The 222,588-nt window shown below is 37.2% G+C and overlaps 5 protein-coding genes across 10 annotated transcripts; 3 read left to right on the top strand and 2 right to left on the bottom strand.

The window, feature by feature from the left end:
- Positions 1–53,416: 53,416 nt before the first annotated feature.
- GPRC6A (G protein-coupled receptor class C group 6 member A) lies at positions 53,417–77,459 on the top strand (the record flags this gene model as incomplete). 3 transcript variants are annotated; one of them, XM_080699948.1, is made up of 6 exons in its annotated part: positions 53,417–53,610; positions 56,067–56,370; positions 61,700–62,011; positions 69,589–69,801; positions 73,215–73,338; positions 76,345–77,459. In XM_080699948.1, 6 exons carry the CDS (start codon positions 53,417–53,419, stop codon positions 77,457–77,459), a joined length of 2,262 nt encoding a protein of 753 aa, XP_080556074.1. The 3 variants fall into 3 exon arrangements, with proteins under 3 accessions (XP_080556074.1, XP_080556072.1, XP_080556073.1); XM_080699946.1 differs by having other exon boundaries at positions 61,700–62,539; XM_080699947.1 differs by lacking the exon at positions 69,589–69,801 and having other exon boundaries at positions 61,700–62,539.
- An 18,528-nt stretch (positions 77,460–95,987) lies between these two features.
- FAM162B (family with sequence similarity 162 member B) lies at positions 95,988–102,181 on the top strand (the record flags this gene model as incomplete). The annotated part of the gene is made up of 4 exons (XM_080700113.1): positions 95,988–96,159; positions 96,296–96,404; positions 99,792–99,900; positions 102,083–102,181. 4 exons carry the CDS (start codon positions 95,988–95,990, stop codon positions 102,179–102,181), a joined length of 489 nt encoding a protein of 162 aa, XP_080556239.1.
- Positions 102,182–108,125: 5,944 nt separating this feature from the next.
- KPNA5 (karyopherin subunit alpha 5) lies at positions 108,126–148,288 on the bottom strand (the record flags this gene model as incomplete). Of its 3 annotated transcripts, none has more annotated exons than XM_080700025.1 (13): positions 108,126–108,313; positions 110,148–110,326; positions 113,400–113,527; positions 114,372–114,497; positions 116,506–116,584; positions 120,909–121,072; positions 127,599–127,698; positions 132,041–132,154; positions 134,604–134,758; positions 138,805–138,899; positions 142,752–142,851; positions 142,951–143,052; positions 148,160–148,288. In XM_080700025.1, 13 exons carry the CDS (start codon positions 148,286–148,288, stop codon positions 108,126–108,128), a joined length of 1,659 nt encoding a protein of 552 aa, XP_080556151.1. The 3 variants fall into 3 exon arrangements, with proteins under 3 accessions (XP_080556151.1, XP_080556152.1, XP_080556153.1); XM_080700026.1 differs by having other exon boundaries at positions 132,041–132,129; positions 134,627–134,758; XM_080700027.1 differs by having other exon boundaries at positions 132,041–132,129; positions 134,627–134,758; positions 142,966–143,052.
- Positions 148,289–160,435: 12,147 nt separating this feature from the next.
- On the top strand, positions 160,436–185,315 carry ZUP1 (zinc finger containing ubiquitin peptidase 1; the record flags this gene model as incomplete). Of its 2 annotated transcripts, none has more annotated exons than XM_080700684.1 (9): positions 160,436–160,991; positions 166,086–166,196; positions 167,135–167,256; positions 168,257–168,425; positions 179,775–179,963; positions 180,229–180,394; positions 182,914–183,065; positions 184,100–184,218; positions 185,268–185,315. In XM_080700684.1, the coding sequence occupies 9 exons, from the start codon at positions 160,436–160,438 to the stop codon at positions 185,313–185,315; spliced, it is 1,632 nt and encodes a 543-aa protein (XP_080556810.1). The 2 variants fall into 2 exon arrangements, with proteins under 2 accessions (XP_080556810.1, XP_080556809.1); XM_080700683.1 differs by having other exon boundaries at positions 184,100–184,320.
- A 2,492-nt stretch (positions 185,316–187,807) lies between these two features.
- On the bottom strand, positions 187,808–206,152 carry RSPH4A (radial spoke head component 4A; the record flags this gene model as incomplete). The annotated part of the gene is made up of 6 exons (XM_080700696.1): positions 187,808–188,036; positions 189,375–189,492; positions 190,739–190,883; positions 192,126–192,866; positions 200,413–200,647; positions 205,473–206,152. The coding sequence occupies 6 exons, from the start codon at positions 206,150–206,152 to the stop codon at positions 187,808–187,810; spliced, it is 2,148 nt and encodes a 715-aa protein (XP_080556822.1).
- Between the last annotated feature and the right edge of the window lie 16,436 nt (positions 206,153–222,588).

Here is a 222,588-nt window from a genome sequence, read left to right as displayed (position 1 = left end):
AACGCTCCAAGGCGGTTCCCTCCCTAGGACAACCATGCATACCAGTTTTCTCTACCAAGTCTCCTAAAAGCTTCGGGCTTGCTCAGTCCATAGGGCTGAGCTCTACAGTACTAAAGCTTAGGGTGTCCTGTAAAGGGAGTCCTAGTGGGTAAGCACGCGTACAAAAATTGCCCACTTATATCACATAACCAGGAGAAAACTATTTAGGAAAGTTACTGACAATTCTTTTTTTAATTTTTTCTAAAATATTGGCCACTTGACATTGTGTGTATGTGTGTGTAATACAGACACTAAGTGAATATCTAGCAATTATCCAATTGATCAATGGAAATACAAACTAAGAACATTTAAGACCCTAGGTGAACGCTGAGTCTCAGTGTTATACGCCTTGCCCAGCAGAATGCCACGTAACTTCTCTGTGTTTATTTTCAGGAATGGGAAATCTGAATAGACATTTAGCAAGAAAAGACTGAATTAGTCATCAATAAATTTTCAACATAAATATGCTCAAGACAAGATGGCTGCTATGATGAATTATACCAAAAGTTTAAAGAATTACTGCCAATCTTCTCAAATTTATAGGATGAAATGAAAGCAGTGTAAAGAGGAGCGGACAGAAGATGCCCTCATTCCGAATTGTCATTTGTGGTAAGAGCAGCCTGCCTTATCCACAGAGGGTGGGCTCTAAGAACCCCCCAAAGAATGCCTGAAACCATATACAGTATTGAGTTCTATTTATGCTGGTGGTTACAATTACTTTATTGGTGCATTGCAGTTATATATCATAGTGAGGTTCAATGTGATAAAATACGTACACAACTCTTTATGTATTTCCCTCCATATCCCACCCCACTTCACCCTCCTCCCTCTCCACACTAATTAGTGAAGCAGGTAATAATAACTTCAAATGTTGCCATAGTATTATTTGAACTGTTTCCTTGTTCAATCCTCCCTGATCCCCTCCCTAACTTCCTTCCCCCCTAATTCTCTTCAACTACTCTATAGGTCTTTCTCTGCATTATTTAAAGTCTCTTTTTCTTTTCTATTTTCTCTCTAGCTTCCACATATGAGAGAAAACATACTACATCTGTATTTCTGAGACTGACCAATCTCAGCATAATATTCTCCAGTTCCATCATTTTCCTGAGAACATCATAATTTTGTTCTTCTTTATGGCTGAGTAGGATTTCATTGTGTGTATATGCAACATTTTTTATCTATTCTTCTGTTGATGGGCACCTGGGTCAGTCCCATAATCTAGTTACTGTAAATTGAGCTGCTATAAACATGGGTATGCATGAATCACTATGGTATTCTGATTTAAAAGTTACTAAGGGTGGTATACCTGGGTCATATGTTGGTTTCTAGTTCTTTTTCCTACGTGTTCAGTAGCATTTCTAAATAGTACCAGAGTCAAGCTGTTCTCCTTTGCTTTATGTGCCTCCTTTTCGTTTTTATGTTTGCACTTCAGACTCTGATTAAGTAGAATAAGAGTTGCGTTAGCACAAACACTACAATGCCTCAACAGTGGATCGATAATGCAAGTGCTACTAAGTGATTAAAAGGCAGGTAGCGTAGACCAAGCAGATGTGCTTGACACAGGGATGACTCGTGTCCCAGGCAAGATACACACAATTTCATTCCACTACTCAGAATAGTGCGCAACTTAAAATTAACAGTGATATATACATATTGCAAGAAAATGGATGAATCTAGAGAATATTATGCTGAGTGAGATCAGCCAGTCTCAGAAAGTCAAGGACCATGTTTTCTCTCCTTTATGGAAGCTAGAACAAAAAAAAAAAAAAGAAGCAAAAGAAACTTCAATCAAATGAGGCAGGAACAGTAAAATAGTAAAAGGGGATGGAGGGGCACGGAGGTGGAGAGAAGAAAATAAGGATTGAGGAAGGGTTTCACTACCATTCCTACTAACATATTTAGGGAAGTAGTAAGAGAAAGAGGGGATGGGTACATGGAGAGAAATATACCAAGGGATATGTGCATGTATGTTTGTGGCACTATGAATTTCATTATGATGTATAATTATATTGCACCAACAAAAGCATAAAAACTTTTAAAACTTTATAAAATGTTTCCACTTAATATTTTTTAACTATGGTTTAGCACTGGTAACTTAAACTGAAGAAAGTAAAACTTTGGGTAAGCAGAGACTGCTGTATTATAATTAGTATGAGCTCATGAAAACAATGTTTTAGAGAATAGTGATAAGCATGTTATAAAGTCCTGGGCTGGAAAACGGGCAAATATGAAGAATGGTATTTTGAAAGAGCACTTTTTGAGATTTTTTAAATTCCCTTCAAGAAATGTATTTAGGCTATAAACTCTATGGGGGGGGAAATCCCCATAAATATTGTCATATACATATATATAGTTTGATAGATCCCATGCAAAGAATAAAAACACTTATTTTATTTTGGTTTTGTTGCTGTTGTTGTTGTTTTGGGTTTTTTGACATGATATCTAAAAAGAGGATTCTAGGAAGTTCATAAGTGGGGGAATCACATGAAAGAGAATAGAAAAACGAATTTGGAATCTGATATATTTGCACACATTCTCATCATGACTCAGAATTTAAACTATCTGTACCTCTCTAAATTGGAAAAAGATCTTTAAAATTTTCCCCTCTTTAAATTGGAAAAAAGTATCTATTAGAATCAATCCCATGAATGCTCTGCTCATATCCCCTTAGATCCTTTTCTTTTTTTTCCATTTACATTTTTAAAAAAATTTTATTGGTGCATTCTACTCATACATCTTAATGGCATAAAAGACTTGTGGAGACATACATGCACACATCACCCAATTAGCCCTTACCCAATCCCCATCTCTCCCCACCTCTCCTTCCCATGCTTAGCTTAGTGATTGAATTTGATATGTTTGTTTAAGTACATTATGTGCTTTAGAGAGTTTCCCTCTTCCCCCCTCCCATCCCCTCAGTTACGTTGCCTTATTTGCTCCTCTATAGGATCTCTTTCTTCATCTAGAGTTCCTCCTGTTACCTATTTATCCCTAGTTTTTGCATATTAGGGAAAGGATCTTATTTCTTAAATCCCATTTACATTTTAAGCTATTTTTTTCTATTTCTGCACACTCATATTGGAGTTTTGACAGAGATTACCTTGATCTGTAGATCACTTTGGATAATGGCATTTTTAAGTCTGGGCATTTTAAACCATCTTGAGGCTTCCAATTCATGCACATGGGATGTTTTCCATTTATTTGTGCTTCTTTTAACTTATATCAACAATAGTTTGTAGAGTTTACTTGTGAGTCTTTCCCCTTATGATTAAGTTTATTCCTAAGTCTCTTACTCTTTCTGATATTCCACCTTTGCTTTACTTTTTAAAATTTTTTTATTGGTACATTGTAGTCATACTTCTTAATGTGATAAAAAGACTTGTGGAGACATACATGCACACATCACCCAATTAGCCCCTACCCAATCTCCATCCCACTTCCTCCCCATCCCTCCTTCCAATGCTTGGCTTAGTGATTGACTTTGATATGTTTGTTTAAGTACATCATGTGCTGTAGAGAGTTTCCCTCTTCCCCCTCCCATCCCCTCAATTAAGTTGCCTTATTTGCTCCTCTATAGAATCTCCTTCTTCATCTAGAGTTCTTCCTGTTACCCATTTCTCCCTAGCTTTTGCATATTAGGGAAAGCATACGTTTTCTTTCTTCTTTTTTGTGACTGACTAATCTCACTTAACATAATGTCCTCCAGTTTCATACATTTCCCTATAAATGATGTAATAGGTTTTTCTTTATAGCTGAGTAAAATTCCATTGTGTACATATCCCACAGTTTTATAATCTACTCATCTGTTGATGGACATCTTGGCGGGTTCCATAGTTCGGCAATGGTGAATTGTGCAGCTATGAACATAAATATGCATGCATTAGTTTGGTAGTTTGGTTTTCTGAGAACCTCTTTCCCAGCTCTGCCTCCTTTCTTTTTTGGTAATCTGACCCAAGATCACAACCTGAAACTCTTCTCTGAAGGGACTGATCTTAGCTTCAGACTACCATTGACCACAGGCAGAGAGCCTGGGAACCTGGATGTTTACACACAACCTGGGTATCTCTTAGCCATTGGCAGATGATTAGTGAGACTAATAGCTTAATTCCTTGACCTCATGGTGGGTAGGTAAGTCAGGATGCAGTTACAATCCATGGCTTCTCTGAGGTCAGGTTGAAGCCATCCTCCACTAGAAGATACTGTGATCTCAACTTTATTTGATTTCTTATCCTTCTCTCCCCTATCACTTCTACTTCCTTACCTGTTTCTTCTGGAAGCACGTCCTTAAAGTCACTGTTGTAGATGAATATTTGACTCATATTCCACTGGCAAAAAAACACCCCATTAGATGGCTGATGTAAGAATTAAATAAAGCTGAGGGTGGTGGCACATGCTTGTAATACCAGCATTTGGGAGCCTGTGATAGGAGGGTCACAGTTTGCGGACAGTCTCGGCTAATTAGGCCCTCTGCAACTCAGTGAGACCCTGTTTCAAAATAATAAAGAATTAAAAAATAGGGCTGGGAGTGCAGCTCGGAGGTAGAATGCCCCTAGGTTCCATCCCCAGTACTAAAATAAAATAAAATAAAATAATTAAATGAACTGGGCATAGTGGCACATGCTTGTAATTCAAGTACTTGGGAAGCCGAGACAGGAGAATCACTGGTTTGAGGCCAGCCTCAGCAACTTAGGAAGCCTTTGTTTCAAAATAAACAATTTAAAAAGGGCTGAGGGTCTAGCTCAGAGGTAGAATACCTCTCAATTTAATCCCCAATTTCACACATATATACACACACAGAAAGAATTAATGAAACATTATAAATAAGAATATAGTAGAATGCCTAGAACAGAGTAAGCCCTCCACAGAAGTTATTTAATTTTTCTTAGAAAATTTTTAGATTCCTTTATTGTCACAGATAAGGAAAGAAATTCTCTCATTCACTGCAAAAAGATTCTGAGAAACACCATTCTCCACTTAGACTTTCTGGCTATAGTATTACCTGGAATAATCATATATTATGAAACATTTTTTCTGTGAAAATTCATGTAACCCCTGATTTTCTTTCTCTTTACCAAGCTTACTTTGTAAATACAGAAAATACTTTATATTCTTCCTATATTAGCAAATTTATGGCCTTGCCTCTTTCAAATAAAAGTAAGGTCAGATTATAAACCTAACAGCAGAGCCCCCAGATACCCAACATGGATATTAAAATTTTTTGTGGTACTGGAGATGGAACCCAGGGGCTTTCTACCTCCAGGGTATACTCTCAGACCTATTTTATATTTTATTTGGAAACAGGGTCTCACTAAGTTGCTGAGAGCCTCAGTAAGTAGCTGAGGCTGGCTTCGAACCTGTGAGATCCTCCTGTCTCAGCCTCCCAAGTGCTAGGATTACAAGCATGAGGCACTACGCCTGGCTATTAATTTTAATTTTGATGATAAAAACTCATTATCAGTTTGACTGGCTCTTTATAGAAAATGCAAAATCATACCCCTGTGTGTGTGTGTGTGTGTGTGTGTGTGTGTGTGTGTGTGTGTGTGTATAAGGTGTTTTCAGAAATAATTGGTGTGTGTATGTATATAAGCAAGTTGAGTGGAGAAGACAGGCACTGAATGTAGATAACACCATTCAATAAACAGATGCCTGGGTGGTCCAAAACAGGAAAAAGGGTGAATCTCTCCTGTGCATGTTGCTGAAGCAGTTGTATTCTTTTTTGTTGCTGTTGCCTGTGAACATCAGGATCCAGATTCTTTGGCCTTTGAATGCAGATGTGCATCAGTGACTCCCCAGGAAGAATCCAGGCTTTCAGCCTCCTCCCAGGGCTGTATCATTGGTCCCTCCTTTTCTGAGTCTTCCAGCTTCTTGGACTAAGCAGCCTTTGGTTTTCCCAGCTCTCTAGTTGCAGGCAGCCTTTGTGAGACTATTCAGCCTCTGGCCACATTAACCAATATAATAAATCCTCTTATAATTACATGTATTCTGTTGGTTCTGTTCCTCCAGAGATCCTAAAGCAATACACTAATTTTTGACTAAGGTGTGAAGACAATTAAAATTCTTTCAACAAATGTTGCTGAAAAAGCTGGATATCCACATGGAAAATAATGAATTTAGAAACCATGTAATACAATATACAAAATTAAAATACATCAAAGACATAAACATAATATCTCAAACTATACATGTCTTAGAAAGAAAACTTGATGAATGTTCATGACTTTGAATTGAGCATGCAAAAATTCAAGCAACAAAAGAAAAAAACAGATAAACTGACTTTATCAAAATGTGTGTATTATGCAAAGATTGCCATCAGAGTAAAATGGCAATGCACAGAATAGCAAATATTTGAGAATTATCTGATAAGCATCTAGTACCTATAATATATAAAGAACCCCTCTAACTCAACAATCAAAAGATAATAAAAGCCCAATTAAAATGATCAAAGAATTTCAATAGACATTTCTTTAAGTAAGACATACACATGGGTATTAAGACCATAAAGATACTCTGAACATCATTTGCATTAGGGAACTGCAACTCAAAACTACAATGAGGTACTACTTTATGCCCACTAGGACGGCTGTAATTTTTTTTTTTTTAAAGAAAAGAAGTGCTGGTGAGGTTGTATAGTAATTGGGGCCTTTCTACATTGCTGGTCTGAATGTAAAATGGGGCAGTTGCTGTGGAAAACAGTTTGGCAGTTCCTCAAAAAGTTAAATATATGACCCAATAGTTCTGTTTGAAGGTACATTCCCTAGAGAATTGAAACATATTCACACACACACATAAAGCTAGTCCTGATGTCTATGGGCAATAAACGTTCATTGCAGCATTACATATAACAGCAAAAATGCTAATACATACCAAATGCTTAACACTTGTTGAATAGAGAAATTCAATAAATATGAGGAAATATTATTTAGCCATAGCAAACAAGGAAGTACTGACATGCTATAATATGGATGAACTTTAATAACAACACCAAGTGAAATAAGTCAAATATGATAGCCATATAGTTTATGGTTTCATTTATAGAAAATATTCAGAGTAAGCAAATCCATAGAGACAGTAAGTTAATGTCAGAGCTAGAGCTAGGGAGAAATGAGGAATGACTCCTTAATGGGATTTCTTTTGGGGGAAATGATGAAGATGTTCTGAAATTAAGTAGTGCTGATAGTTGTACACTTTGTAAATATATTAAAAACCACTTAATTATAAACTTCAAAATGATTAAAATGGTGAATTCTTTCTCAATAAAGAAAACAAATTTAAAACAAGGAAAATTCATTTATAAAGAATTTTTAAGAATCTGCTACATTCTTACCAGGTCAGAATTACTGTGTAATACAAAACTTTACTGGAAAGAAAATTTACAAAATTTGGACAAATTTCAAGTCTTAAAAATGTTCTAAAACTATGACCTATCAGTTTTACTGTTGTCCTGTAAACATAAGCCAATTCTATGTCAACTTCTTCAAGTTTAATTTCTTCTTCTTTTAATCTTGGTTGTGCCATACATTGATTTTTTTTTTATTTTAAACAATTTTTTATTGAACATAAGTAGTATACATTTACACTATATTTGGTGCCCTCTCCCCCCCCCCGGACCCCTTCCCCCCCCCACCAATGGTTGTCCAGGTTAACCATGTCTTATTCATAATTTTACACATGTTCAGGTGTAGACCCTCATTAATCAAGATCGGCCTTTCTCCTCTCCTATCTTTCCATTAAAACTTAGCTAGTATTTCCCCTCTAATATCTGGGGTCCTACTGGTATCCTTTGTGTTTTCTAGTTTGGGCATATTAGAGGAAACATGTGTATCTTCTCCTTCTGTGCTTGGCTGATCTCACTTAACATGATGCTCTCCAGGGCTTTCCATCTTCTTGCAAATGATATAATTTTGTTCTTCTTTATGGCTGAATAGTATTCCATTGTGTGTATTTCCCACAGTTTTTTTTTTTAATTTTATTTTATTGGTGCACTGTATTCATACATCATAGTGGGATACAAACTTTTGTAGACATACATGCACACATCGCCCAGTCAGCCCCCACCCGATCCCCACCCCATTCTCTCCCCATCCCTCCTTCCCATGCTTGGCTTAGTGGTTGACATCTAGTATTATAGCAATTTATCCAGAATTAAAAATGATAATCTCACATAACAGTTTCATTTGTCTGATACCAAGCGTTTGATGATTTAAAGATAGCATTTCAATATTTCTTTTTGCTTTCTTTCTTACCAGAGAATATTTTTTCTGTTTTTTTAGGTGAAACTATCATATATTTATATATTTATTTTTCAGAAAAAAATCTATCCTACTATGGAATATGACTTCTAGATACCCAAAACGATCTTGAAAAAGAACAAAGCTAGCAGATATATATTTTCTGATTTCAAACCATATAAAGCTACAATAATTGAAACAGTGTAGTACTGTTCTAAAGGCAGATATATAGACCATTGGAGTTAAATACAAGCCTAGAGCTAAATTCTTCCCTATATTGTCAAGTTATTTTTGACAAGGTTTCCACGAACATTTGGTGGTGGAAATAATAATCTTTTAACTAAATATTGTTGGAAAATAATAATTACATGGAAAAGAATAAAATTGGACCTTTACCTAATCCCAGATACAAGTATTAACTCAAAATAGATAAAAGAACTAAATATAAATCTTAAGACTATAAACTTTTAGGAGAAAATCTGGGTCATAAAACCTCACAACATTGAAATTGGCAGTGATTTCTTGGATATGATTTCAATGGCACAGGCAACAGAAGAATATACAAACTCCCTAAAAAATAAAAGAAAATATTGTATATCCAAAGACAATGTAAACAGAGTTAAAAGTTACTAATAGAATTGGATAAAATATTTCCAAATGCTATATCTGAAGGTATATTAATATTCCAACTAGAAATCCTAAAAATTAACAACAATAAGGGCAAACAATACAACTTAGAGATAGGTAAAAGACTAGCATAAATAATGAATCTCCACAGATAACCAATCTTAGTTGTCTGTTGGATGGAAACTCTTGTTTCTCTGGTTCTGGTGAGTGTTACCTATTTCTTCTTTGTAGTTAATCTCTTTGAGTATTTTCTCTAGCGCTGGTTTTGAAGACATAAATTCCTTCAGTTTCTGTTTGTCATGGAAGCTTCTTATTTCTCCATCTAATTTGATAGAAAGTTTTGCTGGATAGGAAATTTTTGGCTGGAAGTTGTTTTCTTTCAGAGTTTGGAATATGTTACTCCAAGCCCTTCTGGCTCTCATGACTTGGTTTGGGAAGTCTGGAGTGATTCTAATTGGTTTGCCTCTGAATGTCACTTGGCCCTTTGTTTTTGTTGCCTTTAAGATTCTCTGCTTGGCTTCCACATTGGTCATTTTGACAATTATATGGCGTGGGGATCCTCTTCTTGGATCCTGTCTAAAGGGAGTTCTATAAGTTTCCTGGATCTGTGTATCAACCTCTTGCTCTATATTTGGAAAATTTTCTGCTATTACTTCCTTGAAGAGATTGTTGATCCCTTTGGTATCACTTTCTTTTCCCTCCTCTATTCCAATTATTCTTAGGTTAGCTCTCTTAAGATGGGCCCATATTTCTTCAATGTCAGATTCCTGCTGTTGGATATTTTTTTCTAGATTAGAAACTATGCATTCATTTTTGGATTGCTCATCTTCTAAGAGCGAGATTCTGTTCCCCATGTGGTCTAATCGGTTGTTTGTGCTTTGAATTGAGGCCTTTACTTCATTAATTGCATCCTTTATCTCTTTTTGACTCTCTCTGAGTTCTTTTCGAAGCACCTCTATTATTTCTACAGTTATTTTCCTGATTTGATCTTCTAGAAATCTCTGATTTTCTGTTTTATCAGGTTCTGATGTTGTGGGGTTGTGCACCTTCATTACTCCAGTGTTATTCCTCTTTCCCATGATTTCGGAGGTTTGTGCCTTCTCTGGGTTCTTCCCTTGGGTCACTATGGCTTCACTTAAGGTGCTCTGGATCTCGAGTCAGTAGTATCTCAGACCCCACTACTCCTTTACTGGGTTGTATCACAGAGTCTCCGACCCAGGGAGTCGATAGAGGCTGCTTTAAACTATGGGGGGTGCCAGGTTGCACGTTCTCCTATGGTGTGATATCTCTGCCACCACCACTCCCTCACTGGGTCGAGTCCCAGGAGGCCCAATACTGCGATTTCTCCTCTGTGGCCCGCAATTTGACTCACTGTTCTTGAGTACGCAGATGTAGCTGTACTGGACTCGGTGAATTCACTGCTGCTGCCGCCGCCGGTGGCAATATGGCGCCTCTGCCACGCCCTCGGCCATGAGGCTGGCGTATTTTTTCTTCTCTGGTTTTGATTTCCACTCTGAATTCCTGCAGCGTGTGCTGAGCTCAGCCACTGGGAGCTTTAAATGCTGTCTGCGCCGAAAGATTCTGCCTGGCTGTTCCGCAGCGGCTCACCTGGCTTGCTGTAGCCGTCCGTTGAGTTCGCCGCTGCTGCCGGCAGTATGGCACTGCTGCCGCGTCCTCGGGCTCGTGTGTCTCCTCTGTGGCCCTGAGCTCTGTTCTCAGTCCGCTTTCTCTCTGGAGCCTGGTGGTTTTTTTTTTTTTTTTTTTTCTGGTGATGGTGTTTTCTGGCTATGAAAGGCGCTCTTTTTGTGGTAATGGAGATTGGTTGTTAGCGGGACTCTTAAGCCCCGCTTTTCTCGGTCGCCATCTTCCCGGAAGTCCTCCCACAGTTTTGCTATCCATTCATCTGTTGATGGTGATTTGGGTTGGTTCCATATTTTGGCTATTACAAATTGTGCTGCTATGAACATAGGTATGCATATGTTGCTGTATTTCTCTGAATTCAACCCCTTTGGAAAGATACATAGGAGTGGTATAGCTGGATCATATGGTGGATCTATTCCCAACTTTCTCAGGAATCTCCACACAGATCTCCATAGTGGCTGAACTAGTTTGCACTCCCACCAACAGTGTAAAAGAGTTCCTCTTTCCCCACATCCTCGCCAGCATTTGTTGTTGTTTGATTTCTTTATGCTTGCTACTCTGACTGGGGTTATATGGAATCTCAGTGTAGTTTTGATTTGCATCTCCCTGATGGCCAGTGATGAAGAACATCTTTTCATGTATCTATTAGCCCTTTGTATCTCTTCTTTTGTGAAGTGTCTATTTAGTTCATTTGCCCATTTCTTGATTGGGTTGTTTGTTTTGCTAGTGTAGAGCCTTTTGAGCTCTTTGTATACTCTGGATATTAGCCCCCTATCAGAATGCTGGCTGGTAAAGATCCTTTCCCATTCTGTAGGCTTCCTCTTTAGGTTATTGATAGTTTCCTTTGATGAGAAGAAACTTTTTAGTTTGATGTTATCCCACTTGTTTATTCTTGCTTTAATTTCCTGAGCTTTGGAGGTTTTGTTGAGAAAGTTACTGCCTGTGCCAATATGTTGTAGTGTTGAACCTATGTTCTCCTCTACTAACTTCACCATCTCAGGTCTAATTTCTAAGTCTTTAATCCATCTTGAGTTGATTCCTGTGTTAGGTGAGATATAGGGGTTTAGATTCATCTTTTTACAAATGGTTAGCCAGTTCTCCCAGCACCACTTGTTGAAAAGGCTGTCTTTTCTCCAGCGTATGTGTTTGGCCCCTTTGTCAAAGATTAATTGTTTCTGTATCTTCTATTCTAATCCACTGGTCAGTATATCTGTTTTTGTGCCAGTACCATGCTGTTTTTACTACTATTGCTCTATAGTATAGTTTGAAGTCTGGGATTGTAATGCCTCCTGCGTGTTTCTTGTTATTGAGAATTGCTTTGGCTATTCTAGGTCTTTTCCTTCTCCATATGAAGTTCATGATTGATTTTTCTAGGTCTCTGAAGAATGTCACTGGTATTTTAATGGGAATTGCATTGAACCTATAGATCAGTTTTGGCAGAATGGCCATTTTGATTATATTTATTCTGCCTATCCATGAGCACGGGAGATCTTTCCATCTTCCAAGGTCTTCTTCTATTTCTTTCTTTAATGTTTTATAGTTTTTGTTGTAGAGGTCTTTTACATCTTGGGTTAGGTTTATTCCTAGGTATTTTATAGGTTTTGAGGTTATAGTGAATGGAATTGTTGTTTTTGTTTCTTTCATTGTGGATTCGTTGTTGGCATAAAGAAAGGCCACTGATTTCTTTAGGTTGATTTTGTAACCTGTGACTTTGCTGAATTTGTCGATCAGCTCCAGAAGTCTTTTGGTTGAGTTCTTTGGGTCTTCCAGATAAAGGATCATGTCATCTGCGAATAAGGATAGTTTTACTTCCTCTCTTCCTATGTGGCTTCCTTTGATTTCCTTCTCTTGTCTGATTGTTGCAGCAAGAGTCTCAAGGACTATATTGAAAAGGAGTGGTGATAGTGGGCATCCTTGTCTTGTTCCTGACTGTAGCGGAAATTCTTGCAGTTTTTCCCCATTCAATATAATGTTGGATTTGGGTTTGCAGTATATTGCCTTGATGATGTTGAAGTACTTTCCTTCTATCCCAATTTTTTGCAGTGTTTTTAACATAAATGGGTGTTGGATTTTGTCAAATGCTTTTTCAGCATCTATTGCTATGATGATGTGTTTTTTGTTCTTGGTTCTATTTATGTGGTGAATAACATGTATTGATTTGCGTATGTTGAACCAGCCTTGTTTTTCTGGGATGAAACCGACTTGCTCATGATGTATTATTCTCTTGATATAGTTTTGAATGCGTATAGCTAGTATTTTGTTTAGAATTTTTGCATCTATGTTCATTAAGGATATTGGTCTGTAGTTTTCCTTTCTTGAGGTATCTTTATTTGGTTTGGGGATTAATGTGATACTGGCCTCATAGAAGGAATTTGGAAGAGTTCCTTCTCTTTCAATTTCCCAGAACATGTTATGAAGTATTGGTATTAGTTGTTCATTGAAGGTTTTGTAGAATTCAGCTGGGAACCCATCTGGGCCTGGGCTTTTCTTTGGTGGAAGAATTTTTATTGCCATTTCTATTTCTTTGGTTATTATTGGTTGGTTTAAGCTTGCTATGTCCTCTTGGTTGAGTGTAGGAAGGTTAACTGTGCTTAGAAATATGTCAATTTCATTCAGGTTTTCAGATCTATTGGAGTATAAATTTTTAAAGTAGTTTCTGATAATATTTTGAATTTCTTCACTATCAGTGGTGATATCTCCTTTTTCATTTCTAATTTTGATAATTTGAGTTGATTCTCTTTTTCTTTTAGTTAGGTTGGCCAGGGGTTTATCAATTCTATTAATCTTTTCAAAGAACCAACTTTTTGTTTTATTGATTCTTTGAATTGTTTTTTTGTTCTCTATTTCATTTATTTCTACCCTAATTTTGATGATTTCTTGCCTTCTGCTGGCTTTGGGGATAGACTGTTGCAGTCTTTCTAGGTCCTTTAGTTGTGTCATTAGGTTCTTTACTTGGAGGTTCTCTGTCCTTCTTATGTGGGCACTCAATGCAATAAACTTTCCTCTTAGAACTGCCTTCATGGTGTCCCATAGGTTTTGGTAAGTTGTGTCTCTGTTTTCGTTTGTTTCCATAAATTTCTTTATTTCTTCCCTAATTTCTGCTCTTACCCATTCGTCATTCAATAGTGTATCATTCATTCTCCATGAATTTGAGTACTTTCTTTTGAGTTTCCTGTTGTTGATTTCTACTTTGATTCCATTGTGGTCTGAAAAGATGCATGGAATTATATTACATTTTTTGAATTTGTTGGTATTTTCTTTGTGTCCCAGGATGTGATCTCTTTTGGAGAAGGTTCCATGGGCTGCTGAGAAGAAAGTGTATTCTGTAGTTCCTGGTTGAAATACTCTGAAAACGTCTATTAGGTCCATTTGGTTTATGGTTTCCTTTAGTTCTAAAGCGTCTTTACTCATCTTTTGCCTTGAAGATCGATCCAGTGGTGTGAGAGGCATATTAAAATCTCCCAGAATTATTGTATTTGGGTCTACTTGGGATCTTATGTCCAGAAGGGTTTGTTTTACAAATGTGGTTGCACCCACATTTGGGGCATAAATATTTACTATCATTATATCTTCTTGATGTATTGTTCCTTTTAATAAAAGGAAGTGCCCTGATTTGTCTCTTTTGATGTGTTTTAGTTTAAAGTCTGTTTTGTTGGATATCAGGGTTGCTACCCCTGCTCTTTTTTGGTCACTGGTGGCATGGTATATCTTTTTCAATCCTTTCACCTTCAGCCTGTGAATGTCTTTGGCTGTGAGGTGAGTTTCTTGCAGACAGCATATATTTGGATTATGTTTCTTAATCCACATCGCCAGTCTATGTCTTTTGATTGGTGAGTTAAGTCCTTTGACATTAAGAGATATTATTGAAATATGATTTTTGTTTTCTGCCATTTTGTGTTCTGTCTACTCTTGGGTGGTGTGATCTTTCTTCTTTACTTAAATGGCCCACTTATTAACTTCCTCTCTTCTCTGATTCTGAAGTCTGCTTCTTTTTTCTTCCTTATGATTTATTTCTTTAAGAATTTTCTCTAGTGTTGGCTTTGAATTCATGAATTTTTTGAGATTCTGTTTATCCTGAAAGACTTTGACTTCCCCATTGATCTTGAATAGTAGTTTTGCTGGATAGATGAGCCTTGGCTGGAAGTTATTTTCTTCCAGGGTCTGAATCACGTCGTACCAGTCTCTCCTAGCATTCATGACCTGGGTTGTATAGTCTGGGGTGATTCTTATTGTTTTGCCTCTATATGTCACCAGTCCTTTTGTTCTCACTGCTTTTAAGATTCCTTCCTTGGCCTCTATGCTGGTCAATTTGGTTATTATGTGGCGTGGAGTGGTTTTTCTTTGGTCCTGTCTCAGTGGAGTTCTGTATGCCTCCTGGACTTGAAGATTCAAGTCTCTTTCCATATTTGGAAAATTCTCTGAGATTATTTCCTTGAAGATATTACAGATGCCCTTGGTCTGTACCTCTATCCCTTCTTCAATGCCTATTATCTGTAAATTAGGGTGCTTCATATTATCCCATAATTGCTGGATGTTTAGGTTTTGTTGCTGTAAAGATTTCTGTATATCGCTGACTGTGTTTTCGGTATGGGATGTACTGTCTTCTAATGTTGATATTCTGTTTTCCATTTCATCTAATCTTCCAGAATTTCTTTCTATTGCTGTCTTCATTTCACTTATTGCCTCTTTCATTTCATTCCAGACCTCTTTCTGATTCTTTTTTAGTGTTTCTAATTCACCTTTAACCTCCTCTATACTCATTTTAAATCCTTTCATCATATTGAACATCAAGATTCTGAACTCCACTTCTTGCATTTCTAGTAGGTCAGTATTCGTGATTTCTGCTGTCTCTTCATAATTCCTGGTTCTCATATTTATAGCATTCTCTGTCTTGTTTTTCTGATTTCTACCCATCGTTCGTGAGTACTGTGCTTAGTCAAATCTTAATATTAGGAGTTTGGGGGTATTGGTTAGTCAGCAGAGCCTTTCCAGTGTTGAGGGTGGGTGATGTGTAAGGAGCTGGGGTGATTGGTAAAGGAGTCGGATTAGGTAGAGGATATGTTAGGTTGAGAAAGACTTTAAGTATGATAAGGTAATAACTTGTTAGGAATGAGAGAGAGTTAACTACTAGGACTCTTGTCGTTGGTAGAGTAATTATGGATATAAGAGATACTTTGAGTATTAAACCAGGAGGTATATTATGGGGAAAAGTTTTGGGGGAGAAAAGTATGTAGGTTAGTGTGGGTAGGTTTGTAAATAGGGATGATGGAAGGAGCAGACAGACATAGAAAAAAAAAAAAAAAAAGAATCCACCCAAGATACCAAGACTATTATGTAATCCAAGAAAAATGAAGGAAAACCAATAAAAGGAGGAGAGTGAAAAAAAAGGAAGGGAAGAGGAAGAAAGAGGAAAAAAGAACAAGAAAAAAGTAAAAGGAACTAGCAGCTGTGTGAAATAAAAAAATAAGGCAAACTATCCAATATATATATATATATATATATATATATATATATATATATATATATATATATATAACAACAAGTTAAAGTAAAAGAAGTGTGGGTTAAAAGAAAAAATAAATAAAACAGCAATAACCCTACCAAAACAAAAGCACTGTAAAAGCAAAATAAAACAAAACATCCACATTAAAAGTAAAACAAACAGTCCTCCTTATTTACGCATATGGGGTCAGGTCCAAATAATATGTGTGTATCTGATTGCTTTGGTAGCTTTCAGAATACCATCCAATGTCTCTTAGTTTTCTTTGTACTCTATTTTTATCTTCTTAAGTCACTCTGGGTGTTTGGACACCTTTCTCTCCTTTAGCTGCTTTAGGTTTATGTGTCCGGATGTCTGATTTCACTGTTATTTGATTCTGTACAATTCACAGGTTCTGTGAAATTCTAACCTGTGGTCAGCACCTCTGCACTCACCACCCTAGCCTCCAGCCTGAGCGTCCCTACAGCAGGGGTGGAGAATGGCCAAAGTATAATTGGAACCTCCCCCTGAGGTCCTGAGCAGATTTTGTGGCCCGATGGATTTTCTTGTGTCTCTGGAAATTCCAGCTGGGCTAGCCGGTGTGGTCCCAAGATGTACCCTGGGCAAATGGATGCTGGTTCCTGGATGCCCACACTTACTGCCAGAGCTCTGCCTATTCCAAGAGTGCAGGCTGGATGCGCTGCTAATACTGGACCCAAGTGAGAGTGGATGCAGCTGTCTATTGCTGCTGGTATGCTCTTCCAAGGTGTATTGAGCTGTGTTCTTTGCTTAGCACTAAGCCTCTGGTTACCAGGAGGGTGGGAACACCCAGCGGTGGGCCAGGGGTGCAGGGTAGGTGCTCAAGGGTCCAGTGCGCGTTGTCCAGCAATGGTCTCTGCCTCCCGTGGGACGTAGAAGCTGGGGGTGCCCCAAGGAGATTTCCGGGTCACCCAGGGCTTTTGCAGCCTGGAAGGCAGGCTCTGGCAAGGTGGCAGGGGCTAGACAAACAAGCAGACTTCAATTTAGGGGTAGCAGTGTACAGGTACTGACTACCAGCAGGGGACCGTGGCGCAGGCAAGTTGCGCGAGGAGAGTGCTGGGATCTGAGGCTTGAGCCCGTGCTGGGGGGTTGAGGCTGCGCACACGCTAGGACCCCAACTTACCAGGGCACCCTCAGGTACCTGAATTGGTGCAGGAATCCGTGGGAGTCTCTATGCAGTTGTGATCCGGTCGCTGGTGGGCACCCAGAATTCCGGTGGCTGCTGCTCGCTGCTTAAGATGCGGTCCTAAGTCCGTTTTTAGTCCCGAATTATCTTTCCGTGGGAATATCGGGCAGGCAGCTCCTTGGGCAGCTGCAAAGGCAGCCCACCGATCAGCGTTCCGATCAGTGTTCCGATTGTATCTGCAGCAGGTCACGTGTCCGATCTTTGTTCTTCTTCTTCAAGTTCAGGGTTCCGCCGAGGTACCTGGATGTGTTTTGGTTCCTGGCATGTATTTATTTTGTTGATTTAGACACTGCTTTCTAAGTATTTAAACTTTATTTGCTTCAGCTACTGAGAAGTGCTGTGTCCCTCGGTCGCCATTTTGAAAAAAAAAAAAAAACCCATACATTGATTTTTAATTAAACTTTTTATCCTTATCCCATGCAGGATATGAGACAAATAATGAAAATCTGAGATAAAAAGAGAGAAAGTAAAGAAAAGGAAGTGTGAAGAAATGGTTGAAAAAAGTCAAGGGAATCATCCAAATAGAGAAGGCGAAAATATATCCAGCTGGGTAGAAATTAGGAAACAAACTTGATGGCTCCAATCTCCATGTGGACAAAACTGTCTTTTTTCTCTAACCATGAATCAATGTAAAAAGTAAATAAATTCAATTAAAATCCAGGAAAGGTTTTCTGGGAAACTATAGCCAGATATTGGTTGGCCTGTGATCAGAGGCGGTGTTGGAAGTGAGGTAGGTAGCTACGAATGTTATTTAAAGGAAGATTTAGCATGACCTAGTGACAAATGGGTAGCTTTTCATGGAAATTAAAGTTATTTTTAGATTGCAGAATTTATGAAATATCAAGAAAAATAAGTAATTTCTATGTAAACATTTTTCCACTTGTTGCTTTGACTCTATGCCAGAACTCACTGTAGCCACCAACAAACATGGTTACCAGACAATTCCATGAAGAATATTTCTTACCAGCATCATTCCAAAGGTAAGCATGTGTCTTTATCCCAGAATAGGAGTTTTTTAAATTACTCTTTTTTTATTTTTCTCTAGATTAAAATTATTTCAAAATAAAAATTTAAAAGACGAGTGAGTTTTTTAAATGTTTAGTAAAAGTTGACCTCCTCTACTAGTCCAAGAGTATCATAGGACAAGTAATCCTATCTTATTTATTTTTCAATCATCAGGATTACTTATCCTATGACACTCTTAGGCTAGGAGAGGAGGTAGATTTATTAGAATACAGCATGATAGATACATCATGGTAATATGACCAAAGTGCTCTAAAAACACCTAGTCAAGAGTGACCAGCTCAAGCAATGCTGGCCTCAGTCCAGGGGAGGCAGCAGAAGGCTTCATAGAGAATGTAACATTTGTCTGGCATTGAAGAGTGTACCCACTCATATGTGGAACTGTGGGGGGAAAAATACATTACAGACAGAGGGAACAGAGTATGCAGAGGCCCAGAGGAAAGAATGAGCACAGATAGTTGGAAAGTCAGTATTAAGGGACAGTTGGGTGAAAGGAAGAGTGAAAAACATAGAGTGTCTGAAGTTGAGGTCAGATCTGGAGGAGCGTTGTTCAGGCTTTGAAAGGGTTATTTTATTATAACTTATCATAACAAGTCTTTGGAGAGTTTTCTGGGGAAGAAAGATATCATAAAAATAATGAATGGAGAGGAGGCAGGGGAAGCAAGTTAAAAACATCAAGTGATGAAAGGAAGGCTCAAGACTGGGCAACAGCAGTGAAGATAGGAAAGAAAAGAGTGATTGAAGAACACGTGGAGGAGGCGTAATGGTGACGAGGGAGGTTGTGGAACTAACCTCAGTGCTCCGGCACCCTCCATTGTGACCTTGGGTAATCCCCTCTTAATCTGATTCTGAACTTGGTTATTAGCAACTACACAAGCAGAGGCTTGCAAAGCACACGTACATTAGGATTTCACTTCTCTTGCTGATGCTGGGGACTTTGGAGACCATACCATGAGTCTTAGCCCAGGCTCACTTGTTGGAGACATGTCAAACCCATTATTCCAGCTGACATCCAGAATTAAACACTAGCCACAATCAACTCCAGACAAGAGGTGATGTGAACAGAGTTATTCTGAATAACCCACCTCCAGCTGACCAGCCAGTCCACTGCAGGCTCACAAGGGACCCTTGGTGAAACCTAGCAAAGCTGGGCCAAGCCTAACTAGCTGGTGCAAGACTGCATGCGGACAATTTTAGTCTTAAGCCACTAAGATGTGGGTGGTTTTGTTAAATAGAGAAAGCTGATAGAGCAATGGACAGGCTATAGCCTCGCATTTCACAAAAAGTTTGTTGACCTTCAAACAGTAAAGAAGCAGTAGCAGGAGAAGCAGTTTGGAGACTGAAGACGGCAACTTGTTCTGTTTATCTTTTCGTGGCTTCTGGTTTTGATTTTGAAGGGGTTTCTGTTTGCTCTTGATTTTTAAATGAAGAAGAATAGAGCTCATAGGTGACTTTGAAGGGTTCATATAAAGTTCAAATGCAACAAAACACATGAAAGTTGCCAAGTTACAAAAAAGTTACCTTATAAGTCTGTATACTGTATAAATGTACCTTATCTTCTATTTTGTTTTTTATTGGTGCACTGTAGTTATACATAAAATGGGATTCATCATGAGCTATCCATACATGCACATAGCATCATGTGGTGGGTTTCATTTCCCAGAGCCTCCCCATTCTCACTCCCCCCCTCCCCTGACCTTTCTCTAGTTTACCCTTCTGTTTTTATGAGATTTTTTTTATTCCTTTATTCTAACTCTCCACATAGGAGAGACAACAGATGGTCCTTGAGCCTATGAGTTTGCTTTATTTCATTTTGCATTATGTTCTCCAGTTCTGTTCATTTACTAGCAAATGCCATGGTTTCATTCTTCTTTATTGCTGAGTTAATTTCTTTTGGGTATGTATAGCACATTTTCTTTATTCATTCATGTTGACAGACAGGCTGGATTCATAACTTGGCTATAATGGACTGTGCCACTATAAACATGGATATGCATGTATCACTATAGTATGCTGATTTGAGTTCTTTGGGATAAAAACCAAGAAGCATCACACATCTGGGTCATATTGTGGTTCTATTCTTGTTATTTGTATTCTTGATGATTTTTATTTTACTTTTTATAAAATTCATAGAGTGTATATTCACATAGAGATATATGCATACACATCTTATTTTGAGGAGAAATAACTTGGGTGCTATAGTATATTTTAAAAGTGCTCCCTAAAGTTTTTAACTACAGGGGGGGATATAATTTTTGCTGGTAGGTCTCTTTTCCTACCACAAACCCAGAGAAATCAGCAGTCACTTCTTCATAATGAAGTGTTAACACAGAGACATACTCTTTGGGTGTAAATAGAGTAAGATATTCCAAGTGTGAACTCTATGCCCTTTAAGTAAATAGAGCATGTTTGAGAACCAAACAAACTGTTCTTCACTTTCAAAATATTTAAAGTATTTTATTTACCACATATTTTTTCTAGCATCTTTTGAGCTCAAGTGTTTATTATTGCAGATAATGAATTATCTAATAAGATATGCTGTTCTATCATGCATTTAATTTCATAATATTAGATGTAGTCTACAAGATGAAGACAGTAAACTGCTTAATGTTGTCAGTATACATTTGGAAAGAATGGTAAAACTAGAATGTTTTTCAGTCCTAATATTTGTATCATAACAAGGCAAATAACTGAAATTAATATCTGACATTTTAAATATAATTTTGATCATTTTTAATTTACTGTCATAAACAGTATAGAAGAAAATAAATTTTCTGTAATTTTTAAATTCTCTACTTTGTTGATTTCCACTCTGAATTTAATAATTTCCTGTCTTCTACTGGCTTTGGGGTTATATTGTTCCTGTTTTACAAGGGCTTTGAAGTGTGTCATTATGTTATTTATTTGATGATTTTTCTGTTTTCCTTATGTGAGCACTCAGAGCTACTTTTCTCTTAATACTGCCTTCAAAGTGTCCCAGAGATTTTGATATGCTGTATCTCTATTTTCATTTGTTTCTAGAAATTTCTTCTTCTTCTCCTCCTCCTCCTCCTCCTCCTCCTCCTCCTCCTCCTCCTCCTCCTCCTTCTTCTTCTTCTTCTTCTTCTTCTTCTTCTTCTTCTTCTTCTTCTTCTTCTTTTAGTGGTACTGTGGTTCCTGGAAGCCCTTCTACCTCCAGGCTACACTCCCAGACCTATTTTATTTGGAAACAGAATCTCTTAACCCAGCATGGCTGGCTTTGAACCTGTGCGATCCTCCTGTCTCCACCTCCCAAGCGTGGGGATTACAAGCATGTGCCACTACACCTGGCTGTTTCTAGAAATTTCTTGATTTCACCCCTTACTTCTTCTATGACCCATTCTTCATTTAGAAGTGTGGTGTTCAGTCTCCACATGTTTATGTGGTTTCTCTGAGTCTTCTTATAGTTGATTTCTAATTTCATTCCATTATGGTCTGAAAAGACTCAGGGACGTATGTCACATTTGTTGAATTTGCTGGTGCACACTTTGTGGCCCAGCATGCGATCTATTTTGGAGAAGGTTCTGTGAGCAGCTGAGAAAAATATGAACTCTGCTGTAGTTGGGTGAAATATTCTATATGTGTCTAACAGGTCCATTTGATTAATGATGTTCTTTAGGTCTGAGGCATCTTGACTGACCTTTTGTCTAGAAGATCAATCTAATGGTGTGAGAGGGGCGTTAAAGTCTCCCAGTATTATTGTATTGGGATTTGCAAAAGCTAAGGAGAAATGGGTAACAGGAAGAACTCTAGATGAAGAAGGAGATCTTATAGAGGAACAAATAAGTCAACCTAACTAAGGGAATGGGAGGGTGGAAGAGGGAAACTCTCTAAAGCACATGATGTACTTAAACATACATATCAAAAATATCTAAGCCAAGCATGGGAAGGAGTGATGGGGAAGAAATGGGGTGGAGACTGGGTAAGGGCTAATTGGGTGATGTGTGCATGTGTGTCTCAAATCTTTTATCCCATTAAGAAGTATGACTACAATGCACCAATAAAAAATTTAAAAAAAGAAATAAGATCATCTGGAATTTGAGACAACATACATGATATATCATAATTTTGTTACACATGACTTAGTACAAATGTGTCCTTAATTTTTTGTTATACATAGATTATTTTCAATCCCGTTATCCTGCTCAGTATACTTCTCTATGTCATTGCTTAGTTGTAAAATGCACTTTAAATATTCTTTTACTTAGAATTCTTATTACATAAATATTTAAGATAGTAGCTTTTTTCTTCAACTTTCAATGTTTTTGTTTTATAAAATGGATATATGAATATGCTAATTGTAATGCTAATTTTGGATATACAACATTTGACTGACAATCATTAACAATCCTGATGAAATATATTGCTTTTTAAATATAATACTGAAATCAATAATTCTTTTCAGAACTCAAAATTTCCTTGTGCTCAACAGGATTAGTTTTGTTTCAATTACTAATTTTGTACTGTGTCACTGAGTGGAATGGATAACTATGTCTACTAACTCTAGGCTGTGGTTCTAAGACTGTGTGTACAATGCATTTATTCCCCATCTCTCACTCTGCTTGAAAGCTTTTGGGCCCAATATATCATCTTTATTGGGCAATTTATCAAATGGAAGAGTTGAGTGACTGCTACTTTTTCCATAACATATTGCTTTTAGGTGCTAGGAGAGGATAAGTAATAATAGAATAATATGTAGTAGTAAGTCAGTCAACTAGGTCAAGAAAAGAGGCAGTTTACTCTATCCAACATAAGGATTAAAACACAGTGTTTCTTGAAGTTGGACTATCTGCATTAGACTAATTAGAAGTCACAGTGAAATATGCATATTATCACCTTAGAATGAATCAATGCATGAAATGGATTTTTCAATTTAGTATAATATCTTATAAATTTTTCAATTCAAGACAAGAAAAATTGGCGATTAGAAGATGTGAGAGAGGAGAATTTGTCCTCAGCCTAAGGTACAGTCTAGAAACTTAGAGTCATAATAAAGGATGCCTTCAACCAGACTACAATTTGGCACTAGCTCATTTCAGAAAGGTAGAATGGAGGAGAGAGTCGGTGAGATGTGTGTGTGTGTGAGGGCAGAGGGTATGAGGACAATCCCTGTTGCCTCATCAGGGCTTTCCTGGTGTTTTATATCATGGCATATAGAAAATGACATTTTATCTAGCACACTGGAATAAGTGTCACAGATAAGAGTTAAGCAGACAAGAAACTCTAGATACCTGAAAAAAGACCAAGAGTATCAGTACCATCCTCTTGGGGATACCCACTGGGAAACTGCTCCAGATTATATTCATCACTCTTTCTCTCTGCTCTCTGTTCATCACTCCATCTTGTGAGAAACACCTGAGTACTGGTTTTGCCTTCTCTACTTTGTAAAACAGGGAGACTAATTCCAAGAAGTAGCTGGGCCATTCTCCATCTCCTTTTAAAGAAGGATATGAGACAGTTTCTTTGTTTCCACAATTAATTAGTCAGCACTATTAAATAGATATGATTAACATGTAGAATATTTTTCTTAATCATTTCAGTACATTTGAATGTGATAAATAATTTAGTAATTATCATACATATATAATTTTACCTGTAGGGTTTTTCCAGTTAGTGATCTATGATGCTATTAAGGAGAATTTTGAATATTCCACATAAAATAAAACACAACGCAGGTGCAAAGTGGACAGAAAAGTGATAAATATATAATGCACCAATAAAAAATTAAAAATAAATAAAAAAATAAAAACATAAAAACAAAAAGTGATAGATATAATGTATTTTCATTTTTAGATAACAATCATAGGCTGATTATATTTGCATCTGAAAAAAGAAATGAGCATGTATTCCAAGTTAAAGAACATAAAAATATAGGATGCAGGAATGATTTAGAAACAGAGAAGTAGAAGATGGTGTATGTGTGTGTGTGTGTGTGTGTGTGTGTGTGTGTGTGTGTGTGTGTTACTAGAGATGGAACCCAGAGGCATTCTACCTCTGAGCTATACCCCTTCCTGATTTTATTCTTTTATTTTGAAACAGGGTCTCAGTAAGTTACAGAGGACCTCATTAAATTGCTAAGGCTGGCTGCAAACCTGCAATTCTCCTGTCTCAGCCTCCCAAATACTGGGACTGCAAGTCTGAACCATCCACTTGGCTCAAAGGTGGCTTTGGCATTAACTTTTATAAAATCAAACTAGTAAAAATACCAACTGGTTAGTATTTCAAATAAAAAGGCGTATTTGTCACTTTTATAAATTCTATAGTATAAAAATGTGGATTTTCATATATAATTCAAGCTGTGAAATTTTAGCAATATATCTTTTAGTATTGAGTGCATCAAAATATTGCAAATTAAGTCAGAAAATACATACCTTTGAAAAATCATACATCAACTTTTAAAAACTTAAATAGTGCCCAGAGTTAAAGTAAATTATATTAACATTTACACTAACTTGGAAAGCAAATAGTTACATATGGTCACATATTTTAGGTCAATTTATTTGTAATTTCTTTTTGCTCATATTTCCAGAAACTTAAATAATTGACAAATAGAGTTACATAAAGGCAGATATAAAATAAAAGCATATATTAAGCCCATTCACGAACCTGCAGTAAAGTGAACTTCAGTTTTATGAAGTGAATAAATAATCACTTCATTCTCAAATCTTAGTTGTTATAACTACTAATATATAACTTAAACCACATTAATAATGTGGTTGATTATCTGTTTATAACTATGAGTTAATTTTGAAGGGACATAAAAGTCAATTGGTCCCTTTAGAGATAGTAGGCAAATTATCGAGGTCCTTAAATGACTTATTGGTTGACCATGTAAGGAAAATTAGGCTAATGGAAAATTCTCCTATAAGGAGTTTCCATTAAAAACTCTATTATTACCTGCTGCCTTCAGCTTTCACTTAGCGTTAGAAATTACAAAATTGAGGAAGATCATAAAAAAAGGAAATTGCAATAGTGAGACAGGAAGTGATTAAAGTGAAAGTGAAATTTTAGTAGAGTCAGGGTCATGGTAAGGATGATTTCTGTTCTGACCTTCTTCCGGTATATTACTAATTACAAGCCTATGGAGAGGAAAAAGTAATTCCATATAGCCAATAATAGACATTTTTTTAGAGTTCCAATTATTTCATCATTCACTTCAGTGTATATGAATCTAAGTGGTTTAAGCTACAATAATTGGTACTCAAGAAAACCTGTGGAAACATAAATGCATAGCTTAGATAATAAAATTCTATTTTAACTTAAAAGGTAAGATTATAAAATGACCTTCTCTTATTAAGATACATTGTATAGGGGACTGGAAGGATCTGATGCCTTCATGTTTCATCCAGTGAGCAACAGGCATGGAATGCTTCCTGTTTGGGGAGCATTGTAGAGAATAAAGCTCTCTCCCTGTCTGGGATGCACTTTAATGCTTGCAATGAGAGGACACATCATAGTATGCTGAGAAAACAGGCTATCCAGTTTCCTCCAACAAAACAACCTCCTTTGAATGGTGGATTCATGACATCCGATGATATTTTAAAACTCATATCCATCTGTGTGCAGTTCTGAGGTCCAGCAGGGAAATGAGAAATGTTAATAAAACTGGACCAAGAGAGGAAAGAAACTTTTAAAAATCCAAATGTCTGAAATATCCAAACTTGAGTTCAAGGCCCAGAGGAATTAACCAAGAAAAACTCAAAGGAGAAATAGGTGTAACTGAAAAGAGCACAGTGAAATAATAGCACTTTCAATTCTGAGACTGAACTAGAATGCAGGCTAAATTCCTTTGGAATTAAAGGACAAATGCAAAGAACTTGTCAATATCTATGTCATTAATATTATGTAACACTTTTTACATAAATTCCTAAAATGGCTATTATATATTATAACCATACCAAAAATTTTTTGCATTTGTATGTAAAATAGTTGTCTGCTAGTCTTATAGAACTGTATGCAGATGTTTCATCTACCTGATGATGGTGAGCTGTCTAGAAGTCATGTAGGAGACATGTGTAGAACTATCTTTAGAGGCTGTTAAGCATCCTGCTTCCCCCTGCTCAATATTAATAGTAGTCCCCCATTCATAATGGAAAACAAACTCTACTGATAGTAGTACTAATTACTCCCAATGGAAACCATTCATTGAAACCTTCAAGCAAGATTCACTCATGTAAATGAAGATTTTACATGGACTTTGTTCTGACATACATTAAGTACATATACTGCTGTGTGCATGTATGTCACTCTCATTATGATATGAGACAATAATGTGCCAATAAAAGTACAAAAAGAAGAAAAATATTTAAATCAGGCTTTATGACAATGTCATCAAGAGGAAAATCTTTAGATTTAGGTGATGAGACCTGCTAAGAATTAAATGTAAAAACAACAACAACAAAACAAAACAAAACAAAACAAAAAAACAGGAAAGCAGCATGTAAATACAGACTAAGCCTTGACAGCACTAGAAGGGCGACTTATAGTGAGAGGAAAAGAGAAGCCAGGGTGTGATCCCAGCTCCGGCTGATTGACATGGATCTGAGCTCTGCAATATTATCTCCTCCTGTGGTTCCTCCACTCCTAGAGATAGCAGTAGCTTCCTAATGTTGCTGATCTCTAAGATTTTTCACCATTATGTTTGGATTTTTAACTTTTCCAAGATCTTTATAATTTGTTCCTATAGTAAAGGTCCTTGCTGAACTCCCCAGTATGGGTTCTCATTTTTTGATGGGAAACTGACTCAACAACAAGAAAAATTAGTTCAAGATATTGACTTTAAGAGAAAAATTAGATTAAATAATATTCAGTAAAGCTATCAGTAAATACATATTTACTTAGCAAATAATATGTGTCTACTAGGGTGCATTTGCTATTATAAAAAAAATAATTCATTTGTTTAGCCTTGCTAAAATAAAGTGTACACTCTATGAAGCCACAGAGTAAAGTCAATATTGTGTAAAAACCAAGAATGAAGGGGTTTTTTTGTCTAGTAGACCTAGATTAAAATCTAGAATCTCACATTGTGTGCCTGTGTGATTTTGTTCACATGTTTAGCCTCTTTATGCCTTGTTTTTCTTTGTCTTCTGCAAAATGGAGGTCTTGATAATAATACTGGTTAAGAGAATAAATTATATAAAACATGAATAGAACCTAGAATAGTGCCTCGCTTCACTATTCCATGGAAAAACTTAATAAGGTAAAGAAATTTAACTTCAGAAAAACAAGTTTTTAAATAAGGCAGTACATAGTCCTTAACATGAGAATTAATAGTATAATCTTCTAAACAGTTATAGATCATACTTACCTAGAAAGGGAAGGAGAAACCAGTCTGGTCTGAAGAATGTCAGATCTCCAGGTTGACAGAGCTCCAAAAAAATAACATCTCGGCTACACTAAGGTTCTGAAACAATTTTGCATGTCATTATGTTTAAACAAGTACTCACATTTACAATTTCAACTTGGCTGTTTTTTCAGGCCTTAATGAACTGATCATTCAGCTCGCTTAGGATTAATAATTCAGTTGATTTTCCATTTCCAAGGAAGAAAGTGAATAATATAAGAAAATTATTTTTAAAAGAGTAAAGAACATCTATTATATAAAATGCACATACCAAGAACACATGTCCTAATAGAAGTAATACAATGTAGGTATGTAGTGGATTCCTATAATTATTCCTTGAGGCATCAAAATAACAATGGGAAAAAGGTAAAAAATGTAATCACATTCTAAACTACAAAACAGGATGGACTCATTTTAGGTAATTCAAAATAAATTCACTAGAACAAATAAAAAAGCTTAAATATAAAAATAACTTTACAAATATTTTTAGCGACATTGGAAAACCTATAATATAGAGAGGATTATTTGAATAAGTGCCCCCCAAAAGAAACAAGATGTTGAAGAAAGCCCATCTTTTTTTAGCTGCTTATCCTCTAAGAATCTCCTGGTTGGATAAAAGATACTTTAGAGACTGAGAAGCTGGAAAATGTATTTATAATCTCACAGAAGTTAGTGGAGACAAGATAGTTTATATCCTAATAACAGAGATTGCTGACAAAAAGGCTTGTGTGGGACAGTGAAGGGTCCTTTTCCCTTAAGAGAAAGCATAAACTAAGGATAGATTGTCCCAGGAAGAAACTTATGGCCAATTTTAAATACTCTTAGTTCATGAAATTGATTTAAGTGATTCAATTTCTGCTATTCCTATCTAAATACAAAGTTGAATCTCATCTGGAGATTAAAAAAAATAGAATTGGGCCTCAATTATTTCTAAAATAAAATTTTACAAGCTGGGCATGGTAGCACACGCTTGTAATCCTAGCATTTGGGAGACTGACACAGGAGGATCACGGTTTGTGGACAGCCTCGGCTACTTACTGAGGCCCTTTGCAACTCAGTGAGACCCTGTTTCAAAATTGAAAAGAATAAAACTTACGTAGCTCAGAGGTAGAAAGCCCCTGGGTTTCATCCCTGTACTGCAAAAATTAAAAAAAAAAAAAAGAAAACAACAACAACAAAAAAAACTTACATAAAACCTGCCTGGCCTTCCCAAAATAGCTAGATACAAAAAGAAAATAAGAATATGTTTATGATTTAATTTTGACAAAGAGGCCAAAACCATACGCTGGAAAAAAGAAAGCCTCTTCCCTTCAGTGGCATATGGTCTAGTGAAGAAGATGGACAATTTAATAACACTATGAATAACTAAATCATAATAGGTTAAAGGGCATAAATATGGAACAAGCCAAAAGAGTATAAAACAAATGAGATAAAGAGTGCTGGGAGTGTAGATATCAAGCACTGAGGGTAAATGATAGCCCTGAGTAAGGTCATCAAGGTAGGCCTCATTGAGAAGGTGACTCAAGCAAATATTTAATGAAGGTAAGGAAATTAGCAAACTGACTATGTGAAAGAAGAGAATTCAAACCAGAGGAAACTACTGGAGCCTTAAGCAGCAATATGTTCACCTGTTTTCACAAGAGCAGAGGCCAGTGTGGCAGCCAGTGAGTGAACATGCAGAACAAGAGCAGAAAACAAAGTTAGAGAAGTAACAGGGGAATGATCGTGTAAGGCCTTCGAGGCCATTCTAAGAATTTCAAGTTTTACCCATGGTAGTTTTGAACAGAGGAAGGACAAGAGCTGACTTATAGTTCAGTATTTATTTTGGCTGATGTGTTGGGAATGAGCTGAGGAGGAATGGTCTGGTTATCTATTGAGGGTCACCCCAAAAGGAAATGCTGTAAAAAAACAAAAAAACAAAAAAACACCATTTTAATGCCTCTTGAGTTTATGAGTCAAAAGTTCAAGAAAGCCAGGCGTGGTGGCACACGCTTGTAATCCCAGCATTTTGGATGCTGAGACAGGAGGATCACAGTTCGCCCACAGCTATTTAGTAAGGCCCTTTGCAACTCAGTGAGACCCTGTTTCAAAATAAAGAATAAAAAATAGGATTGGGGTATAGCTTGGAGGTGGAATGCCTCTGGGTTCCATCCTTAGTACCGCAAAAAAAAAAAAAAAAAAAAAAAAATTAAGAAAGACTTAACTGAAACACGGTGGGCCGCGCGGCGGCCACGTGCGCAGAGGACCGTGCGCTGCCTGGAGCTTGCGGCCTGGAGCCCGCGCCGAGCGCCCCCGCGGAATGACTTCAGCAGGCCTGTAGGAAGAGATTCTATTGTGTGGCCTTGCACATCACTCTTCCTTTGAGTTGAAACTTGACTGCAAGCCAGGTGTGGTGGTGCACGCCAGTAATCCCATTATTTGGGAGGCTGGGACAAGAGGATTGCAGGTTCAAAGACAACTTCAGCGACTTTGCAAGACTCAGCAACCCAGCAAAGACCCTGTTTCAAAAAAAAAAAAAAAAGAAGAAGAAGAAGAAAAGAAACCAGTCTGCATTGCCGTGCTGGCGCCATATTCCCTCACAGCATCAGGCTCCAGAGAAGAAAGGTAAACAATGAGATGAAGTGAGCAGCTGCAGATCATTCAGGTGTAATTCAGGAATTCTTTCAGTGCAAAAAACAGAACTCCCAGTGGCCAAGCTCATCACACCTTCCAGGGACTCAGAACAGAGCTCAAAACCAGAAAAGAAATACTCCAGCCTCACGGCCGAGGGTGTGGCAGTGGCACCATATTGACAGCGGCAGAGACGAGTTCACCACACCTGCAACAGCTCCAGATCGGAGCACATAATAACCATAGTGAAATTGTGGCCCTTAAAGGAGAAATCCCAGTACTGCACTTCCAGGGACTTGTGCAGCTTTGATAATCTCCCTGGGTCTGAGATTTTGTACTCCAAACCAGTGAAGGAGTAACGGTGGTAGAGATACCACACCCTAGTCGCAGCTCCCCGTGGGAAAACGCCCAGCCCAGCACCCCCATGGTCTCGCGCAGCCTCAATTAATTCCCTGGGTCTGAGACTTTGTGATACAATCCAGTAAAGGAGTAGTGGCAGCTGAGATTACCACAGACTCGAGATCCAGAGCACGCTAAGTGAAGTTGTAGTGACCCAGGGAAGAACCTAGAGAAGGCACAAACTTCCGAAATCATGGGAAAGAGGAACAAGAATAGAGCAATGAATGCCCAGAACCCCACAACATCAGAACCTGATAAAACAGAAATTCAGAGATTTCTAGAAAATCAAATCAGGAATATAATTGTAGAAATAATACAGGACCTTCGAAAAGAATTTAGAGAGAGTGTAAAAGAAATAAAGGATGCAATTATTGAGGTAAAGGCCTCAATTCAAACTATAAACAATCGATCAGACCACACAGAGAATAGAATCTCATTCCCAGAAGATGATCACTCCAAAAACGAACACATAACTTATAACTAAAAAAAAAAAAAAAAAATCAGACAGCAGGGATCTGACATTGAAGAAATATGGGCCCATTTTAAGAGAGCCAACCTAAAAATAATTGGAATAGAGGAGGGAAAAGAAAATGAAACCAAAGGGATCAATAATCTCTTCAAAGAAATAATAGCAGAAAATTTTCCAAACATAGAGGAAGAGGTCGATACCCAGGTTCAGGAAATGTATAGAACTCCCTTTAGACAGGATCACAGAAGAGGATCCCCACGCCACATAATTGTCAAAATGACCAATGTGGAAGCCAAGCAGAGAATCTTAAAGGCAACAAAAACAAAATGCCAAGTGACATTCAGAGGCAAACCAATTAGAATCACTCGACTTCCCAAACCAAGTCATGAAAGCCAGAAGGGCTTGGAGTAACATATTCCAGACTCTGAAAAAAAACAACTTCCAGCCAAAAATTTTCTACCCAGCAAAACTATCTATCAAATTAGATGGGGAAATAAGAAGCTTCCATGACAAACAGAAACTAAAGGAATTTCTGTCTTCAAAACCAGAGCTAGAGAAAATACTCAAAGAGATTAACTACAAAGAAGAAATAGGTAATACACACCAGAACCAGAGAAACAAGATTTTCCATCCAGCAGACAACTAAGCAAAGAAGAATAAACAGTGTTTTAAACAGAAATAAAATCTTAACGTGTTAGTAATTAAATGTTATCTCTCAGTAATCACACTGAATGTAAATGGCCTCAATTCCCCAATAAAAAGATATAAAGTGGCAAAATGGATTAAAAACCAGAATCCATCCATCTGCTGCTTACAAGAAACACACTTTACAAGTAAAGAGAGTAACAAACTTAAGTTAAAGGGCTGGAGCAAGGTAATTCATGTTAAGCAGCCATCCTAACAAATGAGAAGTAGTATTTTGCTATAGTTTTTATTTGTATTTCCTTAATGATTAGTTATATTATGATAATGATGAATGATATTCATGTGTTTATTGGTCATATAAAAATCTTTGGAGATTCATTATTTTAGTCATTTAACTATTTCTAAATTGTATTGTTTGCTTTTATTGTTGTTAATTTTTAGGATTTCTAGTTGGAATATTAATATACCTTCAGATATAGCATTTGGAAATACTTTATCCTGTTCTATCAGTAACATTTAATTCTGTTTATATTGTCTTTGGATGTACAATTTTTTAATTTTTTATGAAGTTTGTTTATTCTTTTTTTGCCTGTGCCTTGGAATCATATCCAAGAAATCACTGCCAATTTCAATGTTGTGAAGTTTTATGACCCAGGTTTTCTTCTAAAAGTGTGTAGTCTTAAGATTTACCTTTAGATCTTTTTATCTATTTTGAGTTAATATTTGTATATGATGTTGGGTAAAGGTCCAACTTTATTCTTTTTCATGTAATTATTATTTTTCAACAATATTTAGTGAAAAAATTATTGTCCTTCACCCAATGTTCTTGCAAACCTTACCAAAAATAACTTGACCATATATGGAAGAATTTATTTCTAGGCTTTTTATGTTACTCCACTGGTTTATATATCTGCCTTTATATTGTTTTGATTATTGTAGCTTTATAAGGTTTGAAAGCAGAAAATGTACATCCAGCTGTGTTTTTTTTCGAGATTGTTTTGTGTATTTAGAGTTCATATTTCATGTTAGGATAGATTTTTTCTGAAATTTAAATAAATGTATGATAGTTTAACCTTAAAAAAAAAAAGAAAAAATATCCTCTGGTAAGAAAGAAAACAAGAAAGAAATGTTGATATGTTATCTCTAAGTGATGAATAGTTTGATATCAGACAAATTAATCTGTTATGTAAGATTATCATTGTTAATTTTGGATAAATTGCTATAATATTAAAAAATAAAGCTACATAATAAAAAAAAGAGGTTAAGAAAATGAGCACCCACACGTTACTGCTCTGAGTGAAATGCTGTACCTTGTGAAAATGCAGCCTACTGTCTGTAGAAATAAAAAGTACAGAGATTGTAAAAAAAAAAAAAAAAGAAAAGAAAGACTTAACTGGGCAATTTCTCTGTTTTGGGTGGCATTAGTTAAGATCACTTAGTGGTATTTTGCTGGTAGATGGGAAACTCTGGAGACTAAGTTGCTTACATTTATATCTCTGATGATTTGGAAGATTGGGTTGAGACATTGTCAGCTGGGGCACCTAGACATAGCCTCTTTGCTATGGTAATCTCTGGGAACTTGAATTCTTACATAGAGCCTCAGGGTTCCCAGAGGGTGTTCTAAGAGTCAGAAAGTGAAAGCTATCCATTTTACAAAACCTGGATCCAGAAATTGTCATAGTGTCACTTCTGTGACATAGTAGGGTCAAAACACTTACAGAGCCCACCAAAATTAGACATGAGGGGCCATAAACCCTCATTCTCAATGAGATGAATATCAGAGAATTTATGGCAGTCTCTACAGGAACCACAACTTACTTACCTTTCTCCTATAAAATACTCCCACTCATCCTCAAAACCCTGCTATTTCCTCTATCACCAGGCTCAGGCTTACCACCAGAATCTCACCATCAAGGACAAATAGACACCATCTTTTCCAGTCTCCAAACTGAGAGGTCTATGTTGAACCCAGGTGGAGAAATTGCCTCGATATCATGAATTTTCTTCAGATCTGAGGTATAAGGTAGACACTTCATGCCCTGTTTAATAAATGCTTCATGAATACTTCATGAAGTCTTCTAGGCTTCATCGTTGGCTCCTTTTTCTCTCAAAATCTGACCCCAGCAAATGAAACTCTTGGTTTCTAAGACTATTGTCTCTACTGTAAAAAAATTTAGAACTTTTTCTTTTTTCTACTTTTGTTGGTGCATTGTAGTCTCACATCATAATGTAATTCATAGTGATAGCGACATACATGCACATAGCACTTGCTGAACTTTTCTCTGACTCTCTTCTCATATCCCTTTTTCCCATATTAAGATTGGCATTGATATTCTCACATATGTATATAACATCAGTGGAAGTGCTTCCTTCTTAATTCTCTCTCTTTGTGCCCCAACTTACCCCATAACTACCTTCTCGCTCCACTGGAGTTTCTCCTCCATTAACTAAAGCCCCCCTTGTAGCCCAATTACTCTGTAGCTTTTGCATATGAGAGGAAATATATGACCCTACACTTTCTGTGACTGGATAATCTCACTTAACATAGTGTTCTCCAGTTCCAATCATTTTCCTGCAACACCTGGGTTGGTCCCATAATTTGACTATTATGAATTGTGCTGCTATTAACATGGATATGCAAGTATTACTATAATATTTCTGATTTTAGTCCTTTGGAATGATACCCAGGAGTGGTATAGCTGTATTATATGGTGGATCTATTCCCAGTTTTCTGAAGTCTCTTTAGTTGATTCTTTACTTTGGCTATCATCAATGGTTCTTCAATAGATATGGGACTGCAGATATTTTTGAATACTAATTTCATTTCTTTTAGATAGTTACCTACTAGTGGGATCAGTGGATCATACAGCTCTATTTTTTGATATTTTGAGGAACCTTCATACTATTTTCCATCATGGCTCTACTAGTTTATACTCTTATCAACAATATATGAGTTCTATTTTCTCCATATTTTACTCAGCATGTTATCTTTTTTATTATAGCCATTCTAACCAATGTAAGATGACATTTCATTGTGGTTTTGAGTTGAATTTCTGATCATTAGTGATGTTGAACTTTTTTCCATGTATATGTTGACCATTTATACATCTTTTTTTTTTTGGTGGTGATGGTACTGGAGATTGAACCTAGGACATTCTACCTCCAAGCTATACCCATAGCCTTATTTTACTTTGTTCCTTTTAGTTTATAAATATTTTATCTCATTCTGTAGGTTGCCTCTCTATTCTGCTGATTGCTTTCACTGCTGTGCAGGAACTTTTTACCTTTATATAAGCATAATATAGCTAGGAGAAATACATTTTATTGTTGTGCAATAAGGTGAGTGTAGTTTATAACATTTTATTAAATATATGATAAAAAAAGTAGAAGAGAGGAGTTTAAGAGTTAAAACACAAATAAATACTTTTAAGGAGATAGAAATGCTAACTATCCTGATTTTATCTTTATACCTTGTATATATATATGTATATATCATACATACACATAAACATACATAAAATTATCAAATTATCACACTACATCCAATGAATATGTACAATTATTAGGTGTAATTTTAAAAATATAAATTTTATGGTTTATTTAGGAACTCATTTGTTTTTATTGTCATGAGAAAATGTTATAAAGCAGAATGGACTGGTTGTGGTAAAAATTGGAGACAGGGAAGTCTTTAGGAGGCTGATGGAATCTTTTAAATCTAAGATATTGTAGACTGGGGATCCTTCTTTGTATTGAATGAATGATGTGTTCCCCTACTCAATGTTTATAATGAAAACTATTTCTTCATTAGGTCATATTGACTAACCCCAAATTTAGCCTATTTGTCTATGATTTTCTACATCACAATGTTCTTGAAAAGGTCTCCAACCCATAATAACTTCCCAATACACATTAATCATTATCAGTATTCATCAATATCAATAAAGTACTATAATAATAGTAGCAAAAGGATGTTTCAGTTCTTTAGCTAATTGAATAATATCATAATGTGGAGTAACCAGTAGGTGGGGATGTTGAATAATATTTTTCTAGTTTGTCACAAGTTGCTTTGTTACTGCCTTTCAAAGAAAAGCAGGCCTGTGAAAAACATCTACCCTATTGTATTACATAATTTTTCTTTCATGGAAATTTTTCTCAAAAATTATAAATAGCTTTTTCAAGTTCTTTTTTGTAGCACTGGAGATTGAACTCAGAGACATTCTACCCCAGCTATACCCCCAGCCATATTTTATTTTTATTTGAAAACAGTCTTACTAGGTTGATGAGTGTCTCACTACTTTCTGAGGCTCTCCTTAAACCTGCAATCCTCCTGTTTCAGCCTCCCAAGTACTAGGATTACAAGCATGTGCCACCACACCTGGCTTTCGAAGTTAAAAATGACCATAAAAAAATGTTTGGATTCAGCCTAGAAGGAGAGATATGGAGCTCACGGAGAGGGTCTTCTCACTGCACAGAGTCAGCTCTTGGCCTCAGGGATGCTTAGGAGGCTCTCAATCTAAGTCTTCTCTAAACTTTGGACACAGTCCTTTGAAAGTGTATTGCAAAATATAAATGATGAGCCAGGCGTGGTGGCGCACACTTGTAATCCCAGCATTTGGGAGGCTGAGACAGGAGGATCACGGTTCGTGTTTTGCAGACAGCCTCAGCTACTAAGTGTGGCCCTCCATAACTCAGTGAGACCCTGTTTCAAAATAAAGAATAAAAATTTGGGCAGGGGGTGTAGCTCGGAGGTTGAATGTCTCTGGGTTCCATCCCCAGACCCGCAATACATACATATATACATATATATATACATACATACACACACACACACACACACACACACACACACACACACATACATACATGATGTGTAAGTGCCCAACCTGATATGTGTGCTGAGAGACCAAGGTAGAGCCTCACTCTAGCTGTTCTCCTTTTACTAGAATAGCTACTGAGCAAATATTGGCTGGAGGCAGCACCGAATCTGGTGGTTCCCATGCTTGGCTTTACTCAATCCTCACAGCAGTCCCAGGAGATCAGTGCTATTCATCATGTTTTACAGAGACGAGGGCACTGAGAAATTAAGTTGCTTGGCTTGGTTCATCCAATTAGTGAATGATGGAGGCAGTATTTGGATTGGAATCAGCCTTGGCTGATCTTATATTTTGCTTTTCAGATGCCTATTAAGATTTCAAGATTTGTTCAGTGAGCTTCAAAAGAGACTAACTGAGCCCGGTGTGATAGCGCACGCTTGTAATCCCAGCATTCGGGAGGCTGAGACAGGAGGATCGCGGTTCGCAGACAGCCTCAGCTACTTAGTGAGGCCCTCCGCAACTTAGTGAGACCGTTTCAAAGTAAAGAATAAAAAACAGGGCAGGGGGTGTAGCTCGAAGGTCGGATGCACCTGGGTTCCATCTCCAGACCCGCAAAAAAAAGAGAGAGAGACTAACTTAAAAATGTACATCTGTCTGCCGGGTGTGGTGGTGCACTCTTATAATCCCAGCATTCGGGAGGCTGAGACCTGGAGGATCGCGGTTCGTGGACAGCCTCAGCTACTTAGTGAGGCCCTCTGCAACTCAGTGAGACCCAGTTTCAAAATAAAGAATAAAAAATAGGGTAGGGGGTGTAGCTTGGAGGTCAAATGCCCCTGGGTTCCATCCCCAGACCTGCAAAAAAAAAAAAAAATGTACATCTGTCCTTGCTAATAACGGCACTGTTCACAGTTACTGAGATAGAGGATCAACCTAAATGTTCATCAATGAATGAACAGATAAATAAAACATGAAATCTATGCACAGTGAGATAATATTGGGTCACAAAAAAAGAATATAATCCTGTCATTTGCAACAGAATGGATGGATGCAGAAGATATTATGTTAAGTAAAATAGATACAAAAAGACAAATACTGAGTATGGTGGCACATGCCTCTGATCCCAATATCTGGAAGACTGAGACAAGAGGATCCCAGGTTTGAAGCTAGCCTCAACAACTTAGCAAGGCTCTTACAATCTAGCAAGATCTTGTTTCTGAATTTTAAAAGAATTGGGCTGAGTGTGTAGCTCAAAGGTAGAATGGCTCCTGGGTTCAGTCTCCAGTACCGCACGCACACACAACCACACACAAAAAGACAAATACTAAATTTTCTCATATGTGGAAGGAAAAAATGTTGCCTTGGATATAGAATGGTGTGATACCTAGATGTTGGAAAGGATGGAGTGAGGAGAAGATGGATATTATAAAATATCATGTATACCTCTACAGTCTTCTACCCCATTAAGATGTATGACTACAATGCATCAATAAAAATTAAAAAAATATTTTAATACATGTGTCTAACAAAATATAAAAAGATCTATAAAACAGTCATTAAGATAAGAGAAAAACTCTGTTTCTAAACAAAAATATAGAACAGGCCCTTTATAAAAGATGTATCCAAACGGCTAATAAGCATTAGGAAGTCGCTCAATAGTCTGTTCTTCAAAAAGTGCACATACAAATTATGAAATAACACTACATATCCATGAGAATGGCTAAAATTAAAAGAATGACAATACCAAGTACTGAAAAGAAACCAGCTGGAATTCTTATACATTAATGAAAGAATGCCAATTTATATAAGTATATTGGGAAATCATTAAGCACTTCCTATTAAAGCTGAAAATACATATACCCTTTGATTCATCATTTCAATTTTACTTCTAAGAATATATTCAGAGTACATTGCAATAATATTCATAAAATATAATTGTAATAGCTCAAATTAAGAAAACATCCAAATAGCAGCCAGTAAGTTCATTAATAAATTAGTTGTGGCATATTTTTATAATGGAATTCTATACAGCATTGAAAAATATAACTACAAGCAGGACAGAGCGGCACCTTCCAGTAATCTTAGTACTTGGGAGGCTGAGATAGGAGGATCAGAGGTTTGAGACCAATCTCAGCAATTTAGCAAGATTTTCAGGAACCTACCAAGACCCTGCTTCCAAGTAAAAAAATAGGGTGTGGATGTATCTCAGAGATAGAATTCCTCAGAGGTAGAATGCCCCTGGGCTCAATCCCCAGCACCACAACACACACACACGCACACACACGCACACACACACACACACACACGCACACACACACACACGCGCGCGCGCGCGCGCACACACAATATGAATATTATATGCACAGAGTTTGTGCAGCAAAATGGATCAATTTAACTATTATAATGCTAAGTGAAGGTTAGACACAGTATTGTGCATTTATATGATATTCTAAAACTAAAAAAACTCTATGTGATGAAAATCAGAAGAGTAGTTATCCTTGCCAGAAAGTAATGTATGGCAGTATGCATAAGGTTCTACACTGCTCTCAATATTGGAGCATATAAAATTTGTGCTATACCAAATTATGAAACCAATCTACATATCCATCAACAGATGAATGGATAAAGAAAATGTCCATACACACATTGGAAAAACAAAATTATATCATTTTCAAGAAAATAAATGGAACTAGAGAACATTATGCTAAGTGAAATCAGCCAGCCTCAGAAAGACAAGGGTCATATGTTTTTTTCTCATAAGTAGAAACTATAAAGAAAGTAGAAAAGAAAAAGGGATTTCATAATAATAAGGAGAGAGACCAGATGCATAACAGAAGGAATCAGAGCAGGGAGGAGCTTAAGAATAATGGCAGCTTGAGAAAAGAAACAAAGCAAATAATATTGTGTTTATATATGAAGACAGCACTTCCTACCTCAGTAGCGCATATGGAGATGGAGAAGAGAGTTGGCGGGTGAGAGACAGAGGGAAATACACCAACAGACGTGCGCATATATGAACGCATCACTTTGAAGGGTACTATGATGTAGAGAACTATACTGCATCAATAAAATTCTAAAAAATTGTGCTCATATTTACATATATGATACCTCAATAAAAAGCAGTTAAACAAATCCTCAAATAAGCATAGCATAGTAAAAATGCAAAACAGGATGAATATAATCAGGAAGAGAAACACTGTTTAACTAGGAAGGAGCAGAAAAGACTAATGTTAAACTTCTCAATTAATTTTTTATTTGCGATTAATACCTTGCAAATTAATGGAGTAAAAATGAAATAGAAAAGTTTATTATTTTAATATAAAGCACTGAGGGAGAGAAAAAGGAAATAAAAAAGCAAGTTGAATATACAAAAGAATAGACTGAAATAATATGTAATAAACTCATACTGCATGTAAATTGATTGGTTCACCTATTAAAATAACAAAAATTTTAAATGGGGTTAGATTTTTTTAAAAATTCAACTATATGCTGTTTACATGAAAATAACTTGGACAAAATGAAACATTAAAGATGAAAAGTATAAAAAAGTATATACCAGGTAAATACTAGCCAAAAGAAAACTGGCAGTATAAATTTAGTATCAGACAAAATAGAATTTAAGAAAAAATATTTCTGGGGATAAAATGAAAGAAGATGTACATATGTATATCATGACCACGTATATATGTACTTATAATGTAGCTTGAAGTATATATATCAACACTGTCATTATTTAGCCTCTAGGCTAAATAAAGGTTGAGAAGTGAAAGTCCTGAGAGAGGGAATAAATAAATAAAAATCTGACTAGAGTACTTAGTTCATCCAAGTGTTATCCATTTTATTTACACACAAGAATCCATTTATGAAAGGGCATATATTAATATCATCTTAAGAAACAGTTCAAAAAATACTAGTCTAAAATTTGAATTTTTTGTCCTTTTCCTCCAGTAGCTCATGTAAAAATGTCCCATCATATTTTCCTGATACCTAAATGAGAAAAAAATATAAGAAAATCATCAGAAGTTTTTTTTGCTAGCATTCCATTATGACCAAAGTCATATCTCTTAAATGTTTGTTTATCTTCTGTCTCCTGGAAGAGTTTTTAAAGTGGAGTTTATTTTTTTTATTTACTTTCAAAATGCTTTCATCATCATTTGTTTACTAAAGTGAATTATAGTGGGCTTTACACGAACCACAAAAGTAAGATGCAATATGCTAAGAAAGAGTGATGAGGTTCAAAAGTTGGAAAATGCTAATTTTTCTTTTCCTGTTTTCCTTTTTACTGTCTTTGAACACAAATGGGGGAACCTTTGATCTTCTGTGTTTTCCAAGATGTATAAATGTTCTGTTATTATTAGGTAAACACAAAGACAGAGGCATGAAGTCTAAATCAAATGCTCAGCCACACTTCATTAAAACTAATATTTACATACTGAATAAGAGAAAAAGACAAACCGTTTGCATTTTATCTTTTATCCCATATTATCTGAATATCTTAAGATAAATATAATAACAGTCCACAAATATTGAAAAATAGCAAAGTATGTGGTGTTCTTGACTTCATCTACTTCAGTTTGCTGTCTGTATATCCAAGTAATCTGGCATTCTGAAGCTGTAGAATCGGCAGTCTCTGTGGCTGGAAATGGAGAAAGGAAAATAATACTGATTTTAGATTGGCAATTTTTCTAGTAATCTTGGCGGGAGAGACACTTGACTTGGATAAGAGCAGAACCAATGATTCACTAATTTTCTACTTATCTTATAAAAATATATTTCTTAACCAGACATAGTAGTGCATTCCTATAATCCCAGTATTTGAGAGGCTGAGACAGGAGGATCACAGGTTTGAGACCAGTCTCAGCAATTTAGTGTGACTCTCTGCAATCTAGCAAGAGCCTGTTTCAAAGAAAAAAAATTAAAAGGGATGGGGGGTGTAGTTTGGAGATAGAATGACTTTGGGTTCAATCTACAGTATATATATTCTTAATAGAAAGTTATTTGAAAATAAAAATTTTGTACTCATTTCCAGTCAGTTGTTATCTTGAAATTCTTTGGATTGTGCAAGAATTAAATACTGTTTTAAGTATCAGAATATCACTTCATCAAGATAAATTTGTTCTACAGGTCTTGGTAGCTTACCTAGTATTGGTCCAAGAGTGATCTTGGCATTTGGGAGCAATACTTGAACAAAAATCTTAATGAATTCAGATTTTGTGAAAAACATAGATGAATAGGAAACTATTACAGTATTACAAAACAAGTATTAAAACAGAAGCAGTTACACACTTCTGAGAAGGAAGTGGCACAATATTTATATTTTTCAAATGCTGAAAGAAAAGAACCATGAAACCAGAGTCATATTACCAGTGAAAACACCTTTCAGGAATAAAAGATAAATGGAGACACTCACAGTTGAAGGAAAACTTGGGTAATCTCCCACCAGCATATCTATCCAGAGGAATGGCTACATTGCCAGGCGTGGTGACACATACCTTTAATCCTGGTATTTAGGAAGCTGAGACAGGAGGATTGCAGATTCAAGAACAACCTCAGAAATGTAGTGACACTTTCAGCAAACCAGCAAAATTCATTTCCTAACAAAAACCAAAAAGGGCTGGGGGTATAACTCAGAGGTAGAATGTCCCTGGATTCAATCCCCAATATGGAAGGAAGGAAGGAGGAAAGGAAAGAAGGAAGGAAAGGAGGAAGGAAGGAAGGGAGGAAGGGAGGAAGGGAGAAGAGAAGGAAGTTACTTAAGTGGAAAGGGAATGGTTAAAGAAATGTTTTAAGCTGGGTGCAGTGGAACATGCCTTCAATTCCATAACTTGAGAGGCTAAGACAAGAAGATCGCAGGTTTTTGCCAGCCTCAGTAATTTAGTGAGGCCATCCAGAAGTTATCGAGCCCCTGATTCAAACTAAGAAATAAAATAAGCTTAGGGGTATAGCTTAGAAGTAGAATGGCTCTGGGTTTAACCCCCAATACTATAAAATGAAAAAGTAAAAAAAGAAAGAAAGATTTTGAAGGCATCCAGGATTTACTTTAATCAGATATGGTAAGATACAGAAATACAGAAATGGTAGTTACAAAGAAGGGAATGTTTCATACTCACAGATTGCTACAAACCCGATGTCAGCATCGAACATGGGTAGCACTGGGGGTCCATCAGGAAGCAGAGGGAGGTGGTGGTGTAAATGTGAGCAAAAGACGATATTGTGGTACTTGAGGGAAGACATGGAGAGTGGGCTTTGGGGAAAGGGCTCTTCCTAGTTACATGGCACTTGGTCTTGAGATTATTAGAGCAAATAGGTGGTGGCCCAGAGAGTCAGAGCCTCACAAGTTGGTTGTTGGGTGTATGGGCTCTGAATCGAGTGGTTCACCTTTGAAAGATGAGCTGTTTGATCTTTAGGAATTATCTGGCTTTGGGGGGCTGGGGTAAATCCCTTCAGGGTCAGGAGGATTCCAACATGACAAAGCATCAAAAATAAAAATAGATATGATTAATACATGCCGGGCATGGTGGCGCACGCTTGTAATCCCCGTGCTCGGGAGGCAGAGACAGGAGGATCATGCAGGTTCGAAACCAACCGTGCTAGCTTAAGAGACCCTGTTTCCAAATAATAAAAAAGTATAAAATAGATCTAGATCTGGGAGTGTATCCCGGAGGTAGAAGGGTTTCCAGGAACTCCAGTACCACCAAAATAAAAAAAAAAGATATGATTTTTACAAGGAGAAATCTTGAAACATCAGGAAAAAAAAGAAATAACAATTGTCTCTTGAGTTCCCCAAATTATGATTAGCAAATAGAGCAAAAATGATAACCTAGTCTATGTGATTATCTGTATATAAGTCCTATACATGTGTTGTTAGATCTATGCAGAAAAAGTTCATGTTTCGAGAGTCACACTGTTCAACTGTAATGGATAAGAAGAAACATCACTATTAGATTGTTTGGTGCTTTTTTTGTAAATGTACTTCTAGGATGTTGTGACAAATTTGCCCTTAAACTCCACTAACTTTATTCTACTGAAGGCTACACAAAGTCATCTAGAAAGGAAGTCCGTGAGTCATTCATGACTTAAGTGTCTCTTGGGCTTTAGTAGAGGGACATGGGATGCAAACAGTAAGAACTAAGGCTCTGGAGCATACAGCTGTGGATCTGAATCCAAGATGTAGCATTTAGACTTTGCTATCTGCAGCAAAGTACACAATCCTCTTCTGCCTAGAGTTCCTCTTATTTAAAATGAATGTGTTAATAGGACCTATTTCACAGGATTTTCAGCATAGTGGTTGAAAGATAATGTCTTCTACAAATATTAGCTATTATTGTTCATAATATTTTATAAGCAAATAGTAATACATTATATTTCTATATCTCAATAGGTAGATTAGTAAATAAGCCTTTTGAATATCTGAAATGTTATATTAATTTGATAAAACTGCAGTAATCTAACAATTAGTCTGGAGGTGCCCATTCACATGACAAGTATGTAGTTTCCCCCATACCAGGCCTCCAACACTGTTCTTGTCAAAGTCAAAACTCTCCCCAACATTGCTAGCACGTGGTCAATCCTCAGTCCTCCTCTTGTTTCACTTAAGCAGCATTAGGCTGAAAACACCTTTTGCCTCTCCTGAGTGTCCTTGGACCTCATTGTTGCTTTTTCTCATTCCACTCCCTCCCTATCCTCTGACACTGGAGTACACAGATGTCAGCCTGTCAACCTCAGCTCCCTAGTGTCTACCTCAATATTTGAGGAGGAGGTCTTTTGCAGATTCTGGCTTTAAGACCGTCCACATGCTGATTATTTCCACATACATATTTGTAGCTCAAACATAACTTCTGAACTGTATACTTATATATCCTATTGCTTGGTTGGCATCCTCACTTGAGTGTGGAATTATAGGTGCTTCAGACTGAAAGATCTGAAATTGAAATTTTATCTCCTAGTAAACTTGCTCCTTCTATATTCTTATTCATCTCAAGTAGTGGGAAATTGGTGCTTTCAGTTGCTCAGAATAAAAACATATAGCCATACTTGACATCTATCTATCTAATCCATTAGATCAGCAAATCCTGTTGACTTCATAGTTTAAATATTTTAAGAATTTGACTATTTCCTCCACTACTGGGTGCCAGCATTAACTTGCCTGAGTTTTTTTGGTGTTTTTGTGTGTGTGTGTGTGTGTGTGTGTGTGTGTGTGTGTGTGTGTGAAGAACTACCAAACTACCTTCAATCTACTTTCAACATAAAAGCAGAATGATCCTTTAAAAACCTAGATAAGAACATATCCTTCTACTACTCGAACCCTTCCAATAATCGCTCATTTCAGAATTACATTTTATTGTAAGCAATGTTCTTACAATGACTCGAAACACCCTTTAGTGTGGTTCCCTGTCATTTCTCTCCCCTTTCTCCCTACACTCCAAAGTCACCTGCGTCTTTGCAGTCCTAGTATGCCTTTTCATCATGTGTCTGTCCTCTCTTCTACCTGAACGTCTACATGCACACAGTTCTGTCCTTCACCTTTTTAAGTCTTTGCTCCTATGTCATCTTTCCAGAAAGAGTTGACTGGCCAACTAAAATTCCAACCCTATTCTGGAAATTTTTATGTCCTTTAACTTTTCTATTTTTCATAATTTTTGTAACACTTTATAATACATTATAAAGCGCATATGTTTTTGGTAGTTTTTCATTAGAATGCAAACTTTATGAGGGACTTTTTTCTCTCTCAGATTGACTACAAGTTTTTCTGGAACCTGGAACAATGCTTAATACAAAGCAGATGCTCTACAAGTATTTGTTAAATGAATATAAGCTACAGACATTATATAATATGATCCTTCAAAAAGAAACGAAAGCATACAGGTAAATAAAATATGACTAATTAATTACTGGGTAATTATCCAAGGCTAATTTAAATAAATTAAATAAGCCTTGAATTAATAAATTAAATTAAATAATAAAGTAAGCAATTTTCAGAATATAACTCTCAGCATTGATAACTAATGTTCTCTCTGTATTTCCTCAAGCACTGAATGGCTATGCGAGTTTTAATCTAATTTTGATAGTACCTACCTTGAGAAATTTGATAGTAGTACTCAGCACAAGAATAGTTATAATTCAACCTTTTTGTTGTTTCCAACTTTCGTTTTCTACTTTATAGATTTTAAAAGATATATACATTTACTTCTATAGTATTTGAGAACAAATCTATGGATTCAGAGTTAAAAGAAACCACTTGTTTATTGAAAAATCTAACCCAAACAGAACTCTATACAGCAATCACAGCTAAACTTGTTATCTTTCTAAATTAGTTATCTGCTACACTGTGGGATTTTTTTTTATCATAGTGCAGAGGTTTTCTATCTGTTTGTTTTAAATGGCTCTATTATCTCTTTCTACAAGGAAGAGTTTGGAGGAAACTTTCAATGATTGCTTGCCAACCAAAGCAGGCTGATCTGAAATAATTCACCAACCTAGTCTAATGATAGTTGTCTGCCTTTGTTTGAGGGATTAAACCTGTTGTTTTTCTGGAATCTCAAAAAAAAAAAAAAAGGGAAGCCTGAGTTTGTGTCGCACTTAATAGCTTACTGCCCACTCAAAATTGCTGGCCTCTTATTTTTGCTTATATGAATAGAGAAACTTATCATGGCAAGCACTACTATTCCTGAGCAATCGCTTATAACCTTTTCACTGAGAGCTTATTCCTGCGAGAAAATGTCTGAATGTCTTGTCTAGTTATTTAGCATTTTGTTGACCTGTTCTTTGCTACTGAACTGAGCCTGAGAGTGGCATGTGTAGTACATAGAAAGGTTATTTATAGTTAAAACACAAACATGCCACACTCACTCATGTCATGAACCATGAACCTGATGGAGTATGTCTGTTGAAAACAAATAGCAGGTAGGTAGTGGCCAGCCTGTTAGGCTTGTCATCAGCCAGGTGCTTACTGGATTGCCTCATTAGGAGAGGCAAGAAGAGAATGAATAAATAGGGAAGCAGGTGTTACTGGCTCCACAAACAGGAGAAAAGCAACGTGAACTTGGAGTTTCTGCTTCTGACTGTGAGTGGTCTGTACCAATATTCAGACTTCAGAGTTCTTCAAAGGTGATACAGGTTCCCTATGCTGCATCCATCTTGCTAAGAAAGGCAGTCTAAGTTGCAGTCCTCAATTTCTGTGTTTTTCCAATGTACGTGCTCATTCATCCAACAAGTAGTCATTGAGTGTCAACCCTGTGCAGGCACTGTATAAGATGTTGGGTACACCCTACTAACTATATGAACATAAGCTCTGTCTCTACCGAGCTTTAAAATACAGTGGAGCAGATGGATAATAAACCCACAAGTAACAGTGAAAGTTTTTGTAGATGCTGTGAAGAAAATAAGCTTTCTAAGGAAGTCACCTTTGAGCAAAAATCAAATATAAGAAGGCTGAAAATATTCTAGTAACATCTGCAGAGTAGAAGAAATACTTTACTTCCTCAACTTGGAGCCCAACATAGCAAATGAGTCAGAAGAAATGGGCTTTTCAACAATTTAAGCACCAGAGCTGCATGTAGAATGTTCTATTAGAGGATGTGGGGTTATAGGGAGAATAGTTTGAGAAACCTGAAAATTTATTATTTTATAAATATTTTTGTGTGTATGGTACTGCGGATAGAACTCTGGGTGTTTTATTACTGAGATACACACCAAGCCTTATTTATTTTTTGTTTTAAAACAGAATCTCACAGCCGGGCGTGGTGGCACATGCTTATAATCCCCATGCTTGGGAGGCTGAGACAGGAGGATCGCACAGGTTCAAAGCCAGCCTCAGCTATTTAGTGAGGCTCTCAGCAACTCAGTGAGACCCTGTTTCCAAATAAATTAGAAAATAGGTCTTGGAGTACAGCCTGGAGGTAGAAAGCCTCTGAGTTCCACCCCCAGTACCACCAAAATAAATAAATAAATAAATAAATAAATAAATAAATAACAGGATCTCACTAAGTTACTGTGTGCTGGCCTCAAACCTTTGATCTTCTTGTCTCAGCCTCCCAAGTACTGTAATTACAGGCATGGACCACCACATCTAGCTTATTTTTATAAATTCTACATTGCTTGTTTATCATGTAGAGAGAGCTAAGTGAATGACTTGGACTATATCCACACATATGAAGAACTGATTGAAAAGTGAGACATTGCTGGTCATGGTGGAGCAAACCTGTAATCCCAGTACTTGAGAGGCTGAGATAGGGATCACAAGTTCAAAGCCAGCCTCAGCAACTTAGCAAGGGTCTCATCAACTTAGCAAGACCCTGTTTTCCAAATAAAAATAAAATAGGGCTGGGAGCATACCTTGGAGGTAGAACACACTAGTTTAGTTGCCCTCACTAAATAAACAAACAGTGAGACATTCATTCAATCAACTAATTTTTGTATCAACAACAGCTAAGTAGTGATTTGTTTGATTAATTTTTGAAATCTCTCCCTAAATGGTGTGTGTGTGTGTGTGTGTGTGTGTGTGTGTGTGTGTGTGTGTATTACAATGTGAACAGACAGCAATGTAAATATACAACAGGTTACAACAAAATAATTACTTTAAGGGCTGGGCATGGTGGCGTATCCTTGTAATCCCAGCATTCAGGAGGATCGCGGTTCACAGACAGCTTCAGGTACTTAGCTAGGCCCTTCGCAACTCAGTGAGATGAGACCCTGTTTCAAAAAAATAAAAAATAAAAAGAATAAAAAATAGGACCAGGGGTGTATCTTAGAGGAAGAATGCCCCTGGCTTCCATCAGTACCACAAAAAGCCCAGCAAAATAATTGCTTTAATAAGTCAACTTTTTTTGAATGATTGGTAGGAAAGAATAAATAAAAACTTTTAAAAGTGAACAATTGGCCTGTTCTGAACTAATAGAACACTGTAGACTATTACTTTTGCTTAACTGAACCAGAAAATTACCATATTAATTTTGTTTTGTAAGTAGATTTTGCCTTCTCAGGGCAAGAGCCTTGTGTTCTGTTCTGGGGTGAATAAGAAGTAATTTGAGGCAGTACCTATTCTAGCATACTGTTTTTACTGATGGTATTAAATGGGAATGTGCGTCAGGCACATGATGATGTTCTTGGTGAGAGATTAGTGATGGTGATTTGAGTGACAAATGAGTAACAACAAAGGCAGGGTCATTATCTCAGAGGACATACCTGTGTTTCCTGGGAAGCAGGGCTTAAATCTGTTCTAAGAGAGAGAGTGCTTCTTCACTTTCCTGGGGTTAACGGGAACCCCTTTGATAATCTGATATAAAGCACTGAATACCCAGAAAAATCTACATATTCACTTAAAAACGTTATAAATTTCAAAGGAGGTACAAACTTCCATAATTTTAGACAGCCTATGGTTCCCTAAGTAGAATAGTATTGCCTATGTTACATTATGTTAACTGCCTAATGCTAATACTACCTAGTAAATAAAAAGTACTTTAAGGGGGATTTTGGTTACAAAAGAGGTAGAACAGGAATGGAGGACTGGGTGTGAGGGAGAAGAGAGTTGATGGTTGGATACAATGAGCCCAGCAAGGGGACACTGCGTCAGGTGTGGGGGGTAAGTTCAGAGGAACAGTGCACCTTATTAGGAAGAATGCCAGAGGACCAAAATCTGACTAACTTATTTTATGACCTTATTAAGGGTCTTCCCTGCTCTTTTGAATATATTTGAAATCTAACTAAATGAAATGTTTTTAGTAATAAACACAGCTGGGTCTGTTAAAATTTAAGAAGCTTCTGTCTTGTAATTTTACCTCAAGCAGGAGCTTTATTGAACTTTGTAATTTAAAGTATAATGGTATCCTTCTAACACTCAATACTGATCAAGTGATATTGATAGTTTTAGTTTAAGGTAAATGATGGCAGCAATAAACTGTGAAAGCTATCTAGTGAGAACTGTAGCTTGGTTGAATTAAATGGGGCTTGACTATCTACTCTGACGTTATCAATGATTTGTTAAGATGATCAAACTGAGTCAAATATTTATAAATGTAGTTATATACATATAAAACCATAGTTATGTCTTTAAATAAATGAGCTATGAGATGTACATTGTATAAAACTCTAGCTCAGTCTTTAAAAGCTTCAATCCAGTTGAAGAGACAAGAGAGCACAGTAACCTTGTAAAACATTAGCACAAGAGATGTAAACTGAAAGTGCCTAATCCTACTTCAGTTTAACCTTGTGTTCTTACAAGTACAGTCTCTATTGTTGTGACTTCATGATGAAGGATTAAGGTGGAAAAGAGGCGCATCACAGACACACACACAAAACACATTCAAATGTAATGTTGATGAAATAAAAATGCAGTTATGATATTGTGTTTTGAATATCTGCTTGTTTTAGCTAAATATATTTTTGTTTGTGGAGCTCTGAAAAAAACATGTTAAAGAGATTGACAATATGGAACCATAAATAGGTCAGAACTCACTCTGTTTATTTTTTCCCCTAGACTGTAGATCTTGGCACATACCTCATAACACTGGTGTTTGCTACTTCCTTCATCCTGAGAGGGCCTCTGGCCTGTTCTGCCAGGCTGGCTCTGTGTCGGGGGCAGAGTCATGTGCAGTGTGCCCAAAGGTCCCCATGAGTCCTGCCAAAGGTCCCTATGAGCTGCACTCCCCAGGCCCTCTGGCAGATAACTGAAATTCTATTGCTTTGTATTTATTTCTTTAATCTTGAAGACATTTTTGCTTTACAAATCACAATGTTAATACAAATAGCGCTGAAGACAATTTATGGTGCCGTCATTAGCATGACGTTCGATGAAGAATGGAAGGGTAATAATATGCAGCTACAGAGGGGGAGAGGGAAACTGGTGTGGCCAGAGGGAAAGCTGAAGTGTTCAGTGAGGACAGGTGTTGAACTTCACTTTCTTGGAGTGCACGGCTGTGTTCTGTGCCTGTGGTCCTGGCATGGCATTTCAGGCCTGAGCAACCCTCATCCAGCTCTTTCATCATGGGAAAAACCACCCCATCTTCGATGCAACAAACTAATAGCATTAGAGTACCCTTAATCATTAATTATTCTCCATGATTATGCTTGCTCAAACTGGGCAATGGTGTTTTTATGAGAATAACTTGGGTAATGATATTACTTCTCTATTATTTCATTTAAGTAATAGTAACCAGACCTGTCTTTACATAAAGATCATTACAAAGAAATATCACATGGCAATCAAACAAGTCTCATGAGTCATTCATAGCTCAAATTTTCTTTAAGGGGTTTTATCCTTTGGAAATAGTTATTTCCAAAAAACCATAATCTTTATATTAGAAACATTTCATTCATTACTTTTTTTAAATAGGAGAAAACATGTAGTAACTGTAGATTCTAAATTACTACTGAAATTCTTGACACTGTTCCACAATTACGCCTGGATAATAATAAAAGCTACAATGGGTCATGATAATTTGTTCAATAAAATTCTGAAATAATATAGTCTATATCTTCCTTCAATCTTAATTTAATAATTGATTTTCATTCTTGTGAGACAATAACCAGGTAGTGGTACTATTAAATAGGCCATCGTTTCTACTAGGCATGCCCCTATGATATTTTAGAAAAATCTTTGAACAATGATTCAGCCAGCTGTAGAAGCAGTTTGAACTTAGAAAGTTATGACAGAGTTTGGTTTTGGAGAAGGGAAAAATAAGGAGCTAGTTATTGAGTACTGGCTAGAATGTAGGAGCTTTACAAATAGATTGGCTCAAAACACACAATGTACTCATTATATGGAATATTTTGTCTGTCCTGGATGAGAAAATTATTGTTCTCTATTCTTTCCCTATCATGAATGTAGGGGGTGGGCAGAGCTTCTTTAAATTTTTTTTTTATTTTAAACAGGGTCTCCCTAATTTGCTGAGGGCCTCCCTACGTTGTTGAGGATGCTTTGTTGTTGTTTTTTGGGGTGGTGTGTGTGTGTGTGTGTGTGTGTGTGTGTGTGTGTGTGTGTGTGTGGTACTGGGGTTCCTGGAAGCCCTTCTACCTCCGGGCTATACTCCCAGACCTATGTTATATTTTTATTTGGAAACAGGGTCTCTTAAGCCAGTGAGGCTGGCTTCGAACCTAAGCGAATCTCCTGTCTCCACCTCCCAAGAGCAGGGATTACAAGTGTGTGCCACCACACCCGGCAGTTGAGGATGCTTTGAGCCTGTGATTATCCTATCTCAGCCTCCCAAGTTCTGGGATCGCAGTCATGTACCATCATGCCTGATGGGCTAAGAGCTTCCTAAAGCTTTTCTCTACCCTCAGAGGCTCCTTTAAAGAAATAAATCTTTGAATGTATATTTATTAAAATAAGAAACTATGCCATATTTTTGTGTTTTGTCAGATTACAAAGATACTAAATAATATCAAAATTTCAACTTAAGAGACATCACTGGTATAATTTTTGTCTGATTTTTTCAAATAAACATCAGATCTGAACAACATATGGTCAGAATCATTCTGAGTTACTTTCTATCTACTATATGCTATTGCTGGAGAATTCTCTGAAAATCTTATTTTTTTAGTATAATTTATTAAATCATCTTTAAACCTCTGATTTTTGAGACCTGTGAGGTTTGAGCAAACTAAACTCATATACCAAATCCACCCAATTTTGTGGATATTCACACGTATACATATGTAGAAATGAACAATAAGATTAAGATGAGAAAATGCAATTGCCAAACATTTGAGGAGACCTCAGACTCACTCATGTTATTGAACTTTTTCAACAACTGCATTTTACTGTTTTGCATCCTGTTAAGAAATCATGCCACTAGTAAAAATGGTAAAATTCAAGAAAGCATTGGATGCTAAGTTATGAGCTGTAAATTCTCCAGTCGTCATTTGGCGTAAGGTCACAGGTCTATGGAAGCTAAAGCTGACTTGGACAATAACATACACCACAGTAGCCTTTGTATTTTTAATTTTTAAAATTCCTTTGAATGTATCTCTGCTATCCATCAAATAACCAGTATGTTTTTGGTTTGGGATTGCTTTCCATAAGATATGCATTGTTAATCAAATATTTTTAAAAGATTAAAAGATTTAAAAGTGAAACATGAGGCTAAGACAGGAGGATCCGGTTTGCAGACAGCCTCAGCTACTTAGTGAGGCCCTTTGCAACTCAGTGAGACCCTTTTTCAAAATAAAGAATAGAAAATAGAGCTGGGGGTGTAGCTTGAAGGTAGAATATCCCTGGGTTCCATCCCCAGTAGTGCAAAATAAATAAATGAATGAATAAATTAATGAATAAATAAGTAAAGTGAAACACGATGTCAGACAAGGTTCATCTTGTTTTTAGTTTTGCTCATCAAACCTGAAAGCAATTTATCTCTAACATGTATAAACTGGATGTAATAAAAACCTAAATTTAACTGAATTTCATTTTTTTTAAATACAGGAAAAATAAAAACAGGGTACTCTATTCTAAACCATGATAAACTATTTTGAGTCCTTTGTGTCTTGAAGGTGATGTTGGAAATGCTGAGCTGTCTTTTTATAAAGTGAGAACACTTCCTCAGAAGGTTCCATATCCTGCTTCCAAAAAAAATTACTCAAAGCCCTGAAATATCAATGGATCTGTGTTTATGATTTTTTCAGCTTTTACCACCTAGCTATCACATGTCTACTATCACATGCCTCTCACACTGGAGAGTGTTAGAGTCCACTATGTTCTTATTGGTGAAAGACCTGTTTTTACTATCACCAAGATCTGAATATTGAGTGTTTCTGGCCCTTGTCAGTGTCCTACACCTTACAAGGTGTTTACAGGTGAAATGGGAACCTGGTTGTTGGCGCTCTGTGAATCTAAAAAGTCTTATGAACTGAGCAAATGAGATAGAAACATGGCATTGTTAATTATACTAATTACTTGCTTTGTGATTGTTCTTGCTACTTCCCAGCCATGCGAGACCCCTGATGACTTTGTGGCTGTCACATCTCCGGGACATATTATCATTGGAGGTTTGTTTGCCATTCATGAAAAAATGCTGTCTTCAGAAGACTGTCCTAGGCGGCCACAAATCCAGAAGTGTGTGGGGTAAGTAAAGTCTCAAAATAGCACTTAGATTTCAATATTATGCCATGGTAACTAGGACATGTAAACTGCTTGTACTGATATCTAAATTATTTTAATAACATATATTAACTCATATATATTTAAGTTGCATGTGCTTAGTCTTGAAAGAGAGGTTTGTCAGCTCTACAGATATAATCAAACAACCTCTGAGTGCAGAGATAAGGAATGCTTTTCATGAATGTAGTTTTTGGATTGTGCTTTTAAAAAATAATCTTTGAAGTCACTTGAGAAGACACTGTATCCTGCCTCTTACCACAAGAAAATGCAGTACGTTTGTTTTTCTATCACCGGAAACATGTACTTTGTTAAGACATGGGTATCTTATTTAATATTTTATCTGAAATAGAATACAATTTTTCTCACACTAGCATTTTTGTCAGCATTGTATCCGTTTCATTCTTGAGATAATCTAATTCTCTCATGTTAAATTATGACCCTCCTCAACTAAAGTATTTCTTCTTTCTTGATGAACAAGTTACATCATGAGCCTTAATTACAGAAGTGACATCTGGTACAGTGTCATGTAGAAAAAAAGATATAGAGAGGGTGTTAAAAATGGGCTTTAAGGCGGGCAGGATATTTCAATTCTCATTTCAGTTGTAGTGCAAAATAACTTTATAAATCTAGGGAAATCACTTAAATGCTTAAATACTTCCAGTTAGTATTTTCTCCCCAGTAAAATAAGTGTCTGAGTAATATATATAAAGACCAGGAAGCATCAGCCTCTGTTGATTTGACAATGCGATCTCCAGGCTTTCTTTTTTTAACTTTATTTATTTATTTGTTTGTTTGTTTGTTTGTTTGTTTGTTTTGGTGGTACTGGGGGTGGAACCCAGGGGCTTTCTACTTCTGGGCTATACTCCCAGGGCTATTTTATATATTTTTTGGAAACAGGGTCTCACTAAATTGCTGAGAGCCTCACTAAGTAGCTGAGCTGAGGCTGGCTTCAAACCTGTGCGATCATCCTGTCTCAGCCTCCCAATCCCAGGGATTACAAGCGTGCGCCACCACGCCCAGCTCTTTTTTTAATTTTAAATTTTATATTCTCTTTTGATGTAAGTTGTATGTGGTGTGTGTGTGTGTGTGTGTGTGTGTGTGTGTGTGTGTGTGTGTGTTTTACTGGGAATTGAATCCAGGGGCATTCTACCACTGATCTACATCCCCAGTCCTGAGGCTGGCCACAAGCCTTCGATCCTCCTGGCTCAGCCTCCCAAGTACTGGGATTACAGTGTATGCTACCACACCTGGCTCTTTAAGTTTAATTTCCTCTTTTCTCATACCTTTTTTTTAACCTAGAAGTATTTGCCAAACCCTTTAATAATGCTTTTAGATGAAATGTGATCCCGTGTTACTCTTAGAATTATCCCCAAAAGTTAGACATCTTGGACTACTGTCATCATAATTGCTGACGGGCAAGAATTCTAGGGAATTACACAAAATAATGAAGAGTTTCAGAGCACTACACAGGCAGACAAAGAATGACTGAAAATTGGAGGCCTTTAATTGTTGCCCAACAATTGGTATAAAATACTGAAAAATTATTTAATCTAATGAACAAATTTCTTCTGGGGAAAAAAAATCCCTGAATTAAAATCCTTTACCTTATTGTCACTAATCAAGAAAAAAATAGTGTTTATTCAATATTGAACCACTACTTAGTAAGTTCCTATGCATTGCCTGGGCCCTGTTCTAAGCATTAGTTATACCAAGGTAAATATAGCTAAGACTCAAATAGATCTTACATGTAGGAGACTGAAAATATTATCCAATTTAATTATCAGATAATCTATTAGTTTACCTATTATTTCTTTGTTCCTTTTCTAAATAAGAATTATAGTGCTGATTTTCCATACTTTATGTTTAAACAGCTCACATGATAAATAGTAATTTTTAATTAATTAATTAACCAATATTTATTGAATATCAGATATTTTCCTTTTTATTGTTATTGGTGATTATAACTTTTCATAACTTAATGAACAATAAGGAACCCCTGGACTATGGAATGATACTGGTGCTGACCTAGAACCTTCAATTCTCCTGTCTCAGCCTCCCAAGTACTGAGATTACAGGCATATGCCACTGTACTCAGCAGAAGTAACTACTTTGATGGCAATAAAATGCCAATATCTAACCATAAGAAGGAAAAAAAACCCTACATCTTCATATTACAACATACTTAACTGTTCAAAATAATCCCAAAATTTGTGAAGAGAACGTTAGATCCTGTACCATAGACTCCACTTGAGAAATTGTGGTTTCTATTACAGTTGTTTCCAAATAAAATTCATACCTGTTAAGAGATAAACTTCACTTCTTTCAAAAGTGTCTGTTATAGCAGAGTTGTGGATGAAGTAAGAGCACCATATTTATAGAGGACTAAAGTTTTTATTTCAAAATGACTTGTTTCTTGACAGCTTTGAAATATCAGTCTTTCTTCAAACTCTTGCCATGATACACAGCATTGAGATGATCAATAATTCACCGTTATTATCTGGAGTCAAACTGGGATATGAAATCTATGACACGTGTACAGAAGTCACAGCAGCAATGGCGGCCACTCTTAGGTTTCTTTCTCAATTCAACTGCTCTAGAGAAAGGGTGGCATTCCAGTGTGACTATTCCAGCTACATGCCAAGGGTGAAGGCTGTCATAGGTGCTGGGTACTCAGAAATAACTATGGCTGTCTCCAGGATGTTGAACTTACAGCTCATGCCACAGGTAGGTTTGGTTCTACTTTCTTTTTTTTTTTTTTATTTTTTATTGGTGCACTGTATTCATACATCATAGTGGGATACAAACTTTTGTAGACATACATGCACACATCGCCCAGTCAGCCCCCACCCGATCCCCATCCCATTCTCTCCCCATCCCTCCCTCCCATGCTTGGCTTAGTGGTTGACATCTAGTATTATAGCAATTTATCCAAAATTAAAAATGATAATCTCACATAACAGTTTCATTTGTCTGATACCAAGCTTTTGATGACTTAAAGATAACATTTCAATATTTCTTTTTACTTTCTTTCTTACCAGAGAATATTTTTTTTCTATTTTTTTAGGTGAAACTATCATATATTTATATATTTATTTTTCAGAAAAAAAAATCTATCCTAATATGGAAAATGGACTCTAGATACCCAAAACGATCTTGAAAAAGAACAAAGCTAGAAGATATATTTTTCTAATTTCAAACCATATAAAGCTACAATAATTGAAACAGTGTAGTACTATTCTAAAGGCAGATCTATAAACCATTGGAGTTAAATAAAAGCCTAGAGCTAAATTCTTCCCTATATTGTCAAGTTATTTTTGACAAGGTTTCCACGAACATTTGGTGGTGGAAATAATAGTCTTTTAACTAAATATTGTTGAAACATAATAATTACATGGAAAAGAATAAAGTTGGACCCTTGCCTAATCCCATATATAAATATTAACTCAAAATAGATAAAAGACCTAAATATAAATCTTAAGACTATAAACTTTTAGGAGAAAATCTGGGTCATAAAACCTCACAACACTGAAATTGGCAGTGATTTCTTAGATATGATTTCAATGGCACAGGCAACAGAAGAGTATACAAACTCCCTAAAATATATATATATATATTGTATATCCAAAGACAATGTAAACAGAGTTAACAGTTACTAATAGAATGGGATAAAATATTTCCAAATGCTATATCTGAAGGTATATTAATATTCCAACTAGAAATCCTAAAAATTAACAACAATAAAGGCAAACAATACCATTTAGAGATAGGTAAAAGACTAACATAAGTAATGAATCTCCACAGATAACCAATCTTAGTTGTCTGTTGGATGGAAACTCTTGTTTCTCTGGTTCTGGTGTGTGTTACCTATTTCTTCTTTGTAGTTAATCTCTTTGAGTATTTTCTCTAGTGCTGGTTTTGAAGACATAAATTCCTTCAGTTTCTGTTTGTCATGGAAGCTTCTTATTTCTCCATCTAATTTGATAGAAAGTTTTGCTGGGTAGGAAATTTTTGGCTGGAAGTTGTTTTCTTTCAGAGTTTGGAATATGTAACTCCAAGCCCTTCTGGCTTTCATGACTTGGTTTGGGAAGTCTGGAGTGATTCTAATTGGTTTGCCTCTGAATGTCACTTGGCCCTTTGTTTTTGCTGACCTTAAGATTCTCTGCTTGGCTTCCACATTGGTCATTTTGACAATTATGTGGCGTGGGGATCCTCTTCTCTGATCCTGTCTAAAGGGAGTTCTATAAGTTTCCTGGACCTGTGTATCAACCTCTTGCTCTATGTTTGGAAAATTTTCTGCTATTACTTCCTTGAAGAGATTGTTGATCCCTTTGGTTTCACTTTCTTTCCCTCCTCTATTCCAATTATTCTTAGGTTAGCTCTCTTAAAATGGGCCCATATTTCTTCAATATCAGATTCCTGCTGTCGGATATTTTTTCCTAGATTAGAAACTATGCATTCATTTTTGGAATTATCATCTTCTAAGAGTGAGATTCTGTTCTCCATGTGGTCTAATCGGTTGTTTGTGCTTTGAATTGAGGCCTTTACTTCATTAATTGCATCCTTTATCTCTTTTTGGCTCTCTCTGAGTTCTTTTCGAAGCACCTCTATTATTTCTACAGTTATTTTCCTGATTTGATCTTCTAGAAATCTCTGATTTTCTGTTGTATCGGGTTCTGATGTTGTGGGGTTGTGGGTATTCATTGCTCCAGTATTATTCCTCTTTCCCATGATTTCAGAAGTTTGTGCCTTCTCTGGGTTCTTCCCTTGGGTCACTATGACTTCACTTAAGGTGTTCTGGATCTCGAGTCTGTAGTATCTCAGACCCCACTACTCCTTTACTGGGTTTTATCACAGAGTCTCCGACCCAGAGAGTCGATAGAGGCTGCTTTAGACTGTGGGGGGTGCCAGGTTGCATGTTCTCGTATGGTGTGATATCTCTGCCACTGCCCCTCCCCCACTGGGTCAAGTCCCAGGGAGTACAGTACTGGGATTTCTCCTCTGTGGCCCGCAATTTGACTCACTGTTCTTGAGTATGCAGATGTAGCTGTACTGGACTCGGTGAATTCACTGCTGCTGCCGCCGCCGGTGGCAATATGGCGCCGCTGCTACACCCTCGGCCGTGAGGCTGGCGTATTTCTCTTGGTTTTGATTTCCACTCTGAATCCCTGTGGCGTGTGCTGAGCTCAGCCACTGGGAGCTTTAGATTTTACCTGCGGCGAGAAATCCCGCCTGGCTGTTCCGCAGCGGCTCACCTCGGCTTGCTGTAGCCGTCCGGTGAAGTCGCCGCTGCCGCCGGCAGTATGGCGCTGCTGCCGCGGCCTCGGGCGTGAGGCCAGTGTATCTCCTCTGTGGCTCTGAGCTCTGTTCTCAGTCCGCTTTCTCTCTGGAGCCTGGTGATTTTTTTGTTTCTCTGGTGATGGTGTTTTCTGGCTATGAAAGGCACTGATTTTGTGGTAATGGAGATTAGTTGTTAGCAGGGCTCTTAAGCCCCGCTTTTCTCGGTCGCCATCTTCCCGGAAGTCCTCCTGGTTCTACCTTCATGTGTTGGGTTTGGATCACATTTGTCATTATGAAAGTATCAGGGAAACTATTTTGGAAATTTCTTTGACATCGGTCATGTCTAATTTCTGAGAGTTTTTAACTTGATTTGGATAATGCACATACCTCTCAGGGCCTCAACTGCCTTGTTTCCTTGTTAACACTAGTTAGGTGCTATGAAGGAAACTGAAGAAAGTGAGAGATTAGGAAGTTTGGAGGCCAAGGAAGACTTCTCAAGGAAATCATATTTAGCCTCAAACTTGAATGAGAAACCATACCAAGGGGATTGGGGGGAAGAGAAGAGACCAAGTGCAAAGGAGAAAAAATAGTAAAAAGTCAATATGGCTAGATTAATGTAAGCAGAAAGAAGAATAGAAAGAGACTCATTTTGTAGAGACAGGCAAAGCCTGGGTATCATTTGCTTCTTGCTCTGAATATGGTGGGAATGCTTTGAGTAGAGACAGTAGACCTAATTATCTGCCTGGAATGCAGGCTGATAATCTGAAAGTAAGCAAAAAGGTCTCCAAAAGATCAAAACAGATATGGACTCTCCTCAGTTATCTAAAGTTTCTTTTGTTAATTTTAACAAGCCTCCTATAATTTTACAGGTAAAGAAACATGAAGTAACTTTCCCAAGTTTGTTGACATCAAATTTTAACATTTTATCTGGCTATGAAGCCTTTATTGTCCTTCTATCATGTCACATGGCTGCTGTTAAATAGTATGGGGAAAAATTAGAGCAAGTGACATGGTACTATTGCAGCTATGAAAGGTTATAATTCTCTTGGAGTAAAATCTCCAAAGCTACAAATCAAGCCAAACTGCACACACATTAGGTAGGCCTCCCACAATGTTCATGCTTATTCTACTAGATCAGAGGTCAGAAAATCACAGTCTAGAGCTCAGATGTGGCTGTCATACTATTGAGCTGTGAAGCTAAGAATGGGTTTTATATTCTGAAATGACTGTAACAAAAATACAATAAAGAATATATGACAGAGACAACATGTGAACAAAAAGCTTGAAACTGTGTGTAGTGTGTGTGTGTGTGTGTGTGTGTGTGTGTGTGTGTGATCTCAAAAGGGGCATTTTACTTCTAAGCTACACTCCCAGCACTTTTTATATTTTTTTATTTTTGAAACATTGTCTTGTTAGGTTGCTCAGAATCTCTGTAAATTGGTGAGGCTGTCCTTGAACCTTCAATTATCTGGTCTCAGCCACCCAAGTACTAGGGATTACAGGTGTGTGCTTCCACACTCCACTGAAACATTTTATTTCTGATCCTTTACAGGAAATTTTCTGGCTCTTAGACTGGATGTTTAGTTGACTGGATGAGTTTACCTAGAAAAAAAATCACCAAGTTTGTTAATTAAACAAGATTTTACATGTCATAGCATTAAAAACAATGCATCTTGCTTACTTGCTGGTTGAATTTTATCTGTATTTCTGTATTTACAACAAATTTTTTTAGGTACTAGGGATAGAACTGCGGGGCATTCTACCTCCGTGATATACCCCCAGGCCCATTTTTATTCTTTATTTTAAAACAGGGTCTCACTGAGTTGCAAAAGGCCTCACTAAGTAGCTGAGGCTGTCCATGAACCACGACCCTCTTGTCTCAGCCTCCCAAATGTTGGGATTGCAAACGTGCACCACCACGCCTAGCCCCCAAGTTTTTAAAATATAATATTTATTATTGGTAGTGGTCGTAGATGTAGGATATATATACCCATATATACATATTTACGATATCCATATATACATATTTATGTGTGTGTGTGTGTATATCCCCCATCTTGACAGCACTTATTTTTTGTATTCTTGATGATTACTGTTCTAACTGGAGTTAGACAGAACCTCAGTGTAGTTTTTATTTGCATTTCCATGATTGCTAATGAACATTTTTATATATTAATGGGCCACTTATATTTCTCCCTTTGAGATGTGTCTATTCAGTTCAATTCAATATATACAACACTATATATATATATGTACATATATATAGTTGTAGATTTTAAGACAGAGCCTCTTGAAGGACTTATTATTTATTTATTTATTTATTTATATTTGGTAGTGTGGATTGAGCCTAGAGGCATTCTACCACTGTATTACACCTCCAGCACTATTTTTTATTTTTACTTTGAAACAGGGTCTCACTAGTTTAATGAGAGTTGTACTACTTGCTGAGGGTGTCCTCAGACCTATGATCCTCTATGTCAGTCTCCCAAGTACTGAGATTACAGACATGCACCACCATACTCAGATTTGAATGGTTTACATTATATACAATATGAAATGGTTGAAGACCAATGACTCTAAACCCATCCTTTGGTGCTATCATGATTGAAGCTATTCAAAGGGTAGGAATTCATTGAAAGGACAAGGTAGAAAGAGCCAGCTAATTTAGGAAAAGGTTATTATGGAAATTTGTGAAAATCAAAAAGGGAAACATCTACCATGAACAGCCACCCGGAGCTCATCAACCTCATAACTAAAAGATTCTGTTCATTTCCAGGTGAGTTATGAGTCAACTGCAGAAATTCTAAGTGACAAAATTCGTTTTCCTTCATTTTTGCGGACTGTACCCAGTGACTTCTATCAAACTAAAGCAATGGCCCACCTGATTCAGAAATCTGGATGGAACTGGATTGGCATCATAACCACCGATGATGACTATGGACGGCTGGCGCTCAGCACCTTTGCAGTTCAGGCTGCAGCAAACAATGTGTGCATCGCTTTTAAAGAGGTTCTCCCAGCCTTCCTCTCAGACAGCACCATCGAAGTCAGGATCAATCAGACTCTTGAGAAAATCATTGAAGAAGCCCAGGTTAATGTCATTGTGGTATTTCTGAGGAAATTCCATGTTTTCAATCTCTTCAATAAAGCCATCGAAAGAAATGTTATAAATAAGATCTGGATTGCCAGTGATAATTGGTCAACTGCTACCAAGATTATCACTATACCTAATGTTAAAAAGATTGGCAAAGTTGTAGGGTTTACCTTTAGGAGAGGGAATATGTCCTCTTTCCATTCCTTTCTCCAAACTTTGCATACATATCCCAATGACAATAACAAACCCCTACATGAATATGCCATACTTTTTTCTGCCTGCAAACATGTCAAAGACAGTGATTTGAGCCAGTGCATTTCCAACTATTCTCAGGAGACTTTGAGCCTCCAGACTAACAAGGCTGTAGACAGGAACTTCTTCATGAGAAATGACTTCCTCTGGCATTATACTGAGCCAGGACTCATTCATAGTATTCAGCTTGCTGTGTTTGCCCTCGGTTATGCCATTCGGGATCTGTGCCAAGCTCGGGACTGTCAGAATCCCAACGCCTTTCATCCATGGGAGGTACTAACTCACACATCCAATTGAATAACCTGAATTTCTATCATAGCTCTTTATTCGTGAAGACAGTAGTTATATTTTTACTCTCCCCTTCTATTCTGACCCACCAAAGTTTTGTTCTTTTATTTTCCAAAAAATTCTGTGCCAGTGCTATCTTCCTTGAGTTCATGTCTTTTTTTTTTATGGTGCTGGAGATTGAACCCAGGGGCATTCTACCTCCAACCTACACTTCCAGCCTTATATTTTATTCTTTATTTTGAAACAGGGTCTCACAAAGTTGCGGACTACCTCACTAAGTAGCTGAGGCTGGCCACAAACTTGGATCCTCCTGGTTCAGCCTCCCAAGTACTGGAATTACAAGCGTGTACCACCATACCCAGCTGAGTTAGTGGATTTTTGCTACCTCACATAAGTTAATCCTTTTAATGTTTTTAACCACAAGGACTAAACCAAACAAACTTAGTGATTATTTTTCTTATTACCAAACATATATATGGGGGTACCCTTTATCTGAGATTCCTGGAAACAGAAGTGCTCCAGATTTTGCAATATTTCACATTTTTCAATATTTGTATTTGCAAAATAAAATATCGTAGGGAGGGCCTAAAGTCTAAATGCAAACTTATTTATTTTTATATATGCCTTCAAACATAGCCTGGAGGTAATTTTATGTAATATTTCTGTGCATATGCATCATGACTATGAGGTCAGGTATGGAATTTTCTATTTGTGGTGTCATATAGATGCTCGAAAAGTTTTATGTTTTGTATATTTTGAATTTCAGTTGTTCATATTAAGATATTCAACCTATATTATGTATAAGCAAACTAAAGCTAGGAAGTACCATAAATATGACTCCAGACTGGGTCTTCTGACACCATACTCTCAATTTTTACGTGTCACTGGTGGTTTTTAATCCCAGAATCTTCAATTAGACTCCTTTAATTAGGATTCTTATTCAAATGAATCTTGCTAGGTTAATTATAGTCCAATTATGATATTTTATATGCCAATTATTTATAAAAGAAGCGATTCCCGTTCTTCTCTCTGATTAGTTTAGGGGAGAAAAAGTCTTGTGTTTTGTTTTTGGGTGGTACTGTGGATTGAACCCAGGAGTATTCTGCCTCCAAGCTACATCTTCAGCTCTATTTTTAATTAATTAATTAATTTATTTATTTATTTATTTATTTGGGGGGGGTACTGCGGATTGAACCCAGGGGCATTCTACCTCCAGACTACACCCCTAGATCTATTTTTTATTCTTTATTTTTAAACAGGTTCTCACTAAGTTGCAGGGGGCCTAAGTTAGCTGAGGCTGGTGATCAACCTGGATCCTCCTATCTCAGCCTCCCAAGTACTGGAATTACGAGTGTGTACCACCACACCCGGTTTATTCTTTATTTTGAAACAAGGTCTCACTAAGTTGCAAAGGGCCTCAGTAAGCAGCTGAGGCTGTCAGCAAACCTGTGATCCTCCTGTTTTAGCCTCCCAAGTCCTGGGATTACAAGCATGTGCCACCACCCCCAGCTGTAATTATGCATCTTGATGAAGTTCAGGTGACACAGGCTGTGGATACACACAGCACTCGTTGAGCCCTCCCCGAGTTCTCACTCCGTTCTCTTTCCTTCCCTGCCCTTCTTCCTGTGCTCAGCAGTGATTGACTTTGATATGTTCTTAAACTTTAATTTGGTGTATTTAGTAAAAATTGTGCATTTGCTTTTTTAAATTACCGCAACAAGGTATTTAAAAATAAATTGCTTCTCTTAATGATGACAAGTTTTAATCATTAGAAACAAGTCTCTCAGAAATGTGTATTCAAAACCAAACTTAAATGCCTTGAGGTAGAATCATGTTACAAAAATACATCTATTTTAGACTTGCAAGAAAAAAGAAGGTAAAATGAATAAGACCCAATTTTTGTAATCACATAAATGCATATCCAGGACAGGTTATTTCTATTTTTGTTAGACTTACTTTTTTATTCCTTTTGATGCTGAGAGTTGAGCTCAAGTTCTTATAAACGCTAAGCATGGACTCTACTGCTCAGCTACATCTTCAGCACCTGCCATTTGTACTTTAGTCACCCACATAGAAAAGCTTAACGATCTGAGAAAAATCTGAGAATTAGTTTAAATCAGGAGTATGTCTAAAACATTCTGAAGAAAAAAAATACTTGAGAAAGTATAATTCAAGTCTTCTAAAATGTTTTATAAACCCTAGGATCCCAGGGTCATTCTTTATGCCTCCAAGAACCTGTTAATCTAGAAACCGACAAAAACAACTTGGAAAAAAAGGAATAGAGGGTGTGATGTTCCTTCGATTATGATGTGAGTGAGCCACATCTGGTCAGTGCCAGATTCAGTAGGATAAATAATTCAAGTAATTATCTTTTTATGAAAAAAATCTTCATAGACCTTATATTTAAAAGATCATAGCCCGGCGTGGCACACGCTTGTAATCCCTGCGCTTGAGAGGCTGAGACAGGAGGATCGCACGGGTATGAAGCCAGCCTCAGCTACTTAGTAAGGGTCTCACCAACTTAGTGAGACCCTGTTTCAAAATAAAATATAAAAAATAGGTCTGGGAGTGTAGTCTAGAGGTAGAAAGCCCCTGGGTTCCTCCCCCAGTACCACAAAAAAAATCATAAATGTTTAGGATTTCTAATCAAGGACATATTTTAAGATCTCTAATCAAGGACATATTTTACTTTGTCCTCTAGCAAAATTCACTGTTATTTAAATCCTACTTTCTAAATGTTTGTAGATGCAAATAATTTTAATGGGGTTAGTTTTTTCTGTAATATTTGAAGATAGCACTTACTTTGACTCTATACTGAGAGATATTTGTGGCAGTGTTTAAGAACAGATAGTCATACTTGCTTTACTTAAATGTTTAATATTCTTCATATATGGACAAGTATACTATTTCCTGGGGACTAGTGATTTTGGTTTTCTTTTGCTTCTGAGTATAAAATAGTGATATATATATATATATATATATATATATATATATTATGTGAAAATGTCTAATAGTTAAACTTCTATTTACATATTTGTTTAGCAAATAATTGAGAGTTTCAGTGTTCCTGGCATTCTGTTGAGTGCTAAAGATATTTTGGAAAATGAAACAAAACTTCTTCTGTCCAAGTGCAATGCAAGATGATGCATTGTAATGTTTCATAAAAACACAAAATGACAGAGAAGCATATTACTGAGCCAGCTAGTCCAACATATGCAATTCAGAGAAAATTCTACAAAAAAATATGGCATCGATGATAAAAATCAATGGACACATAGGAGAGAAACATTCAGTAAAGTCTCAGGAAGGAGAGAAACATGGCATCCTAGGGAACAGAAAATACTATCCTGGGACTGGAGTCTTGCATGAAAGCTATAGGAAAATGAGACTGGAGGTCATGAAGGACACATTATTAGAGACTTGCAAAGTAGGACATCCCAAATTTTGGTGTTCACCTGAATTACCTGAGAATCATATTATGCAGATGTTAATTAGGTAGGTCCCAAAGGAAACCTGAAAGGCTGCATTTCTAATAGTCTCTCAGGTGATGACCATACTACTGGTGCAGGGACCATCCTTCAAATATTTTAGTTAAACTATGTTTAAAGGTTTGGACTTTCAAGAGCAAATGGAAGACAAAGATATTTAGGTGGGTCAATGATATGATCTGTTTTCTATTGTAGTAATAACATTTTAACTTCAGTGTGAATTGATTATACACAAGATTGAAGGAAGAAGGACCAATTTGATAATCTAAGAATGCCTTATTCTTCAGATGTGACAGTCAGGATGGAGATGCATATTTAAGAGAATGGATGGAGAACATTTGGAGATACATTGGACACAAAAGATGAGAGGGAGCAGCAAAGACATTACAAATGATTCCAAGTTTGGGCAATTGATGCCAATTTTTAAAGTAGAAACGGAAAAAAAAGTATAGGTCTGATGGGGAAAAGAGTAACAAACACTTCACTTTGGAGATGTTGGATTTAAATAATTTATGAGATATGCAAGTGTAACCATGATGGTTTCATGTTAATTTAAAAGTTAGGATAGATATGAAAGTGATTTTGCAGTGGTAAAGGTAATTATAGCTCATAATTTAAGGGCTAAGGTTTTAAGTGCTGATAAACATCATCTCTCATCTTTATAGATTAGGGGAGGCCCATAAGACTCAAGTTCTTTAGACTCCATCTTAAAGAATGGTAAGAGGAAGGGTTTTTGTTGACCAAATAATTAATACAGCAGTTTACAGATAGAGGGGACCTCCAAAATAAAGGTTTGTCCCCTGGTTACTCACAGTTGGCAGCGAAAGTGTCACAGACTTTCTTCAGAGTGTTTTCTGCTATGACACAGAGAATGTCCTCAAAGGACAGAGATATTTTTGGTGCCAAGACAAAGATGTAAGCTTCATTGATGTGTTCTCTAATTTGGTCACATGGATATCTCTTTCTACAAACAAGCTTGTTTATGGAGATGGAGCAGACATCAGGGCAGTTAGGGAAATGGAACAAAACATCAACAATAACACCTTAATTTGTGTCTGCTTCTGGGCTTGTGTTCTTAAAAACACAAGAATACTACCAGAGAGCCTATTATCATACAGAGGTAAGTTATATAATAATTGAAGTAAAAATGCCAAACTTTACATTTTGTAGTCAATTCATAGTGAAGTTCAGAGTTCTTGTGACAAAGAAATAAATGATTAAAATTAAAAACTTAATAACTGGAATGTTAATGCTTAAGATATATTTTAACCCAAAGCAAATGTTCTAACCTATTTAATGAGTACATTGTTTTATTTGCCTCTATCTGCTTTCCTGTAAGAACAAGTATAAAACTGTGAGAGTTTATTTACATTCTACAATGCTATCATTATTTACAGAACACACATGTTTCAGAACTTTAGCCTGTAAAACCTAATCAAATGCAGGAAAAAACAGGTAGAAATTACAGTTCAAACACAAGAGTAGAAGAGAATATGCTCCCTTAAGGACTGAATTACTGGGGCTTACATATTTATATTGCATAAGGAACACAATTATTTATATTTTTTGGGTGGTACTGGGGTTCCTGGAAACCCTTCGTTGGGCTACACTCCCAGACCTATTGTATATTTTTATTTGGAAACAGGGTCACTTAAGCCAGCACGGCTGGCTTTGAACCTGAGTGATCCTCCTGTCTCCGCCTCCCAAGCATGGAGAATAAAAGCATGTGCCACCACACCCAGCCTGGAAGGAACACGACTGAAACCAGTACCAGGCAAAAGTGAAAACATTAAATGTAGACCTTTATTATTCCTTTATTTTATTCTCTCCACCTTTTGTTTCCTCTAGGCAATGCTAGAATAAGATTTTTTGTTAATTCCATTATGCTAAATAATATATGCTGATTATTTAAATTAATAACTAAAATTCACTAAAAGAAGTAGTGAATCTCTAAGGAAATGTAGTGAAATCAATACACACACTTACATATTTCACAGAAGTGATATTTGATCATTATTATGACTACCATAGCTAATATATTTATCTTCAAATATAACTTGGTTTTTTTAGATCCTAATGAAACATTCAATAAAGACTAACTGAAAAGGAATAGAATAGAATAATTCTATTCAGATAAAATAATTTCCTGCTCATCCCATAAATATGGAACCCAACAAATCCACAAAGAACCATAGACTTGGGGAAAGATTTGGCCATAATGAGTGTTCAGAGAGGGTATTTCTCAGCTTGCTCACATGTCACATTAATGGTGGAGCTAAAACCTCAATCCAAAGGTTTCCTTCTCTGACTTCAATATTCTCCTGCAGCTTGAGCTCAATGCGGCTGCTTCATTGCCAGTAAAACATTTCTGTTCTAGCCCAGTTCTGTGCCAGTTCTTACTTAGACAAATTGGGTAGCAGACCACAAATTTTTTCACTACATTTTTCCCTCTTCAGTTAAAATTTTTTTCATAAATTAAATTTTAAATAGAATTTAGAGGTCATTTTCTATACACTCCATTTTTTCTTTTCTCTATCTTCTTTTTTAAGGTGTTTTCCTTTTTTTCTTTTTTATTATTGGTGCACTACAGTCTCACATCATAATGTGGATCATGTTGACAGCGGCATATATTCACACAGTACTCGGTGCCCTCCCCCACCTCATTTCTTTTTTTTTCCCTTCCTCCCAATACTGAGTGTCCAGGTTAACAATGTTATATTTGCATGTATTAACAGTACTGGATTTTTAAAACAGACTTAAGAATCACTTGAAATAATGAGATAGAAAGTAACTCTAACTGTCAAGATTACACCACTGTAAGAGATGGAACCAGAATTAGTGCCCAGATATCTGCTCCACAGGACCCATTCTGAAATTCTGTAACACAGATAACTGCAGATGCTCATATTTCAATGTTATAGACTGGTGTAGTTTTCACTCATAGACACTAACTTGCTTTATCAAATTCACACAGCAATATTTTGGCAGAGGTGAGACTAAAACCAAACATAACTAATTCTCAAATTGCTGCCAGATGGTTAAGAATCTCCCAACGAGTAATGCAGAATAATCTCCTTTTTCTCCTCCTCCTCCTCCTCCTCCTCCTCCTCCTCCTTCTCCTCCTCCTCCTCCTCCTCTTCCTCCTCTCTCTCTCTCTCTCTCTCTCTCTCTCTCTCTCTCTCTCTCTCTCTCTCTCTCTCCCTCCCTCCCTCCCTCCTTCCCTCTGAATCTCTCTTATTTTAAGTGATATTCCTTATAACAGTATTTTTTGTGTGTGGTACTGGGAATGGAACCTGAGGGCATTCTACCTTCGAGCTACAGCCCCAGACCACTATTTTATTTTCAAACAGGGTCTCAATGAGTTGCAAAGGGCCTCACTAAGTAGTGCAGGCTGCCCTCGAACCATGATCCTCCTGTCTCAGCCTCCCAAATGCTGGAATTACAAGTATGTGCCACTATACCCGGTTATGTCACAGTATTATAATAGGGGTAATGGTACACTTTCAGTGTTTGTATCTAGTGTTTGTTTCCATTTTATTTTTATAGTTACTTCATGTGCTAAAAAATGTGACATTCACTGATGGAGGGAATTCTTTTCGTTTTGATGCCCATGGGGACTTGAATATTGGATATGATGTTGTCCTCTGGAAAGAGATTGATGGTCACATGACTATTGCCAAGATGGCAGAATATGACCTACAAAATGATGTGTTCATCATCACAAACCAAGACACAAAAAATGAATTCAGGAATCTTAAGGTAAGTTTGTTGTAGAATGCTTTGTAGCATTCAAATCAGTTGATATCACACCTTCACTGTCCTGTCGACATTTTTCTCTTTAGCACTATCGCTGTCTCTCATTCTGTACATTTTACTTATGTCTTGCTTATTGTTAACTTTGTCAACTAGAACCAAAGGTCTATGAGAGAAGAGGTTTCTCCTTTCCATTCTCTGCTATAGCTATGACAATAAGAACAGTGCCTGCATATTGCAGGTATTTAACAACTATTTGGTGGATAAAAGAATGAATCTAGTAATGCTGCAAGTCATTTTCCTTAATGAAGTTTCCTGTCATAAGTTTGAGTTAAGCAAGATCCTTTTCCCTTGGAAAACAAAATTTAGCCATCCTTCCTTGCTCTCAAATTTCATTGTCATTACCATTACCATCATTCTTACAACTACAGTCTGAACCCAGCCCTCTGTTAAACACTCACTTCTTTTTTCATAAAGAGAGTCTTTCTTTCTTTCTTTCTCTCTTTCTTTCTTTCTTTCTTTCTTTCTTTCTTTCTTTCTTCCTTTCTTTCTTTCTTTTCTTCCTTGCAGTACTGGAGATGGAATCCAAGGGTATCCTGCCTCCAAACTACACCCCCAGCTCAATTTTTTATTCTTTAATTTTTAAAACAGGGTCTCATTAAGTTGCAGAGGGCCTCCCTAAGTAGCTGAGGCTGTTCGTGAACTGCCATCCTTCTGTCTCAGCCTCCCAAGTACTGGGATTACAAGCGTGCATCACCACATCCAGATGTTAAAGAGAGGATTTTCTATTGTTTTTGCAAGAAGCACTGTTTTCAGTGGTGACCAAGACTCATCTATGGGTTCTATAGAAGGACACACATAGCAGGGAGGTGGTACAAAAAAGGTAACTGAGGCTTTAGTGACTAAATGGAGGGCTGACCACCATAAAGACAGGGCTGAATCTTCCTTTCTGAAGGACATGCCCCTAAATATTTTAAGGATATAAAAAGCCCAACAATATCTGAGATTTTTTGGTCAGATTTCAAGATCTACCTGTAAATTTATAGGCTAGTTGGGGTATCAATATTTTTAAGTCACCAGAATTCAATCCAAGATATCAGATAAGCCTGAACTGCTGCTATTTCAAAGTCACCCATACTAGACTTTGCAATGTCTTTGCTGTCTCTTGATGTGGAAGGAGAGAAAGGACTGTGTTGCTAGGAAGGAGGAAGGCGGCACGTTTATCCCCCTAACGTCTGGGTCTGGCTTTATCTAATAGTTAAATCCTTTTGTTTTCCCTGAGCACTCTCCAGGAGAGAGGATGCCTCAAATTAAAAGTTTGCCCTGGAGAATCCCCGAGGCATATCTACTTCCTGATAAAAGCCCTGGTCAGCAATAACTGTTTTGGAAAAGAACGTTGCTGTCTGTAGACACGGGCTCCTGAATCTTGGCTGCTTTTTCCCCTCTCCCAGGCCTGTGCTTCTTCCAGAGGAAAGACTAGTTGGCTTAGTACTTTGTGCTGCAGACTCAGCAATAGCTGTTCAGAGAACCTTGAGAAAGCCTCAGTTAGCCATTCTGCTCTGGTTCCCCAAGCGTAAAAGTGAACCCATAACACAGATTTATGTCACAAGATGTACCAGGTGAGAGGGATTATGAGTGGATAATAATAGCATAATGTGAAGCAGAGAACTATCAGCTGGATCAGAAGCATTCTACAAGAGTAGAATTTTGTTTATGATTCATATTGTGACATGTAGAATTATAACCTAAATTCTCAGTATGATTTAAATATTATTTAGTTATTTTAGTTTGTCGTGTGTGTGTGTGTGTGTGTGTGTGTGTGTGTGTGTGTGTGAATGTGTGGTACTTGATGTGGAACCCAGAGGCTTTCTACCTCTGGGCTATACTCTCAGACTTATTTTATATTTTATTTGGAATCAGGGTCTCACTAAGTTGCTGAGAGCCTCACTAAGTAGCTGAGGCTGGCTTTGTACCTGTGCAATCCTCCTGTCTCAGCCTTTCAAGTACTGGGATTACAAGCGTGTGCCACCATGCTCAGCTTAGGTTGTATTTAAAAAAAAAATACTTTTATTGGTGCATTATAGTCTCACATCATATTCTAGCTTATAGTGATCATGACAGGCATGCACATAGCACTTGGTGGGCTTTCCACTGGCTCCCTCCCCACTCCTCTTATTCCCAATACATGATATTGAGATTGGCATTGGAATTTTCACATATGAATGTAACATCCATGAACATGGTTCTTTCATTAATTTCTCCTCCATTGTCAAAAGTCCCTTGATTTTCTGTTAATTAATAGTTTCAAATTCAAATATTCCATTGTTTTGTTTTTCAAAGTCAAACTAGATACGCTCCTTGTACTGTCTTCTTTTATTAATTAATTAATTAATTTTTTTTTTGGTGGTACTGGGGGGTGGAACCCAGAGGCTTTCTACCTCCAGGCTACACTCCCAGACCCATTTTTTATTTTATTTGGAAACAGGGTCTCACTAAGTTGCTAAGAGCCTCATTAAGTAGCTGAGGCTGGCTTCGAACCTGCACAATCCTCCTGTCTCAGCCTCCCAAGCGCGGGGATTACAAGCGTGCGCCACCACGCCCGGCTTGGACGGTCTTCTAAAACAATAGAAGTCTAACAATTTGCTCATTACTCAGCATGGGATTGGAATTCGTGTGTTTGTGCATGCACATGTGCACACGTGTTGCTAGAAACTGAGCATTCTACCTCTGAACTCCACCCTCAGCCCTATTTTAATTTTTTTTTTTTTTTTTTTTGGTGGTACTGGGGTTCCTGGAAGCCCTTCTACCTCTGGGCTACACTTCCAGACCTACTTTTTTTACATTATTATTTGGAAACAGGGTCTCCTAACCCAGTGCGCGTGGCTGGCTTCGAACCTGCGCGAACCTGCCTAGGAGAGAACCTGGCTTCGAACCTGCCTCCCAAGTGCGGGGATTACAAGCGTGCGCCACCACGCCCGGCTTAATTTTTATTTTGAAACAGGCCCTCACTAAGTTGCTGACAGCCTCACTGAGGTGCTTAGGCTGACTTTGAACCTGTGATCCTCCTGTCTCAACCTCACAAGTACTGGGATTACAAGCATGCCAGCTGGGTTGAATTTTTTAGAACATCATTTCTTTTTTATTACATATTTATCTCTCTGCTGGAAACTGTCTAAAAGAGTTAATTTTTATAATTTGTTTATAGAAACTCATTATAATAAAACTATGTTTTCTAAAGCAGTTTCTCCACATAAAATACTTTACATATTTTAAAGTTGTTCATATCTTTCAAGATGGCAAAAGAAATTATCGCTATAAAAACAAAATACTATTTGTTAAATATATCTTACTGTGAAGAAAAATTAGGATGACTTTTTAAAAAAATCTATTTGGGATTTTTTTTTCCACTTTTAATGTAGCAAATTCTATCTAAATGCTCTAAGGAATGCAGTCCTGGAGAAATGAAGAAAACTACAAAAAGTCAACACATCTGTTGCTATGAATGTGTGAGCTGTCCAGAAAACCACTACAGTAATCAGACAGGTAATCACAATCACTACAACACAGACAGTGACATCCTTGAATTATTTCTTTAGGCTGATTTTTCTTTACCTGAATCCTATTTGGTTTCTTTTTTCAGTTGGAAGAAAGAAAAAAAAAAAAACCTCCCTATGTTCCTGCTAGACTAAATTCCAGTGAAATTTTTTGTTTTATCTTAGAATTGCTCCATTATATCATCGGATACATGCTCAACGATAATAGAGTAGTAAATGTAATTTCATTTCTAAAGAAAAATATCATTTCCTCATGCATGCTTCAGCGCCAGCAACTCTTAAAGCAAAGAAAGTTCTCTGTCAATCTTTGTCTAGGTATCCATTCCCACACAGATATGCTTGGCTTGTCATCGAGGCACAGGAAGTACAAATAAGTCAATGTTGGGTTAACTAAGATAATAAAATAGAATCACAGAGGTCACTAGAGTTAAGAAACAGGCATTCATATCCCGGATATCTTGACATTCTTACCAAGAGGCAAAACTGAGTTTATAAACAAAGAAACTTTTGTGAGACAAGGGTTCAATATTAATAGAAATGAGTTACTTATGACTGATTGTTTTACAACCTTGTTTTGATCCATTTGACAAAATTAGAGCAAAATTCACAATATATAAGAATGAAGTCAGCCTTTAAGCCTACTTTAAAAGCATCATACCCTTTTGTTAATTGCTGCATTCCTAATCATTTTCCATAAAAACTGAGAACCTCAGAGCCAGAATAGTCCCCAAATGTGTGTTAATTTTTTTATTGGCTTCAAGGGGAGAAATATATCAATGGAAATATTCTATTATTGATGATATGTTATTGCTTTGAAAAGGCAATCGTCGCCTTAGAAATGCCATTTCTTTCAACCTGAGAGGAACTATGCTCCTCAATAATCAGATAATGGGGGGAGGTCCAGGTAATGTGGTATCTAGCAGCTATTTTTCAATTGAGAAAAAAGTCTTACAAAAGGGTATGCAAATTTATTTCCATTAAACAATTATAAGAGTCAAACCAGGCACATCCCTGTAATTCTCATACTTGGGAGGCTGAAACAGGAAAATCAGAGGTTTGAAGCCAGCCTCAGCAACTTATTAAGGCCCTCAACAAGTTAGGAAGAAGCTGTCTCAAAATAAAAAATAAAATAGGCTTCACGCATAGCTCAGAGGTAGAATACTCTTGAGTTCAATCCTTAGAACCACAAAAAAAGAGGAGTCTTTATATGTCCAATCTGGGTTCTATTTTTGATAACCAGGGCAAGTAACCTCCAAGAACAAGGACAGAAGACTGAAAAGACTTTGGGGGGAAAGCCAGGAGGTAGGGTAACCTAAAAGGGCATCATCTTCTCTTCTCTACACTTCTAGCCCACAGCTCTTGTACACAGACAAGACTGGTAAATGCACCCTGAATGAATGAAATGACAAGCACTAACAGCCATGGTTAAGAAGAAAACGGAGAAGAAAGTATATCTGTAAAAAAAAAAAAAATAGGGTTGATAAAAGGAGGAGGTTAAAAAAGCTCATAAAATTTATCAACAAAAGCACAACCTTGCTTTGAGGTTAACATAGTACACAACACAGAAACTTGAAAGAGTTGAGTGGGCACATTCAGCTCCCATGGCATGCAATGAGAAGGACAGGCTGAGCAGCATTTTTGGAAGCAGTTGGGACCTTCATCTTAAGGGGGCAGAAACGGAAGGCAAATGCAACCCTACTCCCAAAGACTCCTTCCTCTCTGACATGTTACTCATGCTGCCCAGTGGTCAGAATCAACATAAATACTGTTCAAGTTTAGCACTGACAGTGTAAGAGACTCAAGTTTACTAACCTTGGGGAAAAAATAAATTTTAACTCTTCATCAACCATCATTGATTATAATCTTGTGCTATCTTACTTTCAGAAAGAGACGTTAGGCATCCAGGGTGACTCAGCCACATTCCTTCTGCTTTTGAAAGAACTGTGCAGTATTCATAAGAGCAGCTCCCACATGTTGGGTGTCTACTGTGTCAGTTTTCTGAGTGTAGCGTCCCAATAGGGTAGAGTCAGGGGAGGAGCTGTTTAACTTATTGGTGATATTTTTCTGGTTTTTCTGTTCAGCTTTGTTTTGTTGGTACAGGGACTGAGTTCTGAGGCATTCTATATCTGAACTACACCTCTACTCCCATTCCTTTGTGTGTGTGGATGGAACCCAGGGCCATTCTACCTCCAAGCTACACCCCCAGCCCTATTTTTTATTAATCATTTTGAAACAGTGTCTCACTAAGTTGCGGAAGGCCTCACAAAAAAGTTCTTGAGGCTGGCCACCAACCTGCAATCCTCCTGTCTCAGCTTCCCACATACTGGGATTACAGTCCACCACCACATGCCTGGCTCTTCCTTTTTTTTTTTTTTTTTTTTTTTTTTCCTTGAAACAGGGTCATACTAAGTTACTAAGAATCTTATTTAAGTTGCTAAAGCTGGCTTTGAACTTGCAATCTTCCCTGTTTCAGCCTCCTAAACACTGTAATTACAAACATGAGCCACTATGCCCGATGCTATGTTTTTGTTGTTGTTTTGTTTTGTGGAGAGAGAGAAATATGGTTATAGAAAGATTTGTTAGCTTGTTTAAGATTACAAGGATCATAGATGGTAGAGAAAAGAAAGGGACTTGAGTTATGTCTATTCCAAATCTTTTACTTTTAACAGAACCCCTGAATGGCACCTATAATAGCAATCTCCAAAGATGCTAGCATCTATCCTAAAATATAAATTTCCTAAAAACTCATAGCATGGCTAGCTTTCTGACTTTTTCTCTTTTCTCTTCTCATCTTCTTCCTTCACCTTTAACCTTTCTTTCTTATTTTTTTGGGGGGTCCTGTACATGTTTTATTTTAATAAGAAACCAATGTGCCAATTACCTATCTCTCTTTTCTAGCCAGAACTGATGTCACAGAGGAGTGTCATTTGTGGTGTGGTGGACAATCACCTAGTTTAGTTGTTTGCATTGTAACCGAGTTTCCTCTGTGTTTTAGATATGGATCACTGCATTTTATGTAACAACGAAACTCACTGGGCGCCTGTAAGGAGCACTACGTGCTTTGAAAAGGAAGTGGAGTACCTCAACTGGAATGACTCCTTGGCTATCCTGCTCGTCGCCCTCTCGCTACTGGGAATCACATTTGTTCTGGCTATTGGCATAATATTTACAAGAAACCTGAACACACCTGTTGTGAAATCATCCGGAGGATTACTGGTCTGTTACGTGATCCTCCTCTGTCATCTCCTCAACTTTGCCAGCACGGGCTTTTTCATCGGAGAACCACAAGACTTCACATGTAAAACCAGGCAGACGCTGTTTGGCGTGACCTTCACTCTCTGTGTCTCCTGCATTTTGATGAAGTCTCTGAAAATATTGCTGGCCTTCAGCTTTGATCCCAAGTTACAGAACTTCCTGAAGTGCCTCTATAAACCCGTCCCCATCATTTTCACTTGCACCGGTATCCAGGTTGTCATTTGCACGCTCTGGCTCACCTATGCGGCCCCCGCAGTGGAAGAGAATGTCTCTTTGCCCAGAGTCATTATTTTGGAATGTGAGGAGGGGTCCATACTGGCATTTGGCACCATGCTGGGCTACATCGCCATCTTGGCCTTCATTTGCTTCTTATTTGCCTTCAAAGGAAGGAAATTACCTGAAAATTACAATGAAGCCAAATTCATCACATTTGGCATGCTTATTTACTTCATAGCTTGGATCACCTTCATCCCCGTCTATGCTACCACGTTTGGCAAGTATTTGCCAGCTGTGGAAATCATCGTCATCTTAATATCCAACTATGGGATTCTGTGTTGCACATTCTTCCCCAAATGCTACGTTATTCTTTGCAAGCAAGAGACTAACACAAAATCGGCCTTTCTTGAGTTGATTTACAGCTACTCTTCTCACAGTGCAGACAACCTGGCCAGGAGTCATGCTTCCTTGGACTCCACTAATAGCAGCAGCACAGTGACCCATCTCAGCTCCAGCAGCAAGTCTGTGGCCTGGCAGAAGAGCCGAGATCTCCGGGCACAAGCATTTGCAAACATATGCAGAGAAAATGTTGCAAATGTGTCTCGAACTTTACCAAGGAAAAGAATTTCAAGTATATGAATGAGCTCCTCCAAGATGCCATATTCAGAAATAAAATGTTTCTTTTTACCTTTGTATGTCTTCTTTTTAAATTTTATTTCTTTGTAAATGACATTTAGCCACCTTGGGAGTGGAAGGAGGCAGAGGTTTAGGAGAAGACTAAATAAAGGACATAATTCAAGTGAAGCCCTGAAAGATTAGCTGAGGAAAAAAAAAGTGGAGAATGGAGTCTAGTTTAGTGAGAATCCTGACCTGTACCAAGGAATGGAAAGGAAGATGTACATTTGTACTCAAGGTGGTCACTTCTTTAGTGGCGAGTGAAGGATCAGTTAGAGGCTTCTGGTCTGGTTTATGGGACGGTGAAATGAAATACAGAAGATTGAGTTGGCTTTAAGTAAAAGGTAGAATGATGAATTTGAGGTGACTGAAGTCATTTTGAGATGTGTCAGACAGCCTTTTGGACATAAGACTGAGCTCGGGGGTTATCAGTCTGGGATAGTGAAAGGGCTTGGATGTCCTGTTAGCATTGCTCCTATCCTTCTAAAACAGAAAAACACATTTAAAACATTATCCCCAAACCTGACTTTCTCTTTAGTTCTCGTTTTTACTTCCTTTTGCAAGTACATGCTAAAAGGAATAATGTGATGATTGGCACGCTGGTGACCTGTTAGTGACCTGTTAGTGACCTGTTAGTGACCTATTAGTGACCTGTTAGTGACCTATTAGTGACCTGTTAGTGACCTGTTCGTGACCTGTTAGTTCTGAGCCCACTAATATCTGGCATCATGTTGGCTTTGTTGCAGCAGTTCACAGGAAAGTCACTGTGACCCTTTATCTTTCAGCTTTAATTATTGGGGTAAAGTGTTCATCTCCCATAAAAAACCTTAATGGCATTTTAGTCTAATTCCTCTTCACTGAAACCCCCCCTCTTAGTTCCCTCTGTGATTTCAGTGAGTTACACTCTTCAGCCTGTGCTGGTTCAACTCTAATACCCTGACCATTCAGTGTTGGTTTCTCTTCTGGTTCATCATCCTCCACCTGACTTCAATGTGTTTCCCAGAGTTTCATCTTCAAACAACATCTCTTTTCTCTCAACACACTCTCTCACTACAATCTTATTCATTTCTCTGCCTTAACTTGGACCCCAACAACTCCCAAAACTACATCTCTGGCCCAGGTCACTCTCCAACCAACCCACCTGCTTGTCTCCTGATGCTTCAGTGTCACTGTACCCAACCTGGTTTTCTCTCTCCTAGTTCTCCTCTCTTCTTTATTTCATTCCTCAGTATACTGTACTACTCTTGCACTAACTGGGCCCCAAGAGTCATTCTTGGCTCCATCTGCTTTTGGCTCTCCTTTCCTTTAATTTGCCACCTTTCTTTTCTTTTCTTTTCTTTTCTTTTCTTTTCTTTTCTTTTCTTTTCTTTCTTTCTTTCTTTCTTTCTTTCTTTTTTTTTTTGTGGTACTGGGGTTCCTGAAAGCCCTTCTACCTCTGGGCTACACTCCCAGATCTATTTTTATATTTTCATTTGGAAACAGAGTCTCTTAAGCCAGCACGTCTGGCTTTGAACCTGTGCGATCCTCCTGTCTCTGTCTCCCAAGCACAGGGATTACAAGCCTGTGCCACTACGCCCGGCCGATCATCACCTGTCCTTTCTAACATGTGCAAACTTCTCTAGAGTTTGCCTGGATCTCACTCTGCCATCGCTGCCTGAATCCAGACCATCATCACCTCCGTAACATATTTTATTACCTTGACTCCAATTTCAGGCATTTTATGCTAACCAGAAAAGAGTTCTTGGTAAACTTTCTCTTCACTTCTGGTACATCTGTTTGTAGAGTAAAAAAAAAAAAAAAAAAAAACTTCTTCGTGTTATCAGTTTTAAAACCTGCAATAAATCAAAACTCCTTATCCCGATGACCAGGCTCTTCAAGTCCAGCACTGGCTTCTACTCTTTCCTGCCTGGTGCAATTCTCTTAAGAAATGGCCTTGATGCCGTCCTCTCCATCCCTTGTCCTCCCAGAACACCCTGGCTAAGTCCTCCAAACACAATTCAAGTACCTTCAGTCTCTGCTGTGGAGATTCCATTTAGCTGCTTAGCTCAGGTTCCCCATCCTCACACCCATCCTCATGCGTGGAATGCATCATCGCATGGCAACCTTTCTCAAGGTGATTTCTATACTACCACTCTCCTAGTCAGGAAATACTTTTAATTAACTATTTTGTGTGTGTGTGTGGTACTGGGGACTGAATCCAGAAAGGCATACTATGTCTAAGCTACACCTTCAGTCCTATTTTTATATTTTATTGTGAAACGGGGTCTCGCTATATTGTGGAGGGTCTCAAGGTGTTGCTGAAGCTGGCCGCACACCTGAGATCCTCCTGTCTCAGTCTCTCAAGTATGCGATTACAGGGTGCACAGCCATGCCTGGCTTTATTCAGAAAACTCTGATGACTTCCCACCATTGCCTTCACTATGAAGTTAAATTACTCTACTTTGCTAAGCAAAATCTTTCATAGTCTTACCACCACATACACTTTAGAAAACAAAGTCAAAGCCAGGCGTGGTGACACGGACCTGTAATCCCATTGTTTGGGAGGCTGAGACAGGAAGATTGCAAGTTTGAGGTCAGCCTCAGCAACTGAATGAGGCCCTCAGCAAATTAGTGAGTCCTTGTTTCAAAATAAAAAGTAAAATAGGTCTAGAGGTTTAGCTCCGAGGTAGCCTGTTCCTGATTTCAACCCCCAGTATCAAAACAAACAAGAAGAAAATAATGAGGTTAATCCTAGTTTATTGCTTAGCCAGAACTCATTCAGGTAAAATTGCTAAGAAGATAGTGAGGTGTGTGATAGTGTGCATCTATAATCCCAGTACTTGAGAGGCTGAGATAGGAAGATCAAAGATTGGAAATGTGCCTTAGAAATTTAGGCCGGGCGTGGTGGCGCACGCTTGTAATCCCCGCACTTGGGAGGCAGAGACAGGAGGATCGCGCAGGTTCGAAGCCAGCCGTGCGCGCTGGCTTAGGAGACCCTGTTTCCAAATTTAAAAAATGTAAAAATAGGTCTGGGAGTGTAGCCCGGAGTTAGAAGGGCTTTCAGGAACCCCAGTACCACCAAAAAAAAAAAAAAAAAGAAGAAGAAGAAGAAATTTAGCAAAGACTCTCAGCAACCTAGCAAGATCATTTCAAAGCAAAAAATTAATTTTAAAAAGAGAGATCCGGAGAGTGTAGAATGCTCCTGGTTCAATCCCCAGCCTCATTCTTCTCTTCTCTTCTCTTCTCTTCTCTTCTCTTCTCTTCTCTTCTCTTCTCTTCCCTTCCCTTCCCTTCCCCCTTCCCCCTTCCCCCTTCCCCCTTCCCCCTTCCCTTCCCTTCCCTTCCCTTCCCTTCCTCTCTCTCTCTCTCTCTCTCTCTCTCTCTCTCTCTCTCTCTCTCTCTCTCTCTCTCTCTCTCTCACTCTCCCACACACACACACAAGTTAAGGGGATAAAATATTCTGATATTCTGATTCACATGAGAACATAAGAAACTGACTACGTTTTTGTGACTTGACTGACTCATTGCTCTGTTGATATGAAAACAGTTTGTCCTATTGACATGAGAACAAACCTGCAGGAGAGTGTCCAACCTGAGTGTGGTCACACAAAACAAAAGTCCCAGCACTGTTGTACCAACAAGACAATAAATGAAACATTGTTTCATGAGACTGTGAGCTTTACTACAGTTACACAGATTTCAACCATTATTCCAGAATGGGGAAAATATTATTCAAAGTCAGAAAGTTCTGAGTTCTTCTGAGCCAAAACTACATCTTTGACATCATATAAAATAAGCCAGAAAGAGGATGACAGGTTTACTTTTTCTTTTAACTTTTGAAACTCTGATTCAATTGGTGTAAGTTAAATGATGTTTTTACTTTTTGGGGAATAAATGGTTTCTTTTCTTTTTATTTTAAAGGCAATACCTTAAAATATTATTTTTTTGAGTGAGGGAATAAAGATAAGCAAAAACAGCATAAAAATGATCCAAAACTCCAGCCAATGAACAATCCTCTGCTATGAAGTGTGAATCTCTACAGGTTTTCTTGGTGAAGTTCAAATAATTTACTCAGAAACTATCCCATTAGTGAAGCAGATTGATCTAAGAAGAAAAATATTTAGAATTCAGTGTCTGACAAACTAATGTAATTACCCCTTATCCGGCCCACAGAGACACATAGGTTAAAATAGTTTATTGCTAAAACATTATACCCACAGTTTTTTATTGGCAGGATTAATCGGAAGATGGTCAGCTCAGGTTGTACTGATCTTGAGCAAGGTCCAAGTATAATTGTCATGTATGTGCCCTGAGTTTGAACAAGTCTACCTCAATATTAATATTCAATAAATGTTTAACAGGCAACTAACATTCTCACAAGTATTCTTAAAATTTCGGTTAACACACCAACTCAGTGATTTTTTTTCCCAAACTTTCCCTGATAGGAAAGTCTCAAGATAAGACTTCCAGAAAGCTAGAGTAGAAAGCAATCAATTCTACAACCCTTAAAACTCGAGTGGAGCCGGGCGTGGTGGCGCACGCTTGTAATCCCCGCGCTCGGGAGGCAGAGACAGGAGGATCGCGCAGGTTCGAAGCCAGCCGCGCGCGCTAGCTTAGGAGACCCTGTTTCCAAATAAAAATGTAAAAATAGGTCTGGGAGTGTAGAGCCCGGAGGTAGAAGGGCTTCCAGGAACTCCAGTACCACCAAAAAAAAAAAAAAAAAGAAAGAAAAAAAACTCGAGTGGAAGCTGGATGTGATGGCGCATGCTTGTAATCCCAGTACTCGGGAGGCTAAGTGGTTCTCGGACAGCCTCAGCTACTTAGTGAGACCCTGTTTCAAAATAAAGAATAAAGCCAGGCGTGGTGGCGTGCACTTGTAATCCCAGAATTTGGGAGGCTGAGACCCTGTCTCAAAACTGTGTATCTCAGGGGTAAAATGCCCTAGGTTCAGTCCCCAACTGCAAAAACTAAATAAAAAATAAAAAATAAATTAAAATTAAATTTTTTTAAAAAGCAATGCTCATCCCAAAATTTTCAGTATTCAAGTAATTTATATACTTATAAATCATACACATACATGGGTCTACTATATTCTGGTATTAAACTTTTTTCTGTAACCACAAAAATTTGTTTTGGAAAAATATCCTTAGGAGTGTTGGGAGGAGAAATGCCAGGCACACATGTGTTTTATGAAGTTTCTTGCTAGGAAAACGTTGGTATTTCTTATCATCGGTATTACATTCATGCAGTACTTTCAACTTTTCAAAGAAACTTTACTTGTTAATTGTTATCAAACATTTCTTATATTAAAAATGCTTAGCCGGGCGTGGTGGCACAGGCTTGTAATCCCAGCACTCAGGAGACTGAGACCAGAGGATACAATACACAGACAGCCTCAGCTACTTAGTGAGGCCCTCGGCAATTTATTGAGACCCTGCTTCAAAATAAAGAAGAAAAAATAGAGCAGGGGGTGTAGCTTGGAGGTCAAATGCCCCTGGGTTTCATCCTCAGACCCCCCCACACACAAAAAAATGCTTGTCTGCTCTACCATATAAGGATAGTACAAAGATCGAAAATAGCCGGGCGTGGTGGCGCACGCTTGCAATCCCCACGCTTGGGAGACGAAGATAAGAGGTTCGTGCTGGTTCGAAGCCAGCCGCGCTGCCTTAAGATACCCTGATTCCAAATATATGTATATATATATATATATATATATATATATATATATATATATATATAGTCTGTCTGGTAGTGTAGCCCGGAAGTAGAAGGGTTTCAAGGAACCCCAGTACCTCCAAAAAAAAAAAAAGATCAAAAATAGATAATGTATATTAAGGTACTTTAAAAGCTATAAATCACTATTCAAAATATTATTACTCTCTCCATCACTGCTAGTATTTGTTTTCACAACAATCATGTGAGGTAAGTACTTATTACCCAGGAGAAAGTTAAGGAACGGTAACATTGTCCTGCTTAAAGTTGTACATCTATTTAGTGGCACATCTGCGATGAATTCAGATGCTCTCTCCTGGAACACCAGGTCATATACAGTGAGAGTCAGGAAATGAAAAGACTTCCAGAATTTTACATAAACACGTTTATTTCTCATATTCTTGACCTACATTGTTTAAATTTGGGAGAGAGATAGAGACAGAGAGGTTAAATAATCCAACAGATATCCCAGTCAAAGGATTAGGTTAAAATTGTCACAGTTTCTCCAGTGAATCACTCAAAACAAGTTATGAAAATGGAGGAAAGGGTGGATTCCAGAGAATGTTTACCCAACTCTAAAGAGACAGGTATGCTCAGACCTTCAAAGGATGTTAAATTTGCTGACTTAGAAGTAGGAATTATCATGGAAACATAAGTACAGCAATTTGAAGGCAAACTTGTCAACAGCTATCACAATTTTAAAAAACACATGATAGCCGGGTGTGGTGGCTCACTCTTGTAATCCTGGCACTTGGGAGGCTGGGACCAGAGGATCGCACAGGTTCGAAGTCAGCCGCGCTGGCTTAAGAGACCCTGTTTCCAAATAAAAATATAAAAATGGGTCTGGGAGTGTAGCCCAGAGGTAGAAGGGTTTCCAGGAACCCCAGTACCACCAGAAATAAATTAATTAATTAATTAATTAATTAAAAAAACACAGGGTAGCCGAGCGTGGTGGTGCACACTTGTAATCCCAGTGCTTGGGAGGCTGAGACAGGAGGATAGCACAGGTTCGAAGCCAGCCTCAGCTACTTAGTGAGGCTCTCAGTAACTTAGTGAGACCCTGTTCCCAAATAAAATATAAAATAGGTCTGTGAGTATAGCCCAGAGGTAGAAAGCCCCTGGGTTCCACCCCCCAGTCCCCCCCCACAATACATAGTTTTTTACTTAGTAATTTCACTTCTAAGAATTTATACCTCAGAAATAAATTTTCTACTATTCAGAAATATTCCTATTTTCAATTTGTTCTTAGCAATAATCCTCAAAACAATGAAAATAAAAACTTCAGACAATTTGAATTTCCAGAAAAATCAATTAATTATGTTACATTTTTCAATGAAAGACTATCCAGTCATTTTTAATTAATTAATTTGTTTATTTATTTATTTTGTGGTACTGGGGGTTGAACCCAGGGACATTCTACTTCAAGCTATACCTCCAGTCCTATTTTTTAATTCTTTCTTTTGAAGCAGGGTCTCACTAAGTTTCAGAGGGCCTCACTAAGAAGCAATCCTCCTGTCTCAGCCTCCCAAGTATTGGATTACAAGTGTACACCACCATGTCTGGCCACAGCCATTTTAGAAAGTAAAGTAAGTTTGCTGGGCGTGATCCCCGCACTTGGGAGGCTGAGACAGGAGGATCGGAGGATCGCGCAGGTTCGTAGTCAGCTTCACTGGCTTAAGAGACCCTGTTTCCAAATAAATTTAAAAAATATAAAATAGGTCTGGGAATGTAACCCAGAGGTAGAAGGTCTTCCAGGAACCCCAGTACCACACACACACACACACACAAAATGCAATCCTGATGCAAAAACTAAGCATAAGTACAACAAAAATTTTAATCTCAAACTCATATACATAATGAAATAAAAATAATATAATTCTAGAGAAATTAACATTATTAAATAGAGGATACTTATAGTGTGATATTTAGCAAATTGATTTATACATCAAATGAACACCATATCAAGTATTGGTCATAGACATGTTAAAACAAAAAGCAAAGCATTAATTACAAAAATTTAAAAAATGCTAATATTTCCAGAAATTAAAATAAAATATGAAGCATCATATTATTCAGATTTTTTTCTTTTTTTGTGTGTGGTACTGGGGGTGGAACCCAGGGGCTTTTCTACCTCCAGGCTATACTCCGAGACCTATTTTCTATTTTATTTGGAAACAGGGTCTCACTAAGCTTCTGAGAGCCTCACTAATAGCTGAGGCTGGCTTTGAACCTGTGAAATCCTCCTGTCTCAGCCTCTCAAGTGCTGGGATTACAAGCATGCCACTCCGGGCTATTATTCAGATTTTTTTTTTTGGGGGGGTGGTACTGGGGATGGAACCCAGGGGCCTTCTACCTCCTGGCTACACTCCCAGACCTATTTCATATTTTTTTATTTGGAAACAGGGTCTCTTAAGCCAGTGGAGGCTGGCTTCAAACCTGTGCGATCCTCCTGTCTCAGCCTCCCAAGAGCAGGCAGTCCACCACACCCAGCTTATTTTTCATATTTTTTAAAAACTATTTTCTTATTTCAGTTTTCCAGAACACATATACATTATTCTTGGCAGTGTTGGGAATCAAGCCCAAGACAGACTCATCAAAAAATATGAGTGTTTAAGGGCAAAATTAAACAAAATATCCGAACTCAATCCTATTCAAAACATCCTGTAATCAGATAGAGCAGAAAAAATTAGAAGCATCTCAGTATCTACCCTAGAAATAAAAAAAATAATTTATCTTGAAACTCAATATTAAGATGTCTCATTAAAAGATAAACATAAACATTGTGCTGTAAAGTTGAGATGGTTTATGAAATACTAAAGGAAAATTTTAAGGTGGTGTGGACACTTTAATTCGAATTTCATTTATGTGGATAAAGGTCTTAAGGAAGCATAGAGAAATAGAAAATATTTTGCATTCCAGATATAGAAGTAAAAGATAATTTGATTAACTTTAATATTATTTATGTGTACTGTATGTAAATAACCTGGCAGTGTATCTTGAAATACAGGAATGGTCACAGTAAGATTCTACCATCAGTTTGACACTCCATTGTTACTAGTTAGTAGGAAATAGACTAAAATATGATTATGGTATATGTGATCTGGATGCCCAAATAAAATTTAAAAAGCCAGTTGTAATTGCTGGAGCTTAAAAAATCATAAAAAAAACCTGAAACTACATATGCTATTAGAAGAAAGACTACCACAGAGTGTCTGTTAGACCAGCGTTGGGGTGGGTGGAGGGTGCCATTACGCTCCTCATTTGATTCAAACACATCACTGACCCTGGCAAAACTGTTCAAGTTGGCTTCACTTTTTCTTCTGGTGCTAGAATAGTCTATGTTTAGAATTCTTAACTAACAAACAAATTAAAAAAGAAATAAGAATATATGTGTGTATGTACATGAACTACAGAATATAGACTGCCAGTTGTTTGAGAGAACTCACCCTCTTCACAGTTCAGAAATTTAGTGAAGTGTCCCTAATCTGTAGTTGGTAAAACAACTTCAAGGTACTTCTGCCACCTGGTGGGCAAATATATATATATGTATGTATATATATATATATGTATATATATACACACATATATATATATATATATATATTACAGACAGAAGAGTGCAACTGGAACTAAGATTTTCATTAAATACTTCCAGAATAATTATATGATAAACATTAACACCGGAGTTTAAGTTTAACATAATATTTGTGAATACAATATAAAACTAAAAATATATTTTATTTATTTACAAAAGGTAATTAAAAGATACATTCTGCCGTGCGAGGTGGCACACGCTTGTAATCCCCGCACTTGGGAGGCAGAGACAGGAGGATCGCACAGGTTCAAAGCCAGCCGTGCATGCTGGCTTAGGAGACCCTGTTTCCAAATAAAAAATGTAAAAACAGGTCTGGGAGTGTAGCCCGGAGGTAGAAGGGCTTCCAGGAACCCCAGTACCACCAAAAAAAAAAAAAATAGATACATTCTTAGAAACAATGAATTTGCTTTTTGATTTTTAGAGGGGACAATACAACCTTTAATTTTGTAGGACAATATCAATTTCTCATTTTGACCTTTCATGGGTTTTTTCCTTAGAGAAAGGTAAATATTTAAATTGTCTCTTTTTCCAAGTCTAATTATATATTAAATATTTTTAACTTTTTCACCTTTCATTCATTCTTACAACATTTTTCAATGTTTACGGTGTTTACCTCTTGGTATCGGCAACAAAAAATTATTTCAAGTTTTCAGATATTGTGAAAGTTAATATTAGTTGCCAACTTGACCGGATTGAGAGCTGCCTAGAAAATTGGTAAAGTACACGTCTGTGTGTGCCTGTGAGGGTGTTTCCAGGCACAATTTGCCCGTGGATTGGTGACCTGAGTGAGGGAGACCAGCCCTGACTGCAGGCAGCCCCATCTAATAGGATGGGAGCCTGGATGGCAGGAAAAGGTGAGAGAAGAAAGAAGCTCCTGTGTTCTGTGCACGCTGGACCCCTCTCGAGGAGGTGTATTTTTTAGTTGCTGCTGTCCCGATGGACATTAGACTCTAGATTCCTTAGCTTTTTGATACAGAACTTGCACCAGCGCCTCTCTGAGGGACTTTCAGACTCTGTGACTCAGATGGGTGCTGCATCAATTTTTCCTCTTGTTCTCAGGTTTTCAGCTTCTTGGACTGAACAGCTGCTGACTTCCCTGGCTTTCCAGCCAGCAGATGACCATTGTAGGACTGCTCAGCCTCTAATAGTGTAAGCAAATCTAATAAGTTCTTCTTGTAATTATATGTATCCTATTGGTTCTGTTCCTCTAGAGAACCCATTTTCTGTAATTAGAGATATTTTCTGTAATTGGTACAATGGCTCATGGATGGTCACATAAACATTAAACATCACCTGTCACTCCTATCTTAACCTCCTCTGCTAAACCTCTCCTCTCCTCTCCTCTCCTCTCCTCTCCTCTCCTCTCCTCTCCTCTCCTCTCCTCTCCCCTCCTCCTCCTCCTCCTCCTCCTCCTCCTCCTCCTCCTCCTCCTCTTATTCTTATTCTTTTATTCTTTTATTCTTATTCTTATTCTTATTCTTATTCTTATTCTTATTCTTATTCTTATTCTCTCTCTCTCTCTCTCTCTCTCTCTCTCTCTCATGGCACTGGGCATTGAACTCAGTGGCATTCTACCTCCAACTTACACCCCTAACCCTATTTTATTTGTATTTGGAAACAGGGTATCACTATGTTGATGAGAGTCTCTCTACTTGTGGAGACTATCCTCGATCCCGCAGTCTTCCTGTCTCAGCCAACCAGAATTACAAGCTTGCACCACTACACCTGGCTCAGGTGTTTCTTTGATGCTGACAAAGTACTTGTGTTGTAAACATGTAAATGAAATAAAAATTTAAATTTCAGAGCCCTTAAATTTTTATTTTAAAGATTCTTTACCCCATATTTATAGGATATATGCATCCTATACATTTCATTTCCTAGAGCAAAGCTTTAGTTGTCCCAAGTTTACTATAGCTATGTTTTTCATGGTTTCTAAGAAACCACATGAAATTATAGGGCTTTGGAGATAAATCAGACTGGAAGAGTTTAGTGAGAAGAGTCTTATTTAACATGAAGCCAAAAATATGTGATAGGGGCTACAACATTAATTACTGAGAATGGCTTTACTCCCAGCTTTGAAGAGGCGAGCTGAGGATGCTTTAGGACGAAGGGGCTTGCATTTCTCCAGATACAAAGAAGTTCCTCCTTCTGGAGTTTTAGAAGCTGAGAAGGACAGGAGCCTGAGACATAACCAAATGGAAGAAGAGAGGTGTTTGAAGCCTATGTCCTCAAGTGATTTTTAATGGGGTTGATGTTTCAGTGAATATGTCTCGGTTATTTGTATCAGGCTAAAAAAGAGAAAGAAACAACTATAAAAGTGGGCATACACTTATCATTGAGTGCTAAAATCAGATGAACCATTAACACTTATTTGTTTTATATTTAAGAAATTTTCTGCTCTGTTATCTTGTATTACAAACTTTTTAAAGGAGATATTTATATTCTCTGCTTCTAGTTCCTCTCCTCCATGATAAGCACATGTTTTATCATTCAAACAAAATGTTTTGAGTGAAAGAGTACTCTCAAAACAATAAGTTGTTATTATATAACTACTATAGAATAATAGTTACTATTACTATTATGCAATAATATAATGATAGTGAGGTCAGGACAACAGGCACACTGAGCCTTCAGGTATTCCAGGACCCAATCCCTCCTTTCCTTCTGCCCTAAACCTACTTCAGTCAGGTTTTATCCTCAACCATTACACTAAAACTATTTTTAGCAAAATATCACATTGCTAAATACAATCTTCCATTCTTCTTTCTGATTTTACCTGACCTACAGCAGTCCTGAGTACAGTGGACCACTCCTGCTCAGAATGCTTTGCTCAGTGGGCTTTAATGCACCACACTCCTTTCCCCTTTTTCATGAAGTATAAATAGATATTTATTTTGTTCTCCTGTGCTGGTTCCTCCTTTAATCCTAGATTCCAGGATTCAGACACTGGTTCTCTCCTTATTTGCTCCCACTCTCTTGGTGATCTCTTACGACCCTGGACTTTTAATCCCATTCATAAGTAGAAAGTTCTTATGCTCATCCTCTAAACATTAGGCTTTATATTCAACATCTACTTCACATCTCCACTTGGATTTTTTAGAAGACATCTGTCATCATTAACTTTTGTGTCAACTTAATGCTAGGGACTGAATCACGTCCATTCTAAATTTATATGTTATATGTTATAAGCCAGGCGTGGTGGCTCAGGCTTGTAATCCCAGCATTTGGGAGGCAGAGAATGGAGGATCTCAGTTAGAGGACAACCTCAGCTACTTAGTGAGGCCCTTTGGAACTCAGTAGGACCCTGTTTCAAAAATAAAAGACTAAAAAATAGGGCTGAGGGTGTAGCTCGGAAGTCAATGCCCCTGGGTTCCATCCCCAGACTGGCAATAAATCAATAAATAAAGTTATTAGGTGATTGCATTTAATCTGACATTTGTAAGAGTGTCTCGACAGCTATTGAATTAGACTTCAGATATAACTGCTGAGTCAAAGAACGTGACAGACATGGCCATTGTGATGAACTTAAGCTTCTTCACTGTCTAGGGGCTATTTCATTTATTGTACTTCATAAATATGCATGAATTTCCTATTTCTAGAACAAATAAAAGCTTTGTATTACTGATGATATGCAATGCCTTAAACAGTTCTTATCTGCAGGAGCAGATAATCCAACCTACTTTTTACTGAATGTATTCATCAGACAAATGTTTAGACTTTTGTTGTTTGTTTTTGTTTAAAGTATGCATATGTGTCTTTGTGTGTGTGTGTGTGTGTGTGTGTTGCTAGAGATTGAACCCAGGATCTTATGCACACTAGGCAAATACTCTGCTACAAAGTTATATCCCCAAACTAAGACATGTTTAGAACAATGAAACAAGCAACTCAGCCAACTTAGTGGTGCCCTGCTGAACACCAGTCACAGGCAGTGTTTACCCCAGCCCTCCAAGCCAGAGCTAAACTGTGATCTTAATTGATAACTGTTGTGCACCATTATTCTCACCATACAGTAATTAAATGTAATCTGCCTACCTGTGGTTAGTGACATTTTACATGCCTACGGATGTGACAAAGGCAGAGAATTTGAATCAGACCATGCAAAATATGAAAGCAGGACATTTTAAAAGAATCCTCTCTGCCTCATTATAATTTTTTCAGGACTATTTTTGTAGTGAATAAGGATACACGGTGCATGATTGGAGAGGGAACAGGCAAGAAATTTTGATATCATGAACGTTTTATTTGCTTACATCCATGTTTTAGAAAACTATAGCTGAAGACTGCAGAGGAAAAAAATGGAGAAATAAATTATTCAGAAATGAGGGAAACACACTGGAAATTATTATAAGAGAGATATTGAGAGATAATAAAAAGCTGAACTACTACAGAGAAAATTGAAATTGAGAGAAGCAACATGAAGAACAGGAGCTCATCAATGGATTTTAAGATCTCATTTTGAGCAGACTGCTGAGAGCTGAGGCACGAAAATGAAAGACAAAATGGAGAGTGGACGTGGATAAGGGGATGCTTCTCTTTTGAGAAACAGTGGAATGAGATCAGGCAACATCTACCATTCATTTACCCATTCTTCTACATATTTAAAAATCTGCAGGCATGCCAGGTAGTGTGGCTATAACTTGACCATATAGTGAGGCCCCACGACAAGCCCTGGTCATGGAAATTGCATTATGGTAGCAAACAGATCATGCATACAGACTTACAGAGAACGGCAATGGCCAAGCAGAAAACAGGTAATGTGATAGAGAATGGCTTTGAGCTCTATGGGTGTGAGGAAGGGTACAGAGGTGAGGCTACTTTTGTTAGGATGGACAAGAAAGATCTCTATGAGGCAGTGAAAGCGGAACATATGAGACAAGAGCAACAGTCCTAAGACAAAAGCCAGGTTGTCCTGCTGGAGAAACACAACAGGGGCCCGTGTGACTGGAGCAGGTAGAAAAGAGAGTGGTTGAAGTTGGGTTTGGAAAGGCCATAAAGAGTCCTGTGAATCTTGGTAAAGAGTCCCCATTTTATCCTAAGTATGGTGTTGAGTCATTGCAAGGTTTACCCGGATACAAGAATTATCTGATTTACATTTTTTAAAGATCACAATCACAGCAGGTTTTGATGTTATCATTAGCACTGGTTGTAAGAACTTGGGTTAAATTAACAACTGTTGGTATATGCAAGTGCTGCAGAGTATGGGCTTCCCCAGCTTGTATGTAAATATACATTTAGGAACTAAGCATAAGGGTCTTCAACATATTTCTGATGTTACCTGGAATTTTTTATTTTTTAAAGTTCTAAGGATAACTTCAAAATTCTCTCATTTTCTGCTCTCTCTTATTCTCTCTCTTATTCTCTCTCTCTCTCTCTCTCTCTCTCTCTCTCTCTCTCTCTCTCTCTCTCTCTCCTCTCTGTTACTAGTGCCCTATGTGCATGCTTGATGCCTACTGGGTAATCAGCCCTCACTGAGATCACTGTGTTCTGGGTCCCAGAGTCAACTGTCACTTTAGAACTTTTTCCACTAAGACCAGTAGGAGTTCAGAAAGCATGTTATTAAAGGTCCCTTCCAAGCCCTCCCTTCAGAGTAGAGCATTTTCTGATAAGAAAGTGTCATCCTAGCCAGACTCTTCCTAGGGAGCAGCTGGGCATCTCAGTCTTTGCATTTCCCACCTTAGCCCAGCACTGATCACACAGCTTTTGATAAAGGAAAGGAAAGGAAAGGAAAGGAAAGGAAAGGAAAGGAAAGGAAAGGAAAGGAATAAAGAAAAAAAGGCAGGCTTGGTGGTGCACACCTGTAATCCCAGTACTTCACAGGCTGAGACAGGAGGATCACAGGTTTAATAAGGCCAGTGATATTTTGTTTCAAAATAAAAAACATAAATGCTAGGGCTGTAGCTTAGAGGTAGAACACCCCTGAGTTCAATCCCTAGTGCCACAAAAAAGATGGAAGGATGAAAGGAAGGAAGGGAGGGAGGAGAGGAGAGGGGAAAGAGAAAAACTACCCATAACAACTCTGCTTCTAGTTACAATGGTGTATCTTAAGAAGTAACTACATTAGCTATAGGTATTGGAAATGTGAACAATACTAATAGAAATCAGGTCTTGTGGAAACAATACTGAATATAATATATCCAAAGTACACAAATCTTTGGGCTGAAATATAATGGAACAAAATGAGTAAACCCAAATCACCATGGATTATGGATTAACAAGAAACTCTGTGACAGGTAGAGACTTTCTTTTGGTTACCTGCTGTAAACTCAAGTCTGGAATAGAGTCCAGCACATAGGAAACACACACAAATATTTGTTTAATAAATAAATGTGCTGTCCAGGTTAGAAAAAAGGAAGAACTACAATTTTTTCTTCTACTAGAAGTTGATTCCATTAAAAAAAAAAAACTCATTCTAATTCTAGAGCTAAAGAAAACATCTCTTATGCAGCTGTAAGTAATTTATTTTATGTAGACCAATGCCAAATAGTGATATTTTAATCCCATTAGGGATAGAGAACAGAACGCAAATTGTTCTTTCTCCCATGACTTGAGCCGTCATTCACGCGCCCTGTCGCTCTGTAATACAAGAGACGCTCCGTGTATCTGCCTGACATCTGGTTCTCTCCAGGGAAATAAACTTATTTAGCTAGTTTAATATTTCTTTGGTGAACTATTAGTGACTAGCTGGTTCTCAGAGATAGTATTCTGTAGCTCTGTGGATACTTCCTCTCAGTGATGTGAAGACAGATTTTAAACGGGGGGGGGGGCTCACATTCTGTCTAACACGGGGAAACATTTCAAGTAGCATAATGGAACAATCAGATATTATCTATGGCAACATACTTTCTCAAACAGGAATTCACTCAGTTCGGTTCCATAAATATTTATTTGGAGACTGCTACGTGCTAGGCAACATGATGGACACTGGCCGCACAGAATCCAAAGGAACAGAGCTCATCCAAGGATTTCAGCCGGCGATGGACTCAGTTTCTGAAGACTTGTATTTGTATTCATTACTTAACAAATGCTTATTAAAACTGGATAAATAATATTAATTATTATTATTTACTATATTAAATATTAATATTCATTCTTTAATAAAGAGCCCATTTTTCCAACTCTCTCCTCAAAATAAGATAACAGATTCTTCCCACTGGGGAGGTCATGGTGTTCTATAAGAAATTTCATGATTTCAAATGTCTTTCTGAGCTGGGCATGGTGGCCCATGCCTGTAATCTCCGTACTTGGGAGGCTGAGACAAGAGGATTACGGGTTCAAAGCTAATCTCAGCAATTTAGCAAGCTCTTTCAAAACAAAAAAGGGCTGAAATGTAGTTCTGGGGTAAAATGCCCCTAGATTAATCCCCAGTACCAAAAATAAATAAATGAAATGTCTTCTGTTTTGGAACTAGTTAAAAAATGTAAGGAAAGAAAACCATGTCTTTCGGAACATTATTATGTACCAGAAACATTCAAGGGTGTATTCCTAACAGCCTTCCTTTCTCTCTCTCTTTTTTTCTTATGGTACTGGAGATTAAACCGAAGGGCATTTTACCTCCCAGCTACATTGCATCCCTTTATATTTTTTGTTCTGAAACAGGTTTCACTAGTTCCTGAGGGTCTCACTAAGTTATCGTACACTGGCCTCAAACCCGTGGTCCTCCTATCTCAGTCTCCCAAGTACTGAGATTACAAGTGTGTGCCAGCACGCCCGGCCCCTAGCATCCTTTCTAAATAGCTTCCATCCCTGCTCCTCACCTCACCCTGCTCACTTCTTTTTCCATCTTGCTTTATTTTCTCCATCCACTAACCCCACCTACCCTTGTCAGTGCTCTAGCCCCCGCTCTGAGAAGAAGCTGGCACACAATAGGTTTGGGGTAGTCATCGCATAAATTAGTGAAAGGTAGTAATTCTAATTTTACAAATGAGATCAAGACTTATAACAATTTTAATTATTTAAAAATTTCCCATGATAGTCTGCAAATCTGAAGTCACAAATCTGGGATTTAAACACAGGTGTGAGGGGTCGGGGTACAGTGGCACACATCTGTAATCCCATTCAAGGCCAGTCTAGGCAATTTGGCAAGACGCTGTCTCAAGATAAAATAAAAAGGGCTGGAGCTTTGTAGTAGCTTCCACTGGGTTCAATGCCCAATACCACAATACATACATATATACATACATATATGCCATCCTAGGTGTTTCCATATTCTTTCCACATCACCTCTAAATGCATATTTCTTTACAGAAATCTGTCCTTTATTTCTTTACAGAGCTATCAGTCTCTCCATTTGTCAAACACTGTTATGTGAGGAACACTGGGCAGGGACTTTAGGAAAAGTTCTTGCTTTCAAGAATCTTAAGTCTATTAGAAAGAAAGTATCTGGACACTGACTACAGGTATGAGGCTGCGTTGAGGGATGGAAGGAACCCTGGGGGGCAGTAAGTAGAGGAGAAGTGGTGGCGAGGGGCACGCTCACCCGGCGGGGTCTGTTGTTTGTTTAATACAGTGAATGATTCTTCAAAATGAAGAGCTGAGGTGCAACCACGCTCTCTCCCAGATTTGAGTCTGAGTCCCTGTTGGCATTTAGTACTAACAGCCAGTAGATTCTCCCTCTTTGAGCAGAGGGGAGGTGATGGAAGGTGGCAGAAGAAGGCACAGTTGGAGGGAGTTTGGAGAGTTTGTGGGTTTACAAACTCACAAAATCAAGGAAAAAGAAAAAACTTGTAGGAATTGAGGTCGGTTTTGCCCCGAAGAGAGAAAAAGTGTAGAGATTTGGGCGGAAAGAAGTTTGTTCAATACTTGAAATTTCCTGCAATCGAAGGGCTGTTGTCTCTTCGTGTATAAGAGGGTTTAGATTTATTCTCTGGGGTTCCAAATCGTGGAACCAAAGGCCCGATAGAAACACGTATCTACTCAATATAATAAGTTTGAAATGGGCAGCGAGAGCTGTTTCAGGAGGCGGTGAGCCTGCGCGCCTGGAGTTTTCAAACAGAGCCAGGCCTTTCCCCGAGGAATCCGCCTCCGGGGGCCTGGTCTCTGGTCCTGGGTCGGCGTCGGGGCGGGGCGGGGACAGGAGCGGAGTGCGCGAGCGCTGGAGGTCCCAGTGCGCATCCCTGGCTCCCCAGGCCAGGGCCGGGCGGACTGGACCGAGAACTCGCTTCGGCTGGGCCCCTGGTGCGAGTGCGGGCGTGGGAACTGCGAGCAGCATGCTCCGGGCGGTCAGGAGCCTGCTGAGCCTCCACCTGGGGTGCGGGGTCCGCTGCGCCCCCCGCGCGTTTCTGGCAGCAGCGCGGGTGCAGGTGTCGGCTGTCCAGCCCCGCGGTCCCTTCCTTTACTCCAGTGGCCGGGCAGACAGCGGCCCAGCGCCCCAGAGTCAAGGTGAGCCAGGGTTAGGGCGGGAATAGGCTGGAGATGGAGGGGACCAGAGATGGAGGGGACCACGAAAGGACCGGCGAAGGCCCCGGGAGCCTTGGCTCTGTCGGCCCTCCGGGTTTATCTTTGTCTTTCGCTGCAGGGAAGATTCACAGGGTTCCTGACCAGCACACGCCTTCGCAGTTCGACAAGAAAATACTGCTGTGGACCGGGCGTTTCAAATCCATGGAGGAGATCCCGCCTCGGGTCCCGTAAGTGTGGCGGGTGTTGCGCTGGGAGAGTGGAGTCCGAGCTACGCGGAATGCAGGGTCCACTGTCCACCGCTGCGCACTTGGGATAAACGCAGCTTCAGTGTCCGCCCCCACCCCACAGTTTTCCCCAATAACATCTTCTGCCAGAACGGATAGCGGGCCGCTACTTTTATGGGGGAGATTGTAGAAGTTGTAGATCCCAGAAGTTCTTTCCATCGTCGCCCACAAGGTGGTCCCCAGGAAGCCCCGAGCCTGGGAGGCAGTGGAGCCCCTAGTTCAAACAGAAGGCGCAGTCCTAACCTGAACGCCGGTGGCTGTAGGGCCGCCAGAGATGGGGAGGCCCTGGACATCCAGTCCACGCAGGGAAAGAAGGGGTCTTCTGGTCGTGGCTCATGAGGCTGCTGTTGGCTCTCTGGGAAGAAACCTGTCCCGTGTAGCCTCCTCTTATGGGGTAGGAGATACCCGGCGGACAGAATTTCCTAGCCCTCTTAGTAACAGGTTTACTGGGGTTGGGATCCTGGGAGCATCTGCTGGTGAGCATCTATTTATCATTCTAATCACCAAACCAAGGTAAGTAATAAAACTCAAGCTAGCAACTTCCTGGCCAGGGTACTTTAGCTTGTTAAAGGGCTGGGGCAGGGGCGGGGGCGTGGAGGCCACAGGGCTGGGCGTGGTGGCGCACACTTGTAATCCCAGCATTCTGGAGGCTGAGACCTGAGAGTCCGGTTAGTGGACAGCCTTAGCTACTTAGCAAGGCCAGTCTCAACTCAGCGAGACCCTGTTGCAAAAATAAAAAGACTAAAAAGTAGGGCTGGGGGTGTCGCTCAGAGGTACAATGCCCCTGGGTTCCATCCCCAGTACAGAAAATAAAAATTATAATAATAAGTAACCTTTTTCAAAACAAAACGCCCCTTCGTTCTATTGTTTGTGTGTGTGCCAAACCCCAAGAACTTCACAACACTTTTACAAGAGTGGGTAAAAAGAGAAACTAAGAACATTAATCTAGTTTTATAAAGGGATCATAACAAAATAGAAAGACTAAAATCACAATGTTTGAAAGCACTTTAGATGTTGTAAATAGTATAGTTCTACAATGTAATGAACGCCTATTGCACAGATAACCAGACTTGGCCCTACATCTTTTCCATCACCTGCAGTTCTGCTGCTTCTTAGTTTGCCAGTTACTAAAGGCACCTCAAATAACGAGAGAGGAAAAAAAAAGAAAACATGTGGAACATGTACGCTCAATAATGCATTCTGAAGCAGTTTGTTCCTTTCTTGAGCAAGAGTTATTTAATATGGAATGGACATAACATTTGGAATAACGGGCTTTTGAAATTCATTTCCTCATATATTTGCCTAAGTTTTTAATATTATATTTATTTATTTGTTTGGTGGTACTGGTGTTCCTGGAAACCCTTCTACCTCTGGGCTATACTCCCAGACCTATTTTATGTTTTTATTTGGAAACAGGGTCTCTTAAGCCAGCGAGTCTGGCTTCGAACCTGAGTGATCCTCCCGTCTCTGCAATCCCAAGCCCGGCGATTACAAGTGTGCGCCACCACGCCCGGCAGTTTTTAATATTATAAAACAAACTTTGTGTTTTTTGAGATTTGTGCATGCCAAGCTACAAACAGTTGAAAGCATGATTTAACCTCAAAAGTCTTCCTCAGCACAAGCTCTGATTAATAAATTTTGCTTGATATCAGATTATTTAGTACTTTAAAGGTCAAATTGAGGACCAAAAAGTACACGAACAACAAAAACTAAAACACCACATTCAATTTGTTTGGATTTTGCTACCTAGTACTATAATTGTAATCAAGAGTGTAAAGAACTAGCAGAATTATAAATTGTCAAGAGATCCTCTGCCCAATACTGCATTAATAGAGCTGTAAGTGGGAAGAAAAGCATTTTACAGAAGTAATTTAATTTCCTTAGGCTTATTATAAACAGGAGTATTATAAACAAGAACATTTGACAAAATGGCAATTAAAAGCTTCATTGGTTTTGAATGGGAAACAGGAAAGTATTCTAATGCTTTTATTTTTATTATTTTATAATCTTTTTTCAAAACATTACTATTTAGGAGAGATCTTTCTGCTAAGCTGTTAGATTTGTCAGGTAAAAAGCCTTCACTTTTTTGTGCTTAGTGGATGTATAATTAAGTGATCTATAATTTTTGTACCATACACTAATCCTATTTAATAATAACTAAGTTTTCTTGTTTTTTTTTTTTTTCAGTGCTAAACTAATTTGACATAACAGATCAAAGCCAGATGGTTAGGTAAAGTGATTAGATCTTTTAGGTTCCTTCTGGTATAAAAAGCAACAAATGTAATAATGCTCCCTAGACACTAATTGAATCTTTGAAATTAACATCTCAAAACAGATTATTCTGCCTAAAATCTAAGGAAGAAGCTAGTTTTTGGTTTTTTAAATAGTAGAAAAGTTTTGCCGGGTGTGGTGGCACAAGCTTGTAATCCCAGTGCTTGGGAGGCTGAGACAGGAGGATCGCACAGGTTTAAAGCCAGCCTCAGCTACTTAGTGAGGCTCTCAGCAACTTAGTGAGACCCTGTTTCCAAATAAAATATAAAATAGGTCTGGGAGTATAGTCCGGAGGTAGAAAAGCCCCTGGGTTCCATCCCCAGTGCCACACACACATACAAAAAAAAAAAAAAATAGTAGAAAAGTTTTTAAAAAGTTTATTATTGTTAAGAGCAAATGCAACTTGTCTTTCTGAAAAGTTTTAAACTGTAAGAAGAGTTTGGTGGGGCAGTAAAAAATAAAGTGTACAAATGAGCTTTTAAAATAATCCATCCAAACCAGGCATTGTGGTACATATTTGTAATCCCAGTACTCGAAAGTTTGAGACAGAAGAATCACAAGTTTGAGGCTGGCCTCAGCAATTTAGTGCAAGCCCTGTTTCAAAATAAAATATAAAATAGGACTGAGAATGTAGCTCAAAGATAGAATACCCCTGGATCCAACCCCCATATAAACTAAAAAAATCCATTCAAACCGCAAAACAAAGTCTGCTTAACGAAGAAGCTAAATGAATATGAGTCATATGCATAGGCTTGAACTTACCTACTCCCCTTTCAATTAGTGAATAAAAAACATAGTCAGGCCATAATATGTCATAGTCATGTTCTTAGCAATTAGAAACTAAATATACCTACCCTGTGGTTTCATAGAGGTCAAAGTTACTTTAAGATATGAACCAATACCTGTTCATTTGAACTTGGTAAGAGAAATGGGCTAGCAGGTGAAAGACATTTTGCTTTCAGGGAGAAATTGGACTATCAATGTAACAAACCACCATTATCATGCCTGTCAGAAAACTACATTACTTTGATAATTAACAAAATACACATTTTGATTTAGGCCTGAAATGATAGATGCTGCAAGAAACAAAGCCCGAGTGAAAGCTTGCTACATAATGATTGGACTCACGATTATTGCCTGCTTTGCTGTGATAGCCTCAGCCAAAAGGGTGAGTATTAACTCTATAGTAAAGATAGACTTGTGGAGGGCTGGGGTTATGGCTTTTTGGTAGAGTGCTTTCCTAGCATGTGTGAAGCCCTGGGTTCAATCCTATGGGGGCGGGGGATAGACTTGTACACTTTAAGCAATGTTATGGACCTTGTGTGTGGATGTTGCTGGTGTTCAAATCCATGACCTCATGAACGATGTGTTCTAACATAGAGCTACATCCTTAGTCTATAGCTATTGTTTAAGAACAAATCTGCTTTTGAGGTCTTTTGCCACCCACATATATCTATCATACTGGAAACAAATTTATACATGGAAGTTTGAGTCAACAAATTAACTATGTATCCAAGAGGGAAAGATATATTTTATCTACTTGCAAAATAAAAAAAATCTGCACAGAAATTTGTGTGAAAGTTTTTCAGACCCGATCATTTTAATTAACTTGCATAGACTTAGAAAAGTGATTGCCAAGGTCATCTAGATCATTTGCATCCTGTTCATGAGCCCTTTCTCACCATATCCAGTGTATGGCTTCTGTTTAATACCTCTGGAGAGGATTTTAGGAGCTGACACCTTGCAAATTTTTTCTGCCTCCCCAAATCCTGCCTTCTGTTGGTCACTTTTTACCACCAGTAACAGACCCATCGATACTGGGATACGTGATGTAGCTGAGTCTTCCCTTCTTCAGTTTTAGCTTCTCTGTATCTGACAACCTCCATCTTGGACTCTCTTGGATGCACTCCAGTTTATGAAGTTCTCTTTTCATTGTGTCATCTGAAACTCCCATTAGAGCCGGGCGTGGTGACGCACGCTTGTAATCCCTGCGCTTGGGAGGCTGAGACAGGAGGATCGCGCAGGTTCGAAGCCAGCCTCAGCTACTTAGTGAGGCTCTCGGAACATAGTGAGACCCTGTTTCCAAATAAAGTCTAAAAAATAGGTCTGGGAGTATAGCCCAGAGGTAGAAAGCCCCTGGGTTCCACCCCCAGTGCCGCAAAAAAAAAAAAAAAACCCTCCCATTAGAGCCAGAACATATCTTCCTCACTCTCTGAACATATTTAGCCAATCACCATCCTGTATTATTATTATTATTATTATTATTATTATTATTATTATGTTATTATTATTTTACTAGAGATCAAACCTAAGGGCATTCTACCTTTGAGCTAAATCCCCAGCCTTTTTTATTGTTTGGTTTGATACAGGTTCTTTCTACTTTACTCAGAATATCACCAAGTTGCTGAGGCTGGTCTTGAGTCTATAATCCTCCTGTCGCAGCCTCTTAAGTACTGGGATTACAGATTTATTCAACTAGCTGAGACTAGCGTTACTCTTTACTCCTCAGTCTCAAATGATCAGAGCTAATTTCATACAGGAACTGGGACCCCTACACCTGCTAATGTTACATAAATGTCCATTTATTCCTATTAGAGATAATCTTTGAAAATTATTCTCATCAAATGGGACACTTCAGAGATACACTTACTGGGCCAAATACTCACATACGTAAAGAAAGAAACTCATTCCTTGTTTTCATTGTACTAAACTGGCGGTTATCTAGTTTCTAGGATTCTTTTGATAGTATACACCTTCTATAACAAAAATAGGAGCATTAATTTTTTTCCTTCCAGATAAATGTCTACTTTCCTTGCCAGTTCTTTGGTCTGGTGAGAAGTTTTCTCTTTTTCCTGATTTCTTTAGCTTACTATAAGTGGCTCAGTCCACACCCAAGATCCAAATCCTAGACTTAGGCACCCTTTGTGTATAGGCTCTCAGCCCATAGCTAGTAAGGCCGGTATTTTTCCCAAATGCCCTGATTGAAATCATTTTCATCACTATGGTTTCAGTCTCTCCTATTCATGCCTTGAGTTACTTTCATTTCTACTGAGGATTTCCTTTTTATTTTGGGCAAAAGTATTTGAAAATACTTTTAAATTTTATCCAACAAACATAACTATCTGTACCAAGAGATGGGGGCACATTTTTGACACGAGCTGTCCTATTGGCTAGAAGGCTAGCAACTTTAGTAATTTTTTTCCATACCAGAAAATCATTTTTTTTGAAAACTATTTGTGACAGGTGTTTTAAGTTACTTTTTCTTTGTATAAAATCTCTTGTAAATACGTCTAACTAGAATACAAATTCTTCTGGAGGGTCGCAATACTTAGTTCTGAATTTTTTTGCAGGCTGTAGAACGACATGAATCCTTAACCAGTTGGAACCTGGCAAAGAAAGCTAAGTGGCGTGAAGAGGCTGCACTGGCTGCACAAGCTAAGACTAAATGACATTCTGAGTGACAAAGTGCTCCCTCAAACACCACCACTATTACCTGCAACAATAAAACAGAAATGAAATAGAATAAATGAAAATTTTGCCATGGTTTTGTTCTGATAACAAGAAACACAATGCCTTTTTATTTCTATTTTTAGTTTACCACCCATTCAAAAAAGTATTTAAAACTATATATGCACTTGTGTAACCACAGTATCAACAGTACCTCAGAAGACTTTTTGGTCTCAAGTCTTTAGTCCCCAATGATATATGTTTTGATTTTGATTTTCAGCACCATAGACTGTTTTTGCCCATTTTTTTTAAACTTGTATAGTTGGAATCACACAGTATGCACTTATGTGGATTTTTTTTTAACACTGTTGTAAGATTCTTCCATAAAGTATGTAGCTCATCCTTTTTTTTTTTTTTTTTTTTTTTTGGTCACTGGGGATAGTAAGAGAAAATGAGCACTTTGTGTACGGCATTAAAATTAGGCTGAACAAAATCATTAAAAGCTCTTTAAAGTCAAGATGTCAGAGGTCTTTAAAGTTGTTTGAATAAGCCTTAACTTAGTTTTTTAAGTTGTATATCTCACCCTCACATGTTATTTGTTCTGGTACTGAAGCCTGAACCCAGGGGCATTCTACTTCTGGGCTACCTCGCCAGCCCTTATTTTTGTTTTGAAACAGTCTTGCTAGATTGCTGAGACTCTCATTAAGTTGCTAAGGTTGGTCTTGAGCCTGTAAGCCTCCTGTCTCAGCCTCTCAAATACTGAGATTACAGCTGTGTGCTACCCTAAGCCAGTTTTCACATATTCTTAACATGGCATCTATATATTTTTAAATCATGTCAATTTTTAGCTTCACAAAGTATCTTTCTTAGAAAAGATACATCACTGGCAATCAGAGAGATGCAAATCAAAACTACCCTGAGATTTCACCTAACTCCAACTAGAATGGCCATCATTCAAAACACAAACAACAGATGCTGGCGAGGATGTGAAGTGGGAACTCTAAGACATTGTTGGTGGGATTGCAAATTAGTGCAACCACTTTGGAAAACAGTATGGAGAATCCTCAGAAGAATGGGAACAAATCTACCATTTGATCCAGCAATACCACTGTTGGGTATCTACCCAAAAGAAAAGAAACCAAACTACCAAACTAATGCATGTGTATCTATGTTCATAGCTGCACAATTCACCATAGCCAAACTATGGAACCAGCCAAGATGTCCATCAACAGATGAATGGATTACAAAACTGTGGGATATGTACACAATGGAATTTTACTCAGCCATCAAAAAAAACTCAATTACATCATTTTCAGGGAAATGGGTGGAACTGGAGGACATTATGCTAAGTGAGATTAGTCAGTCACAAAGAATAAGAAATCAGATGCTTTCCCTAATATGTGAGAGTTAGGGAGAAAAGAGGAGCAAACAAGACAACCTAAAGGAGGAGAAATGAGGGGGGAAGAGGAAAATCTCTAAAGCTCACAATGTACTTAAACATATCGAAGTCAATCACTAAGCCAAGCAAGGGAGAGAGGGACGGGGAGGGAATGGGGTGGGATTTGGGTAGGGGTAAAATCAGCGATGAGTACATGTTTGTACACACAAGTTTTTTACCCCAATAAGTTGTATGAATATAATGCACCAATAAAAAAAAATTAAAAAAAAAGAAAAGATACAATACTGCCGGGAATGGTGGCACATGCTTGTAATTCACCTTGTGAATTACAAGGGGTTTCTTCATAAGCTGGGAGAAATCATACTGTTCCTGGCCATGTATGAACTCTTAAGACCATTTTCCCTGGTCCTGGTGGTCTTGGGCTGTGGTCGGTCTAACTGGATACTCAAGGGTCACTGCCTAGCTGCCAAGTGTACAACTCTGTCCTGAGAACTCTGCTTGGTCCCCCAGCGTCCCACACTCACTTCCAGGCTCTCCCTGGGTGTCCCCTTCATGCTCTGCAGTCTTAGAAACCCCTAGAAAGGAAAATGATGCAATCACAGGCTCAACTAATTTTCCTTTCTTTCACAAACCACCTCCCTTTACCTACTGCTTACTGTTTGTTTAATATTTTTGTCTGGTATTTTAGTTGCTTCAAGCTAGAGAAAAAATCTTGTCATTATTCTATTTTGGCCAGAAGCAGCAGGTGACATACGCAAACATAATGTTCTTTAAAAGAATCTTTGTCAAATGTAAACTTATATCTCTTTTATCATTTCTGAAATTATTTTGTGCCTTTTTAAACTGACTTGACAAATTTAGTTTTATCAATCTTTATATCTTTTTATGATTTCACTGGTTTTGGCCTTTTAAATTTTATTATTTCCAATCTTCTATTCTCTTTGAATTTTCTCTATAGCTATTTTCTCCCTTTGTAATATTTAAAACATCTGTATTGTATCTTTTCTTTTCTTTTCTTTTCTTTTTTGTTGGTACTGGGGTTCCTGGAAGCACTTCTACCTCCGGGCTACACTCCCAGACCTATTTTATATTTTTGAAACAGGGTCTCTTAAGCCAGCGCGGCTGGCTTCGAACCTGCGCGATCCTCCTGTCTCTGCCTCCCGAGTGCGGGGATTACAAGCGTGCGCCACCACGCCCGGCTCACAAGTATTTTTTAATGATTCCATTTTATCACATTTAGTGGTTTTATAAAGTAGATGGAATGTTAACCAAGGATGGCATCTGCTTTTATTCCCTGTTAAGAATACAAAAATCAAGAAAACAAAGAGACACATTAAATTCAATTGTAAAATAGTATTTATTATTTTAATATAGTGATGTAACATTTTGTAATATTGCATACAGCTCAAATATTGGTTTACTTAGTTAGGTAAGAATATTCTCCTTTCATCCCATTTCCCAATCAGAATTTAAAGATACACTATCCTTTTAGAGTCCTATTATATTGGGCTCACATGTTTAACATTTTATAAAACGCTATGAGCCAAAATAAATAATTAGCAACAGTTTAATTTCACAGCTTCACAATTAAGCAATCAGTAGATTGCTGAATTTAAGAGCAACAAAAATCCCTTAAGACTTTTTTATATTTGCCTTTTCCATTATGCTTCTTCTTAAGAAAAAATACAAGGCAAAGGTAATAAATGTTTTTAGTCTTTCACACAACAAATTAACCTTAAACTGCAAGTAGGATTCACAATTACCAAATAATAGGTTATTTCTGCGCCAGCAGATTTTATTATTTTCTTTCTTGTTCTGGTGCTACCAATAGGTGAATAAATTACACTAAAAATTAAGGACACAAGAATTAAGTTAGAATACCTTTAAAAATAAAATTTATAGTAAAAAAAAACATCCAGGCCAAGTACTTATAAATATAAAATAAGTAAGCATGATTGCATAGATTAACTAGAAATTCAAATCTGGACAAAATAAACACCATGCTTAATTTTTACTTAATTAAATGTAATGTACTCTTTGAAGTATTTTCTTGGTATTTGCATTAATGTTGCATGCAAACTACTTTATATTTTTATTTCACCTGGCACAATTTTTCTTGAAAGTAGATTTAATAACTCTTAATAAAAGCAAGTTAAAAATAATTTTTCCTCAAGGAACAATTAAGATTAATAAACACATATTTTGGAGAATTTCAAATGATATACTTGAAAAGAGTAGACATTTTTAATAAATTTTAAAAACAACCTATCTCTTAGTCTTGGTCCAAAAAACTCATCGGCATACCTAGAGCTGGTTCAGTATTCTTTGCAAATCTAACCAAATTAATTACCCAGGTAACATATCCAATAAATCAAAATATAAGTTTGTATTTAAATGCTTAAAGTACAGTCATATTCAGTAGAGATATAACATTAGTTTTATTGGCAAAAATTTTTATTGGCAAAAATGACCTTGACAGGTCATTCTGTGTGCTTGAATGTGTGCGTACATACATACATACATGCACACATACACACATGTGTTATCTTATTTTTTCTTTCTGTAAGAACTATTTTTTTTAAAGACTTGGTTCAGAGATTTTATTATAGTGACTATGGGGTCCTCAAAAGCAGGCACAGCTGGTTAGTTTATAAGTTATGTTGCATTATTAAATTCAATTAATTAGAAAGAGCAGAATACCCTGTCACCTGATGCTTAGAACCATCAACACCGCAAAACAATATTTATCTGAAAGGTTTACCATCAATTTGGTAATCTTTAATATAACTACCCTGTTTTTGAACATATATAATGAAAAAAAAAACTTCTTATACTCAACTATTTAACTTCCATTCCAATAAAAATGGCACAGATACTATCTTCTACTTACAGTATAAAAAAGGATTGGCAGATGCAGTTAGCATTACAGACATCATTTAAACCTGGATTTTATAGCTGTAGGTTTTAAGTGTCTTGCCAAAAGCTTAGTTTCATGATATATAATTTACAAAGTGTCATACTATTTAAAAGTACTCCTATATACATTTTCCTCTTGAAACATGCCTCTGGTTTCCAGCAGAAACATTATAAATGCTATCATAAATGAAATCTTTCTTTACAGAATAGACTATGAATTGTATCAAAATCACTTTAGTTCCCACCTTAAAAGAGTTTTAAATTAGGTTTTAAATAAGTATTCTAGGTACATAATTGGAAATATACATAGCCTGCATATAACTATAAATTAAAAGACTGAGTTCAACAGTACCACATCTGCTTAGAAAACTTTTTCAAAGCACTGTACTTTGAGAGTAACACAGACACACACACATATATATGTAAATATATATATATATATATAATTTTTCTATTGAAACCTTCCTTTTAAACATTTAGAGCTTGAAGAGGTTTTTGCTGTTAATTTATTAACATACACATTATATTGACCAATCTGACACAAATGTAATCTAATACATGTTCCATAATGAGCAGCAGTATGACCTTCTAAGTATTACCAAAAGTTCCTTGTACAGATTCCAACCATATTAAAGAATTCTTCAAAATGTTCTTTAATATCATCACTTATTGTTCAAACATTAAAAGTATTTAGTAAAATCTAATACATAACAAGGTGATTTCTTCAGGATACTTTTGTCATTCAAATACTTAATTTTCATCATTAAACAGAGAATACATTTTCAATCATTGCTCTGAAAAGTCAGAGAAATAATTACAGTATTATTTTAGGTATGCAGCACTACTTTAGATTCATAACGGTGTCTCTGTCATGATGCTCTTTAAAATGAAGAGTGAAAAAATAATAAAACACTTTAAAAATGTTAGCATATTTGGTTGAAATACAAAATATACTAGTATAATAGCAATTTATGTTATTTAAACACAAATATTTTAGTGTTTTGTACTTTTTAATGTGTTCAACATGAAGAATAGCTTCTCTTCACAATTGCCACATTTTAATTATCAGTATATTTCTTCTGTTTTATAAATAAATTTTAGATATTCTGTTGCAATATTTTTTGCAAAGTATAACCTACAGCACAGTGATCTATAACTTAAGGTAATAAGTATCTTCACATTCTAATTTAGCTTTAAAGGATTTCATCTTCTGAAGCGTCTTCTTTTTCTTTTTGCTTCAAGATAGAGGTAGATTTGGTAGAGAGTGGGTGTGTCGGACTTCCTGCCAAAATGCAATTATCAGTAGCTGTCCTGCTATTTATTATGCATTTTGCAAGAATATTGAAAAAAATTCAGAACCACTATGTAACACTTCAAAGTTCTCCTTTTCAAGCTTCAGTTAAATAATTGCATAATATATTTAATTGTCCATAGATATAAAAATTCAAACAAAAGAAGACATAAATATAGCCATACTAAAAAAAAAAAACTTTTAACAAAGGGTTGCATCTGAATGGACACGTAGGTTTCAATTTGCTTTTAAAAGTGTGTCTAATTCTTTTTGTTCTTCAACAGCAAAGAAGACACATCTCAAACTACCCTTTAGATCTTAACTTTTTTTCTTCACCTAGTTAAAGTTGAAACCCTTCCATTGGTGCCTCCTGCTGCTGAAATACAAACTGTTGTTGGTTTTCATCCACCTGAGGTACAATGCTGGGGTCATCTTCTTCAACACCAAAATAATGTTCAATCAGATCAAAAGCCTTTTGGTAAATTTCTTGATTTTCATGGCTTTGTAGAAACTCAATTTTATCCAGACCTATTATATAAAGCATATACCAAAAAAATTATTTTAAAGTTTCAGTGTATAGTTCAATCAAAACAGTAAATCAACAGCATCCATGACTCCACTGCCAATAAGACTGCTAATTTTTGCACATGTTGACAGCCAACACTTAGGCCTTATTCTTCAAGAATGAGAATATGGAGCTGTATAAAGACTGCAACCTGAGCATAAAAGATAGACACTAACCATCCTGATAGCTGTATAAGCTCAGTCAAATAAGTTCAATTTTTGTGTACTTGAGTTTCTCAATTAAAAACGATAGTTTTTATAATTAACTCAATAGATGCTTTCCAAATTATGCTAAACAACAAATCATATTACAGGAACAAACCAAATGCACTGAACCAGAGGTTATGGGTGTCATATGATTTACCAAAAATAAAATCTATAAATGAAACTGAAAAACCTCATTTTGAAAGGTTGAGGAGAATCTACAACATCCTACTTTATTGCATACAAGAAAAGATTCTACACATAAATATGAGTAGTACTGGAATATTTTTCATTTATATATAAGCCACTTCAATTGTATTACTGTAAAAAGAAAGAATATGCAAAGTAGTCATATTCAAACACAATTACAGAATAGCCCAGACTCTAGCATAACTGGGGTTCAAAATAATGATTGTAGTTAAAAAGAATTCTTAAATCAGTGATTACTATCTCCTATTTATATAATATTTTAAACAGTGACATTATGTAATTTTAAATAAAGGCAATCTGACATCCCAGACTTCACTTAAAAATCATAAATACTTGACTCAGCATAATAATCAGGGGGCTTAGTAGAGAAAAGTGAGTATTAACATAAAGGAAAAGAAAAACATCAATTTAAATCAATACCTATTATAAAATTAATACCATCAATCATGTAAAATATTTTAAGAATCCAATCAGAAAAATATGGCCAATACAATTTTTATCAAATCTCCAGGGGATAATGACTTTATAAATGCTTTCAAATAGCAGATCAACTGAGTCATTTATGAAATATAAATGAACATAATTTGCTTTATTAAAGTGAAAAAATAAAAACACTGGCAGAAAAGCTGTTTCAAAATAAACTATAAAACAAAATCAATTTATACTTTTATAAAACTCAATTTGTTGAGTAGATAAGAGATAATAAATGTACAATTTTGAAGAGGAAATACACTAAAACATAAAAAATACCTCACTCTCTATATGAAATAGGCTAAGAAATGCACATAAAAGCAACTTGGTGATACCATTTTGCATCTACTAAATCACTAAGTCAATAAAGCAAGCATGAGATTGTGAAGTACATTCACATAAAGCCAGTGACACCGTTAAGTAACAGGCCTTTGGAAAGCAAATAAGACGACCTGTCAAGAGCTGGAAGCTTATAGATATGACTCAGCAAATGCACTACTGAAAATTTAGCTTAAGATACTAACTCAAGAGAAAAACCAAATTTATATGTAGACAGATGCTTATTTTGCCATCTAGAGAGAGTATTATAGAAATTGGAAACAAGCTAATGGCCAACTACAAGTGACTGTACACAATATAGATATTAGAATCACAACAATTATAAAGAAATAAATATAAATCTCTATAATGTTAACAAATAGAATATAAAATAAAAATGGAACTGTAATTAAATTGATGTAAAGTCTTTGTGCATAGTGACAATATAAAGAGAAAGCTAAGTAATGAAAATGAGCTGTTAGGATAATATGGGTAATATTTAAAAATATGTTGGTTTTATAACAAATTTTTGTGGAACTGGAGGATGACAGAAAATTAACTGACTGTAATTATTAATTTTTAACTGATTGCTTACCATATGCTTCTTCGATGAGAGCACAGTATGGATTAGTGCCTACCCCGTTTTGCTTAGATTCTTGTTCTCCAAGACGTAAAATATTTTCAAGTCCATTTAAAGCCACTTGGACTATTTTGGAGTCCATAACAGTCAAAAGGTCACAAAGTGGTTTAATGCAGCCTAAGGCTACCAAATACCTTCAGAGTATTTAAGAAGAGAAATGGAAAAGATTTTCAACTTAAAATACTGTTTAAAACTTAAAATACTGTTTAGTATTATGACACAAAAATATTCTTCATGATGAAATGTTATATAAAGCAATTTTCTTTCTCCCTCTCTCCTCCCTCCCTCCCCCTCTCTCTCTCCTTCCTTCCTTCTCTCTCTCTCTCTCTCTCTCTCTCTCTCTCTCTCTCTCTCTCTCTCTCTCTCTTCTTTCTTTCTTTCTTTCTTGGGACTGGGGTTCCTGAAAGCCCTTCTACCTTCAGGCTACAACTCCCATTTTTATTTTTTATATTTTTATTTGGAAACAGGCTTTCTTAAGCCAGTAAGGCTGGCTTCAAACCTGCGTGATCCTCCTGTCTCCACCTCCAGGCTTCAAACCTGCGTGATCCTCCTGTCTCCACCTCCAAGTGCGGGGATTACAAGTGTGCACCACCACGCCCAGCTACTATTCTCTTGTGTTCTAATTTATCATATTCTCAATAAATGGTGTTGCAAATCCTATAAAACATATGCACATGCAAAGTAGTACTTGGATCTGTTTTAACATGGCATAAGAGCATTAAGAACCATGTGTTCAACTTGTTTCTTTTAAAAAAAGCAAACCTATACATATACATAATTTTCACTTGGTAAGAAAAGTAGAAATGGAAAAAGAGAAGGCACATCTAAATTTCAGAAAATTTCTCAAAGAAACAATCCTAGCTAATGTTCCAAAACATGTTTCAGAAATGTAAAAGACCCCTAGGAACAAAAGACGCATCTTGTAAATAATGTTTACAAATAATTACAAAAATATTTCATTCACTTCCTAATGTTTTATTATTTACTAGTTGTTACTAGCTGTTTTTTTTTTTTCATTTTCAATAATATGGATGAAGTAACTGACTTTTTCACTTGGTATAGAGTTCATATTAAGCACAAAGGTTAAAAGCAGCCTCTGAAGCTAGACTGCATGAGCTCCAATCACAATTCTATTCTTTATTGGTTGCGTTACTTTGAGCAATCATTTTGTACCTCAGTTTTTCCACTTTAAAATGGGAAAACAGTATTATCAACCTTAAAGGTTGAGAGAACACAGTAGGTATTTAATAAATGCTTCTTTTCCTTTAAAAAAAGTATATACTTCTGATAGAACATTCATTTGCCATATATTATAAAATATTTGTTAAATAAGTATCTTAGAGTTATGAAATTAGAAGAAATAAAACACATAAAAGTATCTAGTACATTGCTGGTACTCAATAACTACAACTTAGCTCAACAACTGCAATAGTAGGTACTCAACAAGTATTAATGATATGCATGTGGAACATAATCTGAGATCAAGAAGTTCTCTTCCCATATATGTAGAGTTAATAAAATGGTGAAAATAGACAGGAAAAAATTATGTTTGGACACTTGATCCATACTAATAAATTTAAGAAATAACATATGAAATAAATATAATTCTGGAAATAAACAAAAAACTGTTTTTGGAAATGACTTTCAGCCCCAAGCAGATGTAAATAACATTAGCACTAAAAAAAAAAAAAAAAAAAAAAAAAAGATGAATGAAAGACCTTGTTTTAATATTATTGAAATAATGAGGTAGGATGGAAAATAAATTGTTCTCAATCCTAAGAGAAATTTTAGAGAACAGATAATAGTATTAATGGAGGCAATAAAAGACAATGCCTTATAATGGGTAAATTTGTAAATACTGTGATTTGTAAAATAGCATTGTAATTTGACTTCTTGTTTCACAGATTAAAAACATCAAATATTAGAAAATATTTACTAAAAAGCCACTTCAAGAAACCCAACAAGTCTTAAGTTTCATGAAGAAATCTTCAAAATAGGATTCTGTAGCAGTTAGGCTTTTAATAAAAGGGTAAAGTGGAACTTTGCTATGTGAAATAAAAAGATTGAAAGTACATGATAAAAAGGGAGTTAGAAGTTAATATTGGTAAAAATTATGATGGTTATAAACAATGATAAAAATAGCTAAAAGTACATGACTTTATTTGAGAAACTGATATAGGCACTGTGCTAAGAATTTTTTTTTTTTTTAATAATGGGCATTGAACTCAGGGGCATTCTACCTCTGCGCCACATGCTCAGCCCTTTTTATTTGGAAACAGGGTCTCACTAGGTTGCTAAGCCTGGCCTTGAACTTCTGGTCCTCTTGTCTCAGCCTCCTAAGTAGTAGGATTATAGGCATGTGCCACCAGCACTGGTTCAAACACTTTAAATAAATAAATTTCACTTAAGATACCATCTGTTATTAAATTCACTTTAAAAAAAAAACTAGATTAGAAAGGTTAAAAGACAAGGTTAGATTACTTTTACTTGAAAAATTTGAAAACAGGTTGACTTTTTAAAAAATCCATGATAGCAGCTATTTATGCTGTCAGCAAAATGAATAATGTCTAGATTAAAAAAACTACTATACATTTTTAAACAGTTAAACTTAGTGTAGAAAATAAAAGTATGACACTATATGCAATGGTAAAGCTAATAACTGGAATAACAATATCACTAAATCATTTCAATTTTACTCTATATAAGGTAATACTCAAATTTATTAGTCATTTCTTTATAATAAATCTAATGCCCATGAAAGTCTATTTTGCAAATTAATAGACTGTTCCTGCTCAGATTTCTAATCTCTAACCTGCCCAAAAGAGCAGTATTAGTTTTAATTAAAATTAAAAAATTATGAAGGATTCAGCAAAGTACCATTTCATATGCTCATCAAACTAACAGAAATAATGCTGATTTCATTAATAAATAAAAGGTATATTTTATTTCAAATTGTGTCTGATTTACACTTAAAACACAATTTAGGACAGGTGCAGTGACACGTGCCTATAATCCCAGTACCTTAAGTTTGAGGCCAGCCTCGACAACTTAAGTGAGACCTCTATTTCAGATTAATAAAAAATAAGGATAGGAGTGCAGCTCAGAGGTAGAGCACTCCTGGGTTCAATCCTCAGTCACACACACACACACACACACACACACACACACACACACACACACACACACACCTGAAAATCTTAATCATACCGTATTTGCTCTGGAGTGCCTCCTGATGTTGCATTCGTTATAGCCCAAGCTGCTTCTTTTCTGGTACGAAACTCTGCTTTTTGAAGAATCTCAATCAAAACAGGAAAAATACTTGCATCTATAACAGCCTGGGATTAGGAAAAATGATATACATAAATCAATGCAGGTAATATTTTGAAAATATTACCAAGTAGAGGAGTATTAAATTCAGTAGCTTTAAAATGTCAGTGTTTTTAGGAATATCTTTTGAAATATTTTGTTTCTAATCTGTCAACAGACTTACAAATACTTTTTTATAAAAGGATGTTACCTTTTTTAAAAATGCAGACTAATACGGTATTAGCTGAATATAAATATTAAAGATAATAAAGTATACCAGGCATATGACTGATCAAAATGAATTGCTGACTTGAACTTGACAGGACCCTAATAAATTATTATAAGCTGTGATAGAAAAATCACTGCCTACCTAACTTAAAACTAATAAAAAACAATCCTTGCTGGGCATGGTGGCACTGGCTTGTAATCCTAGCATTTGGGAAGCTGAGACAGGAGGATCTTGGTTCGCAGACAGCCTCAGCTACTTAGTGAGGCCCTCTGCAACTTAGTGAGACGTTGTTTCAAAATAAAGAATAAAAAATAGGGCATGGGGTGTAGTTCAGAGGTAGAATGCCCTTGGGTTCAATCCTCAGACCTGCAACAAAACAAAACAATCCTTTTCCAAAGACTAACCATTCATTATGTGTCAGGCACAGTCTTGGGCATTTTATATATTTAATTGCAATTTCTCCCTAAAATACTAAAACTTATCATTTAGAGGTGGAAAGTCATATCTTTGAAATACTTTCCAGAAATCATTTTTAAAGATTATTTTTTAATTATTAACTAAAAAACACTAATAAAATGATGATTTTTGTCTACACTGGAATATCAGGCCTTCCTCTTCTAGTCTCAGATTAGCAAAGTATTTACCTGAATCTGAGCTCTGTTTCCAGCAGTGATGTTAGAAACAGTCCAGCAGGCTTCTTTTCTAATTGACTCCTTTGGACTACTCAACAAGTGTAAGAGACAGGGCAATGCAGAGCAGTTCAAAATAACCTAAAAAAGTAATAAATGGAAACAAAACATTTTATTAGTAAGTAATATACAAAAACATCTAATGGACTAAGTACAAAAACTATTCTCAAAAATGAAATCAAAACCTGGGCGTGGTGGCACACACTTGTAATCCCAGCATTTGGGAGACTGAGACCGGAGGATTGCGGTTCACTTAGTGAGGTCTTCCACAACTCAGTGAGACCCTGTTTCAAAATAAAGAATAATAATTTAAAAAATGGACAGGGGGTGTACCTTGGAGATCAAATGCCTCTGGGTTCTATCCCCAGACCCACCAAAAAAAAAAAAAAAAAAAAAAAAAAAAGAAATCAAAAGAAGAGAAATTCCTCTCACAGTAACACTTAGGCACTTAATGTCTTTTATTTTCCTGCCAATGCCAAAACTTGTCTAATGCCATGTAGTGAAGCCTATTCTCTATTCACTAACATGCAAATCATGGGCTCATCATTCAAGTTTACAAATTAAAGCAAATCTATATGTTAAAGCAAGTTATCCCCAGTACCACACACATACACACACAAAAGAAATATACCAAGTAATGTGTACATGTGTGTATAACTTTGAATCTCAATAGTATATATAAGTACAATGTATCAATAAAAGTATAAAAAATTATGCTCTTAAATTCAAAGTCAATCCCAATGATTTACATAAAATTACTTGGTGAAAAATGTATGAAAGAGCTGGACGTGGTGGCGCACGCTTGTAATCCCCACGCTTGGGAGGCAGAGACAGGAGGATCGCGCAGGTTCGAAGCCAGCCACGCGCGCTGGCTTAGGAGACCCTGTGTCCAAATAAAAAATGTAAAAATAGGTCTGGGAATGTAGAGCCCGGAGGTAGAAGGGCTTCCAGGAACCCTAGTACCACACACACACACTGAAAGAATGCACTAAAAATTCAGCTAAAAATATACAGCATATATTTAGAAGGACATTTTCATTTCATAAAGATCTATTTTAAATGAATGACTATCAATTAGTAAGGACTACTGTTTAATAACATTTATACTATGTATATAGGATTGGAAAAGATTAATATGTAGGTTAGAATAAAAAACATACTTTAATGTGACAAATAAAATCTAATGTGCTACAGAATTGAAGTTATCTTCAAGAAAGACTCTATTTCAAATCTGGAGTCAGTCTTGACATTATACCTTTGACACCTTATCATTCTCCATAGGACAGACACATATACACATCTAGTTAATTACCTATCCTGAAATTACTCCCTTGCCATTATCCTTCCAGTGGTCTCATAATTTGGGTCTTTAGTATAAAATGCCCTCCTCCATTTCCAACCCATTCTATTCTATTTATAACTCGTGTCTGCCTCTGTACCTATAATCATGTAAATCTCTTCTACTCTAAATGAGTACTTTTCTACCTTTAAGATCAACTTTTAGTTTCAACTTCTTGTTGAAATGATTTCTTACTAAACTTATCTTTTAAAACATTTTTAAGCCAGGCGTGGTGGCGCACGCTTGTAATCCCCGCGCTTGGGAGGCAGAGACAGGAGGATCGCGCAGGTTCGAAGCCAGCCGCGCGCGCTGGCTTAGGAGACCCTGTTTCCAAATAAAAATGTAAAAATAGGTCTGGGAGTGTAGCCCGGAGGTAGAAGGGCTTCCAGGAACCCCAGTACCACCAAAAAAAAAAAAAAAAAAAAAAAAAATTAACATTTATTGACTAGTGCATAGTATACATATATCATCTTGGATAATTGCTTTGTTTTAATTCATATTTTCTCCCTAACTGGATTATAAATCGCTCAAAAGCAGAACCTGTATCATATACTTCTTTCAGTGATACAGATCTAAGCATGTTCCATATAGGTTTTTTGGTTACACGTTACTGAGAATATGGAGTTATAGATGCCTGTTAACTACTGCAATGTTCAAGTTTTAATTGATATGTAATCAAAGAGTGTAAAATACAATAAACTTAAAATCCATTATGTTCATAACCTGTCACAATAAGAAGTCTGAACTCACCTGTGTTTGAATATCATCACCAGTCACAATATTACCAACTGCTCTTAATGCAGGAGATACAACTTTATAATCATTGTGCCTAAAAGCAAAAATATGATTTTATAAGCTAAGAATTTAAGACTTAGAGAAAGTTGCATAAATAGTACAAAACTTCCCTTGATTTTTCACCTAGAGATCCCATTCAATTTTACAAATTTTCCCACTAATATATATAACAATCTAATTCGGGGTCACATGTGATACCCAGCTGTCATGTCTCTCTATTCTTTCTCAATTCAGTACAATTCTTTAGTCTTCTCTTGATTTTCATGATTTTAACACTTTTGAAGATCACAAGGCAGCTATTTGTTTTTATTCAATGTTTCCTGAAGATTAAGTCCCAATTATATATTTTTGGCTAGCTGTCACATACTCTTTTTATTACACCCCACTGGGTGGTATACAGTATTTTATTTTGTCTCTCTACAGTTGTGCTGAACTCTGGTCATTAATTAACATGGTGTCTTCCAGATTTTCCCACAGTAAAATTTCCCAGTGATTTCTCCTCTATAATTAAAATTTGATGAATTGATACTTTAAGACTATGTAAAAATTTAATTTCTTAACCCACTTTTTTATTTTTATTTTTTGGTGGTACTGGGGTTCCTGGAAACCCTTCTACCTCTGGGCTACACTCCCAGACCCATTTTATACTTTTTATTTGGAAACAGGGCCTCTTAAGCCTGCAAGGCTGGCTTCCAACCTGCGCAATCTTCCTGTCTCTGCCTCCCAAGTGCGGGGATTACAAGCATGTGCCACCTCGCCCGGCTTCTTAACCCACTTTTTACCACGAATTTCACCATCTTTTGATACTTGTCTGAAGTAATTAGCAATTAGTATTGTTACCAACAAGGATTTTCTGATACTATCCTCTAAATATATGACTATTTATTGAGCTATCTACTTAATCATTAAATTAGAATACATTACTATAATTTATTTCAAAGCCCACAGTCACAGTTTTAGACAGTGGGAGCCCTCTTCAATTGGGCTTTTGTGTCATTTTGACATTTCTTCATTTCTTAAAAACTACTTTCTGTGTTCACCTTAATTTTTTTCAGTCTAAGCCCTAAAAAAGTCATTTCGTTAAGAATCCTGGCTCTTTTGAATAAAGAGCAGCAATATGTGAGAGTTTCGTGTGCTCATGTTATTCTATAGAGGGTGTCACTCCTCTTTGAATAAGACCCACCCACATACACACATATTTATGTATCTTTTTATGTTGATAATCATTAGCTTACATTGACAGTTCCAGTTCTATTTAACATGTTAAGATTATTCAGGCTCTTTCCCTTTGTATATTTATATTGCCATTTACTGGTAATAAGAAACTTTTTTCTTTTATCCTAATTTCTCTATATCTGGCCAATCTTCTGACTCAGGTAGGCTGCCATATCTCACGAGGTGCCGGCTCTCAGCCCTGCTCCAGCCTGCTTGTCTGCTCACTCTTGGTGAGTGCCACTCTCGAGCTGTCACTGCACCTGCCTACCGCCTCTCCTCTGACACTGTCTTCAAGCTGGGGATCTGACTCCTCATCATGGGATTACCTGCTGGCTTTTTGACAAAAACAATTACATTTTTAAGTGAAGGTAGGAGGGCCAGGCATGGTGGTACATGCCTGTAATCCCAGTTCTTGAGAGACTGAGACATGAAAATCACAGGTTCTGGGCTAGCCTCAGCAATTAAGACTTGCAGAAATCTAAGGATGCCTTGTGTCAAAACAAAAAAATAAAAGGGGCTGGGGTGTAGCTAAGAAGTACAATGCCCCTGATTCAGTACCAAGTGCCACACATAAAACAATAAAATCCAAAGCGCTTTTATCTTTTCAAAACAAGTTTTCTTAAAGTTTAACATGTTTGTATAGAAAACTGCTCTTTTAAATGAAAATGGCTATAACAGCCCAGCAAAAGAAATATTTTTAATACAAGTAAAATACTAAGCGATTTTTTTGTTGTTGTACAGTGATAGATTTATTTTTTTTTAATTTTTTATGGGTGCATTATATTCATACATCATAATGGGGTAAAAAACTTGTGTGTACATACATGTACACATCACTGATTTAACCCCTACCCAATTCCCACCCCGTTCCCTCCCTGTCCCTCCTTCCCTTGCTCGGCATAGTGGTTGACTTTGATATGTTTAAGTACATTGTGTGTTTTAGAGATTTTCCTCTTCCCCTCTCCTTTCTCCTCCTTTAGGTTGCCTTGTTTGCTCCTCTATAGGATTTCCTTTTTCATCTAGAGTTCCTCCTATGACACATTTCTCCCTAACTTTCACATATTAGGAAAAGCATCTGATTTCTTATTTTTTGTGACTGACGAATCTCACTTAGCATAATGTCCTCCAGTTCCATCCATTTCCCTGAAAATGATGTCATTGAGTTTTTTTTAATAGCTGAGTAAAATTCCATTGTGTACATATCCCACAGTTTTGTAATCCATTCATCTGCTGATGGACATCTTGGCTGGTTCCATAGTTTGGCTATGGTGAATTGTGCAGCTATGAACATAGATACACATGCATTAGTTTGGTAGTTTGGTTTCCTATCTTTTGGGTAGATACCCAGAAGTGGTATTGCTGGATCAAATGGTAGATTTGTTCCCATTCTTCTGAGGATTCTCCATACTGTTTTCCAAAGTGGTTGCACTAATTTGCAATCCCACCAACAATGTTTTAGAGTTCTCACTTCTCCACATCCTTGCCAGCATCTGTTGTTTGTGTTTTGAATGATTGCCATTCTAGTTGGAGTTAGGTGAAATCTCAGGGTAGTTTTGATTTGCATCTCTCTGATTGCCAGTGATGTTGAGCATTTTTTCAGGCATTTATTAGCCATTTGAATTTCTTTTGTGAAGTGTCTATTTAGTTCGTTTGCCCATTTTGTTACTAGATGCTTTGTTTTCTTAGTATTGAGTTTCTTGAGTTCTCTGTATATTTTAGATATTAGTCCTCTATCTGTGGTGTAGGTGGCAAAAATCTCCCATTCTGTTGGCTCTCAATTGAGGTTCTTGACAGTTTCCTTTGCTGAACAGAAGCTCTTCAGTTTCATGCAATCCCATGTATTGATTCACCTTTTAATTTGTTGTGCCTTTGGGGTCTTGTTGAAAAAGAGTTTATCTGTGCCTATGTATTGTAGTGTTGGACCTATGCCCTCTTCAAGGAGCTTCAAAGTCTCTGGTTTGATTTCCAAGTCTTTGATCCATCTTGAATTGACTTTTGTACAGGGTGAAAAAGTGGGATTAATTTCCAATTTTATGCATCTAGTTAACCAGTTTTGGAGAAAAGGTTATCTTTTCTCCAGTGTATGTTTTTGGCCCCTTTGTCAAAAATCAATTGGCTGAAAGTGTGTGGACTTGTTTCTGGGTCTTCTATTCTGCTCCATTGGTCTATGTATCTGTGTTTTTGCCAGTACGATGCTATTTTTTATTACAATGGCTTTGTAGTGTAGTTTAAAGTCAGGTATTATGATTCCTCCTGGATGGTTTTTATTGCTGAGAACTACCTTGGCTATTCAGGGCTTTTTGTTATTCCAGATAAATTTAAGGACTGATTTTTCTATGTCTGTGAGGAATGAACTTGGTAGTTTAATGGGGATTGCGTTAAATCTGTAGATCACTTTTGGAAGGATGGCCATTTTAATGATATTTATTCTGCCAATCCATGAACATGGAAGATCATTCCATCTTCTAATATCTTCTTCGATTTCTTTTTTCAGTGTTTTATAATTTTCTTTGTAGAGATCTTTTACCTCCTTGGTCAAGTTTATTCCTAAGTATTTTATTTTTTTGTGGGAGATCCTGAGTGGAAGTGTTTTCTGAATTTCTTTTTCTGTGGATTTATGTTTGGTGTACAGGAAAGCTTCTAATTTTTTAAGATTGATTTTGTATCCAGATACTTTGCTGAATTTGTTGATAATTTCTATAAGCTTTTTGGTTGAGTTTGTTGGGTTTTCTAAATATAGTATCATGTCATCTGCAAATAGTGAAAGTTTGAGTTCTTCCTTTCCTAAGTGATTTTTCACTATATAAACTTTTATACCAATTATTTACTGTGATCAATCAATAGCAGAAACTGGATTCTTACTTCATTTACAATGTCTAACACACTGCTACCTTAAGAGATAACAGGGATTCTAAAAGTATTTGATGAATTAACTCATGTTCTTTCATAAAAAATCGGGTAAAATTAAGGAGATTCATTTACAAAATACTCAGCATGTAATTCATGATATAACAGTAAGCACCAAGTGTAGGGTTGATAGCTTTTTAAATCTCTCTGAAGATAGTGACTCTCAATATGCTTACAAAGCCATTATTTTAACTGGTTATCTTAATATGTAATCATAAAATTAAGTATATAGTTACATCAAAAGTTCAACCAATCTTCGACAGACTCCAGAATCAATCACTGCTTGAATTTTATCATTGGGTCCATCAGAGAGATAAGAAAGGGCCCAGCACACATCTGCTAACACATCTGGGTCACTGCTAAACAACAATCTTGACAGGACATTTAAGCAAGGTGAAACCTGGAAAGAAAGAAAGAAGCAATATTTAATTTTTTAAAAATCTGGAATCAAGTTTTCTTAGAAAACCTCAGAAATTCAGCTCACAATATTAATCCTAAAAATATACAAGATATATGGTAAAGTTTTGGTGCTGGGATTGAACTTAGGGGCATTCAACCTCTAAGCTACACCCCCTGCCCTATTTTGTATTCTTTATTTTTTGAAATAGGGTCTTACTAAGTTGCAGAGCGCCTCACTAAGTAGCTGAGGCTGTCTGTAAACCGTGATCCTCAGATCTCATACTCCTGAATGCTGGAATTACAAGGTGCGCCACCACACCAGGCTAGACTTTAACTTCATCCCGTTTGTTTCAAATTCATTGCTTCATTTCAGTGTCTACTCCCTGCCTCCCCCAACACACAAAAAGTTAAAGTCTAAACACTGAAAAGTGAAAACTAGTCTTTCTCCAATGCCCAGATCCCACAGCTCTAGAAGCCAGTGTATTATCTACTCTATACCTTAATCCAATTTACCAACTTGCCAGTAAAAGAATGCAAACTCTGCCTCTGGAAAACAGAATGGTCTCAGAAGAGATTAAAATTTGGAGTTCCCCAAAGATAATGTGGATTTGCTTTCCAAATATCTTGTTCCATGTGGTGACAGATACCACACATATACCCATTTTCTAATCAGCTTTGTAGTGCCTTCTTTCTGAATCTGTCAAGGAGTATCAGATAAATCAGGATAGCATCCAGTAGGAAAGGGACTAAGACAAATAATAAACCACTCACAAAACAAAAAAGTACAAAGAAACAAGCACCAAGAAAGAAAAACCTACAAAAAACTATTAATCCTCACACAGATAAGACAATTACTAGTTTGGAAAAGAACATAATTATATAAACACGATCAGCTAATGAACAAGGAAAATAGTTTGAAACAGAAAGAAGTATAAAGAAAAATAGAAAACATAAGACATGATTGAATAAAAACATTTTAAAAAGGTGAATGATAAATAAAAAATATCTCATATAAAAATCACAGAAAATTTAAGTAACAAACAAGTTTTAAGTCCTATGTGATGACTCCATAAGTTTGGAATGTAGAAGTAAAACATAAGAAACAAAGATTCCTGCTTTATTTTGGTAGAATAAGTATTTGTTTCAAATTGATAAACATAATAATATACATAATAAATAAGTAATCTTGTTAAATGGTCAGATGAAAAAATTAAGGTCAGAAAAACTCATAGGATGGGAAAAAGATTAGTGACAGACTGTTATTAACTACACCAGTCAGGAGAGAGCTCATGGAAAAACTGACTTCTTCAAAAAAATTTAAAGGAGATGAAATCAAGTTGCAATCTACAGTTCAGAACAGGTGGTAAGTCAGTAGTTCTCAAAGTGTGGTCTGTGGACCTCTGGGGGAATTCCTGAAACCCTATGAGGGCAAATAAGGTATCAAAACTATTTTTATAATAATACCAAGATATAATTAGTATTTCTTACTTTACTGACATTTGCACTAGAAGTATATATAAAAAAAGGTCTGTAAAACTGGTAGCACCTTGACAGAATTCAATACAAAATGGAGTTTTGTAACTTTGTATTCTTTGCCTCCAGTTAAAAGGGGTGCAGGGGGAATAATAGTCAGTTATATTTAAGAGCTGCCTTGAATAAGTAGTAAAAATTACTAGTAGTTTCATTAAATCTCAACTTTTGAGTTTAGGTCTTTTGGATATTTCTGAGATAAAACGGGAAATAACATATAAAGCCCTCTGTAAGATGGAGTACTAGAGTTGTCTGCTGCATCAATCCAGTGACAAAGAATATTATAGACCAGTGGTATCCAGAGAAGATACATATTTTCTTCCTCAATATATTTATTACTTTAAAAAATCTTAAGCTTACAGACAATTCATTAAAAAAAATGATCAGCACCCATATGCTATTAACCTAGGTCCACCAGTTATTAACATTTTGCCACATTTGCTTTCTCTCCCAAGATACACATACATACATGCATTTTTCCTTTCCTTTTTTTTTTTTTTAAACTGGACCACTTGATAACCAATTGTAAGATAAAAAGGGCATTCTACATTCTTCTAACACAATATAATTATGCCCAGGAAATTTAACATTGATGCACAAGCTAATCATCAAGGATTAAATATTTCATTGATTTGTTATGTCCCTTTACAGGTGATTTTTAAAGTCAGAATTACTGAGGTATCATACAGTAAAATTATACTCTTTAGGTATAGAACTTGGTATATTCTTTTCCTTTTCTTCTTTTTTACTTTTTGGCAGTACTGAGGATTAAACCTAGAGGTGTTTTCTCTCTGGGCTGTACCCTCAGTCCTATTTTTAAATTTTGAAACAAGATCTCACTAAGTTGTTGAAGGCCTTACTAAATTTCTGAGGCTGGCCTTGAGACTATACTATACATTCCTCCTGTCTCAGTGGTCCAATTACTGGGATTACAGGTGCATACTACCATACTCAACAAGCATATCTATTTATTTTTATGTATTCAATTAACAAATAAACATATGTATATAACCAATATCCAATCAAAATACAAAGTGTTCCTATTTTTCTGAAAAGTTCCCTTTTTCCCTTTAAAGACATCTTCCTCTTCTCAGGCAATCATCAATCTGGTGTTTTGGTTTATTTATTTTTTCTACAGTACTGGGACTGAGCTATATCCCCAGCATTTTTTACTTATTTACTTCTAAAATTTTGAACAGGGTCTCATTAAGTCTCCCAGGCTGCCCTTAAACTTTCAATTTTCCTGTCTAAGCCTCCTGAATTTCTGGGATTAGAGGCATGTGCCCTGTGCCAGGATACCAATCTGATTGTTGCTATTATGGTCTTATCTTTTCCAAAATGTTATATAATCAGGCATGATCAGCATTTGTGCATGGTTCTTTTCAGTTAAAACTTAATTTTGGGGGGATTAATCCATACTGTTGCATGTATTTGTTCCTTCTTAATGTTGAATTTGTGCTCCATCACGTAAATGAAACATAATTCACCAAACTAAAGTACATTGGCACAATTTTCAGTTTTTGGTGTTGATAAGTAAATCTGCTATAAATACCTGTATATAGGTCTTTCTATAGGTATACCATTTAATTTGGGTAAATATCAGACAGTGGCAACGCTAAACAGTTTATACTAAAATATCTGTATCAAGCCGGGCGTGATGGCGCACGCTTGTAATCCCAGTATTTGGGAGGCTGAGACCTGGAGGATCGCGGTTCGCGGACAGCCTCAGCTACCTAGTGAGGCCCTCCGCAACTCAGTGAGACCCGGATTCAAAATAAAGAATAAAAAATTGGGCAGGGGGTGTAGCTCGGAGGTCGAATGCCTCTGGGTTCCACCCCCAGACCCACACACACAAAAAAAAATCTGTATCATTTTACATCCCCAATTTAACAAATAACAGTGGACCTCAATTAATTACTTTAAATTTTTGTGAAGGTTCAATAAAACAAAATAAACTAGAAAATTTCTAAAGTTATATATTTTATATAAACCTTTGGTTATAGTGGTTGCTTCTGGGCAGAGGGATTTATGGGGTGGGAAGAACAAAAAATTCCTTTTTACTCTAAATCTTTTGAATGTGTAAATACTGTCAATAAAAAAGAATTACTAATAAAATAGAGCCTTTTTTCCGGGAAGATGGCGACCGAGAAAAGCGGGGCTTAAGAGCCCCGCTAACAACAAATATCCATTACCACAAAATCAGCGCCTTTCAAAGCCAGAAAACAACATCACCAGAGAAACAAAAAAAATCACCAGGCTCCAGAGAGAAAGCGGACTGAGAACAGAGCTCAGAGCCACAGAGGAGATCCTCACGCCCGAGGACGCGGCAGACGCGGCAGCAGTGCCATACTGCCGGCGAATTCACGGGACGGCCACAGCAAGCCGAGGAGACCACTGTGGAACAGCCAGGCGGGATTTCTCGGCGCAGAGGACATCTAAAGCTCCCAGTGTCTGAGCTCAGCACACGCTGCAGGGATTCAGAGTGGAAATCAAAACCAAGAAAAAAAAAACGCCAGCCCAACAGCCGAGGGCGTAGCAGCGGCGCCATATTGCCACCGGCGGCAGCAGCACCGAATTCACTACAGCTACATCTGCGTACTCAAGAACAGTGAGTCAAATTGCGGGCCACAGCGGAGAAATCCCAGTACTGTACTCACTGGGACTTGACCCAGTGGGAGAGGGGCGGTGGCAGTGATATCACACCATAGGAGAACGTGCAACCTGGCACCCCCCACGGTCTAAAGCAGCCTCTATCGACTCTCTGGGTCGGAGACTCTGTGATACAACCCAGTAAAGGAGTAGTGGGGTCCGAGATACTACTGACTCGAGATCCAGAGCACCTTAAGTGAAGTAATAGTGACCCAAGGGAAGAACCCAGAGAAGGCACAAACTTCTGAAATCATGGGAAAGAGGAATAATACTGAAGCAATGAATGCTCACAACCCCACAACATCAGAACCCGATAAAACAGAAAATCAGAGATTTCTAGAAGATCAAATCAGGAAAATAACTGTAGAAATAATAGAGGTGCTTCGAAAAGAACTCAGAGAGAGCCAAAAAGAGATAAAGGATGCAATTAATGAAGTAAAGACCTCAATTCAAAGCACAAACAACCGATTAGACCACATGGAGAACAGAATCTCGCTCTTAGAAAATGATCATTCCAAAAATGAACGCATAGTTTCTAATCTAGAAAAAAATATCCGAGAGCAGGAATCTGATATTGAAGAAATATGGGCCCATTTTAAGAGAGCTAACCTAAGAATAATTGGAATAGAGGAGGGAAAAGAAAGTGAAACCAAAGGGATCAACAATCTCTTCAAGGAAGTAATAGCAGAAAATTTTCCAGACATAGAGCAAGAGGTCGATACGCAGGTCCAGGAAACTTATAGAACTCCCTTTAGACAGGATTGGAGAAGAGGATCCCCACGCCACATAATTGTCAAAATGACCAATGTGAAAGCCAAGCAGAGACTCTTAAAGGCAACAAAAGCAAAGGGCCAAGTGACATTCAGAGGCAAACCAATTAGAATCACTCCAGACTTCCCAAACCAAGTTATGAGAGCCAGAAGGGCTTGGAGTAACATATTCCCAATTTTGAAAGAAAACAACTTCCAGCCAAAAATTTCCTACCCAGCAAAACTTTCTATCAAATTAGATGGAGAAATAAGAAGCTTCCATGACAAACAGAAACTGAAGGAATTTATGTCTTCAAAACCAGCACTAGAGAAAATACTCAAAGAGATTAACTACAAAGAAGAAATAGGTAACACACATCAGAACTAGAGAAACAAGATTTTCCATCCAACAGACAACTAAGATTGGTTATCTGTGGAGATTCATTATTTATGTTAGTCTGTTACCTATCTCTAAATGGTATTGTTTGCCTTTATTGTTGTTAATTTTTAGGATTTCTAGTTGGAATATTAATATACCTTCAGATATAGCAATTGGAAATATTTTATCCCATTCTATTAGTAACTGTTAACTCTGTTTACATTGTCTTTGGATATACAATATGTTTTTTATTTTTTAGGGAGTCTGTATACTCTTCTGTTGCCTGTGCCATTGAAATCATAACCAAGAAATCACTGCCAATTTCAATGTTGTGAGGTTTTATGACCCAGATTTTCTCCTAAAAGTTTATAGTCTTAAGATTTATATTTAGGTCTTTTATCTATTTTGAGTTAATATTTGTATATGGGATTAGGTAAGGGTCCAATTTTATTCTTTTCCAGGTAATTATTATTTTTCAACAATATTTAAAAGATTATTATTTCTACCACCAAATGTTCGTGGAAACCTTGTCAAAAATAACGACAATATAGGGAAGAATTTAGGTCTAGGCTTTTATTTAACTCCAATGGTTTATATATCTGCCTTTAGAATAGTACTACACTGTTTCAATCATTGTAGCTTTATATGGTTTGAAATCAGAAAATATATATCTTCTAGCTTTGTTCTTTTTCAAGATCGATGTGGGTACCTACAGTCCATATTCCATATTAGGATAGATTTTTTTTTCTGAAAAATAAATATATAAATATATGATAGTTTCACCTAAAAAATAGAAAATAATAGATTCTCTGGTAAGAAAGAAAGCAAAAAGAAATATTGAAATGTTATCTTTAAGTCATCAAAAGCTTGGTATCAGACAAATGAAACTGTTATGTGAGATTATCATTTTTAATTTTGGATAAATTGCTATAATACTAGATGACAACTACTAAGCCAAGCATAGGAGGGGGGGGATAGGGAGAGAACGGGGTGGGGATCGGGTGGGGGCTGACTGGGCAATGTGTGCATGTATGTCTACAAAAGTATGTATCCCACTATGATGTATGAATACAGTGCACCAATTAAAAATAAATATGAAAAAAATAAAATAAAATAAAATAAAATAAAAATAAATAGAGCCTTTTTACTTCAATGATATTTAAAGAAACTTAAAAAAGTTTATAAAGACCAATTTCTTAATTTGTGTATTTTACTCATACCTTACTAAAGTTTGGAGGAGGGTTTTTGCCTCTACATAAATTTGAGAGAGCCCATACAGCATTTCTGGTTGTTGTAAGTCTGTTTGAATTTGTTAATAACCTGCCAAAAAATAAAATAGGAAATGTTACTTTATATTCATTATTTCTCTTTATTTTCTATCATAGCTCACAAATTTTCTTCAATATATTTTATGTGCTATTCAAACTTATAAAAAAGGAGTCTTTAAAATTCACTATATTTTCAGAAATATAAATGAGCATTATACTTATATTTCTTGAAGCTTGAACCTAAGATGTAAAGATTCTTAAATCATAAAATACTTTGAAAGTAATTGGCATCATGGAAAACTTACTTATTTCTAAAATACTTCAAAGAACATTACTTTTGTTTTTTATCATGAAAAGGCTATATTAGACAAATTCAGGAAGTAAAGTAAATAAGTCAAGTAAAATGACTTATTGACATGGGAGGTTCTTTGCTTTGTTTTCTAACAGATTGCATGTTTAAGTATTTTTATCTGGTTTATAATGGACCTTGATAACTGCTAAGAAACTACGTATCTAAAACAAAACATTTTCTTCCCAGCCTCTTTAGAAGTTAATACTCACAGGTTTTATTTTTCACAAGAGATTGCACTATATTTTAGTAGGAAAATCTGTAAAGTAGTGATACTTGAAACATTAGCGAATAGTGCAGCCCACTGAGGCCTTAACAGATCCTGACACCTCAAAAAAAAAAAAAAAAAAGCACATGTCCCAAAATTTTGCATGCTATTTCAGGAGTTAATTATCCTTATAAGGGCCTCCTCAAACCTGCTACAGAAACATAGTACAACTAGGTTGAAAAAATATATATATAGTGTGTGTGTCTCTCTCTTTTGGATTAACATCAGCAAAAATGGTAAAGGAGGAAAGGAACTCTGGCTGGCCTGTCCCTCCCCAGAAACACTAAAAAAAAAGCTTTAAGCATGGTCATAATCAGTTTATTAAAACTCGAAGATAGTCAACTGTTTACAGCAACTAAGAGAACTTTTATACTAGAAAGGGTTAAAATGTGTAAATGTGTTAGGAAGCTTCCTGACATGTTAATTTACTCTTGGGCCAACCTCTCTTCAGCCTGGCAGCAGCCTTTAGGTTGACAGCCAGGAATTCACGAGGGTTACTGGTTCTAGATGAAGCAGAGCAAAACCTTGTTTCCAAGGACTTGTCTGTTTTAACCTGTGTGTGGGCTCCCTGAAAAACGGATGCAAGGGGCTTGTCTTTGTTTTGCCTATCTGGGGATTCTGTAACTGTGGAGAAGTAGGTATGTAAAGACTGTTCCTTAAAAACATTACAAGGAGCCCAGATAGCTCAGTTGGTAGAGCATCAGATTTTTAATATGAGGACCCAGGTTTCAAGACCCTGTTTGGGTGCTCTACTTTTGCCAGGCATGGTAGTACACACATGTTATCCCAGGATTTGGGAGGTTGGAAAAAAAAAAAAAAAAGGATCTCAGTTTGAGGACAACCTCAGCTACTTAGTGAGGCCCTCTGCAACTCAGTGAGACTGTTTCAAAATTAAGAACACACACACAAAAAAGAGCTGGGGGTGTAGCTCAGAGGTAGAATGGCCCTGGATTCCAACCCCAGTACTGAGAAAAAAATTACAAGGAAAATGAATAAAGTGCTGAAACCTGGGGAAAACAATATAGATACAGTTGAGACAAACAAGTGACACAGTAAAGGCATGGGTAGAAAAACTGGGGATTAAAATACTATGAGAAATAAGAGATTAGAAAAGCTCCTGCATATATTAAACATCTTGACAGTCATACACATGCCCAGGTTAAGACTGCATACTCAGATAAAAAGCCCCGATGAGATAATAAGCTTTCACCTTGGGCTGATCTTTTTAAGCTTAGCACAAGCAGCAAGTGAAGGCTAAGTTATAGTCGTAATCAGCCTGGATAAGCATTAAAGGAGTGACGAACCCAGAGGTATTCTACAAACCTGAATAACTTTTTAATTTATTCCTTTTATTGTTTTTTTGTTCCCAACATTTAAGAAACTCTCTGCTGTCAAAGGACTAACCCCTAAGCTAAAGATAGACTCTTCAGAGACCAGAAATGACCAAGAATATAGGCTTTAAAAAATTAATTCCAAAAAAATTCCTAGACAAGCAAACAGCTATAATAAGCATAATACCAGAACCTGGAGAAAAAGGATAATTGATTCCATAGTTGTCATATTATAATAATTAAAATATTCAACTTTCAACAAGAAATTATGAGGCATTCTAATAAATAAATGTGAATCATTAACAGTAAAATATAAATTAAAAAACCATGCCCAAGGAATTACAACATTGTATTTACTAAGCTATGCTTAGAAGTGGGCCCCTGGGGGTGTTGCCTGAGGGACTATATATTTACCTTACCCCCTTCCCTTGTGATCTGATTCCTTCCATCAAGCCAAGTACCTACAGCATTGGCTCCTAATTGGCAAGCTGGCACAAGTGCTATTTGTGTGTGTGTATCTCTCTATATATATGTATGTAGATGTATATATGTGTGTGTATGAAGACACATACACACACTAAAACCTCCAAATTTGTAAGCAGATAAATCTTCTTCTAAATGTTGTGTGCTAGTGTTTTGATCACAGGAGTAAGAATGTTGACTGCAAGAGCACTTATTAAGTGAATTCAACAACATTGCTGGGTACAAAATGTATATTTCTATATATTACTATGGAACAAGTTAAAAATTATTTTTAAAGTTTTGTTTAAAAGAGTATTAAAAGAAATAAAATACAAATGCTCCTGGACTTATAAATCTATAATAAACTGAAAATATTATAAGGCAAAAATGCATATAATATACCTAACCTGCTGCCATATAAAGAATGAAGTGATGATGTATGTTACAATATGGACAAATTTTAAAAACAATATACCAAGAGAAAGGAGCTAGACACAAAGAACCATATTGTATGATTCTTTTTTTACAATATATCCAGTATAGGTAACACCATAAATGAAGAAAGCAGCTTATAATTTCCAAGAGCTGAGGATATTGGGAAATGGAGTATGACTGCCAATGGCTACTAGGTTTCTATGTGAGGTGGTGAAAAAAATTCTAGAACTTGATGGTAGTGAAAGTCACAGGACACTAGGAATTTACTTAACACCACTGAATTGTATACTTTAAAATGGAAATAATGGTGACTTTTATGTTATGTATTTTATACACTAAAAAGTCTCTGTTCTAAAGAGTTTCCTATAAATAGAAGTGAGGCCTCCTAAAATATACATCTAATTTAAAGGTAAAATAGTTACTGATTTTTGTACACCCAAAACTGACAAAATTTTTTGTGAACACTTTATGCTCTTTTTTTTGCAGCTATTAAAAACACATAGAGTTGGTGTGACTATGTTCCAATAAAACTTAATTTATAAAGACAGGCAGCAAGCCAGATTTTGCTTGGATACCTCTGTTAGGTACTTTTCATTTATATCTGTATTAATGGGGCTCTTATGCAAATGTGTAATCCTTTTCTTATAAAGTTAAACTGAATTCAAACAACAGACTTGTATAAGCAAATATCCTAGAATAGTAAGACTTATAATTACTGAAAATTAAAATGAATTAACAACAAAATAAATACAAGCAGTTGGTCTTCAATTGTTATATGAAATAATGTCAAGAAATCACTTCTGTTCACAGAAAGCCACTATCTTTAGAGAAGTTAAATATCCTTTACAAACTACTATCTAGAAACTTATCCTTCCAATTAAATTACTCAAATGGAGAGGATGGTGATATCATTTCTACGCACAGAAATGACAGTAAAAATATCCTTATAACCATCTCTTCAATACTTTCTATTGACATTTACTCTAAGGTCTTTTCAATGAATGATCTCTTTAAGAAATCTATCTAATAATTTTATGTCATTTTTGTAAAGGATCTTTCACTATAGGTCATTTCTTTTTTTAAAAATATGTAAAGTAATAGACAAAACCATTAGATAAGTCACTCTGGGAGAAAAATCTCTAATCTTTGCTTTCTGAACATTTAAATATCAAATATAAAAACATACTGACATCCTATATATATCACCTGTCCAAGTGCTAATTCCACTGCATAGGAATATTTAATTTTGTTGTAATTTCAATTTGTTTATAAGTTCTTGTTTTGCAGAATAATAATTTTAGAATATTAAGCATCAAGTAAGCAATAACCATTAACTGGCTTAAGAGAATATAAAGACAGAAGTGATAGAACTTGAACATGTTTCCTACTTTTATCTATTTTGAAGCTACTACAGGCATTGATAATCATAAACTAAACAAAATTATAAAACACTGCTGAAGAACATAATTGTATGTATAGAAACATAGTGCAGTATATGGTTTTCTTTTTCAAAATAACTAACTTAATTGCAGTAAATTTCAATACTTACTCTAAAAGAGGTGGAAGTATGTCACAATTCAAAACAAAATCTCTGCATTCAGCATTGTCACCAGCAATATTACCAAGTGCCCAAACAGCCTTAGAAAGATAAGAAAAAAATTCTCTTAAGTCAGTATCTTTAATAACATGTGTATTGTAGAACAGGATGAACAAAGTGAATTTTCAACAGCTGAAAACAAAAAGGCAGAAAGAAAGAAAAAATTTAATAATATTTTACTCAAAATAAGATGAGAGCATTTTTTTTGTGTGTGTATGGTACTGGGGGTAAACCCAGAGGCTTTTCTACCTCCAGGCTGAACTCCCAGACCAAGTTTATGTATTATTTGGAAACAGGGTCTCACTAAGTTGCTGAGAGCCTCACTAAGTAGCTGAGGCTGGCTTTGAACCTGTGCATTCCTCCTGTCTCAGCCTCCCAAGTGCTGGGATTATAAGCGTGCGCCACCACGCATGGCTAAGATGAGGGCATTTTAAAGTTCTCCTTGCATGCTACTGAAGTGTCTATACTGATCAACAAAGACCACACACAAAGAGTCTATTCTGAATTCACATAAAGAGAAAAAGTAAAGCTGGGCATGGTGGTACACGCTTGTAATCCCAGCATTTGGGAGGCTGAGACAGGAGGATCATGGTTTGTGTACAGCTTCAGCTACTTAATGAGTCCTTCTGCAACTCAGTGAGGCCCTGTTTCAAAATAAAAACATAAAAAATTTGGTAAAGGGTGTAGCTCAGATGCCTCTGGGTTCCATCCCCAGGCCCGTAAAAAAAAAAAAAAAAAGAGAGAAAAAGTATTATTTGTCTAGCAAATTTACCAATTATTTATATTTGAGGTTTGCTCCAATGCCAAGAAATTCTCTAATTGGGAAGGTTATGGTAAGATAAAAAGCGATAAAGCATAGATAAAGTAATAGTAGTTATGAGAATTAGACTGATCACTGCAAATAAATTAATGATTAGTCAGAGTTATCATTTTGAAATGATAGCAAATGATCAAATTATTCACCTATTAAATTTCAATTAGATGGAATATTATGCAAATATAAATTATACTCACTTCAATTTTTTTGTGTGTGTGTGGTGCTGGGGGTTGAATCCAGGACCATTCTACATCCGAGCTACATCCCCAGCCCTATTTTTAGTCTTTTTATTTTTTGAAATAGGGTTTCACTGAGTTGTGAAGGGTTCTAAGTACCAGCCAGGAACCAGGATCTTCCTCTCTCAGCCTCCCTTGTACTGGTATTACAAGCATGCACCACCATACCCATTTCACTTCAAATTTTTCATGTAAACATAAAAGTATAAATTACTTTTCAATTAGGAAAATTTTAACATTTTAAGCATGAATTACTACTTTTAACACTTATTCTAGATATGGTTTATATCGAAGAAAAGATCTTAAAAACAGACAAAAGAACCTGTAAAGTAACTTCTCACACTGTAAAGTATAATTTTCTTTTAGTGGGAATATTATTTGGTCCAATCACTTTGGAGGCCAACTTTGAAATATGTAATATGCCTTAAAATTTTACACATTTTAACAGGGTAGTCATTTTCCCTAGTAGAATGATCAAGAAGCACATAAAAACTGGTATGTAATTATGTTCTTCACAATATTACTAACACTAATAAGCCAGAAATAACTCAAATTTGTAACAATTAAAGAATAAGTAATAAATTATGGAAATACATGAGTGTATATTGAATAATCAATAAAATATTCTTGGAAGAATAATTAATGCCAATAAGAAAAGGCTCCCAGTGTTAAGCGGATTAAAAACTGGCTTGAAACTAAACGATGAATGGAATGGAAAAAGAGATCATCAAATCAATGAACATAAAAATTATGTCAGCCACAAGTATAAAAAGACTGTATTTTGTTTAGATGGCACAATTATATGTGATCAAATTTTTCCTCTCACAAGAAAACTTTGAAGGTTTATTCATGTACTATATAAAAATGGCTGTATTAGAATATTTTTAAATGAGACAATAAAATAATCCCCATACATGCAGAAAATAAGGACTTAGATCAGCCTAGGTTTAAAACATACCAACAACTCACTGTGATGTTGGGTAATCTACTAACTTTTCTGGGTCTCAATATGCTCTTTTTCAAAAATACTAATAGTGATTCCCATGCTAGTTGAGACCATGCTTATAAAAAACCCCATATAATGTCTGAGACAGTTCATTCTTTCATCCTTCTTATTTAATATTGAGGAGAAACACTGTATTTTAACAAATGCAATATACAAATGCAAAATAAGAACAAAAATGAATTATAAGTCATAATTATAAAAGGTACTTTCAAGAGAAAATTAAAACCTAATATGTATAATAGTACAAATTAGGAAGCTGGGTGTGGTGGCGCACGTTTATAATCCCTGCGCTTGGGAGGCTGAGACAAGAGGATCGCACAGGTTCAAAGCCAGCCTCAGCTACTTAGTGAGGCTCTCAGCAACTTAGTGAGACCCTGTTTCCAAATAACATATAAAATAGGTCTGGGAGTATAACCCGGAGGTAGAAAGCCCCTTGGGTTCCACCCGCAGTATCACCCAAAAAAAAAAAAGGAACTTACCTGTTCCTGAACATCTTCATGTTCTGAATTAAGAAGTTTGATGAAAATTGGAACGGCTCCAGTTTCAATCACTACCTTGGTATGCAGAAAAGTTCCAGACGCAATATTAGTTAATGCCCACGCAGCTTCAAACTAAGAGAAAAATTAAAATAAATAGAAGCACCAAAGAAATGTCATAAAAGATGTTAAAAATGTTAGAAAGGAAGACAACAAGGAGTAAATATATAGCTGGACAACTCCAAAGGACTGACAAATGATTAATAAGATTCACTGTGAAGTCAGGTTTCACAGATGAAAACCCTTATATTTAAGAAAAAAAATGTATTCATCAATCTGTTAAAACAAGGGATATATTGGTAATTCAATTCATGAAAATCTTAATATTTACTATTAAGATTTTAGGTGTTCTAAAGCAAGCAGTTAAAAATAAATGAGATACTCCTTAAAAGAGCAACAGAATTATAAAAGGTAATTACTTCCCTAAGGATCATGTAATCCCAACCTCTTAACTTAAGAAACAAGAAAATTGAAGTACCTCAGTTCATTGCTATGGACCTGGCTAAAGAGCTATATCATATGTTTTAAAAACTAACTTGCCGGGCGTGGTTGGCGCACGCTTGTAATCTCCGCGCTTGGGAGGCGGAGACAGGAGGATCGACACAAGAAAATTGGAAGTTCAGAGATTTAGGAGTTCATGCAACATCAAGACTACATTATTAGCAGAGCCAGAAGTAGGATTTCCATTTTTTTAAATAGCAGTGCCTCTGAGAAGTTATTCATATCAATTAAATTAGAATTTGGACAAAGTTTTGTAAGATGAATCTTAAGAGCAGCAATTAAGAAAAAGCAATCTATGGCACCCCAAAAACCAAAGCAGCAAACACAGAAAGCAACCTATAAATTCATAGGCAAACTAAGCAGTGACTACAGCTTCCAAAACACTTTGTATAGACAATTTTCAAACTAATGTAAATGTTACTATAATGAACAAAAGAGGACCAAAGCATTACTAAAATTCTGAAAAGTGTAGTTACTGTTATTTGCAAGACTAAGAAGAAAATTTAAGGGAAAATATTATATTAAAAAATATGAAGATCATAGTCCTAACCAATTACAAGTAATGAAATAAATAAAAGGCAACTAAACGATTGCCCCACAAAATTCTTGGTATCCTGAAGGGAAAGCATTAGTGAAGACTGGCAAATCTAGAAACCTACCAGAGAATTGTGAAAAACTGGAACACATGGTTATGATTTAAAAAAAAAAAACTTTCAGGCCGGGCGTGGTGGCGCATGCTTGTAATCCCCGCGCTTGGGAGGCAGAGACAGGAGGATCACGCAGGTTCGAAGCCAGCCATGCATGCTGGCTTAGGAGACCCTGTTTCCAAATAAAATGTAAAAATAGGTCTGGGAGTGTAGCCCGGAGGTAGAAGGGCTTCCAGGAACCCCAGTACCACCAAAATAATAATAATAATAATAAAATAAATAAACTTTATTTAAAAATACCAGAATTCATCTTTACACTCTGGCAATAATGCTAACTTCTGATTTTTCAAGAGGAAAATCTGGCTATTCATTTGAAATTCACCAATTTTTAAGTCTTACTCATCTGTATCTTTTAAAACATGTACAGTCCAAATAAAACTTGTTTGTATGCCAGTTGGGCCTACAGACTCCACCAGAGGTTTCTCTATTAGTAATACAGACTAAAGGTCTAACATAGCATATTTGTATGCATACTGCTAAATCATATTAGTGAGTATATATGCTCATGTTTCCAATGTTCCTGAATTCACCATGCTCTGTATATATGCTGCCCTCTCAACCTAAACTTGTTTTTCCTCTTTGAAGTCTGTCAAACTCTCCTCCACTCTCAAGGTTACTTTGTGAAGTCTTCCTTGACTTCCCTTACACTGAATAGATTCCTACGTTTTCTACATTCCCGGAACACTTTTTTTTTTTAATAGTTTAATTATAACACTAACACACTATCTTTTTGCATATATTCTTATATGTTTGCCTTCTGCTACAGAAAGTGAACAACTTCTGTAGACAGGGACAATGTTTTTAAGGTTGGAACTACAATGTATTACATAATATTCTGCACAAATTATAACTTATTCATGTTCACTCATTTCCTCACTCACTTGAATTAAAGAGCTAAATAATAAGCTAGGTATCAGGAGATAGATTTTAGTCTGGATTCAGGGCCTATATAAAACAAAGGGACTAGATCTCATGCCACTTTTACTATCAGTAGCCTGAATAAAGTAGCCTTTTCCTCAGAAACCCTTATGGTAAACATTCTCAACAATTTTTCGTATTCACATGTGCTGCATATTCTTTTCCTTTTACCTAAAATCAGAGGACTTTCCCCAAATTATTAAGAAAAGTAAACTACCACACTAAGTTGTAAATTTGACAGCAATTACCCAAGTAATTGTTGTTACTGACAACAACTTTGATATATTAGGTGTAAGTTTTCTCTAATCCTTGAAACACAGATTTAATTTTACTTTGTATTCTTACTTTTAAGAATATCTTCAAAAATAAAATGTCAGAAGGTAATTTTTTTAAGATTAAATATTTTTCAAACTTCAGTAATTTACCATTAGTAGTAAATTACTTGTAAGACATCATAAACCATAATCATTTCATGGTTAAGAAGTAATATTTTTTAGGAAAAACTTAAATTTGTTCATACTTTTAGTATGATTATACTAATTATTATACTTAGATTAGATTATAATTATATTAGATTATAATTATATATATAATTATATATATAATTATAATAGATTATAATTAGATTATACAAATTTATTTTTTTTTTTCAGATTAGGAGCTAATTCATCAGCTAAAAATGTTTTAAGAGGCTGGGTGTGGTGGTGCACGCTTGTAATTCCAGCATTCGGGATTCGCGGTTCTCAGACAGCCTCACCTACTTACCGAGACCCTTTGCAACTCAGTGAGAGTCTGTTTAAAAAAAATTAAAAAAAACTAAAAAAATAAGGCTGGGGGTGTAGCTCAGAGGTAGAATGCCCTGAGGTTCCATCCCCAGTACCGTGGAGGGGGAAAAAAAGTTTTAAGAGCATTCAGCATGGTGGCGCACACTTGTAATTCCTGTACTTAAGGGTTCAGACAAGTGGATTGCAGTTTCACGGCTAGCCTCAGGAACCTAGTCATCCATAACACAGACCTTGTTTCAAGATAAAATATATAAGCTGGGCATGGTGACACATGCTTGTAATCCCAGCATTTGGGAGGCTGAGACAGGAAAGATAACAGGTTCTCAGCCAGCCGCAGCTACTTAGGCCCTCTGCAACTTAGTGAGACCCTGTTTCAAAATAAAGAATAAAAAATAGGACTGGGGGTGTAGCTCAGAGGTAGAATGACCCTGGGTTCAATCCCCAGTACAAAAAAAAAAAAAAAAAAACAAGATAAAATAAATATATAAAAAGCCGGGCATGGTGGTGCACATTTGTAATTCCAGCATTCAGGAGGCTAAGACCAGAGGATCACTATTTGCAGACAGCCTCAGCTACTTAGCAAGGCCCTTTGCAACTAAGTAAGACCCTTTTTCAAAAATAAAAAGATTAAAAAATAGGGCCAGGGGCACATAGCTCAGAGGTACAATGCTCTTGGGCTTTTATCCCCAATACTGCAAAAAAAATAAAGTAAAATATAAATAACACACACACACACACACACACACACACACACACACGCGCGCACGCACAATAGGGCTAGAAATGAAGCTCAGAGGTAAAATGCCCCTTGGATTCAATCCCCAGTATCTCCACCAAAAAAAAAAAAAAAAAAAAAAAAATGCTTTAAGAGGTAAAAGGTACAGCCCTGGTTAGGTAAGAACCAAAATAAATTTGATCAACTATACATTTTAGTTTGAGGTTTTCTAAAACAAAAAGTTACTACAGGAAAACAAAATAAATTTTTATTAACATTAGCAATGGTTTTTATATACTTTTCCTGAATCAAATTAATTCTTAGAAACTGAAAATGAGCACTATAACCATGACCAGGGTGAAAAAGATAGTATGTGCTCTTCCTTCAATTGCCAAGTAATTATGGAATATTGGTAATAATCATTACTGAAGAAATTGCTTCCACTAGAAACATGTCATTTCAGGGAGAGATTAAGACAGAAAACTTGAGACTTACTTGTAAAGTACAATTTTCATTTCTTTCAAGAAATTTTACAAATCTCTCTACAATTCCTGGTTTCTGTATAACTTGATCTATTGGTGGATTCGGTTCTAAAAATTAAGAAAGAAAATAAGTTACTACACAGACTTGTAAAGGAACATAGAAGGGGATGAGATTCAGAGAAGAAAACAATGATTTTGTGGTTAGAGAATAGAAAGAAGCGGGCACTGGACTATCAGCTATATCTATATATAAATAAATACAGATAAGGATATGACATACACATGGATAATTACCCAAATATAATCTCTTCCTAGAGAATTAAAAGCAATACATATGATTGCCTCCATCTAGAACAAAAATAAATTACACTCTGATCATCAGCTAATTAGTATCATATGATACTAATAAAAGCATGAACTATTATTAAGTATTCATGTTCACACTATTATTAGTATCACATGAATTGACAGAGCAAGTCCAAATAACTTCAGAAAAGTGATGAACTATTAAAGAGCTTTAGTCATTAAGATCATGTAAATATAAGCAAAATAGGGACTATGTGCTTCACCACTGAAAACTAAGCAAGAATCAACACAGAACAAAAGTTTTGAAAAAATTTGTATAAAACTGAGGTTGAAGAAAAGGATGACTTATGACTTAAGTCTACAGAAGTGGCCATGATAGGAAAAAGAAGATTTTTGCACATGGTCAATATTATGACTTGAATCCAAGAAGTACAAGCTGGAGGTAAGGGTAGGCTGTGGAGACGTAAGGAGAAAGAAATAAGTGGAGAGGGTTAGAGGGCCACAGTGAAAAGACTTAATTTCCTGAGAGGCAAAAGATGCTAACTAAATTCCAAAATTTCCAAAAGGACCAGACCTCCTGAATGTCAAGTGCTAACAAGATCAAAAGCCTCCTGAGAATGACCAAATGTTTACAAAACTCCAGTTGTTCCTGCTGATAAGAGACCCAGGAAATCCCAGGAAATAGTGTCAGGGACCCCAACCAAGAAAAGGAGACACAAAGGACACTAGATCCCAGGAAACTACCTCTGGGACCTCAAATGGAAAAGGAAACTCAAAGGAGCATATAAACCTAAATGAGCCACCCTAAAGGGTTACCAATTTGGGAACCTCTCCCTTTTGGGAGCTTTTCCGTTTCTCACAGGTCGTGTTGACTTTAAGAGAAAGGAGCATGTAGCTGATGGCACCTGACCTAGGCAATGTCAGGTAGTGACCAGAAAATGCTCGCTGGACAAGGCCAGCTTAGCCCCTAGGGGTGGTCTGCAATTCTCCTTACCAGATCGTGTGGACTTTGGAAAAAAGAATTTTGAAACTGACAGCATGTGGCTTGGGCAACTCTTAAGTAGTGTCCAGAAGGCAGCTGTCTGACACCAGGTGCCCAATGCCCAAAAGAGTGATATGCTTTTCCCCTTCCTTTCTCTGTACAATAAGCCCCTTGCTCGCCTTTCTGTTGTCTGCAAGGGTCATTCTTCATCTTCGGGTCATTCTTTACTTCGTTATCCTTTCCGTTTCAGTAGCCAGGGGCATATTTCGATCCTCTACTGCCAAGAGCTAAGAACACCAAATAAAATTAAGAAATGCTTCCAAAGAGGTAAAGATTCCTGCTGTTTTTGTTTCTACTTCTAGTTATAGCTGCTTTCCACATTTTCTATACTTGATGGATCAAGTAAAACTATAGTAAACTTAATATAATTCTAGGCCTGACAGATTTGGTAGAAATGCATCAATTAGTAAGAAAGATTAAAAAACAATAATTCCTACTGTAGAAGAAATAGAAAAATGACTGCTTCTATGAAAAAGGCAATACAGTTTAATAGAAGCAGAACCCTGAATAATTAGAGCAGATGAGAGTAAACTCTTCTGATGGAAGAGTTCTAAAACCAGATAACTTATTCAAAGATAATATTTAGATGTGTGAAAGCTTAAAAATAATTGTACCAATGCAACTTTCATAGGAGGAATGCAAGTAACAAAATTCTTCAAGTCATACTTTATCTGGTTTTTGGTTTTTTTTTTTTTTTGTGGTGGTAGTTGTTTTTTGTTTTTTTTGTTTTTGCAGTACTAGGAATGGAACTCAGGGCATTCTACCTCCAAGCTACACTCCCAGACTTATTTTTTAGTCTTTAAATTTTTAAAACAGGGTTTCACTGATTCGCAAAGGGCCTCACTAAGTAACTGAGGCTGTCTGCAAACCACCATCCTCTGGTCTCAGCCTCAAATGCTGGGATTACAAGCGTGTGCCACCACACCCAGCAACTTTATCTTGATGAATTAGAATATAGAATAATGGTAAAATTGTGGCACAAAAACACTGGTGGTGAACTCTAAGACAAAAACACAATTCAAACTACAGAAATTGTGTTAATTAGTTATGATAACATGCACATGTCAAAAAGAATCTTAGAGAATATAATGTAAAAATATTAATCTGACCAAAATAAAACAAAAAACAACTTTCCATCCCCCCAAACCCACAAAACTATAAAACATGAGGATAAGAAGTTATTCTTAATTTTATAATGATTTCTTAACAATGCTAAGTTACTTTAACTTAGGAGAAGAATGGAAAACAACAACAAAAAATGTATTTACAAACATGTACTACAATAGGAAAGCAAAGGGAAAAGCCTTGGGATCTAGGTGGACTTGACCAAAAGATTTCTTCAGAAGGCAAGGCAGCTGCACAAGGGGGTCATATGTTTCCCCTCATATGTGGAAGCTAGGAAGAAATGGGATACAAGAGAGACTCCACATAAAAGAGAAGAAACTCCAGTGGGGAAGGAGATGGGTGGTGGGAGGGAGGATCAATGAAGAAGACACTTCAGTTGGTACTATAAATGAATATAAATTTATCAATGCCAATCTCAATATCTTGTGTATGGTGAGGAGGAGGGACTGGGTTGCATTTGAGTGGAAGTTCTCCAAGTGCTATATGCATATATGTCTCTATCACTTTGAAATTCATTATGATGTACAACACACCAATTTAAAAAACCTAATATCTAGTTCCATATAATTAGAATTGCTAATTCTATAAATTCCACATATGAAACAAAAACATTATAGCTTAAGTGTATACTCAATGATGAATTCTTATAAACTCTATATGAAACCATATAAATAATTGGCAAATATGAATTATAAAGGGTCACTATATAAAAATATATTTGACATTATCAAAAAACAGACCAAAGAACTATGTATGTCTTTTTAAGAACCTTATATTTTTGAAAATATAGTGAAATGAATCTTTATACAAACTGGAGAACATAATTTAATACAGCTATTACCTTTATCTTACTATTTCAATTTATGATTATACATTAAGTTTTAGATTATACAATGATTTTAGTAGCAATATATGTGATAAAAACTGGGGGGAGGAATTTAAGGCCTGATTGATTACATTATTTTATATTCATACTCTCTAGATTTGTTACCATTTAAAAAGATCGTATTTATGGTGGTACATGCCTATAATCCCAGTACTTGGGAGGCTCAGATAAGAGGATCACAAGTTTGAGGCCAGCCTCAGCAGCTTAGAAAAACCCTTAGGAAATTAGCAAGACAGTTTAAAATTAAAAAATAAAAAGAACTGGCAGCGTAGCTTGGAGGCAGACTGCCCCTGGCTTCAATCCCCAGTACCAAAAAAATAAAATAATTATGCCTGAAAAATACTTCTATAAAAATTTACATCATTTCTTAGCACCAAGATTATTTTTATATTTACTTTTTAAAATTCTTTAATGTTTTGCAATTTCCCCATTACCGTTTACTTGTTATGTTTACAATGAACATTATTTTTAAAATGTTTTAAAAATAAAGATCTACTATATCCAACAAAGAAAGATGTCTTAGAATAAAAATATCTAATAAGATAAAACTCTACTACAAAATCCTATAATATCAAATAAGCATACTGAAAATAATTCTTACCTTTAGAAAGCAGCTTCCTAAATTTCTGTGTTGCTGTTAGCTGTTGCTCAGCATTATTAGAAAAAATCATCTGAACCATATCAGTGGTAATAACTTCTTCCTAACACACCAAATAAAATTTTGCATGAGTTATATTTGCTATAAATAATATCTTTGAAATATCCTTGATGAATAATTAAAAATACATTTAACTTTATACCTCTGGAATGGGTACAGTAGAACTGATATCTGGATCCTGGATAGGACTTTCTAACATAGAGTCATCATTTCTTGGCAAAGAGACATTTCTGCGTTTGAACAACTGCAAAAAGGGAAATCACTTTATATATTGAAGCTTTTCATAAAAACATTCAATGGCTATAGAATTCAATTTTTCATTTGAGCAAACAAATCAAACTAACAATCTTATAACTCAAAATACTGAAGTATGCATGTACTTTTTTTGGGGGGGTGTTATTTATTTTTCTTTTTACAGGTACATATCACTGATTTAACCCCTACCCAATTCCCACCCCATTCCCTCCCCACCCCTCCCTCCCTCGCTTGGCTTAGTGGTTGACTTCCATATGTTTTAAGTACATTGTGTATTTTAGAGATTTTCCTTCTCCCCCCCCCTTTCTCCTCCTTTAGGTTGTCTTGTTTGCTCCTCTATAGGATTTCCTTTTTCATCTAGAGTTCCTCCTATGACCCATTTCTCCTTAGCTTTCACATATTAGGGAAAGCATCTGTTTTCTTATTTTTTGAATTGCATGTACTTTTTTGCAGTACTGGGGATTGAACTCAGAAGCATTCTACCTCCCAGCTCCACCCCAACCCTATTTTATTTTCTTTACTTTGAAACAAGGTTTCACAAAGTTGGAGAGGGCCTTCAACCCTTTTCAAACAGGGTTTCACTAAGTAACTAAGGCTGGCTGGCCTTGAACCTGTTATCTTCCAGTTTCTGCATGTGCCACCATGCCCTGCTCACATTTACATTTTATGGTACTTGAAAAAGCATATATCCCCACACTGAGTTATGAGATGTCTAAGATTATTTCCAAGAAATTCTTAATAAAAAAGCAAATCTATTACATGAGAGATGACAAGGTATATTAAGAGAGTTAGTATATTCAATTAACAAGGAAGAGAGAACAATTCTCAGGAAAAACATCTCTAAGCTAAAATTCAGGAGTGGATAAAAATGAAGGGAAAATAGAAGCACTGGGCATTGTGGTACAGTCCTGTAATCCCAGTACTTGGGAGTCTAAGAAGAATCACAAGTTCTCTGTCGGCAGTGTTAACTTGGCGTGACACTGTTTCAAAAGAAAAACCTAGAACCGGGCATGGTGGCACAGGCTTATAATACCATTACTTGGAAGGCTGAGACAGGAGGATCCAGGTTCACAGACAGTCTCAGCTATTTTGTGAGGCCCTCCACAACTTGGTAAGATCCGAAAAAAAAAAAAAAGAATAAAAAATTGGGCTGAGGGTATAGCTCAGAGATAGAATGTTCCTGAGTTCCATCACCAGTAACTCCCCCCCAACCCAAACATGAAATAGGGCTGGAAGTATAGCTAAGAGGTAGAATACTGCTGGGTTCAATAGGAAGAGGAGAAAGAGAAGGGGAACAAGGGAGGAAAAGAAGGAGGGGTACACGGTGATGTCACTAAAAGATATCTATGGCACATTTTCTAAATCAAAATTGAGAAAAAAAAATCTGGTTATATATTTTTTGATAGCTAAATAAATACTATGCTTCTTCAATCTGCACACACCTCTCTTTTTAATACAGGTTTTGCTTTTTTTTTTTTTTGGTGGCACTGGGGTTCCCGGAAGCCCTTCTACCTCCGGGCTACACTCCCAGACCTATTTTTTATTATATTTTTAAAATTGGAAACAGGGTCTCTTAAGCCAGCACGGCTGGCTTCAAACCTGCGCGATCCTCCCAAGTGCGGGGATTACAAACGTGTGCCACCACACCCGGCCCATGCTTTGCTTTTGAATGCCTATTATATGAACAACCATGATGGATACTACAGATAGAAAAATGAAAAATTATATATTTTAAATACATTTTTATAGGTGCAATGTAGTCATACATCTCAATGGGGAGATATACATGCACACATCACCCAATCATCCCCTACCCAATCTCTAACCCCTTCCCTCCCCCTCCCTCCTACCCGTGCTTGGCTTCCTGATTGAGTTTGTTATGTGTAAGTACATCATGTGCTTTAAAGTTTCCCTTATCCTCCCTTTTATCCCCTCAGATATGTCACCTTCATTATTCCTCTATAAGGTCCCTTCTTCATCTAGAGTTCCTCCTGTCACCCATTTCTCCCTAATATTTTTCACATTAAGAAAAGCATCTGATTTCTTATTTTTTTGTGACATTTCACTGTAAATGCCATACTTTTGTTCTCCCTTATGGCTGGGCAAAATTCCATTGTGTACATATCCCATAGTTTTGAAATTCCACTCATTCGTTGAAGGACATCTTGGCTGATTCCACAGTTTGGCAATGATGAACTGTACAGCTATAAACATGGTTGTTCATGCATTAGTTTGGTATTTTGGTTTTCATTCTTTTTGGTAGATACCCAGAGGTGGTATTGCTGGATCATATGGTAAGTTTGTTTTCCTTCTTCTGAGGATCTTCTATACTGTTCTCCAAAGTGGTTTAACCAACGTACAATCCCACCAAAAATGTATTATAGCTTCTATTTCTCCATACTTATTCCCACTTACTGAAAACCTGAAAGCCAGAAGGTGAGTAACTTTGACAGGATGATCCACCCACAACCAATTTTTTTTTAAATAGAGGTCACTTGGGTCTGGAAATCTGTTGAGAGATTAGGTGAGGCAGCGGCAGCTTCTATTGCTTCCTGGCCACACAGTTGAAGAAACCCACTGGCCCTTTGCTGTGAAGCAGGCCCCAGTTCCAGGCCTGCCATGCAACAGGCTCAGGGCTGGGCCTCACTGGCTCCAGACCTGTCCTCGCTCCAGACCCGGCCTTGCCCCACAGCAGGCTCTGGTTACTGTCACTGTGGGCATGACGTTTACAGAGGTTCCTATTTTCCTCCACATATATGTATGTATATATACATATATATATAAGATATAATTATTTTTAAGTAGGAGAAAACAGCACGTGTCATTTACAGAAGCTAAGAGCGCAATTCCCTAGCAGCAATGGATTTTATCTCCCCACTGAAAATGGAAGCTTATAGCCTCACCACAGAGAGCGGGATCCGCTGCTCCAAGCACACCCTGACTCCCAGCGCAGCGCAGAGGAGTGCAGCAGCCATGAGCTGAGGTCTCCCGAGATCTCCGGCGCAGTGAATTGGCCCAACAATTCAGGGGAGGCTCCCTCTGACTTGCCCCGGACATTTTTCTTACATAATACGTTGTCCAGAATTCCTGCACATGTGCGCCAAGAGCAGTCAACTTTTGGGGAGATATTTTCAAAAATTCAAGGTGGATTGGATTGGATCTGTCTACCTCTCCCAAATACTGGCTGCCTCCACTACCGCCATTTTGGTCCATCTCCTCAAAACTTTTTCTTACATAGTATGTTGTTCAGAGTTCCTGAACATGTGGAGCAGGAACAGTCTACTTCTGGAGAGATTTCTTCAAAAATTCAAGGAGGATTTGGTTGGATCTGTCTGCCTCTCCTGAATACTGGCCACCGCCTTCTTGATCTCTCCTAGAGTACATTGTTAAGTATTCCTGTGCATGGGTGGCAGGAGCAGTCTGCTTTCTGATCTCATCTGGGATATCCCTCCAAGAATCACTTTTCTTGCAGTGGCGGGCGCCGCACTGCAGTCTTGCCTCTAATTCTACCATTTTCCACTCTCTCCCCTATATTTCAGATAGGATGTGATGACTGGAAATGTTTCTGTGTGTTGTCCCATTCAGCTATTAAATCAAAATCTGTTGTCCAGGGTTTCTCAGGGAGATGCATATCCTATTCGGCTGCTACTAACCATCACCATTGTGGTCGTGGTCACCAGTGCAGCTGCAACTGCTGCCACCATCTTCCTCCCTCTTCAATTTTTTTAATAAAAGAAAACAGTACATGTCTTTTGCAGGAGTTGGAGGCCCAAGTACTTATTAGCAATGTGTTTTATCTCCCCACCAAGAGCGAAGGCCCACAGCTTCACCACAGAGAACAGGTTCTGCTGCTCGGAGTGCACCAGCCCCAGCGCTGCGTAGAGGAGCGTGGTGGCGAGGAGCGCCCTTGGCTCCCGGGATGCCTGGCACCAGCCGATCCAATGCAGGGCTCCATCTGACGCTCCCTGGACATTTTTCTCACATAGTATGTTGTCCAGAATTCCTGAGCATGTGGGGCAGAAGCAATCTTTTTTGGGGGGAGATTTCTCCAACACTTCAAGGCGGGTTGGATTGGTTTTATCTACCTCTCCCGAATACTGTCCTCTATTGCCGCCGTCGTCTCCACCATCTTGGTCTGTCTCTTCTTTTTGATATTTTAGTTAGGAAGTCATGGCTATAAATGCCTCTATATATTTTCTCAATCAGATATTAAACCAAAATCTGATGTCCGGGGTTTCTCAGGGGAATATCTGTCCTATTTGGCAGCTGCCAGCTATTGTTGCTGCGGCCGCAGCTATCTTCCCAGAAAAATGAAAAATTATAGTTTTAAAGCAGGTTCTTTTCTACTTTCTCTCCTTCCCTCCCTTTCTTCACAGTACTAGGGGATCAAACTCTGGGGCATGCTACCACTGGACTACACCCCCAGCCTTTATTATATTTGAGATTGAGTCTCATTAATTTGCACATGCTGGCCTCAAATTTGTGATGCTCCTCCTCCCAAGCTGCTGGGATTACAGGTGTGCATGTTCTACCTTTTAAACCTGGTCCTATTTACTTCACCAGTCCTCTTGCACGTCAGTTTTAAATACAAGAACCATATCTTCCTGTTTGTTCATAAATATTTCTAGACTTAAATATAGAAACAAAAAATGTTGAAGTGTGTTTTTTTAAAATGAGTTTCAGTTCTTTATGTCACATGTGCAAAATACAGAGGAAAGTAAGAGATCTGGTTGATGAGACTACAGGAAGAACAGAATGAACAACATGTGAAGATACCTATAATCAACTTAAGAATTACAAAAACTTCAAAACTGCAAATAATGTTTTCTGGTGGGACAAATTTTACAATGAAACAATGGAAGTTATCTAAATGACTTAAAGAGTAAAAATGTCTTAATAATGGGGTAGAAATATAAAAGGTTCATGGATAAAACAAAAGTCACTCCTGTCAGTGATTAAAATATCAAAGGATTCTAGTTCAAATCAAGTGTCTAAAACTTCCTTTTAAAATTATCTAAAAATTAGCAATAATAATTAAGCTTTTAAATCTTTATAAATAACTTGCTTAAGCAAAATTAAATATTTAAAACAACTACCTGTTCTTCCCGTTTCTGTTTTCGAAGCTGTATTCCTTCTTCTTCTCTTCGTCTACGCATCTCTTGAGGATTTAGGGCTTTATTCTTATAACTTTTCATTCTATAGTTATCTTTCCCTGGACTAGCCATAGAATCTAAGGGAAGAAGAGGGGGGGGGGGGACAGAGGTGGATAACTCTAAAAATAATGTAAGATACTTACTCTAGAGCAACTAAATTCAGGCTCACTGATTACACAGACTGCAAAACCCACTCTGAAACTTGTGTACAAAGATACATTCTCTTATTCCCATATCAAAATTGGAGCAAAATGACCAATTATTTTAGGAATAACATATTTATCATAAGTTTGCTTTCTGTTGCTTTAACAAAACACCTGAGACCTGAGCATTTTTTAAAAAAGGCTTACTTAGTTCACAGTTATGGAGGCTGAGAAGGTACCTACAATAGCTCAACTTAGAAAGGAGGCTATGCTGCTCCATGAATTAGGTGGTAAAACAGAAGGGCAAACGAGTAGGCACATGCAGGAGAGAAAGAGGGACAAAGCTGCTGACCCACTTAATAAAAATATACTTTTTTGAGGACTAATGTTCTTCCACAATAGACAAATATCATATCCAAACCACGAAAAATTAAAGAATGCAGACTCTGTTATAAATACAAAGTCATTACCTTTATTTCATTGACTCTACGATTCAACAACCTTCTCTATTCCCTTAACCTCCCATGACATTTTAACTTTTTTCAAGTAGAACATATCATATAATCATTGTCAAGTCCAGAAATATTCATGATCCATTTGACCAATTAGGGGCAGAGGAACATTGTGAATTATAGTTTTTGACAAAATCAAGAAAAAGCCAGCACTAAAAAGTATTTTCAATAAAATATGGCATTAGGCTTTAATAAACACAATTCAAGTATTTACTAGGATCTGGCTTGTTTCACTTAAGGCACTGTCTTAAATTAAGACCTAAGGTCATGAGGGCTATAACTTGAGTTATAACTACAATATCACTTTTCAGCATTCCAATTCATCTGAAATACTTGTATATTTTAAAGTTTTGTTAAAATTTATTTTAAAACAATAATACAAATATTAAATATAATACAAATATTATATTTAAGTATATATACTTGCTTTGCTTTTACAATATTATAAACCTTTTAGTAGCATAGCAATATTTATTTTTTATTTTATCTGGTTTGAATACTAAAATATAACTACTCTGAATTTACATATGAAGAATAAAATCAGAATATTGTCAATTGGCTTATGAAGTAAAAACAAAGAAAAGGAAAGATTGTTATCTGCCATCCCTAATACAGAAGACACAGTATTAAGTCCTGAAAAATCACAGAAGACAGAGCAATTAATCATATTTTAGGACACTCTGAAAGGCTTCACTACCACTATAAAGGATGAGAGGAATCTGCCAGCGGAGGGGATAAAAAGAGAAAAGAGAATAAGCATTATAAGCAGAGAGAATATATGAAAGGCAAAGTTATTTGATGAAGACTTGTATAACCACAGAATGCTAGGAAATCCAGTGTGCCTGAATAAAAGATACATGAGAAAAGGGATATGAAATTCAACTACACAGGTAAAATTCCTATGGTTCTCACAATTCAGTTGAAAAATTTAAAATCGATCTTCAGAAACAAAACTTAGGAAAGTATGGAGAAAGTTGCTTCAAATAAGCCAAGTAAAGAAAAGAAAGTTGAAGACTTGAATTAATATAAATATACAGAAAATTAGCTAAGATCCTAGAAATATTTCTGAAATTGATTCAATAATTAGAGGTCAAATAAATGTACCAGATATGCAATGAGCCACTTTACTGCATATAAAAAACCCAGGAGACAAAAGTAACCCAGAAGATGAAATATAGTTGGAGGATCAGAGAAGTTTTCCTGTTTGCCTCCATGTCTAAGAATAATAAATTCACTTCAGTTTTTAAAAAAAAATTTATTTTCAGTAAAAAAAAATAAGTACTTTCAAAATTAGAAACAAAATAAAGATACCCACTGTCACCATTCCATTCAATATAGCTTTTATTTTTTTGTGTGTGGTACTGGGGATGGAACCCAGGGGCCTTCTACCTCTGGGCTACACTCCCAGATCTATTTTATATTTTATTTGGAAACAGGTCTCTTAAGCCAGCTGAGCCTGGCTTCGAACATGTGAGATCCTCCTGTCTCAGCCTCCCAAGTGCAGGGATTACAAGCATGCGCCACCACACCCGGCTCAATATAGTTCTTGAAATCTTATCCAGAACAATTAGGCAAGAAAGGAAATTAAAGGCATACAAATCAGAAACAAAGACGTGAAATTATCTTGTTAGCAGATGACATGACCCTATACTTAGAAGATCCAACTCTGCAACTAAAAGAATTCTAAAGATGATACATAAGTTCAGCAAAATTAGCCAAGTCAATTTACAAAAATTATTAACTTCTATATACCAGTAATGAATCCAAAAATACAAGAACAATTTCATTCATAATAGCTGCAAAAACATACAAAAACTTAGGAATAAGTCTAACCAAGGAGTGTAAAAGACCTCTACAATAAAAATTATAAAATACTAAAAAAAGAAATTGAAGAGGGAAAGAACTCCCATGTTCTTGGTTAAGCAGAATATTCTCAAAACAGTTCTATGAATTTAACAAATGCATAGGTATAAAACCATCTCAGTCAACATACAGAACAGTTCCCTTCCCCTCTAAAACATTCTCTCATGCTGTTCCTATTTACCCTCTCCCTTATACCCATCCCCATGGTTCACATCAGGCAACCGCTGACTTGTTCTCTATTAGTTAGCCTTTTTCTGAATTTCACAAAAATGAACTCCTATAGTATGCTGTCTTCTGAATCCAGCTTCTTTTGAGTCATTTGTGTTATTGGCACTCATAGTATCTGTTATCTATGTTGTTGGCATATATTGTTTGTCCCTTTGTCACAATACAGATATATCACAGTTTATTCACTTACCAGTTGAAGGACATTTAGTTTCCAGTTTTAGGTGGTTATGAGTAAATTTGCTATTAACATTCATATACAAATGTGTGTGTATACATAAATTCTTTGAAAAATTTTTTCTCAGGTAAACATTTAGGAGAATTGAAGGATAATATGGTAAGTATGTTTTTCACTTTATAAAAAACTGCCAAGTTGCTTTACAAGGTTACTGTACCATTTTGCATTACTATCAGCAATGTATAAGAGAGTTCAGATGTTTTGCATTCTGTCTTCATTTGGTTTTGTTTTGGGGGGTCTTTCCTATCTCCACTAGGTATTGCATTCTATCTCAACTTGGTGTTGTTAGTTGTAGCCATTGTAACAGTTGTACACTGACTTTGGTTTTAAACATATTAACTTTCTAGTACATAGGACACATATAGGGGGCTTTGATTTACAGACAAATTGGAGGCTCTGACCTACAGATTTTTGAAAATGTGGGTCAGAACAAAGGACTCAACTGATTATCCAATATCATATACAGCTATAAATATAAGATGACCAAAGGACTTTTAAGGTTATTCACATTTTAGTGTGAAAAGGCAAGAGGAAAAATAGGCTCAAAAAGGAGGAGGAATGGGTGGAAGGAAAAGGGGAGGAGGGGAGAAGAGGAGGAGGAAGAGGAAGAGTCCTGCAAAAAAAAAAAGGGAGATGAAAAGATAAAGATATACTAAAGTTATAGTACCACTGAAATCAGGCCATTCAATATATTAATTCATTGATTTATTCAGAAAATATAAGTGCCTACAATAAAACAACCAAACCAGGCATTAGATTTGATAATTAGGTCACCAGTAAAGTGAGTGAGATATAGCTCACTAGTGATGGAGCTAGAGGTAGACTGAAGTAGACTGAGGATTTGTGAATGAATGTAAAGAAGTGGTAGAGCTCTTGTTTTAACCTGTACAAGCCCCTGGGTTCAATTCCCACTACTAAAGAAAAAAAAGCTACTTTGTACAGTCCAAGTTATTGTGTATACTCAAGGAATTAAAGTGCACTTATTAACAAAAATCCTTCTTTAAAATATCAAATGGATTTCAACAGTTATACCTATGGACGTGCACATAGTTATCATTAGAAACTGCTCAATCTAACTTTATTAATAATATTTAGGATTATTCTTTAAATTTATTTTTAAAAATCTCTGAAATTTAAGAGCTTAGCTCAAAAGGAAAAATAGAGATCAAAGTTCATTACAAAACTAGGAACTCAACATTAGTTACTAAACTATGATCAGTAAGTGAAAAATATTTTAATAAGAGGTACTCATGGTAGTAAATTTCTCAAAATATTTATCACCTAATAATGTGGCATTTTCTAGACTACTAACCTCCAAGTTTTTTATTATACAATTTTATGTAAAACATATTTGTTTATTCACACTCAACATGTTTCTATACATATAATAATATACTACACTGTAAAATTCACAAAACAGGATTTTTTAATAAATAATTTTAAAATATTTAAAACTTAATATTTTTTTAATGCAATTGGATCACTTTGGGCCTCAGGTCCCCACCATACAAAAGCATTCTACACACTACATCTGAGACCAACCTCCATAACCAGGCTAAAATGTTTCAAATGAAACATTTTGATACAGATTTGTTAATAAATGTAGCCCCAACAGTTCTGATATTATTTGTTCCTTTTTTTTTTCTCTAGTTCTAACTTCCTGTTTCTTATTTAACACCCACATCTACATGTTTCTTTTGGTAGATGTCAAGAGGAAAGAAAACAGTCTCTAAAGAAGCCTCACCTAATGAAATTTGTTTTGTTCAATGGAAAATAAGGTTTTTTTTAATTGCTTCAAAGGTTGGAGCCTCATAAAAGTTCTTTTAAATATAAGCAATGCTATACAGACACTTTAAAGTTGCTCAATAGCTGGGCGTGGTGACGCAAGCTTGTAATACCCGTGCTTGGGAGACAGAGACAAGGAGGATCGTGCAGGTTCGAAGCCAGCCTCTCTGGCTTAAGAGACCCTGTTTCCAAATAAAAAATATAAAATAGGTCTGGGAGTGTAGCCCGGAGGTAGAAGGGTTCCATCCCCATTACCACCAAAAAAAAAAAAAGAATAAATAAATAAATAAATAAATAAAGCTCCTTCATATAGTTTTTACCCAACTCTTACTTTGGAAATTGGAAAATTAAATGAAATCTAAGCTTAGGGTTTTCTTTTTCTCATTACCTACTAACTGAATTTGTCGTTCCAGTAAAGCCTTGGTGTCTATGGGTTTAGGCTGCTCATTAGAAAATTACAAAACCAAATGGCCAATACATGAAAAGATGTTCAACATCATTAGCAATCAGAGAGATGCGAATCAACACTACACTGAGATTCCATATAACCCCAAACAGAATGGCAAGCATATAGAAGTCAAACAATAATAAATTTTGGCAAGGATGTAGGGAAATAGGAACTCTTCTACACTGTTGGTGAGATCAGTGTGGAGAGTCCTTAGAAAACTGGGAATGGATCCACTGTACAATCCGGCTATACCACTACCGGGCATCTTTCTAAAGGGGTTGAAATCAGAAAACTACACTAATATATGCATTCCCATGTTCATAGAAGCACAATTCACAACAGCCAAACTATGGAACCAACCTAGGTGGCCATTAACAGATGAATGGATTACTAAATTATAAGAAGTACACATAATGGAATTCTACTCAGCAATAAAGAACAACAAAATCATGTCATTTATAAACAGAATGAAAAACCTGGAGAGCATTCTTAAGTGATAATAGCGAAGCAAAGAAATAGAAGGGACATATGTTTTCTCTAATATGCTCAAGCTAGGGAGTATTTGGGATACAAGAGAGACTCCAGATAATGGAGAAGATCCTCAGTGGAGCCAGGGAGGAAGGGCAGGGGAGGAGAGGAACAAGGCTGAGGCTCATTAATAAAAATGCTACCTGCAACTGTGTGCATACATTGTTAACCTGCTATTGGGAGGAAGGGGAGTGGGAGGCACCAAATACTATGTGAATGTATGCCATTGTCAACATGATCTACATTATCATGTGAGACTATATTACATCAATATATTACATCAATTAAAAACCGTACACAGGTAAAAGAGCCAATGCAAAACCCCTACAACCAAGCAGCACTTAAGTCTAAAGATCAGAGGCATTCCTCACGTACCAAGAAAGCCTCTTTCCTACAATATGCGAAACTGAGTACCGAAAGACAAGTCGGTAGTGCTATCTTTTTTAAGTATCCAAAATGCTCAAGAGTAAATGCCAGTGTCATATCCTTTGAAGAATCTACCGTTTTACGGCTTTCAAAACCTCCTATCTTATGCACTGTCGGTGACACATGATCCTTGTTCACCTGGCAGTGGAGCTGCCGAGCAGCACAGAGCGGCAGGTGCAGGCGGGCGGCGGGCGGAGCGAGCGCGGCTCCGGGGCAGCCGGCGGCCCCGGCCGGCCGCAGCGCCGCCTCCCCTCCGGCCCTCCGAGTGGGCGGCGACCCCGGCCACACGCAGCGCGGGCCCCGCCGAGCTCGGGCGCGAGCGCGGCGGCCGGAAGCGCCTCCCACCGCGAGCCGAGCGCCGCGCCCCCTCCCGCCGCCCCTCGGCGCCGGCCCGGGAAGGTCGGCGCGCCACGCCCCCGCCACGGCTGGCGGCCGCGGGGCGGCCCGAGACGCACCCGGCAAGGCCAGGCCCGGGACCCTGCGCAAGGAAAGGGGTAAATAAACACAGTGGCCCCAAGAACTAGTGGCTCCCCGGGGGCCCAAAGCCGCGACTCCCCGGACCTGACCTCCTGCCACTCCCACTCACCCATGAACGTGGCGGTCCGCGGTCCCTGGCGGTCCTGGCCCGGCGGCGACGTGGGCTGCGGGTAACGGAGGGGCGGCCACTCCTCCCCTATCTCGAAGCGCCGACACCCGGCTCGCAGTCCAAGATGGCGGCCACCTGCGCCCCTTCCCCGAGACCCCGCGGCTCGGCTCCCAGAAGCCCTTGCACGCGGCGGCGGCGGGGGGCGTGGCTTGGTAAACCGGGGGCGGGGTTAGGTGCGCGCCCCGCCCCCCGCCCTGGGAGAAGCCGCTTGTCATTCACTGATGATTTGGGATTCTTTAATAACCGCACCTTTTGACATAATTGTCGTCGCTGATCTATGCTATGAGTGACTCCAGATAAAGTGCTCCAAACCAACGCTCATAGGCGGCTTCATAAGCTACTCTGGAATTCAACAAGCAATGTAGAAGCAGACTGTGTTCCGGGTGTAATGCTAGACACAGATTATACGAGATAAATAACTCACGATTCCTGTCCCGAAGACGTTTGAAATTTATTAGAGGGCGGAAACAAATTGTTCTTAGATGTTTGCTGTGTCCGATAGTTAAAAAGTAAAGAAGACAAGTGATCCGTTAACTGTGCTTATCTGTGGCTGAGAGAAAAAGAAAAGCTTGCTTGACAAAGGAGACCTGAACAGGACGTTTGAAGTGTTAATAGGATTTTATTTACCTTAATCATTTGGCACTCTGTCCCTTTTTCATTTCCCCCTTCCATTCCATAGAGAAAAACTGAATCCACAACCTGGACAATCTCCCCCTTAGGAGCACCATTGTGATTACACTGCACCCACCAGGATAATCTCCCCAACTCAAGATTAACTTAATCATATCAGCAAATTCCTCTTTGCCCTTGTACCATGTAAAGCAACATATTTACAGATTGTGAGAATTAAGACATGAGCATCTTTGAGGGACACTATTATGCCTAACACAAAGTGTATATTTCTGTTTAATGAAAAACACGAGGTGACCTGTCAATTGTTTCTTCCCTATTTCCTCCAAGATTTTGGTGGAAATACTTGTTGAATTTCATATTTCCTACTTTCTTTGCTTCCTCTCTCATTTTAGGAGCTCCCTAGGAAAGAAAGGATTCAAGGTAATATTTTTGCAAGACAAATAATCATCTTCGATTTTATTTATTTGATAATTAATTTCCCGGTTTTTTCTCTTCACTCCTCTCTGTATTTTTACTAGTTAGAGTTGAACCCCAAGTCAGCATCAGATGTTTCTTTGTCCTATTTACCATCTCTTCCTCTTTTTGTCCTATTCTCAGAAAATTTTAGGCTCTGTTATCCAGCTTTCTATTGACATATTTCTTAAGATCTGTGATAGAATTTTTCAGTTTCAAGAACTATTTCCTAGTTTTTATTTAGAGATTAAATATAATTTCTTACCTCTCTGAGGAAAATAGTTGCGATTGCTTTTGAAGTTTTTTTCTCGTTTCTTTGTGTTTCTTCAGAGCTTGCTTTTTTTTTTAATGTTTTGGTTTCTATCTTATCTGCCATTCTACTCAAGTACCTGGTAATCCTTGTGTACCTATTCATATTTAAAAATAAAATATTAAATTTGTTGCAATTGTGTATCACTGAGACTTGTTTACTTACCTATCGATGGCCTCCCTACAGATTCATAAAAGTGGAATCTAGCTGTTTTATTAAAGAATGCACCGAAGGTCTATATATGTAGCTATTTTCTCTTGGAACAACTTATTTCTCAAGGGAAGAAAATTTCAATCTTCTGCCTTGGAAGCACAAATCAGACATCAGGATGTGATGGGGTAACAGGGAAAGGGGATTCATTGGTATTTACCTTTTCCTATTCCTCATTTTCAGTCCACTGTCTTGACACCATGGATTCATTGCCTTTGTGGTTCATTTTTTAATGAACTAAACCAGTATTCTTCTGTTTTGGAGGGAAATGAGTCATTTGGCAACCTAGTTACTTCTTACTGAGACATTCAGCAAAATTTTTCTTTTTTCAGTTTCAAGTTTCAAAATCTTTTTCAGAAATATCTGGTTTTGATTTTCAGAACATTTCTGGATTTGGGGTTGGGAGAATTGACTTGTTTATGTTTGTCCTCTCTTCTTGGCTAACTTACTATTTTTCATCTTCTTTCTTGCTATATTATTATTATTATTATTATTGCTTTAATTTGAATAAATTTTGAAAGGCAGAAAAATAAAAGTCTAACTAATCTGACATGTTTAACCACAAAAACCCCAGAATTATTTTTCAAACTTTACTGATCATCATCAGCTCATGTCACCTCTTATTTAAATACACTAATAGCTTTTTATAAGGTCTTACATGATTTGACCAGTGGCTATACTTGTGACCTTACCTTATCTTGTAAGTACTCTTCCACCACCCCAGCACATTATGAATTTGTTACAAAATGTTCCTTTTGCTCCAATCTTAGGCCTTCCTTTACTTTACCTGACTGAAATGTTCTTCCTCATGTTGCTGCTAGGTTTGTTCTACAACCTCACCTCCTCAGGGAGATCTTTTTAACATTAGTATCTTTGTGATCCAGTTTAGATTTTCTTCAAAGCACTTATCACGATAAGTTTATTTTCTCTGCCTCACCAGAATGTAAACTTTAGATGTCCTGGATTTTGTGTATTTTGATGACTGCTTCAGCTCCAGTTCCATGCAGAACGCCTTTCTGATGTTCACTCTTTAAATATTTGTTGAATTAGGACTGGAAAACAAATATAAAGTACAGACGAGCTTTTAACTTTGATGAAAGAATCTGTCTTAACCTTCGTTTGCTGAACGCAGTTTGGAGCTTAACACCTTGTTGCATTAAAACACACACACACACACACACACACACACACACACACTTTATTGATACTCAGCCCCGGCGTTAGGCAACAAGTAATGTAGATTTGTGTGTGTCCTAAGACTCACCCAATGTATTTATTCACATTAAGTCTTAAAACTCTCAGAGCCTCGTTTATCTAATAGCAAATCAGGGATGGAAACCCTATGACTCCAGAGGATCAAAATCCGCTAAGAAGGATGCGAGGAAAGACTACGTCTCCCAGAATGCTCTGCACCCGGAAAGCGCCCGCGGGGCCTGCCGGGACTCCCTCCCTTCCTGGAGAACGAGGAGGTCCTTTTTTTGAATGCTCCTTTGGGACTGAGGTCTTTGAAATCCCTATTCTATTTTCGGTACCTGTGGGCCTGAGACCGCCCGGCCGGGGTCTTTGGGCCGGGGAGGTACCGGATGACTTTTAGTTACCCCTCTGCCTGCGGGGCCGACAGCGGGGCGGCAGCTTTGGACCCCAAGAGGGAGCCGAGCCCAGCGCAGGGTTGCGGCTGCTGGACCCCAGGTGGGTAAGAACTGGCGCCCCCAGTCCTCGTTTCCCAGGCTTCAGTCTTTGACCAGGTTAGGATCTGGACTGGTTTTGTGTTCTACCTCTGGACGTGGGCGCAGAACGTGGGGCAGGCTCGGCCTTGAGGAATTCCTGCCTTTCCTCCATCGAGTACCCAGCTCAGCACTGCGACTACCCTTCGTCAGTCTCACTCCGAGTGCACAGCCGCGTGTACACAGTACCGTGTCCTAACCTCTGGATAAGAAGAAACTCGATGTGGCGTTCTTTTCGCAGGGGAAAGCATCTATACTTTTTCACTTGTCTGGAGAGAAATGAGAAAATGAGTCGTGAGGATTTGTAAACCTAAATTTGCTTAAATAAAGGGAATAATGTCCTTATTTTTCTTTTCAAGTTCGTTTTAAAATAGTTCTTAGATGAACGAAGGTTTGTAGTAAGTGGTTGGTGGCCTTGTTTTAAAAACATTTTTATGGATTTTTTTCTTAAAAGCTTATTTCTTAACATCGTCTTTACATAAGTAATCAGTACTTTTGTTAGTCTATAAAATCCAAAAGTGACTACTGTTCTAGTACAGTCCGTTCTACAGACCAAACCTCAAAGAGATAATATGCCTGACTTACAGTAATGAAACCTGAAAGTGAAACTTAGTTGTCTAGACACAGAAGTAAGTTTCTTTTTGCCCATTCTGCTTTTGTCTTTTGGGTTGAGAATACAGGCTGTGGAGTATGGAGTATGACTAGGTTAACATTTTGGCCTCTTCCATTTTCTGGCTGCATTGATTGACTTATCTGAGCCAGAGTTTAACAGTATGTACTTAAATGATTAACAGTAGTACTTAAATTAGTGTGGCATATGTAAAGCTGTTAAGTATCCTTATGTTACTTTTTATCCTCTCCATTTTAATCAGCTTTGAAATTCTGTACTTACTTCTCTTTGTTGTCTTATCTGACTTATTTTACCTGGCCTTGAGATACTGGAGATGAAATTCAAATTCAGGGAAGTACTCTACCACTAAGACATCCCCAGCCCTTGGACAATTTTTTAAATGTATTTGAATGTATTTGTTCTCTTTGCCTCAGACCAAAAACATTTTTTGAAATATTTTTAAAATAAATTATTTGTTTCAATTGTTATTACCTTTGATTTCTTTTTTTCCCCTGTCTTTCTTTTGTTTTTGTTTTTTGTTGTTGTTTTTTTGTTTTGTTTTGTTTTGGTGGTGCTGGGGTTCCTGGAAACCCTTCTACTCTGGGCTACACTCCCAGACCTATTTTTATATTTTTTTAAATTTGGAAACAGGATCTCTTTTGTCTCTGCCTCCCAAGTTGTGGGGGGAGGGTGGTTTACAACCACTCCGGCTGCTTTTGGTTTCTTGAAACTACAAACTTGAAATGCAATAAAGATTGAATATTCTTCATCTGAAATGTTTGGGACTAGAAGTGTTTCAGATTTGAGATTTTTAGGATTTTGAAACATTCGCATAATAAAATAGGTATCTTGGGGATGGGACTCAATTCTAAGTACAGAATTTATGTGTTTCATATGTACTTTATACACATAACCTTAAATTTATACAGTATTTTTAGTGTCCCTGTCTTTTGACTGCCACCCATCACACGAAGTCAGGTACAGAACTTTCCATTTCTCACATCCTGTCAGTGCTCAGAAATTTTCTGATTTTGGAGGATTTGGGGTTATTGGATTACAGGTTGGATATTCAACCTGTAACAAAAATTTGGTTGCAATCTATAAGTTTCTATACTTGAGGAACATTCATTACATTGAAAATTTCTTCATCAAAATAGTACAGCATAGCCGGGCATGGTGGCACACGCTTGTAATCCCCGCACTTGGGAGGCAGAGACAGGAGGATCACGCAGGTTCGAAGCCAGCTGCACTGGCTTAAGAGATGCTGTCTGTTATCAAATAAAATATAAAATAGGTCTGGGAGTGTAGCCCAGAGGTAGAAGGGTTCCATCCCCAGTACCATAAAAAAAAAAAAAAACAACACAAAATACCAAAGTTTCCTAAATCATTTTATGAAAGGCATTTTTCTTCAAGTTTTACTTTGAAACTTATAATATTGTGTTCTTTTCTAGCTACCTGTCATACGATGCTTTCCTGTGATATATGTGGTGAAACAGTGACTTCGGAGCTAGATATGAAAGCTCACCTCCTAATTGTTCACATGGAAAATGAAGTTATTTGTCCATTTTGCAAATTGTCTGGCGTAAGTTATGATGAAATGTGTTTTCATATTGAAACTGCTCATTTTGAGCAGAATGCACTAGAAAGAAACTTTGAGAGGATGGATACCACACAGTATGGAACTTCAGATAACAAGGACAACACTCTACAGAGAACAATGGAAGTTAACTTAAGTGGTCATTCAGCTTGTGCATCTAATCATCCAAAAAGTCCATCTCAAAGCCTGCCTAAGGATGGTACCTCAGACCATGAAGACTTCTATTCAAAGAACTTAACCGAATCTAGAAAATTCCAGAAAAATGGAAAAGACCCTGGCTTATCTGAAGTACAAGGATCCATTTATGAAACAATGTTTAGTCTTCCTGAATGTCCATTTTGTGGAAAAATAGAAAAACGTAGTGAAGATATGGAAACTCATGTGAAAACAAAGCATGCTGGTCTTTTAGACACACCATTAGAAGGTAATATGTTCATTTTATTATACTTTAGAACTAACAGTAGTCTCAGTTTGGTTTATAAATCAGATTACTACAGATGTGTTTTTAAATCAAATTTATATCTGTAACATTGTTCATTTGCCATATTGCGACATGAAAATACAATTATGAACAAGAATTATAATGCAGGTATAAAATATTTCTACTACATGGAGAGTAGTTTTGAAACTTTTCTGTCCAGTTTCCGAGTATCTTTTTTTACTTCCACCAGCCTAGTGGCATATGGATTGTCTTGGAATCTCATTGTTAGTTCTAGTTTAAGTCCATTGTAGACAGGGAATACATTCTATATTTGATATCTTTGAATTTGTTCTTTGAATTATTTAGGCTTGTTTTATGACTTAAAATATGGGCTACTTAGATACGTGTTTCATGTGTGCCTGAACAAAGTGTGTTTTGCTTTGTTGGGTAGAGTGGTCATCAGTATCATGTCACCTTAGGTCCTGTTATTTGTATTTAGTTATCTTTTTCCTCCCTAATTTCCTGTGTAGTACTGTCTACCAGGTTTTGAGAAGGGCTTGCTGAATTCCCCACTTATAATTGTAAATTTACCTATTTTGTCCTTTCAGCTTTGTGGAGTTTTGAGGCTCTGTTGTTGGTTCATGTATGTTTAGAATCTTATGTCTTACTGTTGAGCCTTAAGAGTTCTTTGTATATTCAATTACAAGCCCTTTGTGTATATTTTGCAAGTGTTTTCTCCCAGCATGTGACTTCTTTTCATTTCAACAATGTCTTTCATAGAGTAGAAGTTTTTTATTTTAATGAAGCACAACCCAATACTTTCTTGTTTTTGGATTATGCTTTTGGTACTGTATCTAAAAACTCACTGCCAGTTTCTAAAATTTTTTAGGAATTTTGCATTTTATATTTAGATCTATTATCCATTTAACTTAATTTTTGTAGAGGCAAAATGTTAGTGTCTAGATTCTTTTTATGCATTTCCCTGATTGTCAATGAGATCGGTATCTCTTTCATATACATACTTTCTCTCCATTGCAAGGTGCGTGTTACTTTTTTGGTATACTTTTCTGTTGGGTTACGTACAGTTTCCAACTGTTCCTATATTCTCATCCAATTATCTCAAGTTGCCCTTTTCAGTTGCTTTTTAAATATATCTCAATACTAACTCTTGACATTAGCTGTATTCCATAGGCCATTGCTTATCCTTTAATTTTGTGAAGGATTTTAATTCTGTTTCTATTTGCTTTCTCTGTATTGTTTAAAAATGTGTTCTTGACCCTCAGGTTATAAGTATTCTCATATTTGCTTATATTCTTTAGCTTTTTTTCTCCTTTGGCATTGTACTTGTGTATATATTGTGTGTACTGTGTGTATTGTGAAAATTTGGGATCTAAGCATTGGGATTTTTCCTGTACAAAATCAGGTTTAACATCAATCCTTATTCTATCTCTCTTTTGTTAAATTTTCATATCTGTATCAGTCGGTTTCTGGACTTAGTGCAATTTTACTTATTTGGCTATTGTTTCCTCACGCCTTCTCCATTTTAATAACTATAATTTTTTAACACTTCATCAATATCAGGGCAACTCTTCTTCCTTTTCCATATTAGCTTAAGGCATTCTCCTTCTTTCATCTTATTTTAGTTTTGAAACCATTTTGTCAAGTTCAATGAAAATTGTTGAAATATTGTTTGGAATTAGATCAAACTATATATTTAAGTATATTCAAAGTACCCATATTTTATATCTCACAATAATTTTTTAGTTGGATATTTGTGTTAGCTTTATTCTTGTGTAGTTTAGTTTCATTCGCTTTTATAAATTGGAATTTTATCTGATTAATTTTTGTAAACTTATAAAAGTGCTATTAATTTTTATATATTGTTGTGTCTGCTTTTGTAAACTCTTACTAATTTTGATAGTTGTCTATTAATTCCCATCAGTGTTCTATGAGATGCTTTTAGTATCTGCTAATAAAAATTTTATGGATTGCTATAAGGACTCCCATTGAAAAGAAATGCCTGATACTGTCCTGTTATACTGTTTTCTATAAATTTCTCAGCAAAGTATTGCTGTTTAAATGTTAAGCCAAAAAATATATATATATATATATATTTCTGAGTGTCACTAGAAGTACAGAAGTAGAGTAAGTAGAAACTGGATTTAACTGATGTGTTGGTATAGTAAATAGAACAAAGGAGTTTGAAAGTGCCTTACAGGAATGATAATCATTGAGGAAGCATGGAATCTAGGCTGGAAAATAACAAATAATCAGAAAGAAGTAATGAATGACAAAAAAAAATTACAGAAGCCATATATATTGTTATAGCAGGTTCTCATTAGACCAAAGACTTCCGAGTAGCAGTACTCAAGTAAATGAGGTGGAAGAATTGGTAGTCAGTGGATGGATGTTTGAAATAAAGACTTGAGTGGTAGGTCAGGTTTTGGTGATACAAATTAATGGCATACCTGTGTCTTTCAGTGCTAAATTAAAGGAGGAGATTGTTGGAGTGAAGGCAGAGAACCATCTCTATGGTAGATCGAGAAGTTGCTAAGAATGAACACAATATAAGAGAGAGGAAAACAAGATTTTGATCCAAGTGCTGGAATCTTCAGTAAATGAAAGTGTCTAGGATTTCAGAAGACATTAGCCACTAAAAAGGGCTATGGTCAGCCTGGTGTGATGGCGCACACTTGTAAACCCCACACTTGGGAAGCTGAGACAGGAGGATCACACAGGTTCAAAGCCAGCCTCAGTTACTTAGTGAGGCTCTCAGCAACTTAGTGAGACTCTGTTTCCAAATAAAAGTATAAAATAGGTCTGGGAGTATATCCCAGAGGTAGAAAGGCCCTGGGTTCCACCCTTAGTACCCCCCCCAAAAAAAAAGGGCTATGGTTTACTGTATTCTAGTGACACAAGCTAGTAAAAAGATGGAGCTTGTGTGTATGTGTGTGTGTGTGTGTGTGTTTGTGTTTAACGGGATGGAACCCAGCCATTCTACCTTTGAGCTACACCCCCAGCCCTATTTTATTCTTTATTTTTGAAACAGGGTCTCACTGAGTTGCAAAGGGTTTCACTAAGTAGCTGGGGCTCTCCATGAACCGCAATCCTTCTGTCTCAGCATCCCAAATCCTGGGATTATAAGCGTACACCACCATACCCAATATGGTGGAGCTTTTGAAGAAAGAAAAAAAGAGAGGAAGGAAGATTGATTTGAAAGTGGTGGAAGAACAAAGAGAATACCTTTTTTACTTCTAGGGCTCTGAATTATGAAAGAAAAATTGCCAGTCTGTTAAGGAGCTCTCAAGGAAATGGGCCAGCCATATTTTAGTTAATGTAAGAAGGTAAAGTGAATATTTATTTGGTGAAAATTGTGGCTACAGAGAGGGTGACTGATGATGAGCGTGATTTCTGGAGGACATGGTAAGAGGCCTTGAGGAAATGAGGAGGAATGATAGCTTGGGTCAAATTGGTGGATGTACTACAATGAAGACCATGAAGACATAGTCTCTGACCAGCTGAGATGGATTCGTTGTTAGAACAGTCCTTATGCCAACTCTGAGTGACGCCACTGAATGATGACGGCTAACCTGTGAGTCTTAGACTTCTGGTGGTAAGAAAGTATACAGGCATGTAAAGTGCAGCGGTTTAATGCTGAGGAACGTTGGTGATCTGTGCAAACTAAAAGCAATGGAAGATTGGCTTACAGTAGTGTGATAACCAAAGGAGTGAGCAAGGGTCTCCTCTGGGCATTGGCTCTGAGACATTTTATTGTAGAGAACTGGCTGAAAGACCTCCATATCCTCTAGTGCCGCTTTTGGGAACATTTTCAAAGATTGTTTCCTTCTCTTTTTTAAGCATGATTATGTTACTCCTTTATAGATTACTTTTAGCTCCATGTCTTCATAGGTGAATTGAGTTTGTGGTTTTCTAGATTGTTTTTCTTGGTATTGGACCTCCCAATACCAAGAAATTGGTATTTCTTGCGTTTTGCAATTCACATTTTAGTATTCAATTACTTTGGAAGATTTCTCACCCACGGTATTTCTCTGAATGTTCACTTCATCTTCTTGCATTAACTAAAATATGGCTGGCCCATTTTCCTAGTGGCTCCTTAACACACAGGCAATTTTTCTTTCATATTTTAGTGCCCTAGAAATAAAAAAGGTATCCTCTTTGTTCTTTCCTTCCCAGTGAAGCAGCTTTCTGGTTCCTTCGCCTTGGCATTTCGTCTCTACTTCAGACTTATGGTATGAATTACTTAGTGCTTCTGCTCTGTTATATACTCAGACTTGGCCCCTCTTCTTTGCACTTTATTTTCTAGGTCTTAGTCTTACACGGGTACCATTTCTTCTGTTCTGGGCAAGTTGAACCCATCTGCATACAGTGCTGCCTAATGTATCCATCTCTTTAATCTCTTGTTCCCATGTGGGCAGTATGATCCCATTTCTCAACTTTATACTTGATGCTTGAGTTCACTGCTTTGGTGAGTGGGTGCTGAGAATTTAATGCTCAAAACCCATATCCAGACTAGCCCATCCTTTACAGTTTGCATTTTTCCTTCTAGTTGCCTTGTTTTGATTAGAGATCTGAAAGCTTATTATAATTTTTTCTTTTTGGAGTTGTAAAAGAGAGACTTATACTGTTCTCATTCTTCAACACTACAAAGAGCTTTTATTTAAAGGCGACCTAACTGAGGCAGATGGGAGAGGGAAGGGGGGGAAGTTCTCTAATATACATGATGTATACTCACGTTATCTAAGTCAGTCATTAAGACAAACATGAGAAGGAAGGAGGGGGAAGGGAATGGGGTTGGAATTGGGGAAGGGCTAAATGAGTGATGTGTGCATATATGCCTTGTACCCCATTAAAATGTATGAGTAAAATGCACCAATTAAAAGAAAAGGAAAAAATACGTGTTCACAAGAAGAGCTTTCATTTATATAATATGAATAGGTGTTAGGCAATCTTTGACATGTTTAAATCTAACTTTTACTTAATGATGAAGTTAGTAAATAGTAGATAGTCTTTAATAAATGGGGAGAAATATATGAAAATGTTAAAAATAAAGCCAACTCAATTGTGTTTCTAATATAGACTGTGCTCGACCACTCTATGACTGCCCTCTGTGTGGGCTCATCTGCACAAATTACCATATTCTACAGGAACATGTTGATTTGCATTTAGAAGAAAGCAACTTTCAACAAGGTATGCTTATATGTCTAAGGATTAAAATATCTTGATTGAATTTTAAACATATCAGTTCTTTTAGTGATATGGGTAGGGGAAGCATACTGTTTAAAAATAATTTTGTTCCTTTAAATAATTTTTATCTAGCTGCAATTTCTTCTTTAGAAGTTGTTTCACAGAAAAGTTGTAAAGGATGAACTATGGTGACCAACATCCAAACTAGGGCTCTATGTCCTGGGTTTTGCTCCAGAGAAACAATATTTATTTATTTATTTATTTATTTATTTATTTATTTTTGGTGGTACTGGGGTTCCTGGAAGCCCTTCTACCTCCGGGCTACACTCCCAGACCTATTTTTTATACTTTTTTATTTGGAAACAGGGTCACCTAAGCCAGCGCGCGCGGCTGGCTTTGAACCTGCGCGATCCTCCTGTCTCTGCCTCCCAAGCGCGGGGATTACAAGCGTGTGCCACCACGCCCGGCAGAGAAACAATATTTAGAGGAAACAAACACCTAAGATTATGATTTTTATATTTCATGCCATTCAAAAAATGTTTTATTTACAATTTGATGTCATACTTTTGTCAGCTAGGAATAACTGAATTTAGTAGCATTTGGTCAGCAAAAATTGTTGAACCTAGGACATTGCTATATGGCATATAAGGTTTTTTAAAGTGTGAGAAATGAGCCGGGCGTGGTGGTGCACGATTATAATCCCCGCACTTGGGAGGCTGAGACAGGAGGATCGCACAGGTTCGAAGCCAGCCTCAGCTACTTAGTGAGGCTTTCGGCAACTTAGTGAGACCCTGTTTCCAAATAAAATATAAAAAAAGATCTGGGAGTATAGCCTGGAGGTAGAAAGCCTCTGGGTTCCACCCCCAGTACCACCAAATAAATAAAAGTGTGAGAAATGTATAATCACTTATTTTCTTTTGAACATTAAAAATATCTGATAGACATGAATAGAGTCCAGTGTTCTAAAGATCTAGAATTGGCTCACCAGCTTCAACAAGAAGAAGACATGAAGAGGAGATCGGAAGAATCGAGACAAGAAGTAGAAGAATTTCGGAAACTGCAGGTACAAAGATTAATAACAAGGACAAACAATGTCTGGATGAAGTCTTGAGAGTATGTTTTAGATATAAGAACTCTACCAAATCAAAATATTATAATAGTTATTCATCTTTGGAATACAAGAAGTTTCAAATATTTAAGAAGTGCCTTTGTTAATGTAACTTTTCAAGTTAGTTGTGGAGGAAGCTTTTCCATAGAAGCTTTTCTCAGGAAGCTTTTCCATAGAAACAGTTTTATATGTACTATTTGAGATTCTCCATCCAAAGAACAAAAAATGTTCACTTATTACATAGCATGATTAATTGAATTAATTATCAAGTTAAGTCTTTGTGGACTAACCTGGGAACCAAATAACAAGGACTGACAAACCCCCTTGCAAGGACTAGTAGTATGCTCAGAACTGTTTATAATATCTTTAGAAGAAAGATAGGATCCTCTGTTTTTCTCTACTATAAGGAAAGAAAGTAGTTGTTTATAGAGAAGTACCACAGTAGTATTTATAAATAAGTAGTTATAATTATTAAGTCAAAGACTTGTGTATTTGATTTAATTTCTCATAAAATAAAAATGATATTAAAATTATATCATATATATTAATTATATTAATAAATTTTATTGAATAAAATTTTATCAACATAAAAACATTTTAAGTTGACTTGTAAAGAGTCTATAAACAAGAATGCTTCAAAATACATTTCCAAGCAAATAAAACTGTGGTATGTTTACATCTCATTAAGGTACAGGAAATTAAAAATTAAATCATTTGTTTTTGCCAAGCATGTTGGTGCATGCTTGTATTCCCAGTACTTGGGAGACAAAGACAGGAGGATCTCAGGTTCACAGCCAGCTTCAGCTACTTAGTGAAACCTCCACACTTTGTGAGACCCGGTTTCAAAAAAAAGAATAAAAAATAGGGCTGGGAGTATAGCTTGGAGGTATAATGTCCCAGGGTTCAATCCCAAGTACTGCAAAAAAAAATAATAATTTGTTTTTATATTCAATAGCGACAATATGGTTTAGATAATTCTGGAGGATACAAACAGCAGCAACTACGAAATATGGAGATTGAAGTAAATAAAGGAAGAATGCATCCATCTGAATTTCATAGAAGAAAGGCTGACCTGATGGAATCACTAGCAATTGGTATTGATGATGGAAAAACAAGAACTTCTGGTGAGTACTTATGAATCAAAATTATAGTTTTAATATTGCATACACCATTAAAGTAATAATCACAAGCATCTGACTTTAAAATTCAAGATTTATCTAATATTAGGCAAGATTATGTGTTGAAATACTAGTGCTTACTATCTTCTAGCCTAATACTGTTTAATAGAAACCTAATGTGAACCGGGCATGGTGGCGCATGCTTGTAATCCCCGCGCTTGGGAGGTGGAGACAGGAGGATCACGCAGCTTTGAAGCCAGCCAAACTGGCTTAAGAGACCCTGTTTCCAAATAAAAATATAAAATAGGTCTGGGAGTGTAGCCAGGAGGTAGAAGGGCTACCAGGAACCCCAGTACCACCAAAAAAAAAAAAAAAAAAAAAAAAAGAATCCTAATGTGAGCCACACACAGAGTTGTAGATATTCCAAAGCCACATCTAAAAATATAAAAGATAATTTACATTTCAACATGTAATCAATATTAAGAACTATTAGTGAGATATCTTAAATTTTCTTCACATTCTTCTAAGCCCACTGTGTTTATATTTTATAACATCAACTAGACAAGCACATTTCAGATGCTCGAAAGCCACACAGACCTAGTGGCTACTCTATTGTTGGGGACATTTTTGGATACTAAAAGCTCTATATACATTGTGTCATTTAATCCAAAACAAACATCCTCTTGTGTACTGTTATATATTATAGATGAGATCATTTAACTTAGGTTAAATAACTTTCTGAAGGCCAAGTACATGGCTAGTTACTGGTCTTGCCAGCATTCATAATCCTGTTTGCCTTGTGCCAAAGCATACCTTATTTTGTGATGAGTTGTTATTTATATTGTATATCTAGCTGGGCATGGTGGCACACACTTGTAATCCCAGCATTTGGGAGGCTGAGACGGAAGGATTGCGATTTGAGGATAGCTTCAGCTACTACTTAGTGAGGCTCTTTGCAACTCAGTGAGACCCTGTTTCAAAATAAAGAATAAAAAGTAGAGCTGGGGGTATGGCTCAGAGGTAGAATGCCCATAGATTCCATTCCCAGTACCTCAAAAAACAAACAAACAAATTGTATATCTACTAGGGCACCAACAGAATTTATATACAAACAGCTTTGCTCGCACCACCAGAGTTTTTTGGATCTTAATTGTTTGCCTTTTTTCCTAAAAGATTTTAAAACTGAGCTGGATATGGTGGCACATGCCTGTTATTCCAGAACTTAAGAGGTTCAAGGCCAGCCTCGACAGTTTAGCAAGATCCTGTTTCAAAATAAAAATGACTAGGTTGCAGCTTAGTGGTAGGTTGCCCCACGTTCATTCCCCAGTACCACCACCAGAAGTAATGATAACGTTAATAAGCTTATAAACCTTTTAATTGTATTTAAAACCCTTTTGTTCCTCTTACAGATTCTAATTTATCCTTCCCCACAAAAGGAACCATAATCTTGAGTTTTGTATTTGTTAGTCTTATACATTTTTAATACTTTTATCAAATATGTATTATTTCCATAAATAATATATATTTTACATGTGTTGAATCTTCCTATAAATGGAATACATATGTATACACAATTGTTTTGCTCACATATGTTGATTTTTATAACTGCTTCCATTAATTTTAACTGCTGTGTGGTATTTTCTCATATGAGTTATATACAATTTATATATCTGTTTTCATGTCAGTAGACATTTAGGTTGTTTCCAGTTTTTTTACTCATATAATTTATGAGCAGAACTCCTTCAAGAGTTGTTCTAGACTTGAATCCAGAACTGGAATGTTAAGGTGAAGTGCTGCAACAAACTTGCTCAGTCCTGGGGGGCAATAAATCTGGCACTGAATCCGTTTGGGACCGAGATCCTCAGAAAGATGGACAAGGGCTTCAGTTGCAGTTCTGCAGCCACTTATCTGCAGCGATTTTTTTCCCTTTTTATGAAATAAACTCCTTTAAGTTCCTGTTCACGGCGCTAAAAGTGAAGATTCCTCTCCGAGAAAAAATATGAAATAATTGACATGAACAACTGCCTTCTGTGAAATTGACAATGTTTTAATTTCCATCACCAGTATTTATACCCCATACCCCGTGTAAGCACCAAAGGACAATAGTGAGGCATTAAGTGTAAACAAGATAGACAGGATAAAAGAAGATCCATGGCTTCACAGTTTAAGATTCCTCTGGGACTAGGTGATTAAAGTCAGCCCCCTTTGCCTTTGTCATTGGAATCAGGTTTCTGGCCTCACAGGTGAGCCCTAAGGGCTAAGGTCTGGAGTCCGGAAAGGCATCCCGGGACAGGCAGGCGGGACAGGCAGGCGTCTGTAAAGGTTGGGGGGGGGGTGTTCACACCCAAAGTCTCTTTTGGGGAAATTCAGTCTTCTAGGATCTCCTTTGATCCTTCCAGAGTCTTTTTGTCTCTAGGGCTTAGTCCAGGCCCTCCTTTATCAAGATCCATGGGCTGCATTGCAGATTTGTCCAGTCCTGTCTGCTCTGCCATCCCCTATAAGGCAATACTTATTTTACAGTTAGAGGGCAAAAACATTATTACACAGGTGATTGGATTTCTATAATTGTTCTTTAATGCATGATTTTGAGGCCGAATTTTGAGTTTTTTACTGCCCTGCTGCTGAGTCACTAAGGATAGGCTTGTTAAGACCAGATAAGAGCTTATTAGCATCTCTTTAAGAGGGAAATCAAATGGCCCAGGTTCCAGAGACAGTTTTACATCTCTTTGGGAAATGGGGCAAGAGGTGGGTTTGCAGCTTCCCCTTCTGGCAGAGAGGTGCTGGGAGCTAATCTTTAGATTAAAGGACCTGCCTGTGGAAAAATCCAAAAGGAATTTTGCAGCCCCTGAATTCTGGCTGCCCTTTACTAGAAAATTTATCTTTCATGGACTCAACTTCTTCCACAGTCCTAATTCTTGGGATCCTGTTTTACATCATTGGAGCTTCTTATTAGTGTAGAAATCTAAGAGCAGGGAATATTTTTGCCAGAGATGACATCTTCTTCCTCGGGGCGTGGCCTCCGTGGGCCTTGCCGAATGCAAGCGTTTATCATGCCGAGGGGGGACTGTGGCAGTGAGGAGATAGAAAGGAAATAGGCAGATAGGGAAAAGGGAGGGGTACATGCACAGCGGCATGTGCTGACAGTTGTCAGGGTGCTGGGCACAGCTTGCTGACATTCGGCCATTAGACCCGGGCGTCTAATGGTGGCGACGGATGCCAGTTCCAGCCACGCCGGTAGAGCATGGATAGAACCCGGTAGGCTAAAGCATCATCGTTTATGGCCATGCATGAAACGATATGCGAGCCCAGAGGACGCTCTGGGAAGGTTGCGATAGTGGGAGAAACTATGGGACGCCATTATTTTTTCCCCTGTCTTTCCGATGGGAAATCCGCCCATCTCCAAAGCTCACCAGCACCCCCAGTAGGTTGCGTACGGAACAGCTGGGGATCCTTATCCCCAGACATTTGAGGAAGAAGCGTTTGGCCTTCTCCAGTCGTGCCTGGCCTCTATCAGGTGGGAGATGGTAGAAGCTGCCCTCCCCTCGAGGAAAATACAAATTGTGATACCATCTTAGATGCCTTTTGCAGGCAAAAGGCTAAATGGGCTGAACTGCCTCAGGTACAACTATTCCTGGCTTTAAGGGAAGATTGACAGCATGTAAATACACTGGTTGGAATAATTCAAATGCCAGTAGCACCCCAGAAAAAGAGAAAGATATTGCCAATGTTCCTTCAGCACCTTACTCAGGGACTCTAGATCAGAGAAGGCCTATACCCCGTCGTATTGGATGCTCAGGGTGCACACAGGCATCCTTTACCCCCTCCAAGCTGTACCTGCTGGGGATAAACTTGGAGGAACTATTTGGGTACAGGTCCCCTTTTTCCCTTCAAGATATGAGACAAATTAAGGCAGATCTAGGAAAATTTTCAGGTGGTCCAGATAAATATATTGGGAAGTTTCAGAAACTTAATCAGACCTTTGATCTTTCCTGGAGAGATGTGAGATTAATAAAGGATCAGACTCTCACAACTAGTGAGAGAAGGGCAATTTTAGATGCTGCTCAAAATTGTTAAAGGTTTAAATCTATTAAAAATTGTTTATGTTTGACTTAATGAAAATTTCAAATACAGAGATATGGTCCTACAAGATATAGAGACTTAAAAATTCCTTTGTGTAATTGGTAATTACTATTGGACTCATACAGCTTGTTTTTATCTTTAGCCTAAACTGTTATAACAATTTATATGATAGATTTTCTAAGTGCAGGGGTTTGTGTTTTAACACTTGGTGTTAACTAGACTAAGGGTTGGATTTGTCTAACCAAGGTCAATGTTTTATTCTTGATACTGGTTCGATCCTGGAGGCTCAGTCTCCAACAGTTTTTGTTCTTAAAGAAAAATTTTGTTAAATGTTTGTTAAGTGAGTAAAACAGTTCAGTTCATGTGGCTTAAATTGCTAACAGTTTAAATTTGTTAATTTCAAAATTATCACTAAAAGATTAAGATACTTTGGTTTCTTCAGGTTAAAACAACTACCATTATATTGTCTTCCTGATAATAAATGTTTAAGTTGTAATGCCATTCTAAAGATTTGTTTTGTTAAAAATGATGATTTAATCCACTGGCTGGTTATTAGAAAGGATAAATTAGTGGGCAGATGTAAGTAAACAGAATGTGTCTATATCTAAAAACTAAATGTGTTGTGTATCTAGAGTCATCTAAATATGTTAAAAGATTTCAGAAATCAAAAGTTAAAGGTTAAAGGTATAAGTTTTTATTTGTATGTGAACTGACCAATAAGATTTTTGTCTTTAATTCAGACATTTTAGCCTTAAGACCTGGTTTACATCTGTTTGTCCTGATTGAATAAATGTCTCATTATATAAGAAAATACGGTCGATGGTCAGGTAACATGTGTTTTTCATTGTTAATTGTTCTCTAAAATTATAAAATTGTTAATGTTGTCATCTAAAAGGTAAAATTAACTGATTTTTGTCAATACTGTTAAGCTCACATAGACTTATAGTTACCAATGTAGTCCAATATGGGTCAATGGACTACCAGAGCAAGGCCAGCGTAAACATGGGTCAATGTACAAAAAAAACCTTTATAGATATATAGACCTGGCTATTATGTTTGATCTAACAAAAATGAGATACATATCTTGTCTCTGGAATGAATGGTCCCATTAATCAGCTTTTAAGTTTGACCTTTGGGATGTCTCAACAACAGAAATAAGGAGACAATTGCAGACACAGAGACAAGCTCATTCAATAGCCCTACATTTGGGTAATAAGTCTTTGCTCCCTCAAGATACCAACGGCTTCCCATACAGAGAGGGAAAGAGCTAAAGGCCTTATACCTGCCGGCATGGCAAAGGTGCCTGGGTGTCGCGTCAAGGACTGCCCTGAGAGGAGTCCCATCTGCATCTGGGCTATGCCACCTCTAAAAAGAAAGCATGCTACCCTCATCTTCGAAGGAAAGTGAGGTCAGTCTGCTTCCGGAACGTGGCTACCCGCAAAGCTGAGGATTAAGGATGCCCAAGGATGCCCAAGGCTCGGCAAGGCCCCTCTGATCAGCCCTCTGACCAGCTTGGAAAAAGCCTGGGTAGCTCTTGAGGTGACAGGCAAAATATTGATTTTTTTAATACAAGGCATAGTCCTCTGCTTTGTCTCTTCTGTTTTGTATCTGGGGTTGACAGCACCCCAAGGCCAAAGAAATTTGTAATGTCTTACAAATTCTCTCTTACCCAGAGACCAAGGGGGATCTAAAACAATAGACCCAGCACTCAGTCACCAGTATCTCCCCCCCTACATCAGGAAAAATAATAAGTCTTCATGGGGAATACAATGCTTTAAAGTGTTCTTAAATACATAAGGTTTAAAGTGACTCCTAAATCTCTTAAATGATTTTTATTGCTGATATATAAACAACATTAAATGATATGCTTCTTTTGGGTTTGCTTATATATAACAACAAAAGGACAGATGTAGACAGTCTATAGATGTATTTCTTTATATGTTGGTAAATACAGAGAAAGAAAAGTTTGTAAGACTTAAGAAGCATATTGTAAGGTTTATCCTGGTTGTCCCAAAAGGGAAATTAAGGGACCAGATACAAGTCAGAGGGTTCAAGCTAGTTATAAAGTATTAATGGAATATTTGTTTGATTGTAAGTTTTACAAGAAGGCTAAAGTAAGTTACAGAAGGTGTATGATAGGTTGCAAAAAATGTCTGTAAAATGTTTGTTTGCATATGTGATAAAGATGGATTATTAACAAGAAGGAGGTTTCTAATAAACCTACTGTTTATATATTCCCAAAAAAAGAGTTCAGCAACAGAGTATACTATGATACAATTTTAAGGTATGTGATCAAATAAGATATCCATTGTCTTTGATATTACTTCTTTGGCAAAATTAAACATTGTTGCTGGTTTAGGAGCAGGAATCGCCCTAAACGCAGCCTCGGTGGCTAATTTAACTACCTCAGTGACTCTAGTGGCCAGTGACACTAGACTAAATTAACACACATTGGCACACATGGTTTTAAATCAGACTACCCCTTGATTATTTGCTAGCTAACCAAGGAGGAGTTTGTGCTATTGCTAATACTTCCTGCTACATACATGTAAACTCCTCAGGAACAGTAAAAACTAAAACTGAGGACATTCCAAGGCAAGCTCAGTAGTTACAAAAACGAGCTGCAAAATCTCTTGTCACCCAAATATGGAAACAGATCCAAAATATGTTTCCATCCATTACCTTGTGGCTGCTGCCCTTTCTGGGCCCTTTAATCATGTTACTTGTCATTCTCATCTTTGGTGCATATCTTCTTAACATGCTAACCAGTTCATCTCTTCTCATTTAGAGAAATTCAGGCTACAAATGGTACTTCAAATGGAGCCTCACATGAATTTCCAAGCCCCAGTCTACCATGGCCATCTAGATTGCCCACCTCCGATGGGGTCCTAACTGCCGCTGCCCCACGACACCCCCTTACAGCAGGAAGTCGCTAAGAGCGGTCATCGCCCCGTTTCCCTAACGGCAGTTAGGGTTTCCTATTCGGAAGGGGGGATTGAGGAGATAGAAAGGAAATAGGCAGATAGGGAAAAGGCCTTGGTGGAAAAAAAGCTAATTTCCTGAGTTTCCTGAGGGGTGACAAATGCCTGAAACTCCAAAGGCTCAGATAAGAAGATCAAAGCTTCACAAAGTCATCCTGAGTTTCCTAATCAACAAACCCACCCAGCAAGTCTGGCATTCCTGAAAGGAGACCCTTCAAAGAACTTGCAAATGTCCTATGCAAATTCTCCTTGGAGTCACCACAACCACAAACGGACTTGCTAGCGGTCAGGCATCAGCCAGTCAGATGGCAAAATGGGGTCACTTTCCCGCTCGGGACCCCCTCCCCTTCTGGGGAGCTGTTCTCTCTCTCGCAGGTCTTGTTGGCACTGAGAGAAGGCAGAGTGCATCTAAGGGCACGTGGCTCGGGCGACTCTCGAGTAGTGACCTGAAGGCCTCTGCTGGACATCATGGCTGACCAGGCCCCTAGGGGTGACCTATACCTCTTTTCTGGCAGATCGCGTGGACTCTGGGAGAAGGTAGTTTGTAATTGACGGCACTTGGCTCGGGCGACACTCGAGTAGTGACCTGAAGGCAGCTACTGGACAACAGAGACCCGACAGCCCTTAGGGGTGTTCGGCCACTTTTCTCTATTCCCTTCTGGCAGATCGTGCGGACTCCGGAAGAAAGCAGCCTGCACCTGAAGGCAATTGGCTTGGGCTACTCTCAAGTATTGTCCTGAAGGAAGCTGCTGGACCCAGAGTTCCAGCCCCTTTGGGGGTGTTCAGCCACCCTTGCCCCATTCCCTGCTGCTTCCAATAAACCTTTTACTCCCCTTCCTGAGGTCTGCGGGTGTCATTCTTCGCTCTCCGTAGACAAGAACTCGCAGGGGTTTTCTCGCAAGAAAACCCCCGTTTCAGCAGTAAAGGGTATGCAGATCTTCAGCTTTACTAAGGAATTTTCCAAAGTGATTATAACCTACATCCACACCAGTGTATTCTCAGTCATGCTTAGTATGGTGACATTTTTTAATTTTTGCCATGCAGTAGAGCATGAGATGACATGTTTTAATTTGCATTCTCCTGATTACTCCTGATATAGTATCTTGAATGAGTTACCTCCTTCCCTTGTTCTACACTGGGTTGTTTTATTGATTTGTGGGAGCCCTTTTAGTGCTTAAGACTCTCATCCTTTGTTGAGTATATGAAATGTAAATATCTTCTACAGATCTATGGTTTGTCTTTAAATTTTGTGTATGGTGGTATGATGTCTTTAATCAGAAGTTTTACGTTTGAATATAATTATATATTTCAATCTTTATCTTATTTGTATCCTAAGTGTCGTAAGATGGAAAAGATACCAAGCTCAGTGTGGTAACTCATGTCTATATTCCCAGTACTTGGAAGGCTGAGACAGAAGGATTGCTGGTTCAAGGCCTGTCTCAGCAACTTAATAGACACTGTTTCAAAATAAAAATAAATACATAAATAGAGCTGAGGATATAGGCAATATGTCCCCAGAGTTTAATTCCTAGCATCACATACACACAAAAAAAGATGGAAGAGATCCTTTTGGGGAGGTCACAAACAAACATATTCTTTTATATGTTCTTTAAATATTTATACTTGTTATATTTTGTTTTTTAATCCACTTAGAGTGTGTGTGTGTGTTTTTTGGGGGTAGAGATAAAGTAGAAAGTAGTTATTTATAACACTTTTTAAAGTACTTATTTATTTTGCTACCATTTATTAAATCTGTAGTTTCTCTACTTATTTGTAATACCATATATTATATTTTCATGTATCCTTGGTTCTATTCCTAAAAGACTTCTTCAGGAGTCTTCATGCATAAAGGTCTATGTGGCATCCCAGCAGATATACAATATGAATCATTAGGGTAAAGGATGAACACATTAGAACCCTACATATATTTAATTTTGTCATCCTTTAATTTCTATTTGCATATATATTTTGAGTATAAAATATAGTGATATATGTAAAATAAATATATTTGTACAAGAATAAAGGACATTACCCTCTAATATACTATGTCCTTTATATAAGTTGCCTTGAAATTTAAAAGTGATTGACTCAGTAGTATATATATATTTTTTGTTAATTATATAAATGATAATTATAAGCCGGGTGTGGTGGCGCATGCTTATAATCCGAGCATTCAGGAGGCTGAGACCGGAGGATTGCAGTTTGCGGACAGCCGCAGATACTTAGTGAGGCACTCTGCAGCTAAGTGAGACCCAGTTTCAAAATAAAGAATAAAAAGTAGGGCAGGGGCTGTAGCTCAGAGGTCGAATGCCCCTGGGTTCCATCCCCATACCCGCCCCCAAAAAAGATAACTATATAAGTATCAAAGTGTTTATTTGCAATATTGTTATAATTTAATAATAGAATATAATTTAAAGACGATCAAATCATCTTAGAAAATATATAAAGAGATTTTAGGTGCCAAAGAATAAAATATTCTTATAAGGAAATTTTCTCTGAAAGCAGTTAATGTGATGTGGTTGTGAAGACAGTGTTACCCTTATAGTGAGATGTCCTTGTCTTATATGCAGTAACTTTGCCAAAGCCTACTAGAATATGTATTACATTATTATACTTGGGTTTTTCTCTTCTCATTCTTAAGAGGGCTATCTCAAATATTGATCTCCTCAAAGTTTGTGTTACTCAGGTCCATATTTATCTTATTTTCTCTGAATTGCTAGAGTACCCATTCTATGCTACAACATTTAATACTCAGATATATAGTTTTAATATATCATTCTTTTTTTTTTAATTAAAGCCTATCTTTTTAAGTTCTTTGAAAGTGGCTAAGCCAGGCATGGTGGTGTATGCTTGTAATCTCAGTATTTGGGAGTCTAACACAGGAGGATTGCAGTTCACAGACAGCCTCAACTATGTAGTTGAGGCCCTTTGCAACTCAGTGAGACCCTGTTTCAAAATAAGAGAATAAAGAAATAGGGCTAGGGTAGCTTGAAGGTAGAATGCCTCTGGGTTTCATCCCCAGTACTCCCCCCCAAAAAGGGAAATAACTAATCTATATTTCTGCCTTCCATGAATGTTTTGATTTACTGACTTTTGATCTACCTTCTTTTAAAAAAGCATTTTTCTTATAGGATATCTTTCACTCAAGTTAAAAAAAAAAGATTGTTATTTTGGAACTATATGTTATGCGAAAGTGTGGCTATATAAATAAGACATTCCTACCCATAAGTTTTAAGGGTCCACAGAATAGATAAAATGTGTGCAAAGAACCATAGCATTCTGTTGTGGCAGAATATGACTACTACCTAGAGAGTACAAAAATAAATGCAACAATTGTTCATTGAAAAAGGAGTCAGCTGGGGATGGTGGTGCATGCTTGTAATTTCCAGCATTTGGGAGGCTGAGACAGGAGGATCTCGGTTTGCAGACAGCCTCAGTTACTTTGAGACCCTTTGTAACTCAGTGAGATCCTGTTTCAAAATAAAGAATAAAAAGTAGTTCTGGGGGTATACCTCAGAGGTAAAATGCCACTAGGTTCAATCTCCAGACAGAAAAAAAAAAGAGTCAGAAAAAGGATTGTTGAAGAGTATCATTTGATACTTGAAGGATCTGTGGTTCTAAATGTAAGGAGAGTATACAAAAAGGAAGAAAGGAACAGAGTCAGATGTACCTTCTCCTAACAGCTTGTTTTATCCATATTATAATATTTATAGCCTTGGGTCCATGGGAGTTCAAGAAATACTGTCATATTCATCTTTTTGTGCTTGGCACATAACATAGTCCTAGATACATACAAACTGCAACTCTGAATTAAATGTCCATGGGCAATTGTTCAGTTAGGCCACAGCTAAAATTATGGTAAAAAGAGTGATCTGAAATAAGTCTTAAGTTTGAGGATGGCTTCTAGTAGTCTTCATATACCGTGGATGAATAATATTTTATAGGTAATAAAATATTTTCTCTGACTGAGAGCAAATTGTTTAGGACTGAATGATTTCCAACAGTCTGTATAATGAAATAGACCAGAGTGCATTCACTTAACAATTGTACTTTCTGTGCTGGAACCTACATATGCAGAAATAAAACAACTTCAGTGTAATAAGTAATACACTAGTGTTAGGAAACTTGTAATAATAAACAAGAATGTGAACTAACATTGTAGCTTGTAGGGTAAGAAGATAAGGAAAAAGATGGAATTCAGCTGTGAAGCTTGAGGGTGAAGTCAATGTTACACATATAAGAGAGAGCCATGTAGAGATGCTAACAAATATTCTAAATCTCTTTTCTTCTTTAGGAATTATTGAAGCACTTCATAGGCATTATCAGAATGCTAGCACAGATGTGAGGCGTGTGTGGCTTTCTGCAGCGGTGGATCACTTTCATTCGTCATTAGGCGATAAAGGTTGGGGTTGTGGTTACAGAAATTTCCAGATGCTACTTTCATCATTATTACAAAGTGATGCTTATGATGATTGCTTGAAAGGTATGTGAATTATAGTACTCTGAGATTTATCAACTGACATAGTATATATGATAAAGAATGAATTAACTCAATGTATGCATAACAAAGAAGTACTTCAGTGAATATTTACATGATACATTTTGAATGATATAACAGGAGATGTCAGAAAAATAGGAGCTCTCTTAAAATTGTACTGTAAGTCTCTATAGTGTATGATAGAGTGCTAAATGATATTATTCAGTACTTTAGTAACTGTCATTTAACTTATTTGATAATATAATTTTAGGTATGTCAGTTCCTTGCATTCCAAAAATTCAGTCCATGATTGATGAGGCATGGAAGGAAGGTTTTGATCCTCAGGGGGCCTCTCAACTTAATAATAGGTTACAAGGAACAAAGGCCTGGATTGGAGCATGTGAAATATATACACTCCTGACCTCCCTGAGGGTAAAGTATGTACCTGAAAACTTGGGTCAATATTATTGACATAACAGAGCTTTTTTTGTTTTTCTAAATTTTATTTTTATCAAAGAGATAGTTAATATATAAAATTAATTAGCACTGAAATGCTTGTAATGAAACTAGCATCTTATTCCCTGTATTATGCTTTTCCTACTCTCAAGTCCTCTTTTTAGGAGACAATTGTCACTCCCATTGTCTTTAAATGATATGCCTTTATAGCTCTTTCTTGGTATACTTAAATCATATGTAAATAATATGCCCTTATATCTATTTCTTGGTTCATCAGTTTTTAATGTGTTCTACCTGATTACCCTGCATCTTTAAGTCAGTTTCAATTAAAGTCATTTTATATTACAACTGTATAAATATTGCTTATTTCTGATTTTATTTCCTTTCGCAAGATTTTATGAATGTTCCTCAAATTAACAATTGCCTTTCCTTTTCTTTTTTGCTATTTAACTTAAATGTTCTTTTTATTTTATTTTATTTTATTTTTGTGATACTGGGGATGGAACCCAGGGGCATTCTACCTCCAAGCTACATCCTCAGACCTATATTTTAGTTCTTTTTAAAATGTTGTTACAAAAAAAATTTTATTTTTCTAAAATGCTGATACATTCAGCTTCTTAAATAGCTTAGTAAACTTTTTTGTTAATATACCCTGAATTTCTTTACTATATTAAATATCTCCTTATTGTACTCTATATGAATTATGTTCTGAGGGTACTATTCAATATCTAAATCTACACATGAAGTCAAACTGCTAACTCAGAAGCAGTCTTCCCACTTCTAAACATTAGTTTATCCCTATAATCAGCTGCAAGTTATCAGCATTAAATTTAGCAAGACTGTAGTTAGCAACCAGTATAATTTTGATTTTTTTTTTTTTTTTTTTTTTTTTTTTTGGTGGTACTGGGGCCTTCTACCTCTGGGCTATACTCCCAGACCTATTTTATATTTTTATTTGGAAACAGGGTCTCACTAAGTTGCTGAGAGCCTCACTAACTAGCTGAGGCTGGCTTCGAACCTGTGCGATCCTCCTGTCTCAGCCTCCCAAGCGCAGAGATTACAAGCATGCGCCACCATGCCCGGCTGCTATAATTTGGATGTTTTAAAAAATATTATTTCCAAAATAAATGAGGACAGGCTACCTGTGCCATAATTTAACATAATAATAAAGCTATTAAATACTTTTAGATATAAGAGTGACTGTGTGTGTGTGTGTGTGTGTGTGTGTGTGTGTGTGTGTGTGTGTGTGTTTTGTATTTTATTGGGGATTGAGCCCAAAGGCATTTTATCTCCAAGCTATACTCCTAGCCCCATTTTAATTTTTTGTTTTTGTTTTGCCTAATTTGCTGAGAGTCTCATTACATTGCTGAGGCTATCCTAAAACCTGTACTTCTTCTTTCAGACTCCAACGTACAGAGATTACAGGCATGCTAGGCTGGTGACTCTATCTTTTTACTTTTGCCTTTTTTTTTTTTTTTTTTTATAATGGTGGTGGTATTAGGAATTGAACTCAGGGGCATTATTGTACCATAGAGTTAATCCTCCAGCCCCAGCTCATTGTATTTTTTGTTTTGAAATAGGGTCTTCTAGGTTGCTGATAGTCTTACTACATTGCTGAGGCTGGCTTTGAACCTGTGATTCTCCTGTCTCAGCCTTCCAAGTATTGGTATTATAGGATGAGCCACCATGCACAGCCTGTGCCTCCCTTTTTAAGGAAGCATGCCAGCATAATCTTGTGCTAAGTAGGCAGTAGAGAGATAGATGTATTGATATAGGTACACACATATTTCCTATGATTTTTACGTGTATTCTTATTGTTATTAGAATGAGAAAAATGAACATATCCAGCATGTATTTCTGTCTTTAATGGCTATTCAGGAATTAAAATCAGAAATCAGCTTCTAACTGATCATCAGTGTTAAAGACTTAAAACAAAAGCTGTTTCCCAGATTATATGTTGAAGACTTTTAAAAATCAAGCATGGTTCTCATTACTATTCAAAGAGATTTTGTTAGCAGCTGTTTGTAACTTTTATATCAGTCATCAATCTTAGTGGAAATGGTTATTTAAGTAGTTATTTTCTGCCGGGCGTGGTGGTGCTCGCTTGTAATCCCAGCATTCAGGAGGCTGAGACCAGAGGATCGTGGTTCACAGACAGCCTCAGCTACTTAGTGAGGCCCTCCGTAACTTAGTGAGACCCTGTTTTAAAATAAAGAATAAAAATAGGGCAGGGGGTGTAGCTCAGAGGTCGAGTGCCCCTGGGTTCCATCCCCAGACCTGCAAAAAAATAAATAAATAAATAAATAAATATATATATATATATGTATGTATTAGTTACTTCCCCCCACAAGAATGAGTTTTTCAGATAATTATAATATTTTTTCCTCCTTAATATGAAGAAATGACTAGATAAAATTATCTAAGGGGATTTTCTTTTGTATTTGATAATTATCTCAATGGAAATATTTTAAAAACCTTATTTTTTTCAATTTTCTTATAGGTGCTGTATTGTTGATTTTCACAAGTCAACTGGTCCTTCGGGTACACACCCTCGCTTATTTGAATGGATACTGAGCTATTATTCTTCAGAAAAGGAAGGGAATCCAAAGGTTGTATGTACATCTAAGCCTCCTATCTATCTCCAGCATCAAGGTTAGTTACTTTGTTAAGATAGGTTAAGATTCTGATAGTAGAGACAAGGGGGCAGTATTGTGGCATCACTCTGATATTCAGAGCTACTTTGTCACTACCATGCATTCTTGAGTAATCAAGCATGGCGCTCTTGGCATCTTCCGGGTCTTTTGTACTTGCCATTTTCTTTGTCTGGCTCATTCTTTCCGTGTTCATCTTTTACCTTCTTCAGTCTTTCCCCAGATGTCACTTAAGTGAAGCTTTCTCCAATCTCACTTTATTTCAGACTGCAACTTCTTATCCCATCCTCCCATTACTGGCATTTCTTTCACTTATTTACCTTGTTTACAGAGTGCATTTTCCAATTTGAATATTACCCCATGAAGCCAGGCACATTTATTTGTCCATTGTGTTGTTACCACATACCTTACTTCTGGAATAGTGCTTGGCATATAGACACTTGAATACTTCTGTTGAATAGATTTGGATTGACAAAAATAAAGAGAGGTAATCATTAAGAATACAAACAATAAGAAATTAAGCCCTCCCTATTGTATTCCTTGTATATATATTTTTACTTTGTGGACCTTTGGGAACCATGACTATTTTTGTTTTATAATAGGTACAATCAATTCCTTTCATTTGAGGTAATTTGAACAAGGGACTGGAAAGAAAGGGAAATCAAAGGATTGGGAAAGGAAAATAAAATGTATGGTATAATAGAAGGAGAATTTTTTGTAATGAAGCCTTTAGAAAACTAAAATTGAACAAAGAAAACTGGAGGGTAGAAAATAGAATTAATCACTTTGTGTGTTAGTAGAGATCTCAGATAAAAAACTGTCAAACACTGATGATATTAATAAATACACACATATGCCCACACACTACATTATATGTGCATGTGTATGTAGTAATATATATATGGTGATTACTATCTATATATAGTAATCTCTATACCTGTAGATAGATATGACATATGTAGATAGATATCACACACACACATAAACACACTCACATATATATATATATATAGCTGTTATTTTATGTTTTGATAGGTCATAGTCGAACAGTTGTTGGAATTGAAGAGAAAAAAAACCGAACATTATGTTTACTAATCTTTGATCCTGGATGTCCTACTAGAGAAATGCAGAAACTATTAAAGCAAGACATAGAGATTAGCAGTCTCAAGCAACTTCGGAAATGTGTGGGAAATTTAAAACATAAACAATACCAGATAGTAGCAGTAGAGGGTGTTCTTTCTCCAGAGGAGAAAATTGTAAGTATTTCAGTCTTTATTATATGAAGCTTAAAATGGGCAGAAAATCTTAAGATTTAAAATTTTTAGTTAAGATCAGTAGTAACCCTTTGTATCTCCTAACACCTCATTCTATTTCATTAAGTGGACAAAATCTTTTGTTTTTATATCACTGAATTTCTGGAGTGAACATCTTTAAGATGATACCTAAATGGCTTTGTTATTTTACCTGACTTTATAAAAATGTTTATTTTTATAATACTTAACATTATTAAAGTCAGATGAGTGATGAATAATCATTACAGACACAGTAAGAAAATATAACTTAATTTATGAGTTGCCTCTTGTCTTTATCCCTGTTGTAAGGTGATGGGTGGTATATTACAAAAAATTTCCTAGGAATTTTTAAGGCCTCCATTTATTATGAACTGAAATTATGTTATAGCATATAAAGTATAGAAAATGCACAGACCCCAGAATCTGATTTAAGCTCTATTTAATGTAGCTTGAACTAATAAGCTGGGTTTTTTAACTCAAGTTGTCAAAATAGCACATTGATAAGTTGTTTTTTTCCTAAGGCTATAGGGAGGTAATTTATGTCTAGTGACCTCTTTACTTTTGTTTTTTATTTTGAGACAAGGTCTCACAAAGTTGTCAGGTTGGCCTCAAACTTGAGATCCTACAACCTTAACTTCCGGAATCATACCTCAAGTGTGAACTTTTATCTTCCAACTGACATTTTCTTTTTATTTCCGTATGTTTTGACTTTTGACTTCTTTATGGCTTAGCTTTAAAAAAAATTCATAATTTTATGAGTTTGGGATTGTAATTTTCCTTTAGGGATTTTCATTATTACCTTGAAAATTTCAAGTTTTATTTTTTATATTAGAATAATAATTGATACAAAATATAATTTTTTTACTGATTTTTACATTACAACTAATACTTTAAAAAAAATTCTTTTCAAGGCCAGGAGAGAAGCTTCTCAAGTCTTTACAGCGGAGAAGATTCCTTGAAGAATTGTGGAATTAGACTTTTATTCCAGATTCAGATATTGAACTCCTCATTACAATTTAAGGATATGAATTCTCCGAGTACTCAATATGTTCTACTTTCTAAAATGTCTGTATTAAATTATTCCTTTAGTACTTCATTATTTAGTGATTATTTCAATAAAATATTTTGTTTGTATTGTGGGTTTTTAATCCATGTTTCAGAAACCAATTTTATATTTTAGTTATAAGCTTATATGTATTGAGTTCTTACTACTCTACTACTCTACTCTTTTTATCTGTTAATTGGTTTAATCATCAGAGAATTCTTTGAGACAAGTACTGTTATCACCACAAGGAAGCTGAAGCTTGGAGAGTTTAGTAATTTGCCCAAGAAAAGGATCGTGATCCAGGTTGTAAACACAGACTGTCTCACTTCTAAGCTCTTTGCACTATACTGTTTGGGTGTTTTCTATTAGATGGTATATAGTGAAATTCCCTTCTCACTGCTTAGCATTAGCCTTAATATGTAGGAGGCATAGTTCTGAAATCAAGGATTTGCTTTTGTTACATATTTATATTAACTATCCACTATGACTTAGAGTCCTGTGTTTAATGTATCCTTTAGGAAAGACACTTTCAAACTCTGGTTGAATATGCCTTGTACCACTAGAAGCAAGAATCCTCCTCTGGCCCACTGAGGCAAGAGGGAATTACTGAAAGATTATCACAAGCTCATAGCATCACACATAATTAGAGAACTGGGCTAGAACCAAGTCAGCAGGAAGCCTGAGCATGGCAAAATTTATAGCAGGATTAGGCTGGTTAGTAGTCACAGAATGTCTCAGCGCAAGACTCCGATTCCAGATTTGATCTGTTTGGTGTGAGGCTATCTAATAGAACTGAGGTATGCAGAAGAAGATGAAAGTAGATGAGGATATGGATTAAGCAACAAAAAAGAAAAGCAGGTGTCCACTACACAGTGAAATGGTGAACAATTACTTATTTCAGTGAAGATTTATGAATTTTAGGTACTCTTGCATCCTAAGAATGAAATCGTCTAGACAATCAGAGAATTCTGGAGCCATCCCTTCTAATATTCTGTCCTCTCATAACCAGTTTTCTACTTTATATTCCTTTGCAGTTGTCCTCTTTTTATGCTACCGTATTCTCTTACCTAGATAATCTGGTAACTAATCTAAGCCTGTCTTAAGTCTTAATTCTACATTGTTTGTCTTCCACACTGAAGCCAAAACATTGAAAAATACAAACATATTGTATGACTTGAGTTTAATCCTCTTTATTGGTCATTGGTAAAATTCAGCCTTCCTTCATAAGCTGACTTCGGCTTACCTCTCCAGCTTCATCTCTTACTACACTTCAGTGAGCAAGACCGTCACCAAATGCAGCCCTTACACCCTAGGCAGAACCTTGCTCCCAAGCACTCCATCTGGTGGCTCTTATGAAAAATGCTTCCTGACATCAAATGTGGAGTAAGCGCACCTTGAAAGTGCTTGACAGCAGTTTTATTCAAAAGTATAGATGAATGATCTGCAGATTTCCAATCTATGTCAAGTACAGAAACAGAATTGTGGTTTTTTTTTAATATTTAAAAAAAGCATTGGATTGTATTTAATTGATCTTTCACCACATAATTTGAGAAGCTTTATTCTTTTTTATAATATGCTTTTATTGGTGCATTATAGTCTCATCATAATGTAAATCATGTTGACAGTGACATGCATGTGCACAGCATTTGGTTTGTGGTTGAGGAAGTTGAGAAATGACAAATGACCTGAAATGATAAATGATCTAAACATTTGAGTGGTGTTATAGTTTTTGAGTAAATCATGAAAACTCCCAGGAAGAGGAGATAAGTACATATACAATCTTTGCACATGATATCACAGGCACAACTAATTATAGGCAATTACAAATACGAGATTAGAAAGGTTAAAAGGGTACTGTAGTGGTATTAATTTCTTTTATCTTCATACTTCTTGACACATGGACATTTTCAAGCAGCTTTATGGGTTATAACTTTTTAAATGTTTGCCATGTTACAAATTAAATAACACCTTTTTTGTGTATGTGGTACTGGGGATGGAACCCAGAGGCCTTCTACCTCCGAGCTATACTCCCAGACATATTTTATATTTTACTTGGAAACAGGGTCTCACTAAATTGCTGGGAGCCTCACTAAGTAGCTGAGGCTGCCTTCGAACCTACGCGATCCTCCTGTCTCAGCCTCCCAAGCGGGGGGATTACAAGTGTGTGCCACCACGCCCAGCTTGAGTACCCAATATTCCATTAGCCATAGTCATTAGAACAGTGATGTGATCACATGTCCTTCAGTCTCTGGAAAAACCAGAGCATCTTTTTATAAACACATTAATAGTTCTGCATATGAAACGACCGGTTTTCTAATTTATGTGTGAATATATATGTTATGTATGTAATCAGTTCCACATAAGGCATTTGTCTGTTAGTACCTGCTCCATATGACCAGGCTAACTTTAATCATCCTCTTCATCATCTTCCTCAGTTTCTTCATTCTCATTAGCTTCAAGTACAGCTGCTTCTTGTGCAGCTCTAAACGAATGCTCTTCTTCTACACTAGGATCATCCATTTCTGTGATTTCTGGTCCACTGGGGTATTCTTGATAAACTGGTGGTGGAACTGGGGGTGTGTAATTGTCCACACTATACTTATGACCCCAGCCTACGTAGAAATTTTCAAACTTTCTATAAGTTAAAAAAAGTCATATTCAGTAAAATGTAGTAATTAGCTGTTATTACTATATTAATGGTCCTGTAATTTTAAAGATAAAACACCATGCTATAGGTAATATATCCCTGAGTAATTCTACCATGTGGAATTATTTTTATTTAAACTGGTTAAGAATACTATAAGGCCAGACCCTGTCAAAATGTACTGTGTACCCAGACCATAAGAAAAGGCCTATTCATTTAATTACTAAATAGTTATTACCCTCTACAAAGGTTTAAAAAATTGCTGTTCCCATGAATTCCTGGCTTCAGTGAGAAGTCAGACTTGCAGGTAAAAATCAGTGCTACTTTCCAGGCCTGACTGTCCTTGCCATAGCAACCAAGTCATGCCCTTTTCTAAGGGGACTTGTGACCAAGGACCTTGGCCCCTCTGGCTAGTTCTGCTCTTCTTGTACCTGCATTCCTAGCCCATGTACTAGGTGAGGGATAAAAGGATTTTAGTATCTTGATCTTAATTCCTTTGAAAATGATAACCTGAGTATACTGTAAATTATCTTTTATCAAGATGTTACAAATTATCTGATTCTTAAACTACTTTTTTTTTTTTTTTTTTTTTTTGGTGGTACCAGGGGTGGAACCCAGAGGCTTTCTACCTCCATGGTATACTCCCAGACTTATATTTTGTTTAGAAACAGGGCCTCACTAAGTTGCTAAGAGTCTCTCTAAGTAGCTAGGCTGGCTTTGAACCTGTGTGATTCTACTGTCTCAGCTTCCCACGCATAGGGATTACAAGCTTGCGCCACCACACCCAGCAGTCTTAAACTAATTTTTTTTTTTTTTGGTGGTACTGGGGGTGGAACCCAGAGGCTTTCTACCTCCAGGGTATACCTATTTTATACTTTATTTGGAAACGGTCTCACTTAAGTTGATGAGAGCCTCACTAAGTAGCTGAGTCTGGCTTTGAACCTGTGCAATCCTCCTGTCTCAGCTTCCCAAGATCTGGGATTACAGGTGTGTGCCACCACGCCTGGCAGTCTTAAACTAATTTAAATGCTGCTTAGAAATATCTCTACTGATCTGCTAGGTAAGTTAATCACCCAAATAATTATAGATTAAACCCATATGTTAATTCAGTTAGTTGAGTAATAAGATAAGAGGCAAAAACTCAAATTGCTCTAAAGTTGTGCATTTGATGCTTATTGTTTGGTATTAATGTTATTTCAATCTTAGGCCATACATGTCTAATATGTCAAAGATGAGTTAAAACAACAGTAGCTTACTATCTAGAGATAACATAACTTTCAGAACTTAAGTAGCCATAATAATAACTTTTGTACGTGGTCCAATACTCACTTGCCATTGGAAAAGGTGTATGCTCCAGGCCAAAGGTTGGATCGAAGGACTGCAATAGCATATTGTGGAATGAGATTTGAGGAAAGCCGTGTTGTCCAAGAGGGTATATTCTGAATCTCTGAAACCCAATGAAAAATCCAAAAACTACTAAATACACAAAAATCTACTGTGTTACCAAACCACCAAATTTATTTTTATAAAAAACACACGGAAAAGAAGTTTTGTACAGCATGTTAGTATGTGAATCTATGTTCATAGCCACACAATTCACAATCGCCAAACTATGGAACCAGCCAAGATGTCCATCAACAGATGAATGGGTTACAAAACTATGGGATGTGTACACAATGGAATTTTACTCAGACATAAAGAAGAACAAAATTACATCATTTACAGGAATATGGATGGAACTGGAGAAAATTATGCTAAGTGAGTTTAGTCAGTCACAAAAAATAAGAAATTGATGCTCTCCCAAATATGGAAGCTAGAGAGAAAAAGGGTCATAGGAGGAACTCTAGATAAGGAAGGAGAAACCATAGATGAGCAAAATATAGAGGCCTTACTGGAGGTGATAGGAGGGGGAAAGAGGGAAATTCCATAATGTATATTAACTAACATATCAAAGTAGACCACTGAGCCAAACATGAGAAGGAGGGAGGGGAGGAAATGGGATGGGAAGTGAGGAAGGGCTAAATAAGTGATGTGTGCATGTATGTCTCTACCATCTTGTACTCCATTAAGATGTATGGCTATACAATGCACCAATAAAAATAATAAAATAACAAAATCAGGAGAATATTTTACAAACGTTTTGAAACAAAATTTTAAATGTGTATAAGTATGTTATACACACACATTGCAACACAGTTTTTAAGGGAGAGGAGGCTTATATGATACAAGGAATACTATTTGATAACCAAAGGAAAGGTCAAATCATTTACTGTGGAGAGACTAAGAGTAACAAGCACAAAGGGCTACTTCAAAACAGTAGGAAGTAACAAGAATATGAAGATAGTGTAATTTAAAAAAAAACAACAGGAGGACATCACACATGGTACTTTACTATAGTTATACTCTGTGATAACAGTGTACAGAGTGCAAGAGAAGAAGTATGCACAGAACTGTCAGGGTTTACAGGAAGAGCTAGAGCCCACTTACACCTCCTCCCTGCATCACTTCTCAGCTTGTCAGAGCACACTGATGGACAGTGGCTGTCTTTACTCCTGCCTTCCCAGAGCACATGAAGGGAGAAAGGGATGAAACCTTGGCTCCTGTTCACTTTTTATAAGTCTGCAACTCTTGCATATTTATTTTCCACATATTATATAATTTATGTCTCTGTGCTAATAGTTACAGAAAGTTACCTAAGTCTTCAGAGATTGGTGTCAGAAGAGGAGGCCCCACTTCCTGTTCTATGTAGTCAGGCTCTTCTCCCTTTTCTTCTTTTTCTTCATCTTCTTCCTCTTCTTCTTCACTCTTTTGTATAGGGTTGAACCAATTACAACGCCCCTGGAAATGATGTTGCAAGATTTAGTAGTATAATGACCTTAAAATTCCAGAATAGTTATTTAGATTGATGCACTTATCAAGAGGGGGTTCACTGTGTGGGAAATTGATCAATTATTCACTCATTCTCTACATAAGTGCTATTAACATTTAAGTTATTTTAGGCAAAAAAAATCGTACTTTTATTTCAAGAATTTGTCAGCTTTTTGAAGCTATAGAACTTGAAGTTCATGTATGCTTTAAAATGATCAGAACTAGGCTGGGCATGGTGGTGCACACTTGTAATCCCAGCACTGGGGAGGCTGAGACAGGAGGACTGAAGTTCACTGCCAGCCTCGGCTACTTAGTAAGGCCCTTTGCAACTCAGTGAGACCCTGTTTCAAAATACAGGCTAAAAAATAGGGCTGGGAGTGTAGCTCGAAGGTAGAATGCCTCTGGGTCCCATCCCCAGTATTGCAAAAAAAAAAAAAAATCAGAACTTAGTAAAAAAAAAGAAGGCAGTAATTTTTTACTGGTTTGTAATACATAATTTATGTAAATGTACCAAAACTACTATGATATTATGTTTATTAACAAATTTTACATCAAAGTATGGTTGGGTGTTATAATTTCTCATAGAGATCTCTTATCTAAGACTCTCTCTTATCTAAGTCAAAGCAGGATGTTTTTTCTTGCTAGTAGTGAGGGAATATAACAGAGTGGTTAAGAAGAAAGACTCTGGGTCCATTCTGTACAACCTGGATCTGACTCTGTTTCCTGTTAGTCAAGTACTTTGATACTTTGTCACACTGTCTAAACTCTGCTTCAGTTTCCTCATCTGTGAAATAAAGATAACAATACTAAAACTTTCATAGGGTTGTTGTAAGGGATATATATATATATATAATATATATATATATATATATATATATATATATATATATATATGTGTGTGTGTGTGTGTGTGTGTGTGTAAGATTATATACATATACTTAAAATAATTATATATGTTAAATATATATGGAATACTATCAATGACACCTGGAACAATAGGTTCCATATAACTGCTGTGTAGCACTGTTTGCTATTTTTTGTTTCTGTTATAATTCTATGGTGTTCTTGGCATAAAAGCACATATTATAGAATTGGAATAAAAGAAGTGTTTCTAAAATTGAAGTACCATTTACATTTCAAATATAAAAAGAGAGTAGTTTCAGAACCCACATAATCCTAAATCTTTACATCCCTGGGAAAGTCCTCCCCTACCTGAGGGAGAATATGCTGTACATGATGCACCCAATTGGAGAGAGATTCCACGAGATCCATCACTTGGATGCCTTCAAAGTCAGGGTTTTCTTCAAAGCTATCTCTCCCACCTTCCGTCTCTTCCTCCTCCTCGCCTTCCTCTTCACCAAACTGATAGAATCCTAGAGGGCTGACATGGGTCCCTGCTGAAATCCGGGCAATTTGTGCTCGCAAATAATTGCTCTCATTTCCTGGGAAAGGTGGGTAGCTTATGATGGGGGTATCTAACCGCCCAGTGAAAAACTTCTTGATTTTTCTCGCAGTAACAATTTGTGCAGGTGTAACAGAGGGTAACTTTACCCATGGTCTTCCTGGCTCATTGCAAACAAAATAGACATATTTGTTGGCACCTGTCCTACTTCCTTCTTTCGGTATGGCCTGCGGAGCCTTATGAAAGGGCTTGGGTAGCTCATCTTCCTCATCCTCGTCAGCTTCGCTTTCTCCACTGTCCCTTTCTTCCGCTACATCTTCCTCTTCCACCTCCTCTTCATCTTCCCCCTCACGAAATTCCACTTCGGCTATGATATAATTCATTTCTATACCCAAGATCTTGCCCCAGAAACGGCATCTTTGGATGGGGTGGGTGTCGGTAAGTTGTTTGAGGGCAAGAAATATGCGATAAGTCTCATCGGTGCCCAGACCAACGCCAGCTTGTTCAAAATAAAATGCTGACTCCATTATATTCGGAAGAGCGTTTTCTGCCTGGGGAACAAGTGATGTGATTAAAATTTTATCCACAAAGGTCATGCTTGCTTCTCTTTTCTTTTTTTATACATGCATATATTAGCTCTACTTTCTTTCTCAACCACTTATTCAACATTTCTTTCGAAATTTAGATCAAACTATAATAATTTCTGAATTTCAGTTCCTTTCTTATTACTTACAAATGTTTCTTCTACAGATTGTGTCTTATAATCACTAATATGTTACCCTTTTTTTACACGTGTCTCTTAGGCAGAATTAATTAATTAATTAATTAATTTATTTATTTATTGGTGGTACTGGGGTTCTTGGAAACCCTTCTACCTCCGGGCTACACTCCCAGACCTATTTTATACTTTTTATTTGGAAACAGGGTCTCTTAAGCCAGCGTGGCTGGCTTCGAAACTGCGTGATCCTCCTGTCTCTGCCTCCCAAGCGCGGGGATTACAAGCATGCGCCAGCACGCCCAGTTTAGGCAGAATGAATTTAATAATTTCTATCAATAATAAACTCAAAATCCTTCTTTTATAAAAATATCTAAGCAGCTCTCTTACTATCCTAAAATAAGATGTAGTATAATTTACATAGACATATTTAGAAAAATATAGTTATGGGCCGGGGGTAGTGGCGCACGCTTGTAATCCCCGCGCTTGGGAGGCAGAGACAGGAGGATCGCGCAGGTTCGAAGCCAGCCACGCGCGCTGGCTTAGGAGACCCTGTTTCCAAATAAAAATGTAAAAATAGGTCTGGGAGTGTAGCCCGGAGGTAGAAGGGCTTCCAGGAACCCCAGTACCACCAAAAAAAAAAAGAAAAATAAAGAAAAATATGGTTATGTATAATACTTATATTGCCATATTTAAAAATACTTATTAGATACATGGCTTTATATATAAAATATAATAAATACAATCAATGCATCAATATATATGTATATATACATACATATGATAACTTATAGGATAAATAAAGTGCATAACAAAGTAAGTGCTAGATCATTGCCTATACTTGAAGACACATGTAGCCAGATGCCACCTATAACTAATTTGAAATTTAAAATAATGAAGAGAAGCATAAATAATTCTGTAAAAGAAATATAGGAAGATGAACAATTAGTCTCAAGAGTACTGCAGAAAAAATATTTGTGAGAATGCAGGAAAGCTAGAACGAAACTTGATTGATGTCAGGATAATTTGTAAGACAAAATCTCAACTCATATGGTGTAGAAATTGAGAGCACTTGCTATTCTTACAAATGATCTCTTATCTATACTATTATTGTAGTATGAAGATATATGCTTTTCAAATCATTTTGTGTGCACATGTACGTTTGCTCCTGGCAATTGAGCCGAGGTGTGTTCAGCCTCTGAGCTACATTCTCAGCCCTTACATTTTATTTTATTTTATTTGGTGGTACTGAGAGTGAAACCCAGGGCCTTTCTACCTCTGGGCTATACTCCCAGACCTATTTTGTATTTTATTTGGAGAGTCTCACTAATTTGCTGAGAGCCTCACTAAGTAGCTGAGGCTGGCTTTGAACCTGTGTGATCCTCCTGTCTCAGCCTCCCAAGTATTGGGATTATAGGTGTGCACTACCCCACCCAGTTTAAATCCTCCTCCTTTCATGTAGAATTATAAAACTCTTTTCTTGGCATTTGGAACACCACTAACTCTTGATTCTACTCAGTCTTCTAAAACTATTTCTTCTTAGCCTCTTCCTTTGGTTTCTCTCTTCTTATTGGACCCATAACTGTGTTTGATCCTCAAAATTTGCTTTGTAGTCATCCTGTCACTGCATTTTTTATGTTTGCAAGAGTTCTCCCACAGTAGCTGCTTAAAACTCGAATCATATTTTCTGATTATTCTATTTCTCACAATTTGATTTCTTATAGTCTTTACCAAATGAGCACTCAGTGCTATAAATTTTCCTCTTAATACTCTCTTCAAAGTGTCCCAGAGGCTTTGATATGTTGTATCTCTATTTTCATTTGTTTTTATAAATTTCTTGATTTCACCCCTTATTTCTTCTATGACCTGTTCTTCATTTAGAAGTGTGGTGTTCAGTTTCCACATGTTTATGTGGTTTCTCTGAGTCTTCTTATAGTTGATTTCTAGTTTTATACCATTATGGTCTGAAAAGTGACAGAGAATTATGTCACATTTTTTGAAATTGCTAGTGCTCATTTTGTGGCCCAGGATATGATCTATCTTGGAGAAGGTTCCATGAGCTGCTGAGAAAAATGTGAACTCTGCTGTAGATGGGTGGAAAATTCTATATGTGTCTAACAGGTCCATTTGATTGATTAATAGTGTTCTTTAGGTCCAAGTTGTCTTTACTGACCTTTTGTCTAAAAGATCTATCTAATGGTGTAAGAGGTGTGTTGAAGTCTCCCAGTATTATTGTATTGGGATTTATATGTGACTTAATATCACCCAGAGTTTGTTTTATGAAAGTAGCTGCACCTAAGTTAGGAGCATAAATGTTGATTATTGTTATTTCCTCATGGTGGATTTTTCCTTTCACCAGTAAAAAATGACCATCTCTGTCCCTTCTAATAAGCTTGGGTTTGAAGTCTAACTCATCTGAAATCATAGTTACTACTCCTGCCTGTCTTCGTGTTCCATTGGCATGGATTACCTTGCTCCAACCCTTTACCTTGAGTTTGTTTCTATCTTTACTTGTAAGGTGTGTTTCTTGCAAGCAGCATATAGATGGACTCTGGCTTTTAATCCATTTTGCCACTTTATGTCTTTTAATTGGGGACTTGAGGCCATTTACATTCAGTGTGAGTATTAAAAGATGATTTTTAATTCCTAACATGTTGAGATTTTACTTCTGTATGAAATATTGCTTGTTCTTCTCTTCTTAGTTGTCTGCTGGATGGAAATTCTTGTTTCTCTGGTTTTGCCATTAATTTCTTGTTTCCTCTTTGTGGTTGATCTCTTTTAGTATTTTCTCTAGTGCTGTCTTTGAGGACATAAATTCCTTCTGCTTCTGCTTGTCATGGAAGAATTTTATTTCCCCATCTAATTTGAGAGATAGTTTTGCTGGATAGGACATTTGTGGCTGCAAGTTGTTTTTTTTTTTTTTTTTCTTCAGAGTTTGGAATATGTTACTCCAAGCCCTTCTGACTTTCATGACCTGGTTTGGGAAGTCTGGAGTGATTATAATTGGTTTCCCTCTGAATGTTACTTTGTCTTTTGTTTTTGTTGCCTTTAAGACTCTCTCTTTGGCTTCCACATTGGTCATTTTGACTATTATGTGGCGTGGAGAACCTTTTCTCTGATCCTGTCTAAAGGGGGTTCTATAAGTTTCCTGTACCTGTGTATCAATCTCTTGCTCTATACTTGAAAAGTTTTTTGCTATTACTTCTTTGAAGAAATTGTTGAGCCCCTTGGTTTCACCTTATTTTCTCTCCTCAATACCTATTATTTTTATTTTTATTATTTATTTATTTATTTATTTATTTAATACCTATTATTTTTAAATTAGCTCTTTTGAGATGGGCCCATATTTCTTCAATGTCTAGTTCCTGCTGTTGAATTGTTTTTTTCTATGTTATAAACTATGTATTCATTTTTGGAGTGATCATTTTCTAGGAGCGAGATTCTACTCTCCATATGGTCTAAGTGATTGTTTATAGTTTGAATAGATGCCTTTACTTCAATGTTGCATCCTTTCTTTCAGACTCTCCCTAAATTATTTCCAGAATACCTGTATTAATTCTACAGTTACATTTCTTATTTGACTTTCTGGAGACTTCTGCAGTTCTGTGTTATCAGATTCTATAGTTGTGGAGTTGTGGGTACTCATTGCTCCTTTGTTATTCCTCCTTTTCATGGCTTCAAATGCTTGCCTCTGTTGCTTTTGATGTATTTTTCTCAGTTTCTATGTGTCAGCTGGTAAGTCTAAGGACAGTTTGCATTGTATTCAATAGTGAAGGTTGAGGAAGGAGGGAGGTGCAGGAGTGAATGGAAGAATAGGGTAAAATCTCAGGTAGAGTCGAACAGAGAGAAAGTATAAGTTTGGTATATATTAGTATATACTAGAGGTTAGAGATAGTAATGATTAAGTAGTGTTCTAGTAAACAATGTAGAATTTGTGGTATAATTATATGTAGTAAGTTTGATAAGACAAAAGAGAGCTAAAAAGCAGAAGAAAGAAAGTAAAGGGATAGTAAGAAGAGGCTTGGGAGAGGCTTTGGGGACAGATTAAAAATAAAAAACAAAACAAAAAAATGACAACAAGATAACCAACCAGGTATATACACTCACACACAAAAAAGGAAACAAAAGAAAACAAACAAACAAACAAACAAAAAAAAACAACCTCAACCATGAATTAATGCAATTCTGCAACTAGATGACGATCCAGCATATAGGTCTACAGCAGTCTTTTTCTGTGCATAGACCAAATCCCACCAGCACCCTTCCTGCTTTGAGTTTAGATCTTTAAGATTTTCTCAGTCTAGGTAAGAGGCCACTACTGGTCCTGCTGTTTTAAGTATTAAGCACAAGCCACCCTCCCGCCTTCTGCTGGTATGGAGTCTCGGTCTCTCTCTGCCACCGCTGTGGGAGCCTCTATTCTCCACAGTTAGGGATTGTCAGGTCTGATTTCCCGTTCCACAATGGGAGGTAGTATTATTGAGGCCAGCTCTGAGACTCTAGAGTGTGGTACTCCGCCTTTACGGAGTTTGACCGCTAGATGTCAGACCCAGGGAGTTTATTGTAGCTGCACCAGTCCCCGAGGGCACAACACCCCTTTAGGCTGCAGCTTTACTCACATTTCCAACGGGGGCTGGGACTCTGGTGGGCGTGGTGTGCTGGGCTGTCGCTGCATTGATGATGTCACAGAGGCGCCAGTGAGCCTGGCGAGTTTCTACGCTGGTGTGACATGGTTAGCTCCCTTTTGCTGTAGCGGGTGGCTGACTTACGCACTGTGCGCCTGCTGTTTCTCCCTTCAGATCCTTTGTTCTCCTTTAGTCACTGGTCGCGATACTGTGGGAAGCCTGCGCCCCAGTCGGCGCCGCCACTGCAGGCGGGGCTTTTATCCCCCCCCCCCCCATGGACTTCCAGTCTTTTCCTCTTTGTCACCTGTGTTTAATTTACTTATTCCTCTGCTGCTTATTTTATCTCGCTTTGTAGCGTTCAGTTTTTGGGACAATGGGGATCGAGTTAGCAGAATTCTTACGTGCTGCTACTCTCCGTCGCCATCTTCCCAGGAATCCCTGTTATGATCTTTCCACAAGTTCTATGTCACTAGCTGATAGAAAATTTTCAGCTCATTATAATTTTATATAACCACCATCATAAATGCAGTTTGTCATTTTCTGAAATATCATTATCTGTTTCTGACATCGATTCATCATTCAACACATATTTAATAAGACAGCTACACACTCAGATGTGCACCAAGAAACTTGGAAATTATAAAATATGAAATCGTGTTCTCTGATATCAAGAAGCTTATCCCAGAAACTTTTAGCAAAAAACTGAGGCCAATAAAATACTAAAACACAATGTGAAGCAATAAGAAATGCCAGAACAGATAAGAGAGGGGTGAGAACCAGGGTTATTTGAAGAAGGCTTTAAGAGATTTAAGATAGTATGCAAATAATTTTTAGAGAGCTATAAAAAGAAGTTGGTAAGAACTTAAAGCCAATTTTTGTCAATACCGTGCTCTTTTTATTACTATGGCTTTGTAGTATAGTTTGAAGTCAGGTATTATGATGGTTCCTGCATGGTTGTTTTTGCTGAGAACTACTTTGGTTATTCTGATTTTTTTTTCCTTTTTTCTTTCTTTCTTTCTTTCTTTCTTTCTTTCTTTCTTTCTTTCTTTTTTTTTTTTTTTTTGCGGGTCTGGGGATGGAACCCAGGGGCATTTGATCTTCAAGCTACACCCCCTGCCCTATTTTTTATTCTTTATTTTGAAACCGGGTCTGAGTTGCAGAGGGCCTACGTAGCTGAGGCTGTCCGCAAACCGCAATCCTCCAGGTCTCAGCCTCCCAAATGCTGGGATTACAAGCGTGTGCCACCACGCCCGACTTTTTTTTTTTTTTTCTTGTTTCAAATTAATTTAAGGACTGATTATAGACCAATGAGTCAGAACAGAAGACTCAGAAACAAATTCTCATACTTATAGTCAATAGATTTTTGACAAAGGCACCAAAAGCATACACTGGAAAAAGCCTCTTCAACAAATGGTGTTGGCAAAACTTGTTAACCATATGGAGAAAAATGGACATCAACCCCACTTTCTCACACTGTACATGAGTCAATTCAAAATGGATCCATCTTGGAATCAGACCAGAGAGCTTGCAAATCCTTGAAGAGGGCATAGGCTCAACTTTGCAGCACATAGGCACAGGTAAAATCTTTCTCAAGAAATTAAAAGGAGGATCAATACTTGTGATTACATTAAATTGAAGAGCTTCTGTACAGCAAAGGAAACTATGAAGAACCTCAACAGAGAGTCGACAAAATGGGAGAAAATGTTGCCAACTATTTCTCCAATAGAGGGCTAATATCTAGAATATTCAGAGAACTCATGAAACTCACTGCTATCAAAACAAACCAATAAAAAAATTGGGTAAGTGAACTAAATAGACACTTTACAAAAGAAGAAATTCAAATGGCCAATGAATGTATAAAAAATATTCAACATTATTAGCAATCAGAGAGACGCAAATCAAAACTACCCTGAGATTTCACCTAACTCTAATTAGAATGGCAATCATTAAGAACACAACAACAAATGCTGGCAAGGATGTGGAGAAATGGAAACTAATACATTGTTGGTGGGATTGCAAATGAGTGCAACCAATTTTGAAAACAGTATGGAGGATCCTCAGAAGAATAGGAACAAACTTACCATATGATCCAGCAATAATACCACGTCTGAGTATCTGCTGAAATGAACAGAAATCAAACTACCAACCTAATGCATCCATATCTATGTTCATAGCTGCACAATTCACCATAGCCAAACTATGGAACCAGCCAAGATGTCCATCAACAGATGAATGATTTACAAAACTATGGAATATGTACACAATGGATTTTACTTGGCCATAAAGAAGAACAAATTTATGTCATTTAGAGGAAAATGGATGGAACTGGAGAACATTATTTTAAGTGAGATTAGTCAGTCACCAAAAGCAAAAAATCAAAAATTATATGTTCTTCCTAATATGTGGAAGCTAGGGAGAAAAGGGGTCATAGGAAGAACTCTAGATGAAGGAGAAACCACAGATGAAAAAATATGGAGGCCTAACTGGTTTTATGGAAGGGGGAGAGAGGGAAATTCCTTAATGTACATTTACAAACATATCAAAGTCAATCACTGAGCCAAACATGAGAAAGGGATGGGGAGGGAATGGAGTGGGAAGTGGGTAAGGGCTAAAGGAGTGATGCGTGCATCTACCATCTTGTACTCCATTAAGATGTATGACTACAATGTACCAATAAAAAGAAAAAACCCAAAGCCACACCCCACTCAGTCCAAATAAACTTCTAGGACTTCATTATTAAAATTTATAATAACTACTTACTATTTCGTCTTCCAATTCCTGATCAGCTCCTTCTAAATATCCTTGAAGAAAAAGAGCCTTTTGCTTTTCTGCTAGTTCATACATGGGAAGCATCTCATTTTCATTTTGGAGTGTATCTAATTTTTTACTAAAATGTGCCATTTTCACATCTTGGCTAATATTTTCAATGATGTCAACAGCATTTTCAGGACGCTCATCTAATATCTTGGTCAGCATATTAGAAAGATGATCATATCTATGCAAACAGATACATATTGCATGTCATATACATTTTCACATTTCATTCCCCAAATTAAAATAAATTTGGTTTTATATTTTAAAGTAACATTTTTTTCTTAACCTTAACTTCTTTTCCATTTGCGATTTTTCTTCTCCCTCCATATCCAATTTGATTTCTAAATTCTAGTGATTCTATCTTTACAATATGTTCTCTTTCTTTCCATCTTGTTTTTTAAGCTAATTATCTACTTTAGAGTTCTTAGACCTACAGGGTGAACATTTCATATTGCAGCCTCCACCCACACACAAGTAAAAGACAAGTGTCATTAAATATTATTTCCCTTTATTAAAATGTGATGTCTCTAATAATTTATTCTATTAAAACTCTGCTCTAGCCTTTTATTTCACAACTTAATAGTAAAATGCCGTCTCATTAATTCACTGCACTTTGTACATACTGTTAGTGTGTGCTTTTTTAAATACCAGATTTGCAATATGGATTTACTTCTAGGTAGATAGAATCTGTGCCAAAGTGTGTCCATGTTGCAAAAGAACTCTTCTATCCATTCAATGCAGAAATTTCCATTAATTGCCTTCCTAATATTAATTGTTCCTAATAAATTGTGGATTTATTTATTTATTTATTTATTTATTTTGGTGGTACTGGGGTTCCTGGGAGCCCTTCTACCTCCGAGCTACACTCCCAGACCTATTTTTACATTTTTTTATTTGGAAACAGGGTCTCCTAAGCCAGCCCGCGCGGCTGGCTTTGAACCTGCGCGATCCTCCTGTCTCTGCCTCCCAAGCGCGGGGATTACAAGCCTGCGCCACCACACCCGGCAGGTGGAGATATATATATATATATATATATATATATATATATATATATATATATATATATATATATGAGAGAGAGAGAGAGAGAGAGAGAGAGAGAGAGAGAGAGAGAGAGAGTATCTCTCCAAGTTCACTTTTTTTTGTTCAATTTATTGTCTATCCCAGCAAGGTAAATCTAATAAAAATCACTTTCATACACTTGCTAGGTCACACCTGAGGGCCTTTATGTATTCCAAACATATCATTTCTCTAAAATAATTTTCAAATCTCCTTCATGCTCAAAGACTACCACCCAAGTGATTCCCAAAACAATTCTTCCTCAGTTTAGACTATCCTTTTTTTGAGACCACTGATATGCTGCTAAGAAATTGTGTACATTATAAATTTCCTATTTAGCTGCTGCATTAGATTCTTCCATGATCAAGATAAGAGCTTTATTTTTATATATGTCCTCTCTTATTATAATGAAACAAACCAAATATGTACTCAAGCATCTCATTTGTCTATTTTCAGTTGCCTATTTTCTACTAATCGACCTGAGATCTTATTTTTGAGTTTTACTTTAATGTCTGTGTTTTTAAACTAGACCTTAAGAATGTCACAGAAAAATATGTAGATTACATAGGCAACAAATGTGAAGGACAGTTAAGATAGTATTATTACTATTATTATTATTAGTGTTAGTAATTAGTGGTATTGGAGTTCAAGCCCAGAGGCACTCTACCTCTGAACTATACCCCTAGACCTTTTCTATTTTTTGTTTTGAAATAGGGTCTTGCAGGCTAAGCATGGTGGTGCACACTTGTAATCCCAGTACTTGGGAGGCTGAGACAGGAGGATCACGCAGGTTCAAAACCAGCCTCAGGTACTTAATGAGACTCTGTTTTTAAATAAAATATAAAAAATAGGCCTGGGAGTGTAGCCTAGAAAACCCCTGGCTTCCCTCCCCGGTACCATTAAAAAAAAGGGTCTTGATAGGTTGCTGAAAGTCTTACTATGGTGTTGGGACTGTCCTTGAACTTGCAATCCTCCTGTCTCAGCCTCTCAAATACTGGGATTGCAGGCATATACCCCATGCCCAGAAAGAATATTATAACTAAAAATATAGTATCCTGTCCTTAGAGGTTGCTATTCTTGTACATGATCAGAACTGTTTTGATTCTGAGTTTTCTTAAAACATTACCATGCTTTCCTTAATATTCAATAAATGTTGAAACCCACAGAGAAGCCTCTAGATTAAAGTGATTTCTTCTTACAAGACAGTAGCTGGGTTTTTTTACTAGAGTGTTTAATTTTCTTTAATATGGGCTGTGTAAATCAGACTCCAAGTCCAAATTTTTATTTATTATCTCAAGTTTCAATGCAATGCTCATATAAGCTTTATTTCTAGCTCTTCGGTCAAATGTTATATATTTTTAAGTCCACACCTGAAAATGCCTTTTTGTCAAGTTATAAAGTATCTTTATTGGACCTTAATTCATAATTATGTTCTTTTAATTAAGGAGGAATAGTAATTTCTTTTAATAGAATGATAGAAAAAGTTGAAACAATTCTTTTTTATAGTCTTCGTGTTCGATAATGAAAGGTCATTATCAGATCCTGTATTTAAACACATTGTTTTAATTGCAATAAGATAATTTTGTTGCTTTTAATTGGATCTGTACATAAAAGATGAAGGTTAAAACTATCATTACTATGATTAAATTTTTTTTTTTTGCGGCATTCTACCTCTGAGAGACACCCCAGCTCTGTTTTTTTATTCTTTCTATTTTCAAAACAGAATCTCACTCAGTTGCGAAGGGCCTCGCTTAATAGCTGAGGCTGTCCGTGAACCGCAATCCGTCTCAGCCTCCTGAATGCTGGGATTACAAGCGTGGACCACCACCTAGGATTACTATGTGATTTTTAACAACAGCTGCCAAAGTACTTATAGAGTAATAGTGAATATTATGGAAAATATTCATTTAGTAACACAGAGACAGCATTTGAAAACAAAGAAATTAAATTAAAAATTAGTAATTTAATTTAAATTTATAATTAAGTACTATCAATGATAAAATAATTTAGTAAGGTATATTTTCTTACTTTGGTTTTACTGAATTTTAAACTTTTAGTGAACTCACAAATATTTATAATGAACTCTTTTACCATTTTAACAAGGTTTATAAACTCATGCTTGTTATTTAACCCAGGGCATTATGGAAAAAAAAAAGTTTACCTCAGATATTCAAGTAGAAATCTGCTACTGAGTAGCAACTAACATTTTTGAAGCTTAAGTAAATTGTAATTTTAAACAATAATTTAGGAATAATATTTTAAGTTGTTCAGTCTTGGGTTTAGTGAAATATTTCTCACATATTTCATCCATTAGACCTCAAAATCTTATTTTGTATTATTTATTTTACATTTTTAAATCCTAGTAGTAACTGCAAACATTTGCCACACTGTACATTCAGTAAGTCCTGAGAATTTACTGACAAATCAGGAAGCACTGCAGCAGATTATGATAAGAACTAAAATAGATTCAGAAGGCATGGGCTGAAGTCCTGGAATGGCATGCACTCATTCACTGATTCTTAATAATCAGCTCAGAGCATTGTGCTAGGCACTAAGTATACGCTGGTGTACAAGACTCACATGGTCCCTAATTTGGGGGGGCTTGAAGTCTAGTGGGAGAGACAGGTATTAAGGTATAAGTCCATAACTGTCTGTAAAGTTTTATATGAAATTAAATTCTATGAAAGAGGAAAGTGGGCTGATATAATAGAGTTCTATGGAAGCTGGGTTCTAATGGGTCAAGAGCCACCCGGTCAACCTAGGGAAGGAGTTTTCTAGACAGAAGGAAGGACATGGAATCTCAAGGTCACGTGTAATGATGGGGAGGGAGATGAGAGCCAGTGAGCACTGTGGGTCAGTGGAATGGAGCAAATGACATTTCCTGGGAGCTAGTTCCTTAATTTAGGAAGCAAATCAGTTGATTTTATGGCTAAAATCTCTTCTAACCATAAATTTTTGGCTATTATTATTGTAGCCTGGACAAAAAAATCTCTTGAGAGTTATATAGTAATGGATTCTAAAACAAAAGCTACAATGTTATACCCAGGACATACTGGATCATCACTTTCCTCTTTGTATTTTTGACATCCTCTCTTCCCCTTCTTCTCCCCTTAGTCTGGCCAGCCAGGACCTTACAGCCCCACTGCAGTCATACAGGACCACTATTATGATTCCTGACACTGGGACACCAAGAGAGGCCCAGATAAAGTGGCATGCACTCTGAGTTGCCTGTGTGGTGACCACTTCTCCCAGTTTGCCCATGACTGAGGGGTTTCTTAAGATGCAGAACTTTCAGTGCTCAAATCAGGTCAGGCCCGTGAAAACTGGGATGGGAGGAAGCTTGAAGCCAAGCCATGTCAGCACCAGGATGCTTAGATTGCAGACATGTATGTTCTCGCTGCAAACAATTATTTTCTACAATAATCCTGAAAACAAGCTTAGGCTTCACTACCTTGTGGTCTTTTCCAAGCCGAAGACTCCATAAATCCTAGGTTTTATTTCTGTGTGCCTAGGGTTGTGTGTGTGTGTGTGTGTGGGGGGTGTGTTCCTGGGAATTGAACCCAGGGGTATTCTACCTCTGAGCTATACTCCCAGTCCTATTTTTTAGTCTTTATTCTGAAGCAGGATCTGACTACGTTGCAGAGGCCTCACTAAGTAGCTGAGGCTGGCCTTGAACCTGTGATCCTCCTGTCTCAGTCTCCCAAGTACTGGAATTACAAGCATGTGCCACCAAACCAGCTATGCTTGGAGTCTTTAAAGAAGCTTAAATAATTCCTAGAAGTGACATATTTTGAGCCTTATGACAAAGTTATGCCACTAACTCTCTCTGAGAATAAAATCTTTTCAAATATACTTCCATTCACCCACAACATCGCACTCTCACACAAAGAGACTCTCACCCCCTTTTGCTTCACCAAGTGTTTCTCTCTTTGCTCTCTGAAACTTACAGATTTAAGCCTGACTCGCTGTTGGTCCTGAGCAGGTAGGCCTTGGCATTCTGAATGGCAATTTCAAGCATGTTGGGGGCCACTTCAGAGGCTCCAAGCTCAGGCTGATCAAGATCATAGTTACTGTTGGAGTCTTCCTTCTGTAAAATGTCAAATCTTGGTGCTTTTTGTTTAGAGTCGTAATAGCTTGTGTCCCTTGGCCCATACATGTCTGCCTTCGGTTGCTGAATCTGTAGAAAGGTTCTTTCCTCTGACTGGTATCTGTCTTTAGGAGTTGATTCTCTCTTATCAGATGATTGTCCCAAAGTATCAGGAAGAGATGTCCCAGCATCAGGAATCATGGTAGTGGTCCTATCTGACTGCAATGGGGTCACAAGGTCCTGACTGGCCAGAGTCAGGGGGGAAGGAAGAGAAGGGGACTCCTGAAGAGGGGGAGAGGGAGGTGATGATCCATGATCTGTGAGGTCCCCCAGAGGCGTGCTGGCTCTAGATCGGGGGCTCTGAAGAGGGCTGCTCCTGGCCTGAGGTACAGTCGCTGGCACCTGCTCTGCCTCCAAGGGCTCCAGTGACTCAGGATTAGTATCCTTGGGAGAAGCTGATTTTATGTCTTCCCATGATAGTTCGGCTTCCTCCATTCCTTGGTTTTGTTTTTCTTGCTTCAGGGATGTGGAGTCTTCCATGGAAGAAGTTAAAAAGAAACAAGTTCTGAGTAAAGGGAGTGTGAAGATTTGGAAGAAGACAATATAAGCTGGTTGCTTGCTGAGGTCTCCAAAGGGATAGCTGAGTCCTAGCTGCTCTGCAAGTTTCAGCGTCCCATCTCCATAGCAACCCTGGCCAGGGTTTCTTTAACACACACACACACACACACACACACACACACACACACACACACACACACACACGTCGCCAGGCCTCTAGGGAGGAGCCCAAGAAAGACGAAAAAATCCTAGATTTGTGATTTGGTAAAGCTCTTGTCCCTCTTTCTAGCTCAGCCAATCTGCCCAGTCTTGTTTGGAAATGTGAGAACTGGGTGCCTTGAGCATAAAACAGGAAGCACAGCTGCTGCATGCAGGATCATTTTATGAGTTTGATCCTTTTAACCAAGTTGCACTGTCAGGAGGGAGTTAGTGGAGGGAGGATGTATTTACTCTTTCTGTGCATGTAAGGAGGGAGAGAGAGAGAGAGAGAGAGAGAGAGAGAGAGAGAGAGAGAGAGATAGGGAGAGAGAGAGAGAGATAGGGAGAGAGAGAGAGAGAGAGAGAGAGAGAGAGAGAGAGAGAGAGAGAGAGAGATAGGGAGAGAGAGAGAGAGAGAGGAAAAAGGGAGGGAGGGGAGAAAGCCTTTAGGCTTTAGGAATCTTGCAGGTGCAGGTGACTAGACTTCAGTGTGTGAGCAAGGAAGCCTAAGACTCACACTCAGAGTGCCTAGATGATGTCTCATTGAACCAACCAACCCACTCTGGAGACTTTTGGGAAATGAGTAAACAAATCCTGAGTATTGTTCTTCTGTTTATGGGTTACCTGTTTTCTAACATTTTAAATTTTAATTACCTCTAAAACTACATCAACATAATAAAATGGCTATTTGATAATACAAATGAGAATTTATAATATTTAAATGATTTAAGATCATTATTATAACTAATAATATTATAACTAATAGTTTCTCTCTCTCTCTCTTTCTGTAAATAAACCAAATAATACTTGTTATAGCAAGATGTTGGTAATAAATTCTAACTTCATGAAGAAACATAATACTCCTCCACTTCAAGTTTGGAGGGTGAAACCCCAAAACCCTCAATCACTTAATAAAAGCTATGGATCTTCTCTCTTACCAAAAGACATATGTTTGCACACTCACAAAATTTTGCATAGAATTTCTGCTGGTTGAGGGACTCCTTAATCAATTTCCCCTTTAGAAGTAAGTGCAGCTCACTCTCATATTCATTTAATTTTTCATAAACATGCTTTTTGTAGCTGAAGCAAATCTGATTGGACCTCAATGTAAAAATTAAATATAAAAACAGTTCTTGAGTTACTTCTAAACAGAAAATGTGTTTAATCTTAATGTAACATAAATGTATATGATTTTCAGTATTTAATAGCTTTTTTAATGTGGTAAATTTCAATGTACAGAACAATGTAAAGCAGAATATCACAGCCCACACATAAAAAATACCATGTTTCTCTCCAGATCTTCTTGCCATCCTTTTCGTTGTGATGTTGGTGATATGCCCTTGTAGAAATGTCTTCCAGACCATCGAGATGTGTGATGTCTGATGACCTTGACAATCAGTACACAGATGACCTTGAAAATCTCACTGCCCTGGTTCCTGGTGCTTTCTCAGCATTCATTCAATTAACGTCAGTCTGAAGTTTACATGGCTGGCCATGTAAAAATCATGCTCATGTTTATACTTCTTGAATACTAATTAGGAGATCAGCTCTGTCATGTTTAGAAGGTGGTGAAGGAATTTCTTTTACCAAATCTTGTGCCTCTTGTATTTAGTTGGTTAAGAAGTGAGTATCTTGCCGGGTGTGGTGGCGCACGCTTGTAATCCCCGCGCTTGGGAGGCGGAGACAGGAGGATCACCCTGGTTCGAAGCCAGCCTTGCTGGCTTAAGAGACTGTTTCCAAATAAAAAAAGTTAAAAATTAGGTCTGGGAGTGTAGCCCGTGGGAGTGTATCCCGGAGGTAGAAGGGCTTCCAGGAACCCCAGTACTACCAAAAAAAAAAAAAAAAAAAATGAGTATCTGATTGGCACCGTCCACTATTCCCATATTCTCATTATGATCCACAATGAGATGTGGCCTCTCAGTTTTCTTCCTATCATATTTTGGGAGGCTGATGGTTCAGGCACAGAGGCAGGGCAGGGGTAGTTTATTAAGCCACACAGGGATGGGGATGGGATAAGGTGGGAATGGAGGTGAGATCAGAGATATAGGGATGGGGTCTGAAGAGAACTTAAGCCTATCCACTATTAGATGAGTTTAACTTTTATAGGAAAACATCAGGACAAGGTCAACCAACAGTTACAAGGGAAGAAGGAGCAGGTGAGGGGAAGCACGTGTTATGGGAACATTTGAATGTTAGGAAACAGAAAAGTAGTCTGCAGTGTGTGAATGGGTGGCCATCAAAGTCATGAGGGTCGGTGGGCAGAATGTACCCCCAAAAAAGTTGTGGTGGGGTCCAAGTAGGGGGAGAAGATGGCTTCATTATATTTTTTACAGTCCAGCCATATGGTAAGTGGAAGGGAGCAGCAGGCTTCTCTTGGGCTGTTTCTGGCTGACAAAGGAGGCATTATGTCAGTGTGAAGGACATCATGGAGTCACTCTTGTCAGGCCATGGTGGTGATCATCTTGCTTCCACAGAATGTCATCCATATGTTTTTGTGCAGTGAATTGTGTAACAGTTTGAGATGTCTGTGTGGGTTTTTGTTCTTAGCTAGTTTAGAAAAAAATATCCAGAACTATACTGCTGCAATTAAGCAAATTTTATTATTACAAAGGCAGAAAGAAAGGACAGAACAATAAAGCACTGCATCACAGGGATGCAGTGGAGTGCCCTGAAAGTAAGACACTGAGGTCTCTGAATGCACACATTTTTTAAATAAGAATTTACCATCTCCCTTTCCCACACAGCTTAGCCAATAATCTTTCTCCCTCCAAATGCAGGTGCAGGCCTGCCAGTTATTTCTGCTGTGCAGGCCCTCTTTGTTAGCCTTTTTGGTTCATCCTCATGGGGACAGCTAGGTCTGACATCACTTATCAAAATGTATTACCTGGTTAACAAGGTCAGGGGCCTGCATGGTAGAAGCCCACTTTGTCTTTGGCTTTAGATTTAAAGAATGTATTGTCCACCCATGTCCTTGGTGAGATTTTAGCCCTTTCCTATCTCTGTTTGCTAAAAGTTGCTTATTATGTTAGAAACTTGTCTTACAATAAAGAAAAGAAAAGCTGGGCATGGTGGCACATGCTCGTAATCCCAGCATTTGGGAGGCGGAGACCAGAGGATCGTTGTTCGCTGACAGCCTCAGCTACTTAGAGAGGCCCTCTGTAACTCAGTGAGACCCAGTTTCAAAATAAAGAATAAAAAATAGGGCAGGGAGTGTAGCTTGGAGGTTGAATGCCCCTGAGTTCTATCCCCAACCCCCCCCCCCACACACACACACACAAGACACAAGAATATAGACTTCTAAAGTATGAAGTTTTGGGGCTGTAACTAGTTTGTGTAATTATTAATTACTATTGGGTTAATCTATCTTGCTTTTTTATCTTTTAGTTTTAGTCTAAACTATATGAAAATCCATAGAATTCTTTTTCTAAGTGCAGGTGTTTGTGTTTTAACAGTCAGTATTCAGCTGGGCTCACAGCCAACTCTTAGCAGACCAAGGTCAATCCTGGCTGCAGCACTAGCCTGACAGTTTAGAGGCAGAGAGAGGGATTATATTGTTCCATCTAAGTATGAAAGCATGTTCTTATTAGCAATTAATGCAGTTCTTTCTTATTAACAATCAATATGAACAATCAATACAGGCTCAACCCCATATCAAATTGTACCATTTCCTGTAATCTATGAGTTCTAGAGACAAAGTTAGAAAAGCACAGCCCAAATAAAAGGAACAGAATGATAATTACCAGTGGTCCTGTAAGAGGGAGAAGTCGGGAGATGCCAGCCCCAGTTTTCTGCCTATTGTCCCAGGGTTTTTAGAGGCATTGCCTTATTTTTGAAGTAAAAAGTTTTTGCTGCATTTGTCGTTATTCCAGATTGAGTTATGTAAAAACTACGTCTTTTCTCCAGGTATAAGCAGAGTGCCTTCCACCGCCATTTTTTTTTTCTCTTTGGCTTTTAGAAGATTGGGCCTTGCTTTTTTGGAGGGCTGCTGAAACTAAGGAGTCTACTTGGTTTTGTACAATTACCATCCATTTAAACTTTCCTCTAGGCTGTTGGAAAGATCTTTGGATAGCTACTGGAAATAAATTGAGGAGACACTAATGCCCCCTATTCCAGTGGTTATACCTGTGGCTATTCCAGACTCATTTAAGACCAGAAGTAGTTGGGTTCCCCTTTACACTGCATATATGGTTATTAAAGGAGCTTGTTGAGTGCTAGCTCTACTTAGAGGGCCAGATGGACCAGAGTAAAGATGCCTGTACAGTTGGTTGGTAAGTAAAGTTAAGCTTAAGAAGAAGACACTAGTTTTATGGAGACAGCTAGAGAGGTCAGTAGAGCAAAGGTGGCATAGGATCTCATCTGTGAAATGAGGTCATTAGCCATAACTGTAGGATCTGGAACAAGGCAGCCCTGGTAAGTGCCTATCAAGGAGTGTTTGGTGTTTTGAATAGAGGCTCAGGTTTTACTTTCACGGAGGAGCTAGAATTGATGAGTGTCTAGGAGAATATATTCATTTGAGGAGGAAAGAGATTTAATTTGGGGTGCATTGTTGTTTGTTGAGGTTGTTGTGAAGGAATCAGGGAAAGATGTCTGGGGCGGGGTTGGAAGGGCAACTTTGGCAGAATCCTGAGTTACCTTGTTCAATATCTGTGCTTAATATAGCTGTTTTTTAAGGTACATCTGGTTCACTTAGTTAAGGGGTTATTGAAGTATTGGTAGTTAGAGGGTTGTATTTTGGTGATGGTGTGTTGGCATAATTGTGACTTTAATGATCCTAAAAATGTGGAAAAGATGGAGCTGGAAGTGTTGAAACAAATAGGAGTCTGTCGTAAAATTTTAACATTAGCAGCTTTTGGTCCATGAATGGGGTTTTATTTAGAGTCATATGTGGAAAGGTTTGTCTGGTAGCTACTGGCAAGGTTTTGAGCAGGGGGTGGAAGGTATCCACAGAAGTGGGTTAAACATGAGAGTGGAATGAAGGTCTGCTTTAGTTTGTGGTCCTCAAGGACATTAAAGGGTTATATTTGCAGTGCAGCTAGGCTTGTGATGGGAACAGGTCCTTGAAGTTGTAACATAGTAGGCTGGATTCACTGGGGCCTGTTGGCAGTGATTGCTCTCAGGGCTCCCTAACACCCCCTTTGGCTTCTAACATTACCCACTAGCATCTGAATAGAGCCAAATCCTTGGCATGGGTCAAGTTGTTGAACAAGAAATAGGGGGAACCGATAGGGTTTGGCATCATTTAGACACTGGAGTGATTTGTAAAGGAGAGGGGTACTCTGGGGAGAACTGCTGGAGTGCCCTGGATGCCATCTTTAGGAGAACGTTGATAGGCCTCATGGAAATGGGGTGGCATCTTGCCTCAGGAGCATCTGAAAGAAATAATTTTAATTATGTAGTTGATAACACATGGAACAGCAGCAAATAATAAGGGTGTTCCACTTATTGGTTCTAGCCAAGGGACTTGTTTGGGGGCAGAGAAATCTCTATAGCCAAAAAGAAAAAAGTCTCACAAGAGTGAAAAGAAGCAAGATTCCTGGTATATAATACATAGGGGAACTTAGCTTGAGCAGGTTTTTGTTTTTAATTTTTGAACAGGATGATTTTTGAATAAGACTCATAGATCTTCCAGTAGCTTAGAGGAATAGGGATTTTTACTTTGATGGTTTTGAGTAGTCTGGAACTGCAAAACTTCAAGAAGGAGCAGTTTAATTTTTATAGCATATTATTAGAACTCAGTTGGAGAGACTGAGCATCAGCACCATGTCTTATTTTTTTCTGTTAGCCTAAAAGATAGAAATTATTTTTGCTTAAAGAAGACAGTCATAATGCAATTTAGGAATATGTAAAATATGCAAAATATAAAATATATAAAATATACAAATATACAAAAATATAAAATAAACAATATTTAGGTATATACAAATATAAACCTAAAAAGGCTATCACTATTATAAATTTTTGTTTAGATGACTTTTGAAGTGAAATTTGGAATCCATGGCTCAGTAAGATAACTATGAAGTCTTACAGTGGTCCGGATTTTAGAGACACAATTTTCCCTTTGGTTTTAGTATCAAGAGAGCCCAAGAGTTCATTTACACATGTTTACATTACAGCTAAGACTGAAAAAAATGACAAAACTCCAAACAACCTTGAAGAGCAAAATTATTTTAGTATATACAAAAGAATTTGAGATGAGAAAAAAGAAGGAACAAAAAAAGAAGCAAAAACCTTTATGTTAATTCTGTAACTGAAATACAGGAGTTTTTGTTAATTTTTTCCTTTTGGGTTTTTCTTGGAGTGATTCAAAGGTGATTTTAACCTTGGTAAGGATCTGTAAAAAACCTGTTCCTGTGCAGTAACACTTGAACCAATTTGTTGCAAATATTTTATTAATTGTGTGTGTGTGTGTGTGTGTGTGTGTGTGTGTACGTGTACATTTTTAAAATGGAGAATCCCTTTGCAGAGGCAGAGAAGCAGATAATTCTAGGCCTAAGAAGAGGGGATAGCCTTTAAACCACAAAAGTAGGGAAACAAGGCTGAAGTCCCTCTCCCATTCTCTATAGTTATTGCCACTTAGTGGAGAGAGGGAACCAGACTGTACCTTGCCAGAGATGTGAGGGTTGAAACTCTTGGGGAAGGACTGTCCTGCTAAGTTACTGGGTTACTGGTGGAGGGATTTGTCCAGATGAAGGCAAAGATATTTTGTGAGGAGAGATCTAGTGGAATGGTACAAAATACACCATTGAGATCAATGACAGTAAAATGGGAAGTGTTTGCCAGAACGAAGGAAAGGATTGAATAAAGGTTTGAGACTGTGGACATGATCAGTTGGATAGCATTGTTTATGGCTCCGAGATCCTTAATCATGCTGTATGAGCCATCTGGCTTTGTGACAGCTAGAGTAGGTATATTATGGGGGGGGGCGGTTACAGGGTGAAGGAGACTGGATTTGAGAAAACTATAAGTGATTAGTTGAAGTTCCTGTAATACTTTGGTTGGGAATTGGTATTGAGTTCAGTTAGGGAAGGCCGTGGGATGTTTAGGATATTCATAATAGGAGTATAGTATGTGGCTACTGAGGGATGTTCAGTGTCCTAAGCTACAGAGTTGACTTTTTTTTCGGTACTGGGGATGGAACTCATGAGAATTCTACCTTTGAGCTATACCCCCAGCCCTATTTTTTATTCTTAATTTTGAAACAGGGTCTCACTGAGTTTCAAAGGGCCTCACTAAGTAGCTGAGGTTGTCTATGAACCCAGATCCTCTGGGTCAGCCTCCCAAATGCTGGGATTAGAAGCATGCACCATCATGCCCAGCTGACTTGGGTTTTAAGAAAGTCGGGGCTGAAGAGAGGGATAAGGGTAATGCTGGAATGAGGAAGAGAAGAGTCCCTATCTGGACTGTAGGTATAAAGACAGAAATGGTGGTGTGGAGTTTAGAGAGAATGTTTTATTCCAGTAAGGGGGCCAGACAAGAGGGGATTATTAGGAAGAAAGGGGTAAGGGTAAATGTGTCTAAAATACAGAAAAGTAGTTGGGTTTTGAGGGGTTTGGAAATAAGGCTATCAACCAACCCCCATAATAGAGATGGGAGATGAGACCAGTGGTACCAGATGTTTACTTAAGGCTAAATCGCCAGCCCCCACGTTCAAGAGAAAAGAGATTGGCCTACCTGCAACCACAATGTTTACCTATGTCCATCCTTGGTGATGTTAAAGGTAGTGGGGACTTTTGAGCCTGAACAGCATAATTCTTCAGTGTACAGTACCCAGAGGTTAGTGACTGAAAATCCTGGCTTTGGATCAGAGTCTAGAATGGTTGACATCTGTCCAGAGGCTTGGGGATGATTCTATTTTCAGTGTCCCTTAACCTTGCACGTTGGGAAGGGGTCTAGTGCAGCTCATAGATTTGGGTAAGTTGTGGCCCAGTGTCCTTGTTGGACACACTTGAAGCATGGCCCAGATGACATCCTATTAGGAGGGAAAAGCTTTTCTGGATTGCAGTTGCAACTAGCTGGTATTGAATGTGATCTTTATTCCGTTTTTTGTTTGTTTGTTTATTTTTTCTATTATTAAAGACCTAAAGAGCTGTTTTAATGAAGTCTTTTTGAGGGGTTTGAGTGCCATCTTCTAATTTTTGGAGATTTTTCTGATTATCAGGAAAATATTGGGAAATAAAGTGGGTATTTAAATATAATTGTCCTGCTTCTGAATTGGGATCTTGATTGATGTATTTAAGGAGTGCTTCAGGCAACTCATAGAGGATGTTGGGTTTCAGTTGGGATCCTGTGTGTGGAGGTAACCCAAAAAGATCACAGCTAAGGACCAGATACCCACCTTCTTTGTTGTGTTAGAGAAGAAGAGAGTAATGTCATACCTGGATAAGTGAAACTGTAGGAGTCTAGAATGTGTTAACATTCTTTAGTATATTGTGTGGAGTCTGTAGAAAAGGAGTCTACTTGTCTTATAATTTGGGAGAGAACAGAGAGGGAGAAGAGAACATGAACATCAGAGCCAATAGGAGCCTGAGGACTGTAGGGAGGTGGTGGAAAATCTGCAGGATCAAACTCAGTGTCTGAAGGAGCACAGGGGAGAAAGAACTTGGTCAGGGATTCTAGTAAGGATCTGATAAGTAGTACAGGACTGACAAAAGAAGGGCCAGTTGTAGAGGAAGGGGAAAGCTTGAAGGAACCTAAGACCTTTTGCACTGAATCAAGTTATCAAGGTCAAAAAGAACTTAGACATTGAAAGTGCCATTTTCAGGCCATTGACTGTCATTGTCCAAATCATGTTACAGAAGAAAATGAGCTTTAGAGTTTAAGATCTCCCCTAGGATGTAGGATTTGGAGGTTGATGCAAGCTAGGGGACAGTCCTTAGGTGGGTATTACTGAGTTTTGCTCATCCTTTGAGTCAAGAGGAGAGGAGTGAAGATGATGAGTGTCCTCAAATTCTGTATCTTCTCCCAGAGAAAAAATGGTACTGGAACAGGCATTCCTGAGACCAGGAGATTAGGCTGGGGTTAACCAGGACAATCCTTGACCTAGTGCTAGTATTTCTGACAGAAATAAATAAAAGCCAACAGTATTTTCCAGAGGACAAGATGGGAAACAATCAGATACAGATTATGGTGCTGGATGCTGCTCTGGCAGCAGCAAAGTGAAGGTCCCCACTCCCTCGGCCCTCCTCCCACTGCTTCTTGAGTCTGTCTCAGCAATGCCTCCTGGGATTCAGCACCATAAAATTTCAGGTTTGGGGGAGGGTAATGGCTTAGGCACGGAGATAGGCCGAGGGTCTGGGCAAGGAAGTTTATTAAGCAACAGAAGGATGGGTATGGGGATGGGAGTAAGATGCGGGATAGGGTAAGCAATGCAGGGATGGGGTCTCATGAGAACTTCAGCTCACATGTTGTGAGTGAATGTAGCTTTTATAGAAAAACATCAAGACAAGGTCAGTTAACAGTTATCTAAGGAGAGGAAGGAGGTGAAGGGAAGCAGGTGTTATGAGAGTATTAAAATTTAGAGAACAGAAGAACAGTTTACAGTGTGTGAATGAAGTGGTATCAAGGCTATGATTGTCTATGAGTAGAATGTTCCTGACAAAGTTGTGGAAGGGCCCAAATGGGTCAAGCTGAGAGGGTGGGAGGATGGGTCTGCATGACACTGAAGGGGTCTTCATGACGCTTATTTATACTTTCAACTTTTGTTATCTACTTCACAGTATCATTGAGGAATGTTGATAACATTATCACCTTGTTATACCATTTCAATGCTATAATTTCACCATATGATCTGGCTACAGTCATCTCCTTTCTAATTATATTTTCAGATTATTTGGCATCTGTTTTACATTAAAATGGGTTGCCTCAACTTCATTAGTCCTATTTTGATGGAAAGATTGGCTTTCACAAAGTATATATAGCTGGAGACCAAACTCTGCTCATTTGGTCGAGATATACTACTTCATAGCTAACCACCCCTGAACAGCACCAGTGATTCTACAACTGCAAAGTTTGATCTTCTACACTGAAATCTGTGCCTTTGATTAACTGAGTGGTATGGAAGAATTGTTGATATAATGTAAGCACTGAAGCAAAGTAAACCTCTTTCATAAGTCATAACATGGCTGAAAGAAGGTATATCCAAAAGGGACCTTGTTGAAAACAAAAAACACAACACCTCCAGCTGAGGTTTCTTTACAACACCTTACAATAACATAACTGCCAAATAGATTTGCAGCTTGCCATTATCAGTGTTTTTCTGTTTAATCCATTCACCAAAATCTTTTATCCTATAATCACAAATTTTCTCAGTGAGAATGCTCAGCTGCCAAATATTCTTGAGGAAAACAAGAAATGGGTCAAAGTCAGATCCCCCAGATTTAAAACAATTGGAATTCTAAAAATGAAATGAAATATTTTTGATGAATTATAATTGGTGCAAAATTTCAAGTAAGCATGCTTTTTTTTTGTCCTGCATAATTGTTTCCCCTTAGACCTGGCATGCCATGATGTAGGCGTTTTCTCTTGGAAAAGCAATGTAGATTGGGGTGGTAGAGAAAAGAAAAAGGAAGTGCGAAGGAACACTTAGAGCTTACTCATCTCTCTACTTTAAAAGAGAAGAATAATGAAAAGAAATGACCTAAAAAAGTTCATTATTATTTCTGCTTTAGCCCAAAGCTCTATGTAAACCTTGACTCTAATCCTGAAGTTGTTTCTCATTGTTCTTAGGATAAAGAACAAAGTTCTTAGCCTGCTTATCTTCCCTGTTTTGCCTTAAGCCATTCTCCAAAATGTTGGTCTCATAAATGAGTTGAGAAATATTTCCTCCTCTCTTTTTCCTGGAATATTTTATGTAAAATTGACATAATTTCCCTAAATGTTTGGTAAAATTTATATTGAAACTGTGTGGGTTTTGGAAATTTCCATTTTATATGGGTTTAAACACAATTTTAACCTCTTTAATGGTAAATTTATAAGACTATTCAGATTATTTCTTTTATCTTGGATGCACATTGGTACTTTGCAATTTTAAAAGATTTTTTTGCATTGCATTTAAACTCTTGGATTGATTTATTGGTTTTTTTTTGCAGTATTTCCTTTTTATCTTTTTAATGTTCTTGGAGTTGCAGTGGTTTCTCCTTTTTTCATTCTCTGTATTTATAACTTGCCTATTTTTTCTTAGTTTTATTAAAAGTTTATCAAATTTTCTGAATATTTTTAAAACTAGCTTTATATCTAATTATTTTGAAACTGTAGTTCCTACACAAACTTTCTAATTTTGTAGGCAGTAAACCTTCTTAGATTCATAACATATATTCAGATTTAACTTTATGAGGTCTAGTGTGAAATTCAATTTATTTTTTAAAACCTATAAGTAAGCCAGGTATAATAGTGCATGCCTATAATCCCAGTACTTGGGAGGCTGAGACAGTAGGGTTGCAAGTTCAAGGCCAGCCTCAGCAACTTGGGGAGGTCCTCAGAAACTTGCTGAGATTCTCTTTCAAAATAAAAATGAAAGCCAGGCGTGGTGGCGCACGCTTGTAATCCCCGCGCTTGGGAGGCTGAGACAGGAGGATTGCGCAGGTTCGAAGCCAGCCTCAGCTAGTTAGTGAGGCTCTCAGCAACTTAGTGAGACCCTGTTTCCAAATAAAATAGAAAATAGGTCTGGGAGTATAGCCCAGAGGTAGAAAGCCTCTGGGTTCCACCCTCAGTACCACACACACAAAAAAATAAATACATAAAACATAAAAAATGAAAGAGAGCTGGGGGGTTGAAATGGTTTGGATTTAGAATGTCCTCGTTAGCTATCAGAGAAGCAAGGTACCAATGTTGGAACAGGGGCTTGGTTGCTCAGAATGGTGTTCTTTGGGGTGTACCCTGGGGATTAGGTGAAGCTCCTCTTCCCCTGCTTTCTCTCTCTCTGCTTCTAGCCTTCATGATGAGAGTAGAAGCTGTGCTCTCCCTTCTTCTGATTCCTAATGCTATGCCTTGAATTCTGCAGACCAACTGAACATGGACTGAACTTCTAAATTTCCAAAAACTGTGAACAAATAAATCTTTCTTTCTTTAAGTTAAGGGTCAGTCATTTTGGATTATGGCAGTAAGAATGTTGATCAAGATAAAAATTAGTAGCAGGGGTTCGACCATTGCTATATCAAGTCTGACCTCATGAAATGTAAATCTTGTTTTTTTTTTTGTTTTGTTTTGTTTTTTTTGTTTGGTTTTTTTTTGGTGGTACTGGGGTTCCTGGAAGCCCTTCTACCTCCAGGCTACACTCCCAGACCTATTTTATATTTTTGAAACTGGGTCTCTTACGCCAGCGGGGCTGGCTTCGAACCTGCGTGATCCTCCTGTCTCCGCCTCCTAAGCGCGGGGATTACAAGCATGCGCCACCACGCCTGGCCCGTGAATCTTGTTTTTGACAGGAAATTAGAATAGCAAGAATGTGGCTAGATAGGTGGACAGTAGAGACAATGCTCAAGATATTTCAGAGGGCAAAGAGATTTCAATAGGAAAATGAAGTAAAGGTCATACTTGTTACATTCTAGCAAATAATTTATTGGCATTTTGCCCATATCCCCAAACTTTGCATAAGGCTGAATTTAAAGATAATGGACTGATTAAGCTTGCAGAGGAAATCTCAAGATAGCAAAGTATCCAGACTGCATTTTTGATATTGATGTCCATATTCAGTGAATTGTACACCAAATTTCAGGAGTAGAAAGTAATGCAGAGAACATTTTTAGATTTGCAGTTTGGTCAAAAAGGCATGTGCAAAATTGGGGTGCAGAGAGATGATGTTGTGGAAGAAAGCATGATAAATTAATAGAAGGAGGGAAAAGTGGCCATTGTGGGGGTGGGAACATCAGTGGCTAGGATGGAGATGGGGCCAGCAGTGGCCCGGATATACGTTGGTTCAGTAATAACCCAGATGCAAATGGGCCCAGCAGCAGTGATTGAAAAGGGCCCAGTGGCAGTGATTAAAGAAGAAATGACTACATTTTTTGCTGGTGGTCCATCTTGGCATTCACATAGTGTTGGCTTTGCTGGAAAGAGGATCATGGAGTATCCCTCCAGATTTCAAACAAAGGCCTGTGAAACAAGGCAATGTGTGGCAGGGTCAAAATCTACACAAGCAGGCCTGAGGCCATTTGTAAAGCTGTGAGAGTGAAGCCAAGGTTGAAAAATCTCTATGATTTAGAAATGCCAGAAACATGGAACGACTGTGAGAAAAGGCTGCAAGCTGTATTCCGTGGAGACAGGCTAGAAGACCCAGCATGCCACCCATTGCAATCAAACAGGCTGTAGCGGCAGTGCTGCCAAGACCTCTTTGAAATTGCATTTCACCACCATGTGCTCCAGGTGCCAATATCCAGCTGGTCTTGCTGGATTTTGACCTTGTTTTGGTCCCATTCCTTCTTTCTATGGCTCAATTTCTTCCTTTTGGAATGCAAATGTTTACTCTGTGCCAATTTATATCGGAGGTATGTAGCTTGCCTTTTGTTTTCATAAGGGCTCACAGCCAAGAGTTTGAGTCTCAAAAGACTTCCGACTTTTCAGCAATGCTAAAAACTGTTAAGATTATGTCATTCTTGGAGATGGACAAAATGCGATTTGAACTGTGAGGTGGCCATGAGGTCTAGGGGGCTAGAGGTGGAGTTCAATGGTTTGGATTAAAAATAATCTTCTAGCGTTCATGGAAACAAGTAGCAATATAGGATGTGGGCTTACAGAAAGGGTCTCTAAGGATGTAGCCTTGGGGATAACATGAGGCCTTTCCTCTCTCTTCTTGTTCTTTCTGCTTCCAAACTCCACGATGTGAGAGCAGAGTCTTGAGCTCCCCCTTCTCCACTTACTACTGCAATGCCCTGAGTTTTACCAGCTATACTTGACACAGACTGAACCTCTAAAATTCCCAAAACTGTGAGCAAAAAAAAATCTTTCAAGCACACAATTTCTCTAAATTGTGTGTTTGGTTTTTTTTGGGTTATTTCAGTAAGAATGTTGACCTAGACAGGTGTGTAGCTCAAAAATGGAATGCCTCTGGACTCAATCCCCAGTACTACAATACATCATACATACATACATTTTGTAAGTAAAATTTTGGTTTTCATTTCCATGTGCTCCTCTGTAGTTAATTTGAAACATGATCGGTATTCACATAATTAATTTCTCACAATTAATTTGTTTTGATTCTTACTAGTTTTATACATGGGCCATTTGGGGTTTTGCTTAAAACCTTAAACATAGATTTAAAGAATCATCCACTTTTATAGGATCCTTTTCATATTCCATCCTATAATTGAGAAGAGTGGTGTATCACCTCTTTGCCATTGTTTACTTAATGCTGTTTGGGGATAGTTGACAATGCTTCACTCTATTCTCTGCAGTGCCTGGAGGAGAGGGAAAGAGGTACTGCTTCTGATCCTATTAATGTGGGGCGAAGATGATGGAGAGGATTCCACTGCACAGTCTCTATAAATGAAGCATTCAGTGGAGAGGGGAAGATTTGCCACCTCTGCTTATGCTCATGTAGGATAAAAGAAATGAAATAATATAGGTAGCAAATTTTCAGAATAATCTAAAGTTGATTTTCTAAAATGTCTAAATAAATTCATTAGAAACACTGATAAAATTGAATCAGAAAAAGGATAGAAGACAAATGATACCAAGTAAAGATGACTTCCTAACTACAGAAATAATACAAAAGAGAACAAAATATATATTAGCAACTTACTATTAATAGATAAAGTTATTGTTACTAGGAAAAATTAAATTATAAAATTTAAGTAAAGGTGAAATACTCAAATGGTTTGATATTTATATAAACTATTTAAAACCTTTCTTAGAAGAGTTACTGGTGATTATATATATGTAATGCTATCAGGGAAATATAAGTGAATTTGGAGTTATATTAGAAAGAAAGAACCATGCACATGTCAATAACATAGATATAAAATAGCTGGGGAATACTTGAAGAGATTTAAGAGATAGTAAACTTGGTATTTAGAGAACCAGAAGTCAGGTAGAGGACAGAAAAGAGTGTAAAAGCCTTTCTGTCTGTCACAGTTTACAGTAGAACTAATAATAATAATAATTATAATTATTATTATTATTATTTAAATGGTAATGTGGGTTTTATTCTTCATGAAATGAAGGGTCTTTAGAGAGTTTTCAGTAAATAAATAATATGGTTTTTATATTTTTAAAATATAATTCTGCTTTCTTGTGAATGCACCATGGATGATTATCAGTCAAAGTGGGAATGTAACTTAGGAGGCTATTCCAATAATCTGGGTAAAAAATGACAGAGGTGTGATTAAGGGCTGTAATGAAAGGGGGTTATATATAAATAGATTTGGGATACTTTTTATTTATAGATGCCAGATGAATTGGGTATAAAGTTTGAGAAGTAAAAAAATAAATCTAAAATAGAATTTTCAAAGGTAGCTAGAATCTAATAAAATTTTAGAATCGTTTCAGTTAAAACAGAGCTTAAATATATTTTATTAGTTCTGAAGGGAGAGAACTCATATAATGGGTAGCATAAAAGAGCAATTTGTTAAACACTTGCAAAACGTGTAACTGTAGAGAAATCAGAAAACATAGGTTTTATAAGACCCTAAGGTCAAAGAAAGACACATAATGGAAGGTCTTTGATCAGTTGAAATTCTTTAAGAAATAGAAATTTCTTGGAATAGTATTCACTTTTAGGACAACTGAGATGAATTATGGGTCAAATTTAACTGAGAAAAATACCTAGCTTTCATGAAAATTATCTTGGGTTGTGGAACAAAGCTTCATGAGGTGAACTAGACTCTTATTTTCTGGGAAGCTGAGGATAGAATCAGAGATAGTTTATACTACATGTGTGTGAGTTTTTTTAATTGCTGTGACAAAAATAGTTAATAAGAAATTTACAGGTGGAAAAGCTTACTTTGGCTCATGGTTTCAGAGAACTCAGTCTCTGGTTAGCCAGTTATATTCATCTGGGCCTAATGAAAACAGAACATCATGAAAAAGGGTTTGGTGGAGGAAAGCTATTCATCTCATGGAGAGGAGAGGAGAGGAGAGGAGAGGAGAGGAGAGGAGAGGAGAGGAGAGGAGAGAGAGAGAGAGAGAGAGAGAGAGAGAGAGAGACTTCAAGGGTATGTTCCCCAGTGACCTGCTTTCTCCAACATCAGCCTACCTGCCTATAGTTTTCTCCACCTTCCAGCTGTCCG

Source organism: Muscardinus avellanarius (genome assembly GCF_963383645.1).
Source record: "Muscardinus avellanarius genome assembly, chromosome: 8".
NCBI lineage: Eukaryota > Metazoa > Chordata > Mammalia > Rodentia > Gliridae > Muscardinus > Muscardinus avellanarius.
This window is presented reverse-complemented; position numbering and strand designations above follow the sequence as displayed.